Raw genomic sequence first — 288,358 nt, 5'->3', positions numbered from 1 at the left:
AACATTTCACACAGATGCCAGGGGAATACAATTAAATGACACTGAGAAGAAAGCCTGTTATAACTGGAGCCCCGAGGCTGCGCTTCAATGTTATACTAACCTACCACCTCCTTCCCATTGCTGATCAGTGTTTCTCTCATTTGGATGAAAGGCGGGTGATGGCAGGAGGGGACTGATAAAACAGGCTGCTTCTGACAGAATTGGAAAGTAGGTGATACCTCAGCAACAACACATCAGACTTTGACTGATGATTTAGCAATGACTATTACCATCATATTCAGGGCTTAAGGAGTGATGCACTTTGACCCTTCATTTTTCATTAATTGCATCAGGGGTATAATTAAAGTAGGAGGTTTTGATGTCAGATTTCCTGTGTCATGACATCTACTTGAACTGACACTGGAGTAATGACACAAAATTGATGTCTTTTTTAAAAAACAAAAAAATATTTAAGGCTTTTTTAAAGCATTCATTCATTAAATGAGTGAAAAATAGGGAAGTAGAAGAATTCCAGGTTACGAGGTGTTTATTCATTCTCTGCGCTGTGCCATTGCAGTGTGGAACAGATTTGAAAGGTGGTTTGACCTCGATATACAGGCATGACAGGAGAGCTGGAGAGGAAGTAGAGGCAGGCTTTAGGGGGGGTTACACCATCCGTCAGGACACATTCATCAAAATCACTCTGCACGCACACGCACACACACGCACACGCAGGCAGCCACATGAAGCACACGCATTCAGAACATTCAAAACCACCGCTACAAGAGATTTGCTCGAATCTGTCTTTTTTACCTTGCTAGAAAGTAGACACACTACTCTTTTTTTTTTCATTTCACTCCCTCACTGGGTTCTCAGCATGTCTTTTTCCTTATTCTTCAGAAGATTTCAGTCATCTTAGAAAAAGCAGAAGAGGCAGTTGTTTCTTTTCCTTTTTTGAATGGTGTGAGCTGCAAGCAGGGTAAAAGGGCCCTTTAATTACCCTAACTCAAACCTGGCTTGTATTATGGGATAACCCATCACTACCTACACATGGCAGTTTCAAAATCATGGACAAGTTCCAAAAAACGTCAAAAATTAAGTATTAAGCTAAGCAGCTTTGTTGACTTTTTTTTTTAAACTGCAAGACATGGCTGACTGTGTCAGTGCTTCAAACTGACTGACACTGTTTACGTCAAGAGAAAAGTGTTCCCTTTGAAAATATTAAACAGCTACAAGCATGTTTTACAAGGAAAACATCAGTAAAGAGTGCAACAACAATAAAAATAAATGGCAGAAAATTTGCAGCGGCGGTGAACAGTGTTTATCTAGCAGCTGATGTGAACATCAAACTTCTTCAAAAAAAGATTCAAAAAGAAAATGCATGATGCAATGTTGATGCTTTTTACCAGAATTTCTCCACTGACACTTCAGGGTAGCTGCGCGATCACAGGAACCCACCAAAGGAAATTGGATATGACATGTGACAGCCAGGAGGTGAGCACAGGTAACATTTGGCAGGAATTAATATCATGATTTTTTTTTTAAATTTAAAGAAGAAAGGCTATGCTGTGCAATGCTTGTTTAGGTCTGCTACCATGATTAGTTGGTAGAAGTAACTGATTGTTACCTGTGTGACTCAGTTCTGAGTTAGCCTCGGGGTAGAGTGGGCTTGAAATAAGTTAGACTGTATTTTTCTAGGAGACTATAATTTGCATTCGTCTACCCCAAGAGTGCAGTAGACTGGTTTGATAATATAGATCAGTATAACATTTCTGAGTGAAATCTCACTAATATTAATGTCTCTCCGTCTTATTCCTTCGCTTTTCGTCCTACGCCGCCACTGTCATGTTCCGCTTAGACAATGACTCTTTCAACTCCACCAAAATTTTAACAATTGCATGTTTTTACTTCTCGAGATAAAAAAAGAAACTTTCTGACTTAGGCTGTCTTTTGAACTGCATTGTTAAAGAAGCGCTCTCCTTCAAATCACCAAAACACTGTTGCATACCTGTATTAGAACAGTTCAACTTTGAAGATCAGACATTCCTCTCTGACACTTTCTTTTAACTGTTGCTGCCATACCATCCTTTTCCTCTCTCTGACGCAGTCTGAGGTTTTGAGTTACTCTGGTGAGCTTGAATGCAGAGACTGACTGGTGTCTATTTCCCCAAAAGGCTCCATGTCCTGCACAAACTCTCATGTGGGCAGAGCAAAACAGGTGATGTTGAGGCAAGACTCAGTTTGGAGTGTTTGTGGCTTCAGTACAAACAGTTTCTCTCTGAAGGAGTGGGACAGAACAGGAAATACTCAAAAAATACAAGAACAAGAATATACACTTTTAAGGGGGGAAAGTAGTTGCCAGTATTTATTTATTTATTAGAATTAGCCAAATGCTATTATTCTAAATATTATTCTGTTATACTGTTGTTGTGATTTGGTGCTATATAAATAAAACTGAATTGATAGGAACACAACAATAACTCAAATAACAACTTGTTACAACAAAAGGTATGCACAAGAGCACATCTGAATGCACAATGCATCAAACCTTAAAGCAGAGACAAACATGTATTAACATTTTAACAGTGAGGAAGTTTGATAAATTATTTTCATAAGGGCCATCTGGATGTGCAACATAGCATCTTACCAGCGCACAGACTGGCTGGAGTCGGCCTTAAAAATGAAACTTCTCCCCATTAGCTAGCCCGCTAGAACTTCATTTTTTTTTCATGACAGTAATGCTGTCTGTACCAGAAATTTAGTGACTTCTACTGAAGGGATCCTGACCAAGTGCCAGTATAGAGCAAGTTTGAAGCCAGATTGCTCTCATTTGGAAAACAAAACAAAGTTTGCAGATGGCTGATATTGACAAAGAAAGTGATTCTATATAACTATGAATAAAATATTAATAAATACTGGCTGATTCTCAGAAATGTAGAGAACCATGCTGCTTATAATAAAAAAAACCAAACAAAAAAACCCAAATTAAAATACCTTTTTATTCTAAGAAAAGATCCCTGTTCTTGCAGCGCTTAAAAAACAGAAAACACTGAACTGGCGGGGCCTCTTCTTATAATTAAAACAGCTCTATCACAATAAAGAGATAAAAAATCCCAGTGTTGTAATCATGGCATGGTGAGTCATAATTATGAAGCCCTCTGTTGAAAACATTGTGGTAATTTCTGGATATGCAAAAGTTATAATTACATGAATTTTTTTCCATTGATAACTGAGGAAGAAATATTGTTTCTTTCCATAATCTTCCTCTGAGAGGTGAAAAATATTCACGCAATCAGTTACTCAAAAATCAGCTACTGAAAACTGTATTCAGGTTTAAATAGTCATGTGTCAGTATAATTTAATTGTTTAATCAAAATGACCACTGTGTGAATCACCTGCCAGACTCCATATGGGAATGAAGGCCCTGAGGCAAGCGTTATGTAGTTTTACAAGGAGGATGAAAGCATAAAATGGAAAATGCTGCATGGAGAGCAATGATGCACTGCTCTTATGTACAAAAATCTGAGCTTTAAGTCAATACTTTAAGATCTGGTGGTTATAAATCAATAATGTGTGGATCTTTTGCTCTGTGACTCTTCATCGCCTTGCATTTTGTTATTGTCATCTAGCAGACGTCGTTCAGATAAATCTGCTCTGTGGAAAATTGGAGTTCACGCGACACAGTCAGGTGCACATTTGTAACACTTTGGAATTGAACAGCAAGAGGCCATCTATCAGCTAAGACTGACTGTTAATTATGGACGTGAATAATTTCATTTGTTTCAGTTTGAGTTATCTCCCTCACATCGTGATGTGATTTTTAAATACTTTGTAAGGAGATATTTTAATTGATCTTACAACCCTATATTAAATGCTTTGAATGTAAATAAAGACATGCAATGATTTATAAATTGTCAAAACTTTTACACTATAAGTTATTGCACTTGGACTTATTTTAATTTTGTAGATGATCACTTTAATCCATGTTACTAATTAAGTTGCCAATATTGTTTTATGACCTTGTAGATTAAAATATATGAAATGTTTGATTTCAGCTACAGCACTTTATTATTTGTTTTATGTACAACATGTATTTTGCTTATTACGGCCTCTTGTAAAAGGTGTTACTGCCTCTACTGCTTATGTTGGGACTGGTCGGACTGTAGAAGTCTCTGAGTAATATTTAGGTATAAGAGAAGAGTAAAAACAGTTAAGTTCACACTTTCCTGTTTTGTTACTGTTTAATGCAAAATATCTACATCTAATAAAAACTCACTACCTATATTGTAGCTGTCTTGTGTGGTTTTTCAGATCTTTTGGGTTTTGTTGAAAGAAAGTTTTTTTGATCTCACTTTTGGTTTTTAGGCCTAATGAAGGTCTCCCTCACTTGCACTTTCTTGGGCCTTGTATTTCAAATTACAGTGAAAAGCTTTAAGACACAAATTCAATACTTTATGCTCCATTTGTCATGAAATAACAAGGGAACAAGCCTCACCTGGCCATGAAACTGCCTGTCAGTCAAGTGTCAAATTATTTTGGAGACCCTGAAAATGAGGGACTATGTAAGGAATAAAGGAAAGAAAGGATGACTGGAATATATAAACAGTTAATTCATTTTGGGGGGTAAAAACCCCTTGCATAAAGCTGAAAGTCTGCATGTCAATCACATCCTAATTGTTTCTTTTTCAAATCTATCGTGGGACTAAAGGGACAGGGACTAAACTACAAAGACTGTGTCTTTTGTTGGGTCCAACAAAAACATGGTGTCCACAATAAAACTAAACATGTAAAGAATACCCATTATAATATTTGATTATTTATTTTAAATGTATACAATTAGGACAAATAACTAAAATCCAAAAATAGTATGTATATTTTGATCTTACTTAGGAATTTTAGAGATTTTAAAGAAAAATCATTTCAGCATAAAATCATCCCTGGAGCTTTTATGATAGCGGTGCACTTTTGCTTTATTTAAGAAACAGTTATCCCTTTAAAAGTGCAAAAAAAAAAAAATGTTATTACCCCCACACAAAAAACCCACAGACACAGATAAGAAATCAGGAGGGGGACAAAGTCACGGCGCTGCAAATAAGCGTTTATTTTCATATAAATGTCATCATCAGAGGGTGTACGTGCAGATCCACGCGGATCTGTCTACCCTCCATTTTGTTGTGGACACTGAATTGCAAAAAAGACAGTATGAAAAGTGTCATCCCCTCCCAGTTTTATACATTCCATTTTTAGAAGAGTCTAAAATATTAAATATGCTGTAATTTATGGAGGGAAACATATATTTAGTGTAGATCTGTAATTTATACAGGTATAAATATTATCCTCAGAGGACACTCCAACTAAGCAATAAAATGCTTTAATAAGAACAAGTATGTCTGTGGGGTTCGCAGGTGTCTGAAAATGAAACTTCACTTCTTTGAGGGCAAAACTGTAAAATCGATTTTTCAGCTGTTTACATTCCTGGTAGTTCTGGTGAAGCCATCTCTGGTACAAGATTTTAAAAAAGAGGTATGTGTCAAAGGAATTCCTCTATTGTAAGTTTTTCATGATACAGAAAACATTAAACAAAATTAATTTCTTAACCATGCTCACCAGACACTTTACTAGGTACACGTGGCTAGATTCAGGCTGAACTCCCCTTTGTGTTTAGAACTGCTCTAATTCTTCATGACATTGATTCAATAAGATGGTAGAAACGTGGATCAGAGATTTTGGTCCATATTGACATGACAGCATGATATACAGCCATATATCCAGCACCTGTCTGGTTATCTGATACCAACAAGCATATCACATTTACCTAAATCACCTTTGTAATTTGGAGACATTTTGGCCATATATCCATGGATAAATACATTGGTTTGCTGCCAAACCAATGTATTGGTTAATTAGATATTTCTGTTAACGGGCAAATGAACAGGCATACCTAACAAAGTGGCTGGTGAGTGTATATCCTAAAACACTTTAAAGAAATGCAAGACCTTGGATGATGCCCTCATCTTCTCAAGGGAAAGGACTCAGCACTTACCGTAACACAGGTCATCCCTTCAGGTTAACTGCACACAAAGGTGATGGTGCAATCTCGCAACGAGACAATGAAAAATGTGACAGCACTTGGAGACTTAAAGCACTGATTAGCATAAAATCTATTATTCCATAGCAGACCTGTATGAGTCATAGTCTCTTTCTGGTCTGATCTCCTCCTGTGATGATGGGCAGAAGCAGAAGAGTGAAACTTTCTTCCAGCTGCTTTGATTGGACCAAACTGAGTTAGGCTCTGCTGAGAGTGCGTTTAAGAAATTATCTCTGTGAGCAGTATGACAGTTTCTGGTGTGATTATATGATTTAGTTCAGTTATTTGTCTTTTGGCTCTAACATTTACTCTACTTAACAAAGCTTATTTAGCTTCATTCAGTCATATTACTCCTAGTTTACTTGTTAATGTACACAGTGGCTTCATAACAGCTGTTACACATTTAATTGTATATTTTCTATAACTGGTGTTGCTAACAAATATGCTGTAATTGCTGGTCCTAAAGTATGAGTCAAGCATAAATTCAGACAGGGATCCCTATTTTTGTTCTCTTTTTCTTTTCATAGATTATGTTAAAAATAACAGCAACAGCAATGTGTGTGTTCATAAATATGGCTACTAAATAAAATTATAAGGTCTTAAAGATTTATGCCTTAATGAGGTATGTGCATACTGTTATTTGAAATAACAGTCACTGTTGTTAGAGCTTTATATATGTAACATATATAAAGCTCAACACATATATGTGTTGGTATTTTTCAAGTAGTAGTTTGTTTCTGGTAAATAATCTCACAGTGTGAACTATAATCCCTTTGATTTGAGCCCCGTAGTCGCAATAACAAATCACACATTTAGAGTAATTAATTGTAGAGGATAGATTAATACCATAAACCCACTTTTTAATTTGACAGTTTTTTTAAACTTATCTGTCATTGTCTTTAAATCTGGTTGACAATTTAAAAAAAAAAGTAAAATTTGCAAACAGAAGAATATTCTTCACATTGTTATGGATGGGCATGAGTGAAGAAGACCCCACTTTAAACTGCAATGGACAAGCTCTCTAAGTGCTCTAAAAAACTGAAACCAACGTGACATTTTAGATGAACAAAGAGATACTTAAGTCTGTTTGTACTCATGAAATCCTCGTGATGCTTAACATTATACCCTTGCAGTTAGCTTTTATATAAGCAGTGCACTAACAGCTAACAGCACAGGTCAACACATACTTATAGCTATAGGCAGCAAGATATGAAGTTTGTCCTCAACTGTGTTGACATTACAACCTGTAATAACAGAGTAATTACATATAAAACCATTTCAAACCCTTCTGTAAATACGTACAATACACGTGATTTAAAATGACAGATTACTTCCTCTTATGCTCTAAACATCATCTCTTTGCTCCTCTGTACATTGCTATGCACTGTACTAGTTCAGATTAGGCAAACATCCACTCACTCCACTACTTTATCTACTTCCTAGCTGTAGGGTTTGCTTTGACAGCTCCATGACAACTTTGACCAAAGTTACATGTAATTCTTGGGGCTCAGGGAGTCCTGTGTGAAAGTGGCTAATCCCACCGGTGCCTCTAATAAGGCATGCCTCGCGTCTGCCAAAATTATTCAACAATGTCAATATTTTCCTCCCACATCACTTCACTATCCTGCTTATTATTCAGTTAAGCTCCAGCAAAGGGCACCTTTTTGTCTGAGAGGGAATTGACTAAAACTCCAAAAATTAAAAATTCATGAACAATTAACCTGATCCGTGATTGAAGTTTACTTATTCTGATTAAACGGTTGCTGCGGCACATTACTGTGATACTTTCAGAGTCAAAACTTTTTGCATGCAATGGTGTAGTGTGGCAATACTGATGGAAAGGTAAGAAAAGTATGGTCAGATATAAATCCAACATGCAATGCCAGCTGCAAAGCTGCAACATGCAAAGTGTGCTGAAGGATAAAGGTGTTCATGCAAAATACTGACTTTCGAGTTCATTAGAACTATACAAACTTTGCTTATGCTTTATAAACTGCAGTTTCATATATGTTTGCACATGTTTCAATAAATTGCTGCCAATTTTCCAATTTTCATTTTAAAGTTTAAAGAAATGAGGGCTCAGAACCTTTCCACAGTACTGTATACAAAATGTAAACACATGAGTTTAAAATGAAAGCTGGCTCCACTGTCTAGGCCTTTGTTTCAGCAGATTGTAGTGAATAGTCATGCACCTTAGTTTCATTTCAGCAGTTTCGTGCAATATTTCCATCTGCCCACATATATAGTTATTTTATTCATGAAGCAAACAATTGTTTTTTTTCTGGATTAATGCTCTCTACAGAAACAGGATACTGTGATTGCCTCTACATGCAGAAAGAGAGAGAGACAGTATGTCAACAACCTTCAATTCAATTCCCATTAGACACTAATTGCTTAGATTAGCGATCTCAGCTTCTTAGTCTGCAGCTTATGCTGACCGAATCCATGCATTTGCAATCTAAGATAGTTTCCTGCCTGTTACTAATTGCTATTCAGTCCCCACAAGATCACAACTCATGACGCCATTGATGCGTCAGGTACGTACTGTACTGTATCCTGTTTCCACTGGTCCCCACAGTGATGAGGTAATTACTATCAAAATCAGATCCACTGACAAACAACAAAACATTTACTGGTGGGATTACATTGGATTTGGTAATAACTGAATATTTCATTAGTCTTGAACAGTGAGGTGAAAATGCAATATTATCCACCAGGCGAACAAACCACCCCGGGTCAAGTAGTTTTATAATGTGAAACGTCATGAAATGCAGAATATAATCATCACACATGAGTCTCATGTGTTGATCATGCCTGCATGGTAACACAAAAAACCAAAAGTCTTTGTATTTTGTTGAACACACTCAGAACATTTTATAGTTTTGTTTGTTTTATTTTGTTTTGGTTCACTTGTTTGCTTTTTTATGGTGACTTCTGTTGATCTTGGAACCACGACATTCCTATTTTTATATTAGTACAGAATAATAGAAGTATTCTACTTACCTCGGAAGAAACATGCATCTAGATGAAGAAGGTAATAAACCACAAGCAATTACATCAACAGAATTTTTTTTACAACACTTCAAAGAGAATGCCAAAGATAGCAGGTAAAAGAATTTCTTTTATACCTAGTGCTGAGTATAAATAATTCAACTGGTTCTGTAGCTAGGGAGCAAATTAAATGTCTGATAAGGAATAATTCCTGAGAATCCGTTCGCAATCTAAGCAGAGGCCTTCTTCTCACACTGTGTCATCATTGAAGTGGCTGGGTGAAGGTGACAGAGAGCAGAGGTGGTGCTGCCTCTCTGAGTGTTGACTGAGGAATCGGTGGCAGGTTAGTGCATCCTGGCTCGGGCTTTGATGACCTCTAATACTAAGGAATTAGGCTGCAAACCCTTTCTGGTAGCAGATAATTATGCACCCGTGTGTGGGCATAAGTAAATTAATAAGTAAATAGATAAATAAATAACTTAACAAATATGTAAACAACCCAGCCTCACCCTCTACACCCTGCCTCACCCTCCCCACCTTCTGAATGAACAGCTAGCAAAACATTTCCTGTAATTTTGGCCTTGTTGGATTATTATGTATTTAATATATTGAGCTGTTTGAATGTATTTAACCTGTTTTCTTCCAGTTTTGACTGCTGTGAAACAATAATTTTCCAAGTGTTGGGATAAATACATTATATCTGACTTAATTTGATGCACAGGCTTTATATGAGGCAAAATGGGTGCAAACCATAACCTGAAATTTAACACTTGCATATGGGAGTGACGTTGGCATATCTTCCTCTCCAAGCAGGAAGAATCTGAAAAGTTCTTTTAGCACTAGATCCATGAATTCATTCTTCATCTATAATGACTTCAAAGGCAGCTACCTAATATCTACTGTTATGTATCTCTTAGTCATTGATGGATGTGTTATTTTATCCATAACAACCTTTGTTTCGGGGTGGCTGGAGAGAAGAATTATTCTTAATCAACCGAAGAGTGAAAAAAAAGCAGGAAAATCTACGACCTGACTGCAAGAAGCATTTCATGGTTTCAATAAATAATAAATAAGTTCAGTGCTTCTCATTTCTGACACTATAAAGATCGTATGATCAGCAGTGCAATATATTTCCTTGACAAATAGAGCTTGATATTACTCCACCATGGTGCAGTTACCATGGAGCTGTCAAATTATTCTGTGTAAACTACTGTTATACAATAAGTAAATAAAAATTACAAAAAGTAAATTTCTAAGAAAGAGAAACAAAAAAAGAGGATGCTATTAGTCTTTAAAGAACACAACACTCAACTATTTATCAAACTAAACCCAGTCAGGAGCTTAAGTTAATATTTTAATGCACTCGCTATTGAACAAATAAACAAATGGAAATATAATAAATGGAAGAGAGTGCAGGTTTGACATTTATATGGGCTTATGATTTCCAGAGACAGATGTCTCATAACACCTTGGAACTGGGAGGGAAGTCTTTGTCCCCCACATTTTAAATAAACATTACAAATACATTTAAATTGCTGTTTTAGAAAGAACTAAAAAGAAAGAAATTCATTCCCTTATCACTGCAACTCAGTTGCTTAAAGTTTTCAGTCATGGCATTAATACAGAGGATTTACTTCACTAGTTTGATCAAAGAGATAATTTGGAGAAATCCTTTTTACAGTGACAGCTACATGCTTGTTGTACAAGCAGCACATCTGGCTGTGGGTGCTATTAATGTTAGCAGTAATAAAGTTAACAGACATGCCCATTCTTCTTTTCTTTTCTTTTCTTTTCTTTTCCAAAACTAAACACACCATTTAAGTAGGTATTAAATACATGACAAGGACTCAACAGACTTTTTTCTTACTACAAACCTGCTGTATATGTAGCTGGAAATGCAGGCTGAAGAGTAACTAAAATAGCTGCCTATATGGTGATAATTCATTTGTCCACTGAAAAATAAGGTCTAAATTTAAGGGTCTTTTTTGTTGCCTTACTCTTTGAGTCCTTAAATGGCCTGTGGCTCAGTAAAGAGGAGTGTGAAACTAGAAACCTCAGCTGTGTAAACCTTTGTAGGGCTAGGAAAGTTAATACACTTCCCTCCCTTTAGGATTTCAAATGCTACGTGGACAAATAATCTAGAAACTGTAACACAGAGTTTCCCAGTATTTAGTTTTTCTCAGGAACTAAATACAAACATAAACTGACATTTTATTAGCAAGTCATCCTTATTGTCTTCTTATCAATTGAACCAATTACTTAAACTGGATACATCATCAACGGCCGAGTACTAGTGGGATTGAATTACTTGGTGAAACAAAGTACTATTTTCAGTGTAATCCTGGGTTTGCCAGGGATTGTTGCTGAATGACTGCTCCATCTTATGTTTTTTTGTGTACAAGGGCACATTATGTGTTGACACTGATGTCCTAAGTGGGCCCCAGGGAGAGCTTCTGTGTCTTTCTTAAATATACTAGGGCAACATGTAATATGACTATTAATGCAGTTGAACCCATGACTGCTGGCCAGAGAACAAAGATCTTCAAGAACTTCATTTAGCCAGTCAGCTCAGTCAGCTAAGAATACAATGCTAAAACTATAATAATAATAATATATAGAAACCCACTTTTAAAGTTGAGACAGTCTTTTAAATGTAAATAAAAAAACAAAATGCAATGACTTTAAAAACTCACTTAATTCCAGTAAAGTAAGGAAAACATATCAAATGTTAGAACTAAGAAAATAAGAAAACTATTTGCTCATTATGATTTTGATTGCAGAAACACAACTTTTTTTTTTAAAGGTTATTTTTAACAAAAGGCTGGATTAGTAAGAGGGACAAAAACAAACAGTGAGTTTCTCAGACGTAAAGATGAGCAGAGATTCACCAATCTTTTGCATGCAAAAGATGTATATAAAATGTGAAATAATTTCAGAATAATGTTCTTCAGTTTAAAATTGTGAAGAATATTTCATTATATACAGTATATAATGTCATCACAGGATTCAGAAAACCTGGAGAAATCTCTTTGTGCAAGGGACAAAGCTGAAAATCAAAACTGGATGATCTTTGGGCCTTTGGGCAGAACAGCATTAAAAACATTAAAAACAGATGGTATCATGGAAATCATTGCATAGGCTCAGGAACACTTCCAAAAATCACTGATCATCTGTGAACACAGTTCACTGTATCATCCACAAATGCATATTAAAACTCTATCATTCGAAGAAGATATAAATCGGTATAAATAAAGATATAAATGGATTCTATTCAATTTAAAAAGCACCAAATCACAAGAACAGTCACCTCAAGGTGTTTTTTGTAAGGTAAAGACCCTACGATAATACAAAGAAAACTCCCTCAATCAGATGGCTCCCAGATGGTGACAACGGGAAGGAAAAACTCCCTTTAACAGGAAGAAACCTCCAGCAGAACCAGGCTCAGGGAGGGATGGCCATCTGGCATGAACCTGAACCTAGACACACCACAGCTTTATCACAATAGTTGCATGATAAAAAGCAGTGCAAAGAAGTATGACAACAAAATTTTCTGTATAAAACTGTATAAAAAGAGAGAGATAATAAGAAGGAATTGAACGTGTTTTATCCGTGTTTGAGGTATTTGGCAGTTAAACTTTGATGTCCCATCACAGCAGAACAGAGTCCCACCGGTGATAGGGAGCCTAGACGATGGTGGTGTAGATGAAGATGGAGGCTTAAATGGAGACCGAGTGAGGAGGGAGAGGTGGTGATGTGAAGGAGCTCGGTAGCACGAAGGCGTCTGCAAGCGAGGATGACAGATGCACAGTGAATGCTGATTGGCCTGAAGAAAGCTGGGTGAAAAATAATTGGACTAGATCTGTGATGTCACAATCAGCTTGACAGTGTGAGAAAGTGGAAGTGTGGAAAAGCTTCGATTAGCCACCAAAGACCTGGGAAGTAGACCACAGATCTTTGTTATCTTCTCATGAGCTTCATTAGATCATGACTGACTGCTGCCTTAGTCAGCATGTACGACAGGTTCACAAAGGCAGCATGTATTTTCTTCTCTGTTAACATTTAGCTGAAGCCAGGAGGCACTTCGTGTTGCTGCATAGCACAGAGAGTGAAAGCTCAGTTGAAAAAGTTAAGTTGCTGCAGGGTGTAAGACATTGTATGTCACATTTTGTGAACAAACATCCACCATATGCAATGACTTCATGGTGTCTCGTGTCTTCGTGCTATGTAACACTAAACTATTTGGTCAATTGCTTTCATTACAAATGAACGGACAGATAAGATGATAGGGTCAGTCTTCCTATCAGCCTTCTGACAATAAAAATAATAAATACATTACATGATACAGTAATACTATATATCTGAAAAACAACTAAAATATAAAAACTAACATATTTGACATATAAATATGTTAAATCTTTAACATTTTTGGTATTAGTATAATTATTTTTAGTATTTATTTTCTTGTGGTCCATTTAATTTATTCAGCTCCAGGCATAGTGGTCACTGATGAACCAAAATATGAAACAGAATTGGTTAATTTCCATCTGATCCCTTGTTAAATGCTTCATTATAAAGTTAAATGTAAGAGTCATGTGTGGCAGGCAGGATTTGGACCCAAATGCATAACAAAAAAAACAGCTTTAATGGGAACAAAATACGGAAAAAAGGCTGGCCAGGAACAAGAAACAAAAAGCAGAAAGACACAGAACGATGAGGGATGAACTGAGTCAAACTGAGGGAATAAATACAAAAAGGCGATGAGAGCAAACAACAGACGTCTGTGAGGACAGACTGTAACTTAACTCGGGAACAGAAACATGGACTTGACAGAGAACAAAAACAAACTCAGGGACTTAACTATGACTACAAATTACAAAAGGAGACTAAAGCAGGACTGAAAATAAAAGCACAAAGAAGAAACTAAGTGGAAAGTTACAAAGGTGAAAATCTGAACCACAGGCAAACTAATAAACAAACTGAATATATTTAACCATAACACTTGAATGACCAAAAAGCACAAAACACTGGGCAAAAAACACTCATGACCATGACAGTAAGGTTAAATGCAATTGAAACCTCATAATGTCGTTCTACCTTTTAGCGAATGAGCATATTGTCGTGTAATACTCTGGCATTTCTCCCAGTTTCATAATTATACAGCTCAGGCTCAGGTCATTCACTCACTGGTAGGGATGGGTACCGGTGTCTGACATAAACGCTAGTAACCAGACCGAAAAGCAGCGCACATTTCGGTTCTTTATTTCGGTGCTTTTTTTCCTGAGCCAATTCTAGCCAATCATTTTACGTTTCCGAGGATAGTAGGCGGGTCCAGGTACGTACGTTCTTTTAAAGCAGAGCTACAGATTAAAAATGCCCAAGGCGAAGCGGTCAAAAGTCTGGCTGTACTTCGCAGCAAAAGATGCAAACTCAGCAGCCTGCAACAAGTGCTTTAAGGTGATACTGTGATACTGTCAAAGGAGGTAACACCTCGAATCCGATGAAACACCTGGCGACGCATAGCGGGTTTTTTTTTAAAGCCGAGAAATGCGCCGTGTTTGATAGCTTGCTGCGAGACCTCACACCGGGCACATCTACTGCGGGTGTGGTGCCTGTTATCGGACCCGGAGTTAGCAACATCCCCCAAGAACCCGAAGAGTAGAGTCCTGGCCCCTAGCCCTGCCAGTGTAGCAGAGATGACGACGGATGATGATGGCAGCAGCAGCCGTTCTTCTCTGCGTGAGTAGCTTAATGTTGTTCGTGTGTAATTTACATTGAGTACGCTAACCACGTTATTACATTAATGCATGTAAGGTAAACTAGCAAACACCGTCGTAGTTACATGCGGCTGTCTTCTTGTTTGACGGCAGATACTCCCTTCACCCTGGCCAAAAAGGCTAAAATGACCAAAGAAAAACTGGAAAACAGCTAAACATGAGAGGTTTTTGGACAAAGTTTGTTTTTTTTCCATTGCTTAAGCACTGCTTCCAGCCAAGAGTGATACCATATATGCCCTATAGCTGCAGAAAAGGCTAACATTATTATCTTTTTACAAAAAAAACAGCTGAACATGAGAGGTTTTAGGACAAAGTTTGTGTTCTCCATTCTTTAAGCACCGGTTTGAGCACCGTTTAAGCACCGGCACCGTTTTGAAAAGTACCGGTTTGGCACCGGTATCGGATAAAACCTAAACGATACCCATCCCTACTCACTGGAAGATAAAGACACTTGGCCTAGCATCATTGTTATGTACGTGTATGTGAGATATTGACAATGTGCAATCAATTAGAGTGGAAAAGTATTACTTAAAGCAACCCACTTACTATGTGCCTGAGTTTTGTCTTAAAGAAAAGCTGTGGCTTCAAGGTGATCCTGCTTTTATTGCTTATGATTTTGTTGACCCAGGAAACATAAGAAATTCTTGCAGACAGGCTTTACTTCGGAGAAATGTTTCTGGTGCTCAGAGCATTTCTTGCTTTTCAAGTTATATTTTGATGTCTGAGTTATCCAGGACTCGGTTTCAAAATTGATCCGCTTGTCTATTCATGCCTTTGTCATTTTCTTGCCATTGGATGACTTGATAATCTTTTCAATCCCTTTTGATTGTTTTGTCTTTGACCTTATGTTTTCAGCTTTTCTTGCTTCGCAGCGCCACTGCCAATACCAAACAATCTGTAAAGCTTCAACAGAGTTTTTGATAATCATTGATTTTCTCCCCCCGACAGTCTGAAACAAAAACACAAGCCTTCAAACAGCGGCCCTAAACCCTTTCAGTGCAACATTCGCACAACAGTCGAGATAGCAATGTCCAGAAACACAACAAATTGAACTGGACTTGTTGGTCAATTGTGTCTGTTTCTTTGCCTCCTTCATTGCCCAGCTACTATTGAATGTATAACCTGGTACACCAAATCCCCAAGAAACACTATGACTGTCCAATGACGTAACATGTCCCTCTTTTCATGCTGGTTGCACTTGGGTGAGTGTGTGAGCTGTAGTGTATGTGCAGCAGCTGAGTACATATTCTTTAGTGCATGTACTGTACGTGTAAACACTTAACAGATCCTGTTTCCAGTAACCTGTAATTAGATGAAAACTAACCCACTGCACAAAAGTGACTCATGTTCTGCAGAGCTTCAGTGATAACAGATGCTAAATCAGAATCACAGTACTCTAAGTACTCAAATATAAATATGAAAGATGAAAAATTTGAACTCTATATATCAATAAATAAAACGCATATGCTCAAAGTACACTGTTAGATTAGATATTAAAAACTGAACAACACTGCGTACAATGTAAACAAAATATTACAAGAAATTATAACAAGAAATAGCCCAGGTGTCAAGTGGTGGCCACAGGCAAGAAGGATTTCCTGAAGTTCTGTGGTGCATCGTGGTTGAATCTGTCACTGAGTGAGCTCCTGTGGCTGTCCAGCAGGAGATGGAAAGGGTGTGAAGTATTGTCCAGTGTTGGTTGCAATTATAAACTGCTGTTAGAAAGTTAAGAGAGAGAGTCAGAAAGTTAAGCTCCATGCCCACAGTGTTGCTGGTCTTGCTGATCAGTTTATTGAGCCTGTCGGTGTCCACCACCCTCAGTCTGCCGTCCGAGCACACCACAGGATAAATTATTAAAACCACCTTATTGCCCTGGTCCATACTTCAGTTATAAAAAAGGATAGTTCCTTTTTTAAAAAGAGCATTTATAGAGTATTTCATAAGAGTAGGGTATAATGATTAATAACATTTTACAAGCACTGCATGTTGTAACTTTGGCCAGAAATTGAGACTTCCAGGAATTTTACCCAGATACTTCTTACTAAAATACACAGATAGCAAAATACAATTTTACTACCTAAGTCACCACCATCAGTGCATGCTTTTAACTGTGAGTGTAGTCTTAACTCTTTATGTTGTTTTGACAGTGGGAATAAAATCTTTAAAATTAGTGTGCTATGGTTTTAAAAAGATTTCAAAAGAATAATCACTGGTGCTACTCCACGTCACCACTCAATTAATTTTTGTTTCTACACATTTTGTTTTTATGACCTCATGAGCTTTGTCGTGGCTGTCACTATCTGATAGTGTTGTTTTTTAGTGCGATATAAGTTTCCCCAGCATCCAGCTATGTTATCATGTTATTGGACTTCTTTTATTGCTGACGCAGGTTTTCCTCCATGTACCTTCTCTTGTCTATTGTTTGCTGCTGTTTTTGTCACGCGGGTATTTTGATGAATACCCATTTTTGAGCACAGGCTCAATGTGATGATTCAGCGCTAAAGACAACAAGGAGCATTGCTCTTATCAGCAGCATGGGAGTTTGCTTAAAATATGTACATATTTGATTAAACACTAATTAAAAACAGAGAAACAAGAAGCTCTCCGCATAATAATTCTTCTGGCATTCGCGTTATAGAGGATAATTGTGATGTAATGGACCAAACAAAATAAGTGTATTCACAAAAATCACATAAATTCATATTTGTATTCCCAATATTTGAACCACTCTGAACATACTGTTACCTGACTTTGATTTCCCTCTAACGTGTTGAGCGTCCTCCGACTCGTGTAAACAGTCCAACCACAGAGGGAGCATTCTTTTCTCACTGAAAGTAGGCCACAGGTTAAAGGAGAGCAGGAGGATCCTGGGTACTCTGGCTGCGGTTGTCATTTCATCTCTGCATCCTACAGTCTTACAGGATTACTGGTAACAGGCTATGGAGGTTGCTAGACTCAAATTACTCTTGCAGAAGCATAATATTTTCCCCAAGTCCACTGTAAAGATCGGATGGCGTTCAAGGCAGCCAAACAGCTCGTTTAAGTAACCCTGACTCACATAGCTGCCCAGGAGTGATAAGTGAACAATGAGGTTACATGTCAGGTTGTGCTGCACAAGACAATAAAAAGAGATAAGGATGACAGCCTTTGGCTTAATGGCTGGATCAGTTGTCAAAGTTTAAAAATAGAGGCCAAATTGACATCATGACAGAGGCCTTTCACGTATATTGATACAACGATCAATGCTCTGCTACTCTGGGCAGAAGCTGTCTGATTTCAGAAAGAAAACCTAGAAACATGAGACGTGAGAGACGTGAGATACGTGCAAGCAAGCATGCATGTGTGGAATATGGATGACACAGCTTCTACCTCTTTATGTAGCTCTTTATTCAAGGGCTTTATATTGACAAAGGTAAGAGCTTCTCAGTTTAAGTGTCTACAGGGTCAGTGAATAGCTGGGTCAGTCAGACGATGTCACACTCAAACATAGCTGTCTCCAAACATTGCCATAATATAACCCTCCAAATGTGACCCAGGACACACAACATCATTCACACATCAGCTGCTCTAAAACAAACTGAGAGGCTTGTGAGCAAACAAGCTGATGTTCAGTCTACCCTTTTATTGTCCATTTTCATTTCAGTGTTAGTATCTATCCTGTTTTATTTCTGTTATCTTTTTTCAAGTGCTTTCATTAAGTAGTTCTCCACATTTTCCAAGGTCTTGGAAATGTGTTTGGACAAAAAATGGTTGCTTATTTTTTTATAACAAATATTATTCATGTATTTACTAGGGGTGCAACAATACTCGTATCGATATTGAACCGTTAGATACAGTGCTTTCGGTTCGGTACGCATACGTATCGAACAATACAAAATTTTTAATTTATTTTATCAACCTTTCTTCTGACGATGCTGTCTGTGTTGAGAGCTCAGTGGATCTGCGTTCGACTTATCCGCCTAGGCTGCACTGTCGAGCGCAGATCCACTGAGCGCAGCGCAAGCTAGCAAGACCTTGCAACATGGCAAATTGAACCTCCCCCACCCTCATTCAGATCTGGCCTTTGGAAATATTTTAGTCTTCATGTGAAGTATGACCCTGAAGGTAAGCGCGTCATGGACAAAAGTAAAACAGTATGTCGGATGTGCCACGCAATGCTCAATTACATGGGTGGGAACTAGTGCGTTAGCGCAGTTTGCTCGTTAACGTGTTGACGCTGTCCAGCCCCACGCACGGGGCGATCCGCGGTAGCTCGTTAACGTCATTTTAACGAGATTAACGCTGACAGCACTAGTGGGAACACAACGAATATGACTGCACATTTACTCCGACATCATCCTAGTGCAAAGACAAGTGGAAGCAGACAAAAACAAGCACGCATGCTACAAACTTTACCCGAGTCATTTAGACAGCCGTTAGCACATGATTCTCCTTATGGGGACCTGATATGTTTAATATGCTGCTGAGAATATAGCCCAGAAGAAGCGTATAGTATAGCTTTTATTTTGGAAAGAGCCATTTCTCTGTAATAAACTCTCTTTTTCCAAAGATGAGTGATTTCTCGATCAGATAGATTTATTACTTTGTTGTTTCAGCAACATTAAATTTAAAAACTGTACTTTTGAGTTAAAATATATATTTATAATTTTAATAAATGACAAATTAAAAAGGCATGAACATTTTTTTGTATCGAAAAAACATCGAACCGTGACACCAAAGTATCGAACCGTGAATTTTGTGTATCGTTGCACCCCTAGTATTTACATGAAAATCCTTGAATCATGTAAATGTTTGATTTCAAATGTGAGCCTGTGCAGTGTAATTGTGTATTACATTTTTTTTGCTTTGAAGGACTGTCAATGTACAAAACCTGCTCTGTATTTTGTAGATTTTTTTCTCCTTGTTTGTTTGTGAGTGCAGGCCTATCCTGAGCTGCCCTCACCACGAGAAGGCCTTGCAATTAAACTGATAAACGGGATGTTTGCATAAGAACGACCACGTTTTCAGTGCGTGAACAACTGCAGTGTGAGTCAAAGTCAGCTTAAAATGCTGTCTGAAAATAATAAGTTTGTCTTTAAAAACAATTTATTTTTTTCTCAGCACATCCTTTAACCAGTCTGAATTGAATAAATCTAACCTAACCCTATCCTAATGTTATTTTTAAAAACTGTTCTCTCACATTTTGGTAATTACAAAACAATAAATGAATAAAATCTAAACATCGGGTTTTTGAAGTTTTAATGTTTTTTTGTATGTTGATTATCTTGTTTTTGCTTTTTCTGATTGCACCCATCACTTACAACATGAAACAAATGACATCAAATTGTCCTAGGATAAACTGCAACAGTATATATATAGGTAAAAAGCAACATCCAAGTCTTAATTCATGCTCAATAATCCAGGTAAGGAAATATCCCCCAAATTGATTCTGTTCATCTGGATCAGATAATGATCAGATCAATGGGATTTTCGGATTAACATTTTTATGTTTCTAATTTCATTACTGTAGCCAGCCTAGCCAGTTCTCTTTTTTTCATTTGATCTATAAACGCTAACTAGCTGATTGCTCTCTATACTGGCTATTCATATCTTCAGTTAGGTCAGTAGCAATGTGGTTTAGCTTAAAAATGTCAAGGTACTTGACATTTGCATTTGTATTTTCATTGTAAGGAATAGTATCATCTAACCTCTTTTATAATAATGGGTTGCATTTATATAGCGCTTTTCGAGACCCTCAAAGCGCTTTACAATTCCACTATTCATTCACACACTGGTGGAGGCAAGCTACAGATGTAGCCACAGCTGCCCTGGGGCAGACTGACAGAAGCAAGGCTGCCATATCGCGCCATCGGCCACCACCAGTAGGCGGTAGGTGAAGTGTCTTGCCCAAGGACACAACGACCGAGACTGCCCGAGGCGGGGCTCGAACCGGCAACCTTCCGATTACAAGACAAACTGCCAACTCTTGAGCCACAATCGCCACGATCATTTGTGTTTGTGTTTCATAATAAGTTCAGCTTTGATCTTATGAGAGCTGGTCTCCATACTGCTATACACGTGCACATTAGTGGTGCATAACTGTTGCTATTTTAAAAACCATAATACCAATATAGCTCCTATTAATTATACCTCCCTCTGTGCATAAACACACTGACGGCAGTGCAAGGTATGTAGAAATGCTTTCCCAGAGCTAATCAGTCATTTCATGGTGCTAAATTTCTGTTTGCCAGGTGTTAGTTTGACATTTGATTAACTGTTGCACCGTTAGACTATTGTTTTGAATGTCTCCCTGCAGTAATTGACTTTGGGCACTTCAGTGAATTTTCGTTACAGCTTTTCTGGCAGCTCAGAGATTTTTTTTGACTTTGCTTCCTGCTACATTCTCCATGCGGTGCTGAGGGTGAGCTACAAATATGCCTTTCTTTAAACTATTTCAAACCTTAGTCTATAAATCTGAATGTGAAATGGCCACCTGTTCACCTTGAAATTCTTGAAACACTTCTCAGTCTGTAATAGATTATTAACACTCCATCGTGGAGAATATTCAGATCTGTATGGCTGGAAGAACCCACTAAAATGCCTGTGCACTAAAATGTTCATTATATCTGCAAGTGGTGAAATCGGGTGGACTGGGCCTTCCAGAAATTATGTCAACAAATTAGATTTTTTTTCACTACATTTGAGTTAAACCGACATCTGGCTTTTACACTGCACAGAGTGGCAAAAGCACAGTGCTGTGAGATGCCCACCACTGGCAGAACAAATGAGTGGAGAGAGAATACAATTTTAATCAGTTTAAGCTGACGGTGGGTGTCTTTGACAGGTGTGCCAGTGGATCCTGTGGTGGAAATTTGCAATGCAAATCCCGGTGTCTAGACTTTTCCCTTAACTATAGAGGTCAGTGTTATGTTCACTGCACAGGTTTGTAAACAGTCTCAGGAACCTGAGGACCTATGAAAAAGAAAGATAAATTATTAGGCTTGGTGAAGGGAAAACCCCACACAAACACACACAATTTTTAAAATCCTTTTCAGCTATAAATTATATCGATAATTATTTTGCATCATGAAGAATTGTCCCTAAGGCTTTACTGTGTTATTGTGACTAGACTAGATTATTACATGTGAGTGCATGAATATAACATGAACATAAACATTTTGAAAGCAACAGAAGGGGCTTTAAACAATGTCTATTTCTGGCATTTGTTGTGGTGCGTTATGCCAACCTAAACACATAAATAATTTCACATAAAATTTTAGCATCTCATCATAAACAGACTGTAATAAGTTAAAGAGTAATTAACCAAAGAAATGTGCAAACGATAAGCAGCAACACCCCAATCTCAACTGCCCCACTGACAGAGAGCAGAGAGAATCTGTTCATTAGTCACAGAGAGGTCTGCCCATAAGGTTGAGAGTATATAGTTAAATATGTTACAAAATGTGAGAACTTGTAGAATAAAATGTGAAAAAGTGGAAATAAAAATTGAACTTGTCAGAGAGGGCTGGTTGAGCGATGAGGGGAAAGGGGAAAAAAGAGTGCACAGGGTGACAGAACAAAACAGAGACTAAGGAAGGTGAGAAGACATAGATTTAATGGCATGCTGCAGTGGTAATATAAACACCTGGGGAGTGAAAAGAAAAGTGAGTGGAGATAAAGTGGCCGGTCCTACAGCAGACTGACCCTCTAGCAGTATAACTGGAGAATGCTTTATAAGCTTTATCAAAAAGAAAAGTTTTAAACCTAAAACTAGAGAGACAGAGTTTGTCTCGCCTCTCCACTGCAGCATTTTGGATTGACTGAAGAATTTTCAGGGAACTTTTAGAACAATCTGATAGTAATGAACTCCAGCAGTCCAGACTAAAAGTAATGAACGCACACATTAGTTTTTCAGCATTTCTCTGAATGGAAGTTTCTAATTTTAAAAATAATGCACAGATAAAAGTAAGAAGGCCTACATATTTGTTTAATATTTGCATATCCTAATCAAAGATGACCCTAAGATTTCTCAAAGTGTTGCTCAAGGCCAAGGTAATGCCATCCAAAGTAAGTATCTGTTAAGACTTGTGGTGCTGAGTTTGTTTGTTTTTAGAGCCAAATAACCTAAATTCTGTCTGAATTTATGAGAACTATGCTACTTAGATAAACATAGCTGGATATCATCTGCATAGCAATGCAAATGTATGCAGGTGTTTATAATAGGTGTTTAACACCTATTATAATAGTATAATAGTATGTGTAATGTGTAAGACCAGCATGTATTCAACAGAAGGTCGGAAAAGCATTGCCTGGTTTTGATTGTGTAAACATCATAAAACCGTGGATGCATCCTACCTTTTATCAACAGTTGGCTGCTAATAGTGTAGCGGTGTAGGAGGCATTTTTATTGGCTTAAACACAACAATCTAAGTCAGTACTGGTGCTGACTATGTCCGTCCCTTTAAGACCACAGTCTAACCATATTTTAGCGGTTTCGCCCACTACTAGCAAGGTGTAACTGATAAAGTTTCCAGTGAGTTGAACCTGCACCACACTCATTACATACTATAAATTCCAGATATTCCACTAAACATAGTTGGGTGACGTCTCCCATAGTGATTAGGATTTTGCTAACCACTAGAATACAAGTCAATAAGTGAAAAGTATTAAAATGATCATATGTGATGTTAAGAGGAGCAAAATATCATAAGGATTGGTAAACAGAATTCAGACAGAGAGTGTATCTGGCTGTGAGTAAAGGCGCTCTCTTTGGACTTCTGCAGATGAGGAGGCTGCACATTCTGGAAAGCAGCAGAGCAGGGACAACTGGCCTGGTGAGTGCGAGGGATGAAGTTACATGCTCTACCTACAAACATACACAAAAGCACAAAAGCATTTCCTTAGCCAAATAATAATGACCTGAAATAAAAGGCTTCTTTTCACTGATAGACACAGACAGCAGTTCACCTGTCAGTAGCATAGCAGACTGTCACACACTGTGCTCGCTCTGTTTATGTAAAAATGTTAAAACAAAAAAATGTGAGACCACTTTCAATCATACAGCTGGTTTCTTGGTTCCTTAAATTTACCCTTTACATGTGCACAATAAACCATAAACTGCAGGGCCACAGTTGAAGCGTCTCCTTTTCGGGTGTAATATTTTGACGGCTGAAGAAGTTATGGGATAATGAGGCATTTTGTGACAACAACAAGCGCTGAATTTAGCTTTGCTTCTTTAAAACTGTTTTGTGCTGATCAAACAAGCAGGCTGAAATATTCTACCCTGCAGTTATCATTATGCTAAAACTAAAAGATGGAAGTTAGACTGTCACTTAAAATCCGAAGATGGAGTTTGTTGTGAATGAGTCTAAATAACATACTGCCACACAGGCTTCTCATGGGCTCATTTGGCTCTGTGGGATTTTAATGGCTGGTTTTCAAGTCACTGTAAGAGTTGAAGTGTGTCAGCATTTTTCGCTAAAAGACCTTGATGAATGTTAAACCTGCATCTCTGAATAACTTAAAGATTTACTCAGGAAAATTAAATGGACAGATGGCAACAGTCAGCAGCGGGCTCTGGCTTTTTATTGCGAGAAAAGTAGGTTATTTTGGTTTTTTAGGATGACACAGAGGGAAAGAGAGAGAGAAAGAGATTTCCTCTCCAGTCACATGAACACTTATTTTTGTACTAATATTTTAAATCGTCCAACTGTGTTTTAGACAGACAGGTGGCTTTTAGGTATAACCTAGAAATCCATGGCCTAAATCCCTTGCTTATCATCCTCCAGAGATGCACAAACTCGAGGACACACACACACAACCACAACCACAAAAACAAACAAAGCAGCACAGGAACACAGCTCACAAGATCAAACGGGCTGCATCTGATGCCTCTGGTAAAATTTTCCACATTACAAAACCTCTTGGTGATTGGTTGCACTTAAAAGTTTTTTTTTGTGTGTGTGTGTCTTCCACACTACAAACCTTTAGAGGCCGGGGAGTTAGGGAGTTATGTGCTCTGAATGTTTTTATCTGAGTGTACTGCATCAATGTGACAGCTTCTTGAGATCCTGGAGGCTACTTTGTGTCCTCTTTCAATTCACTGTAAGCCGTCACCCCACGTGATCGAATGTAACTTTGTAATTTTTGTTTCTTGTTTGTTCTCACAAGAAAAAGTCACTACTCTCTAAGGCAAAATAATAATGCCCATATTTCACTACAAAATGATCCACAGGGATCATTCTCTAAATGCTCCTGCTGTGGGCGTGAAAGATGATTCCTCTCTTAAGAATTCACATCCAACCTGCATCCAAGATTGCATTAATGGACTAAAAGATAAACCCTCTGGGTGTGCTTTTTGATATTTAATGGTTTTTCTTTTTTTAATCAGCTGGCTCTCTTTTCCTTGTATGTATTTGGAAAACAAGACATTTAGAAATCTGAAATCTGCTGTATCTTTAGGCTAACTGCATCAGACTACAAACCCAACTGGAGAGTTGTGATGGGTAATGAGGGACAAATTAAAGGAGGAAACAAAAAAACTACAAAAGTAGCTCAAATGTTGCTCAAAGCATTTTCAGTGCTACTAAACATACTACTGCTACTACTTGCTACCATCGCTACTGACTCAACTTGAGCACTAAAAGAGCTTTCTTAATTCAATGGGCATTCACCCATTCATACAAGTGCTTTTTTCTACACTTTTCTATGCTTTGCAGTTCAATACACAGGCTGGGGGAAGCAGGGAATCAAACCACCAACCTTCCAATAAGTAGACGACCCACTCTACCTTTTGATATAGACACTGTTCTCATTTGCAGTGGTGTTGCTTTTTGGATATTTTATGTAATATAGATAAGGCTGCATGTCTCTTGGATTGGGAACAAAATATTCATAGAGGTTTTAGTAGTGTTCCCTGCTGTCATTCTTCTTAACCCAGTTTACTCAGTTAACAACATTATCAACCCAGTAACAATGCTGTTACATTCTCACTGTCATGGTCCGGGTGTGCGGCTGTAAAATTCCACTGGATGTCTGAGCTTCCCTGGTATCTGCCCATTGGCAGGGCTAACAGCCTCCCTCCCTGGAGCTGATTGAGGCAATTAGGCTGAAGATTTAAGCTCCTCGCTGACACTGCTTCCTCGCCAGTTTGTCAACAATCCTCTGTTGGTAACCAGGTAACCTTCATGCTAGTAATTCTCAACTGCTTTACTTACCTTGTGATTTTGTGCTCTAGTTGCTCCCGGATACTCCATGGCACTGAACTACTCATCTTGGAAATCTGGTTCACCTGCCTGCTCTTCGTAAATATCTCCTTGCCTCACCTGCCTGCCCTCACACTACCACGGAACCTTCAACGCTCAGGACAGCCGACACACACCACCGAACTCACCCGGACTGCACCACCTCTTCTTCAATGCTTCCATCTCCCACCTGCACAGTAAGACAAAGAGATTCATAGCATCCATGGGGCGGCTGCTATGGGGCGATCGTAGCTCAAGAGTTGGCACTTCGTCTTGTAATCGGAAGGTTGCCGGTTTGAGCCCCAGCTCGGACAGTCTCGGTCGTTGTGTCCTTGGGCAAGACACTTCACCCGTTGCCTATTGGTGGTGGTCAGAGGGCCCGGTGGTGCCAGTGTCCGCCAGCCTCGCCTCTGTCAGTGCGCCCCAGGGCAGCTGTGGCTACAATGTAGCTTGCCATCACCAGTGTGTGAATGACTGAATGTAGTGTAAAGCGCTCTGGGGTCCTTAGGGACTAAGTAAAGCGCTATACAAATACAGGCCATTTACCATCCACTCTCTCCAAGACACCTCACTGGCTAATAATTACTTACAAGTAGGGTTAACAGATTTTTAATTATGTCAACCGGTAACAGTTGCCCAAATAAGAAAATAAAATCTGCAGAAAAGATGTTAATAGCCACCACCTGCCTCTGTAAAAGAATCCACTTCAGGTTTTACGTAAAGTAAAGCTGTTGTCAGAATGAGTCAGATCAGGGGGTTTTTTGTTTGTTTTTTTTACGTGCTTTGTGGTGCCAAAGACTTACTTTTTGTTGCTAAACCCCTGACACAGCTTCGCTACTGCAAACAAGAAATTCTATGCAAAACATACTGCAGTTATTCACTTGATATAATTAACGCAGGCAGCTTGAGTTAAAATCTTGATTGCAATTTCACATAAAATTACAGGATCACTCATAATTGAATTATTTTTAAAGGGGATCTTTTAGGAAAGAATATATTATTCACCTGACTGTTGTGTTAAGACAGTTACAGTTTTTATGGCTTGGCCTAGGACCTGCCATCTAATGGTTAAAAATCAAGAATGCTAGGCTAGTTAAAATGAAGCATATGATGCTGGAAATTCCAAAGTAAATAACAATTGGTTGGCATTCAATCAGCTAATGTCAATCTGGGTTCTTGGCTAGCTTAACAGCATAATGCTGTTGTTTCTGCGTTATGCTGCCAACATAATTAAACCTAACCATGAACAAAATTTTTCATTTTAAGATTATTCTCCTTTGTCATTTTGCAAAACACACATTACCAAACACCACAAGGATAGTACTGGAAGGTTTTCATATCGGCATAAGAGTTTGTTTGAATTGAACTGAAAAGTTTGTGAGATCTTCTTCACCTCAAAACTTGGTGTAATCCCATCTCATTAAAACAGAAGACATTGGGTCATCGTGCATTCATAATTTTTATTTAGACATTGATGGAATGTGAAAAATGTGTCTATTTAACTCATCTGTTCTATTTAGTGCTTGGATTTAAACACTCGGGACTGACTCTGATTATGATTCTGAGACTGAATAGAGACTTGGCTCCCACTTGGTCCAAAAGACCTCGAGGTTTGACTTAAACTTCATTCAAAGGACTTAAGAGTAGCCTTGAAACTGCCTGCGGCTGTTATGTTTCCAATGCCCCACACCAACAGATATCTTTCTTGTCTGCTGGCTAAAAGCCTTCAAGCACTGGACACCAATCTTTTCCCATCGCTTCAAATTCTACATGACTGTAACATTTTCCGCAGTCCTCAACAGAATTAATGGAGGTCAAGGTGCACAACTTTTAAATGCAAAACTTCAAACAGCTTCAATTTCAGGTCTTACTCTCTGCCTTGGGCCTCTTCGAGAGGAGCTTCCACTTTGACTTCAGCAAAAGTGTGCTTCACTCAGAATTTTGAAGAAGAACTCAGAAGAAAGTTGGTGTTGTATTCAAGACGGGTCGTGATCAACCGTTCTTAAATACCAGCTTTGCCTGCTTATTTATAGGTGCCCTATTTATTCTCTGAGTTGGAAGAAATTAAGTAACAGAAAAAATCTCGTTTTGCTGAAGGACATTAATTACTGTTCAATCCAAGATAAAGTTCAGTTATTCAGTCATTCCTTTAGTGTGAATCCATTTTAAGCATGGACTATGAAAAAGGGGCAAAGCTTTAGGCAAAATAAAAAGGATATGTGACAAAAGTGAAGTCATAACCCAGAGGCTGACGTTCGTCTAATATGGGGATTATATGATTTAAAGTGATGACTGATAGAATTAAAGAAAGACAATGAAAGAAAAAAAGTGAAAGAGAAATCTGATTTGTTGCCTGCTGTTATTCTATTCTCTCTGAACCTTATCAGCTCAGAGCTGCTCCTTTATGGGTTGTATATTGCTTCAATTCAGTATTCCCATCTAAAGAAAGAGGTTAATTGCCTTCTTCTTTCATTCACTTTTACATTGTTACCTCCAGAGCTTCAACTAGCTGTCAGTCATCCTTTGCTAAATATGAATTTTGCTGACCTGGCGCAATTTCACACTTTACATTCAGGTTCAGCAAGGCTCTGTTTTTTTTCTTTAGCAAGTCGACTGCAGGGTTTTGTCTGTCTGCTTGTTGACACATTTACACAAAAACTACCAAGTGAAACTTTGTAATTTTATTTCCAGCTTGTACAAAGGAAGAACCCATTGAATTTTAAAGTAGTTCTACATCACATCAATAAAACTGCAAAACAGCCCAACTGGCCTAAACAGAGGGTGCTCTCTCCATGAGTCCAGTTATTTAATAATGAGAGGACGTTTCTGCCTTCAAAAAGAAGATCAATAGCTGTGTTAATTTGTTACCCAGCCCATCACTGGGGAATCACTGGTTACTTATGTACTGCTGGGATGCTCCTCGAGCATTTAATGAGATAGTTACAGCGGAAAGATAAGACTGCAAACTGGTGAGGAAAGCTTAAAGCAGTGAATAACCTGATTCTTTTTCTTTTAAGGCCACGTATAAACATCTGTTCTCTTATTACAATCCCAGCATTATACATACTGAGGCTTAGTCGGAACCACATATATTTACTTATCCAGTAGTCCTTTAGCTTAATTTTTAAATAGTAATGCTCCTTTTTTCTAGCTGGTAAGATTGTCAACACTGAGTGATAATCCTGCCCGGGAGAGATTTTTGCGCACTTTAATTTTATTTTCATTTCATGTTTCTCATTCGTGCTTCAGAATTATTTTTGCAGCAATAAAGATGTTTCTTGTGACCCCGACCAAATGAAACTGATCCATAAGTTCCTGGGTGTTTGGGTGCCTAGTCTTTTGCACGCTGTCCAACTTAACTTTCTGTTGTCATCACTCTGGCATAATCATCTTCTCACTCACCTTCTGTGAACTAATCAGCATCTCTTGACGCTGAGGGGAGGGGGGGGGGTCTTATTCCTCTTCCTACTTTCATTGGGCTCCGCTCTACTTTGCTGCTTCCCTGGAGTCTTAATTTATTACTCAAGCTCAGTATTGCAATAAATAAAGTTCACTTATTTCAAATGATCACCTCCTATTGAAATGTCAGTATGTGACAAGTTGATTCTGTAAAGTTGTTTCATGTGTGTGTGTGTGTGTATTTTCAGATATATTTGCAGTGTGTCTCATTGATCGAGCTAATCTTAGCCTGGGTTTGCCTTTTCTCTGCCCTCCACTGCAAGGGTTTGTGTTCTTGCTACTATGGCTTCATCAGAAGAGAGGCAGAAGTACAGTTTTCTACCATTATTCATCACAGCTACAGAGTTTCCTTCCCGCAAACACTGTGCATCCTGACAGCTCCAGCAAAGACAAAACACGATTTTTGTTTGTTTTCCCTCCCTGTACTCTAGATAAGAAAATTGTTTCTACAGTTTGTTTTTCAAAACAAAATCTACATTATTAAAGTGATTTTCTCAAAAAAAAGGTATATGTGTATATAAGCTTTTCACAGAACATCACAAAGCTGTCTATATACTGACAGTTTAGTTGATGATACACCCTCTGGTGCCCCTGGACACATCATCGGTGATGTAACCTGGGGTCATTGGGGGTTTCGGGTCTTTCAACAATCAGACCCCCTCTCCCAGGCGACCCAGCCAGGGTTGATCAAGCCCCAGCTTGTGTACAGGTAACGCTACCCTACATGCCATGCCTTTCCTCTTTTGATCCACAGCCACCTCGACGCTGCTTCTGCCGCGTTTGTGACCAGAGAGTAGTGCGGTGTGCTGAACGGATAATTGGAGGTGAGCTTCCCTCCCTCCAAGACATCTACAGGAAGCGGTGCCTGAGGAAAGCGGGGAGGATCATCAAGGACTCCAGTCACCCCAGCCATAAACTGTTCAGACTACTACCATCAGGAAGGAGGTTCTGCAGCATCCGGTCCCGTACCAGCAGACTGAGAGACAGCTTTTTCCATCAGGCCATCAGACTGCTGAACACTTCATAGACACCTCACCCTCACTACTGGAACTTCAACATTATGCACTCCATACTGTATATAAATACCACTGTTTTGCACATACCAACCTCTGTATATTTTATATATCTTATTTTATTGTTTACTTTATTTCATTTGTAAAACATGTATATACATACTATATACACACTCAAACACGCACACGTAGAAAAACATATTTAGTATACACATTCAGTAATGTATATATCTTTACATATTGTACATATATTTATTACTTTTTAGATTAGCCATTTTTATATTTTGCTTGTTTTACATTATTGTATTTTGCACAACTCTGTTGCTTGTGAAGCTCGCACACAAGAATTTCACTCACATGTACTGTACCAGTGTACCTGCACATGTGATGTGACAATAAAAGTGATTTGATTTGATTTGACCACCTTGATAGCTCTTCGCTGGTTAGCCCCTACGATGCCTAGCATTTTGTATGCCCTGCAAAGGGATTGACCCGCGAATCCTCGACATCCCACTTCGATGGGTTGGCATCTTGCTCCCCAGCCATTACTCCGGCACTCCTCCACTTTATTGGTATTGGTAAAGTTTGGAGAAAATACCCCTTGATTTTTTCCTCAATGGGTGATTTAAAAGACCACTCATTCTAAAGATAAAATGATCCCAAGGAGGCTTGAGAGCAGCTTGTGTCAGCATTTCCCCTGGGGTTGAGAGAAGAGACATTCTCATTATAACTGTGCAGAGACCAGTGGGGCAGAATTAGTTCAAAGAAATCTTCAAATGTTCCATTTATCCCGCAGCACAATGCATACAATTATTTTCCAGGGCACTATGCTCTATCCTGATCCCTGGTATATCTTCAAAGTTAGGTATTGGATAATGTTAATGGGGAATGCATCTCCTATAGCTAGTAATTGCTCTGCCCTATATCAGTAAGCGCACTAAATGTGGTTTAAAATGAAAGAAGGGGCCTTCACTTTTCATTTACAGTGTTGATATCTACTTGATAAAAATGTATGTGAAATGAAAATGGTTTCCTTTAATGCTTCAGCAGCTGGTGAGAAAGCCCTGAAAGACCTGATCATTTTGTTAAAAAAATCATTAAATTGACCATCAAGAAGAAATTGGCTGTAAGGACAACTACAGCACACTCAATCAATACTCTAGGCGGTTTTATAAGACAGCTGCTTTGTAATTGGATATGTCCAAAGGTTAAAATGAGATAGGTCTGTCTAGGGCCGAGCTGCAACATACTGACAATTCTACATTCATCTTTAACAATACATAGTGTTTATTTTTACTGATGTTAACATTTGAAACAAGGATAGCGTACCATTATACGCAACTGGAGGTTTTTGTACTGTGCCCTCTGTCCACCATGCTAAACACCTTCCTTATTTTTTATCTGTCTTAAATATTTATTTAAAAAAGTCTTCATTTTAACAAAATGCAATTTAATATAGCAGAGGGCTACTTCAGATAAGCTAGATTTTACACAAAGCTAGCTGGCAAGCCAAATCTCATAACTATTGAGCTGGCTTTGGTGGTTTGAAAATATAAATATAAAATATAAGAGGATCTTAAACAAAAATAATAAAAACAAAAATACTACATAAATTACTTTATAGCTTTAAAATCTATTTATGTGCATGTCTTATCACACCATTTAAAACAATAGTGACTTGATGACCTTTTAATATAATTATCAAAAAGATAGGTCTATACATAACCGTCCATTCATGTGACTATATCTGTTATACAATTTGGAGCAGAGATTTTCTGATTGCTGAGGATGAAGCTCCATGTTTAGTTACTTTGGATAAATTACTGCAGGTAAGGAGAACATCTGCACTCATTACCCACAATCAGACAAGAGCAAAAAATGGCAAACTTGGTTATGCTTCTGAAATGACATTGAACATGGGGCTAGATCCTTTTTCAGTCATCCCATTAGTTATTCTTCTCAGGAAATATCATTTTAGTAATACGATATACGATGGGTGGATGTGTTTTCTATCATCCGCGTCAGTTTTGTGCAGAGAGGGTGGCAGAGTATGCAGCATCATTATGAAACTGAGTGGCAGTCATTTGAACAAAATGATTCTTATAATTAAACATTTACAATATCACAAATTAAGCATGTAAGTGTAGAGTGAGTTAAGATTGATGTTTTTCTCATTGTGATCAGCTGTACCTGGCTGATCTAATATACACTCATCAGCCACTTCATTAGGCACCCGTGTTCAATTGCTCATTGATGAAAATGTCTAATTAGCCATACCGCATGGCAGTAACTCATTGTGTTTAGGCATGCAAATATGGTGAAGACAACCTGCTGAAGTTCAAACCTAGCATTTGAATAGGAAGGAAAGGTGATTTAAGTAACTCTGAATGTAGCATGTTTGTTGGTGCCAGATGGGCTGGTCTGAGTATGTTAGAAACTGTTGGTATTTTCCCACACAACCATCATTACGGTTTACAGAGGATGGTCAGAGAAAGAGAAAATATTCAGTGAGCGGTCAGAGGAGAATGCACAGACATAATCGATCTGATAGGATGTTAAGTGTAGCCTAGAGGATAGAATAAATAAGGTTGTAAGGGATAGATTTAAAATAAAGGCTCGTTGTGGCAAGGTTTATTATATATAACATTTTTAGGCATAATACCTTAAATAAAATGCTAACTATTGAATGAAATGCTATAAAATGCTGGTAAGCTGCAATGCTCTCATAGCCATATGCTGTCTAGACTACTCAGAGAAACTGTATACTATCTGTTTTATTTTATTTGTTTTCTGCATCTGTTTTCTGAGCATTCATGTTATTATAACTGTATAGAATATGGGCTGAGGGTTGAAAAATGAATTATGCATATGCACACAAGTATTGCACTGTCAAAATGTATGCATGAATTCTGGACAAAAACTTGTTGGATGAAAAATAGACTGTTGGAGTGGAATTGCTCATAGAAAAAAACAAGCAAAAAAAGCTATAAGACTTTCTGCAAGTGTGTTTGTTGGTGGCAAATGCAGTTCTAAAAAAGCCGTTCCCCTTGATCGGGGAAAAATAGAAATGTCTGTTGTGATTTCTGCTAAATGTTCCTGCCACACTGCCATACCATGTGAGACAGAAAAGCTCTGCTGCAATTCTTTTTTGAGTAATAAAGAAAAATGCAGCAGGTTAGTTCATGTTTACTCCCCTCGTTTCCTATCATGAGTCACTTGTTGTTGATATGATATGTGTTAAACCGTCAGTCCAGAAAATTATCTCATAAACCAGACTTTATTATTATAGAAAAGGCTTTATCAAGGAAACCATGGTCACATACAAAGCATCAAAATGAAGAATGTGCTGAAATAATGTGATTATAATCTGCAAATAGGTCTGTTATTCCAGCTTTTTTTTAATATAATGTATGAAATTTGACTCTGAAATGTAGGCCAGTGAAACATACAAGCCCAGCTCATACTTTGTTTTTAAAGAATCTAAATTTTAGTTGTTGTTGTGCAGCCGAGGTCTATATTTGTTTAAAGGTAAAACAACAGAAATAATACCATCTGGTTTCCCTAAACCAGCCACTACCAGTTGTTATCAGTTCCATACATATTGCCTGTTGGGGACTTCCTCTACCTTCAAGTCAGTTCAGTGGGCTGTTATCATCCATTGTGATTTCTGACTAGCAGAGAGCAATATGGATCATGTAGACATGCTCTAGTTGTTGTGCAAAGAAGTGCTTTTAAAATTTGCAGTAAGGTAGCAAATGCAGTTATGTAAATGTGAAAGGGTGCATTTTAACCCAAGCTGTGATTTCTTTAAATAATTCTAATAATTTGCTTTTTACTAAATAATAATAATGATAAAATGAAAGATGCTAGCATTTGAAAACTAAAATAAAAAGCAAATCATAAAAAATTGACATGAAAGTTTGAAAGGGTATTTATATTTAAATTGGTATGTAACAGATGTAAGTCAATTGGGTTAAGCCTTCACCAATAAAATTTAACGTTTTTTTAAAAAAAAACAATAACATGGCATTGTTTTTATGAGAAGAAACACATTCGCCTCATTTTTCAGATTTCAAATGCAGAGTATACTGCAAGTATACTGCATAAGCTGTATTTTTATTACAGAAATACTGAACATGACTATATGAACAAGGTGAGGTTCAATTAAGAGTTCAGTGACTGTTCTGGATCTTTTAGAGGTATCAGACTAATTATCTTGGCAGACTGAATTCATTAGTTGCCACAACAAAATTGATTTTCTGAGCCAATGTTTTGCATCAGTGCCGTAGCATTTACAAAATTAACTGTTGTGAAAACCAGTAACTGACCATGCTTCTGTCGAGTGCACATTTTAACCAGATACTAAACAAAATGATTATCATTTTGGGCAGTTCACATGTTGCAGGGATTTAGTGTGTAGACAAAGGCTAATCCCATGTAATTACTGTGAAAGCTCTCAGTGGGATGATGCTCCAGTAGGCAAATAATCCTCAACTGATACAATTATAGACTTTTCAGATAAGCATGTTTTTGACAATTTATTATCACTGTTCCTTAAATGTACTTTAAAAATAATAACATCCATCTACAATCTTAAGATAAACGTCTGTTTGAACAGAAGAGCGTAAACTGTGTGGATCATGATGAGATTAGGCATTTTCAGATTCTGGAGGGGGGAATGTGACTGAGCAGCAGACGCTGTATTTATGAACCTGTGAGGAAAGATGTGGCCCAGTTCTGTATCACCCATTAAGGTTACTGCAGTCATCAGCTGTACAAATGGTGCACTGACATGCTGCCATTTGAAACCTTTTCAAGAGGTGAATAGTGTAGTTCTTTATCAACAGCCAGGAGACCGATGAACATGCATTTGTCTGAATCAGACTGGAGTTAAAACAGGTAAGTTTGTGTATGGGGATTATTTAAAAATTTTACATCTTAGCAAATAATTCTTTATACATTCTTTATTAGCACACCACCTGTCATTAAAAACAAGAAAATGCAAATATTTTAGTCAAAAATGAGTTTAAAACTAAAAATGATATTCTGCTTTATTAGGCAAATAACCATATTTACATTAACGAGGAATGCAGGAATGCATATAAGTGAATGCAGCTTGGCATCTTAATCAAATAATGATAATGTGCTTCATTTAAACAGATAACAACAATAGTTATATTTTAGCATTAAATATATCATTTTGATTAAAGATTAAAGGTGGGGGAACCATTACATAAACATAAAGAATAATATTGGTAATTATCAGTATCAGTTTAATGCAGCTGTGGCATAAACCTTACGATGGGTGGTGGTCTGATAATTTTTTTAAAACTGTAGAAACTGTTTACATGCTAACTTAAAGTTAAGGCAGATTTCATTATCCCAGCTTCTTTTTTTTTTCTTTTCCTTTTTTTTTTTGTGGCAAGATGTTTATCTCCAGGATTTTACTAAGCTGCACTGATACTGTTTGGCAGCTGAAAACTGATTTTATTTGGATAAAGCATTGCATTGAGTTATTTAAGGTTTGTAAAGGGTGATGGAAAATCTTATTTTCAATCTTTGAGTGAAAATGTAGAAAGAAAAATGAACACAATCACACTGCAACACATAATCATCTGATGAGATCTGTAGATAAATTCCCTATCTATGTGTCACAGCCTGCAAATCTGCCTCTAAAAGGCTGAGTAGAGCAGACAGTACTCTTGCTTAAATTAGTTTGTTGTTTTAGAAGATATTTGCTCTCCTACACCCTGAACCCAGTAACAGCCCATGAGACCGCTGGGTCTAATGACTTTTTTTTATTGTACTTACGCAGTAACATGGGAAAAATTACAGTGTGCCAAAATCAGCTAGACTAAAGCATCTTTGTTCATCTTGCTCCTAAATAATTTTGTAAAACTGAAGGCATATATAGACTAAACTACTGCAGACTACTTTACCTCCTCTACTGGGATAAAGAGTGGCTTCAGTGGAAATGAGGCTGATTGTGAGGTCAAGCACAAAAGCAATCTCAAGCTATTAGACTACTGAGACATCGAGAAGCTTCCCTTTATTAAAGGTGATAAACCCATTCAGTGTTTTAAAATGGGTTTGGACTTCTAGAAGAAAATGTGCAATGTCCTGGAGTGTTTCTTGATGGCTTCGGGTCAAGAGCCTTTGCAATAGTTTACAGGGCAAATGTCTCCATTTCATACTCAATGGCTATACCTGCTTTTCTCTGTGATTTTTTAAATTCCCAAATCAATTCAAAGTGGCACTAGGAAACCTTAATTGAATCCCACCCCACACTGTGACCAGATCAATTTCCATTTTAAAACACCCTGTAAAATTAGGTTAATAGTTTTTGCCACTTTCTGATCTAGTGGATCGACCCTCGGGAGTCTCAGAGCTTTTACTAGACATTAAGAAAATAATAAAGAGTGACCTGTTGAGTTAAATGGGATTATCATAACATTATTCATATACTTGAAAGGTAGTTATTTTCACACTTAAGGCATTAATGGCAATAATGGTAATTTACATTACAACAAATAGGGAGGAAGGCTTATGAGGACTGAAAACGAGTCATAAATCAAAAAATTTTACAGGAAAAAAAAAAGCTTGGGAATCAGTTATTATCTTGGCACATGTAATTCTGGACTACAAATTGTGGTGGTTTATTTCAGTGCACTGAGCTTTGTATGTATAATCCTCTCCACTTACTCTCCAGCTTCTGACCACATGAACAGGCTTTTCCTGCAGCTACAATCCAGTTGCTTCAAGCGATACTGCACTCTCACTGAAAGAACAGTGATGACACACATTTCCTGAAATCCTTTTCACAGGCTTCAGATATTGAATTTCCTATGTGCTGTCTGACCTGCTGCACTGGGCTCAGACTGCACTTAATTCAAATGAATCTCTGCAACATGTACTTTCTGGTTTTGAATATTATATTTCATTTATTTGATACTTTTTCTTTTCTTCAATGGCTCAGTTTTTGTTAAAGGTCGAGGTATAAAACACAGTCGAACTATATTTTCAGCATGAACACATAATTTACATACAGTAAACTAACAAATACAATAAATCTGTTTTAACCCTTAAAATCAGAGCCGCTGCAGTGTGCTTATCTTTATAATATTCTAGTTTCATAATGCTGTAAACCATTAAAATGTATTAAAATTTTGGTGATTTGAGCAAGTCTAGAGCAATGTTTAAACATGAACTAAAACCATCTGAACCCATTATATACAGTTAGGTCTATAAGATTTTGGAAAATGACACAGTTTCTGTTATTTTAAATCAAATAATCGTGATGTGAAGTGCAGAATTTGACCTTCAATGGGTTCACAATTTGTATTGCATTATCTCTCTTTAGAAATTACAGCCATGTTTATTCACAGTTTTCAGATGTTCAGAAGTAATTGGATATATTTAAACTTAGTAATGAACAGCCTTTATAATTGAAGGATCGTTTTAAATGTTTGATGAAAATTCACTGCAGCCAGTGCCTTCTTGGAGATGCTCTATTAGCAGTGTTGGGTAAGTTACTTTGAAAAAGTAATTCAATTATAGTTACTAGTTACTTCTTCAAAAAAAGTAACTGAGTTAGTAACTGAGTTACAATATTCTAAAAGTAATTAATTACTTGGAAAAGTAACTATTGCGTTACTTTTTTTTTTTTTTTTTAAAAAACAAAGAATGTTTAACCCTCTGGGGTCCAGGGTATAATTGGTCATTTTTTTACTGCTCTTGATTTTCCCTCCACATTTTACCTTTAAAAACTATTTACTTTGCCTTGTTTGGTATCATTCCTTTTAGCACAACCTCGCATGCCTGAATTTACAGTTATGTTCTCGTTTTGTCATACTGTATAACCAGAATTGATCTAAAATCAGACAAAAACCATAAAATCAGAGTAGAAAAAGTTATATTTTTACTGTAACAACCATAAACATGTTTAATGAATCATATTTCATAACTTCAAATGCAAATATTAATTGTCAATTTTAAAATCCTCTGCACAAGTTTTGCAAACAACAAATTTATTTGCATCCATTTACCTTGATTTTTTAAATAACCATTTCAAACTATTTACAGAACAATCAGCTGTGATGCCACACAAATTATTTGTGCCACTCCAAAAAAATATTTTGTGTCCACTACAAAGGAGAACATCACAGCCTGATACCTGCAGGTCTGACAGCAGCAGGTGTATCACTGCTGTTTCTACCTGGAGACAGCAGTCGCCTCATTGTTCTGACACACAACACAAAACTATCCACAACACTACACACTAACTACACAAGACAACACATTAACTACACACTCCAAACACGCTAAACGTCACAAATCTCACATCTCAAAAACTCGCTCTCTCTCTTTTTCTGCTCTCTCTCTCTCTCTCTCTTTTTCTGCTCTCTCTCTCTCTCTCTCTCTCTCTCGCCGTCACTCCTAAAACTTCCCCTGTTTGTTGGGGATTTTTTTGCTCATAAGCAGAGAGTGCTTGCTAGCGCTAACGTGGCGAAACTATTGAGGAAAAAACGCCGCGTATATCTTGTTTATCATGACTCTGGTTTTACGTGGCCTATCGACACAATTTAAAAACTGGTATATGTCACCTTGTTGCTTTGTCTTTAAGTGGTCGTGTGATTGACTTACCACGACTACTTTATTCTTCCTCAGTCAAACAGCAGCACTCATGTGATTGTTTTGCCCCCTGAGCTCCAGGTGTTCTGCTAGACAGTGATCGTGATTGCCCTCCGCGGGAGCGCGCAGCTGCTTAAAGCTGTAGCGCCCAGATTACTTACAGCTACTTCCTGCAGCTGATATAAGATGCGGTAAGCTGAACACAGCTTCAACCGTCTGTTTGTTGAAAAATAGTAACGGACCGCGTTTCCGTGTTAGTAACTGTAACGGCGTTGTAACGATAGGAATAGTAATTAGTTAGATTACTTGTTACTGAAAAAAGTAACGCCGTTAGTAACGCCGTTACTTGTAACGCCGTTACTTGTAACGCCGTTATTCCCATCACTGTCTATTAGGCCTTCAATGCAGCCACCGTCAGTCAGTTGCTGCTTGTTTGTGCGTCTTTCTGCCTTTCTAGGATCAGGTGACTGACTTGGTTATTGAAGAATATCTGATTTCTTTGCTTTGAGAAACTCTTATTAGGTTGTATTTTGCAGCATGCTTTTGGTCATTATCCATTTGCACTGGGAAGTACTATCTGCAGCATTTGGCTGAATCTGAGCAGAGAGTAAAGCCCTGTACACGCCAGAATTCATCCTGCTACTTCTATCAGCAGCCACATCCTTAATAAACACTACAGACCTGGCTGCCAGTGGAACCATACCATAATACTGCCTCCACCATGTCTGACAGATAATGTGGTATGCTTCAGCACATGAGCCTTTTCTCACCTCCTCCATCTCTGTAGTTTTCTCTTCAAATTCATCTTGGTTTCATGCAGGGGCGATTCTAGGATCAGAGCTTTGGGGGTGCTGAGTACCCAGAGAGCTGCCCAGCCAGGCAAGATAAACTTTACACGTCACAATGAGACTTCTTCCCTGTCTGTCAGTCCCTGCATCCTTAAATGTCTCCAGTTGTCCCGAGTTCTCTCTGACTGTCTCCTTGGTGCATTTAAACCCCTGTTCCTCCCTGTCCTCATTGTCTGTTGTCTTCATCTCCGTTATCAGTCATCATAATTTTACCATCTCTGTGCAAGTCTGCAAATTTCTTTCTTAAATAATAAGATTCTTAAATTCATCAAGTCTCTCTGTGCTTGGGTCCTCGTCTCAAAACATGACATCACTGTTTTGTACATTTTAACACAATTTAATCCCCACATTTGAGAAAGAAAGGCAAAACACTTTTTTTGAAAAGTCTGTAACAAAACCATCAAATCTGATAAAGGTTATTTAAATGCTGCAAAAGAAGAATCGATTGGAATAAAAAAAAATACATATCCTAACTTTAATTACTGGGGGAGAATAATGAATGATGCTCATAGTGAGTAAGAAGTAAACTGAGTGCATTTGGACAGAGATTCACTTTTCATGTGTATGTATAATATAATACAGATACATAAAAAACACTCCCAAAACAGAATAAATTATTACAAATAAAAATCTTTACTGCAGATACTAATTTTACTAATTTAATAATACTAATTTTGTGTTGTAAGATTTATGAGTTTCATGCTTTCATAGTGGTACTTGGGAGAGCTTGACATTTTTATCAGGTGGTACACACTGTAAAAAGTTTGAGAAACACTGATAAGTGTATGTGTGCTTTTGGAAAACATTTAAAGCTGGTGCACAGAATCTTTGAAACAAGCTTAAAACACTTTTAGAATATAAACGGAGCACTCTGCTTCTCTTTACAGCTCCTCACTCCACCAGGGCACGTTTGGCACTTTCTGATACTGTACTGCGGCAGTCATACAGACAACTGGACGGTCCAAAAGTTGGCCTACCTATTACTGGCTGAGGTTTTAGTAGAGTTGTGACTGAACCACATAAAAATATATCATTAATTTTAATCTCCCCAATCAATTATAATGTTATGTTGGAATGTTGTTAAAGAGGGTCAAAAATGTTTCAACCCAGTTTGTTTTGCAGATAGCAGCTTTAATATAGGGAGGACACAACTTCCAGACTGAATCAGGTTTTTTCTCTTTGTCAGTTTAACAGTTTCTGTTTTGCCTGTCACTGTTCCCTGTCTGTTTTCTTACCTGGTTCTTCCTGACCTTGTACTTTCTCCTCACGTTCCCCTCTTTCCTCTCTCCCTCTTTGGACTGACAATCATACACAAATAGATTGTATTCAATTAGATGAAAAATTACATTAATATGAAAAAATACTATTAAGATCACTAATAAAAAAGTCCTCTCTCAGTCTACTTTCAACCAAAAGGCAAATAACCAAACCACATGAACATCTAATAAAAGATATAAATATTGAAACACTGATCCAACATTATTTTTTATTGACGGATCATTTGATTTTACACTTTTACCTGAATGTGGCTCCTTTTTTGAAAAAACTTCCTTACATCCCTTATGAACCTGGCTGTCTCTCTGTACACAAACACACACACACACACACACACACACACACACACACACACACACACACACAACATGAGTTATAAGGTTAATGGCCATCCAGTTAGTTAGCTAGTTAGTATCCATTTCAAACAGGACAGTGGTAACAACAGTAGGCTACGGACAATTTTAAGTTTTAGATTTTAAATTGGCTATATACATTTCAATGGGAGCAACAGGACGGTCAAATGTCACTGATTTTACTACAGAGCAGGACGGATTGTAGGGTAGCAAACATCGTCGGAAAACATGTTTTCAACACACCAGGTTACCTGGCTGTAAGGTTTTTCAGCTAAAAAGAAACATGTTATGACTCCTACCAAACTATATAAAGAGTAACTGAAGGTTAAATGCAGCTAATATGTCCTGTTTTAAGCCAGGCACTTACACATCCGCTCCGCTGCGTCTCAGCCACCATCGCTCTGGCAGCAATGGACTGAACGGAGCCAGAGCAGCGGAGAGGTCCCGCTCATGTGTTTGTCTCGTCTCTGTCCTTCCCTCAGCTTCCCCCAGTTAGGTCAGTCTTGTCTTTATGTTTGTCTCGTTACCTGTTCCTCCAGTCACGTCTCTGTGTGTCTCTCTCACCTCTCACCCCCTCTCGCCCCTTGCTCTGTCTCTCACTCTCTCTCATCCCTTGATCTGTACTCTCGGCCTCTTTTTGTCCCTCGCTCTCTGTCCCTCTGTTGCCTGGGTTTTGTCTGTATGCGTCCCAGTGTGTGTGTTTCTCGTACATCCTGTTTTAGTTTGTCAGTCTCTTGTCCTGTGTGTGTTCCATGTTCATCTGTGTTCCCTCCTGTGGTTTGTTTGCCCTTGTGTGTATATGTCCGTGTCGCCGTCTGTAATGCGTCTCAGTCTCCCTCATTCCCTGGCTGTGTGTTCTCTGCCTGTCTGTGTAGTTCCTAGTTTCTTCCAGTTTGCTTTCATGTACTTTGCACTCCAGCTATAAAGCTGCGTGTTGAGTTCCTCCTGTCTCTGAGAGTCTGCATCATGGGTCCTCAATCCTGCCTGCTTCACACCACCATTTGACAATTTATGGTCATGGAAGTGTCTCTTAATAATGACTTTGATGCACCTACCTCCTCAATGGTGTTCTTGACTTGTTTATTGTTTGTTGCAAAGTTATTGTACTTGACCAAATAATGAATTCTGAGATAACCCACTTTGTCTTCTGTGGTCTTTCGAGCCTTTTTGTGCTGCCGAGCTGCTCAGTGCATTACTTCTTTTTAAGAATAAACCATATTGTTGATTCACCCCTAAAGTTTCTGCTATCTCTGTGACAGGTTTATTTTGTTTTTTCAGTCTTAGGATGATACTTGTGTCAGCATAATGAGACACTACAAAAACGCTCACTTGTCAGTTAATTGCCCAACTAATTTTGAGCATCTTAGCTGAATGTCTGTACTTCAGTCATATATATATAAGTGTGTGTGTATGTGTGTGTGTGTGAGAGCGTGTGAGCGTGTGAGATCATATTTCTGTAAGTGCAATTAAAGCTACAAGCTAATATAAATTTGGATAAGACATGAACACCAAATGTCTTAAAGCTTAAAACTTTCCCCATCCCCTCTACTCTCCTCCTTTTCACTCCCCATATACAACTATTGCATTTAATTAATTTTAATATTTCTTTCAGCCATGCTTTGTCCTCTCTCTCTCCTGTCCTCTCCTTGTCCTCTCACACTCCTTCTTTCAGCAGGTATCTGCTGGAATCTTTTTTCCTCAGTTCTCAGCAAATGCTTGTTAGATGGAACTTTGGTGTTTTCCTCTATAATAGTTAATCTGCCGGTGTTAATGTGATTTAGCGCTACATAAATAAAACCGAACTGAGCTGATCTGTAACTCTGAAGAAGACATCAGATGATCTGCCAAGGTGAGTTCTGAGTGTAGGTCATCGGTTATTAGTGTCAAAAATGACAACAAGGTTTAGAGTCCTCTTTGGTCCTCTCATTGCTCATGTCTTTTGAGAAATGCCATTAAGGTCAGGAAGAGTCACTGAGTCAATTAACATTTGAAACAACCCACAACTTATCAGCTGCTTCCTTCTTCAGCAGTTTACGGAAATTCACTTGCTCAAACAGACACACAGCTCCTCTTGACATGTTGCTCAACCATTAAAAAGTTCGGCCACAGCCATAGAGCCTGTCTTTTTTAATTAGCTCAAGCACTTTGGTCCTGTCAGTTCTGCTGCTTTGGGACAGTTGCTGACTGATTGAGACGATGGAGAAAAGGAAATCAGAATTAATTATTGGAACTGGCAGATGGCAGTAAAAAGGAAAATAATAAATGAAATCAGATCAAAGATATGAAGTTGATGGATGAGTTCCACTGGGCATTGGTAAACATGAAGTTTCCCTGTAATCAGAAGAAATGAGCCTCTCGACCCTATCATAACACCGACATCATGACATCGTGTCATAAGACGACACCAGGAGTTAGCACAACTTGATGATAAATTACTCTGTGGTGTTTGTAGAACAAGCAGTTGAAAATCATTTTTAATTACAGAAGTAGTTTGTGATTACAAATGAAGGATCAAATAAATACAAATAAAATGCACTGCTCAAAAACCTATTTTTACACTCGTAAAACTCATGTTAAACACATGATGAATGATCTTTACTTGAAGGGGGAGAGCCATAGTTTGTTATCCACTACAGTACTTACTGTCCTGCTTACTTTGGGTTCAGGTAGCAATGAACATCAAGCTTTCATTATTGTTATCTGAACTTACACTTACTTTTCTCATATTTATGGCAGCCAGTGTGAAAAATTATGTCCCAGGTTGCTCACAAGTTGATAGAAAAACCTCCACCTGGAATGAAATACAAACTTGTGTACAAGCTGACAGTGAAAAACTGACACCTCTATTTGATCAACAAATTACAGGGTCAGTTTAAATCAACAAAAGCTGGCAGCACTGAGTTACCAGCCTCTGCGTCAGGCTTGGTCCTCTAAAGTCTTTATCAATTTGACCTTGAGCTGAAAATAAATGCTAAGATCTGGATGCTAGAGAAATATTCTTTTCAGTCTGTGTTTTGGAATACAAGGCAGAACAGATGGCCTGTCCAATGTATTGCAAAAAACTGACTGTTTTATCGAATCAGCTTTCTACCTTTGTACAATCAGGTGTTTTCTGAGATGCTGGCCAACTCTGCTGAATACTTTTCCCCTGTAAATTATGCTATTGAGAGGGTTTTTTTGAGAGAAATTGTATCACAGTGACTTGAGTATGTCTTGGCATACTAAGTTGTGCCACATACTCAGTTCAGTTCAGTTCAGTTCAGTTCAAATCACAAAAGGTGCCTCAAGGTGCTTTATATTGCAAGATAAAGACCCTACAATAATGCAGAGAAAACCTCAACAATCTGATGACCTCCAATAAGCAAGCATTTGGCAACATTCGGAAGGAAAAACTCCCTTTTAACAGGAAGACTCCTCCAACAGAACCAGTGCTCAGGGAGGGGCGGCCATCTGCCACAGCTGGTTAGGGTTAAGGGGAGGAAGACAGGACAAAAGACATGAAGTGGAAGAGAGCCAGAGATTAATAATAACTTCTGATTAAATGCAGAGTGGTGTATAAACACATGAAGTGAAGGGAGATGAGTGCAGCAGAAGAAAGGCTCACAGCTTCATGGGAAGCCCCCAGAAGCCTAGACCTTTTATACAGTGGGAAGAGGAGGGCATAACACTGACACTGCTTCACATGCACTTTATGTTGGTTGATTGGCAGAAACTGTCTTGCAGACACAGTATTTAGGGAAGCTTGATGCATCCTGTTACTATCACAAGACTTCTCTTTTTCTTTAAGCCACTACCTGTTATTAGCTGTGAAACTCTGGTTCCTCTTGTGATCTTAAATATATAAACATAATTCCCAGAGGTGCTGGGCTCAATATTATGCTTCTTAAATTGTGTTTCATTACAAAGCATGGTAGTCAGAAGTTTTGTGAAGCATGAGAGTCTTTATCTATATATAATCAGTTTAGGCTATGGACCAGACAGGAGTGTCGGTCTGGAGGTTTGAAGTCGATGTAGCAGCAGCACTAAGAACATTAGCATGATGCCCCCCTCCTTAAACTACAGGGTGATAAGCGGTGCCGCATTGCTGCCTGACTGTGCTGCCATTCCTATACTGTATAAGGTCACTCCCCCATCCCACCCTCTAAGTCCCTGCCCAGAATGGTGGTCTGTTGCCATGGTAACTGATGAATATGTCATTTATGTTAGGTCGATGTGATGGCAGGGAACGCAAGCATCTGGCCCTGAGCTTTCTTTCTGCGAGTACAGGTGGAGCTTTCTCTCCATTCCAGGAGATGCTGACAGCAGGAAAACATTATCCGTGATGGTGTTCCACTTTGGGAAGTGGTTCCATTTATAAAGATCTGAGCCTGACATGCAGATTGTATTTCCATTGTTCATCAATTCAGACAATATATTTACAGTATGTTAACCCATTGCTTCTTTTGCTTTAATTATAACATCTATGTTTCTTACCATCTTCTCAATTCCAGTTGAAATGGAGTTTGGCACTTTTTTTTCAAGCAGATTTTAAGAGTAGGTGACAATATTTGGCCCATCTGTCACAACTTTGAAATGGAAACACGATGAAAGTTTGCTTTTACTACAATCACTTTTGTACTTTTATGTCAGGCTATTTACAGAAAAGGCTCCAATGTGTTAACAGTCTGGGACTCAAATGTGCTGCATTTGAGATAAAAATATGTATTTTTTTTTAACACTGAGCAAGGTTTAAGACTTTAAGTAATTGTGTAATTTATTTTCACTGGATCACTTTGACTTGCATCACACCATGCAGTGTCCTGCGATAAAAGGGCACAGAGGTTGAAAAAAGCCATCAATTCTCTGAAATAATGAAGCCATCTCAAAAGCAAATCAGCTCATTGTTGAAGCCAGTCTAACCAGATTTGGCCTTTCACTGATAGAATCCAAAGACTTGTTGCTTTTTTCTTTTTTCTCCCCATGTAATGTTAGGCTAGCCTATTGATTTGTTCGAATAATAGGCCAGGCAGCACACATCTAATTGTTTTCAAATCAATGTTTAAACGCATAACCCTAAACAAATGACTGTGAAATGAAATCAGTAGCACTGTCTGCTCTGGAATACCAAACATATTCCAACCCTGTTGCAACTTACTAATTTCAAGATCTTTGTCATGTTCATGTTTTCCATGTTGTTGTTTTAATGACACCATAATTCAAATTGTTAAGGTTTTCATCTAACACAGGTGAGAAGACCAACACTTGGGGGATGATTGGGTTGCAGTGAAAGACATGTTTGTAATGTTGCATAAAATTGGCTTTTATTAAATTAAGCCAGCAGTCTTGGTGAACTACATATGATAGCAACATTACAGATGAAGCATAGTGTGTATGTAAGCATATATACATAGCCATAGAAAGAGAGTGTGTACATACTGAGTCCAGCTCTGTTTGGTGGGTGATGGTATAAAAATATTTTATTTCATTTTATTTTATTGATAAAAATGACTTTATCTAGAGATATTTATCTCATGTGCATGCTTATGTATCTACATAAACATAAAAATTCAACTTGCAGTGACTTTTGAAAAGTTGTCTGGTAGAGACCTGAGAGGAACTACACCTGTCAGCACTTGGTTAATTGTTTTAAATTATGTAGTTTTTAAGGTTGAACTTACTTTCTTTTAAAGACCATGTGTCTGCATTTGCACACTCACCACCACACAACTGTTCTAGCATTCCACATTTTGCTAGACTTTGATTGAATTAAATAAAATTAGGTTCTTTCAAACTCCATTATATGTGTGGTCTGCCTATTTTGTAAGCTTTGAGCCAGCTCGCACACAGACACACACACACAAACTTAAAGTGACCGTCTCGGCCAGTAACAGGAGAATCACTCACCCATTGAGTGTTCTCTCATTGGTTAAGCACAAAGCATCATCCCAGGGTGTCATGCAATGTTGCTTTAACAAAGGCCACCTGTGCCTCCCTGTCATACACAAGCTGTTCTTTGGCATTGGCGTGTTTTGCACATCGTTTTGCTTTCTTTCTTCTTTTTTTTTTACATGCTGATTGTTCTGTTTTTCTCTGACTCATTCCCTTCACTGATTACATTTAGACTTTTAAAACTATTTGGTTAGGTTAAGTCACTAAAAACGATTAGGCTAGAAAACCCCCCACTGTGGTTTGTGTAAATGCGCCCGTTCACAAAACAGTAACCCTAAAGTTCAGCATGACAAACCTGTCTCCCTAACACATCAACCTGGCACGTTAGCTTCTGCCAACAAAGGACACTTACAGCTACGACAAAACAGCTTTACCCTTGAATGAGAACAGACACATGTCATTATGTGAATAAAGAATTTTTCAGCTCTACAAATTTTATTCAAATTGGGGATGTTTAGCTGATATTTAGAGGCAGCCCAAGATGCCTTAGTTACAGTGATCAGTGTGTTTTTCTTTCCTTTGTTTTTGATTAAAACAGATAAATCAATGTACAGTACAAATGAAATGTGTGCTGTAATAAACCAGAGAAAAGAATCCGCTAAACCTAAGTACCTGATGCTTACTAAAAATACACACACTCACATACACATACACTTACCGTCTCATTATTTGCTTGAGGGTGTCTGAAGTAATAAAGCTTACTTGTGGTAAACTATCACCACTGAGACTGAAGAGAAAGCAGGTGCTTCAGGGCCACAGTGGCCTTATAAAAGGGCTGCCAGTGGAAGGACCCTTTAGCCAAATTATGTTTTATTAAGTGCAAATGTCAACAAAGGTTTTAAAGCTATAGCCAACACAACACGATTGAATGGTTCACAGTATCAAGAGTGCCCCCAAACCTTCCTGTTGGGTGACATGGTTCAACCAATCAACTCTCCAGTCAGTCAACAAAAGAGGGTCGGAGGATAAGTACCACAAAAACAAGCAAAAAAATGCCCCAAGACGCAGGTGTGGGAGGCTGGGATGCAACAGGTCAATGTTACTTTGCAAAACAAGATGTGCCTGTATTATTAAACGCCAGTGAAGATTGCATCGCAGTGCCAAGGGTCTAATACTGTTGTTGTAGGTTGTGAGGACGGGGGACGCAGCATCCTTGTTATTATCAAGTGACAGGAGAATCCTGGCTATGTTTTTGTGTGTGTGAAAATCTAAATAAACTATATGGACAAAAGTACTGGGCCACGTAAATATTATAGCCCCGGGAGCTGTTAGGCCATGGAAACTGATGCCATGACGCTTCCAGCACACAGTTTTGGTGCCGATGTTAATGATTGAGGAGGTCTGGAACTCTGCTGTTACTGAGTCACAGCAGAGCTCTGGCGATTTTCACACACTGTACACCTCAGCACTGCAACTCCATGTGGCCTGCCACTTTGCGGCTGAGTTCCTCAACATTTTCACTTAGCATTAATACTATTTAAAGCTGTTTGTGGAATGTCTAGGAGGTAAGAATTTTTACAAATTTCCTTGTTGCCAAGGAGGCATCCTATTACAGTACAATGCTCAAATTCAGTGATCCTCTTAGAACAAAGCAATCCTTCACAAATGTCTGTAAAGGCAGACTGCATGGCTTCTGCAGGTGCTTGATTTTATACTCCAGCAGCAATGGCACTGAAAGCACCTAAATTCAAAGATTAAAAAGTGTGACCAAATACTTTAGTCCATACGGTGTCGCTTTGATAGTTGCATATGATTTAAAGAAGTCTAAAAAATACTAGCTGTTTTTCCAATGGAATTTGGAATATAGTGTGCAATATAAAGATGCTTAGTCATAGTGCAGCTGTGTAGACAAAAGATAAAGTCTGACAAATTCCATAATTATGATTTTTACATCAAAGAAAATTACAGGTTTGACACAGTTAATTTGGTGGATAAACTGATGATTGTTTGTCTCTTTTGTTTTCCATTAGCTGTGACCAGATGGAGAAGACAAATCCAGCAGCGAGTGTTTAATGCAGTGGGCAGGCAGACTCCAAAGTGGGTTAATCCTTCACTGCTGAGGCAACAAACTCCGAGGGTGAGCATGGCAGAAATGTAACGTGCAATAAATGTCTGCTTAGAGTGAAATGGTTATAGAGTTGAACAATGTTAGAATTATACAGAGAGATAAATGATCAGGTTATGTTAATTTATATTATATCATCATTAAGTCATTAAAATGCATTTGCTTTGAGACTATTGTGGTAGAAAACATGAAACATGAATGATTGTTGTGATGAATATACTGAAATAGAAGCAGGATTCAGCATTATGAACAAGGCAAAGACATCTGGTTGGTTGTCATAATTCAAGTGCTGAGGCAGATGATGTAGAGAGAATACAGTGCACATCTGCAGGGCAGGAAACCTTCTGTCACTGTTCATGTAGATAAACTTCAACACACTGTCAGAAACCCTGACTTGGAGAACTTTTTTGTCCTCATATTTAACCATAACAGAACTGTGGAAAAAAAGGAATATACTTATTTTAAACTACAAAGTCCAGGCAGTGTCAGAAAAAAGGGCTCCAATGTACCTGGATAAGAGGCACAGAAAAATTGAAGACTGCAGAACAGCTTTCATTGGGTAAAATAGAAAATCACAGAAATTCATATTTTCATTTCTTTTATTGAAAGTTTTCTCATTGTAGAGAACTGAGACAATCTTGACTTCAACATGAACTGAACTTTAAACTTTAAAAAGTATTTCACAACTGCAGTCAAGAGATACAGCGATACACCAGCACTCAGAGTTAGCCAGACCAAGTCTATATCTACCAAACAAAGTGCTTTAAAGATGAAACTGTCTTTTTTCACACTGCTAAAAACTAAAACTACATGTTTTAAATGATCGAACACTTTTTAATTTTAGACAAATTATTATTTAGTTTACTGCTATGGGAAAATAGCTATCCAGACCTATCTGGCTCCATGTGAAAAAGGATTTGCCCCCTAGACCTAATGACTGGTTTGGCCACCCTTGGCAGAAAGGATGAAAAAAAAAAACAGGGTTTCCAAACACCAATCAAGTGTTTGGAAAAACTGCCAGTGAGTCTTTCACATCATTGTGGAAGAATTCTGGCCCACTGTCCTTTGCAGAATTGTAATTCAGCCAAATTGAAGGCTTTTTGAGCACGAACAGCATGCCAAACCATATCAACAGCTGTTAACTTGTTAGAGTTAAGTGATTAGGCCACTCCAAAAATCTTAATTATGTTCTTTTTGAGCCGTTCAGAGGTGGACTTCCTGGTGTGTTTCAGAAAATTGTCCTGCTGCATAACTCAAAACTGAATTCACAGTTCCATCAATTACGGCAAGCCGTCCAGGTCCTGAAGCACCAAAGCACTCTACCTCCACCATTTTTGACTGTTGGTATGATAGTCTTTTTAAGAAATGCTGATATAGTTTTACACCAGATGTAACAAGACGCAAACCTTCAAAAAGTTCAACTTCTCTGTTCTCAGTCCACAGAATACTTTCCCAAACGTTTATGGCAAATGTGAGACAAGCCTTTGTGTTTCTTTTTTGTCAGTAATGGTTTTCTCCTTGGAACATCCCATGGGTTCACTTTTGTCCAGTCTCTGTCTTATTGTTGAAGTCTGACCTTAGCTGAGGCAATTGAAACCTTCAGGTTTTTAGATGTTGCTCTGGGTTCTTTTGTGGCCTTCTAGATGAGTTGCCGATGTACTCTTGGAGTAATTGTGGTAGGCTGTCCACTCCTGGGATTGTTCGCTACTGTTGTAAGTTTTTTTCTCTATGTGAATAATGGCTCTCACTGTGGTTCACTAGAGTCCCAAAGCCTTAAAAAATTCTTTTCAACCCTCTTTAGACTGACAGACGGAAATTACTTTAGATTGTGGCATGATGTGTTGCTTTTTGACATCTTTTCACCTACTTCACTTTGTTCTCCCCGTGTTTGCCTGGGTTCTCACCGGGTACTGCGGCTTCCTCCCACAATCCAGAGACATCCAGTTAGTGCGGTTAGGTGAATTGGTCATTCTAACCCTGAGCCCACCCACCCCTGAGCAACCCTGAGCCCACCCACCCCTGAGCAACCCTGACAAGGATAAGCGGAAGAGATAGGATGGATGGACGAGGGAGTGGCAGTTACGTTTTCCACCAACAGTGAATTGGAAAAGCACTTAAGAAAATGCATGGATGGTTATTTTCAAGTGGAATCACATCACCCACATTGCAAATTGCTGTCAGCTGTCATTCAGTGTATGTTTAGCTGTGCTGCTGCGGAGATCCAGGCCAGACCAGGCAGAAGCTGTTTCATCAGATGAAAAGAGGCTGGTAACATTTTTGTAAAATTAAATGAGCATTACAACCTGGATTTAAGATAAAACTTTAAATATTTACACACAAGGAGCTGTTGAATACTAGAGTGCATCAATTAAATGGAAGGAAAATCCTCGATGGGTTCTGTTTTCAAATGGTTAAAGGAATTGTTTACCGAATACGAAATTTGATTTTCAGTCATTCTCTCTTCATAGGACATGCGAGTGGGATTCACACATCGCCTCCTGTTGCACCCACTTCTTATTTTGCATAATCTGAAGTTAATTTGACACCGCTTCCTGGGAGGTTGGCTAACCAGCGATTTATCAAGCATACATTACTCTGCAGTGTTCTCTCATTAAACATATACGGCTTTGCAGCAGTGTGGTATCATAATTACTCTCTCAGCACTCACCCAGCAAATCATTCTGTAAATTGCCCCGTAAGTAATGCTTCTGACAATATAAGTCTCCAATAGTAGCAAGCTGGAACAGAGCTGTAAGGGACAACACTTACAATTATCATTCTCCTCCCTTCTCCACCTTCTTGTATGTTAGGTAAATGTAATCTGTGACACTAACTCATTGGATATTTGCAAAAATTAAAAGGACATGAAGACGCATGGAGGTTCTCCACCACCTTTCTACAATGCTATTTGAAAATGTGGACATCCCATCATAGCATGACACATACACAGAAACACACTTTATGTCTGTGTCTATATGAGGGGGTAGAGTGTCAGCCCCCCAGGCAGCGGACTTTCAAATATTGAGTACGCCCTACTGTGGAACAAACTGCGACTGCTATCCAATGCCACGCTTGTCTGCCTCTGTTCAGATCACTTCCTCCGCTGGCTCCAGCCATCTGGTGGGAGGTAGCCTTGGCTCGTTTCAGATTTGGAAAGGATCCAAATAGCTTTCCCTGTCAGCTTTACTGCGCTCTCTGCGTTATCTCTCCCATGTTGTGTATATTAAGACGTTAACCAAGACATCAGGATTATGGCTATAATCCTGAAATCTATGTCTCTCCTCAGATGCACGTCTGTCCCACCTCTCATTTATTAGGCTCTTAGGGAAGACTGAGATGAAGAGAGATGGGATGTTGCTATAACTGGTCTTACTAAAGAAGAATGATCATCTTTCTGGTTGTTCTGGCACACCTCTGTTTAGTGTCAGGACACAATCATCTGAGATGTGTTTCTTGCAGTTATAAACCCATGAAGCATGTTTTGGTTTTCTGGCCCCCAGCTGTACTGTTTTGGTCCAATGTCAACATGAAGACAGCACTGTGCACAACCAGATCAGTATCAAAAAGCCAAGAAACACCTAGCCCATTAAGTTTTTTGTGGACGTTTTGGCAAAGCAAAATACATTTTTTCAGAGACATTGGTAGAGACTTAAATAAAGTGAAAAAAAAAAAAAAAACAGTGACTAACAGACCGAAACACAACTCTGTATGCACTCTAATATTAGACAGAACTGTAAAAGCAATCAGTGGAATCAACATCTAATGTAAGCCCCAAACCACAGTCATTTTTGTGACTGCTGAAGAGCCTCAGAACAGAATAGGAATGATTTGTTTCATCTTAATGAGAGACACAGACAAATACTTGCTTCATTGCTTTTAATATATCTAAAAAAAATTGCAGTCATATAAAAAACATTGAAAAAAAGCATTGACTTTACTTAATTTATGCTCAGTAAATATGTAAAAACAAGAAATATTTTCACACATTTGACCCTGCTTCTCGATTATGACTGTGCTTCATTCCTTCATTTACAAGGAAGTTTGCATCTTGGGCTTTTCCATTTGTGTCAGAGTTAATGGACAGAACCAGCTCCATTTCCTGACCAGGCGAGGGGATGGGCATTTTATTAATCTTGGCAAAGCTCTGGCTGATGTCCATAAAGGTTTTATTTTTGGTTTCCGGGAGGACGACATAGAGGTATATGGATCCCAGAATGCAGACTGCCACAAACACAAGGAAGGAAAAGGACTGCAGCGTCTCCTGTGCAAACAGAAAACATACAGACAAGAAACATGAGACATCAGATTTGTGCATACACTGTGCTGTTTTCAACATCCTAGTTACCCTCAGTTCATCATTCTTCAATCAGATGACATCTAGTAAAAAACAAATTTTACAGCAGAATTTTAAACAATTAAATGATTACTGGCGTGTCCACCTCCACACAGCTGGATCGTGACATTTTTCAGTCCATCTCTGCAGAGACATCATCTGTGGCATCCGTTTTGTCATCTGTTTTGTCAAATGTGTGTCATTGATGAGGACAGCATAACATTCCCATGATTTTCCGCTCAAAAGAATCCCACAAGCATATAAACTGAACATTACTCTTCTTGTATATACACTTGCATGTAGTCGTGTGTTCAAGTACCAAAAGTATGAAAGGTAACCTTGTCCTGTGGGTTATGCCAATAATAGAGATTAGTGACAGATTTAAAAATACACACTGACTGATTACCCAGAGGGAGATTTAGATGTGGAGAGAGGGTTTTGTGCATGTGCGTATGTGAGTAAGAGAGAAAGACAGAGAAAGAGTCTGAGAGAGAAAGGTTGGGTGTAGGGCAGAGCAGCTTGGCTGACCCTGACCAGTATGTTACCAACTATAATCCCTCGCTTATGAGGAGGCAGACCGCAAATGCAGAACTATGTACCAGGTATTAGAAATGCAGTGTCCAAACAACCACGACCTCAGTAAAGAACTACTTACCGCTTTGATTTCAGTTGGTTATATCACCACTGCTGTTAGTCTCTGACACTGTTTTCCTCTGCTGAGAGTATTTCATAATAGCGCCATAAAAAAAAAAAAAAAAACTCAGAGCATCGTGCAAAGGGCCTGACCCAGTTTCCATGCTGCCTCTGTGACGTAACACTCATCTGCGAAGTTAGCAAGTTCTTCAGAAAGAACTGCCTTTCTCTCTCAGTTGTCAGGGTAGATGAGTCATCTTACAAACAGGACATTTATGCGTTCACTCCATTTGTCATTAATCGAATTTTTGCAAGCCCGTGGATTGACGAGGATGAGACAGTCCTGATTTTGACACTGGGATAAGCCTTTGATCTGCTGTGGTGGCTCAGCTGGGTTCAGTGTGGTGCACACGCAGACAGTAAGGCATGAACACAAAGACCCAATTGCTGTACACACACACACACAAACACACACACACACACACACACTTTTTTCATGCTTAAATGAATGTTGGCTGAATAATGTGCAAACAGAAAAGGCGAGGTGAATGCTCTAAAATGCACTGCAGACGTACTGTAAATCTAATCTGGTCAAATGAGTGTCCATGCTTGGACATATACTGTCAGTCACTGGTTTCTGGTGCAACAATGAGTCATTGCTGGGGGTAGGGGTTTGCCGGTGTGAAAGGGGGATACAGTATTTGCATGAGTGTGGGCTTTCATAGATTGTGTTGCCTGTGGGAGGCACAACGAGGAGATGGAGATGTATACAAGATTTGAAATGTCCACACTGGACTGATTTATGGATTACACCGATCAGCCACAACATTAAAACCCCTGGGAGAGAATAACATTGATCATCTTGTTACAATGCAGTGTTCTGTTGGGAAACCAGGAGTCCTGGCATTGATGTGGATCTTTTGACCTTGTCTTCAGACTCTCCAGATTCCAATATGTTCAAGCTTCTGTGACAACCCACAGGACCCAATGGATCTGCTGCCAAAGTCCTGATGCCCGACTCTACATTTGAGTGTTGTGGCTAATCCTCGGCTATATCATTGTTGTTACAATATGAGCATACAAGACAAAAAAACAACAATACCCATTGAGCATCATGTTTATGAATCACAGCTGCAATGCTACATACTCATTAATAAGGCAAACACAAAAGCATTCAAAACTCATAGCGTATGAATGGATGTGATTGAATGTGATGTGTTATGATTTAATATTGTCAGTGTTTTGTTTTATGTCATGTTTAAGGATTTTGTTCTCGGTTGTATCTCACGTTTAGTTTAGTTCAGGGTCCATGTGTCATTCTGTCTCTCAGTGTCAGGTCTGCGTCTTGGTGTAGTGTTCTCGTTTTCTCGTTTCAGATGGGTCATTAGGTTTTACAGATCTCATGCACAAATAGAGCTTGTTGTTATTGCCCCATTGTATACTTATATGTACATTTATATTGGTGTGAAGTATCGCATTGGAACTAGAGCTCCTGCTATGTTAGCATTTCTCCATATGATGACTTCACCAGCTTTGGTAAGGGTTAAAAAAAAAAAAAGGCAAGTGAAAGTTTCTTCTTTTCATAAAATTCACTGTGGCAGAAATTGATGTTATACTGTTTGTTTGTACTGTGCTTGAACAAAGAATGCACAGCACCTCGTGTCTGAAAATCATGCAAATGGTTCAGAGGTGATACACATAAATGCACCTTCAGCTTTCAGATAGACTTTAAAGACAAAAGTATTTGGCCACAACTCTCTCATAAATGCAGTCTGCCTTTACAGACATTTGTGAAAGCATCGTTTGCTCTAAAGAAATCACTGAATTCAAGTGTGGTACTATAAAAGGATGGCATTATTACAAAAAACTGTTTGTGAAATATCTTTTCTTCTAGATATTACATGATCAACTGTAAGTGGCTTAATTTTTAAGTGGAAATATTCCGGAACCACAGGAAGTCAGCCACAAAGTAGTCATAGAGCAGAGTGCATAGTTTGTGAAAAGCTTGCCTGAGTCAATAACTGCAGAGTTCCTAACCTCCACCGTTATTAACATCAGCACACAAAGTGTGCACTGGGAGCTTCATAGCATAAGTTTCCATGATAGAGAAGCTCTTGCTCTTGCAAATCTTAGGGAATGCTTTAGACTCCAATGGCAGCAGAAAGAAGGTCTTGTAACCCTGTAGTGCATCCTCCTTGGTACATGAGTTTTTTAAGCCTTTACATCATGTTTATTGTTTGTTTGTTTTTTCAGAAAAACCTGATGTACACAATTAGACACATGTGGTGCTACTGTGAGAAATAAATACACATAAATGCTGGTTGTAACAAAAAGGATACAAATTAAAACTAATATGCAAATTGATATTTAATTTCTTTCATCTTAATGTGTCAGAAGGTTCAATAAATCCTCCAGTTATTTCATGGTTCAGGCTTTATGAGGTGAAAGGACGCATTAGATCTGTTAAATTTATAAAAAAAGAAAGAAAAAAAAAAGAGCCAGTTAAACAATAAATCTGTTAAAAATTTAAATGAGGCTTTCAACAGTATCTCAAATGAACACATACAGGATGGCTGGAGCTTTTTCGTGTGGAGTTTGCGTATTATCCCTGTGCCTGTATGATTTTCCAAATTAGTCCAAAGGTGAATTGATTTGGATAACTGATGATTCAAAATGATGATAGTGTGTGGTTGTCGGTGTTAGCTCTGCGATGAACTGGCAATTTGTCTTGAATATAGAGGGATTAGGGCAGTCTTGCCTCACTTTGATTTGTTTTAATTATTTTACCTGAAAAAACAGTTGGTCCCTTTGAAACCATGACAGTGTTTAATATTAGAGAGATCCAACCTCTGGTCTTTTAAACAGAGCCAGTGGGATTCCCATGCACACCGAGTATTAAAAAAGTGAATACACTCTGGGTATAATTAAAATAAATCTCCAAAGTGGAAGATAAAATATACAATTGACATGTGGCAAAATTGGGGACAGGATTGTCCCCCATGAACCTTGTTAACACGCTCCATCTGGTGCCATCATCATGCATTTGGCTCAAATATTTGATAAAATACAAAAGCTGACCAGCCAAATCAGTAGTAACAGCAATTAATTGCTATCCTTTAATTTTCCAGGGCCAGTGTCTCAGTTGTCTATATCAGCCCTTTCATTGATCAGGAAAGAGCCTCGGTGGAGTTTTCAGGAGTGTTAATTGCCATAATTGCTACTTAATGTGTTCCTTTTCCTGCACCATAGGCCTGGGAGCGTTTTGCATATCTGTGTTCAGGTGCTGCTGTCTTTTTAGATATCCATGTAGGGAATTAAAAAGTGCTAATAATTGATATTATTTCATATTACAAGATTTGAACTGCTATATTTTATATTCCCATTTGCACACCTAGCACTGCAGAATACTAACTGACACCTCAGCAGTGGCCTGCCATGGAAAGATGGGATGTGACAGTTCAACGGTGTGTTGTCTGGAAAGGGGTCAGAGCTGGTTTCAGGTGCACATCAGAAACCAGTGAGTCACTGCTGGGATCCGGATGCCAGGCATGTGCCTGGGAGTTCGTGGGGTTAGCAAAACCCAACCAACAAAAGCAACGAGCAACTCTGCAATATTTGTGGAATTGGCTGGCTAAAAATAACCTTCTGTTGCTTTCTGTTTCTCACACGTGTCCAAATCTTCCCCGCCAGGTCAGCCTTATCTCCTGCTCTGCTCTAGGACTTTCAAAATCTATTTCTCCTGTGACACACTCTTATTGTATACCCTTATTATCTGTTTAATTACCTATTCAGCTCTATATCTACTTGACCTTCCATTTACTGACATAAATTACCAGCAATCTCGTTGTTCAGCCATCAAAATACAAAAAAAAAACCCAAAAAAACCCCACCTGTTTATCTTGACATTATACCTCTTTGTCCTGTCTTCCTCCTGGTCAGTGGTACATGACAGGTAGAAGTGCAATATATCATCCTTTATTTCTCCAATCCTTATTTTTTACAAGAATGAAGTGACAGTGCAGACACAATGGTGAGGTGTTCAGGCTCCTGTACATCTACTGACAACTCTTCATTTAAGGATTCACAGACTGGTGTAGCTCTAGCACAGGAGAGTATAGGTGTTTCATTACATGTACAGGGTACCTGACATGCTGAAACCAGCAGAGTTCAACACATTTCTGTAAATGACTTCCACAATGCAAGTTTCCTATTCTTAGCAGCGGGTGTTGCTTACCTAGTTATATTGTGATCGCAAAGGAAAAAAAATGTAGTTTTTTGTCACACTGCCAATGTGAAGATGTGGATGGCATTTTTGTTTTTTAGTCACACTTTACTCGATGCTGAAATATCTTTACAGATGAGTTCCCCCACCAAACTTTGTGTTTCAGAGAGAAGTATCTGGAGGATGGAGCTCTGACGAGTTTTCCAGAGTTACACTTTGGCGTAACACTCTGGTAACCGCTTCTCTCCTAGTGCCATAGCCAGATCTTGATCATTAGATTTAAACTCTTCTGTGGTGGTGTACAGAGGTAAAACCACAAACACTGTGTCATTTTCCTAGTGCTTATGGGCCTGACTGTATGGCTATGAAAGAGTGACTTTGCAAACATTTTAACATCTCCAAAATTAATTACACAACGCTTTGAGAACACATCTGTTATTCCTGTGGAGATTCGGGAGCTCATGCATCACACAGTCAGTGTGAGAGTGGAGTGCAGGAGCGCATCGCCCAATGGGGTTTTGAGCTGTTTGGGCTATGATTTGGTTTTTTTCTTAAAATCAGCAAGACTAAATGAAAAGGAAAAGACAGATCATGCAAGAACAACTTCCACCTCTAAGAAAACACTAAGTGTTTGTTATGCCCTTTTCAGCTATTTTCGTTCTCTGTTCACTCTTTGCCTCCAACACATGACACTCCGGTACAGCTGACTGAAAGGACAAAATTAGATTTATCTGGGGGGGCTACTGAGCGAACAGGCAGAAAACATTTGACGGAAGGTCAAAACGGCGTCACTAAAATGTCCACCATGCCTCAAGCAAACTTTCACTCTGATCTCAAACTTCAACGATGACTTTTGTCGAACTTTCTCTTTCTCACAATGAATGTGCCCTTAAAGCTACAGTTAGAGAACCTTGCTTTGTGGGAAAGTTGCAAAGGCGGAGGGAAGAACATATTGTTTCTGCTAAAAAGGTGAAATCAGGTTCTGAGTCACTGTTTTCATGGCAAACATATGCTCAACATCTGCTCTCTAGGCTAAAACCACTTCTGATTGACAAGTCGTTTTCTCAAGCCACTTATCATTTATCTTGACCATGTCAAAACTATAGAATATAATTCATGGTGCTTTAGCATTTTCTGTCGCATATGTCATATAGAGCAGCTAGAATGTAGAAACTGTAACCAAGATCTACATTTATGGATGAATAAAAATCAAAGAGACAAAAGAAAAAGAGAAATCCCCCCTGTGAAGTCACACACACCCGTGTACCATAAACCAAATTCATTTGCATTTCCAGTGTAGTTCAATCCCATATTTATTAATTTTCAAAGCCCTGCTCCTGTTTTCAGAACTTATCAAGATCTTATCCCTGAAAAATCCACTGATAATATCATCTGTGCTCATCTTCATCAGTCTGTGAATACACTGTACAACTGATTCTTGTTCACAAAACTCCTGATGAGTGCTAGAGGCTAAATATCACGCACCCAACTGGATCAACTGGAGGTCAGATTCATTCCTGAGCTGCACTCTTACGATGATCGTCGGACACCCGATATTTCAAGGAGCAAAGGAGTGCTTGAGAAAAAACACAAAAACAAAGATTGAAAGAAATCCCAGAAGGAACGTTTAAGATAAGACGGGCAAAGAAATCATGAAATGACACGTCACAGGCTTCTTTATGTAACTCTGTGTAATTAAAACATCATCACACCCAGCTATAGCTATAAATTCACACGCACTGAATAGTTAACCATATTTGTAGTCCAGGCACTCAAACACAATTATTCAAAATGTATTTAGTTTGCAGAGTCATGTACCTGTGTAGATGCACCTGCATTAACCACCCTGCCGCTCAGAGCTTTAAAATATTAAATTCGATGTTTTTCTGCATTAATTCATTTTAAAATCAGCTGCATCAGATAGAAAATAGCCCATCTATAAAGAAATGCTTCAGTTTAGTTGGAAGTACAATATGTTGTGTAATTATGAATGATTTATTAAGTGAAAACTCTGGCTTTACGATACAATGTATTCATTCAGACATGAATTTATGGAACTAATTCATTAGAAATCAGCGAAGACAAGCAAGAATACAATGAACAAGTTCGTTTAAGGGTGCAGGAACATCAGCATACATATTTAGATTTTATTTTTTTTATCTCATAAAGACTGAAATGTCAAATGCCATTAGGATCTAATGAGGGACAAGTGGGACATTATAACCAAGGGCAAAGTTCTGTCTAAAAAAAAAGGCAGAACCATGTCCTCTGCACACAGGGCAGATATAATCAGACAGTAGCACTTTATATTAGGTAATGTAAGAAAAGTAAAGTTAAAAACTCAAATATGCCATGTAAGAAATATAAAGGTCACACTTTCAGTTGAAATGTCATTTTTAAAAATATCTCTGTAACGATGTATTACATAGATAATGCCGTTTTCCTAACGAGCCAGATAATGATGGTATGGTGTCTTTAGCAACAAAGTTTTCCTACTGTGGAGTAGCTAGAAATTACTATCACTGTCCACAGTAATAGTTTAACAATTTTAACAATGCTCTAATTAGAAAGCACGCAGTTCAAGTTGCCAGAGAGCAATCTAAAAATGGCAGCCACACTGAAAGCTGTTTCGAAATGCCTGAGAAGATGATTTCGCCTTTCTCTCTCTTTTTGATTAAGATAACTTAATAACTTCAAGACAAAAGCAATGCAAAACCTCCATCTGAGTAAGAAACCAAAAGAGCAACACTTCACACTTTTAAGAAGCCCATTTAAGAGCTCTGTTGGTTTTTAACTCACTGAAAAGAGCAGATGGAGAGAATGAGGCTTGTCTGCAGCTGCAAGCCTCACAGCACTAGTGAATGTAGATTTGTCACCAGAGACAACTTGCTGAATAGATATAAAAACTCACTAAATCTATACAGCCAACAGGTTGCCAATAAAGAAGTCTGCTTAAGTGCGATAATCACTGCTGTGAGTGACAGGAATGTCAAGCACCCAATCTAATGTGGTATGTGTTAGGTTATGTGATAAAAGCAAGCTTTCACAGGACTCTATGCAGTCCTATAAAAAATTAAGTATATCGTTAATGCTTCAATAGGAATAAAGAGCATAAGTAGCAGCCAGCATCTGATTAAGTGATCATCAGCAAGTGTGAGCACCTATATAAACGCAGAGGTTTGTGTAGTTTGCTTCCCTGGAGTATACAGGTTTATTTTAAAACAGTGCAATGAGTTCCAACCGTTTTCAAGAAATGGATACTTCTAGTTTTCCTGCCGAAGATGATTTTACACGCTATTGAATCATGGAGTGCACTCCATTTGTAAAAAATGTTGTTTTTATTATAGACATATGTACCTTGAAATAGGTAAATGCTGATATAGGGGGAAAAAAATCATCTGTCATGAACAACAGACTGCTGTATGTTGTGTAAAGTTTGAAAAATAGAAGACTTGGGACTGACACAAGTTGTACAGACAGATCCAGAGAGATCAGCAAAAGATGCTTTGATTAAAATCAAATTCCGTCAGTAGGAATTACCAGATACAACTCACTTAACAGATCAGTGGGAGTGATACAGCAAAAACTACTTAAGTACTCAAAGAATAAAAAAGCTCGATATAAATTTTTCAAGGGATCGTGCACAAGGAAAACAGCAGGTTGTTGTAGATCTGTGTTAAGAATTCTAACCTCAGTAAACTGAGGGTACAGTGAACCACAGAAATGGAAACGTCAAACTGAAGAACACCTTTGCTTGCAATGCTGTAAACAAACTTGTATTCACTGGTGCAGTGCAGAGTACTGAGACAATTAATATTGAGACACTTGGACAAAATTAAAGCAATGAACTGTGGATGACTCGAAAGCTTCACTGGCTGAAATGAGAAGAATATTTTAACCACAGTTTTTACAGATAACAGAAAGATCAAAGTTAACAGTTAACTACTAAACTACTTCATTTTTTGTGCGCTAACATGAGATTGAAATGAAAAATAGCAGCAGTGACGGACAAGACACAGAAAGAGACTGATATAGTTGTAATTGTTTAAAATGTGAAAGAGGCCAAAGGAATAGCAGATGAGCTTAATTCTAATCATTTAGTTATAAATCCTTGGAAGATGAGCGCTAACAGCAGAGGGAAAAAAGGAGGAGACATATACTGTGTGAAGCATGAGGCTGGCAAACAAGTATTCAGTCTGTGGAATGAGGAACCACATTGCTTCGATAGAACTACGTCAGACTGATTTATCCTCTTTTCAGTTCAGTATCTTTTATGCTTGCCTGCATTCAGTTCATAAACAGATGTATATGATAGGTTGAGGCAGCCACAAATTCTCAGATTCAGTGCATATAGCAATGATTCACCGAGTGGTTCATTTTTAAAGGTAGATAACCCGCATTCATCGCCTTTTCATTAGGATTCCCATTTTTGCAATGTTTGATTTAAGATAAACCCTCACACTTCAGTAAAAGTCACTTTTTTCACTCTAAAACGCTAGAACCCCCACCCACCGTCTTAGAGGAATACTGCTTGTCTTTACAAAGAAGTTGGTCCACCTTAAAACAAAACAAAACAAAGAATATAAAATTGTTTTCATGCAGTATCAAGGGAAAATAAATCAATGAATGACCATTAATGTACCTTCAAAGGACACCGCAGCCAGCCAAGTTGGACAGTTATTATACAGAATGTACTCATTAAGGTTGCCTGTCAAGATATTAATGGCTGCTACAAAATATCAAAGACAGAGGGATCAGAAGGACGAAACAGCGATGGTTCATTTATAATACACACACAGGCTGTGATTTCCCCAATAAAACTCCGGGGTTTCCTCCAGTGTCTGCAAGCCAGCTGCGCCCGAGCATCAGATTTTAACGTGCTTTTTCGGACAGGAGGGGTCGACAATCCCAACAACTTTACTAGCTGAAACTATAAACTCTTTACAGTTCCAGCCTTTCCCAGCTTTCCTTCTGCACCTCTGAATTCAGTGTTATAGTGTTAAAATTACATGCGAGCTTCACTGTAAGTAACTGTGTCACCACTGCCTTTACAGAACGCGACTGAAAATCAAAGTCTGTGTCTTCAGATAATGTTCCTGTAGGGGGACTCCCACCTCTGTCTCCCAGACGAGAGTTTTGCGTTTGTCACAGCAGCTCAGCAGCAGCTCGCTACAAACACCTCGTGCAACAGTTAAAATGCAGCAGAAAAAGAGAGAATAAAAAAAGATTAAATTAGAAAATGAAAAAAATGAGCATATTTATGGTTCCACAGTGAAAGTGTTTAATCCAGATTCATATTTTAAGCTTAAAAACACAAAAACCAAAACATTTAGAGGTGTTTGATTTTTCTCTTTGTTTTGTTTCATGTTCATCGCTGCACATATGTGAGTAAAAAAATCCAGTGACTCTACTGCTTCATAGCTTATTCTATAAATTGCATTTTCCCAATAATGGGAAAAATAAGCATGCACACAGTGTGTATAAAGTGTGGAGCTGCATATGTCTTGAACTCCAGGAGCCATAAACCTCCTATCCAGCAAAAGGCCTCTAAAATCCTCAGGCTTTTTTTTTTTTTTTGGCTTGGCAGAGATACTACACGTGCAGGGCATTCTGTTATCTTACACACAAAAGCTCAGCGCCATTCTGTGTGGCAGAAAACTGGCGCTGGAACACCTGCAGTGAATTCTCTGTGTTATCAGCCTGATTTCCCCCTACTACACCCAGAGTGGCAGTACAGTTTATAATTGTGTTGGAACTGGTCCAGCTCCTGTTGGGGAAAACTGCAGCCACTCAAGCTGCACAGAAGGTTATACATGTAGTCCAGTCGCACGGAGGAATTTAACACCCTCGTTCAGAACGGTTAGCCCTCTAGGCCTCGAACAGCAGACGCATCAAAATGCTGCCAGTCTTCCCCCACCATGATGGAAACCATTCAAAGTGCCCATCCTTGATGTCTGCTGTTTGAAGTGTAACATATTTGAAATAGGTGTAATAACAGCCAAATTATTTCATATCAGTTTTTCTTTTGTTCTGGTGCGTTATTCTTCTTGGAGAACGATCAAAAACAATCCCGTTCCCATATCCCTGTGCTTTCTGCTGCACTGCTTCAGTGATTCTCTGAATCCCCAGTGCTGATCTTGTCTTTGAGAAAGCGCACACTGCAAGAATGTGCAGTTGTTGAAGACATTTTTTACTCATGGCATCAGTCCAGAACTAAAAAAGTGCTAACCATCTGAGTCCACCAGCTTGTCCCAGGGCTGTCTGGGTTGTGCTTGCAAGCTAAGGCTCTTTTAGTGTTCATAATGATGAGTTCATCTAATCTTTGGATATTAATAGATCTGATGGTGCTTTGCTGATCTCCATTTTCTTCTCATGAGGAATGTAAATTGATTTCTCTGTCCAGCGTGCTTGCTTTCCTCTTTGTGATCATGGCCCCATATTACCAAGTCTAGCCTTATTTCTTGTCAGTGACTCACTTGCTGCTTTACAGGAGATAACTGTTATGAATGTAGCTGCAAGAGAGTAACTATCCCCATGGGCCAAAGATCCTATCCAACCCAGGCCTATGCTACATCACAGGCCTTGTTAAAAGAGATGTCAATTCAGGAAATTTGACTTCTCACACTGGGAGCGGATTTCCTGAAGTATCTAATCTCTTGTTTGTCTATCAGGATAGTCAGGTTGACTTTAAAGTAATACAGGCTGGTCTTATCTTCATAAAAACTTAAAGAACTAATTTCAATGAGCTGAAATCCACTAAGTGATAAGACTACAAGGCTGCAACGGATAAACTAGAAATTGCTTCAGATAAGGCAGTTGGTTCTCAGGAAATGGGGACAGATCCAAAGGCCCAACACATTTACAATACCTAAAGGTCAATTTTAGTCCCATGGGATCTGATGTATAGTGAGCTAGCTGATAGCTAAAGACAAAGGCTACCAAATGTGTGTAAGAAACACACACATACACAAAATGGCTCAGAGTATGAGAGCTGCTAAAAGAAAAACCACCAGCATTCACAAGCACAACAGTTAAGACTCCAGAGGAAGTCATGTGTCCACACTTTGCAGCCCAGTGTCTATGTCTGTTATAGCTGTAAACACCATTAACATTAAAGGATCCAACCACATCAGCCTTGATCTTGAAAAAGCAAAAAATACAAATAAAAAGCTCACGCATCTACTTAGGTGGTAGAAATGTCATCCATCACTAAAAACATGCAGTTTAATTTATCTGGCATAAATCTGATGTGTGTATCAATGCGATGTTTCTATGCATCTGAGTGAAAAGGTGTGGCTTTTAGCTCAAATTATAAATTTTTAATGCAACCTAAAATGTGGCACAAAAAGACCAACTTTTTTTCTCCAAACAGTTGCAGTAAAACAATGAAAAATAAATAGAAAAACAAACAAACAAAAACACAGGAATGTAACAAAAAGAGTTACGATAAGAGGGGGCAGCGATGAACAGTTGCCTGGAGCAACCGGTTGGGTTTCAGGAGATGAAAGAGGACCTGGTGGCTTTCGGGAAAACATTCCAGTTTTACACACTGATAGGCTCTTCTGTCCTCAACTCCTGTATATTTTTATTATGTCACCCTGAATTTCATTTCTAACAAACAACATTCAAGGATCTTTTTTTTGCAGTTTTTTGAGAAATCATGTGCATTTAAAGCAAAACTCTCAGCCTGCTCTCTATATTAACTTCTGCACAGTACTTTTGGGTGCTCTGTCTATCCTTGTCTATTTGTAGCAGCTCTTTTTAAAAGGCTAAAGTAATGAGTATCGGCTTGTGTGCTGGTCTGGAGAAAATACACCTGAACCGCCACCTTGTTCAAATAAAAATCCTTTTCTGTTGGCACCAAACTACTCGAGCTCTTATGCACCGTTGAATGTAAATCTGTTTCTGTGTCTATGCATTCAGCATTGTTGTCACGTCTCACACTTCACCTGTTACACCTTGTTAAGAAATGCCCAAACAATGAAATCGGCACACCAGCGGTACAGCAGAATAAATATCAACGCAGGATGCGTTTAGGCGCAGTGTTGCTGGACTCTCAAAGACATTTTGACTAAGGTGATGAAAAACACCAGACATCACAAAATCTCTGAAACACGTGAGATTAAATTTTAGCATTACTGCACAGCTCGTGAAGGCTGTACAAACTTACAGGTATATCCTGTATTTTAATCTTTACTGCTGTTAAGCTCCAAATACACTGCAAACATATACCAACATGTTAACAACATATTCCAAAATACAACTGAATCTTTAATTAAAGATCCCCAACTCCAGAAATGAAAATGCCCTTTTCTTTTAAACTATAGATCAATCCAAGTATCGATAGTATTGCTACCAACAGCCGGTATTGGTATCGGATTGATACTAGCATGACAGGATCGATAACTTGTTTCTACCCTCCAAGTTCACTTTGTACCCTAATGAATCATGTTAATTTTTGATTTATTTATAGTCTGTAGCACATTTAAAACAACAGAAGCGGACCCAGTTCAAAAAGACCCAGTTTCAAAATACACAAAAGGCTATAAAATGTGTGTTTTGCTGGTAATTATTCAAGAAATTAAAAATCACAGTGATTTAGTGTTTAATAAAATGTGTTCAAAATTAACAAATTGATAATGATTCATCTCAAATCATGACACACTACTCTTCCTTACATACACTGCCTTAAAATTATCAGTATTGGTATTGGCAATATCGCCCTGTATTTACTTAGTATCAGATCTGTACAAAAAATTTTCAGTACCTCTAGTTTGCAGGATTTTCGTTTAAAAATTCAACTCTAAACTAAAACCTCTTTGATATCATTGATGGTAAGTTCTTAATTTTGGAAAATAGCTTACAAGCTAGACGGGACATTATAAAACAGTTTTCAAAGGTAGTGATTCTCGTGAAAATTATATCTAATCTGTAAAGTGGGTTAAGTGCCCCTTAACAGTAACTTTTACTGCCAATATTTTGCTGTTACGGAGTTAAAGCTCACAATATTATCACACTAACCAGAGAAATAAAACCCCGATTCATAATTCCTGTAGAGTATGCCCTGCATGGCTTAACTGCTTTTCCTCACGGCTGTGCCAGGCGAGGCTTGTAGTAAATGAAGCAGGATCACAGTTTTCGTAGCTGCACTTTACATAAAGGTCAGGATTAAGTTTAAAGTCTTCTGTGCTCAATCCAAGTGCCTTGAAGAAAACTACCTTATAAAAGTTAAGTGGTATGTGTCGGAGCGCCAGTCGAAGCGAGTTCATCTTCCTATCATCATTTTTAAATACATTCAGGCTTACAAGCATGAATTTCAAGGACATTTTCTTCATTAGGTTAAAAATCATGTGTTGATTGGTTAATAACACTACAGCTTTGGCTTCTTTTGTAATATATTTTTTATTGTAAATTCAATATATGCTCCTGATGTTGTAAACCTGATTGAGTAAGCTGCAAAATCATACCATAACTAAAATACAGTGTGAACATTATGGAGTGTCACAACATTGATATTTAATAATGATGATATCATGGGAATGATACACATATCCACATATTTAAAAGATGGACATAGCTTTTATTTAAAAAAAAATTAAGCCACTGGTAAACTATATATAAACAAATTGGTCCACATTAATGCTAAACAGAATGATAAAATGCTTTAGGGTGGGCCTTCCTTGTGACTAACAAATCATTACCCTATAAGATGGTGGTTAAAATACTCAGCCCAAAGCTTTGATACGGATCTAAACTAACCAATGACTGGTGTCATGCTGTTTACACTCATCTTTTACATCCAGTGGCCAGTACCCCAGTGTGTGGATACGATTGCTCCACAGAGGTGAATATAAATGAGGCGACCTGTCGAGGGTGTACGCAATCCAGTAACAGCTGAGAATTGGATATGCAGTTAAGAAACTTGATTGACAGATGATTGTGGATGTTAGTGAGACGTTCACACTTTACAGAAGCTTAGCTTTCCTCATTTGTCCGTTTTTTCTAACCCCATTTGGCAGAAAAGATAAGTTTTATAAGTATACTGTGTGTTATTTTTGTCATGATAACCGTGTAATTAAAAACAGATATTGTGGTAGCCTGAGAGTATACATAAATAATGCCACTCACTTGAATAAATGGAAAAAGGAGGCCCACAGCAAAGTTAGATAGCCAGTTTACTGTGCCAGCGATCATGAAGGCAGCAGGTCGATAAGACTGTTCAAACAGTTCCCCGGTCAGGATAAAGGGGATGCCACCTGACAGAGAAAAAAGACAGATGCACCATTAGTTACAATAATAAAGAGCTTTGGTCAGAAAGGAATTCTGTGTTTATTGCTTAATAATGAGACTTGTTTCTTGTTAACTCTTAAAGTTGAAATATGAGCTCCCACCTTTGAAGTAAGCCGTGTTATCTTTGCCTTTTCTGCGTGCCTTCCTACTTTTGACTTTTTTTTTTACCAGAAATGTGTCCAACTAAATGCAAGGATACTCTACCATCCTTGCATTTAGTTTCCACAGCACATATTCCCCTTTTTATCAGAAATCCATCAGTAATTCCTCGCACTGAAATGAAGTATTATTTGTATCCATTGGAGTTTGACTTGCAGAATTTAAATAAGCAGGCACTTTCCTTGCTTTAGCTGACCATCAAACTACACGTGTTCACTGTGTTGGATTAAATCAGATGAATTTATAATAACTACTTTGCTAAATTCTTTTCACCTGTATTCATTTTATGATTTATTAAAAATTTCTCTAATCTGCTCTCTTGTTGTTACAATTGACAAAAAAAATGTGCCAGGTGACTTTAAGTTAGATATTAATAATCCCTCTAACTGTACTGCAACAGAATTTCTTAATATTGCTAAATTATTCATTTAGGGCAATGTGCTACCAGCCCCACACATAATGGTAGGCACACACTGGATCTGGCTTTTACACTCGACATATCTGTTAACTATCGCCTAATGAAAGTCATTATTCTTACACAACCAACTCATAAAAAATATGTCTTGTTTTCCTAGTCTGAGTAACAATAATAAGCACAATGCAAGGTTCAACCCTATTAACTGAGTCGTTCATCATACTCAGTTTTCTATCTTTGCTATATCTTCTAAGGTTTGTGAAAAATTTCTGTTGTCCGAGTTTTATTTATGAGTTCCACGACACACTGAGGATGTGAAAGTCTCAAAAACTTACAAAAAGTCATTTAACAAATATGATACATTTGGCTTTAAAGGGTTAAAGAGGGTTTACCTGTCATATATCCCTGGCACCTCTCTATCATAAACAAATCCCTTTCATCTGGCTGTGATCCAGATTACTTTAAAACAACCAGTTTCTTCCCTCTGCTTAAAAAACCCTCCTTAGACTCCACTGTTTTAAAGAATTACAGAGCAATTTCCAAACAGCCATTTATTTCAAAGATCTTTGAGAAAGTTGTCGCTCATCTCTTCCTTCAGCTGGCTGAGGGAAACATCTTTGATTAATTCAAATCTGGTTACTAATCAAACAGCACCACTAAAACATGACCATTACCTAAAATTACTAACAATATAACACTAAAGATAAAAGTGACTATTACACTTTGGTCCTACTAGACTCATCTGCTGTCTTTGACACCACTGATCATGTCATTCTTACTAACAGATTACAGAATTAGGTTGGCATCACTGGCACAGCTCTCAAATGGTTTTCATCACAATTATCTGACAGATACTTCAGTCCTTATCCGCATCTATCTTATGTGGAGTCAGTCAAGGCTCAGTCATTGGACCATTTCTGTTCTCTTTACTAATGTTACCCTGGTTGAGCTCTAAAGCCATTTCTTACCATTTTAGTTACTTCCGGCGCCCCCCCCCCCCCCCCCCCCCCCCCCCCCCGTGTGCGGCAGCCTGTTACAGCAGCTCTGCTCATTCCGAGTTTCTTTCTTTCTTATCTTTTCTTCTCGTAATTTTTCTATAACTAACGTATTAGTAATTAGACTCTGCAACCATGTTCTACCGTTTTGTGCTAGTTCTGGTCGTTTTTCTTAGTTTTTTTCTACTTTTTTCACCCGTGTGTGGGGACCCAGAGCAGGGATCCTTTGTTTACAGTAAGGATCAGCTGTTAGCGCTGCGTCCCACAGCAGTACTGCCGGCGGACAGACCCGACATTCCCAGCGAGCTGAGGAGGAAAAGACGGGGGTGTCGTGCTGGGAAGGAGCGCCGTCGCCCGAGAAGGAGACGTTATCGACCATCTCTTCCTTCTGTAATTATTGGAAATGTACGGTCTTTGCACAATAAATTGGATGAGCTCACGTCGCTAACCTGGTCACAGAGGGAGTACCGGCAATGTAGCATCATGATGCTAACGGAGTCGTGGCTAACACCGCTAACTCCGGACACGAGTGTGACACTACCGGGATTCCAGCTGCTTCGAGCGGACAGGACAAGAGACAGCGGTAAGAGGAAAGGAGGGGGACTGGCAGTGTTTGTGAATGACAGATGGTGTAACCCTGGGCACATCACTGTAAAAGAACAACTCTGCAGCAGAGACATTGAGCTGTTAGCCGTTAGCATGCGTCCGTACTACCTGCCCCGGGAATTCTCGCATGTTATCGCGATAACAGCGTATGTCCCCCCCTCGGCCAACGCGGATGCAGCCTGTGACACTCTCCACTCAGTGGTCAGCAGACTGCAAACACAATCTCCGAGAGCCCTCCTCATAATATCAGGGGACTTCAATCATGCCTCACTGGACTCCACACTGCCCACCTTCACCCAGTATGTGACCTGCCCAACCAGAGACAATAAAACACTGGACTTACTGTATGCCAATGCTGAAGAGGCATACAGTTCATCACCTCTCCCTCCCCTGGGCAGATCTGATCACAACCTGGTGCACCTTGTCCCCGTGTATGAGCCCTTAGTGCGCAGGGAGCCACCAGCCACCCGCACAGTGCAGAGATGGTCGCAGGAGAGCGAGGAGGCTCTTAAGGATTGTTTTGAGTCGACTGTGTGGGAGGTGATCTGTGACGACCACGGAGAGGACATCGACAGCCTTACTACATGCATTACGGACTATATTAATTTCTGTGTGGATAACACCGTACCTACCAGGACTGTACGGTGTTTCTCCAACAACAAACCTTGGATTACCCCGGAAATTAAAGCTGTCCTCAAGCAGAAGAGGAGGGCCTTCAAATCCAAAGACAAAGAGGAGTTGAAAAGGGCGCAGAGAGAGTTGAGGGGACTGATAAGGAATGGGAAGGATAGCTACAGGCAGAAGATGGAGAACCAGCTTCAGCAAAATAACGTTGGTGAAGTCTGGAGAGGCCTCAGAACCATCTCGGGCCACAAACATCAGAACTCTCTGCCTGGGAGGGATGTGAGGTGGGCAAATGAACTGAATCATTTCTTCAACAGATTTGATTCAGCCATGAGGCAGTCTCCAACATCGGCTGCAGACTCACCCACCCCCACTGCTGCCGTTCCACCTCTGACACCTCAGACACTTCACACCTCCTCTATTCACCCTGCTCACTCCTCCCCACCCCCAACAACAGCATCCAATACACAATCAACACAAGGCTCCAGCCTGTCTCTCTCAACCACCCAGGTTAGGAGGGAACTGAGGAGGATTAATGGCAAGAAGGCAGCGGGTCCAGATGGCATCAGCTCGAGGGTCGTCAGGTCCTGCGCGGACCAACTGTGTGGTGTGATGGAGCACCTCTTCAACCTGAGCCTGAGGCTGGGAAGAGTCCCACAGCTCTGGAAAACCTCCTGTGTTGTTCCAGTGCCAAAGACTTCATGCCCCAAGGACCTCAACAGCTACAGGTTGGTGGCTCTGACATCCCACCTGATGAAGACCCTGGAGCGGCTGGTCCTGGCTCAGCTTCGGCGCCTTGTGAGCTCATCACTGGACCCACTTCAGTTTGCCTACCAGCCTGGCATTGGAGCGGATGATGCCGTCATTCACCTCCTACATCGCTCCCTCGCTCACCTGGAGACCGCTGGGAGCACTGTGAGAATCATGTTCTTTGATTTCTCCAGTGCCTTCAACACTATTCTTCCCTCGGTTCTGAAGGACAAGCTGGAGAACTCTGGAGTGGACCATCACCTCACTACCTGGATTTTGGACTACCTCACCGACCGACCACAGTATGTGAGGACTCAGGGCTGTGTGTCGGACAGGGTCGTCTGCAGTACGGGGGCCCCACAGGGAACGGTTCTGGCTCCGTTCCTCTTCACCATCTACACTGCAGACTTCTCCCACAACTCCACCCAGTGCTTCCTGCAGAAGTTCTCTGATGACTCTGCTATAGTCGGCCTCATCACTGATGGGGACGACAAGGAGTACAGAGGACTGACTCAGGACTTTGTGGACTGGTGCCAGCTGAACTACCTCCAGATCAATGCCAGTAAAACCAAGGAGCTGGTGGTAGACTTCCGCAGGCACAAACATCCTCCACTGCAACCACTGAACATCCAAGGTATGGACATTGAGACTGTGGACAGCTACAGGTACCTTGGTGTTCATCTGAACAACAAACTGGACTGGACTCATAACTCAGACGCCCTCTACAGGAAAGGGCAGAGCAGGCTGTACCTGCTGCGGAGACTCAGGTCGTTTGGAGTGGAGGGCCCACTCCTGAAGACCTTCTATGACTCTGTGGTGGCCTCAGCCATCTTTTATGGTGTGGTCTGCTGGGGTGGCAGCATCTCTGCTGGGGACAGGAAGAGACTGAACAGGCTGATCCGAAGGGCCAGTTCTGTTCTAGGATGCCCTCTGGACCCAGTGGAGGTGGTGAGTGACAGGAGAATGGTGGCTAAGCTGTCATCCCTGCTGGACAACATCTCCCACCCCATGCATGAGACTGTGACAGCACTGAGCAGCTCCTTCAGTGGGAGACTGCGGCACCCACGGTGTGGGACGGAGAGATTTCGCAGGTCTTTCCTCCCCACTGCTGTCAGACTGCACAACAAAGACTTTAACTGATCATACACACACATCCACAAATGTGCAATAACACAAATGTGCAATAATCTTTCTGGCACCGTTGTATTTTTCACTCTGTTGTATATAGCATTTGTATTCTATTTTTATCCTATTGTATATTTTATTCTATTTTATTCTACTGTATATAGTATTCTATTTTTATTCTATTCTGTACAGTTGTGTACTGTATTTATTCTTATTTTATTTTATTCTAATTGTCCTTCATAACTTTTGCACTGTCCACTTCCTGCTGTGACAAAACAAATTTCCCACTTGTGGGACTAATAAAGGTCATCTTATCTCATCTTATCTTATCTTATCTTATATGCTGATGATACACAGCTGTACTTTTTTTTGTCAAGCCTAACAACCTCAACAGCCTCCCCTACATCAGGGGATGCTTTATTGTCTGTAAAAAATGGATGTCCTCAAATTTCCTCCCGTCTCAATTCTGGTAAAATTGAAGTTCTTATGATCGGTCCTGAGAACTTCTCTGTGGAGCTCACATCAAGAAAGTGCATCAGCTCACTCTGGAGCAATATCATATCATCTCCTAAGAACGTTGGTAACACATCTCTTAAGTTAATCTTGTTTCCTTCATCCAAAAAACATCACAAAAAATAAATCCTGACTGTGAGTCAATATTGTGTATTGTTAATACGCAGTTTCGTTTTCTCCCACCTTGATTATTGGAATCATTAACACAAACACCACAAGTTGTGAAATTATTTCATGGGAATCCTCTACAGTTTATATTCCAACAATACATGCATATAGGCATAAATCCTGGTATTAAGGTCCAGACCCAACTCATGTTGAGGTGAAATAAAAGTTGCTCCCCTGTCGTCTTATCAATAAATGACACAACAACACAGCATGCAGTTAGAATATTTTCTTAAGCACACAAAACACAAGAAGATGGATTTGCAAAATTCTCTTCACCCCTCAATTATGGATGTAAACACAGTGCCACAGCTGAAAATGGCTAAAAGGGAAACCCTTCGGGCATTCTTATACAAACCACAGAAACAATTATGCTAGAAAAGGCTAGTACAGTAAAAGGCAACCATCTCTTGGAGTACTGAGTCTTGGGCAAATAATGGTGGCAGAGAAGCCAAGAGTACCAACAATTTGTTGCAGTGGGCGTATAGCATGTGCAGTAGATTGAACATAAAGCATGATTAAGGGCGCATTCAGTATGTTTTGCTTGAATGTGTATGACTGAAAACAAAATGCCTTTCAACATTGCTGTGCACGGACAAGTGATGGAAGAGAATCACACGCAGGGTAATTGTTTATTTTCACAACGTAGACACTATTATTATAAGTTATGCCTAATTTGGAATAAGCTACAGCCTACAGAATACTGATGTGAGGGTATAGATAGTGTTCTGTGTAAACCAAAGCATGCTGTCAATTGGTGTTCGCAGGCAGCTTCACGAACGTGGCTCCCTATAATCTCACACATCTCACAGTTTCTCCCACACTGATTCTAAACCAAGACATGCACACATGGATGAGTTTATATCTTCATTGTTACTTTTCTGGTATGATTTAAGATATCAGTGCTATTGCCTTGTGCATTGTAAATGTGGTTGAAATATCCAACAAAAACATCGGCTAAGATAAAAATCTTTCAGACCAGTGGCTTTTGCATTTAATCCTCACAGCAGGTTTTTTGTTGTCACATAATTGCTTCTGAGAAGACAGTTAATGAGCTACAAGCCACATGAGCATTTTCAGCATGTGGTGAATAAAGGGAGGAATGGCTTCCATTAGCCCTTAGCGTCCTCTTACATTTAATTGCTTGTAGTAATAAACTATCCCATTGATGGGAAAAGATGCTTTTTAACAAATGTGACCAGCTGATTAAAAGTGATTGCATGTGTTCATGCAAGAACAGAGCTGACCTACCTACCTACCTACAACAGGGATAAAGGACTGGCTCTGTGTGAGCACATTACAGCCTCAGATTCTTGAACAAACCAAAACAAACAGCAGCAGCAGGTAGTAGATAAGATAATCAGCTTCACATCTGGGGTGTTTTTTGAAAAATTCACTTACTGTGATTTCTTTTTCTTTATAATGCTAACACAGAAAACCAGTTATTTATAAAGCCTTACTCTGATTGAGAAATGATCTTTTCCTTTTCCCAAAGTCTAAACTTGACACCAAGCAGTTTTAATGCCGATTAATTAGGGGTATGACAGTCTGAGATGCATACCAGTCACAGTTCTGTCTTTCTGTCTCACCTTGTTTTCTGCAGCAATGAAAAACTCCCAGCTTTGGCTTTGTGTATCAGAGGCTAATGTTACAGTAGCAGAAAGAAGACAGTGAGCAGCTGTCTGCAGACACACAATGCAGAGAGAATGTGTATATATGTGTATAAGTTGTATAAGAGGCTAGGCTTCGGTGTGTATACAACTATTAAAAAAAATGGATGAAAAGCAAAGTGATATTTAGAGCAACTTAAGCTTAAAAATCTATATTTTCCCAATAATATTTTTCCATTATTTGTGTATATGTTGGAAATGCCTTACAATTTAACTTCAGTTAATTAAGTGGTTGATGATTTGCCAAGGACAGCCCATTAATTGGGCTATTCATGTTATACAGCCAGCAGCATAAGTTTGTTGAGGAGACAGCATGCTACCATCTATGTGCTAGTTTTACCTAAATGTCAAAGCCCTTTTCTCTGGAAACCATCGGTCTTTATGACCTGTGAGGATACATTTCTACTGTATGGCCTATTTATATTAAAGATTAATATCCAACAGCGTACATACATGATAAGATTGAAAAAAAAATGTATGGAGGGAGATTCCTGCTAGAGGGAATTGCATTTATCAAAGTCATACTGGCAAATGTTTTCTGCATTAAAACATGAAATTGTTTGCATTCACACTGTATGAGGGACTCCCAGCTGGTGGGCAATGCATGCATAAATTACAGCATTCTGACACATTCGTGTTCATGCAAAAATATGTCATGTGAATTGTTCCAGTGTTTACTGTAGCGTACATCAAAACCATACAAATGTAAGAAGAAATTTCAATGGATATACATCCAAACACAAGTCTCAGAACCAATGCAGATGCTTAGTAATGGATAGCATGATCAAGTGTATTATTAAATAATTAGCATTTATCTGCTAGTATGCCAGAATGCAGTTTAAGCTATTTAATAATTAAGAGATCATGTGTGACAGAAAACAAAAGGTTTAATTAAAAAAAAAAAAAACATGAATTAAATCAGGCCTGAGTGATATAACATCACAGAGCAGATCAGACCCAAAAAATGGGTTGGATTTGTGACAGGAACTGTTGCACTGTCCTTCTGTTTCAGCTTGACCTGCTGCAATGTCAGTGGACTGGTTACGCACTACTAGTGCCAGACCCCTGATCTGTTGTGCCTCAGGCAGACAGAGCTGCAGAATAAAACAAATACAAGAAGGCCTCACCAGAGGCAAGTGGGTGGGGTTTTTTTCTCACCCACAATTAGTTGTGACAGATCTTTTTTAAAAATTTAACTTAAATATTTATCAATCAGTGTTTTATAACAATGCTGGGGTTTTTCATTTTTCATAAATATAGTTTTGTTTCATTTACCAAAGCATAATCAGCATTATTGTTTATGAAATGGTCATAGTTGGTTTTAAATTATGCACAGCTCTCAGAGACACTGCTGTTCCTGGAATAATCTTGGTTATGTGCGTAGTCACCCCTAATGGCACATTCTGAGCTAAGAAAAATCCTGTGTGACCTTGTCATAACTCATGTGGCTTTCTCGATTGCTCTCAGTTTGTTGTATCTATGTTTCTAATATTATCTAACAACAGCTCACACACTAATTACATAATGGGATAATACTGTCACAGTAGCAGAATGGTGCCCAGCAAGGGCACAGCAAGGCACGCAGCAAGGGTGTCATACTTTGCAGTATATTCAGAAACTTCCAAGTATTTAATGGATTTAGAAGTAAAAGATAATTGTGCTCAGAAAATCATCATTAATGCCAGTAGACGCGTTTAGAGTTAGACTGTTGAAGTACCAGTTTTTAACATTTCCACTTAATATTTAAACACATCATTGGGGAGTTTGAAAAGTGCAGCACCACTACTTAAATTGATGTACTGCTGAGCAGTTCGGAGTTGTTCGGAGGACTACAGTAAAGTGAAGTGTGGTATTCATTTGCTAATTGTGACTTTATAAAATCTTGGCTAAAACATTTTAATGCTTGTGAGTTTATTAAAGGTTATAGCAGAGCATTTATGGAGACCATCTACAGGGATAACATTAAAAAAAAAAAAAAAAGCAACTCAAGGGAAAGATTATTTTTCTCGCTGATATAACAAGAAATGTAGAAGTCATCTAAAATGTTACATGACTGAGAAAAAACTCACAAAATTACTAGGATGTTTCTGCTTTTCTCTGCACTCCACAGAAACGCACATATCTATTACCGACTCAGCTTCAAATAATCAGATGAGACTTATAAAGTAAGGCTGTCATGGACCTCAACACATCACTGCAGTTTTGTCAAGCTATTTGCAGGAATGTGACCACAAACAATGCGACACTAATGTGTCCACTGTTTTGGACAATAAGCCCCCAGTCAACTGGGCTTAGAAACATCCACAATCATCTGGCAACCACTGGATGCTAGATGTAACTGGCTGCTGGAGGTTGACAGTAGTTACTGGGAACATGACTGCAAAAGCTCGAGTTACTGGTCATTACAATCACCTCATATTCTTTCACCCTCTGGTTGATGAATTGAGACAAAATTTGTTGCATTTGTTGTTGTTTCAGGGTGGGCTTTTTCCCAGCAGCCATTTTGACATGAAACAGTAGGGAAACACAGGAGGTAGTAAACATTACTTAATGCTCTGTAGCTAGATAGAAAATAATCTTTGACTTAAAAAAGACCTACACATTAAGAAGCCATCAGATTAATGGAAAGTAAGACATTCCTTTAAAGAGTTTAATATGGTAAATATATTGCGCATTATACGTGCTAATTATCAGTAGCATAGAATTATCATATTCATTATGTTGGGATGCAGGCAACAGCTTTTTACTCAAAACACTGCAGTGCTTGCTAACACACAGCACAGAGTGACTAGCATGTATTTTGTGTGTCATCCAGAAAACATCTTTTAATCGTCTCTTGCGTTCACTATCCATCTTGGCTCATTCATTAATGTTGGGCAGTTTTAAAATAATTACTAGCTGGCTGATTGTACTGCATTATGCACAATAAAAAGTCGTTATAAATATGAGATAATTACTTTGGATTACTTTCTTAAAGTAATTTCCATCCAGGCATGGGTCATGACACCATTAAGAGCCTGGTTTGAAGTCAGTAAGTGTGCTCTGGGCATCTGTGACATCTTTCTTTTATCTAACACAAAAGAGTAGCAAGTAAAATGTCACTAAAATAACTCTTCAAAAAGTGGAGGCTACTTCAGTTATTCAATGAAGATCAAAAGATCTTTTTAACTCCGTGTATTCTGGCGAAAAGAAAAAAAATAACTGGCCGAGCATCAGCATTTGACTAACTCCACAGCTGTTGTATTACCCAGTTCACTGTGTTTACTCAAAGGCTTTTCTGACACTAAAAGAGAAAGATGTCTGTGAGAGTGAACTGCGGGGAGTTAAGCTCATACTCTGCCCACAGCAGGAAAAAAAAACCAAAAAAACAGCTGAGGAATTTCCAGGTCAATTGCTCTCTCAGCTTGAATAAATTGTAGATGAGTCCAGAGGAGAGAGGCGAGGCCATTTTTGCCCAGGAGCAAGCAGAGTCATGGCACAAACCGGTGGCCCTTACTAGAAACATGCTAACTGGTGAGGTGATTAATCTTTGGGCAGAAACCAGAGGCTTAAAAACATGTCAGCAACATCCATTATACCACTGTTAACTTTGGAGTGAAGGGGAAAAGTCAAGATTGCAATTATTATAAGACCAGAGTTTCTGGGGGATGTCAGAAGGAGACTGTCTGCAGGACACACAATGCTGAGTACACACAGAGCTCGCATTGACAAAGGAATTCATGTGCCATCTCAAAGGATTTCTCCACTGATCCATTCATGTTTCCTACAATAGGAAAACCTCTTCCAGCTGGTAATGCAGAGACAGTTATGAATCCAGAAGCGGCATTTCAAGTGTTCTCTTCTACACATTCAGGACCCAAAAGACAGCCGAGGACGAGCTCCTGGCAGAAGATCAATACCACATCTATGTGAACAAAACATTGTTTCCTGCTTTTCAGAAACCGGGGACTGTATCCATGGGTGGAATATTACACACTGCAAACGATCTTCACAGGAGACATCAGCCTTGGGATGCAAAGAAATATTTCTGAAGCTAAGAAAGAAATTACAATAATCAGGGCTCTGTGCCTCCAGAGGTCCCAACTACAGAGGGCTGCAAACTACAGCAACTTATGATCATGATTTATATTTTTATGCTAAATGCAACTGTGATAATGTGCTTTCAAGTAGAGGGTTGATTTAAGTGTTCATTCATGAGGCTAAATGACAAATTAGTCAAACGACATACTGTACAGCAAGACTGGGATATTAAAAAAAAGTAGAAATTCTGCCTCTGTGAGAAGAAACAATAAATGACAAGAGATGATAAACACAAAAATGACAGATGCACTCACACGCATATAATTTCACATGCAGAGACCATTTCCCTCACAGACTCATAAATCCATAAGCCTTTACTTCTTCCTTCATTTCTTTTGCTCTTCTAATCATTTTTTTCTCCGCCTGCCACGCATCATTAAGTTTCCCCTTGGTGTGAGTTCACTCCACAGAGACGCTGCTCTTATCACTTCGGTTTCTGTGTGTTTTTGCTCGTGGCTCCTAAAGAGAAAGCACATGCCACTCTTGTCAGGAAGCATTCCCATCTTATCCCTGGTGTCTCTCATTACTTGCCACCTCTCACAACAGCAAGCCTGGTGGCCCAACATGTTTATGTCCAGATTCTCAGGTGAAAGGTGATTCATCTTGTTCAGTGGATTTCAGTCTCCTCTGTCGTGGCCTGTCTGTAGCACTTTGCAACCATCTTTTTGTCTTTCCCTCGCTTATATCGACTTTCTAGTATAAGTGAGTGAAGACGCCGCTCAGGCCAAATGGACGATTGACTGCAAAAATCCATAGCTTTCCAAAAAGAAACTCTTTTGTTTTAAATCTGATTTATGTGAATGGAACTGCTTTGACCTAAAAGTGTCGTGTATGATGGAGTTATCCCACTAATGTTTTGCAACCCCCAGAAAATTATTCAATTGTACTAAAATAATAATACAAGTCAGGCTCAGACCACAACTGCCGTTTATTTATTCAAATAGCTTTTAGCTGAATTCCAATGCAACTGAAAATCTTTACGAATGTGATTTCATTTACACTCCACCAAAGCTCCAGTGATATAAATAATAACAGTATTTCACCACCCACACACCACCACGATTGCGAAGGGAACTACACATAGAGAATCCTTAATGTTGTAGCCAAATTGAGTGTCCTTCACTCTCAAAGTAGCAGTACTACTCTATTACTAGCCGTACTCACACAAGCCCTGCTCTGAAGAAGAGTGCTGCTGGGCTGTGGCTGTGGCACCACATCTTGTGGGTCGCTGCTTCTGTCAAATTAGATACTCTTTGTTTTTGAAAAAGAAAACAAAAGAGATCACCGTGGTTCAGATTGGTGTATCGAATCTGGCAGAGCCAGCAGGGGCAGTTGTGCTGGCTTTGAAAGGTGCAGGTATGTCCTAGGTTTGGTTTTTGGCTAAGAGGAACTCTGATTCTTAGCTCCTGTTCACATTAAAGCAGCTGAAAGCAGTATATATTTCACTTCACTTCACTAATAGAATAAGGTGTCACTCTTGGTCGTACAACCCTTATATGTGTTCAGTAATTTTGCACAAATATTTCACTTAAGTTGCCTGCCAGTGAAAAATGTGCACAGAGCCATTTTTATGGAAATACACAATTTACACTTGGACAATAAGGGGTCTAGTGTAATATGACAGGGAACAACAATTATTTTCCTTTTATCGCTGAACAATGCGTATCTATAGCGACTGCTTCAATGCTTTTCCATAATCGCCTCCAGGCAGATTTGCACTGTAGTGCACAAAAGAATGTCATTTGCATTTTATCCCACAAAGAAAACTCTCCTACAACACGTGGGTTTGTTTACATGCTCCTGCAGTGATTGAATACTTCCATTCTGACCAACAGATAAAATATCAAAGGAGCAACGCGATATAATTAATCAATATTAATATGTTAATGTTGAAAGAAATCACTGTGTGCCATTAATGTGGTCAGCTGATTTGGGGAACAAAAGGATTCAAGGAGTCTCCACTGGATTATGTTTGTGCAAAGTGAGCACAATATGCTACAATCTAATTAAAACGATAAGTTTTCTTCAGCCACCTACCTATAATGAATGTTCTCAAACTCTCACGGGCCAGTGCTACCACTCAGCCTTCTAGTAGATGTACATTTGGTTTAAATTAGAAAATCCTAGATGATTTTTTAAAAAGTTGACCTCTGACTTTGAGGTCAAGGTCACTGGGATTCTCACTCTTCCGAGATTTTTAGTAGATGCATCTATAGTATTCATTTGGAAAATTGTTACTGCCTTCTTCTCGAGCTATTGTATTCACAAACTTGTCGCATGCTGGCCTGGCAGAGAGACAGCTACAGGCCATCAACCTTTTATGGATGAGAGGTAAAATGATTATATCACTATTACTTCTGATTAGCGTCATTAAAATACATTAAAATAGTAAGCGGATGGTCACTGGTCAGGAGCAGGACAAGATCACAGTTACATGTAACCAACAAGCAAAAAGTTGACTGCATGAAAGTAACACATTGCTAGAAAGAAAAACTTGTCAAAGTTGTAAAATGCTTGTTTGCAGCAGCTCACAGTCATGACTGGGAGGAGCTTTTTAAAACTTTCTCCTTACTGAACATTTTAGTTATTCCAGTGTTCAATTACAATGCTTCCCTGTGAAAAGGCTAAAAAAAAAGCAGCACCATCCCTAATCAAGAGTAAAATAAATGAGTTCTTCTTCTGAAGATAACTAAGCTCAAAGAATAGCCACGAGCTTATTTTTAATTCTGTTTAACTGACTCTGCCCACCACACAGTCCGTTCTTTTAAAGCGCTTTGTTAGCGTTTTCTTCTCTAGAGATCAATTCTGCCATTTCCTCAAAGTGACAAGTTTATAGTGGCAACACTTTCTGTCAGTTCAGCCTACATTGATCCCTTGCCCTTGTGCTCTGTTGTTGAGGATTAGAAGAACTTTTATTTGTTAGATCACAAACTTCATCTCCAGGCTGTTCACTAAAGGGAAGTCATCAGGGAACTGAGACAGGGAGAAATAAAGAGGATGAGAGATGAGTTTGTACCATACACAAAGTGCTTAGTTTGACAATATGGGTTTGGTTTTTTTACATGCTCGTCTCTCAGTGGTATGTCAATAGTGCAATATGAAAGAAAAGCTGCAAAGTTACACAACAAACCGACCAAAATAACAATGCACACATTTAGGTGCAAACGGTGACAGCTTGACTGTGAAATGCTTATTTTTATCCTCGGCGGCAGAATAATCTCTGCTTTACATGAGAAGTGACTCACCAGCATAAACTGATTTAATTGTTCAGCTGTGAAATGAGCACGTGCTGAAAATATTGATTTCAAGAACTTCTTCCAAATTAGATTTGAAACTGTTTACAGAGCAGGAGAAACCTCTGTCTGCTGGCTGGGTTTGCAGGGGGGCTCAGTTTGAATCCAACAGATTCAAATTCCACGTTCACCCTGTGCCTGTATGAATTCTCTCCAGGTACTCCACAGACATGCTTATTACATTAATAGGTGAGCCTAAATTGGTTGTACTGTAGGTGTGAATGTGAGTACATCTGTCTGTTTCAGCCTTGCGATAGACTGGGGACCTGTCCAATATTCACCCCACATCTTATCAAATGACAGCTGGAATCGCTTCCAGCCCTACCCCGCAATCTTGATTTGGATAAGCAGTTAAGAAAATGGATGAGTTTCTGTCGCATTAAAATAATTTGGTACTAAACTTTCAATAATTTCTGTCAGACGTTAGGGCTGACTCCAAACAGGTGGCAGATTTATTTCACAGTAAGCAGGAAGATCCAATCTTTGGATGTGGCCTTCAAGGTACTGCACTGACGAATCAAAATGCACAGAGGCTCCACTAGCTGATTGATTTTTGCTACAGCTGTGCAAATTATCTCCTTAAAGAAAAAAAAATGCACAAAAAATCATATGAGATACGACAACTCTACAGTTTAGATTTAAATTAAAGCCAAGTGATTCATGCTGTGGAGCAACATTTCACATGCAACTGAGTCAGTGCTATCACAAAGAGCTGCAGGTCCATGAAGCAGGCGTCGCTGCAGTGAATATTTAGCAGGATGCAAGCTGAGGATATTCCTCCCTCGACAAAACAGGAAATGGACACAGTGGACAAGCACATCTATTTCACAATTTCCTTTGCCTCTCCAAAATGTGAAATGGACACGCATGCAGAAATTGCATTGCCAACAGGGGCAGATAATATATTTAAAGCCATAAAGTTGGTAGTGAGCAAAAAACTTATGAAGTACATCCCAGGGTCTGTAAATTGTCAGAATCAATTAAGCTAGGCGGTTTATATGTATATATATATATGTAAATGTGTTACTAATGTCTGTTTAAATGCTTTCCCGTGATTATTTTCATGTTGGCTCAAAATAAAATATTACCCTCTGCTGTTCCTACAATTTCTGCATGCATGTCCATTTCACATTTTGGACAGGCAAAGCCTGAAATGGACACAGTGGACCAGCGTGTCTATTTCAGGCTTTGTTGTGACATTGGGTTGGAATGAGATATCTGTTATACTGTTTAATACTACAAATCCAGTAGAGCTCATTTAAAAGTAATTACTTATAAGTAATAATTAATTTTGGAAGGTTTTGTGAAAATAAAGTATTGGCCTAGACCAGGGATGGGCAACTCAAGGCATCAGGTTTTAGATATGACCCTGGGTCAACACACCTGAATCACATAATTAGTTCATTACCAGCCTCTGGAGGACTTCAGGACATGTTGAGGAGGTCATTTTTGCCATTTCAATCAGCTGTGTTGGTTCAAGGACACATCTAAAACCTGCAGGACACCGGCCCTCGAGGCCTGGAGTTGCCCACCCCTGGCCTAGACCCACAAAGAACTGATCATTAATAAGTTGAATCCAACCCAAGGATATTCACAGGATATTTATTTTTTAGATTTACAATTCGGCACTACCACTGAAATCATATCCCTTTAGATTCATGATGTATAACATAAGTACCCACATAAATGAAAAATAATGAAGAATATGTCACAACCGCTGAAAGAAACACCAGTGACGTGGGGGAAAAGAGAATATTCCAAACTAACAAACACTTCACTACACTTTGGGGTTGGATTTATCTCTGCTGTCCCACAGGAAACAGTGACAACAGCGTTAAGGCTATTTACTTTTTGACAAGATAAAAGGAATTGCAATCCCAGGACTCTATAAAATAAAGATATATTTTAGGAAGATACTATTTATTGACTTGCTTCTGCTTCGAAATGACAGCTCTCAACTTGTTCTCCATGCGGAGTGTAGGAATGGAAGGAGTGATGTGATGCAGCGTAAGTTTGTTATAGACTATGCAGTATTATTCGCTTACAAAAATAGGAGGCACAGTTAAATGGGTTTAGAAACAGCTCAGGAGTGGGTTCTGACACGGGCTCAACACTCAACACGGGCGACAAAAAGAGAGAATCAGCAATTTCCAGTTGAGGTGAGAGTGTCAGCCTGCTAGAAGAAATTAAAAAAAGGAGTGGTGTGGAGCTATACTGCAGTACTCGAATGCTTCTATTTCAGTACCCTAGCACTTCAGTGTATAATCGCTGTATAGTTTGTGCAGCTGTCACCATAGGGACAGTTGCACAAATCATTAGCTTCATGAACCTATACAGTGATTCAATATACAGCCTGCAGCTATGAAAAGACCCAGTAAATCTTGACTAGACATATCTGCATCAAGGATGCTCCACAACAGCTTCAGTGTACACCACAAGAATGGATTTGCTCAACAGACAGCAGTTTCACCTGTCAATCATCTGAACATCTGTCTACGTGTGAAAAATTAGCATATTTTTTTTTTCCTTCCTGAAGCTTCGACAGCTGTCTGTCACTATTAGAAGTAATATGTGCCGTACATGTCAAAAACAGCACATTCAGAAGTTTGTACCAAACAAGGTGTGAGGACATATGTTTGCTGTAATGAGCAGGTGTTGGAGGACTTTGTAAAATCTGTAACTTAGTTTCAGTTCAGACTGAATCTGCACATTTTGTTGTAGTCCTGTCCTCTTTTTGTTCCTGAAAATAAACAGAAGCCGAAGTCACAACGTTACAGTTATTCTTGATAAAAAGAAGCCAGAGTCAAATATTTAATTATCACCTGTATTGTTCAAGTATTGTTATAAAGTTTGAGGACAAAATGCCAAATTCATAGAGCAACACAATCACAATAAAAAGAAAGTAGGCCTTCTTTCAGACCCAAGGTTTTATGTATCGAGACAACATAAAAACAACAAGACTTTTGAGTCATGGAACAGGACAGAACCTGAATGAACTGAAACAACACAGTAAAGAGCAGTTGACCAATGAGAGACTGATGAGTTCATACAGAAAATGATTACTTCGGCTTATTGCTGCTAAAGGTGGTTCTACAGTGACAATCATGTGGTGTACTTGTATTTTCACACACTCTGCATTGTGGCTTAGTTTTTATTAGACACATAATGAAACAGTGTAATACGTGTCTCGTGTTGCTGTTCGTGTGAGTTTGTCACTGAATAATTTTACGTTTGGTAAGGACAAGATAATTGTGTATTATATACTGACACATAACATATCATTTTATTATCTCTGTATGTCTTAATTTTGCTGCCATATACAGTAATTACAGCTAATTAATTTTTATAAGTTACCCTAAAGAAACATTTTAAATGCTGTAAAATGAAGAACGCTGTCACACAGAGCAGTGGTAATAATTTGATGTGAGCTAATCGAAGCTTCGTCCTTTCCTTTCTTTAATTGATGACCTCCTGTTACATCGATTTTATTGGATGCCAGTAATTTACTGCAGTGGTGCCATATGGATACATGCTTGGCCAGATTTCATGTGAGTTTAGCATTAATAAACAACTGGTTATAATTAAAAATGTTACTTACATTATAACTTATAAATGTAATTAACATTTTCACTTGACTGCAGTTTTACACTTTGCCCTTTTTCCATCTTTCAGTCTATCTTTTTCTATTTGACAGCACTAATATCCAGTTGAGGGAATATGCTTTAGTTCCATAAGCAACCACACTATGAAAACATATCTTTTCAGAGCATTAACTAAACCAGCGCTGAGCTACTGTTTTAGATACATCACTATTTTAAACGATAAAACATACCGATAATCAATTAACAAAATAATATAATTATTTATGTGGTGGACTGTAAAAACCAAAGGGTGACACAGTGTTGTTTGAGTGTACTGCTACAAAATCCAGTTAAGTCTATTCTGTTGCATTCTCCCATTTAACAAAACTGCTGCAGAGGGCAACTGCTAGCAGTAAATTAACCCTCACAGATCACAGTTTTAATCTATTCTAATGTCATCTATAAAAATCTCCATGAGTGATGGGAGTGAACTTAAAAGCCATCAAATATGTCTGCCAAATTTTGTTCTTCTAAAGGTGAGCCCTGAGACACAGTGAAGAAACTGAAACCTATGCCAAATTGGCTATTAGTCCTTGTGACAGCACTTTCTAGGACAGTGCAAACAGGGAATCCAATAAAGTCACTCCCCTGATCTCACACTGAGGAACTGTGCTCTCTGAGGCTCATTCAGCTTCCTTTAAAATATCCCATCGCACCACTAAACCCTAACAAGTACTGTACAAGCGCCCCAAGTGTGTCATTCCTGCATGTTGTGAATGTTACGCTGACACTGTGAAAGCTGGATAACTGTCTGCAACAGTCATATGAAGAAGCACAGAGAGATTATTTATCTCTTTTATTGCTCTGTTTAGCAGAATGGCAAAAAGGACAGGGTGAGAGAGCGATAACGACAAAACTAAACTACAGTCCAGGTGAGCTTCATACAAGATGCTACAAAATACATACATAACAATGCAAAAAAGGACAAAATCAAATTTGTACCTGATGGTTTCTTGTAAGCAAAGACATTATTTTGGTTAAAGAAAAACATCTGTGAACTTGTTGCAACTGTGACAGCTGCACTGATTATATTTCAAATACCAGTTCATAGTGCTAAAATACAGAAAACTAAAAAATGAAGTGAAGTAAAACACAACCAAATTTGGAAAGTAAATAGTTCATCCGGGACAATCAGGATCAGAAAAAGAAAGATTTAAATAAAAGATTCATTTTTAAAAAGGTGTAGTTTTTGTTCTGTTACAAGTACTCAAAGAAATATTTCAGCATTAGAAAATGAAAATGACATTTGACTAAGCATTTTGAATGGCCTTATTTCATTTCATTTCATTTCTTTCTTTATTTCACACATGGTTCAACAGTGTTTCTTTTCCTACACACAGAACCTCCTTCCCATTAATATGACACTGCACCCATGGGTGAAAAGGAGCAGGAAGAAGAATAAATTCTTGTTAGCACCTGCCCCCTATCTGCAATCCAAATATTCTTACAAGAGGGCGCCAATAACCCCCCAAAAACCCTCTAACATGTATCTTTATGTAACAATACAAAACTAAAAAACAAATCAATATAATCAGCAATATACAACATTAAATGGCAATGAAAATTTTTTCTTCCACATTTAGCCCTAATTACTTTCATGTTCTTCATATTGATTTATCCTTTTAAATATGTAACACATTTTAAAACGGTGCATGTTTGTACAACTCTTGAGATTATCTTCAAGAGAATTCCATATTCTTATACCTTTAACTGTCGGACACATTTGCCTTTGTGTGGTTCTAGCAAACTTATGCTTAAAGTCAAACTTCCTTCTACTGTCCCCACTTCCTGAACACAATACAAACAAACTTTGTAACTTAAGAGGTAATGTATTATTTTTTGCCTTGCACATGAATAATAATGTCTGTAATTTCATTAAGTCTTCAAATTTCAACAATTTCGATTTTATAAACAAATTATTTGTATGTTCTCTATATTTAACATTATGAACCATTCGTACCACTTTCTTCTGTAACAAGTATAGAGGATGTATATAAGTCGCATATGTATTCCCCCACACCTCAGCACAATAACTGAGATAGGGGAAAATTAGTGAGAAATATAAAATACGCATTGCCTTATAATCTAGTATATCTCTAACATTACCCAGAATATAAATATTTTTAACCATCTTTTTTCTAACATGTTCAATATGAGATTTCCATTTTAATTTATCATCCAATACTACCCCCAAAAAACGGAGTTCAGTAACTCTCTCAATCGGAACTCCATCAACGGACAAAATTACTTCATCCTCTTTTACCCGATTTCCAAAAATCATAAATTTCGTTTTTGTCAAGTTCAAAGATAACTTATTTACATCAAACCATTTTTTTAGTTTTCCCATTTCAGAAACCATTAATTCAGCCAATTCTTTCAATTTATCCCCAGCACAATAAAAATTTGTATCATCTGCAAACAAAACGAAATTTAACATTTTGGACACATCACAAATATCATTTATATATAAATTAAAAAGTTTTGGTCCCAAAACAGACCCTTGAGGAGCCCCACATTCAATTTTCAGTCTTTCAGAGGAATTGCCTAAATAATGCACATACTGGGTCCTATTTTCTAGATAACTACTTAACCAGTTTAATGCAATTCCTCTCACCCCATAAGTATTAAGCTTAGAGATCAAAATAGAATGTTGCATCGTATCAAAAGCTTTTTTTAAGTCAATAAATACTCCTATTGTATATTTATTATTATCATTCATTATTCATTCTGTCAGGAAATACGCCAGTATGGAATGAAAGATTGAAAATATAACAAAGAGGAGTAATTATACAGTCCAATGTCTTTTTAACTATAACCATATCTAAACCATCGCAATCAGTAGATGTCTTATTTTTAGTCTTGTTTAAAATTGCTGCAATTTCAAACTGCAAACTGGAAAAAGAGGAAAATGAAAGAAAGAAACATTCAGATATAACAAACAATACCAAGAAAGCAGCTTTAAGAGACAGACAGACAAAAAAGAAGGTTTTCAAGATTCAAAGATTCCAAGATTAAGGAAAAATTCATATATTTGAAGAAATAAAATTATAATTCAATGAAAAGGGAAGCTTAAAAGAGAAAATAAACAATAAACAAAAATAAACGCTACAGCTCTGCCTTTTGTCATTATCAAACAGGAAAATCTCCCTCTGCTCTTATAGAGAAATATAATCTTTGTTTTTGAAATATCTGGGCCATGGTTTCCATGGTGAAGTGACTTAAGAGGAGGTGTGGCTGCTCATTTATCCACTGGAAGGCTCACATCACTACTGGGGTCATCCCTCTGGTGAATCCCCACACCCACCCTCAAGCCATTCACCAGTCATCAGTAGTGGGAAGCTTCATTTGTTTCAGTAGGCTATAAATCATCACTGTGCAGTCAAACAATCATCCTTTCCTCAGTGATTACCTCAAAAATGCACCTTGAAAAGGCATTGAGTGACTGTAATGGTGTTCTTATGTGCGTTATGTCTGTGTCTCAGCATAAGTATGTCTTATTTTCTTCCTCTTTATTAAAGAACTTTGTCTGGTATGAAAAAAATAAAACAATAAAATGTGCTTCACTCACTGTTGTGTGCGTGTCAGGTTTTTGATATTTTCTCCTACTCTGCAATTTCAGTCTCATTCTGAAGACACTGAGACACTTTACTGGGCGAATGCTCCCTGGAGATATTATTACTGTACAAGGATGAGCATGTGTGATGACAGGAATAGCTTCACCTTGAAACTTAAAGTCAAACTTGCACAAGACCTGCCGTGGACACTGCCACATTTGCAGGACGATGACATACACTGTATATTGTATGGCTCCTTTATTAGTATGCTAATATATGACAGGAGCTTACTTTGCGATGCCAATTATTCCAGGCCAGAGTTGGGGAAAGTCACATTGATTATACAACAGGTACAGTACTTCACTGAATTACAGACACAGATTATTGAGCTAATCTGCTTGCAGGATGTTTATTTTGATCAAAACAGAATATGTGAGTAGTTTTACCTGGTCCAGAGCAAAAGGAGGCTATCACAGCAAGTATGCAGACGTAACTGAGGTACGGCATCCACGATGCTCTATCCTGAAAGGAATCAGAGAGAGCAAGTGATATAATCAGTATTTTGTCATATATTACAGCTCCTGTACTGTGAGCAGTTTTGGGGAGTAACATGTATCGGCTTTGCGTATTTAAAATACAAAATATGAGTAACTGTATTCCGTTACAGTTACCGTTTAAAAAGGTGGTGTTTAGAATACAGTTACTTTGTTGAAATAAATGGATTACACGGCGGTCTTTTCTGTTTCATATGTGAGGCTATGCCCTCTCTATTTTTGGTAATTCCACGCCAGTGGAAACCCAAACAAAACACTTAAGAAGCTCTAATGCCTGTGTCTGAATCTCGCGGCCTATGTCACCTCTACTTGCGGCCCGCATAATGACGTGAAGAAATATTTTTAAAAATTATTATTCAAAAAATTTTTTAATATGAAGGCAATAGGCAGAGTGTTACAGGCATAGCCCTAAAGAATGTAGCCTCATGGGCAGTGTAGTCCGTGCTGCAGGGAGAATGGACTGCCATACTTGTTATGTGTCTGTGAGCGCGAGGAGGGAGAAAAAGGAGTCGAAAAGTACGAGTTGTCACCGACCAGAAACGGGAGCTGGAAGCATGTAAATATAATAATAACCACTGCAGCCAAAAAGAGTGCCTGACGAGCCCATTTGTAAGTAAGCTATTAAGACTCGACTGTACACTGTGTTCCTGTTTTCCTCCGAAACAATAAGTTCCGTTGGAGCAGCCTTTCAACGCCTCTCTCTGTCTCTCGCTAGCAAAGTTGACCCAGACAACAAAGTAAAGCTATTTTTCGGCTACGAGCCCGACGCGGAGCCCGACGTATTAGCCAGAGGTCCCTTTACTACGGTTCGGAGCCGCAGACCTGTTTTATATACGCGCGGAATAGTTTTCTATACAAGATGACTGCAAAAAGTGCAGCCTTACCTAATGTCCACCCTACTGTTACTCATTCTAAATTAAGATTTAAAAATCTAGTTGGTATTGGTATGGTGAGTAACCTTCAGTAATAGTAATAAATCACACAGCAATAGTACATTCATGTAGTTGTAAAAAGCATGATAATATATTAAGTAATCCAAAGTATTCAGAATACGTTACTCTCATTGAGTAACGTAACGGAATACGTTACAAAATACATTTTGGGGCATGTATTCTGTAATCTGTAGTGGAATACATTTTAAAAGTAACCTTCCCAACACTGACTGTGAGGTATTTACATTTTTTGCATTGTAAAAGTTTTGCTAATAAGTAATTACAGTCAAGAGTTTAATGATACTGAATGATGCAAAAAAAAAATCATAATTAAAGTGCATTTTTTTAATATAAATATATATACATTAATAGAATTGTCAGGTTCGAGATTTGCAACTGTGTTTAAATCCATGTTTTCTCAGAATACATTTTTATGCTGCCTCTTCAGATATTGTATTCTAGTATAAAGGACAGGAAGTGTGGCTTACCTGGAAATTAAGAAAAACTGTGAGTAGGCTGAAGAACACGGCCATGGAAAAGAAACCAAATATGAGAAGGGGCTTCCTGCCAATTCGTTCTATCACCAAGCCCTGCAGAAAAGACAGCATAATAAACAACAGGGTTTTGTATATCATTTTGGCGGCAGAGTTAATTTTATCCAGTTTATAGATCTAGGATCCACATGCCAGTGGTTGGCAGTTAGATTGACTGTCACCAATGAGCAAGCAGTTTCTAAGTCTGCCCATTTCATCACATGCACATTAATATTTTGAACCAAAATGGTGACTGTGAAAATTCAATTTATATAGCACCAAATCACAGCAACAACCCTTTAATAACACAAAGAAAACTCCAACAATTAGATAACCCTGCATGAGGAAGCACAACAGTGGAAAGGAAAAATTGAATTTTAACAGGAAGAAAGTGGAAAAGTTTAATAACTAACAGCTAGAAATTACTAACAATTCACAAGTTAATGGATTGCTTTAGCTATGTCTACCATTATAAAGTTTATGGCTATTAGAATTTGTCATTCCTTGTATGATTTGTAAAAAAAAAAATTACAACCACTGAAAGCAGCCCATTCACCCACTCATTCACTTAAATTACTGACACTGAATAGCCCAATCACATCTCTGAACATGACTGGCCCCTCCCCTGCCTTCACTGCCTAGAAAAGCTTTAGTGTGGAAGAAGTGGTGAGAAGGAGGAGCTGGAAAGCTGAGAGAAAACTATAAAAAGAAACTAAAAGCAAAATGTGTCAAATTAACCGACATGTTAGCTATCGCGGCCGCTGCACCGTGAACAGTAGTACCAGCAACAACTAATAACCAGGCCTCACGAGTGACAGGAGGCTGCAGCTGCTAGCACCAGCTGTGGAGAATAGGTGAAGTGATGAGAAGAGTGAAATTAATGTGGTAAGAAAATTAATGGAGGAACATAATTAGGAAGCGAGAGATTCAAGGATTCAGGTAAAATGACAATGAGTCACTGCTAATAGCTAAAGTGTAGCTTCTCATTGTCACATGCTGCATTGCAACAAAGAACTAACCCAACAACAACTGTGCCAAGCATGTTTTGATATCAATAATCAAACAAAATGAAATGAAATATGAACATTATACGTGTACGCTATATGTAGAGTGAGATATAGCTTTGCTGAAACCTTTTCATTGTTTAGAGACACATTCTTTATATTGGCAGAGCTCATTGCAGACAGTTTTTGTAACGTACTGTCCTCTGGATTTTGATTTTTATTTGATCAGTGCAGGAGATTAAAAACAAATAGTTAATGCTAATGGTTCTAGTGTAAAGTCTAGTAAAGCCATTAAAGGCCACTGATCATCAATTTATCGGAGTGAGGGTCCTGGCTTAAAAAGTTGGCAGACACATCTGTAAGGGAATTTGCCAGTTGGTCAGCACAACACCTGAGCCCAGGAATACGCATGTTTTAAGGTACTGCAGCTCTGCATAGATTGACTCACCTTATTAAGATCCAAATCAAATGTGCCCTGAAAGACCAGAAGTCATTACAATCACAGGTCTTCCCAGAGTCTTTAAAGTGATTCTGCATTGTCTGACCTGAAGAACATTTGACTTTCCTGATAAATGAGTTCTGATGGGCTCCTACTGGCCTCATGGGTAACCATATCACTGATTTAGATGGCATCATTTTGCAAATTTGTCCTATCCCTCAAACCCTGAGTCTTAGTCCTTGCTGATATGCTGATTTACTTCACAGTTCACCCTGTGATTTGCTTCAGTGAAGCAAAGGCTTATATCCAAGAATTACCATCACAAAGGGATGGTCTGAGGTGCTGCCTACATATACAGTAACATATACATACAGATTTCATCATCCATAACACTGCATGTGGCTCATCAGTGATTCTGTCACAGTTGGTCTTTGACCAGGTCCTCCTAGATTATGGATGCAGCATGAGCCATGAGATCGAGGTCTATTCAAGTGCAGGCCACAGCTGCAGGCCTTCTTCCATCATAGTCTGTGTGAATTAAAGTATTCATGGCACTGCTCTTACCTCTTAAAACCAGTGGGACTTCATGACGTTGTGGAAAAAGGTCACTGTTATTTGTACAATATTTATTCCCGTACCAAGGGGCTTCTGAGTTGAGACTGAGAGGTAAAGATAGCGGGTGTTTATGTATGGTGTAGGGGAGGTGCTGAGCTTTCTTAACAAGAAAACTGTTTTTTTTTTTATGTTCCGAGAATACATTGGCTTTAATTTTGTTCTTTTAAGCAGTTTCCTATTAGCATATTGCAGAATATATCAGTCTTCATTTAGAAATGACTCCAAAAGCACTGCAATTCACTTAGGATGTACGTGTACATGTGTGTAAATACAGTGTCCATACCCTACTTGTCCCTATAGGCACCAACTATTAATCTTCTAGGCACTACCCACACTGCAGAGGCACATGGATTTGCACACAGCAGCAAAACTCCAGTTCATTAAGACCTCTGAAGGTGTGAGGAGCTGAATATTTATAAGCCTTATTTATATCTATATGACACAAAGTTACAACACACATTTGTCTATTGTAGCTTTTGTGTGCTGTACAAAGATGGTAAAAAGAAAGTACACCCCCTGATCATTTTAAGAGTTTACATATCAGGACAATTTAAAATCATCTAGTCCCTTCCAGGTCATAAACTTAGGTAAATACAACCTCAGATCAACAACACAACAGATTTCACAATGTCATTATTTATTTAAGAATATTTAAGCCACAATCTAGAAACAATGTGTGAAAAATTAAGTGCACCCCATGACTCAGTAGCTTGTAGAACCTCTGGCAGCAATAATTTGAAGTAATTACTGTCTGCATGAATTTATCAGTGTCACATGGTTTTGGGTGAATTCTGGCTGACTCCTCTTTACAGTGTTGCTTAAATTCATTGAGGTTTGTGGGTATTTGTTTATGCATAGCTCTCTTAAGGTCTCTTAAGCTGTTGGACAGATGGCCTCACATACTTTTGGTAGACAGAGGAGCTCACGTTCACCTCAACAACTTAACAATCTGCCCAGGTCATATGGTTGCAAAACACCCTTCCACCATCATGCTTAACAGTTGGCGTCAAGTGTTTGTGCTGATATGCTGCATTTCTTTTTGGCTTCACATGGAGCTCTGCATTAGGGCCAAACAGATGCAATTTTGCAAACTTAAGCCATGCTGGTATGTCCTTTTTAGAGAATAAATTACATAGCAACCAGATCTCTCATTGCAAACAGTCTTTTTCTAATTGCACTGTCATGAACTTTAACATTTAACATGCTAACTGAGACCTATAAAGTTAGAGACGTAGCCTCAGTTTCTGTGGCTTCAGGGGGCGAATTTGCTGGGGAATCCAATCCTGGAAAAAATGGCAATGTTCTTGAATCTTTTCCACTTGATGAAAACAGCCTTATGACACTTCCCACACTGATGGGCTTCTTCATTCATTCTTCATTGCATATACTTGTACTGACATACACCTAAATGTTCCAGAGCAGCAAACTGTCAAAGCTTTTGCAAAAGTGCTCACACTTGCTGACTGATGATCAGTTAACCAAGTACATTTAATTAGCAGAACAGAGCTGCTACTTACCTTCTTAATTCCCATGGAAGAAGTAAAGGTGTACTTAAGCCCCTTTTCTTTTAGCACCTACTCCACCAGGGTTCCAAGCGATACGAGGTGATCCAAAAATGTGACATCAACAGACTGCATGCCAAAGATTGGCTAGTCAGTGACATCACTCAATTAGTCATGAGAGCGTCTCCTTCACAAAAATCAAAACTACCATTGCGTTTTTTATAGGGCTGCATATGTGAAAACTTTCTGTAAAGTCCTGCTGCTGAGGTTAGGTTCTACAAGCTATCAAATGAGGTGTACTTTTTGTGTAATTTTCATTAAATAAATAATGTCATACTATAATATGTTACATCTTGTGAGTCATCTTAAGATCTGATAAGGACCAGATGATTTTTGCATGTAAAACCTAAGAATTGAAAGACAGCGCACTTTTCATCATGACTGTCACAGACATGATCTGGCAGACATAATTTTTTGATTGTGTCATTCCTATGAAGCAGTTTGAACAGTTAAGTTTTATTTTGCTGCTTTAATGTGGCTTAACATCATGTCACGCTCAGTTTTAATAAGCAAATGTCACAAACTTATAAAAAGATCTTCTAGCTAATGACACTGTCTCAGTAACTCTGAGAATGACTTAATCATACAGCTCCTAGCTTTAAAAAAAGATACATTTATATATATAGATATAAATATATTTATTTATTTTCATATGACTTGCAGCGAAACCAAATATGATTATGTGTTTCTGTGTCAGGAGTATTTGTGCCTATAAATAACACACTTAACTACTGATTAAACAGGATTAAATGACAGCTCTAACAGAATAATACACACAACCTAATATACTCCTTCTTGGCAGGCTTGACAGAGGTCAGAATGGAAACTTCAGCTGTCACGGTTGGCAGGATTAAAACGTCATGCCACTCTTCATCACATCAAAAAGCAGATGAGCCATTCAAGACAACTGGCCACAGCTTAAGGACCCACCGGCCATTCTGTCTGTATAAACACTGAAAATTATTGATCATTAAAAAAAAAAAAATAAATCTCAGCTAAAAGTAAATCCACATTTTACTGTTTGGCTCTTTTATTGTAGATTCAAATGCTTCATCACTACCAAAAGACCCATTTTGCTATTTCAAGATAACTTGCTTGTTTCGCCAAAGGGTTACATGTGTGACGACATGCCCAGATGTGCATGAAATAATGCGGGTTGGCATGCAGTCCTCGGCTCTTGTATGTTAACCAGCCTTATAGTGACAAGTCTGCCACAATGAAAGGGCGATTGCCCAGTAGGTCACTAGTAAACATGGCAGGAGGTCAGTCGGTAGCATTTTGCATTTAGTAATCATATATTGTCACGCTTTTCTTTCTTCATTATAGATTTCTTAAAGGAGTTACAGTAGATTTGTTTGTGAATAACAAATTTATTTCAATAAAGCTTAACATGTTATTGTAAAAATGCTTAATGATACATTTAGATCTAGAATGAGGAGCAAAAGAGAAGAGTCCATCAGTAGCTGATGAATAGTACAGAACTGACTGTAGTGACTGGAACAGATAGACGCTGATTAATTGTTAAATTGGAAATTAGGCTTTCCAGCATAAAGGCTTCAGGATGCCAGCAGAGGTAGCATTAAGAGTAATGAAGTCCATGTAGGAAAGACATTTGGCTGGATGGATGAGTAACATGCATGGCTTTCATTCCAGAGTGTTTCATTCATTTTATTCCAGGTGTTTATGTCTCACGTAAGAACAAAAGGCAGCTAAAGGCAGCTTAAGGGAGCTAAAAATATGGTTTGGGTTCAAATAGATCCTTTCGTAATATTAGTGACATATTACGAAGCCTTTTTGCCAGATCTGCAATGAAACTTTTCTTTCTGCCCAAAAACAATTTTTTCTGATATGCACGACAAGCAAGTCCCATCTAGGTTCGTTACATTTTCTGTCATCTGAAAATAAGATCTGTTGCAATCTGTACTGCTTGAAGTTGCCCCCTCATTTATGTCATGGGGGGGTTTTTTTATGTCCAGCTCGTGAGTTTTCGGTTGGATGAGTACCTTTTCTCAATTTGTTTGTGTTTTGTCTGTTTGCGTGCTTTTTTTTCCTAAGCTCTCTAAGCTGCCTTGACCTTTCTCAGGAACTATTTGTCTCTAAACTATTTCACTGTAATCTTTCAGTAGATTCTTTCCATGTTGCCATGTTCCCTGTCAGTGGAAAAATCGAGAATAAAAAGAGCTTTTTAATGTATAGCTCAAGAAGAAAAATACTCAAATACAAGCATTCTAGTGCCTTAATGAGCTGAGGACAGAAGGATTGCATTAGCTAGTGACATTGTCAAAAGGCAACTGCTAATCAAGCAGCGTTAAACTCTGCATAGGTCATTTGATTTAAATCATAATAGTTAGTTTGTTATATGTTAGTTTCTCTTAGTTATTAATTCAGTTTAAAATGTTTTGTTTTGTTGTCACAGTGCATTATTGTCATTTTTTAACATCCCAAACTTTAGCTGGTGATTGCAAAAGATGCAATACAAGCACGGCATACAAAAAATGGAATGCCATTCATGATAAATAGCTCATTTTCATTTTAAACCTCTGTATCCTTTCCTGTGTAAAGTGAATTGTACTGCATAGGTGAAAGCAATTCAGAATGCAGTATTGTGATATTTAACAAACCATTGAACAAATCTGATTTTTTTTTCTATAAAGCAATATGAGGAACATTTCTCCTGGGTGCACTTGATGCCTGGGCTTCCCAAAACTCATTAACAGCAAACTGCAACTAATCTTTTCTTGAAGATTTTAGTGTTTACAAGCAAGGACCAGGATTTGGAGGAGATCTGTCCCAGCATGCAACGCATGCCTTTTTCATATGTAAAACTCTATGTATGAGAAATTAATTGTGTGTGGGCAGCTTTATGTAAAAGGAAAAGCTTTGTTAATGGATGAAAGTCAGAGCTACATCATGAGGTGCATTCATTTCTCATATTACGAAGCATATATTGTAAAATATAGGGATTAAATTCTAACTTTAAAATGTTTCCTACCTAAATTGAAGAAAAGGTAAGGTGTAGACTTTAATTCAAAAATTATAAATATCTGAAACTCACAAAGTTAAAATTGAAATTCATCTTTCTTAATACATGTCAACTTATTGTGAACATCCAACCAATGTTTAACACCAACAGTGATTAAAACATGTCTGTAAAGTTCTTGAGTTTGCGCCATAAGCTACTTATATTTATTACAGAGTACAAATAAAGGCTTGTATATTTACATTTGCCTGATAGTGCTTGAAGTATTGTCCATCCATCCATTTTCATAACCACTTATCCAATTCCAATGCAATTGCACACAGGTGGGCAGGAGTCTAAACCATCTGTCACAGGGCCAGAGGCAGAGAACACCCTGAACAGGTCACTAGTCTATGGCAGAGCTAACACAAATTTACAGCCAATTTAGAGACACAAAATGAATGTGTGTCCAGACAGAACCCACAGAGGCACAGGGAGAACATGCAAACTCCAGATAGAAAGGTCTCAGCCAGTCAGTGGGTTCAAACCCAGAACCCTCTAGATGCTAATAACTGTACCACAGTACCAACTGCAATACTTCTAAAGTTTTTACAGTTTATGACTATAACATAACATATCGTCTGTGGTGTAAAAAGTTGAGCTTCAGCATGAGTGAAATGTCAGCTAACGATAGTTGTGGATTCTGTCATTCCTTACCGAAAAGTCACAACTCATGACAAGTTATTTATTGGATTAATACACAGTCATAAATCTGAAGCTTATGCTGGTTTCATTTGGATCATGTCTGACTACGTTGTGCATGCCAGCAAAACAGCCAGATGATCATTATTGTCAGCCACATAAGAAGGGTGGTGTTCAATAAAGGCAGCTGGAGGTGAGTTAGCAGCGCCTGATGAAGAGATACTGCAGAGCTGGGGGTAAAACTGGTATCTGAAGAGTACATGCTGGTGTTTGAAGTCAGTCACCTGGCAGCTAAGTCACTCAGCGGGGTCTCCTCACTGCCGCAGATCAAAGATCATCTTTAATGTGCTCATGCTGACAGGAATCACAGAAATAGATAGCAGCCCACGCAGGGCATTAACAATCTCACAACATTAAATATGGAGAGATGACATACTGCATTTCCCAGTGCATTTTTGCAATTAGTATTTGGTTTAAACTAAAAATGTAATGCCCTTTTTGGGCAAAGAGCTCCTTCAACTAAAACTTGATTGATCATTTAGTTCACTTCTTTTGGCATTTCAAATGGATCTCAATAACAGGAGGATAACGGCAATTAGGCCAATCCTTGGCCACTTCCTGTAGCTATTCCTGGGGATCCCAGGGTGTTCCTGTGCCAGAAGAGATAGACAATCACTATAATGTAAACTTGATCTGCTTTGTGGTCTCCATGCAGTTCAGCATGCCAAGGATACCTCCCTTGGAAACTCAGGTAGCGTCCTAGTCCGGTGTCTATACCACATTAGCATTCCCACTCAGTGTGAAGTAGCAGCTGTTCAGTTGTGAACTCCATCTTTATGTATAAGCTCCTTACTCTGTCAGTGAGTCCACAGATCTCAAAAAGAAAACTCTTTTTGGACCAACTTTATAACCTTTGGTTACTGGCCAGAAGACTGACTGATCATAGGTGAGAACAGAACCCTGCACTGGGAAACTGAGAGCATTGCTCTGTAGATCAGCTCCTACTGTTCAGGAGACAGTAACACAGCTCTTGTATCAATCATAAAAACAAATATTTTTACTAGAGATGGACCGATCCGATATTACGTATCGGTATCGGTCCGATACTGACGTAAATTACTGGATCGGATATCGGAGAGAAATAAAAAATGTAATCCGATCCATTAAATATCAAAAAAGCATCTCACAAAACCTGCGACACGGCGTAACTCGGCTCATAACCGTAGCACGTCGGAGCAGTATGCCTCACCTGATAGAGGGCTGTGTGTATTTGTAGCCTCGCTACCAAACCAGCATTTCATCTCCGATGAAGTTATCCCAGAGAGAAGTAAAGGAAGTGTGTAAGTTCATCTCTGAATGTTTGTGAAGCATTCCCGCGTTAAGCTTAACAACCGATATATGGAGCAAGTACCTCTTCTTGCTGCTATTTCAATTGTGAAACTGATTAATGATCAGCTGATCGGCTTTTCTGTCGCGAGTCTGTCTTTCTTGTTTGTTTTTGGCCCACTTCGTGCCAGAAAGAGGAAACCAGCGGCTGAACACCAGCAGCACGTTTAACCTTGATAAGCTGTTGTTAGAATGTATTTAATATTACTTTCTAGACCAGGATCCTTTTCTACGTAGCTGACGGCTGGTAACTGTGCAGGGGCGGATCTAGCAAAGTTTAGCCAGGGGGGCCAATAGGGCATGAACAGGGAAAAGGGGGCACAAAGACATATTTTTCTTTCTTATTCTCATTTAAAGTGTCTAGCTTTTAATAAATAATTATCTGAATCTTACACCCCAAGTTTTAATCTTATGTAAAATATATAGAAGTCCATTACTGTATATAACTGTTAAGTCTAATATACACTAGTAAGCTATACTACTGTTTCCTTTGGGAAGATACCATCTGTGCAGTCTGCAATTCTGTTGAAGAAAGATGTTGAATCTATTTAATTATTCTTGAAAAATAATTGATTTCTGTGCATTTTTTTCCCCCACACTGCATCAAATTAAAGTTGATTACGTCGATTAAGCATCATGAGATGGAGGGTGGGGGGGTGTTTCCCTATTTTTTTTTGCTGGGAGTCTGCAACCCTATTAGTTAGGTTGCTTAATATTTCTGCTAAGTACTCTTTAAAATACCAGAGTAGGAAGGATGGAGTAGGTTTAAGTTTATTAGATTGATCAGTTTTGCTGAACTATGAAATATTTTGGGTGCAGTGTATTTTTTACATACAGGTATAACAGAATAGCTTTAGTGTTGTTGTTTATTGAAACTTGAATATTAACTTATACAAAATGCAGCAATATATTAAAAAAACAGTTTTATTGATTAAAAAACACACTATATCGGATTCATATCGGTATCGGCAGATATCCAAATTTATGATATCGTTATCGGTATCGGACATAAAAAAGTGGTATCGTGCCATCTCTAATTTTTACCCTGTCATTGTGCTGTGTGTGCGAATAGGGTAACACATGGTTACGCTGTCTCGATCGACAGCGTACCTTCATCATCATGAATCACTGCTACTGCAGCAAAATAGTTTTACTGATTGGTCCCTAAACTGTTGGACAATGACACATTTTGTAATTTTGCCTCTGCACACCACCACAGTGGATTTTAAATCAAACAAACAAGATCTGGTGTGCAGACCTTCAGCTTTCATTCAAGGGTTTTTAGAAAAGTTTTACATTGAATGTTATATTGGCTTTTATACAAAGTCACCATTTTCAGAAGTTTAAAATGAATAGGATGGCTGATGCACAAGCAGTTTCATGGCCAGGTGAAACCTTTTCCCTTCCTATTTCATGACAATGGAAGCAGACATATCAGAAGTCGATTCAAAGCATTAAATATGAGGTCCAAAAAGATGCAAAGTGCAAGCGAGGGATGCCATCATTTGGCTGAAAAAATAAATAAACATTCAGAGAGCAAAAACTTTAGGAGTGGCAAATTCAACAATCTGGTATGTTCTTAAAAAGAACGAGTGCATTGGCCAGCTCAGCACCATAAAAAAGGTCTGAGAGACCAAAGATGACAAATGAAGTGCATGATGACATCATTATTTCCAAAAACAGCTAAACAAATATCAAAAGCATAAACTGATCAATAATGCTTCTCAGTGCAAATGAGCCAAAGCATACTGCAAAAGCAACCCAAGACATTCTCAAAGCAAAGAAATGGGATATTGCTAATGGCCAAGTCAGTCATGTGATCTCATCCCAATAGGGCATCCTTTTCAGCTACTGAAGACAAATGTGAAAGAAGAGAGAGCCACAAATAAGCAGAAACTGAAGGGAGCTGCATCAAAGACCTGGTAGAGCCTTTTACTTCAGGCAGTCACTGACTCTAGAGGATTTTCATCCAAGTAGTTATGTTAGTTATCGTGGGAACCAAGGAGGCAAATGCAAGTCCAATACATCAAACACTGCTTTGTCTTCTCTGGAAAATATGCATCTCAAAGTTGTGAATAATATTCGTACATAAAATATAATTGTATCCTACTTGACATTTCTGAGACGTTTTACCATAATAATTTTTTGAAGTTTAGAGTTTTTGACAAGTGTCTGTGGCTTTGACTGTTGACCTCCAAAATCTAATAAGTAAATCCTCCAGTGTGGGACAGACATACAACCTGAAAATATCATGTCTGTATATTGATGCTGCTTTACGCTAACATTTGCTGCTGACTGAAACATGTCTCCAGTGAAATGTCTGTAAGATGTCTTATTAGCGGGTTTTATGGCTTTATGTGATCATAACTGTGATTATGCAAAGATACTATTGCAAGTAAATCATCACATGATGTCAAATACTAACAACTCCCCAACAAGCTGCCAGGAGAGATGCTCCAACAAACTAATTACTTCATTAAGCCGTTTCCCAAACAAAGTGCTCCCTGCTCCATCATTTAGAAAGTGATTTACTGCCAGAGGAAGTGATACTAAAAAGCATGTCAAGTGAAATGACATGGTTGAGAGCAATTCAAGTACAGCTGAGCTGCTAATATGTTAGAATATGCTAACATAGTAACAGTAAAGGATTGGGTTGATTGGGTTAAAGGATTGTCAACTACTGCATCTTTGTCTTTGCCCTTCACACTACCCAGATTTCATCCACGGAGATCATGAATCATATTTAATCAATAAATATGACAATATTTAGTAGTTGTTCAATACACATGTATAGAACTGACTTTACACAAACACACACACACACACACACACACACACACACTTTATAACATACACCTGTTTTACTGCTCAATAATACCTAATCAGCCAGTCACATGGCAGCAGCTCAATCCATTTAGCCATGTAAATGGTATCAATGGCATCAAGACATCGACTTGCTTAAATTTAAACTCAGCATCAGAATGGAGAAGAAAGGCGATTTCTTGGAATGTAGTATGGTTTGTGCCAGACAGAAGCTGCAGATCTACTGAGAATTTCCCACAAAAAGGAGAAAAATATCCAGTGAGCCTCAGTTCTCTGGTTAAAAATGTCTTATTGATGCCAGAGGTCAGAGGAGCATGGCCGGCCTGTGGTGACCTGACAGCAAAGCAACTGTAACTCAAACAACCACCTGTCACAGCCCAGGTATGCAGTACAGGATCTCTGAATGCACAATACACTGAACCCTGCACCTAAAAAAAGTGGCCAGTCAGAGTGTGTATGCATGTGCAGGAATGTAAATTACAACAAAAGCATCATCCACTGCTAACAAAATAAAAGCAAACCTCTCTCACATAGCGCGTACCCATGTAAACCTAGAATTGTCAAACATACCAAAGCATACAATCAAACAGAAAATGTGCCTTGTGACTGTTCATTAGTAGAGCGGGCTTCTGGGTCATGGCGTCTGGCTTAGATGAGGGTTTGAATTTTCATTACTCTTGGTTTTCCAGTTTGCAAGAATATCTTATCTTCTGTCTCCACTTCCTGTCTTTGTGTGCCTTTATAATTCTGCTCTTCCTAATTGTTTCCACCTGCACCTCATTAGTCCTGTGTGTGTATGCAGAGTCTCGTCATCTCCCTCAGTTTGTATGTTGACTAACCTCAGGTCCCAGGTCATTGCTGCCAGAGTTTTGGTTTCTTCTTGGATTTGCTATCATTTTTAACAGGACTTTCTCTTTGTTCCCTGCAGCACCTTTTGTTGTTCTCTTCCATGTGAGTTATTTCTTCTTCTTTTTGGTTGTTATATTGACCACTCAGCTTTTCTTTGCCTGTCTGTGCTTGTTTTTCATTTTTGAACTCCTAGTACTTGACAGTAAACCTGAAAGCTGTTGCTGACTTACAGTAATAAATCAAGTAGCCATACTTACTGAGATGATGGCAGCCAGAGTCTCTATGGCACCTGTGCTCAGTGTGATGTAGGGAAGTATGCTCTCAGTAAAGCCTGCTTCCCGTAGAATCCCATTTGTATAATACCAGATCTAAAAAATTAAAAAGTACCATTGGTCTTGGTTTCCACAACGACAACAACATACTCATTTATATATATCTTTACACAAAACTCAGCAATCCTGTTCGCTTTAGAGCTTACACACAAATTTTAACAATGTCACTAAAGTTGGCCTATATTCTCATCACATTTAGAATGATGAGATTGAAATTAAAGAAAATGAAATCCTGCAGCTGGACTAGACTATTTTTTGACATTCAAATGCAACCAGCTTAACACCTGCAGTAATATTGTTAAAAACACAAAGAAAGACATTAAAACATTTGAAAGTGTTTTACAGAAGGCTGAGTAAGTGCGAACAAATGGAAGCAAGTGAGAAAATACAATCTAGAGTTTTAAAAACTGCCAGTGTTTTTGCATTTGCATAATTTGGCTCTGAACTCTCTCCTACCACTGTAGCACTATTTGTTCCATTGTTACACAAAGAGAATACAAAATATTAAGATGACTGTCAGAAATGATGAGATTTGACAAGGTGAAAAACTGACACTGTTGTCAGCATGGCTGCAGCACTTAGGAGGTTCAGAGCAGCAAATGCGGGTTAAACGCGGATTGCATGTGAATAGCTAAATGTGATTTCTAGTGTAAAGTTGTCTTTTTACCGCTCATGAACAGCTGCTGAGATATTACCAAATTATTCTTGGACTGGAGTTTTGCTTTGGAAACTTCATATTCATAAGAGTTCATAATTTGTAAATGTTATGCTTTTTCAGTTGCCAGTCACTGGTCTTGATGTCTGAAGTCAATTTTAAAGTAAGTTTTTCTCAGTCTGCCGTAATTAGCAGCAACTTTCCTCCAGGTGAAGGACTATTCTTGGCATTTATAAAGCCAGCTCAGAGACATACCAATCATTGACACTCGAGTGCAGTGCAGCACAGCAGGTGAAGGATGGCTAAGCATCTTAGTCTGCCAACAAAGTGCACAAAATATAGTGACTCACAGCGACTTCTCCACACCCACTGGTTCTCCTGTACAGCGCTGTACATAAACCTAGAGTCACTTTAATTAGGTTAAGGGTGCACAAGCGCTCTTGTTTTTTTCTGTATTTACACTTGAGCCTTGTCTTTAAACTTTTATAACAAAATGCAGTTCAAGAACTATGTAATTAAGCAAAGGACAGATTTAAAACATGATTTAAAAAAGAAAAAAATACTTGACTTCAAAAGTGATGAAACATACAAGGATCACACTTGTGAAAGCACAGGCACAGACCTCAGTGGGTTAAGTGGTGGAGTTGTTACCAAACCAGACACACATAATGGTTAAATAACAAGGTAAGGTAAGGTAACAAAATTTTACTGGCACACTTTGGTCGCGTTGTCGCCTTGCAGGCTAGGAATGTAGGGCAAATCAGTACAAAGTTGTGATTGATTGTCTTTTATTCTACCCTGATGGGTGGGTCATCTCTTCCAAGATGACACTGACCCATTTTTGGACTGATGTGTTAAACAGAACTTTCTCCAATGTGATCAAAAGCCCAAGTGAGGCAGTATGTCACTTAAAGAAAGCAGTTCCATCCCTCAAATAGAAATCACGAAGCCTTTTTCTCATGCGGCAATTGGTGGTCGAACATTTTACTTGTGCGTTTTCTGTTCCTTTTTTTTTGTCTTTAATTCATCATCAGTGTATACTGCAATATTCTCTAGCCCAAGCCGAAATCAGAAAAATCAGAAAACAGCATTATTGACTGGGAATGTACTCCAGAGTGCCAGAATAGAGCAGAATGACAATTTCTCCTGTTGGAGTCTCTCCAGTAGAAGAGGTAACACTTATCACCTTCCTGCCTGGGGAAGGACCAAGGCTCCAAACTTATTAACAAGGTCTAGGTGTAACTCTCAGAGTGACAGAGCATCTTTAAAGATATATTGAATGTTTGCTTTCAGAATGGTGTTGGGGTGGGGTCCTTATAATGAAATATTTACACAGAGCTTGCATTATTGATTTGGTGCATCTGAATCTATTTAAATGAATAATAAATGATCTATAAATACAGTCAAATGCACTGTGAAATAGCATAAAGGGAGCTGATTCCACTCAAAACCTGAGAAAGGTAACGTAAATCAAAAACTTACTGCATTGAGGCCACAGAGCTGATAGCAGGCCATGGTGATGATGACAGTTATGAGCTGCCAGCGAACAGCTGGGCTCTTCAGCAGCTGTAACACAGAGACGGTGTGTAGTTTGTCCTGAGCTCGAGCCTCCATGTGGACCTCTTCCAGCTCCTGGGACACATCCTTCTTTCCCAAAAACCTCTGAAAGGCTTACGCACAAACATTCACACATACAAGCGCAGCAGCGTTAAAAATATCGACAGTGCCATAACCCTCAATAACAACCATCACGCTGAGATCAAAGAACCTAACGATTTGTTCCACGGGCGAATGAGAACATATTGCTGTAAATGGAGCAGTGAAACTTTGAAAATGCAAAATTTCTATTGGTTTATCAACGGTGCTTAAAAGTGAAGTAAACTGAGCCCCACACTTTTGTTATTAACAGGCTGCATTTCAACCCTGAAATTATGTCCAGCCTTTTGGCTCTTTTTACCAACATAATGTGAGCAGGTAGAAGTGTGAGCTGTCACACTGCTTAACACTGAACCAACAAACAGCACTGAGAGCGCACACCTCCACCAAGGCAGCTCCTTCTCTGGGTAGTATTTACGTTTAAAGGGAATCACATTGTATTTTGTAAACATTATGTAGGAGTAGGTAATGTGTAATAGGTATTGATTCATAGATAACAGGACATGAATAACTTTAGCCTATTATGTGATATTTATTATATTATATGATATTATACTATGGTATTTCTGTATCTAGACAGCTCATTCTCTTTCACTCGACAATACTTTCTTTAAAGATATAACATTTTGAAAGAAAAGACAGATGCGAAATGCAAACGTAAGGTCAAAGGTCAAATGTAACATTATTTGGATGCAAACTATGTGGCATTTACCCGAAAAGGTTGATTCTGTTCATCTGGACGTAGCGTTTTGAATAGGAGAAACGTTTCGTCACTCATCCAATTGACTTCTTCAGTCTCAGCTGACTGCAGGTTTCCCCAACCTTATAAACAGTACAGAGAACTGACCTCACAGCCCAGTGTTCATTCAGTGGGCTGGTTTCAGTTATTATGCAAATATACTGTTTATAAGGTGACAAAAGATGAAACGTGTCTCCCATTGAAAACGCTACATCCAAATGAACAGAATCAACCTTTTGGGATTTACTTACCTGGATGATTAAGCATGCATCAAGATATGTGGCATTTAGAATCTCCACATACTTGTAATAATACCTAATACCCAATAAATCTAAATGTCACCAATACACTAGAATTAGAATTTTTTCACCACAAAATTCTAAAAGTCAACAATAATTATTGTTGACTCATGTGACAACTTCAATTCTTCCCATAGAGAATGACAGTTGCGCACATTTCACGTGCACATTTCTATGGCTTGAATCAATTAAAAATCACAGGTTGAGTAGTCAGTCAGAAGAATAACTATGTTAAAAAATATGTGGTTCTCTTTTTGCTGAAGGTACAAGCAGGTTTACATAAACTCATTTGCCTTTCTTTGCCATTAAATTATACAGCCATGGTGACAACAAATCATTTTCAATTTCCTGCCATTCCTTTTAGCTCCTGTGACCAGCGTCTTCTCCATAACAATGGTGGACGGGTCTCATGGGTATGGCAGTAATTAGATTTGGAAGCTAAAATAATTAAAACTGGCCACAACAACACAAACCTATGGAGCTGTTACATTATAGGACAGGGTCCCGTGTGTCATTTTTCCGTTTTTTTAATGACTGGTCCCTGTTATATTTATATATTGTGAAAAAAATATAATACAAAATATAATATTTGAAAAACTGACTTGGATAACAGCATGAAGAAAATGCATTCAAGATGGAAAACATATTTCGCTCGTTTAAAATCTAAAGATTTGTTACATCTACAGGCCACATTTTCCCTGTTTAAATGCTTTTTCTGGGATACATAATTCATCAGCATAATAATACACTCTGCTGCAATGCAGATGACTCTCAGACCTCTTTGTTTGTTGGCTGTAGTGATTTAAGTATCTATCACATTATTTTGACCTCTGCTGAATGTAAAACAGGTGAGATTTTCTTTTTAATTGCCACAAATAGATTTGAGAAACACATATCATCTGTGACTATAGATGTCGATGTCCTACGTACTGCCTAACACGTTAATGCATTCATTATATAATATCTACCCAATACAAGACAGATTATTTACATTTAAGTAAGTTTAATGTCTTTTCTTTGTGTCAGAATGAAGCAGAAATCACCACACCTTTTTTTATTCAAGGCGAGACGACTGCTAACTGTTTTCTGTTATTTTTAGCTCGGCCATTTGAAGGTTGTTTGAACTCGTGCCTTCTTGGATGCAATAGATGGCAAAGAATAAGTGGATGGAAAGACTCTTTTCTCACTTTGAGCCCTTCTCCTGTGAAGGTTAATCCCTGGAGTTGTGGGCAGGTCAACTAGGCACAGGTTTAGGACACAGTCCACGGGAGCAATTCTCTACAGTCAAGGAGTAAAAGCAGGTCATTAGGATGTGGAAATGAAATGGCACGCGGTGCAGACGCTGCCCACGCAAGATGGAGTCGGCCAGTGTCACAGTAAAGGCTGGGCCATGGTTTCTGAGGCAGGAAAAGGGAAGCATTTAAAGTAAAATACGTGTGTCTGTGCTAAACCAAATAATCAAGCAAAAGAAGGCCAGTTAGGATTCTGATACTGATATAATAAAGAGAAAAGGGTGAGAGGAGAAAAAGAGAGAGGTCATTCTTTCCCCAAAAGTGCAGGTTGTGTTATATCAGTGCAGAATACAGACATATGAAACTCCAGTGAGAAATTATTATACTAAAACATAGCATAATATAGTTACTTAACTCACCTATCGACAGCCCAGTTGACAGCTAAATATAAAAAGATATTCCCAGCAGTTTACATGGAAGCCCAAAATCTAAAATCCATTAACTACAATGGTGTGATCTCTGAAACAAAGTTTAGAAAGGGAGAGAAAAGAACCAACAGGCTGAAATGATCAGTGTTATCAAACTAACTCCATGTAATTCTTGCCATATAAAAATGAGCATTAAACACCACTCGCTGCTATCCGAGTAGGTCTGACTTGATATCGATATCTGTTGGAGTAAGGTTAGTTATTCAACAGTGTCACTGTCCCCATGGAGCCATCCTGTGTTACTGAGAACTGCGGGGCTCCACTCTGTGTCACTGTTGTGACCAAAGACTCACAGTGCCACAAGGTGGAGGGATGTGGTGCAACAAAGGAGCTTTAAAGAACCATGATGGGCTTGTCGGTTCTGCAGTTTTACACTGACAATAAAATCGTCATGGAGACAAGTGTGAAACGCAAAATATTTAAAGTTAGTCTCAAGGGGAAGTAAAATGTTGTGTGTGTTAGGATACAGCTGCCAGAATTTAAAGGTTGATGCTGCTGTATTCTGTTTCTCTGCCTGTTGTCAACATCCATTCTCTTCCACTTATCCGATTCAGGGTCACAGGGGAGCTGGAGCCTCTCCCAGCTGTCTTAGGGCAAGTGGCAAGGTACACCCTGGACAGGTCACCAATCTGTCACAGGGCTAACACATAGAGACAGGGAACCATTTAGAATTATCATCTTTGGACTTTGGGAGGAACCCAGAGTACCTGGAGAGAACATGCATACTCGACAGACCCTGGCTAGATGGTGGAATTGACCTTACTGTGAGGCAACCGTACTAACCACTGTTCAACCGTGATGCCCCTGTAGCCAAGGCGACCTACAAAAATGCTTAAAACAAGCAATGCATAGCTCAACTCTACCTTTAAATCGTAAATTATCTGCGAGTAGAAGTTCTGCAAGCATTGCACTGGTTGCATTTTACTTCACTAAAAAAAACCCAAAAAAAACACTCATCTACGAGGCCCATCAGTTGCCCTAAAAAGTCAGATATTTTAGGTTTTTAGAAATATAAGCAGATCATTTGTTGGGGAGAGCATTGTGTGTTAAATTAAAGTATTATGCCCATGAAGGGCACTTGTAGAGACAATAAGAAAGCAGGAAGTCTTTACCCGACCATTCATCGCTTCATCAGTTATTTAATGTTAGTATGAAAAAGCTGCTTCCAGCTTCACCCTTGCCACAAGGGGGTCATGACAGCCGGTAGGGCTTGCCAGAGTTATGCACTAGTTGCCCTTCCTGAAAAAGCCCTAAAGAGGATTTTGTGTCTCCAGCTGGGAATAAAACCAGCAACCCTTTCCTTGCCAAGCAAATGTGTTAACCACTACACCACTGGAAGCACACTGTGAAAAAAAAAAAAAAAGTAAGACAGAATTATATAAATAAAAGATTTAGAAACTTTTAATGTATAACATCATGCTTTTCTGCAGTTGGTTTCTGGACTTGTTCACCTCTCTTTTTGTCTTTTTTGTAAGTTAAAAGCAACAAAAGCACATTTCTTTGCTTCTAACTTGTTGGAAATACTCAAGGTAGGAATTTATTACACAAAGGAAGCAGCAACAAAAGACAGATGGTAAAACCAGAGCTAAACAAACAGTGTTCCATCATGAGAGGTACTCTCCTTGAATTTTCACATAAAGTGTGCAGATAAAAGACACTGTAGAACTAGAATGTGTTTTCAAAGAAGCCCATTAGACCAACCAATTATTATTATCATTAATATTTGGTAACATGTCTATTGCTGCATAATAAATCAGTTTATTCCATTTAATTGTATTTTTGATCATTAATTTTATCATGCAACACCATCATCATAAATACTGCTTTGTCCTCTGAGACCTTCATGCACAACATGTTCAAAAGAATCAAAGATCATGTTCAATTTTACAAAGAATAAACTGTAAGCCACCAAACCTTCAGAGATTACCAATCTATAATGTATGGACGCAGGCATGAAACAGCTCAAACCACCCCAGAGACCAAATTCATTAAAGTTTTGTTTGAAATTACATTTTTCTTTATTCTTCATTAACACATGCAGTTTGAGCTACGTATGCCTTTAATCCATGCTGTGCCTTTTCATGTCACAGCATTTATATAATATTCTTTTTTTGAAGCTTGAAATATTTGTAATAGTCATGTAAACCTTTTATAATTTTGCACCTGTAACCTTTTACTATGGCCAATGTATGGGTAAGGTACAACAAAACAAATTGTTGGAAAAGGTTGTGGTTAGTGAGAATAAATTATTGTTTGAATAAGGTCTAAGGGGAAATGTAACACAACTGTGCAAAGATTGCTGCAATAAATAATGTATGCATTTCTCATGCTTCATAAAAAGCAGCTGATTGACTGCCGTGTTTTCTGATATTTACTGCCTTTTGCTGCTGTGCAATCGGAATACCAAAAAAGTAAAAATAGGTGATTTGAAAACATTTTCAAAAACAGAATACTAAAAAGACATAATTAAAAAGTAATGAATAATTTTCATTTGCATTTGTTTCAAATGAAACATTTCTGTGAAAATGTAGCTGCAAATTAAAGGTTAAGGGTCTGCGCAGTTTCAAAACAGAGTTTTAATGGATAAAACTCTTAACTGGGACATAACATTCAAGAGCAACTTTTTATTTCCCCTATTGTGTCATAAGAGCCAAAAAATATGCGAAAGACCATCTCCTCATTTCTTTCCTTTGTTTGAGGTCAGAAAGATGAAGATGTGCTGTGATTTTAAGTATCTCTCTGCCTCTCTGGCAGCTGCAGCTTACTGTGGTTTAAAGGCACTGAATCAGTGCATTTGAAACAGAATATTAAAAAAAAAAAAAAAAAAAAGATTGTACAAGACATTTTTACCTCCAACCAATGATTTGTGAGGTATCAAAGAAAAACCTTTGTAAAATAACTGTATAAATAAATAAAGTAACTGAGGAACTGAATTACTCAATTAAAAGAGGATGGACTTTCAGGAGAGGAATGCTCTCCCATTCTTGTGTAATATGGGATTCTAGATGCTCAGTAGTCTTGGGCCTTCTTTGTCAGATTTTCCATTTAATGGCAACAAATGTTTTCAGCTGGTGACATGTCTGGACTGCAGGCTAGTTCAGTGCAAAGCCATGCTGTTTGCAGTTTGCATATTTCTGCAACAAAATGTAAATATCCAGATATACATGCTATCTATGCATAGGCACTAGTGCACCCATATACCATCAGACATGCAGGTCTTTGAACTGACTGGACAGTGGACTCCTCGGTAGTCCAGAGGTGTGGTGTTCATGTTTTCCAAAACCAATTTAAAATTTTGATGTGTTTAAACACAGAACAGTTTTACACTTTGCCTCAATCCAATTTAAATGAGCTTTGGCCCAGAGAAGACAGCGTATCTGTCATGGTGTAGGGGTTTGGTTATTTTGAGTTTTCTGGTTGTTAAGATTTTTTTTAGTTTGCCTCTCATTGTTATCCTATCCTCTTGCCCTTCAGTTTTTATTACTATTGAGGGTTGAGTCTTGTTGTTTCTATTATTCTTTCATTTTGATTGCTGTGAGAGTTGTTATGCTGTTTTCGGTTCAGTGTACTGTGCCGTGATTTTAGTGTATGTATCACTCTAGGTTCCTTAGTGTTTTCTTGTTAAGTGCCTGTCTATTTGTGTTACAAGTTTTCCAGTTGAGTTACTTACTTACCTATTTTATTTTGTAATTCCCAGTTGCCTGTGGTTTGTATTTAGTTTTACTTCCTTTGAATCACTGGGCTTAATTAGTTTCAGTTCTTCCTTGTTCCTCTCCTGTTTCCTCTTCCCTTGATTACCCTCAGTGTCTTTGTGTGCATATGTAGTCCCAGTTTCAATTTCCCTTTTGTCAGACTGCCTGTATACACGCCCTGTTATACTGAACTCACTTCAATGGTTATTATTAAAGGAGCACTTTATTTGACACCTTGCCTGCCCTCTGAGTCTGTGTTTGGGTCCTTGTTCCTCATCACATGACAGGATCATGTTCATAATGTGGCTTTGTCCTTCCTGATAGAGCTTTGCCCTGCTATTGTAGATGACATGGTGAACTGTGGTTACAGACATTGGTTCCTGGAAGTATTTCTGAGCCCATCACAGAATCATGCCTGTTCTTAATACAGTGCTGCCTGAGGCTGTGAAATTCACAGCTCTTCAGTCTTGTCCTTTGTGTACGTCTCTCAAGTCCTGGAATCTTTTGATGATATGTACTGTAGATAACTAAATATTCAAAGTCTCCATGATTTTAAGGAATATTATTGTCAGGGGCTAAATCTGTAATCCAGCATTTTGAGTTTATTTTGTATTCTTGATTTTCTTATGTTAGATTGCAATGATGTTAAGTTCTTGTGTTATTGTTTAGTTAGGGTTTAGCTGAGTTTTATTCTAGCTTATGTTTCATCCATGTCTCCATGTTTATGAGTCGTTTCCTGTCTTCTGTGTAAGTCTGTCCTGTCCTCTATGTTTAACGCTTAGTTATACCCTTGCTTTCGTCTCCCTCATCTGTTCCCACGTGTCTCTCCTTATGTTCTGTGTCTCCCCCAGTCTGTCGTGTGTGCGTGTTTCCATGTTCTATTGTCAAGCTTGTGTTCTCATCTCTACGTTCAATTATGTTTCCTGTTTTACTTTGAAGAGACTGGTGTTTCCATTTTCAGTGTGTTTAGTTTTACTTCCCCTGTGGTGTCATGTTCATTCGTGTCAGCTGTGTTTTCCCAGGTGTTTCCACTTCCGTCATTACCCTTCTGTGTATTTAAGTCCTCTGTCTTCATCTGTTCAGTGTCGGTTCATCTGTTTACTTTGCGTCAAGTCACAGCAAGTTACAGAGTTTTTCTTAACACTGTTCAGGTTCATGTTTTGATTATTTCTCGTTTACGTTTTGCACGTTCCTGTTCAGTTTCATGTTCTTGTCTCATGTCATTGTTTTTATAGTTGATCCTAGGATTTTTTCCCAGTTTAAGTTAGTTTAGTTCCTCCCTTCTTTCACCTTGCCTTGTTTATGGTATTCAGCCTAATACAAGGCTTGTTTTTATTACACTTCTTTTCCTTTCTTCCGCGTCTGTTTTTGAGTCCACACTGCAAACACTTCAGCAACGGAGGCGTGACACATTATTCTGAACCTATTCCACAATTTATAGAAGCATTTTTTTTTTTGTAGACTGGTGGACCTTTTACTGCCTGTCTAAGATGCTCTTTTTATACCCAGTGATGTTACTGACCTGCTCCCAGTTAATCCAGTTAGTTGCAAAACAATCCTCCATGTGTTTCCTTTTAGTACCACTTACTTTTTCCAGCATTTGTTGCTGTAAAACAAACTCAAGTCTCAAGTTTGAGATGCGTTTCTGGCATTAAATTAAAAGTGAGCTAATATTTTTTGTGAAATACAAGATCTCACTGTTAAAACATGAAAAAAAAATGTAAAAATAAAATATTGGTTTATGAAATTTGCATTTCATTCTGTTTCTATTTCCATTTTACACAGCACCCCAACCTTTTTGGAATTGGTATAGTAATATATGACTGAATATTAAAACAGATTTTAGATTTTATGGTTCTTTGCTCTCATTGTATTTTACATAAAGGCCTGTATATGTTTGGTAGTTTCTTTCTGTCATCAGCATAGCAAACACATTTTTTACCAGTTTCAAACTAAACTCAGTCTTTACATTGATTTTCTACATTAAAAAGTAAAAGCAACCAGCTACCAGTGCTTCCAGCAACGGGAAAACTAAGAGCTGATTTTAAATACAAGCAAACTACTTGGATATGATTTAGGTTGCAAAAGAAGCAGCAAGTCAGCTAAAAAAGGTAACTAAAAGACTTTTCACACACCCAGCTTTATCACTTATTATAAGAAAAAAACAGTTATATTAATAATGGCTGCAATAAATTCCAAATGTAGCATGTCAAAATGTCTGCTGTGAAAAAAAAATAATAAAAACCAATTATGTGTAGAATTAAAACCACTGAGAGTCACAGTTTATTTAACTCACATTACCAATGCACTTCTTTTTTGAAACTGCTTTACAATCATAAATAAAGATGTGAAGCCATCTCTGAGTCTTTAATTTAGTATTTGAAAGCTGTATTTAAGAATATATTTTTACATTTAAAAGTGAAGAATTCAAGAATTGACTCTCTGATTTGGTTCGCAGTTTTGCAAGGTCCTCTTAAAACCTTGGCCAGTATTAAAAGCTGAAGTGTTTATATAAAGTAAAACTTTCACTTGTGAAAATTGTGTAGTTAGTCTTCTGTACACTGAAATTGCTGAAAAGGCATAAAACACTCTAAAAGCCACAAATCTCACCAGTGGAAAAGCAATCATGAACCTCTGTTTCACTAAAAAAAACTCTGGTCCCTGCAGATATACTCCAGTCACCTGAGTGACACTGACAGTCTTACTTCCTCAGACATTTTTTCTAACTCTAAAAGAGTGGTAATGTGTGGTAGTTGTTGTAAAGAGCAACAGCAGGGTTTTCAAACATAATAACCACAATGAGACACCAAAGCCTCTTGTGTCAGCCGGACTGCATTTTGCAGATGTTCTTAAGTGTTGTTTATGGAATACCTTTTTCCGCTCCAGCCTCATCCCTCCTCTCCATCAGCAGGTAGCGAGGACTCTCAGGGAGGAAGGGGAGCACACACAGCTGTAGCATTGCAGGCAACGCAAGGAAGGAAAACAGGTAAATCCAGGTGGACTCCTGCAGTCAAAACATCAACAAAAGAACTGCATCAAAGGTTCAGACATGGAACGGCTACACCATATTAAACAGAGATAAAAACAGATGTATATCACAGCTGTTACAACACGTTCAACTGAATGGGTGGATGCATTTAGATTTTTTTAAAAGAATTTCTGCAAGATGATGAGGCTACTATTTATATTATGTGAATATAACATCATTGGCCACTGTGCTAGCAAATACTGGGTAGGTTTAGTCAAGTATGCGAGGGTTTAGTAAAGCGATGCATTCCTTCTTGCATATATTTACTTAAAGCAGAAGGGGGAATCTTTATATGGGCTGAAGGCCGTCTGCTGCTCTCATTAAATGTGAAGAGCATTTCAAATGTCAAGCAATGGTAATGAATATTGTAAAGTTTCTAAAACCTAATTTAGGAAAAAGAAAAGTTACAACACTGGATAAAAACAGGATGCAGGCATTTAACTAAATATGTGCTCAGATTTAATTTGATGGCATGGACTGCAACAAAAAAAAGAGAAAAAAAAAAGAAAGAAGAAACTTGACAGGCACCTGTTACCATGGTGTTGCATCACCTCCTAACAACAGGCTGTAAGCATGTGTGAACTCAGGGGAGAAATTGCTGCAGTTTTGAAGGCAAATAAAAGGTTTCACACCTCCTTTATAGGAGTTTTTGTGTCATGATATACTCAATATATTCAGTAGGTCACTTGTGTGGGCACTTTGGGCAGACCAGCTTAACACCTTGCTACAGATTCATACTGCTATAATGCATGCAGAGTGTATTTTAGTATTATATTGTTGAAATAAAGACTTTTTCTTAAAAAAAAAAAAAAAACAAGAAAAAGAAAAAGAAAAACGAGACTGAGTGGTTCAAACTAAGTGGTGCACTAAACAACATCAAAACCTCATTTCTTAGACTGCAGACAAGATTTTTCCTTTTCATCACAGACCATCTCTGTACAAATAAACCCATAAACTTGGGTCCAAGTTAGGCACTATATTTATGTAGATTTTGGGTTATTTTTGGCAGAGTAGTTTGTGTGTCTAGCTATAAAGTGTGTGCCTAATGCCATAAAGAGATTTCCACTAAACAATTGTATATTTTTAAATAATTTACAGCCTCAAAGATCATTCATAACAGGTTTTTGTCCTTGTCCCATGTGGTCAGAGATCTCCTCCAGATCCAGATAATCTTTTAGTTATTTTATGTACTGCAGATGATGAGATCTCCAAATTCTTTGCAACTTTATATTGAGCATTGTTAATCTCAAATAGTTTATCCAGTTGCACATGCAATTTTTCAAAGAGAGGTGAACTCATGGCTTTACTTGTAAATGGCTTATCTTCTCCATAACACTCTTTTTACATCCAGTAATGTTACTAATTCACCTCATTAGCTGTGAGTTGTGCCAGCAAGTGTGTATCAGAATCAGAACACCTTAATAATCCCAAAGGAAATTATGTGGTTACAGTTTAAGGTCAATTATAAATATCCAGAACATTACAGAAGTGAAATATATATGATTGACATTTTACATATGTATATGTATAATGTATATGTGTGTTAAATACAGGGTTTTTATTAAAATTGAAAATTTCATCCAACCAGATAACACAACATGGCAGATAAGATAACAAGGTCTTTTCAGCTGCTTGCGCTTTAAAACATACTTTCAATAAAAGTACCCTTGAAAACAAAATCAAGTGATCCTTGAAGGCATCACAACAATCCGAAGTAACTGTGTAGCCTCACCAAAATGGACCGATTAAAAGTTATGTAAGTACCAGCATGTGAAAAAGACGAAAGAAGTCACCCGTGCGTCATCACACTTTGCTGTTGCTTATTGCAAAGATGAGAGGATGCACAGTCTCATCTCTTTGCAGGGCTGTGCTTCCTGATGTCACTTTAGCAAATGGGAGGACAGTATGTATTCGTATGCACAGACTCGGAAGGAGGTGCCATTTGGACAGAAAATGTCAGCTCTGAATTTATGTGAACTAAATCCCCAAAATACTTTCCTGTTTCCCAGGGATTAAGTTCACGTAAGAATTGGTAAAAGGTTTGTTTTATTTTTTTTCTTGATCATCTTCACCAAGTGAACAAGCTGTAAACACTGACACATTATTGGTATGTCAGACAAGATCGGCTTGTGTTTTTGTTATTCATAACTGACTTTTCTTCTTTCAGGTTTTGAGAGTGCTGGAAATAAAATTAAATTTATGGGTAAAACACTGATTATTTATGAGTTTGTCTCTTAGCGACATCTTTTATATGGTATAAGCAGTGATGAAATATGCTGGATATACAAAAATGTTTGGTTGTGCAGCTTTAAATCTAAAATGAAACCAGGCTGGGAGAGTGAATCACTTTGTTATCTTGGGGAACCTTAGTTGTGTTTCTCAGTGAAGCCCTTCACACATATTTCTTGGAACATAGAAAAAAATATATAAGATGTATAGTTTTTTGTCTCTGTCTCTCTGATGCTGAACAGTGGATCATCTTATCCCAGCAGGAGGTGACAGTGGCTGACTAGATTAAAGCTCTATAGCCTGCTCTCAGAGATAAAGAATCTGTGCTGCAGGCATTGATTTCTGTGATCTGTACTATAAACATCTCATGTTACCTCTGCGTAATCTTCTGGTAAGATGTAATAGAAGCTGCTTAGGCTGACTGCACTCACAAAGTGATTATTTCTATTCTAACAAGCTTGTCAAGTGTGATTCAAGAAAAAAAAGAAGAAAAACAAACTTAATTTAATCCTGTGATGACCCCATCTGCCTACTTGTTTAGACTGTCTTGTTATTTCTTAAAACATCCATAATCTCCCGCTCTTCTTCGCCTATCTCTCGCTAACATGATCTCTTTTCTGTTTTGTCTAAATTATGAGCCAGTTCTTGATCAGAATTTACAAGACTGGCAGCAAGCGACATGTCCCAATCAAACATCCGCAGAGAAATGCCTAACAATCAAGTGGCACAATGTTAGGTATACACACAGGAAACCATAGTTGACTTGGCAATTGCAAGACAGCTGAAGAATGATCATTTGTGGGTTCACACTGAGGCCCTGTTCCATTAGTGTGTAACTTGTCAAGCACGCATTAAATTTTCTGTTTCACTCTCACACACCCAAATGCACACAAAGGTTTATCTGTGCAGTCAACCGTATGAACTAAATGCACACCTTCCAGTGTCTAATAATTGTCATAAACAAAGGAGGCAAATATTTTACTGCCTTATTACAAAGGCCGTGTAGCTTTCCCTTTTAATTATTACATGTGAGATGTTGACGGTTGTAGATTCTGGGATTGAACAAATGCAAAGCATGAGACATGCCTTTGTTGTTGGGAGCTGACAGGAATGAAATGGAGAAGATTTACAACAGCAGCGTGGCTTCATGAAATGCACAGAGGACTACTACAACTACCACAGGGGTTTTGATATGAACATTATCTGAGACAGAGATAATGGAAAGTCAGGTGTACCACATCTTTGATATAGACAATTATAAACACTAACATTATCTCTGTGTGGTTAGCCTTAATTACTTTTGCTGACCAGTGCCTTCCCCAGCCAAGAGGTGAACTTGCTCTGTAGCGATCTTTTCTAATCATTTAATTGCAAATCTGTATTTTCCACAACAGGCAGTGAGATTAAGACAGTCATTCACTGTCAGTGTGGCACTCTATCATTCATAATTAACACATGAAGGATACAGTGTGCATTGCAAAACGAAAAGTTGTCACATTGGCATCTTTATAGAAGTGTGGTGTTTTCCAAAGGCAGTGGAGAAGTTGGATTTACATAATCACCTTTAGATGGATCATAAGTCATCATTCTGGTGACGTAGAAAAGAACTTTCTAACGTCTGTTTATATTTGTGTAAATGGTTGCACTTTGATCCAAACTATATTTTTCTAAAACTTATAAAGTTGTTCGAATTTAAAAAATAAACACTGAGTAAAAATTTTAATTAAAAAAAACCTCAAACCTCGGTTTCCTGGTGTGACATGCTTTTAAATTTCTACTTTCTAAAGTGTTTCTAGTCCAAATAGTTTCCCCGTACATGGAGCACAAACATTTATCTGGAGCCATCTTGTATCTGCATGATAAGAGGAAGATCACAACACCTCTTCCATATTTAATTCTCACAAAATGAGAGCCTACTTGGTAAAAATGTCATGGCACCAGGATCTCAGCCATTGGAATACTTTATAGATGGACATCTGCCAGGATCAGATGAAAAGCTGTTTGTGATGAAAGTCACCTTCTCTGTAAGCCTGTTTTCCCGATGGTCTGTCAGAGGAACAAATTGACCACTGGCCCTCTCTGGTGTGTGTTCTTAAAATATTAAAGAAAACTCCTTCTACTAGGGAAAATGTGAAAGTGCTGGATTCACACAGGCCTTAAACTCTTACCGCATATTATATTCTTTTCTATTATTTGACAGACAGACAGATGATTCATGCCCTGTGACAATGTGGGTTCAAAAATATTAACATGGTACACGTATAAAAGCTATCAGTTTGAGAGACCTTGGGCTTTCCACAACAAATACTTACAGAACATATTTGTTTTAATTGTTTTTTTATCCTGTTAATAAATGAATGTATTTATTCCCCATATATAACAACCAATCTACAGTCTATGTATCTATGTGATAAAGAATGTCATGTGGAAAATTAAGTATACACAGCTTACAATAGAAAGTATCCAGGTGTTAAAAATCAAATTGAATTGAATAATTGATCATTAGCAAGTGTCAACGTCTCTATAAAAGCAGATGTTTTGGTAATTTACTGGTCTGAAGCACTCAGGTGTGCATTAATACAGACATCAGCAGTGATCTTGGAGAAGCAATGATGCTCATCAATATGGGTAGATTTATAATGTCATTTCTAAACAATTTGAAGTCCATCATTCATTCTACAGTGACAAAGATTCACCAAGTTGAGCTGTTTCTAAGAGCAGACATCCCGGTAAATTGAGCTCAAGGTCAGACTGTGCAATGCTCAGAGAAATTGCAAAAAATCCAAGAGCTACATCTCACACTACATCACAGGCTTCAGTTAGAATGTTAAATGTTAAAGTTCATCACAGTACAATTAAAAAAAAAAGACTGAGCAAGTATGACTTGTTTGGAAGAGTTTACAGGGGAAAGTCTGTTCACTTTAAAAAGAACATAGCAGCACAGCTAAGCTTTGTAAAGTTACATCAAAAAACACCTCAAGACTTTGGAACAACGTCCTTTGGACTAATAAAACCAAAGTGGAGATGTTTGGCCACGATGCACCACAAACACCTCATTACCTCTCAAGCATGGTATTAGAGGAGTGATGATTTGGGTTTGCTTTCAGGAGTCAAATGTGAGTCTGCCCCAAGCACAGCAGCAAATCTACAACAGAATGCCTGGAAAAGAATCAAGGTGCTGCAATGGCCCAGACAAAGTCCAGACCTCAACCTAAGTGAAATGCTTTGGTGGGACCTTAAAAGAGCTGTGAATAAATGCATGCCTGCAAACCTCAATGCATAGAAGCAACAATGTAAAGAAGAGTGGGCCAAAATTCCCCCACAACAACATAAGAGACTGATAGTCATACAGAAAATGTTTACTTCAATGTACTACTGCTAAAGGTAGTTGTGCATGCTACTGAATAATGGGCTGTCCTTTTTTAACACACACTTCTTCTGAATTTCCAGTTATGCTAAATAAGAGAAAGAAAGAAAGTGTGACACATGTTGTTGCTCATCTGAAGATTTATTTAAATTATTTTAGAACCTGTCAAGGACCAGGTGATATTATATCATGTCCCTTTGGCTGATAGCTTCACTATCTTGCACATGCTCAGTGGATGACTGGTTAAGATCCTGTTCCTGCTATAATGCAAAACATAAACATGCTTCTCAAAAAAGGACAGTGGCTTAGCGTGAGGGTCACAGTAAGCATCATTTTTCAAGGTTCATCAAAACAAGGAACCACACAACAAGCGACATCTTAAGACAGCCACCATGAACAGGCCTATTTGAGCTTCATAACCAAAGGCCAGAATAGACTTTACCGTGGCATTATCTTTAGATTTGTCACATATGTCTGTGATTTACTTGTGAAATGAAAAGGAAAGAAGCGTGATAAGTGGGGCTATATGTCAACACAAAACTCAATTTAGAGATGTGGTCAGCAGGTTATATTGACATGCGACAAATCAGTGCTTTACAAATAAAAAAGAAATCATTTTGTTTGCCTAAAGCTATAAAATGACACTGCACTTTCCCATTAAATAGTAAAGTAGTAGTGGAAGAAAATAGGAGAGGAGGACTTCATCAAACCAAGAGTGAGTAGGTTTGCGTAAAGATATCATTGACTTTATTTTGGTTTATCTTTTTGAAACAAAGGTAAAAATGCAAAACAGTTTATAGGAGAATGAATTTGGTTTAGGAAGTTGAATACATTATTTTAATTAAAGACACAGATATAGCTTAAAGAAGCCAGTCTTTTTTTTCTTTTCTTTTTTTAACCAGAGCAGGAATGCATCACATATTTGCAAAAGGCAGAAGAAACTAACAAAAAACCAAATTCATCACTACAACACTCGTGCCTTTATTCAGGATGGGCATTGGTCCACAGAAATTATGTAAAAGGAAGCTTGAGCCAAAATCCACTGGCTTGAAAATATGTTTGTCGCTCTTATATTATCGTTGTTGGAAAGACAGCTCATGCGCTGCTGGAGATGTGCATTATGCATATAGGTTTCTGAACAAAAGGATAAGCTTCAAACAAAGCAGGACGCAGATACAGTCTGGTCTTTGAAGCCTTTGAAGTACGTTATCAAACACAAACAATTACACAGACAAATCAGTGTCACTTCATATGCATTAACAGCTGTTGCTGTGGTTAATGTGCTGGCACACATTTATGAATTACATTCGCATACAGGTGCTCAGCTTTTTACACTCAATTGCTTTTTCTTTGTTTCTTTTATGACTTGATTACACACTGAAAGGCTACTGGAGGACTATGTGTGACTTTGTGAACAGGGATCAATTTGTGAAATGTGAAATTTGGAATGGCATGTTAATGGTTCGTCAAACAATGCACCGCCTACAGAAGCTTAATGCTAAGGGCTATCGGGTGTAACTGTTTCGGACGAGCGTGACAACCAGCAGCACAACGTTACAGAAGACTTAAAAAAAGATGGGGAGTGGGCACTTTAGATTTAGATTAAAGACATAAAGTGGATGGTTTTTTTGTATCCATCCACTCATTATCTTCCACTTCCACTCCAGCATCTGGGTTTTTTACATGTCACACAAACATCATAAAGCAAAAGCTGATCATTCACCAAACTTGATTTGTAACAGCACATCCCTTTTTTCTAACAAAAACGTATATTTTTATTTTAGGTTTAGTTTCTATTTAACCTCCTTTTTAGGCAGAAAAATTCCTAACATCTCTGGGGTGCACCCTAGACAGAGAAACAGAAAACCACACATTCTCACATGATCATTCTAGAATAAATATATATCTTTTTTTTTTATTTATATATTTTAAAATCATAATCCAAAACTGTCTGAGCAGGCTGGTGCCAAAAAGTGTAATGTCATACTTTAAATTTGGAAAAGCAATTCTGGGAAAACATATTCCATTATTATTTCTGTTTTAGTATGATGCCAAAGCAAGCAGTGATCTAATGTCAATGAATTTTGCCAGGAGTAGAGCACTTAGATTATTGGCTTTCTGTTCATATTACACAACTGATTTTGGCTTTCAAAGCATCTGTGCCTTAGGCTAATGTCTGTTTCCAGCCCCAACAGATAAACTGAAAACCTAGCACATAAATAATCTGTTATAAAAACATTTCAGCAGCAGACCAAGTCAACATGGCTAAAGTTGTGTACAGTGGGCAATGAGGTGAGAAAGGATAAAATGGATAATATTTCCTCAAGGGTAAACAAGGTGTGTCTGAGAACTCCTACTGATAGCCTATTGAAATAAGGGACAGAACCAATCAGATAGCGTGAAGGGTAAAAACGTGAGTTTGTTGCTCAAGTGGCAGAGGAAGCCATTGCTCATGGGCAAAGCGCTTTCAGCCAGCCTTAGAAAGGGAGGAGTAATAGTGTGAGCAGAGTTGGAACTTCTTCCTTCAGTATGACTTCATGCTTGAATGTCAAGTCAAAATGAAATTTTCTGCTATACTGAAGCTGTTGAGCGAATAAGTCTGCCACTGAGGCTTCATCAGTACTACTGACTAATAGAACGACCTTGACATTTAAACGCTGGTGGTTAATTCTCACCTTAATGCCACATAGTCGCCAAGGTCACACACAGATGTGAGAGGCACAAAGTTAAGACATTAATTAATGTGAAGCCAAAGAAATTTCGAATAACTTCAAAGCTGTAAATACGATCCTGGTCATTTTAGGCCAGGAGTGATGCTAGAGGAGCTGTTGTGATAAGCAAATATCTGTAACCCAATTTATAAACAATGAATGCTTTCTGATTGTAAATAAAGACAGACATGAAAACTAAAGTGAGAAATGAAAGTGGTTTTAAAAGGCTTTTTTCCTGATTGGAGACATCACTTTAATTCTTTATATCTTCTGATTTATGCTCTCTGTTTTTCAAAAACAAGACAATAATTAAGATAATAAATTAATGATAATTTCTTAATGACAAAGAAACCGCAGCTATGCACTTTGGTCATAGATAATGTCAGCTGCTCTAGAACTGTAGCAGAGCCTTGCTCGTGTAGCACAATTTGCACTCCCCTATCATTATTTTTGAGTTAACCCCAAGGCAAACACTTTAAAATAATATGCAAAGTAATAAAGGCATTAACCTCCTAAGACCAGAACTCTTTCATGGCATGCATTTTTTATTTCTCTTTGCTATTTGGGCTGATTGGGACCTGATGAATGCAAAAACAAAGAATTATCTTTTTACCTGATTTTGCTCTACAAGGGCCTGATATCCACATATGAGGACGTTCGTTTTAAATTTCGATAGAACAGTGGCAGTATAATGTCCTCGTAAGTGGATATCAGGCCCTTGTAGAGCAAAATTTAGTATTATGGTCTAGACAACCCAAAATGTGATGTCCACATATGTGGACGCAAGGTCCTAGGAGGTTAAAGACCACATATATGGCTAACAGCAGAAGTCAGATTCCTAAGCATACATCAGCTCCACAATTAATCACATTTACGAAACAGAACTCCGCAAAATTATATGCACACAAACTTTAAGGAATCTATGTCTACGGTCTTAAGATGTTTCAGTCTTTCTGTCCTATACAATTAAGTTTTCTTCAAATAAATTTGAATGGACTAATTTGCACCTTATGGGAAGCATAGTGGTGCCACGACTAGCACTGTTGCTTCACAGCATAAAGATCCTGGGTTCAAATCCACTATCTGTCTGTGTGAAGTTTGCATATTTGCCCTCTGTCTGCGTGGGTTCACTCCAGGTTCTAAATTGCTCATAGGTGTGAATGTGAGTCTGAATGGTTGTCGCTCTCTGTGTTAGCCCTGCAACACACTGGCAACCTGTCCAGGGTGTAATGTGTCTCTCGTCCTTTGTTAGTTGGGATAGTCTCCTTGCTACATGCAGTTATAGAGAATTTTGTTTTTGTTTTCCACATTGAAATGCTAGAAACTCCCCAGCAGCCAGGTTGTCTGGATGCATTTGATCTTGGCATTTTCCAGTCTGGATGGAAAAGATTAGACTCTTTCACTGTCTTTACCAAAGCTTAAACTGATGTGCTGGTTCCTCTCAGTGTGTGAACTAAATATGCCGAATATGAACAATTTGTGAGCTATCGGTGATAAAATACATTTTTTTACTACTCATTAACTACTGTATTTTTTCAAAGTGTTTTTTCTAGTTAATATTGATAGGTTTATGTTGTAAGTCAGACATATAGTGGAACCTGTCAGGCAGGGGAGAGGAAACAAACAGGATCCAAGAAACAAAAGAATGAGCTGACAGCGAGCCTTTAGTACAGCTGATGCAAAAGATACAAAAAATAACAAAAATCACAACATGAGGTACATGAAAATCCAAAGAGAATAAATTGGGCTGCACACACGCACACACACACACATACACATTGACAAAAAGGACAAAAAAGCAGACAAGATTATAAATACTCAGAAGTCACTGGGGACAACGAGAAGATGAGCAAGGAGACACAAGTGAAAGCAATTAACAACAGGTGAAAACAATCAGGGAATCAGAGGAGGACAGGAAGGAAGCAAACCTGACAGCAGACATGAAAGAAAACTACGCTTCAAAGCAAAACAGGAAACAACCAAAGGAAACTAACAAACAACAACACAAAAACTTAAGATGTCAGAGACTAGGCAACACAGAGGGACAGAGGCATAAATGCAGAAATAAGGTACAATAAGACACAAACTGAAATACTGAGGACACTACTACTAATACTACTATTAAATATAACAATACACCAGAAAGAAGACAAAACAAGACAAAACAGAACACGTAACTGGTTACCACATTAAAAATAAGCAATAAAATCAAAGACTCAATAATGCGAGAACTAAGTCTCACATTAGACTAGAATAATAAATAAGTCAAAATCTAAAAATTCAGCTAAGAACAAAACACAAAATGTAAACCAACACTGGAACCAGTTCAACCAGTGACAAGTGACTCTCACAATAGGTGAATAGTACTTTATCTAATACATCACCAAAGTCATGACAGGTTCACATTTTACTTAAAGTGCCAATTTATATGACGTTTAGCATAGTTTATTGATTCAGATTCCTCACTCACTCACTCACACTGGCTTTGGGCTTGCTGAAACGCCTTTAAATGCAGTTTGTTTATGATCACAGGACAGTGACTTGAGAGCAAACTTTATTACAGTCAAGGGGAAAAATAATAAAGAAACCATTCTTACCTCAAAACCATTCTTACAGAAAACAACACGACATATACAGCACACTTTCAAAATGTAATCGTTCATAGCCTCCTACACCACTAACCTGACCCAGCAGCTCAGGCAGCCCCAGCACTTGCCCAGTGAACACTCCTAAGCAGATTAGAATGGAGTTGAACTGGCCAATCATACCTCTGAGGTGTTTTGGGGAAATTTCTCCCAGGTACATGGGAAGAGCACTGAGAGCAATACCTGTCAGAAAGAAACAAGCAAACAGTATATTAAAACCTGGAAAGGACACACAATATATTCGTGTCTATGTAGCATAAACACTCCTCTCATCAGTATGTATTGACATAGTAGAGGAATATGCATTCACGTATCTTATCTAGGATCTGTAAGCATCAGCTGTCTTTAAAAGCATTGGGGGTGTTTTTATCAGTATCGAAGTCTGTTTTGTTTTACCACATAAATGTGCAGACACACCAACAGCTCCACTGCACTAACACACATTGAACATCAAGCCACATTTCACAGTTGGCTGTCTTGAACTGTGGGGCATGGTCATGGGTACTAGTATTGATGGTCTGTGCATTAGAAACGGTCTACACTGAAGAACAAGTTAATACTTAAAAACAAATCAATTTCCACACACTACAAATTGTAAACAAGTTATCCCATGCTTCTGTAAATGTGTGTATTTTTTTAAAGGTAGCTACTATTTCTCCGTTGTGGTATAACCAAGCTACTGTTAAAACCAAAACTGAGTTGCATTTTATGAGGTAGCACTTTTTTAGCACATGTGAAATCAGTGATCATTGAATTTAAAACGCACAATGGCTTCTTCAGTTCTAACACCAGATGGGAAGTCCCGGGTATTTGACCTCTAATAGTGCTATCACCTTGGATGTGGTCTTTGAATGACCATCATTGAGTGGAGGTGGTGGCCTATGACACCATTTATCTGCAACATAGGTCTTGAGATACCTTTCCAGATGACTCTACCCACACTCACACATTGAGTCAAGTCATCCTAATGAGTCATATGATTCTGGATGGGGGAACATCTCACACCAATTCACACCTGATGCAAGTGATTCGCATGATTGACACCAAGAAGCACATCTTAGCTCATGTCACCCCCAGGGACTGAAAGGACTACAGCGTAGGTGACCTGCAGCCCAGGAACCAGAAGTAAGCCTCCAGTCTGAGAGCAAAGTGCTCTATTAGGATAATATGGTACTATCAAGTCTATAAGGTATGATGGGTCCTGTTTATTCGAGATGTTAATATGGAAGAAATACAGTATTTCGTCCTCGCCCATGTCCAGTACTCCCACTACAGCATTTTGGACTAACTGGAGGTTTTTCAGGGACCTTTTAGAACAACCTGATAATAATGAATTGCAATAGTCCTAGAAGTAAGTAAAAAATCAGCGTCACTAAAGAGGTGATGTATGTAATTGACATTTTCTGATAAGGTCAATCAGATTAAACTTAAAAATATCATCATAATTTACATGATTAACTGAATGAATATTTTCTTTGTACTCCCTTACACTACAGCATTATGCTCTATATTGAATGTTCTACACTGTCTGATGAGTGGGGAATTATAAAAGCATATTTCTTACCAGAGTCCACCCCCATAATGAGTCGTCCAATGATGAGCATCTCAAAAGATCTTGACATTTCACCCAGAGACAGAAGCACAGCAGCTATTACAGCAAAGCTGTTATTCAGCAGCAAGGTCCCCTTTCTAAAGTCAGTAAGAAAAATACATGAAAAAAATATATAAAAATTAACAAAATGTAACTCATTAAATTCAATTTCTATAGTGCTTCACCTGGGATGAAAAGAACTTCACCTAACAAAAAACTAGCAGAGCAAGAACTATCAGAGATAGACGAGTTTTAAAAAGCTAACATCATGGAATAGCTGAATAACTTTTTATAGTTTCAAAGGAACACATTTGAGGCCATCACAACAGAAAAATCAGTTCTGTAATGGAGGTTTCTTACACTATGCTCAATCTGAAACTATTTCATTATCGCTAGTTGCTAGTATTCTATAAAAATTAACCCGAGCTCCCAGAAGCACCAAGTCAGTGGGAACTGTTCCTCTTCTTGACAAGTAACAGTCAGTTCTCAATCACTTATTACATAACAGAATTTAGTGCGGCCTCCAGCTAGTTAACCACTCTGCTGCTACAGAACCATGCAGTTCAAGAGGACACGATTACACCAGGTCGCATCAGCTGTCACAACTGACCCCCGTTTCAAAGAGCATCTCTCTGTCCTGCCTGCTGAACCTCTTCTGTTGTCCAACTGTTCTGGTTTCCAGCCTTTGCCTTGACCTGATCTCTTCTTTGGTCTTCCTGCCTGCTCCGTGCTGTATCTTAACCATTAGCCCTGATGGAGCTCCACTTTCACAGCAGGTCCTGCCTTCTGGAGTAGTCTCTCTTTAATCCCCCATCTGCAGCACCTGGGCAGCACTGTTTGTCTGTCTTGCCACCAGGCCACCCAACATCTCTGGTTCCCCTGTTCTCCAGCATCGGGCCATTTGCGTGTGATCTCCAGCTCATCTGCTTACTGCTTACTCCAAAGACCAAGTTGCTTTTTTTCTTCAGCATGCCTGTCTGCCGTGTGTGTGCATTCAGGTCTTGTCTGAACTGTACTTTTTTAACGTCAGGGGTCAAAGAAAAATGTTTTCTTCCTATTGATTTTTGCCATCTTTGTAGTGAGATGCTTAACAACGCCACTGAGACTCTCAGAGCAGCACATTTTGTAAGTTATAGCATTTGCACTCGGTATTTCAACATCAGTCACACAACACCAGCAGCATGATAATCAGCCGTGTTTTGGTTTTGAGATGAAGGCTTTTCTCTCTTGCTGTGTCTAAATCTACAATTAAATCTAAAATTGAAATACACTCATTTGTGTAGTAGTGCAGTCGACCACAAATGTTTATTAATCTCTTTTAATGTCTGTGGTGAAATGTCCACACGCCTCTATTGATTTTTTTTTTTTTTTTAACTAAACTTACCTCAGCTTCCCTGGCATACTTTGAAGTGTGTTTCATTTCGATTGCTCCATGAGTCCTCATTAGTTAACATATATATTCAACTCTTGTCCCTGACATCTGAATTTCAACCTTTCCGAAACTCTGTGTAAAACTTCCAGCTGACCCACAGATGTCTAGCAGGGAGTGTGGAGGGAAAATGAATTATACGCTTCAGCCTAATTAACACAGTGAGGATCGCAACCTGAGAAATCCAAGGTGAACCTCAAGGGTATCTTAATTGTCTGAAATGACTCTGAGTAAAAGCTTCATAAGTCTCTCTGTGACACTCTTGTCATTAGTGGATAACAGATTCTTTAGAAGACGTATCATTTCATAGTCCTGAGGTGATTTTGTTAGCGCCTGAACGTGTCCCTTGAGGATAGTAGGACATGTGGCTCTGCAGTCCAACACGTAGGTGAGCAAGACTTAAACCTAAATGCATCACGCTGGCTGTGAGATTGGATCTCATCATGCAGTATATAGGCTGTCAAACCAGTGCAAGTCAGTAAAGACCAATACCTTTTATGTCCTTGGAGTCAGTGCACTGACAGCTTAGTCTTTTATGTCTTAAATCCATTACAAAACATACTGGTACTTGATCATTGTAAATGGAGGCTAAAGACAACAGTGAGATTGCTACAGAGTAGATTTAAAATTATTCATTATAGTACTTAAAGGAACTGGTTGTCTAACTGAGCCTTGTACCAAAAGGGAGACACGAGGAACAAAAATAACACTTGTACACTTTAAGGGTCTGTGTTTGTATTTAACATCACTGTTATTTAGTCACAGGTGGAGAGGTGAGGTTGACATTGGAATTTTAATGTGCCTGTGGGCGGAGTCTGTCTGCTTCATCCTTTACGCATCCGGACCTGATCATTTAAAGGCTGGATGTTCTCTCAGTTCCTTGCCATTTAATCCTCACTACAATAGTGAAGATAGGGCCAACTCTGTCACCTGTGATTAGCGCTTTTGTTCGCCAGCTAACCATGAGTCTCTCTGCTCCTTTCAGCTGCCAGCCTCGTGCACAAGTGAATCATCTGTCTCTCTGGGATTCTTAAATCTTCCAACTTGTGAAAACCTCCAACCACACTTCAGCCTGCTTCAGCTTGGAAACTCGAAAACCTGTAGAGAAAAGGACTCACCCACCCATTCTCCACCAGTCCCGTTTGCCCACCACAGAAACCTTGCCCATAGGCAGCTCCTGGGGATAAATCCACCTCTAACTCAAATAAGATGGTTCTAATCCCTACAATCAAGTGCTCAAACCGCCCCCTACATTTAAGCCATCGCTGACTCTGTCTCTCCTCACCCACAGAGCCCAGCCCAACAGCTTCCACCACTTTAGATTTGTTTATTCACCTTATTATAAATAAACTGTAAATAAACAAAATATTCATAAAGTATTCATAATAATAATATTACCAGTGTCATTTAAATTTAACCTGCAATCATAAATCATTGTGTTTTGTTTACCTTAAACTGAGCCCTTCAAATCTTTTGGAAGTAAGTCCTCTGTCATGTTGCTTTGTCAAGAGTAAGGCTCCATACACTGATTAGCCACAGTGTTAAAACCACAATGATTTTGCTGGATCATTTTGTTAAATTACATCATACTGAGAAGCCAACAGTTCCTGCACAAACAAGGACATTTACCACCTGCCTAAGCACTGTTGCAGATCAAGTGGTTAGTGGTTTCTTTCTTCCCTTGCTAACAGCAGCATGCCACACTTCAAAAATTCCCCTTTCTTGTGTTTGTGCAGCACAGTGTTATCCTGCGGTCCCTCGATTTCAATCCGACCAAGCATTTGTGGGATTCACCAGAACAAGCTCGATCCAGAGAGACCCCTCCCCACAACAAAGGAAGCAAAAGGATCTACAGTGTTCACTCATAACATAATCGTTTGCACCACACTGGCAGCTGTTCACCACTCTCTGATGAGTGAAGGATATAAAAGCAAACTTCTTACCAGCGATATTGTAAGCGCATAACAGTGTTCTCACCTGCCCAGTACTTTGATGATTAACGTGGCAGACAGGGCTCCAAAAAGGCCTCCAATAGAAAATATGGACACTGTGATGGACCAGAGGAGGGTCACCGTCTCCGCTGAAATAGGCTCCCCATATCTCTCAATCCATGTCTTATTGTAGAAAGCTTTAATGTACTGCAATACAAAAGGAACACAAAGAGATGTTTTAAATGTGTTATTCATATGGATAAATGATTAAAAAAACAAAAAAAACCATAGATATTTAAAAAGTTTAAATGTAAACCTAGAAACCCCCAACACATGTTATTGAATATCATATGTATCATGAGTGTGTTTTTACATTTCCAATCTGACTTTATGACCTAAACTTTGCCTGACGAAAAGGACTACCAGGAAATGATTGTTAAATGATATGATCTGAAAACATTTTGTTTTAATACCAGTAATAATATTGGTAAGATTTTATATCCGGTCTCCACAATATGCAAATAAATTAATTTCAGCAGGCTTAATGCAGGCACGTCATTAGCCCTGGGCGGCCCTGGATGTTTATTGAATAGCTCCAGATCTCATAAAAGAATTGTTTATTCTTTGCATCTGTATTCAAGTTTGTCACATGTGAAGCACTCTTATCTTTGTCTGACCTACCTGCCCTAATGCAATCTAAAATGTGTTAATGTGTTCATATACATAATTGATTGACTTATTGTATCCAATAAAATTAATAAATGACGTGTAAAACACCTAATCAATCATCACATCAAAAGTTTGAGATTTGGATAGTTTGATGGGGGATCACCATTGCATTCTTTTTACAAAAAGGACAGAAGAGAGAACAAGAGCAGAGGCACCAAACTTACATGTCAGCATACAAACTTGCATATAACTGCTTCATCAGCATCATAGTTTTAATGCTACTGCTTAAAGTTAAAGTGAAAAACTCGAATTGCACTGATTGCTTATTTCAGTATCATTCTGTCAAAGCAACATTGAAGCACCTGACTTCAAACTTTAAGTAGCAGACAGTTTCTGACATTTTATATAACTTTACTTTAAAAAATAGCAAATGGCTTAATAGCAACAAACTGAGTGACTTCATTAAGAAGTTGAAGCACAGGCTACAATGAGTCAGGAATGCGTCGCATTAAATTATTGGCACTTGTGTCAACCCACGAGAATTCTAAAGTGTCTTCATCGAGCGTGAAGACGTCGGTTGCATAGAAAGCAAAGAAAAGGGCCTTGTAGTTTTTTGATCTTTCATTTAACAACTGCGACTCTATTAAATTCCTGTTAAACCAAAGCTGAAGCCCTCCCTGTCTTCAGCACTGTCAGGAAGGGCAGTGGTCACACAGTCGCTGTCATTGCTTGCTTTGGCTTAGGAGCTACTCATTGTAAGCATCACGTATCACGAGCATGAATGTCGGCTTTGCTTAACTTAAGACTGAAAAATGACCTTTGATGTCAGTTCAAATTTGCTGAAAACAATTCTATCACTAGGAAAAGAGGGGGGGTTACAGGTTACACCAGTTTCTACAGGGTTTTCATCACCCTTATCGCTACTTTTACTGAAGATCAGCCAAGTCATGTGCAATAGATAAATAATTACCAAAGATATTACTTCACATCATCATCACATCACTCCCTGCAAACATCCACCGAGTTCAGTTATTCATGTGTTCAGTTATTTCTCACCAGCATCACAGCCACAAAACACAATCGATAATTTTAGGTTTTGTACCATGGCAACACCTGTTTGACACGGCTATATAATATTTTACGCTCACTGGTTTTCTATCACAGTGAAGCTGTTCATGAGTCGATCTGTTGTTATGTTGTCTCAGTTAATGTCAAGCTGTCATAAGAAATGTTTGCATAAATAATGATTAAGACTCCTTCATTTTTCTAACAGGTGTTGTGTCGTGGGGAGATTAATGCCATGTTACTATCATGCAAATTAATTCAAAGATGTTACCGGTGCACCCAGTTAACTCCAAGAAAATGTCTTTGTGAAGATTTCTTTAGCAGGGTAAATTTGATTTCTACAGAAAATGAAGGTAGTTATACGTTATTAATGAGTAAATTCCCATCATCTTGACATTGTCTGGAAGTAGAATGAAGAGTAGCAAATAGTTTTTTGCCCCTACTTTGATGCTTCCCCTCTAAAATGAGTAGAGGTTTGTGGTCTACTTGCATATCTAATGTCTGATACCTCAAGAGCTCAACCTGTTAGAGTTCAATGGAAATGAATTTTTAACACTTCATATAATATTCCTTTGCCCACATTTGAAGATAGCTCGCTGCTGGGGGTGGCCCTGCTGTGCGTGGAGAAAGCTGAATGTTCATTTATAGGTTTTTGTGCCGCGTGTAATGATTGTGGCTTTAGTGAACTATTAAAGAGATCAACTCTGGCTTTTTTGAAATGTAGTGAGAATTCTGTCTGTAATATTCCTTCTGTTGTTTTATCCTAATTCTACTCGACGTTTTTGTTGGTTTATTCTGTTCGGCTTTTGTAAAGACAGCAGGAGAAGTGGTGAGCCCTACTGAGGTGGAGGAGAGCCAGCGCTGCATAAATGATCAGCTGGTGCTTCTGGTGGGCAGATTCTATAAAGGGGAGTAAACAAAAAAGCAATGGCTCAACAAGGACATAAACTGGAGAATTAGCTGCAAAATACAGATTAAACAGTAGGTGGGACTTTTAAGTTTGCTAAGCCAAGCAGAAAACAAAATATCCAGACAACAGATTTTGGGGTTGTGCAGAGTGGAACTGTGTGCAAAGAAGATCTGGAAAGTTAATTTTTTTGTATTTTTGTTTGCTTGTTTTTTTTAATTACTTCTTAATTCTTTTTTTGTTGTTGTTGTTAAGTGCATTTTACACCCTACTAATTCCATGCAGTAATCAGTAGGTCGCTTGAAAATGAGAATGTCTCAGTGAGGTTCATTTGTATGAATAACGGTGAAATATATTTAAAATATAAAATAAAATCATCACATTTCTGAAAAAAATGTTAAAAAGGAAAGCCTTAATAGTATGTAGGCTGTGTTTTGTTGAGTTCTACCAAGTATAGAGAAGTGAACGATTTGAAACATTAGGAATGAAGCCCTTAAGGTGCAAATAAAACCAGCCTGTTATAAAGTCTCACACAGCCTAAACCCAGGGTGAACAGAATGTTTTTAATGAAAGCAAAGCAATTTCAGTTTCAGTTAGGATATGTAGAAGGTCATGCATGTACAGCATTTAAAGAATAATCCACTTGGAAAGTAGCATAGCAGGTCCTAGAGAACATAATAAAATGATAAATAAATAAATAAATAAAATTTTATTTATATAGCACCTTTCTAGACAGAAATCACAAAGTGCTGCACATAAGATAACAAATAACAAAAGGGTAAAACAGACAATATAAAACAGGCAGAAATTTAACCAAAAACAGTTTTAAAAAGGTGAGTTTTGAGTTGTTTTTTAAAAACAACTACCGAGCCCACAGTTCTTAATGTATGAGGGAGAGAGTTCCACAGTCTCGGGGCCACGGTGGCAAAAGCTCTGTCACCCTTAGTTCTCATTTTAGTCTGTTTTATAGCAAATAAGCCCTGATCAGATGACCTCAGGGACCTGCTAGGGACATAGGGCTGTAGCAGATCGGAGATGTAGGGAGGTGCCAGTCCATGCAAGGCTCTAAATGTCAAGACCAGGATCTTAAAATGTACTCTAAATTCAACAGGAAGCCAGTGTAGCAATGGTGTCACATGTGAATACTTGGAGGATCTTGTCAAAAGTCTAACTGCAGCGTTTTGCACAACCTGCAGACGATCCAGAGAACCTTTGCTTAGACACATAAACAAAGAGTTACAATAGTCCAAGCGTGAGGAAATAAATGCATGTATAGCAATCTCCAGTTCAGGGCGAGATAAAATAGGGCTTAACTTAGCCACATTTCTTAAATGATAAAAACAAGACCAAACCAGAGATTTCACATGCCCATCCATTGTGAGAGTCGAGTCAAAAGTGACACCTAAATTCCTGATAGAGGATTTAACATACACAGAAAGAGGACCAAGGGCTTTCACTATCTGGGATACAAATCTGTCCGGAGCACATATGAGGACTTCAGTTTTCCCCTCATTGAGTTGGAGGAAATTTACAGCCATCCAATGTTTGATAGAATCTAAGCAGTCATTTAAAAGCTGAAGCTTAGATAAATCCTGGGGCTTAAAAGAGATGTACAACTGAATATCATCAGCATAACAGTGATAAGAGATGTCCTCAAAAGAGCCCATTATGTGCTGGAGTGGGAGAAAATATATTTAGAACAATAAAGGCCCCAAAACCGAACCCTGAGGGACACCACAAGTAAGGGAGGTAGAAGATGACCTAAAATCGGGGACCACCACAGAAAAAGATCGGTTATGTAGATATGAGGAGAACCACTCCAAGTACCCGATACACCAACCCAATGTTTAAGCCTTTCGAGGAGGATGTGGTGGTCAACACTGTCAAAAGCCGATGTTAGGTCCAACATAAGTAGGACCGAGCATTTTCCTGCATCATTATTCATCAAAATGTCACTTGAGACCCTAAGAAGGGCTGTTTCCGTGGAGTGAGCTCTACGAAAGCCGGACTGAAACTTATCAAAAATGCTATGTTTGTCCAGAGCCGCTATAAGTTGCTTAGCCAGAACCTTTTCTAGAAGCTTAGCAATTAACGGTACTTTGGAGATTGGTCTGTAGCTGCTCCAAAGAGAAGGGTCTAGCTGAGGTTTTTTTGAAAGTGGGAAAATAGCAGCGTTTTTAAAATAAACCGGAACTATACCAGACGCCAGTGAAGAGTTGATTAGAGTGAGCACAGATGGACCAATAACCTGGAAGACATTCTTGAATAATGATGCAGGTACAATGTCAAGTGGACAAGAGGATGCTTTCACTGAATTCACTAGTTTTACCAGCTCAGGTAGTGAAACAGGAGAGAAAGTATCCAAAATGACAGGGCATGATGAGGTAGAGATAGACATAACAGATGCTGAATGAGAAAAATTCATTCTTATGTTATTAATCTTAACATAAGATTAATAATAAAATGATGTCCTTGACAAGAAAACAACATTTCAAAACTTTACATTCTGAAATAAAAAACAGTGGGAAAATTATTGTCATTGTTTAGACAAAGAATGCATTGTTCATAAACTGTGCTATGCTCCTCTTATTTTTGAGAGGTACTGTGACAAAATATGCAGGCTCTCGGTAAGCGCACAACTACCACCCTCTATATATTGTTTTCCAGCTTGTTTGGAGGACTCATAATGTGCTGAAGGCACACTGAGAAATACATCATATGAATCTGTTCTGTTAAAATCTTCCCATATAAGGTCAATCATCTATTTTCAAATTTATTTTAAAATATGGACACTGTTAAGAGCAGCATCAAAATGTGAAATTACACTGAACTGTCAGAAAGTACACTGTAAAACATAATATTATGCTTAATTTAAAATATAAAGTAGACTGAATTCAGTTTTTATCAGCTTTCTAAACTACAGCTCCTTAATCTAAGCTTGGGAATTGTACTACAATGAAAAATAAAATCATTTTAACATCTCACCTTTTTGTTTTGTGTTCAAGAAGCAACATGAGATGTGTGAGGATAGGAGGACACAGCTCACAGTGAACCAGCAGCAAACTTGATGACATCAGCTCAGCCTCACTGTGTGTTTTACTGCCTTTTTATGACTATTATTTACAATGAAAATACCACAAAATGATACATATAATTAACTATGTCTATGTCTCAACTAATGATGAGACATTCTTTAATGATGTGTTTATTTTAATTTGGCACTTTTAGTCTGTCACAGAAGACTGTACATTTTTGGTGAGTTTTCCACAGGACCTCCATAGATATGGATGTCTTTTGCAGTTGCATCAGCACATGTTTTGGCTATTTAACAAAGGATGAAAAGAAAGTCAGTGTGAAAGAAAAGGGACACTTAATAAGAATAGAATAGAATAGAATAGAATAGAATAGAATAGAATAGAATAGAATAGAATAGAATAGAATAATCCTTTAATTGTCCCACAAGGGGAAATTTGGGTGTAAAAGCAGCAAGAAAGACACATATACAAACAAACACAAGACACAAAACAGAAACATACACAATTTTTACATATTTACATCAAGGACAATGGTTACCAAAAACAGAGTACTGTACCGTTATTAAATTAAATAAAATTAAATGAAGTTAAGAGGCAAACCCTGGTTATAGTGTGAATCAGTTGATAAAATAGTGCAAGTTACAGCGCTTATGTAAACATCTATGTTTGTTGGGAGCAGTTTTGATTGTACAATCTGACAGCTGCAGGGAGGAAGGACCTACGGAAACGCTCCTTCATGCATCGAGGAGGGCATAAGGGCATCTGGGAAACGTTTTGCCACTGAGGACAGATTAGCACAGCAGTCCTAGTTGTCCTTGGTTCTCTGTGTTTCTGACCAGGGGGTAAAATGTTAATAGAGGGCATTTTTGCACTTTTTTTTTCTTTTGGCACTTGCATTTTTTGTCACTGGCTCTCTCCTTTTTTCAATACAAATATTATAAACCACAGAATAGGAGTACTGTTCCAAGAGACTACTATTGTCAATTAGACCTTGAGGTCAGCCCCGCCAGGTCCTGCCATTTCATCACTCTTCCTCACTGGACTTACTTCACTGGTCCTGCTTTGCATCATGAATGCTTGTTAAAGAATCCACTGATTTCCTACGACTTAAGAGAAGGAATGGTAAGGTTTTAGATTTTAAAAACAAAGTTACTATGTTGCATCACACTAAACTGTGTCTTAATAAATCTGTAAACTTGAAAATATTGTGATGGTAAAATGGTAATGATCACAAAAATGGTTTAAAATGGTATTTCTAAGAATAACATTTTCCGTAAGCTTCATTTTAAAAATGTTTACAGGCTTTAAAGACCAATTCCCCTTTAGACTGTACTCATTTCTTCACCAGTGCAGCCACTTGAGGGTATACTTCACCCACTCCTGCTGTAGTCTTGATAATAATTCTAAGTGAACGGTGGCACAAATTAATATTTGCTTCAGCAATTTTCATCAAAAGCTGGATACCCATTTTTGTGTTTTCTGCAGTATTAGTTGTTAGTGTAGGTGTAACTGCAGAGCTGAAGGTCGTGGCGCTTGAAGACTAATTATATAACCTTTGAGACATCTAATTACCTCTGAACAAACAAACAGCCTGATTGGAAAGCATGACCTCTGAAACACGTTTCTCATCCAAGTGGCACCACATAATTGAATTTGTTCATAAAAGCAACTCAAAAATGCAATTTCTGTTTCACCAGTCAAAGAAGATATGGACATAAGTAAGCAATTCTAAATGCATGTATCAGATGATTTCTTTTGATTCCTTTGTTGAGAGTCCTTAGTCCTAAGGTTATTGAGGTAAATTTAAACAGAGAATATAATATAAAAAGAGCTTTCTGTAATCATTTAATGTAAACTTACAAGAACATTGGCTGCACATGTTGTATATTTTGGATACACATTACTTTGCAAAAGCAACCCCTCATTTCTTTATATTTTTTGCTGGAAAATGTGAAATAGTTGTAGTACGGAATAATACATAGAAACACATTATATAATGCAAAAACAGAGTCCATATAATTCTAACAAGCTAGAAAGTCAGTATTTGGTATGACCACCTTTACTGCGTCAATGCTGTTGAGGTTCAAGCTCTAAGAAGATTCATGACTCATTGTATTGCACTGTGTATTTTTCTATCCAAGTATGCTTTTAGTGCATTGGCAGTGTGTTTGGGATCAATGTCGTACTGAAAAATGAAGCTGCTGCCAGTCACATGCTTTCCAGATGATACTGCATGGTGGATCAACTTTTTCATCAGACCTGTTGCCACTGATTTTCAGTCCTGTCCATGTGTAACTTAACATACTTCTGCATTTTTCTCCCCGTTTTTGTTCCTTAAGAACGGCTTCTTGACAGCCACTGAGACCATTTCTGATCAAGCTTTATCAGGTCTTTTAGGTCACATGTCAGGTGTTTGTTGGAGTTCTTGTCCTGTTTCTTAAGGACATGACTTTTACATCCTGTTAATCTGCTGCAGATAGTTTAGGTCTGCCACTTTATTTTCTCCTCCACTTGTCCAGTTTATTGAATTCTTTCAAAGACACACAGCACACCATGACGAGTTATGCCAAGTTTTACACTAATAGCTCTTTGGGAATCACCTTGTTGGTGTAAAAATATTATTTCGTGCATGTCAATCTTTGTAATTCTTGACATATTCTGAAGATTCAACAAAAGAAATGGGAACAAATTATGAGGTTTGCAACAGGCTGCTAGTTCCTTAAAAGATATAATTTAAAATTGGTTCTTTGCTACGTTGTTTATTATGTGCAGACACAAATATGTCAGTGTTCAGTGGCTTAACAAACAAACAAAGGAAAAAACATTACTCTGAAAATGGTCAGATATAAGGACTGGACTGAAAATTATTTAAAAAGCTGACTATCTCTAAAGAAAAACTTTTAAAGACCTCCAGAAAGCCTCCTTGGAAGCAAAATATAAAGAAACGAAGAGTGAGACATGACTTTTCCACAGTACTCTAATATGTAGTGTAAAGTATATTTAATATAAGTATATTTATTTGGTCTGGAGGTTCAGGCTCCCCTGTTCTCAGCTGCCCAAACAAACTATGAAACCATTAATCTGGCAGGACACTCCCCTGGGACTGTCCTGCAATCACATGGAAATAATACCTATATATAAAAAGTATACCTAAAGGTATTATGTATCAGTATAATACCTGTAAATGGTCACTGTACTGGGGATAAGCCTGACTACAACAGTGTCTATAAGTCTGATATACTGTGTTCATTTTGAATAATTTCTTCTTAATGGGGGGGGGATCTCTGTATCTACAGAGCTTAAATTACTGTTCTGTCAATTGTACCTTTATTAGAACCTGGTTTTAGCATTGCCATTCAATATTTATGGATGAGTACTAAAAGTTTAATTACCGCACAAAGAAAACATACAAAATCACTTGTGGTTCCCTGCAAAAAGGCTGAGAACAAGTGTTTGACTCACCAGAGCAGGAGCGTTGACCACAGAGAGGTTGTAGCCATAAAGGAAAGATGAGCCCAGGGAGCCAAAGAAGGCGGCACACAACAGGCAGGCTGTAAGTGACTGCTAATGAGAGAGCACACATGAACACATTATGCTAGTCATGCAGTCCTTTCCACATTGGTGTTGATCAATGCCAAGGGCAGATTCAGTCAAGGGAATTCAACCCTGGGTGAGTTGTGTAACTCTGGGCATCAATGCTAAGAAAACAGCTTCTTAAATCCATGCTTTGTTTTTATTTTTTCAATTGTGTCATTTTAGCGCAAAGTCAACATTGTGTGAAATATATTTCTCATGACAACTGGATATATTATTACTGAAAATGACAAAGGAGGATGGGAATAGGAAATAAACCATATCAAGGCTAAAACTGTGATGACCTGAAAGAAGGTCATTAAACACTTCAATACAAAAGAGAATGATAGAAGTTTAAAAAATGCAATAAAGGGGTTAAATCATAAAGGTTTGCCCTCAGGGTAGCACATGATGAAAGGAGATAACATCATTAAATTGAAACCATTTTCCATCAGGAAAAGAAACTTGATTAGCAGATTTTATTGCATACTTACTTTATGAGTATCCTCTTGGCAAGGTGCTACACTCTCCATCAGAAGGTTGTGCAAAATATTAAGTAAACGAGTTATAGAAGACCATGAATTTCTATTGTGTATAGGTTTACGGGAGAGAAAGGGTTAAATAATGACCAGGAATGTTAGGAATCATCCTCGGGGGACTATACTGTGGTAATCTAGGTGTTTGCTATTACATGTTGCTATAAACCACTGGAGAAGTCTAGTGGCAACAGCAGAGGCACTGAAGAGGCAACAACAACACAACCTCCAAAAAGGGAACGACTTTATACTTGGTAACAACAATCTATGGCTCTCTCTTTATCCTTATTAGGTGATTTATCTCTTTCTTCTCTTTGCTTTTTGTTAGTGTCTTGAAATGGTTCCGGCAGCCTGGGTTGCACAAGAAGTCCATCTCCTCGAGGATGACACATTAATGCATGCCACTGCAAGATGTTTGCCGTGTCTCACAGAAGAAAAAAACAAAAAGACCGCCAGTGGGCTACTTCTGCATGTTTCTGACCAAACTATGAGAATCAGAGTCCTTGAGCATGACATGAGGGCCTGACTTCCTGTAATGAGGCCTGTGTTCAAACTAGTGTCATTCAGCTTGATTGACATTTGCCAGAGAACTCCAGAACTGGCAGGTCTGCCATTAGCATCCTGTTCTATTCACAGATGACAGTGGGCTCACATTGAGCACCTGTGACAGATGTGAAAGAGTCTGGAGATGGCGTGCCAATCATTATGCTACTTGCAATATCATTTAACTTGATTGATCAAGGTAAGCATAACCTTGGAGGGTCACACAGATCTCCATGTGTTAGTACCAGTACCCTGACAGCTGTTATGCATGGGGATGAAAACCTCAGATTCACCGTCCGGCCTTACGCTGGTACAATGAGTCCTGGGTTCTCCTAATTCAAGACAATTTCCAGCCAACTGTGGCCAGAGTGTACAGGTTCCTGGTTGATTAAAGCACTGATACCACTGACTGGTTCTCACTTTCCCAAAACCTGAATCCAATTGGGAATCTCTGGAACATTATGAGTCAGTGCTTCCAAAGACACCAAATAGGTTCACAGAGTTCACTAATGGCCTTTTCCAGGTCTAACAGGAGGAGAACCCCAAGGACACCAGCTGTCATCTTATCAGGCTGTTGTTGGGAGTGTATACAGGCAACATATGCACTAGTGAGCCACACATTATGACACAAGTTGTATCAGCATGTGTTTTCAATTTTTAACTCTGATTTTTGGTGTGTTTTCAAATGCAGTCGTCAAAGGTTTGACGATTTTCATTTCCACTGACGAAACTTGTTGAGAATTTTTTCTCTAGAAGTTACACAATGTGTGTCAGTCACTGTGTTCAACTTGAATATTTCATTCACCAAGATCCAGTGTGTGATTTAAGTGCACATTTTGTAAATGTAATTAATTTGTTTTATAGCAACAAACATATTTTAAAACATCATACAGCATTAAGTGAAGGATGATAAGCTTTTCTATGAAGTACCAACCTATACCTTGGACCAATAGGCTGCAAAGACGAGCCAAAAAACTGAATGCACAGTATTGTTATCAAGTCCATGAGGATAAGATGCAGTAGAGCTATAAGGAGCCTGTGATTAAAGCTAAAGAAAATGAGTAGTAGACTGTAGATAAAGCTTTAGGAGGAGGAAAGGAAGGAAAAGTAGTGATTCCAGCTCATAATGATAAGCTAAAGGGGTGGGGTGTGGGGGAGAGGGGAGGGGAAGGATATTCTGGATAGCATTTGAAATTACATTTGATCCACAATGCTATCTGAGAAAAAGAAGTCAAAGTAAAGGAAACCGCACCACAGTTAAAGGAGATGAGCCAAAAAGCAAAAACATGAGCTGAAGCTGAAACAGAATACATAAGGCTACTGCGAGCCTTGAATAAGCATGTATAAGTCATCCTTATATATTTTTAATAAAGAGTAAAATCTCAAGCAATCGCCTAAAAACCCAGGGAGTAGTGCCATATAGGGGAAATTGATATCTCATATTTCTAAAGGTTAAAAACTCACTGATAGTAGCATCTTTCCCACAGTCCCTTAAAAAATATGTCCCAGTGACGCTGAGAGTTGTTTTCATGTATGTGTAATGGCATGTCTTTCCATGCATTTCCTTTGTTTGGTAATGGATTCTCTAGAGCCCCTTAAAGCTTAATCTTACAAACTTTGAAACAGACATATGTGCGTGAGGGAGTTGGACTAACAATGGCGCGGATGAGTTACTTACAGGTACTTATTTCAAAAATGTACAGTGAAGACCAAAAATAAAAACAGACATTTGAACCCACAGCTCTTCACTGATGATAGACTAAATGCAGGATGCATTTGCCAATATTTCTTAGTAGTGTAGTGGTATAGTAGATATCATAATCAGTGTCATTGAGAGGTTTTGGATGTCTAGCTATTTACAAAGAAAAATGTTGCTTGGGTGAACATGCTATTTGATATGAACACTTCTATTATCAAGACAGAGGGATATGAAAATATAACATGAATTTGTCCTGTGACAGCCTAAACTATGTTCTCACTCAGGGGCTCAGTGTGACAATCACTTTGTAGTATCTGTGAAGAGTTAGGCGCAAATTCCAACACGACTAATTTTTTTTTCTTTTCATAAATACAAAAATACACAAATGGCAAAGTTTCCTCAAGTGGCTTTGAGACCTATACAGCATTTGACATCCACTGTCCTCAGTAACAAGCAAACACACAAATTTGTGCGATTTGAGTACTTGTCAGAAAATAAGAAAAATGAACACACAGCAAAACATAAAAGAAAAGGACCAATTAAATTCTGTTTATCCTAAAGCACATTTCCATCCATCCAGTGTCTTCTGTTTATCCGATTAAGGCTCTCAGCTGTCATAGGGTGAAAAGCGGGGAACACCCTAGAAAGACTGCCAGTCCATTGTAGAGCTAACACAAAAAAGACAAGAACCATTCGCACTCACATCAACACCTATGGACAATTTAGAACTGCCAATGAACCTGATCCAATGGGGACTGTGGGAGGAAGCCAGAGCACCCAGGGAGAACCCACATACGCACAATGAGAATATGCAAACTCCCTCAAAGCTCACACAAATCTATGCATTTTAGACACAACACTGTTTCTGCAGAAGTGGACTGGCCAAAAAAATAAAAGTAATGAAATATGCAGATTCACTGACAGATTTTATTGCAACATAATTTTAGTTTTTATCTGAAGAAGGTTACCACTAAAGCTGATGTCATTTTAGATCAAAAAGTGGGGTTCCAAGTTTCAGCAGCAGGTTTTAGGGGAAAAGCTGGAAATGTATGTGTTTCAGTTACAAAGGTCGTGTACATATTTACTGAGGTGCAGTATCTTCACAGCTATATAATGTCCACGGATAACATAACGGGTTAATGTATGACATAGTAGCCAAATAACAGGGAAACCAGAGGTCTGTATAGTACTATTAGGACAGGGCTGTTCCTCCATAAAACAAAGACATGATTGTCTATATTATAACATTTTTCATGCCAGAACAACACAAAGAAGTACGTAAGAATCAGTGCCTTAATCCGACTAACCTTCTTTTTAGAGTTGTTAGTGCTGTCATCTTGGTCAATCTGATCATCCTTTTGTTCGTCCATGTTCACGTGTCAGCGACCTTAAATGAGAAGGCCATGTTATATCATATGAGATACGTTGTCTATATGGAAAGGAGACGGGACACATTTCACAACGAGGATGAGGAGGAACCGAAAACTAAGTGAAACGTGCTGAAAAGGAAATGACCTCTTTGTACGGACATGCAGAACATCTTTGCAAGCCAGAAAGCAAACTGGCTTCCCTCTTGCAAAAGTGTGAAATGTTACCCCCAGCTTGAAGTTTTGAGGGGATTTTACCCAGTTGCTCAACAACAGAGTAATACTGGTCTTGATTTAAAGTGCACTTTAATGTCGTTTTCTACTGCTAGACCAGCTGACTGATCAAAGACTCAGTCTGCCACCTAGTGGTTATTAGAACAGCAGCACTGGGCAGTGGAAAACTGGTAGGGTTAAATAAAAAAATACAGGAAGTTTTATCCACCACATGTTACACGGTACTGAAAGAGGGAAAAAGAGAACTGTACTTTTTATGAAGCTTTTTGGGGATTCTGAACAAACCAAAGACAAAACCAGAAAGAAGTAATTCATGCAGTACTGATAGGAGTTGATATTGTATAGCACTCCTCTCTGACTTCAAGGTTAATTACATTTTGCATTCAGACAGTTTCTGAAAAGTAAATTAGTCTCTGACTGGATGCAAATGAAAGCCAGCAGGACTCTGAGTCACAGGGAGCAGGATCAAAACCCACAGCTGTGGATTGAATTCTTAAGAAGACGTGTGACAGATCAGATTGTTCTCATTTTACCTACCTAATTTTACCCAAAGGATCACTGCAACTTTTTAATTAAATCAGCTGTTTGATCAGGAGGTCAAATTAGTGATCTGGAAGCTATAAAGTAATAAATGTGATTAATTTTATTGCCAGCCTGAGCGGATGATTTATGTTTACGGTGTATCTGAGATTTCTTCAACAATAAATGGCTGTAAAGGCTAACACTTTTAGCATTTTGAAAGTTTATCAGGCATGAGACAAAATTCATGAGGTAACTATATCTGCAATAGGAAATGTGCTCGTTCAAGCATCAAACGAGTCCGCCTTGTTTCAGAAGACGTTTTTAGTTGGTTGAAACAGTTTGTACAAGGACTTCAAACTGTTTGCTTTTTAATGATGTTCTGCACTGTTGGAAGCCACCCAGCAGATAACAAGCAAAAACATATCCACATAGTGACCCTTAGCAGTGTGACTGTTAGGGTGTTAGTCTGAGATTCTACACCATAACTCTCAATTAGTGCAGTGCTGTAGGTGAAACACCACCTCATCAAAGCAAAATCTTTCTCCAGCTTATAAAACCCAGACCCCATGTAGTCTTGAAAAGTGGCTTTCAAAGATATGCACCTTGCTCCACGATTTTTGTATGCAGTACATCCTATACCCAGATAAAAAAATTTAAAAAAAATCAACCGCTGTCAATAAATAAAGTTATGCTGTCATATATATAACAGAAAAGTAACTTAAAAGGGGACATGTGTAAGCCACTTTCTTTGCACAATAACACACTGCAATGTAGCAATCTGTAGACAAAGACAACTTTACTGGACTTGTTCAGCTCTGTTAAACAAAGTTTGGTCAAACAACACAAGTCATGGTGTTGTGAATATAGTCAAAATATCAAAGCCCACCGTGGATACATGTAAGTCAGAAATGGTACAAAATTTTTAACAAAAAGTATGACTGTGGGCATATACTTACCAGCATTCAGGCAACGTATCCAGTGCATACAAAGAGAATACTCCCCAAATATTTCCCAGACATAACTGTGATAACAGAACTGAGAAATGATTAACCTTGAGTTCTTCCCTCCCTCTCCATATCTGAGATTAGCCACACTGCAGATAAAAGGAACAAATACGCCGCATGTGTATTAGCTGGTATTACTGCATAACTGAGACACACAGACGGCAATGACTGATCTGTCTACTGTCCTGTCTTAATAAGAGCATGAACAGTTTCATGAGGATGGTGATAACAATTTATTACGCTTGATTAACTTGCAGAAAGAACTCTTCCTCGAAAAAGGGGGTGGGGGTTTAGATGAAACCCATTTTTCTTCATTAAAAGGCGTATTAACCAGCAAGCTGCTCCACAGTATGAATTGATTTTAAATAAAGAATTTATGCCGTGGGGAAGAACAAGAGCTGTGAAATACACAACAAATGCACAAACAGACCGCCTACATTATATTCTATGGTAAACTCAACAACCGCGTAAAACACTGCACAACTGTATCGTGGCACAAGCAGCTTCATTTTTCATTTTGCTGCAGTGAAGCACAGGTGTACTCCAGGAACTGGTGGCATCACTCATAGATGTGATTACAGGTGTTTAAAGTCTGACTTCCAACTGCATCCACATGTTTGACACTTTGAAGTTCAAAGTTCAAAGCAGTGAAAGTCAGGTCTTCAATCACTAAGTTCACTTCTCTGCATTTGAATCGGACACAGTCGGTAAAATGCACCCAACTCCTATACGCTGTGGGATAGCAGGTGCACTGGCTATTTTATATTTTTATTCACCATTCAAATCACTACTGAACTAATTGGGGGCTTTTCTCGTTTACTAGATAATTTGTTAGCTCCCCTGTGTTGCTTGCTTTTCTAGGTCAGTTTGGGGTACTTTAGATTTGGGTCTGTTAAGTAGTTGGGTAGTTATGTTACATTGTTATCCTATGTTGGCATTACTGCTTGAGTTTAGTTTGGTTTATTTGATCTCTTCTAAGGGCCCAGAGCTACATCGGACTTCTTGCAAACTCTTTTTTTAATATTCATTGTATTAACCCTAACCCTCTAGTATATTCATATTCAGAATCTATTTATAAAGATTATAAAGTGATAATACTGAAAAGGCATTGTAAAAGCATGACTATATTGTGTCTCTTATTTGTCACATAGTACATTCAAGTCAAATAAGGATTTCAATATTATGCAACAGAAAGTTATAATTACAAGACACAAAATTGCCGTTATGAGCTCTCCTGATGAAACAAAAAGTTCTGATACACTAGGTCATAACTATAAGAATAAGAGGTCACAATTAGGTGAAATAATTTTGTTTTTCGACATAAAGGTAAGGATTTTATAAAAACAGACAGACTTGCAGAACAGTGTCCTCTTTCTTCCATAGCCCTAGGTCTCAGGGTCCACATCCATACCCACAGCTAGTGACTCTCACATGTCTTTGGACTGTGGAGCAACTAGAGGAGACACACACCGGCAATGGGAGAAGCAAAAGTCATACAAAGTCCAAACAAATGAGAACCAGGAGACTCAAACCCGGAACACGCTGCAACTCACTGAAATCATTTAAGTACCATCTATTATGTTTGGGGAAAAGGAACATAAATCTTCTCCTTCATTTCATGCATGGAAACACTGCAGTCAGACAACATCAAGATCCTGGAACTCACCATGAAATTTGGTATATAGTACATCCCATCCAGGCGCTGGAAATGCAAGGCCTGAACTCGCAAATGTACAAATACCATGCTGATAAAGGCTTGTCTCTCGAAACATAAGAACAATGAAGTGTGGTCATCCGGCTTAACCATCACACCACATTGTTCAGCCACATTCCTAGAACTTGTGTGAGAATGAGGAGCAAACCATTCACGAACACAATAATCCAAAGTCCAGAGCAGACCTAGGATGACAGAGCGAGACCACTGGCTGTTCAGGTAATGTGAACGTTCAGATGAAAGTATTCCACAGAGACATGTCGGAGGCCAATGTGCTATCAAAAGCAGCAACAACAATATTCCAACGCCAAAAGGAAAAAACTGATTCTGCAGGCAGAAAGAACCATGACATGCTGCAGTTTTATAGAGCACAACAACTTGGTGTTTAATCCTTAAAAAAAAAAAAAAAAAACCTCCTCAGGCAGCTTTTTCAATGGTTTCTTTATTCTCCCTCAACCTCACAGTAATTACATTTTTAAACAGCTTGTGACAACTATTTATAATGCAAACACGTGAATCACATGACTTTTTTTTAAAACAAAACTGCAAAGTACAGGCTCTACAGCAGCAGCACATGGCTGAAGGATTAAGCAACAACTCTTTTTTTTCTTTTCTTTTTTTTGTTTTGAAAACTGTCCTAAAGAAACATTTGGGTCAATAGCTGCCGTGGGAAAAAAGATACTGCTGAGTAATGAAACTCGGGCTTGTAAGCTGAACACCCCCTTTGGGACAGCTTTTCTCAGCTCGGGAGTCTAGGTAACACAAGTATTAGATTGCCTGGGGTGTGTGTGGACCTTTCAGGAGGGGAAAAATCCATAGACTGCGTCAAACCTCTGAATTCATACTTGAATTTTTATTTTAACAACAAAAATATTGAACCTAGGATGTCTTGTGTATTTTATACATTGCATGTTACACACTGGGGTTAAAATGTGCTCAGTCAAAGTGTACTACTGCAATAATGTACAATATAATAAGATAGATATGGATATATTAAAATAAAAAACAGCAGATAAATGGACTGGATCTTTTATTCATTCATAGATAGATAGATAGATCGTGTAAGACTGCCAGTTCAGTAATACTGCCCCTGGTTTACATCTCTTCATGTGCTCTGGTAACTCGGTAGACAGTTAAAGCCACTCCAATGTCGATTGTGCCAACAACACAAAGTTCATGTCCTAGCCTTGTTTTATCTCTGAGATCATTCTCTCTGGTGCTTTCTACTCCACTGACTTCACATAGTTACGACAGAAAATTGTTGCTACTACTACAATGTCACTGTCAACAAAGCATTTTTCCACAAGTGGGAAAAAACAGGAAAGTTCCCAAACGTTCCCATGACGACAGCAGCATTCATTTTGTAAAAAGAAAAAATACATAAACAAGCGTAAGAGAGAGAGTAAACTCACCAGATCCTCTTAAGAATCTTTCTGTCCAGTGCCGGGGTTCCCCTGCCGATTCAGAGAGTAGTCATAGGCACATAATTAAAAAGTAATCATTATCACATGAGCGTCTGCTGGATAACTTAATTTGCTGAAGCTGGACATGAAAAGAGAAAGAACACGGCTCAGACAGGAGCTCAGTCAATCATTGGCCTGATAGCATTACATAATGTTACTGCTGGAAGAAAATAACGATTTAACAAGCGCTGACCTTTGAACATCTCTTTACATCAACAGCACTTTACATCATTTTAATCAACACATTTCCCTCACTGTCCTTGTTTTTAATCTCTCAGTATAGTATTTCACTTGCCTTTTTATTTGCCTTTCTCTAGCAGGTTACTTTAAGAAGTCCAGCTGAGCTCCTTCTCACTCCAACACAAAACCTGTTTGAGTCAAGCTGTTTCTTTCTTAAACTGCTTTTTCTAAAGGACACCTTGCTGTGTGAGTACGCTGTGAACTTGGAAAATAGACAGATCATTTTTTTCACCCCTATGTGCTAGAGACACACGGGCCTACTTTACAGATGAGGATAGAATTATTAGCCCGCCTATACATTTTTTTTCCCAAGTGCCAAACATCCTAGTTTTATTTTTGGTGGTTACATTATTTAACTTTGTGCACAGAATCAAAATTATTCCACTAAAACTACAATGGTCAAAATGATTAGCCCAAATGATGTTAGTATCCTTTTTGCTGTTGTTAGGTGTTGTTTTCATGTCTCAAACACACCTCTAGAGTAACCCCAGTTCATTCTTCGTTGTCAAATCTCTCGAGCTTCTCCAGATTTGATGATCTTCTGATGTGGACCTTGCTCTTCAGTTCACCACACAGATTTATGTCAGTTTACTTTGGTCTTTAGTTCTTTACCAGAAGCGATATATGTTTAAGGTCACTGTTTTGATGGAAGAAAGCATACACTCACTCAGTTTTGCTGCTGACTGCTTGAGGTTTTTCTTTCAAATATTTCACATATGCTTCTGCTTTCATGATTCCTTCCATCTTGACAAGATTTCCAGTTTCAGACACACTGAAGCATCCCCACAGTTCTTCTGCAAAAGTGCAATTTTTCTTAGCCTGCAACGTCACAGTCCATTCCTGTGCAGAGTTCTAGTGATGGTCTTAAGACTGCAAATCCTGACTTGTCTAAGTCAATCACTGGTGTCTTGGCAGTTATTCTGGGATCTTTAGACACATCTTTCACTAGTTTTCTTCGCAGAGTCTTTGATATCTTTCAGTTTTTTGCCAGGCTTGTTCTGTACTGTGTGGCTCTCTTTGAATTTCTTGAAGATACTTCTCACTTCAGTTGTCATAACCGTGTTTATGCTTCGCTTTCCTTTGTAAGCATCAACAATTCTTTTTCTCAAGTCTAAACTTTTTCCTTTGTTTTTGACATAATGCTTTCTCAAGTGACAGCTCAAAGCCTCCCTGAAATGCTGTGTGTAAATTGGAACATATCCATCAGTTTATCATTTCAGTTGTTTGTGCTATGGCTCAATAAACAGTTTTCAGGGAGCTAGAATTTGCCTGGTATTATTTTTTTACTTTTAATGATGTTCTGTAATTTTTAATTAAATATTCCATTGCACATTAAACAAAAATCTGTTCTAACTATTGCTATAATAATGTGTTTTTATTGGTGCCATGAGGACCTCTAGGCAAGTACCATCTGCTTCTATTATACTAAAGAGGGTAGACCTTTTATTTTTTCTTTTTTTTTTAAAATCAAACAGCTGAATAAATAATGTAAAATAATAGGGATGTGTAAATGGTACTACAGGCCAGAGAGAAAATACGTTAGGAAACATTTCAATCACCTCTGCTTTGTTATATTTATGAAAAAAAAAAGAGACTGGAAATTATTTGAATCATAAACGCCCTTTAAAAAAAAAAAAAAAAAAAAAAAAAAAAAAAGTCATCGGCTCCGGTCACTCAGGAGGCCCCTCTAAGTAAACATCTACAGTTCAATGTATTCATGTTTGCCATGAAGCTGTGCTGAAAACTCTCAGTTCGGTCTACAACTCCAGGTGTTTAAAAGGATTACTGCGTGACAAGAAAAATGCATAAAAAGTTTTATTATTATTAATAATAATAATAATAATAATAATGATGAGTCTGTTCCACTTTGTAAGTGGATGCATAAAGACATAGAAAAAAAATTATGAGAGACAAGCAATGAGAGCCCAGACAAACGCACAGCAACAACACCTTCAACTAAACAGGCAGCATCTTGATTGTACACATACTTCTCTCGGTTCCTATTATTGCTCCCCAGTCCAACAAGAAGAAATGTGAACCACAAAGTATGAAACCTAGGACAAAGCCAAAAGGCAAAGACTCACCCACCTTAAAACTTTGAAAATAAAGAGTGACAGGCAGTTGCAGTTGGAACCAGTTACAGCTAATTTCAGGAATGTAACCAACAGGTTTCATTAATTGAACAAAAGTATGTTGGAAACAAAATAAAAAAAAAATAATAAAAAATATGATTATGGTTCTTCCTTTAAGCCAGAAAGCATTGACCCCAACCACAGTTTATACCCATGGAATGATGAGCTCACTAATATTTTTTTGGGTCCATCATGCTTAAAGTGCTGTAAAAGCACACATTGTTACACATTTCCTCTCTGTAAGCTGAGGTTATTTGCATTAAACAGATCACATGTGGTACCTTTTTACCTTTTTCACCGCTCAAAATCATTTACAATTTTGGTGTTTATAGACAGCATTGAACACTTTTTAGACAGGGAAAATACAGTTAAAGGAGAAAAAAGAAAAGGGGAAAAAAAAAAAGATTCAATTCAACAGTAGTCCTTGTCCCTGGAGATGTGGATGTTTGTCTGCTTGAAGCTCAGTATGTAATAGTCCACTGCTTGACGCTGGCATCGTGGGAGGTGGTGACCAGAGTGTGAGCATCTATCCAAGCCAGGCCGCTAACGTGGTGCAATCGGTGAGCGTCTGCAAAGACATCACAGCAATTTAAAAAAAAAAAAAAAAAAAAAAGCCATCTTCAACTAAAAGAACTTTGGTTTACTAAAAGTTTAGTTTGTTTAACATCCCATACTGACTGAGATGTGAGTTACAATTCTTTAAGAAATCAAGCCTGGTTTTGCTCCTAAATTTTAAGAAGCAGATTCAACAAACTGAGTTTATAAGTAAACTTTGTAACAGTTTAGGACCATTTCATTTATTTTTACCCTCTTTTCAATAATTGTTCAGTAAACATTTAATATTAAAAAGCTTATTCCTTATTGAAAATAAGAAAGAAAAATAAAAGGTAACAGTCCCGCTGTGTAACTGCACCCAGACAGATGCAAACCCTAATTGCAGATCCAGTTCAGAGTCACTGCTATCTACGATGACCAGATGTCTCTTTGTGGGACTGCACAGCATTTTTATTCCTTCTCCTCACACATTTTCACTGGTTCTGCAGGACATGCACTTTTTTTAAAGTCTGTCTTGTACTCAACGTATATAACGGAAAGACATCAAAAAGGCGCAAGCAGTTTGCTGATAATCATGAAAGCTACCATAAAGAAAATGAAGTGTCTGTATATTCTGACAAGTAGTTTGTCTTTTTTGATGGTTATTTTTCAGTTTTAATCTCCAAATGTGACAGGCATTTTCCATCACTGTGACTGATTACAGTACAACAGATCATTGATCAGTGTGTTATGTGTCTGATTTAAACACTGATTACTACAGTAACACACAGTATATATTTCAGAGGAACTGGGTGACGGACACCTGCATCACTGTCCAGAAAGACAGAGACTAGAGTTTTATGAATAAGCCATGAATCGTAATCCTCATCTGCTTCCTGGAAGAGGGCCCTGATCTGTAATGTCTTTATTATGGGTCCATTCAGCCAAGCATCAGTTCTCATTTTTAGTAGTAGAGTCTGCAGTTTCTGTGAGATTTATACTGCACAAAGCATTTGTTAGAAGTCGCCACCCAAACAGCTTCACAGTTCAGCACTGAATCTACTGCAGTCACAGTTACTGCTGATCCAATAAGCACATTCAATACTAAGTATTCATATGGTAAAACAGAGGGTGGCTATATTTTAAAGCTGTCACAGAACATGTGACGTAAGCCACTTAAACCATTCATTTATCTGAAGAACGTATACATGTATGAATCACTTATTCAACAGCGAAATATTTTCGAGAATAAAATTTCCTCTGACAGTTCCCAGGAAAGTTGTTTTGGGGTTACTTAACAGCATTTGGTTTTCTAACAGCTTTTGCTGTGCCCGGTGTAAAAATCAGACCACAGCTGTAATAGTTTTTGACGGTTTTGAAAACGATGCAGGTTTGTTCAGCTGAACTGTAATCAGATGCAGTTTCTTCATGGTTCCATGAAATGAGCCAACAGCAAATGTATAAATTTAGCTGAGCTATAGTTACTCCAAGTCTTTTTTAAAATCACGCTTAGATGTGTTGAGTGTGGATTGCTTGCGAGACCGACCTGGGATTTTGAGCCGCTGGTCTGGATCGCTAACCGTCCAGACGTACACCAGCATGTCCATCCCACCAGTCGCAAAGTGCTCGTTATCGGGTGACCAGGCCAAAGTCACAGGTTTGGCATGGTGTCCATAAAACTCATTTTTAACCTGATGGAAAAAAAGAGGCAACCATAAAAAAACAATAATTAATATTAAAAAAAACCCGTAAGAGGCAGCAAACAGAAGACAGGGTGATTAAGAAAGGCAAATATTTACCGAGTAGCCGTCTGCCACGTTAAAGACAGTGATAACCTTCTTGTCATCAATGGCAGCCAGATAGGCGCCATCATTCGAATAGGCCATGTCTGTAATGGGCCCTTTGACCTCAAGAGCTTTCCCCTCATCTTTCAGAGTGTTGCCCTGAACTGAGTACAGATGAACTTTTCCATCCTAAGGAGAAAGAAAGAAAATGAATCCAGAGTCCAACCAAGCTTTTCTGTGATAGCTATAGTGTGTTTTTATTAAATGGAACCAACAAACAAACAAACAAACAGACAAACATTGACCGAATGTATACATGTGGCGAGATTATCTGTGTCCACTTACTGCTCCGCCCACTGCAGCAGTGGTGCCGCCAGGATGCAAAGCGCCAACCTCTGCTTCATAGCCAAGATTGTCCAATGTGAAGACTTTCTTCTTATCCTTCACAAGGACAATCTACAAAGAGCCATGAATAACAATGCTGTCATTATTCCACAAACAAAAATCACCAACCTTGCAAGTGCAAGAATGACTGGACCTGATTTATGTAAGCAGTAATGACTGAAGCAAAGACATTACCTGCCCAATGCACACAGCCAATGACAGCCCACCTGCTGCTACTGACACACTTTTAGGCTGGAAATCCATCTTCACCACATCAGAGGCACTAGAAACCAACAAAAGAGGTTATTTATGTGAGAAGAGGAAGAAAAAAAAAAAAAAAAAAAAAACCACACACACCTCTTCCTACTATGAACAATTGAACTGTAAGCATGCATTAAAGAATGTACTTTCTTAGCCTTCCACCCCATCCTTCATCTGATCAAGGACAAACTTCTGTTTACTAGACCAAATTTAAAATAATTAATAAAATGGCTCATTCATAAAGCCACATCATGGCCCCTCACCTGTACTCCTTCTTGCTGATGCTGGTGTAGCGCAGTGTATCATCCATGCTGCACGTCACCAACTCATTAGCTTCATCAGTCACGATCTTGCTAACCTGGTTGCTGTGACCTTTTCCTGAGAAGCAGTCGTTCTCTCCAGTTTCTGCATCCCAGTAATGTGAGGGATAAGTTAAGGAACGTTATCAATGTCTGCAGTTATTCTATGCAAATATGCAAGTCTGAGAAATGCCTGCAAAAAACAAAAACAAAAAAAAACTGAAAAATTGTTTTGTAACTTGCGTCACTATTCAAATAACAAAGCTCTCTAAAGAGTGGTAGATGGGCCATATTTTTATTTGTGGTTTTTTTAAGCAAACTATTAGAAAGTTCTGCTGCTTCAGGTTTTAAAAATGTAACTGTTCATTTTAAAAAGCTCAAATTATTTCAACAATTTGATTTTTTTTTTTTTTTAATTTTGATTAAAACTCAGCTCCTGCACAATATGAATCAAATCTACATTGATTTCTATCAATTCAATTTGATGAATGAAAAAAGGGCACGTTACATTATCACTACAGGTGTGTAATGACCTTGTGTTAAATAGAAAAACATCGCAAACCTCTTTTATATTGAAAACAATTGAGCAAGATTGGAGCTTACATGCAGGACAGGACACCTACGCATGTCCCACTGAGTGACCTTTACAGTCATTAGCAACAATCAGTAACTGTTGAAAGGATATTTATGTGTCCATCGTGACTCCCTGAGTAGATGTACGGCCGCCCTTCATTTTTGTGAACAGTCACACACTGGATGGACTTGGTATGACCCTGTAGAAAGAATACGCACACATTTGGATACATGGAAAGGTACACAAGACATTAACACTACAGTATTGCATCTCCACACAAATGAAAGACGGCATAGAGAACTGAAAACATTCATCTTTGTAATAGCCACAGCGCACATTTAGATGCTTCTGTGAGAAGTTTATGTAATGACTCATTTTCCTGTCTTACCTACTAAACAACACAAGTGTATGATGGATACATCAGGAAGACGTGTCACAAGACCCTTCTAGCCTCCTCACACCAACACCCTCCATGTCTAAATGTTGAGCACACTGCTCTTTCATCACTAAAAACTAATTTCTCTTCCCATTTGAAAACAAAAGAAACTTGTATGAAAACAAGCAACTCAGTAAAGCAGGGTGGGCAGTGTGCATTTGCACTCTTAGGCATGCAGTTTGAACCATCGCTATGCAAATATTGATGGCGATTTACATTTAACAGATGCCAAGTTTTGTTTTCAAACACTGTAGAAAATGTTTCTACTATGACACTTTAATTTCCATAGTATTTCAGAAGCTCAAACACAGTTAAAAACCTAACAAAACTGCCATTATTATCATTTTCAAATCACTGATTCTATCCAGAAATAGCATCCTTTAATTCTTGAGGCTGACCTTGATTGTGCGTATGGGCCGGTTAGGGTTGTTCTTGTCCAAGTAGTTGATGTATCCTGACAAGGAGATGCTGAGGAGGTGGTCTTTCTGCCACAGGCAACCCAGCTGCTGGTCTGTCACGTCAGAGCCCAGGTTGAAGGTGGTGACAGCCGTGGTTGCACCGACATCCCAGAGCTTCACGGTCTTGTCCCCTGAGGCAGAGATCAGTTGAGAGCTGTCAGGGCTCCAGCTGACCTGTGGGCGAAAAAACAGAAACGTAATATGTCAGAATGCACGTGAGCAAAGACGGAAATTCTGTAAGCACTGTTTGTGCAACCCATGAACGGCCATTAAACAATAGAAGAAAACACACCAACGGTATATGGAAAAGAAATCAAAGAAAAATGAGAAAAGATTAGTAACTCGAGGACAGAAGGGTTTATAGCGTACATAATTCCTATTGGCACATAATTCCTCTAGGCAGACTGCCAAATCTGATTATAGTTGGCTCTCCAGAACAACAAAAGCCATTCATTTAACCAACTGACTGTAAGTTAACATTGTAGCAAAGAGGTAAAACACTAGGACTGATCCGTTAAACAACACAGACTGTTAATGTACCCATCCATATTATTCACTGGAGTTTGTTTTTTAACCTAAAAACACTTACAGCATAGATTCCTCCTTTGTGAGCCTTCTCTCCACCAAGGGAGCCAACAAGTTCACCAGTTGTTCCATCATAGATGAAAATCTGTGGATATTTAATAAAAACAATTAGGTATACATTTTGCTTAAAGTCATTTTAATTTTAGGTTTCACATGATAACAGACACTTACCTGGCCATCAGCACCAGCTGTAGCAAACCGACTTCCATCTGGAGAGAAACGAATGCAGTTGACAAACTGGCTGTGGTCCTTTGGGTGGAAAAAAATTAAAAAGAAATCAACATAGAAGTTAGCTTTATGGATCAAATGAGTGTTTGATTTTGACACATAATATTTGGTCTTGTGCACAAATGGAAACCAAACATTGAAAGTATATCCAGTATTTTCAACAGTTGTAGCCTTAACATAGTCTCAAACAAGTGAGGAAGGAAGAAGCACACACACACACAAAAAAAAAAAAAAAAAAAAAAAAAAAGACTGCTTAGTCATCTTCATGACCGACAGAAACTCAGTCCTTCCTCAATTGAGACCATCATGACTGACCAGTACGCAGGCTTAAGGAAAACAAATGGTTTCCTTAATTTTCTTTTAACCATGTGTTATAGGCAAATTTAAGAATTTAAATTTACCTATGACACAAATAGCACAGGGTTCATGTGCAGAGCAAAGACATGGGATCAATAGCTGTGAATACAATTCTTGTTTGTTTGTTGTTTTAATTTAATAACACCCCACTAATAAGCCAATAATGCAATTCTTAAAAGGAATACAAGGTGTAATTTACTTTAAAATTTAACAAATATATCCACCGTTTTATGTACCTTGACCAACTAGATTTTATATTAACTTCAAATAAATTAGTCTGCAGTACACTTGGTGCCTGGTTGTAGGAAGCAGCTCACACTCTCCAAGAATTTATGGGGGATGTGGATTATGTAATATGGAAACAGGCAAACAAGGCCACATTGTCAAAAACCAACAGAGTGTGGCAGATTTGAGATGGCCAACAGACATTAAAGCCAGAGAAAGTTGGAAAGCTGAAGGACAATGCTTTGTTACCAGTGCATGTCAAAGACAACATTTAGCCATTGGCTGTTCTGAGCACTTTAATCCAGCACATGTCAGCAGATCATCTTTTCTCTAAGATTTGTCCAGCAAAACAACAGCCAAGAAAAAAAGAAACAATCCAGCTTAGCTCTAATTACTCTGGAACAAACACCCCTTTACTAAAGCTCCTCAAATTGCCAACAAATGCAACTCACCCGTAATGTGAACTTGAACTTGAAGGGAGGTCCCTCAAAGAAGGAGGAACAGGTGTCGTCACTGGCAGTGGCAAGGCGGTAAGGGCGCTTCTGCCTTATGTCTACACTGTTAATTAATTTTGAGTGGCCAGAAACCTCTCCCACTGATGAGCCAGAGTCCCACAGGAACACTGCCCCAAACCTACAATGACAAGTGAACACCGATACAGTTGATCCAGGTTTGAATTAGAGGAAGAAAGGTATGTGCTAGAAGGTTTAGATTTCCTGAGCTGCACAATAGTGATGTAAACAGTTTTTATAATAAAAACAATTAATAAATAACATTGGTCCTGCAAGTGCACAAACATATCACCTTGATATCTAAAGCAAACCGTGGGTTTGTGCCACGTGGGAATAAATCAGCGTGAACGCTGTAAGAGAAGTTTCTCATGAGACAGTTGCCATGGTTGATTTTAAACTATGAATCAATTTGTAGCCAGTGTAGTGCACAAAAAATCCTGACACTCACTTCTCTCGTCCGTCCCCAACAACAGCAATCCTCTTGCTGTCCTCTGTCCATGCAATGTCCTTCACCTTCCCTGAAATCGGGGTGTACTCATACTTGAGCATGTGTTCCTTCTGGGTGGTGTCCCAGATACGGATCTTTCCTGATGCATCTAACGGATATAAAAAGCAACATGATTACATAGCAGTCACATTATTGTGGCAACTATGAGAATACACAGTTTTACCAGGATTTTTGCAGTGACTACTGATAAAATGTGGCTTGACCTTCATTATGGTCCAAATTCTACACAAAATCTGACAAATCCATTTAAAAACATGTTTTAATTTAGCACATCTTAAGTAATAACTCACAATGCAAGCTGGAAAAAGTAAATTAAAGTCAATTAACCTAATAACATCACCAAAACCTACTTGGACTCAGATGTTTCAGTTAAAGCCTTGTCCCTAAATGTCCATAAATCACAATCTACTCTCCCTAGAAAAACTGGTTCATGTGCACTGTGTCCTAACAGCAATTTTCATAGGAACTTAGCAAGGAGCATTACAAAAGTGCATGAAACTGGAGGAGATGTGCATAATCTGCAATTTGACAGGATATCAGGATTGGTGCTACACTGTTGGGAGTGAGGATTCTAGAAAGACTACAATATTCATTCAATAAAGTGTAAAAGAACCTAAGGGCAAGGGCAGAACACCACTACAAGAAACAAACAAAAAAACAAAAAACCACCCACACACAGAGCTTAGATGCTCAGTAACACTACTGGGATAACTTTTTGATGCCAAAAAGACAAAAATTGAGCTTGTTTGCAAAAATGGTCCAAGCTCCAAGTCGGCAGAAGGAGTTCACTTTTTTCCTGCATGCACTGCGAGTGGTTACTGGGTGTCAGAAGCACAGCAGTTTGTGTGTTTTTGTTCACTCTAATAGTGTTCATCCTTAATTATGTTTTAGATAAAAATCAGTAAATTCCAGTAGGTTTACAAACTCTTTCTTGCAAATGTTCAAATGTATTTTTCTCTTTTACCTCCAGATGCAATGTAGAATCCACTGGGTGCATACTTCGCAACAGTAACTTGATGGGCATGCTCAGTGTAAATGTCTGCAATAGCTGGGTTCTTAAAAAACACAAAAATGGAATGATTAGCTCACAAATGGCAAATAGGTGGTGCACTACTAAAGCAAGCAGCATTTAAATTACACAGATTTAGATGTATAGAGATGATGAGCATTTTTCCAATTGGTCACTTAAACCCAAACATCTAATCAACAATTAGTGTTGGCGAAGCAAAAAACAACAACAACAACAACAACAAAAAAAAAAAAACCCAAAGCCAAAACAAAATCTAGGTAGAACATTGGTAAACCACAAGCTGAAATCCTTTCCTGAGCTACTTCTAGATTAGGTGCTAACTGACACCATTATGCTAACAGTAATTGTGCCAGCATGCAACTCAGATTTCAGAGAATATCAAGGGCACAATACTGAACACGCCCAAAAATACTGGGTGTAGCAGGAGGGCAACAAACAAAACTAACCACTAGTAGAGTGAAATGGTGTCTTTGATGTGGCTGCTAGCTTTTGATGTTGTACATTTTATGTGGTTATTATTCTAATTCAGTAGATTCTGTCATAGCCGGTAGATTTGTAAATACAAATGAATAAATTAATCAGCATCATGTTGATACAACTTTAAGACTTTTTTTTTTTCTTTTTCAAATTACTTCAATGTTCCTGATGATGACACATTTCCCATTGGTGTAGAGGAAGTTGTTGCCTTTGGGATCACCACCGATCACTTTTGCAACTCCCCTCTCCATCTGCGGGAGACTGGCAAACACACGTTCTGAAAAAAGTGAAAATAATAAAATCAAACATGTGGAAAACATCAATTAATGCACTACAGACAGTGTTAAACACAAATAGAAAAAGTGTTTCACTGCACATCCTTTATCTGCTGGGAATAAAATCTGCCATTTCAGATAGCAGATTTTATTACTAACAGAAGTGTTCTGTATCAACTAGTCGTTCATTAGTCATCCATAGGACTTAAAGTGGAGCTGGTTTCAGGTACCTTACTGATTATCACAGACACTTTGAGCACACGGCCAAGTCTATTCCTATTGGTCTACCAAGCAGTTTCACCCTCCTTATTAAATCCCCTGAACGCAAAGCGTTTTACACTTCAACCTTTAAGGAGTAACAAAAATAAAACATAACTAGATTATGTTCTTCTGTGCACTTCCTCAAAATTTGGGCCATCTTTTTTGACACCAACTATGCTAGAAGACTGTTAAAAGACAAGACTGGATTTGTTGCTGATCATTACATGGGTGATTTCTCTACTTTGTAAACTACTTAAAAAAAAAAAAAAAAAAAAAAAAAAAAAACACAAGTAACTGCTTGTAATTGAAGTATTTGCTTTTGTTTAGTTACACAATTTTAAGTACAGATTATCCATTCAGTATTGTTTATGTTGATGAGTCTTGTTTTATAATAAGTGTACCGATTTTTATATAATTGCACAATTTTAATTATACAGCAATTTCAAATATTAGTATTTAAAATGTTTTATTAGTTATATATTATAAATTTACCAACACTTTGCTTTCCATAATTTTTACATAACATTGTAATAAAGTAAACTAGATACACACTCAGGTCAAACGATGGTCAGGTGAAAACGCACTAGTACACTTTTGCTTGCTCATAATGGTTTTTGAATACATCACGAGTCAATCCTGCCTTATGCAGTAACTACACGGCTGTAACTTGAATGTGCCTTGAAAGACCAAAAAAAAAAAAAAAAAAAAAAAAAAAAAAAATCACTGCCATGTTTTCGCCATTTATATTTCCCACTGATTCAATGAAAAAAAAATGTAGCGTTAAATATGTTAGGACATTCGACCAGCGACAAATGTGTACTTCAGTACTTCCTCAGTGCTTCACTGGCAGACAGCCTCTGTGTGGACATGTCATAACAAAGCAATGGGAGCACAACTATTTCCTGACTGAGGCTAGCAACCTAGCTAACTAAAAAGCCACTGCCTGTGGCATGAAGCGGCTGCACTGAGTGCCAAAACATCTGCACAACACGCTGAGGCTCCCCAAACACAGGTGTGCACTACACCTGCCAGAATCGTTGCATGAGCGGAGCTTTTTTTTTTTGGTCTTTCTTGTGTGGGGTGAAGTGTCAAAATTACGCAGCTATGGGCGAGGCTAGCTAGCTGCTACCTGGATGACTAGCATATCTGCCGACTAGTGTCACGCGAAGTAAGAGCCTTGTTCCTGTTTTTTCCCGCCCTGCTGCTGACACAGAAATGAGACAGACTTACTCAGTTCATACGGCATTTTTTCTCCGCTGCCTCTGGCTTGGCCTTTCTCTTCCAGATGAATGAAACAGTGAAGACAGAAAAGCGCCCGTGGCTTTGCACTACCCTCCCTGATACACAAACACGGAAGCGGGTGCAGCTCTCGCTCTGCCTGGCTTTGCCCATATATAGTAAACTCAGATACCACGCTGAGACTGTCAGCCAGTAACCGTGCGTTCGAGCTTTGGGGATAAATTTTACCTAAATATGGTCTCTCAGGCTCCAGGGCCAAACTAAAGCCATCCCAAAGCTTCACTAATCAAAATGGCCAGGTTTGCCTCATTTTGAGGCATATCATGTGCTACAGCCAGGTCACAGAGCTTTTTTTTACTTTTTAAAAAGATAAACATACAGAAACAACATTTCTAATTCCTCAAGGAATGTTACCGTGTTAGTAAAAAATAAATAAATATATATATATATAATCCAGGCAACTTGTCATGGATTCTAGAAATAGAGTTAAAACTAAAATAAGGAGGTGAGTTTTGCGCAATCATTTGATTGCCTGAGAAGCCTGACTTAGGGTAGTAAAGCTCGCTGTCTGAGACGCACTCCTTTGGGCGCCGTGGATTTGTGATAGTATGAATAACCAAATGAATTGCCCGGAAAGGTAAATGAGGAAAATCTATCTACAGTCACTTGTAACCTGTCTCTTATCTGTAATTCCATAGTGGTGATGTTATAAGCCTGTGCTTATTATTTGCATGAGTGTAGGCACTCACTTGCTTGGAATAGGACTGGGAATCCCCTGACCTATTTATGATGGGTCCATTTGAGAGTGTGGACCTCTGCAGCAGCAGATATAATGTTACAACAATACAGAATTTCAAAACAAGGTAGTCACAGAGCAACATAAGAAAGCTTCGCACGGGGCATGGGAAAATGAACTCATCTGTGTAATTTTGGTCTGAGCATACGATGTGTCCTCTCCCAGGACATTTTAATCAACACACAAATCCTTTATTGCATTCTGGTGATGTTTCTTTTTAATAATGAGAGGGTCATGTTGAGGGTCCCAAGCTCCAACTCAACTCAATGACAGCTCTGTCAGGATCACCTTAACTGAGGGGGTCCTTCAAGTTCAAATTCTCATGTTTGAAATGTTTTTTTCTAAAGCTCGGTTGTTGTTTTTTTCTGTTTTCTGTTTATTTCATTTATTTATTTATGTATTTATTTCAGACTGGCAATGTGATAGCACTGTGACATGTAAGGTGAGAACCAGGTTTGAGTACCATCTGGTCTATGGAAATTGGTCTCCCCGTGGAGAAGGCGGTAGTTTTACGTTCTCCCCTGCAGGGGGCGCCATTGTCCCATTATTACCGCTCCACCACAGAAGAAGTAGCCCAGTTGCTTCGTGCCTGTGACGATGGCGGTCGTCTTGAGGGGAAGTTTAGTAACGTTGTTCAAGGTGAGAGCACAAATTATGTTGACGGGCTTTTTGTGTAAATAGAAAAAAATGGCTGCTTTAGTCATATTTCATATAAACGCAGCAAAGAGACGTTTACGCACTGAGTGTTGTCATGTGTTTCTTACGTGAATGCTAACCATCGTGAGTTTCATGGACGTCTGCATTACTGATAGAACGATTCTGAAGTATGTTTCCTTATCTGGAATTATTTTGCTGAAAATAGTTCTCGGTTTGTTTTATTTGTCAGTAGATACGTGCCTTAATAAGACATCCTCGTTAGTTGAGAAGGTCAGCTAAATTAGCTTAGCCTCCCAGCCTGTGTCAGTTAACCGTGTCAGTAACCTCCCTGTCCTTAGTGAACCGTTAGCTACTGCTACTCGTGGGGCTAATCACAAGCCGAGAGACTTGAAGCGAGCAACTCAGACAAGGTTTAGTTTTCAGTCAGATTTCTAGGTGTCAGTAAGAGTGCAAATATATTCAGTGTCTTACTTTAACCTGTAAGATTGCTGAGTTGGCCTTTTAACTTGTTGCCTACAGGTAAGATGCGGGTGAGGGTGATAATCATTCAGGATCACCTTGAAATATACAAACCGGTGACAAAATAAATGAAGAGGACGACAACATAAAGTCTCTTAGTAATAGATGCTGATGCAACACATACCACCAGGACAGCTTTACCATGCATTGCTACTGATTCCTAAAGTCTCAGGAACTCTTTCTGGATGGAAAACCACTTTTTTTCCCCATTGTGGTCGTGCAGAGTGCTGTTTTACCCGTCGATCCAACACCTCCCTTAGGGTTTTCAGCTGTTGACTGACCATTGTTCTCAACGACAATTTTTCATACCATTAAGTAATAAATTTCTCATAGATCCAAATGCAGATGTAACTCTTCCCATTGAAACATTAGTACTAGCCAGTACAGAGCCAGTAAAAAACAATGTCTTTAGCACAGTGCGAAGCTTGTGTCACAGGGATTATTTATACATATACTGACTTGATTATTTGGACAGATGTAATCTGTGCATCAACTATGACTCCAAGAAGAAAGCTCCTCCTCATTCTTTTTGTCTTGGTGGTCAGCAGACAGTAACATCTTCTGATGTTGTAGTGTACTAGTTAACACAATTCACCTAACAAGCCAAAGATTGCGTCAGGAAGGGCATCTGACGTAAAAATCCATTGAGCTACCCATTGTTGCACGAACGTTGCTGCTGCTGCTTCTGTCCACTATTGTAAGGCCTGATTTATACTGCTGTCGTGAATCTTTGTAGAGTCCACAACATAACTTGTGTCACTGACGACATGCTTGTGTGTGGTGTATGATATGTTAATTACCTTGGACATCTCCTGGTATTTTATATGTAGTGGCAACTGGTAGAAATAACTAAAATGTTGGTGACTTTTTTCCCTTGTCGATCCTCACTTTAATCAACTTTGCTGATTGAAGCATAAATTCCCATTAACAGTATATGGATGGCAGAAAATAAGGATGGCATAACCGGGCTTGTTTGAGACCGATGCTCCTGCCATCTTTGCTCAAACAATGATCTACAAAGTCTTCATCTTTCAAAGTCACTAAGACCTTTTTTTATTGCCATTTTCTATTAATACAGAATCACCTAGGCCTGCTTAAAATTTTCATATATGCCTCCAAACCTGATTGGAGTTGTGTTATATAGTGCACCTGTGTGGAAACATCTGCATTTGTTGTTTCTTTATTTACGCAGATTTTTTTTTCTCATTTATTTGTCTGTGTGTATTTACACAAAATCCCTTACTGACGTCTTCCCTTATAAAATGCATCTAGGCATCATCCTGAATAGCAATATGCATGAAATTACTATAATATTAGATGAAATGTAATTTATAATATTATATACTGTAGGTACCTACAGTGTTGTACCCTCATTCTCTCTTTCTGACTAAAACATGCTTCTCATAAAGTTGGGCTCACTGGTCATGACATGATGAAATGAGTGAAATAGGAAAAGACATTCCTGCTACACAAAGTTGTTCTCACTTTGTGTTTTTTCTAACAAATGTCTGAACACAGGCGCATTCCCCCAACATTGTTTTATTCCGATAATTTCTAAATGTCTTTATGTTTCAAAATCTTGAACAGATTTTTGTATATACACACTGTGGGGGGGAAAAAAGTCAGAAGCTGTAACAAGCAAACGTTGAGTGTAACAGATGTAGAAAAGTGATTCTGGTGTTGCTTGTTATCAAAAAAGTTCTGTCCAATTGGACACTAACAGACCTCTGACCAATGATCAATGACCAATAATAAATAGTCTTGTTTCAAGTAGACTAACTGCTCTTTTAACTTCTCTGAGGTCCTAAAAAGTTACCACAAAATGTATAATGTAGGTGCACTGTTTGGTATATGTGCAAATTATATATATATGTAGTATATCTATCTACAAGCCCATAATAGTTGAGACTCATTGATATACTCAGTGGACTCATATTATCTACCAGTCTGTTGGTATCATCATGTATAACAACTGATTAAAACTGTAAATAGGCTGGAGAAACACCATTCAATAATGTTATGATTGTTGACATTGTATATGTTGCCCACAAGAAGGCACTCTGCAGCTTCCCAGTTGGAACAACCAGTTGATCCAAACTAACTTGGGCAGAGTTGAGCTTAAATGAGTATATAAACAAACATAAATAGATTTAATTAACATGAATCTGTTGTATGTGTCTGAAAGGGAAAAAAATTCTGCAAATATATTGAAATATTGGATCCTGTATCAGTTGAGCTCTCGATATTAGAGTTTTCAATGTGTTGATAAGTAATACTATTAGAGAGTAGATATATGGGTTTATAGTATACTGCAGTGTTCTTTGTAATACTGTACCTAGTAAGTGTACCTTTGTTTCCCTCCTTCAGGCCCTGGTCGGTTCCAGGTGTCCACAGTTGGCCTCTCGTCCACTGAGTGTATCTGCTGGTCTCTGTAGTCCAGAAACACCACCGGCCCGTGCTGATGCTACCTTTAAAGTCACAATGGTGCCAGGGGATGGAGTAGGACCTGAACTAATGACTGCTGTAAAGGAAGTTTTTAAGGTACATTTACATAAGATTGACGATGGACTCATAACTGCTTTTTATCCTTATACCAAACATGTTGTATTCAGTATATCAGGTTTACTGATGATAGAAAATAATAGGGAACTTTTGACAAAAAATACATGTACAGATTTTTTTTTTTCCTCTGTCTGGTCCGATTTTTTACATTTTTCTTATATTAAATGTTAAGAAGCTCCTTTTTCATCTCGTTGTGTTTTGCAAATAATCTCCTTGCTTTACTTTTTCTAAGAAATCATTTTAAATATGGTGCTTAATGTTAAAGTAAAATAGTGGATTAAAACTGAGTAAGATTGTCATTCTTTATGTTGATTTGTGATCTTTCAAGAATGATTTTTTTTCCCCCATTTTTCTGTAGGCAGGTGATGTCCCAGTGGAATTTGAGGAATTCCACATGAGTGAAGTGCAGAACATGGCCAGCAAGGAAAAACTGGAACAAGTGTTGACCTCTATGAAGAGCAACAAAGTTGCCATTAAAGGTAGTCTTATTTCCTTTAATTCTTTGATTTTTCTCTCACAAAAAAATTGAATCCAGTAACAAAAAGCTGATTTAAATGGCTGCACTGAAGTAGTCTGAACTGCAGTGTATTTAGGCTTTAACGTGTTGGGGCATGTTATCTTATTTAGGAAAGATTCACACACCCATGGAATTCAAAGGCGAGCTGGCTTCATATGAGATGAGATTAAGGTAAATGACCAAATAAAAAATTGTGCGTTATTATTTGCACATGTCACGTTTAAAAATAACTCTACATCCGTCCACTCCCCAGGCGCAAGCTGGACCTGTTTGCTAATGTAGTTCATGTAAACAGCCTGCCAGGCTACAGCACTCGCCACAACAACCTGGACCTAGTCATCATCCGTGAGCAGACTGAGGGGGAGTACAGCTCCCTAGAGCATGAGGTAAACAGTACTCTTACTCACTGAAATCAGAGCATAAACAGCAGTTTTACACCCACCTGCAAATATACTGGAAGGTTTGTTTAAGGGTTTTGAAAGAAGCATTAAACTGGGCATCCGAATATAGTTAAGTCACAGAAATACAGATTAAGCTAGATTTTGATTTGTCCTTTACTTATAATGTGGTTCTTTAACTCTCCTATTTATTCATTTTAATATGAAACCTAGTTTACAGCATGATTATTTACACTTAGACCTCAAAGACTGTCTACAGTCAGGTTATGTGGGAGATTGTTGTTTATAGAACATAATGTATGTGTTCATTTTCTTGCATGACTCTTCAGCAAAATATATTTAACCATATGTTGTCATCCTCTTGTGTTTTCCAGAGTGTAACAGGTGTGATTGAATGTCTGAAGATCATCACCAGAGAGAAGTCACGCCGCATCGCCAAGTTTGCCTTTGACTATGCTACCAAGAAAGGGCGAAACAAGGTCACGGCTGTTCACAAAGCTAACATCATGTGAGTAATTTTTTTTCTTTTAAATGCGGCTTTGTCTTTGTTATTGTCTTATTTTGAAACCATGTACCTCCATTAAGGCTAAAAATGAGCATTACGGTAACTCGTGTCCTCATGTCCTCGTATCTTACTTTAGGAAACTCGGTGATGGCCTGTTTCTGCAGAGCTGTGCAGAGGTGGCACAGCTGTACCCCAAAATCAAATATGAGAACATCATCATTGATAACTGTTGTATGCAGGTATAAACAGACTTGCAGTTCCTTCCCTTTACCTTATCATTATTATTATTATTATTATTATTATTATTATCCATTACCCTTCAGATTAAATAAGTGAATGCTGTCTTTTATTCCTAATTGTATATTTATAACTTAGCGTTTGCTAGAAGTGCTCCATAAAAAAAAAATAGAATAACTGAAGACGTGCACTTTGATTTCACTGCAGTAAATGACCATAGCTGAGCACCGCTGATTCAGGCTTAAACTTGTCATTGTATTATTCTTCTGCAGCTGGTGCAAAACCCTTACCAGTTTGACGTGCTGGTGATGCCTAACCTGTACGGTAACATTATTGACAATCTAGCAGCAGGGTTGGTTGGAGGAGCAGGAGTTGTTCCTGGGGAAAGCTACAGTGCAGAATATGCTGTTTTTGAGACTGTGAGTTTCCAAAACCTCTCGCTTGTTTGTCTTTTTGTTTTGTTTTTTTCCTGGTCCTGATTTACTTAAAAGCCTATACTTTTCCTTTTTGTATTACTATGTGTAGAGTTCTTATGCAGATGAGCATAAAAGAGAAAACTGTAAACTGGGCTTCTGTAGAAAATAGTGTTATGAATTGATATTTATCACTATTAATGGACTGTTGGTTTCTCTGCCCAGATCCTTATACTGCAGTTTTTCATTTCTCGTATCATTTTTTTCTTTTTCAGGGTGCACGCCACCCATTTGCACAAGCTGTTGGAAGGAACATTGCAAACCCCACAGCCATGCTGCTCAGTGCTGCTAACATGCTCAGGCACCTCAAGTGAGTCACCTTCTACATTTTTTTCATAATGAGTATATCAAATTTTACACAATAGCCTCAAATTGTCTGTCCTAACCCAATATAATCATCAAGATCTTAAACAACCTCAGGCAGCTCTGTTAGTCTGAATGCGGACATGTGTCTGGTCACCTGTTCATTGTGATTATATTGTGTTGCAGTCTGGAATACCATTCTCAAATGGTGTCAGATGCTGTCAAGAGGGTCATAAAACAGGGCAAGGTAAGTGTTAGCTCTGCCCAGTCTGTGCTGCATGCAGGCTTTGAATGAGAAGACCACCACTATGCTATATAAATCCAGAAGCATTAACATTATTAACACCAAAAGAGCTGCTTTTTCTGTATGTTTTTACTTCCACTTTTTCAGTACCTCTAGCAGAGTAAAATAACAGCTGATAGCTCTGCAATATGTGGGCATATAAAGTCAGTCAGACTTGTATATTCTATATCTGTGATCTTGGTATTGTGGGTCAATAACTGCTGTCTTTGTGTACACAAAGTCTCAAAGAGAACCTCTAAAGAAAATGGTGATAGAAACTTAATGTAAATCATTGATTACGGTGTACTTTGCCTTAGATCAGCTTGCCTTAGAGCTCTGCCTTGCAATCTAAGGCCAACAACATCATCTCAAATCTCAGTAGTTCTTGGCCTACAAATAACTCATCCTGACTGCTAGTATAGTATACCATAGTGTGTTAAAGAGCCTTTGAATTCCTACGTTTAAGTCACTCTTAGCTGCTCTCTTTCAGTGCCTTCCTTGCTTAATTTTGTCCCTCTTTTACATGTTCAGGATTGTATGGGTTTGTTAACAAAATTATGTCGTAAATTCCTTTTTAAACTATTTTGGACTAAAAAGCTGCGTCTGCTCCGTACTGACACTAACATGCACTGACACAAACATGCACATGAAGTTGGTCAGCCTTTGTCCCCTAGATGATGATAATAAACACCAGCTTGCAGGGTAGTTTATCATTAAATTATTATTATTTTTATTATTACATTGTCTGAATGCTCTTTTTCTCCCATCTGCTTTAATTTCCTCCACCTCCTTGTACCCCATTGCCATCTGTTTGTGTGTGTATACATTTGTGTGTTTGTGCAAATTCCAGGTACGGACACGAGACCTTGGCGGATACTGTACCACTACCGATTTTGTGCATGCTGTTGTGGAAAACCTGCGTCACCGACCCATTTACTAAGATATTTCATCATAGTCCTCGCTGACTGACTCCTTTTTCCCTAAATCTGGACGTTGTTCTTAACATGGTCTGGATGCATGTTAAGACACCCTCCCCACCCACCCACCCCAAATGGCAGCTCACTGAGAGCTGTGCTACACATTTCTGACATAAGTTGCATCATAATGACATTGGTTCTGCTGGCTTGCTTGTAGATCCACTTCCGTTAAGCTTTGACATCTGTTGATTTGGGATTAAAAAGTATACCTCATGATGTTTTGCATCACACAGCTAGACCTCCTGTTTCCTGTATTCATGCAGTCTTCTCTGCCCTCACAGTCTTTTCTCCATTCCTTTGCATCTTTTTGTTTTTGGAGTTTTGAGCTGATGAGTTCATAAAGACCATTTCTTCACACATTGTGGGACACTTAACTTTTTTTCTTTCTTTTTTTTAAACTTTTATTATTTAAATGTTTCTTCCTGTCCCATCGGTCTCGCATTTCATTGGAAACTTGCTGTAAAGCCACCAGAGTCTTTTAAAAAGTTTGTATCGCCTTTATTCAGAATTGGTCTAAAAACTGTAACTATAACTCAGTAACAGTATAACGCTGCTACAAATTACTGCACATTTAAATAAAACTGTAATTTCATTATTGCACTATAAATTCAACTATTGGTGCTGGGATTTCCTGTTCACTGTAACCTGGCATAATTAAAAACATCATAATTGGCAGCTGTTGGGGAAACTGATATGGAAGATCAGTATCTTTGTGCACCAAAAAAAATTTAAATGGCAGCATTAGCTTGCATTAGCCATTCACAATCAAAGTCACCATAGTTGTAGCATGTAGTTTATTAAAAAGAGTTATTTAAGCACATAGCAGAGGAATTTGTTACATGATTATACAGAAATCAGCCATAACATTAAAAACATTAATATTATTTGGATCCTTACTGTGGTGCTGCTCCAAGCGCTGACCATCAGGCTGTGGACATGGGACTTGTCCTGTGGTGTCTGACTTGGATGCTCACAAAGGTTCCTTTGATTTGTTTTGGTGTGATGCAGTGTAGACAGGGAGAGGCTGCTGCTGTCAGGGAGTGTTGTCAACTTGGAAGGGTGTGCCTCTTCTGTAAAAATGTTGGTGGGAAGCAACAAAGAAAACCTCCCAACAAATACCCTCACAGCACATTGATCAATGTTATTTACATTTTAATTGGTTTGATGTTTTTGCTGATTGCTGTATGGTGTTTCCTGGTTTAGTCGTCTTTCTTTTTTTTTCCCCACCATAAAGTCAGCACAGTTATAACTGCTACACTAAGGTTCAATCATCCTGTCCATCTCGCTTTTGGTACCATTTTGCATCAATTTGAAGTGGAAGCTTGCTCACCAAAAATAAAAATAAAAAAATACTTCTTCTTAACAGTGTTTGTGTGTTGACCTTTGACCCAAGTTCCCCAGTAAAAGTAATATCATGTGCCTTTAGCCAGCATTTAAATTTAAATATTTCAACAAACCAAGAGCTTCACTCGTACTGAACAACAACAACGTAATCTTTCCTGCATCATTAAAATACACTGAAATACTGTATATGGTCATTTGATGTTTTTAAATCCAAACCTGGACTGGTACTTATGTGTGGCTAGAGAACGAGAGGAAAGTTCAGCTGATGCTTTTTTTTTCTTTTCATATCATCATTCACACTGTGTTCATTCTGTGAGTACTGCTTTCAAAGGCTCTCTAACATGCTGACCGTGATACAGAATGTGGACATGTGTTTCTGCAGCTGTGCATATAATAACGTGCTGTCCTTATGTTTGCAACAGGTGCGCACTGCAGATCTGGGGGGCTATGCAACAAGCGACGAGTTCACCCGTGCTGTCATTGCTAACCTGTCGGTCTGAGCTTTATATTTGCAGATCTGTCAGCTGCTGAATCGCACACATTTTTAATTAACTTCCTGTCTTACACGCTTGTACGCACAATACAGCCCTATCCCCTACATTCTACACGCAGTGCCCTTCTTATCAGAGCAAAATGCTAATGAAACACATTGTCCACAATGTTTTATTTTTGCTGTTTTAAAGTTGATATTTAAACACTTAACGTTGCATCCAATAAAAAAAAAAGTGGATTGGTAATATTTTTTCTTTTTTTTTAATGGTGCAAAACTTATAATGCTGTTACACTATTTCACACCACTTCCTGACATTCTACTGCCTTGCATGATACTCTAATTTCTACTTAATGATTTTATGTGTGGACATTAACCAGAAGTCAAAACACAATGTATGTATATTTCAATATTAATAAAGTTTTAACTTAATGCTTCTTCATTTATGATATATGAATAATAAATAATAAATGGAATATGACATCTTGCGTGCAGAATCCTTGAATGAACGTCATGGAGACTAATGCGGTGTTATTAAAAGTTTATTATGGCTGCAGCATGAGGATCCTAACTCCCTTCCTGTGTCAAAACATATTCATGGTGGTTTTTGGAGAATTTAAATGTTGGAAAAACAGAGTTTTTCTGGCTGTGTTGGGTGTATCATGGTACAGTGTATGCACCAGGTCCCCAAGATCATTGACCATTAAAAACATGTTTACAAGACAGACACTCTGTTCAAAGACTTCTTACCATTAACTAACAGTTCAATATCAAATATATTTTTTGCCTTAATCTATATAAATTATTAATAAATTGTAGAAAATTTTCCAGCTTTTTCTTTACTGATCTTCTCACACCCTCAGACAACATCTCTGTCTGGTCTTGTGGTGCTAGAAGAATACAACATTTCATAACACTGATCACGTGTATATGATATTAGAAAACGCTGCATATACAGATGATACCCGATGTTATAAGCCATGTGATACAAATCGTCTGGTTAAACTGCTGGCATGTCTTAAACATATAAGCGCCTGTAATTTTGTTTAGTTTTTTTTTTTTTTGTCCTCTAGCCCACAGTTTCCTATTGATTATTTTATTAACACATTCTCAAAGAAACACAACCAACAGCAAAAAACAATGGAAAATATTTTTTATTGAAATTTCTGAATCTGATGATCATTCTTACTGTTGTAGACAGAAAATGAACTGTTTACAATTTACATGTTACTACTAGTTATTTATTAACTTCAAAGTGGCTCAGTAAATTATATTAAAAAATTGTTACCGGTAAAATACAAATATCATTAAAAATGTATATTATTTTAGTTAGAAAATCAGTTCTCTACCTACTTATCACTACAAAACCAAGTTGTAATACCTGAAAATATCATTAGAAAGGGTAAAAATGTAATAACCTCAGCAAAATAACTTAGGATACTGCTGACTAATGAAAGGATAAAAATAATAAAAAATTTTGCTTAAAGGCAAATGACTATTACTGGATATATTACTGACTAAAATAGTCTTTAATTATTTGTTAAAAATAAATTACATGGCTTTCAACAAATGACCTTTTCCTCTATTAAACATGTGGGCCCAACCATCAAACTGATGTCACATTTCTGTAATATTGCCCCTGGAGAGTTATACTCTTTAAAGAATAATCTGATAATTCCCTCTGAAATTTATGTAGATTGGAAAAATAAAGTGGTCTATCATCAATCAGAACAGGTCTCTCAATACTGTGTTAGGTAGGGGATGGGGACCGCTGCAATGTGGAAGGTGTAAAGTGGATCTGGGCCAGCAGGTGTCGCTGCGGGCTACAGAGAAACACAGCGGAGAAGAGACGGGGCCAGGCCTGGGAATTCGTTCCCCGCTTCCCATTCTTCCTATGCAGACAGACACACAACATGGCGGACTAGAATAGTCGGCCGACGCGCCCGGATACAGCGGATAAACCCTGGGATTTAACATCCAAGAAGGCGAAGAAAATACCCTCCGAAGAGACGCTACAGAAGGGCGAAATTCAAATTTTTTGGAGGGGGCGCTTTCTTTACCCTGGCTTTAGCGGATAAACTGACTGTGAAGTGTTGGCAGTGCGTCCCAGATCGTGCTTCCCTCCTCTGCTATCACCCTGGTCCCCCCCACCTCCACCCCACTCACACTCTCGGTTCCTGGGGTGTGGAGAAAGGGGCCGGGGTTGAAAACGTGGAAGACAGGATAAATTCCCACTTGGCTTTCATTTTTTTCCCCTTCTTCTTCTCTCGCCTCCCCCCTCCGGTTTCCTTTGGGCTCTACAGGAGTTGTGGTGAGTTTTCTTGTTTTTGTTGCGCAAAGCAGAATCCCACTTGTTACAATGTCGCTCTACGGGCATGTTTCCCCGTGTTGTAACATTGTGTCACCCTCAAACGAGCACTTTCCGTCCCCGTCCCCCCCTCCTCCCGCGTTTTACGTTACATGATGCCGTTATCGTTTGGGGGGGCTCGTCCACGGAGCAGCGCGGCGTTTAATGAGTTGTGAGCCTCCCTGTAACGCCTGAACATTTCAGAAGTAGCTCGGAGGCAGGGAGGGAAATTTTGGCGAGGGGGGACTCCGAAGAAAGGAGGGGAGGGGGGAAGCTTTAAGAGAGAGTGCGACAACATTTAAGAAGTTGGTTTTGTTGTGCCAACACAGATGCTGTTGCGCTTACGCTGGAACAAAGAGGGGGTGGAGTGGCGGGGAGAGGGGGTTCCAGGGTTGCCTCACTGGAAAGTACACTTTATTGATCAACGCTTTGTTATTACACGTTCAGAGAGGGAGGGAGGGAGGGAGGGAGTGGAGCTGGGTGGAGGAGCAAGGGGGGCTTCATGCGACCCTCAACAGGAATTAGGTCGCCCTGACGTTAACGTGTATGCTCTGTCAAATCACAGCGGCTGCTTTGTGTTTCTTCTCCTCTTCAAGATGGGGGTCTCACATGTGTGCTTTCCCAAACTTTTTTCTTTTTTTAATTATTAATAATAGTCCCCTCTCTTTCTAAGCCTTGGGTGTATCCAAGCATACAATTTTAGTCTTGTGGGTGTTGATGGCTTTTTAAAATTATTATTATTTCAATCCTTTACTCGGACTTGAGCAGTGATTCATGAATTCCCATCTCATCAGAACACGGATCTTGTTGTAAGGGCTCGCTTGTCATTGCCAGTAGTGGGAATTGGCATTAAACATCGGTGGCATAACTGCTGCAGCCGAGCTGAGCATCAGCTACAAGAACACTGCATCAGCAAAGGAGTGTGAAAGCCTCAAAGTCAGAGCAGAGAGAGGGAGAGGAACATCATCAGGCTGATCGAACATGGCAGAGACTTCCTTGTCATTTCTGGGAAAAGCCTCTGCTACAGAATGTCAGCCTGAAGCTCCGCTTATAATGCTTGGTTCAGTTCACTGAACTGTGGCACATATATATACACCATGCTTCACCATGTGTGCCTCCCCACAGCAGGCATTCAGCTTCACTTGAGGCCGTCATGTCATGTTAGGACCATCCCAGTGCACAAAATCTCCCAACTCCTGTGACTCTTCTCTCGGGCTTATCCTGACCTCTGTCTGTCAGGCCTGAACATATTCACCTTTCACCCTCTACCCCATTAAAAAACAAACCAAACCAAAAAACTGTTAAACCATAGCTGCCTGTCAAACATCACCAGCACCTTGAAAGCCATATTGTGGAAAGAGGGAAAAAGTTTGCTTTGGCAATACGGCAGAAAAAGGCAGGGCTGTTAGAATCGTGCTCACTATGCCTGTATATATCTTTGCACCTATTCTAAGGAGAGAGAAAAAACTGAGTTATTTCTGTCTTGTTGGGATGCTGTCAGAGTTTTAGCAGAGGAACTGGAGTGATCATCCTCGCACCACACTTTTCACGATTGGCCTAGTTACTAAAAATAAAATAAGTATAGCTTGAAATCACTTTGTGGGAACTTTGCGTCGAGTGTCAATGAGTGGGTGTTTAAAATAATGGCCCGTGTGTTGTGAAATTTCACAATTTCAGGGCTCTGACACAATATTATGAGTTTGCTTTTTGGGTGGGGCTGGAGGTATATTTTTGTTTCCACCTGTGGGCCCTGCATGTTTTGCTGAGGAAGAGCACTGTAATTCAGCCTCTCGCGGGATAAACACTGCTCCATTTAGAGGATTATGATGCATTACAGGAGCCTGATTGGAGCTACATGCGATATGTCAATTGGATCTTAATGACATTTATTCCACAATACAGGAAATGAACCTGTGTGATTACTAATGACTGACTAAATATTGTGCCTGGCTAGAAAGGACGCCATCGAACATCCTTCAGCTTTGCCCTGCCTCTCTGCTGAATGGAAATAGTAATTATGTAATATCTTCAAGTTATTTAGTCAAATGTTTCTTTTAAATTTTCTTGATTCCGGCTGACTGCTGTTTCTGGTCGCTCACGCTCATAGCAACGATTAACAGTGGGTGTTTTTGTACATGGAAAAGTACTTTGGATGTGCAAAGAGGTTCTTTTGATTTTTGTAAGCTCATGTGGGTCCACGTCAGTCAGGATCTGGTTGCCACCTTCCTTTTCCATCATAGTGTGTTAAAGCAGTGCTATTTCTCCCTTTTGGGGGATGTTAGAAATCAACATAAAGAATTACTCTTGGCTGTACTGCAGTACTGTAACTACAGCTACAGCTTTTAGGTTTTCACTTTATTTCAAAAGAGTGCCTATGATTCAAACTGAAGCTATATGTATTAATCTTTGCCATTGGCCTGCCAACAAGACCTGTTTTGTCCTGCTCTGGAAGAAGGGGGGGAAAGTGCTCAGAGAGCCTGTAAGCAAGTGAGTAGTTTTTCAGTGCACCACCTAAAGGTGAAGCTGGACAAAATGGATTTTAAAGAGAAGCCAAGTCATGATGTTGCTTTGAAGTCAAGTCCCCGGTGATTATGTTATTATCTTAGATGGTTTTGTTATCTTTCAGAGGAAAAGGAGGGGACGGCTGCAGTAGGATGACTACTTCAGATATCAGAGCTGTCATTTCGGGTTTCCATTGATAGAAATCCAAAATAACCAAAGGATAGTTGGCAGGTGTTGTTGGGAAATTGAGCAATGCCACCCTGTGCATGTAAACCTGTATATATGTATTTTTTGTATAAGCAGTACTTAAATAAACATCTCCATGATCGGTTACTTATATATTGCAAATTAGAGGGTTTTTTTCCTTGGTTAATTAAGATTTTCTTTTCTGGATGTTCCAATAACTGCTTTATGGTTTTGTTGTCGGGTGACAAAATTAAATTGAAATCAATCTGAAATTTCTGCAGAGCTTAAAGGGAATAAATCAATAGGGCATAAAATGTATTGAAATTATCCGCAACTTGACCACAGAGTAGAACATCAGTAAAAGTAAATGAGTAATTTCTAATGCAGTAATAGCCTACTCACTGATGGAGGCCGTTTTCTGTATTTACTCCTTTGTATACGTGTGTCTACATTTTACTATCATCAACAGATGGTATCGGCTCAGCAGCAAATGTGGATGGAGGGGCCTTTAACTTGACACCTGGTTAAGGTCGATTTTATGGGGTGTTATTAAATTCTATACCCCTTATGTTGTATTATAAAGAAAACATATGTAAGAATCAAACCTTCAGCTCAAATTTGGCAACCTCAGACATCAGACCAAGCTTGTATAATGACGGAACGCAGCAGGATGTCCTCACAGCAACCCCTCCTCATACACACACACACACACACACACACACACACACACACACACACACACACACACACACACACACACACACACACACAGATGTGTGAGTTGTATATAACTAAGTGGTCACTTAGGAGAACAGGCTCTACTGTATTGTATGATGTTCATTATTTAAGAATGAAAAGTGTGGTTCTGTGGTGTAGTGGTTAACATATTACACATCAGATTCCTGCTTTGAGACTGGGAGGAGATATAAACTCAGGGGCTTATAAACTAGTGGGATGGGTGTGTTTCATCAGGAAGAACATCTACTGTAAAATCTGCCTATACAAATACAGGACTACAGCTGCCTCTCATTTCTTAATACATAGGACATAAGAAAAAAAAAGTACAGCTCTAACAAACTTGAAAAGTGAATATTTGGTATGACCACCTTTAATTCTTCAACAAAACTTTGGCACTCATGTTGTTGGTACAAAACAATTTTATGCCTGACAGACTGATTTTTTTTTTTTTTGGGGGGGGGGGAGTTGACCAGCTGTTAATAAGCGTATCAGTAAGTGTATGAGTTGTTGGTAATGTGTAGACACAACACTGGTCGTCCCTTGAGTTACGTGCCTTTTATATGCTTGAATGATTCATAGGTCGGTATGACTGTTACAGCCCCAAGTAACTGTACTTTTCTTTTTTATTACTCCTGTTAATTAGTTATAAAATCAGCTTACATCCTTCACTGCTTTATATATGATATGAGTGTTGGCACCAACAACTACAAAGATAAATGTTTTCTGCCTCCCAACAGCTGCACAGGAGCAATAAAATATAGTCTAAAGCTGTTTAAAAATAGGTTTTAAATACAGAGATTTATTATCTTTTAAAACAGTTAGGTAAGCAAGACTAACAGTGTGAAGTTCTCATTTAGTGCCAACTTTTGGGGCTTGATGGTTTTTATATACGTAGTGCAGTGCCCAAAAAAAAAAAAAAATCAGATTTCATGCCCGCCTCAGATGCATGCTGGATCTACAAATCGGTTTTGGTGTTTAAGTTTCAAAGGGCAGAAGTGAATCGAGTTTCATTGTGGCCCTTGAGCTGTCCATTTGGCCCTGCACCACTCTTCAAGGTCACAGTGGCTTTTGTGGGGAGACCATGCTTTGCGCCTCCACATCCTCTCTGTGTCCAATGTGGGAAAGCTTGAGAGGCCCCTGGCATGCTCTGTGAGAAACCCCACAACGAATTAGACACAGAGCAGAGCTTCACTGACTCACCACTTTCACTCATTGAAACAAGTTAGTTTTCTTGATCCTTCCAGCCTAATGGAACCAAATGATCATTACAGGCTTAATAACAGACACAGCGGTCTCTCTTGCCCTTATGATTAGCCAGAATAGTAACCCCATGCTTCTCTTCATCTTTTCATCAACTCACCAGCTTGTGAATGAAGCCAACAGGAACACAAACCACACCAGCAGGGAGTAGTATCCCTCAAAAAGGGAAGTCCAGAGGATTGTGGCTGTTGTATGTGGCACTGGGGACATATAATCTGTGGTCTGTTTTAGAGCATGAGTCCTAGCGGCCTTGACTTAGACCTACTTCAGTCTCCCGTGAAGAGAAGCATTCACAGTAGTTCAGTTACCCCAGACCCCCTCCCTCTGAGGACATAGAAACAGTATTAATATGCTATGAATGGAAACAGACAGACAAGCAGTGCAGAAACTTGTGAAGCTGGAAGCCTTGTGAGAAAGCCATGAATGGTGAATTCCCTTGACTCTGGTGCTGGTGTCCTGTCATTGAGGTCTAGGCTCTGTGTGGTACAGGGGTCAAGCACTTACCTTTTGAAATATATTGAATCCTAAATACAATTATTTTTAAAATAATATAAAAGATGAGTGTCTTTTAGCCCTCCAATGCCTTCCATTAATTAGATGGGATTGGAATGTGCGTAGTTATTTTGATATCACTTTCAACATAGCGCCAGTCCCCCTGCTCTCAGTGGCAAAAACAAAGGAAACTAAAAAGTTAAAAAATGTGGTCACACTAGAGCTGATGCTGCTGTACTTGATGTCACTAATGCAGTCTTTTCCACACACAGAAAAAATCTGCAACTCGCTCCCTGGCATCTGAATCACAACAGTCTTGTCCCGTTAACACATTTATAAAACAAGCAGTCTCGACTGTGATTCGGTTTCAGTCACATCTACTTTAAATAACACTTGTCTGATCACAAAGGTGTGATCAGCAACTGCTAGGGATTCTTCTTTTTCTATTCATACATTTATATTCCTGCAGCTGAAAAATATACTAATAACCTATATGACCCTAAGGTCACATGTAAATACAAAACCATCACTGAAGTCCTCAACCATGAGCAAGAACTTGCCATATTAAATGACTACCTTGTATTGATTTTGGCCTGTGGTTGTCATGGAAATGTAATATTGGACTTCCTTTATATTTTACCTATAAATGCTCCTTTCACTGTGTGAATGAAATTGCATGGCAACAGCCCAGCTCTTTCACAACTGTACGATTGCTCTCTTATTAGGTCTGCCTGTGCTTGACTGTAGGCAGAATTGTATGTGTCATTATAAGGCTTTGACTTGCTTGCACAGTTTCTCAGAGTTCAGTATATTATCATTCATATATATGTATATATACATATAGATAGATCTTCACTGGAATTGTAAATATGAGACTTAAAGAGATTCCAGTGGAAGTGAAGGAAACCTTCATCAAGCCGAGTACACATAATAAAGCTGGAGAGATAGACAGCAAAAAACTTTAGGAGTGGCCAAATAACAATGTGATGCATTCTTAACTGAATGAATGCATTTGCCAGCTCAGCAGCACCAAAAGGTCTGAAAGGCCATATAAGATGACTAAAGTGCATGATGACTGAATTATTTCCATTGTTAAAAAATGGTTGTGAAAAAATAATTTCACAACATCTGACCAAGTCTTGACCAAGCTAAGAGGTGCCTTCATGAATGTAAATACAAAATGTTTCTAACTAGGTGAAAAAGAAAAAAAAGACTCAAGAACAGGAAGGCCAGATTAGACTTTGTAGATAAACATCTTAAACAGCTGGCACAGTTCTTCCATCCATCCATCCATCCATCCATCCATCCATTTTCTTCCATTTATCCGAGGCCAGGTCGCCATGGCAGCCGGCTAAGCAGAGAAGCCCAGATCTCCCTTTCTTCAGCCACCTCCAACTTGAACCAGAATTACAGCAAAAGAAAAGTATGCAGAAGGAGAGAACTGGTTATGATTCAAAGCATACCACATTATCTGTCAAACATGGTGGAGGTAGTGTAATGGTATAAGCATGCATGGCTGACACTACCGCTACTGTGGTACTACTGTGTATTGATGATGTGACTGCTGATAGAAGAAGCAGAATAAATTCAGAAGTGTACAGGGTTATGCTCTCTGCTTAGATTAAGCCAGACTGATTGCACAGCACTAGCAAATAGATAATGACCCAAAACAAAGGAATGAGATATTAAGTGACCAAATAAGTCACCTGATTACAACCCAAAAGGACATGCTTATCAGTTTTAAGATATTTTATGTACCATCATAACACTGTCCCCTACATTTGCTGGCTGCCATTAAGACTCTATAAGGTTATCTTAAACAACTAAAAGGGTATTGGTTTTTGTTTTACATGTTTCATAAAATCCTTCTACCCCCAATTTTTCACTCACAAAATGTGACACCTGCTCTTTGACTGTAATGTCAGCTGTCTGTTCCATAATCACAGAGAAATACTCTGGAGACTTTCTTTAATTAGCATTCTCAAAACATCACGTGACATAATTTCAGTAAACACGTTTAGGATATCATGAGAGACTTACTTGCTATCCTTACAAATTAGCCATGACTGCAACCCTGGTATATCCTTAGCATACAGGTTTGGCAACTGGATCAAATTGAACTGTGCATCTGGTTTCATTCAAATCGCCAATCCCTGACACTGAAGACAGAATAATGTAGCCAACAAAGCTATTCTAGCAGACATAGAAGGAACAATGCTAGCAGCAGCAACTTGAAAAGCCATCTTACACAAAAGCTACCATCATCAATCCTTGATCATGTGTTGATAATAGAAGCAGGGTACTCATATTTATAGCTGTAGCACAGACCTCAGAGGACACTTTTTTCATGGAGTTTAAAGCTATGTAGAGAAATTTAATTTCTCAGCTAGCTTTATACAAGTCATTCTCTTCTTTTGTGTTGTCTGTCAGTGTTAACTGATGAGCACTGGTGGAACTGGAACTAGTGGATTTCAGTTTCCTAACTACAAATTTGTCCATTTCATCAACATTACATCTTTCTCTCTCCAAGGCTAATGTTCTAGCAGCTAACGTTGCGTAAGGCGCGTTGGTGCCAAACTGTTCGTTTGTTGTATGAAATAGTGCTCTGACTGAAGTTCTCAGACCTGAAAGTTTTCATATCGAGTCAATCTAAATTTAATCTGGGCGTGTGCTGGCACACATGGGTGCTCAGCATTCTGTGGAGGCCAAAGTTTTTCTGCCCCAGACTCATTTTGTCTCATATGACACATAATTTGAAATGCCTAATGTTGATAAGAAAACATCCAATATTTGACTAGTCAGAGAATAATTAAATTTAGTCCAAGTGGAAAAAGTCAGTTTGTTGATACTTATTTAAAACAAAGTCCTTTTTATCTAAGGATCATTCCAGCCAGTGCAGTTGGTTCTCATAGTTCTTTTATTTCTAAAGCTAAATCAAAAGTATATCTCTTAAAAGAGTAAAAAAAAACCATGCCATTATTTAATGGAGTTAAAAAGGAAGAGGGTGTGCTGACACATTTCTGCGTTGTATTTTTATTCCCACCAGTCAATCTATTGATTTTGTGTTGCGTGTCATAGTCTTAAGGAAGCTGTGGCAGCTTTCACTTTGCTGTAGGACAGCTCTTCCAAACAGTGGCCGCTGTAAAGGGCTAGCTCTAAGTGCTCTGCCTTGTCTGAAAAATACTCACATGGCTGCACAACACAAGCCCAAAGTAAGGCGAGCAGGAACTGCATGACTACCTTTTGCGCTATTCATTCTCTAATAGATGTGTATGTGTATGTACATGTTGCCTCTGCAGGGAATAGTATGATGAAACTGTTGGAAAGATATTTACTGCTGAGCAGCAGGCTGGCTCTAAAGAAGGCAGACTGAGAATTAAAAAATGCTTTGTCAGTCAAATGTGTTTGTGAAATATGAAATCAAATCAAATAGGAGTGGTGAGCTGCTGCGTTTTGTTTTAAGCAGGAGCTTGTCACACGTTGTCAGTAATGGTGTTACAGTAAGACGATGTTTATCAGACATTTTGAAACATTAGTGTCTTGTCAAGGCACCACGTGACTGACTAATTTAAGCTGCAGTGTCCTCTTTATTAATTCAAGTACACAGCTAATTAATCGAACACTAAAAGCACTTTGGTTCCTGCATCCTCATTTGAGTGTAAATTACAGTGTTTAAGGTAACGCGTTCCAAAATAAAGTGTTACCTTAAACTCGTTATATGTTTCAATAATGCAGTAATGTTGCGTAATACTGTACTAAATTAAGTTTATTCACATTACAGTTACATTTATGTCATTACTTGCGTTACAAAGGTTCTTCAGTTATCTGCACAGTGGGTGGATAGAAATAGCAAGCGCATCAAATTTGCCTTTTTCTTCCCACTCACTCGTTCTATAATCATGCTGATCTCATCAGGAAAATGGTGGAGCAGTCTATAACTTTTGAGGAGTGGAGTTGTGGACGTTACTCTTATTTTTAGTGTATGAAAGGAGAAGAGCAAGATGATAAAGTGCAAACTGCATCCAGGACAGAAACAACAGCATTATAGTGTTGACACAACAGCAGCTCTTTGCAAGCATCTGCACTGACGGCATGGTGACACAAATCTAGCAAACAGTCCAGAGTGATGCTAAAGCTGAGTGCATGCCAACCCCAGCCCAGCAGCCAGTCTGGCCTTCAACAGGTAACAAAGGCAGTGAAGATCACTCAGTCTTGTAGCACTGTGGCCTCTATTCCTACCTATACATATATCTACAGTAGAATTACTAGTACTCACACAGTCTCTTTGCTCTGGTTTTCAACTGCTTTGTGTTTTCAGCATTGTGGTCCAACTTAAACACTAAAATAATTATATTTATCTCCTCTTTAGCATAGGGATTTGTGTTAATAGGCAGGATTGTAGTCTAAGCCTTATATTCTTAACTAGTAATTATCTCAGGCCATGTTCCAGAATAAAGGCCCTTACAAACCGAACACATTGTGAAATATTTGCATGTGTATAAAGGCCTTAATACAAAAATAACATAATGAGTATTGTAACAAATGATTCATTAACATACTGCATTACTTTAAAAAAAGTAACAAGTAATTTGTAATGCATTACTGTTTTTGAGTAAGGACCCCAACCCTGTCCATCACCTAGAGTATCTTTTCAATAGATAGCTCTGCCTGCATAGAACCTAAAAGTGCCACAAATAGAAGCTCTTGCCCAGTGCGTGTTAAATTAATGATGTCTTCTACCAACACATGAGTCTTCTGAGAAGGAATTGCATGCATTTACACCTACACACTGGAACAACTGCTCAAGAGGCTATAATACATTAAAATGTTACCGCAGGCTATTGTAGTCCTGCAGCTACACTGTCTCTAGATAAAAACCTCTCAGGCACCTGCAGCATCTGTGAAGTGAGGTTAGCAGCAGGACTGGCATATATCACTTACACCAGCACAGTGACACGTCATGCAGCCTCGGTGAATAGCATGCAGAAAGCAATGAGTCACGAGTACATTACTAATCTTAGTGCATCTCATCAAATTGATCCTAATATAAACATGGTAGAACGCTGCTTCACACAGACTGGTATCAATCATCCTGTCTGGTATATTTGAAGGCTCTTTTTTGAGTACTGAAGGAGAACAGGGTGAGGTAGCGTTTATGGGCTTAGGTCAAAGATGTATTAACAGGGAGTTTTGTTTTTCTGACTACTTGACCAGACAGGATATGCTCTTTGAGTTATGAGTGACATAATTTAATATGTGATATTAACATAAACAGTATTTTTCTTGAATAACAGTGTGCCTGCATGATAGTAATGATATCAAGCTTTTCTTTGGATCATTTTTTTTTTCCTGAAAGCAGGCATTTGTTGGCTAAGTAGTTGGTTGAAAGGGAGAAAGGGAGAGCAACAAGTGGATTTGTAGATTAATAGCATCCACATTGACCACATCACTTGCTTATCATGTCCCATTTTTAACTGTAGCCAAAGTGGTGTGCTCAAACCAAAATGTAAGTACTGCAATGAATGAGCTTAGTTCAAAACAGCAGAATATTGGCAACTGGCTCAATTATAGCTTTTAGAGCCCAATTTATTCTCTGCCCTGTGATGCAATAATCCGTGATTTAAAGCAGTGGTTTGTGTGTGGTAACGCTGCAGTGTTTGGCTCTGTTGGCTGGTACAAGTATCTCTATAAGCACAGGCAGATGGACTGGATTATTCAAAGGTCAAGACCGTGGGATTAGATTCAGAGATTATCACAGCTCAGTCAGTCTCTGCGATAACGCAGAAGAATGACAGTCGACCCAACCAACCACTTGGCCTCTGCCTTCTTCACATCTGTCTGCTTTCTGGCTTTTTATTCACTGTTTACTCAGTATTCAGTTTGAGAACATTTGTAGCATGAATTAAAGTGTGATACCAATTCAGCCTCGATCCTGCTTAGTTTTTGAATGCTCAACTGACTGCACAGAGTCCACTCCACCCTATGATTCAATAACTTGTAGAACCAGCAGTAACAGCTTGATGTAATCATTTTCTGTGTGATGTTATCAGTTTCTCACATTGTTGCGGGGGAGTTTTGGTCCATTCGTCTTTACAGTGTTGCTTCAGTTCATTGAGGTTTGTGAGCTTTTGTTTATGCGTAACTCTTTTAACGTGTAGGCTTTGACTGAGCCATTGCAACACTGATTCTTTTCTTTTTCTGTTATTCTGTCAGAGATTTGCTGCTGTGTTTGGGATCATAGTCCTGTTGCACGGCCCAATTTTGAGTCGGGTAACTTCAAATTTCACTCTAGAATACTTTGTCAAAGTACAGAGGAGTTCTGGCTTAACCTTACAGGTTCTGTGGCTGTAAAAGAAGTCCAAATGATCACCCCTCCACCACCAGTTTGACACTTGTTATGTGATTTTTACCAAATGTGGCACAGTGCATGATAGCAAAACATCTCAGCTTTTGCTCTCATCTGTCCAAAGGACATTGCTCCAGACGTCTTGCAACTTTGCAAGCCTAAGCCATGCTACGATGTTCTTTTTAGCAAGAACCGACTTTCTTCTGGCGACCCTTCCAAACAAGATCATATGTTCGTACAAGTACACAAACTTTTATGTGCAATGTTCTCTCCGCCCTCTAGCTTCAGAGATGTAGCGCTGGGTTTTTTGCAGTTTCTCTGCCTGTAATTTTGCACTGCTCAGTCTGACCTCGGGGTGAATTTGCTGGGACGTCCACTCTTGGGAAGACTGTAGCGTTGTGTTAAAACAAATCTAAACGCGCCAGTCATTTAAGCTGCCAAAATTTCAGCCTTTTTGAAGGTGGTCATGCTTATTGATCCTCAGATAATCAAGTGCATCTGATTAGGAATTACTTACTGCTTCCATAGGAATAAAGAGAGTAAGGGTGCAGTGAAAGCTTTCTTTTAAACACAACTGTACACAGATCTTAATATGGTATCACTGAAATAAACATACTAATAATACGGTTTTACAGATATTACATCAAAACATTCCTGCAAATGAAGGTAACATTGTGGTTAAGGTAATCATGTTTGTCCTCAGTGGAGTAAACTATCCCCCTGTGTCGAGCTGCAGAAAGTTTTCTGTAAAAACGTTTTAACTGCAGCTCTCTTTGAATCATTCATTTAGACAGCTGAGATTTAGCTTCTGATAACAATGAAAATATTTCAGCACAAATCACTTCTACTGCAAATTTTTTCTTAACTTCAGCTCATGCCCCCGGGGTTTTCGAGCTTGTCCCAGGTGACATCAAGCAAGAGGTGGGGTACTCCCTGGACAGATCACCAAGGAGACAGACAACCATTCATGCTCAAATCCACACCTACAACCAATTTGGAATCACCAGTTTACCTAACAGACATGTCTTTTGGACTCTAGAGGGAAGCAGACATGCCCGGTGAAAACCCACACGGGCACACAGAGAGAACACGCCAACTTAACACAAAAAGGGTTTGCTCAGCTGACGAGCAAACCCAGAACCTTCCTGTGTGACGGGGCAGTGGTAAGCACTGCACTGCTGCTTTATCACTTCATCCCATCAGCTTTGCAGCAGCAGCAAAGAGAATGTGAAAGAGTCATTCTCCCCTGTCATTTTGTCATCATAGATAGATTTTAATGCACTGTAGTTTGGTAATAAGTTTGCAACATTACCTTCACTTTGCTGAGTTCCCCACTGCTCGGTGCTGCTTCGTATATACAGAGAAAGGGGCTTCAAGCATGAAACTGGCGTGCCGCAAAACAGTGAGCACAGGAGAAAAAACGAGCTTGTTTGTGAATTACAAAAAAATAGCAATTTAAACAAATAACTAGTTTATGTACGGTTGTTTATCAGCCTTTGCAGAGCAGAGGCAGGATGTCGTGGTGGATGGGTGGATGATAGGGGAAGCAATATTACCAAAACATGTTGCAGTTTTTTAGTTTAAAAGAAGGAAAATGATTGGGGGGAAGGATCTGCTTGTCGTTCTAAACTGTTCTCTTTTTTTTTTTTCTTCAGACCACGCTGTGCGGATGAGTGATTGATGCCAACTACGCTTCTTCAGGTAAACACACACAAGCCCACGTCATCAAAGTTTTTATTTGTTTTTGTTTTTTTCTTTGCAAACAAATAGCATGTTGGATTAGGATGGAAGATTATAAAATACATAATGGATTATAGAACAACCAAACCTTGATCTTTGAAAAAAAATTCAATCATTTTCAGTTTTGTTTTTTCCACTAATAGGATTTTGTCTCTTTCATGTGTGTGTGTATACTTACATAGGGCAGAATGGGTGTGTGCGCCCTGCTCCTGCTACTTGGTGTAGCCCTGGGGGGCTCAGCCAAGGATCTTGCCCCTGTCACAGGTATGAGCCATTTCCACATTTAATTCAAATGCCTTTATGTTCCCATTTTTACAGGTTAAAATTACGTACTGTCTTCTTTAACAGGTCCTCCAGATATTACTACCATACCCACAAAGCCATCTACAGCACCCTCCCTCAAGGATGGAGTGCCAGTATCAAACCCTACACACCCACCCACAAAGCTTGCCCAAGCTGTCATTACATCAGCAGCAATCACAACAAAAACCACGATGACGACGACAACAACAACAACAAAAGCAGCAGCTACCACAGACACAAGCCTAGATAGTAATCAGGACACAGAACTCAATAGTTCAACACCCACAGTACAGCTAGCTTCAACTCCTACCCCTCAGGCACCACCAAGCATCAACCCTCCACTTACTCCTAGCATATCGGAAGGAGATGATGAGACCTCAGCCACATCTCCAGAGACTGCAACGACTCCAACAACAACCACAACAACAGAACCATCCAGCCCTAATAGTGAGTGATGCACACATTATTGGTTTTTTTTCCTCTTCTTGCATATAAACCTTTTATATTATAGTGAAATAGTTTGAGGATGATGAAAAGAAGATTTCAGATTATTATTTTTTCAGGTAAATTTATGGTAGTTTTTGCCATCATTCCCATCTCTACTCACACGCACAATGTAGTCAAGGTTAGTGCTGACATCTGAGTACAAGGAGGCCTCCCTAAAAGGTACTAGATGGGGCAAGAAATGGGGCATTTTAGATTTCGATTTTACAAGCCTTAAACAAATAAGCTGGTCAGTCAAAATTCCAGACTAGTGGGATTTAAAATCAAGGTTTATATAGGAGCTTTTATTAATATGGATTTTAAGTTCAGAAAAAAATTTGATGGTGCCCGGTGGTTCCAGATCACACGTGATTGATATGTCATCGTAGCCAACAGGGGAAAAATGGTGAAAATGACAACAACAAAAAAAACCTCATGTTATAATAAATACATTACAGTTAGGTCCATAAGTGACATAGTTGGTTTGTTTGTTTGTTTTGTTTTGGGTTGTTGTTTTTTTCATTGCCACAGGATTTTAAATCAAAAAATCAAAATTGGATTTTATTGGCTCTCTTCCACAGTGTGCCTTTCCTGTCTCCCCCACCTCACCCCAACTGGTCACAGCAGTTGGCTGCCCCTCCCTGAGGCTGGTTCCTCCGGCTATAAGGGAGTTTTTCCTTCCCACTGTTGCCAAGATCTTGCTCATAGGGGTCTGTTAGGGTTTCTCGCTATTATTGTAGGATCTATACCTTACAGTATAAAGCACCTTGAGGTGCTTGTTGGGCACTATATAAATACAATTCAAGACCGCTGTTTAGGAATTACAGACCTTTTTATACAAGAACTGAATGTGGTCCAGAGAGATGTCAGTGAAAGTGAAGGAGACCTCTGTTGATCATTTCTACAATCAAGAGAGGACTTGAATGGAAAAACAGAGGGTTTACAACAAGGTGCAAACACCTGATTACACTCAAGAACAACAAGGCTAGATTAGACTTTGCCAGAAAACATCTAAAAGAGCCTGCACAGTGCTGGAAAAAAATCTCTGGACACATGAAACCAAGTTTAATTTGTACCATTTGTACTCATTATCCATTTGCTTCAGAGTGCAAATGGATAATGAGCCAAAGCATTCTGTGAAAGTAACCCAAGAGTTTCTCAAGGCAAAGAAAAGGGATATTCTTCAATGGCCAAATCAGTTAGCTGATCTCAAGCCAGCAGAGCAAGCTTTTCAGTTACTGAAGACAAAACTGAATGCAGAAAGACCCACAAACAAGCAGCAACTGAAGGTGGCTGCTGTAAAGGCCCAGCAGAGTATTTAAAGGGAGGGAACACAGAATGTTGTGACGTCCTGTGGGTTCCAGACAGACAGTTACTGACTTATTTCAGTAATTGTAATAAGTTATGGCAAAAGATTTTCAATTCATATTTATTTAATTTTATTTATTTATCACCAAGTCACCTCAAGGCACCTTATATTGACCCTACAATAATACAGAGAAAACACATTAAGTATTAAAATCAGTCCTTGTGAAAATGATTGTAATTCCAAAACAATGAATGCAATATTTTTGTCAAACCTCTTAAATTACAAATGAAACTGCTCTTGAGTCATTTCTCATATTATCCAAACATATTTTCAGAATTTAAGCATACAGATAATTATGTTAACTCTCCGTCACCATTCAGCTGTCACGCGGAGGATAAAGCTGTCTGAGAAGCTTTTAAACAGAGGACATGAAGCAGCAACAACATGCTGCAGGAGAACTTTCGTTTTTTTACACTTGCTCCGAAACACTGCACAGCTTTACTGAAGAACTGTTTAATGTTGCACAGCGTCAGACTCCATCTACATCTGCATCTCTTATCTCTGAAAGTATAGCTGTATAACATAGTATATAACACATATATTATATAATATATTTTAAAATCTTCGCAGCCCTGAAAGAAGAAAAATTAGAAATTGTCTGACCAGTGATGAGAGCCTCCCAACCACAGCTGTCTGTGGAGTAAAGCTGTGTTTAAGAAGTTAATAATTTCACCTTCACTGCAGATGTTCAGTCTTAAGGGAAGTGTAGGAAATGATTAAATTCTAAAAGTTCAAACCTTAGTAAATATGTCACTTCATATTAGATTTTATTCTCTCGATCAGTTTGGCTTTATCTGTTACTAAGCAGAAAGCATATCAGCTGATCATTTTGTGAGGACTGTGTAATCTGCTTTATACTTTAAAACCTTATTCAAACTGTTTGGGTAAGATCAGAGAGCTCTTCTGCTCCATGATGGTGCTATGGAGGTCCATGCGAGTGTGTTCCTTCTGAATAAATTGCCTCTTGGTGCCTTCATGCCTGTAGTTAGAGCCTTCTGCCTGCCATCAGATTGTCTATGACACATTTTTATTGTTATGTGTGAACAGATCCTGCCTGAAGCAGAGTAAAAGAAGACAAAAGAGGATAAGGGAATTTGGATATGACCAGACAGCGACACTAGATTAGAACAGCTCCATGAATAAATGAAGATCATGGATTACTTATAAACACAGTGTCAAGGTGTTTTTTTTCCTTTAGCTGTGCTCTATTTGTGCAAAAAAGCAGTAGCAGAAGCTGAAAACAGAAAGCAAGTGCGCTTTCTGGTCAAGAGTCAATCTTTAATATTTTAGATGGTTGAACATTTTTCTGCTTTTAGACTCCATTGTCGCAGTGCTGGAAATATCCTGACGTGACATACCTGCATTTGACCACTCATCCACGCATTCAGAACACTCCCAAAAACTTTTCCATAATAACAAAGTTTTCTTCTTCAGAATCTTAGAGATTTATTAGAACCTTAATTGTGTTAAATAAACAGCATGTTTGTTCAGCTTCAGACTGAAACTTGGGAGATTTCTGGTGTTAGCTTTGTGTCTGTGCGCTGAAAATCCTGCTAATACCCCTGCAAGTGAAACACGAGACCACCAACCTTTTCTTTCACATTAATTATTCATATTAAGAAATTACAGAGAAGTATAACAGTCACTGTCAAACGTCACTGATTGAGTTGGAAGATGATTATAATGGTGTAATAATAGCAGGTTGGATTTTTCTTTTTAGGGACGAGTAGTTAAAACCAGAAGAGGACTGGTTATTTTATTTGTTTGCAAATTCATACAATTCAATTTTATTTTCAGAAAGTTGCCCATCTTCTTTGAATGTTGCACCTGATATTTTGCTGGAAACAAATACACCTGGCACAATGGACCTGCCTGATTTTATTAAAAGTGAATGTATTTATTTTTTCCAGAATATGAAGTGTAGTATTAGACTATGAATTAAGTCTATTGCACTTATTTGGTATTTACCTATGAAGAGTCTAAAATTATAGATATGTAACTTGCAACATTCAGTCATCCATAAAACATGTGTGATGACATTACACACAAGTCGAATGCTGAACACTTGCAAAGATAGCATCAAAGAGAAGGAGAGTTCACCACAAGGAGAAACAGGCAATAAAAAGAATCATCTACAATAAATAAAGCAAACATCAGAAGCCCAGAGAAAAGCGCTCACTTCACTACAAAAGAAGCTTTTTGTATGTTATAACTTCGGTCTTCGGCACGGCAACAAAATTGGCCAACAATAGCATAACCAAGAGTAGCCCACAGACTCCGATGGCGCCACACAGTTACAAGATGTTTAATCTAAAACCCGGCTTGGATGCATTAAACTGTCGGTAGCAACATGATTGTTGTGTCCTGTTGGCTTCTTGTTCATTGAGTTTATTTTTCCATCTAGCTATCACTTACAGTCAGAATTAGAAGGTGCTCTGTGTATTTAAAAAAAGTCTTTTATTATCTCCTAATTTTGCAAAACTGCACTGCTAGAAGGGTAGAAAGGTGCTAGAAGGGTAATGGGAGTGCTTTCCAATTTACTTGAAAATCTCTACTTTAGCATAAAATTGTTAGATTCATAAATGAATAACAAAATGTCTGCTTCTTTTAATTTTACTCCTACCAGTCTCTGAAATAAAAATGAAATAATGAAAGCATCCACTGACCATTTTTTAATTTAATTGATTTTTTTTGGTACAAAAACACATACCCGATGTGTTTGTAGATGTTCCAATAGGGGTTCCAATACACATCAAGCTATCTGCCTTAAGTCCTGGTCAATGTAAATGCTACAAAAGTGGCTACACAGCACTATATGGTATGTCTGACATAATCACCATGGGTTCACAGGTGTTATGTAATTGCTCTGTTGTCTATCTCTGGCCGTCTGTGAGCTTTGTGTGGAAAGTTGCGAGCAGTTCTAAATGGCATTAGATCCGTCAAGGCTGTGTCAGTTCCACATGATACTCACAGCCTGTTGTGTTCTTGTTCTGTTCAATGTAGACATTGTCCGAAGGGGAACACTGAAAAGTCCTGGGAATTGTGCGAGGAATAAGCAACACAACTGGGCGTCCTTCCAAAATACTTCTCCCAGAAAGTGTGTACAGAGCTAGAAGTCAAATGATGCATTCTTTGCAGCATAGTTTGTCTGCAATGTTGAGAACTTTCTTGAATTTAGCCCGCAGAAGAGCTGACTTTGTCTTTCCATTGTGATCACCACAGTGCTGGTTTCTAGAAAATCCTCTCCTTTTGTTTGGCCCTAACGTGTCTTACTGCCGAGTCATCGACACACAAACGGCAGCCATTATTTGCACACCAAACGACCCGTGTTGTTAGGGCAAATCTCATGTCTTTTGTTCCAACTGTGGCAGTGAAAGGTCACCAGAAGACCACAGGGTCTTCAAATAGTAACTTTTGCACATGGTGGTGACGTATACAAAATGTCAAGTAACAGCCTACAGAAACATCACGAAGAACAGGTAACTTGGCAATGTGACCGCAATCCTTTCCTGCTAGTCACGAACATCACAGCAGGATAGAGGCTTGTAGAGACTTGATATGTAAAAAGTGCTTAAAATTTGCTCTTAATAATTCAGATTGAATTCACAGCGAACCTCTTTAATGTTTCAGTGTTTTATACCATCATCCTGTGTGTGCTGTCATCTTGGGTGTAACCAGTTTTTGACCTTCACAGTTAAACTGTGATTTCTGCTTACTCTTAAGGGACAGCCTGTTGCTCTCTCCATTTGTGTGTTTTTCCTTCTTAAAGCCATGCAATGAAATATTAACACAGACGGCCATTCTGGAAGGGAAAAGTACAGGATGATGTTGAAAGAGTCCGAGGTCACTGTTGGCAGACAACAGAGGAGGGCCAGCTTTAGCTGTCAGAGGGCCTCACATTTGACTCCAGAATACTTATACAGGAGTTCATGGTTCACTTAGTGACTGCAAGGTGCTCATGTCCTGTGGCTGCAAAACAAGTCCAAATCCTCACCCCTCCACTGCTGTGCTTGACAGTTATGCTGTTAGGTGTTAATGCTGATTAACCTGTTTGTCCAAACATTGCACTATGCATTATGACCAAATATCTCGGCTTTAGTGTCATCTCTCAAAGGAAATTGTTCCAGGAGTCTTGTGGTTTGTTCAGATTCAACTTTACAAAGCTAAGCTGTGCTGCCGTGTTCTTTTTAAAGAGAAGAGGCTTTCTCCTGGCAGCCTTTCCAAACAAACTATACTTGTTCACTCTTTTTCTGTTTGTGTTGTCATGAACTTTAACATTTAACATGCTAATTGAGGCTCGAGTAGAGTCTGAGATGTAGCTCTTGGGGGTTTTTTGCAAGGTCTCTGCTTATTAGACATCTATTCCTGAGAAGATTGTGGCTTCAGACCAACAAACTGTCAGATGTTCTGCTTTTATAGAGTTGGTCACACTTGCTGATGATCAGTTAATAAAGCGCTTTTAATTAGCAGCTCCTGGCTGCTCACTACTAGACAGCATAGAGTCCTGTGAAAACGTCCTTGCTCATTTTTGTAGATATAAAGATTGTCACCCTCTATAAACAAGGGGGTATTAGCTATTCTGCTCTCTTATGAGTTAGCCTAATTTACTCCTCAACCACTGAGAACTTCACTGTAGTATTACATGTAACAACGTGCTATTGTATTTATTCTTTACATACAACAAATTTTGGATTTGCTCGTGATTGTGGTTTTCTTTTTTTTTTTTAAACTCTGGCAATAAAGGCAGTTGTTTGATTCGCCAGCTGTTAAGTTGTGAATCAGCTTTGAGTTTTTGAATGTCGAAAGAGAACTTTAGTGCCTCAGCCTATTCTTTGACATCAGTTATATTTGGTCTGTTGGTAACATTACTCTTCTACACATTTTGTGTACCAAGAACACAACATGTCTGCTGTTAAATGTGGATGTTAAGCTAATCAGCATCCACATTTAGCAAGTTCAGCGCATGCTTTTATGACCCACCGTAACACGAGAATAATTTAGTAATGGTTTTGGAATTTGGCATCTAACCAAAGCACTGAATCAGATCAGGTGCTGACTCCCTCCCCCCCAAATTCTGTGCATTTATCTTTTATTCTGCCCTTTCCCTTTGTGCCTCGTGTAGCTGACGAAGATGCTGGGGACATGCCGATCATAGCCGTGATGGTGGCCCTGTCCTCCCTGCTGGTCATCATCTTCATCATCATAATCCTCTACATGCTCAGGTTGGTAAACTACGGTTGATGTTTGTCGGACACGGAGACCTGCGGTGAGGGCCTGAGGTGCTGCTGTTACCATGGCAATGAATAACTGCCATTCTGCTGTGAGACAAAAGTAGTGTGTTTCTGTGAGAGAGCGAGATCAAGAAAGAGTGTGTATCTGTGTTAAAATGCACTTTGATCTTTGTTGATCGACAGGTTTAAGAAGTACAAACAAGCAGGGAGCCATTCGAACTCCTTCAGACTGACCAATGGCAGGTCAGACGACACAGGTAAAAGCAATCGCGCATCCCTTGTCAGCTCTGGGTGACTGTGTGTTTGTGTGTGCTTTGTATTTGTTGACAGATACGGCAACAATCTCTGTGAAATGCTGAGCTTATTTGATTTGGGTCATTTGGGCAAACATGCACAGCCAGGTTGACCAGACTTGTTACTCAGTGTTTTTTCCCCGATAAGCTTCGATTGATCTTACTTCCCCAACTGATAACATTTCCCTGGCTCACTGCTGGAGGAAGCTTTTGTTCACTGTGATTACCTAATCAGCAGAGCTGCAGTTAGTCCTATATGTTGCAGCGCTGAGTCACATCGCCCTCTGCTGTGCGTTTCAAGAAAAGACAGTGAATGATGAAGTCGGTGTTGCATGATGTAAGTCATCTCCAGTCTCATGCTCTTACCCATGTGTTTATTTCTACCTGTCTCACCCCTCCCGTTCCTTCCCCTTCTCCTCGCTCCTGCCTCCTCCCTTCCTGCTCATTGCTACAGAACTCCAGAGTGTGCCGCTATTGGCCCGCTCACCCAGTACAAACAGGAAGTACCCGCCGCTTCCCGTGGACAAGCTGGAGGAAGAAATGAACCGTCGCATGGCTGATGACAACAAGCTCTTCAGAGAGGAGTTTAATGTATGGCACACTCAAGCAAGCACTCTTTGATAGCATGCAACTCTGTTGGTTTAATTAGTAAATCAGAATGAAAAACTTTAAATGAAAAAGTCTAGATATTTGTATTAAAGGACAAGTAACAATTCAAAAGTCATATTTAGACTTGGCTAATTCTGGAGACACAGTCTCCAGTAAACATGAGACTTAGTTGTTATATAATTACATTTAATGTAGGAAAAGTAATGGATTAAAGGGAAAGGAGCCGTGTTAGTCACTCCACGTGGTAGCAGTACAAATGTAAGACTAGCCTAAACACTGATGATTCCGTTTCATGAAGAAGAAATGTTGAAGAGAAAAGGTTAAGGAGCCACTGGCTTAAATAGTTAACCCTGTTTGCACAAAGTGAGAGTTTATTTCTAAAGCACATATAAACAACCTCAGCTGACCAACATGCTGTACAGGTTATATCAGGTATAGACTATACATAACAGTCACTAAATCAAAAATAAGCATCCACTATAACCAAATAAAAGAAGCAAATAAGACTCTGTTTGCATGATAAAAGCCAGGATACTTTGTTCAACTAGACCTGAAATTAAGCGACAACAAATAGGTTTTTAAAAGTGTTTTAAAATAAAGTAGGCAGCTAAACTGTGGTGAATAAATAAGGATGAATCCTGATCAAAGCACAGACCATACTGTGCAGTCACACTAAATGAGTTTGTGATGTGCATTAGGTTCAGTAGGCAAAAAGATGAAGACAGCAGGAAATTATCTTTATGGTCACACTGATGCAAATCTCTGCTGTCTATTAATATGTCTGTGTTCTTCTCCTGTTTTAGGCACTGCCAGTCTGCCCCATCCAGGCAACGTGTGACGCTGCCTCTAAGGAAGAGAATAAAGAAAAGAACAGATATGTGAATATCCTGCCATGTAAGTGAAAACTCGTCTCTCAGACTGATACTGACCGAGACAAAAAGCAGATCTTGTAGTTACAAAAAGAAAAAACTCACAATTAAACTGAGGTGGAATTAACATGCGTCATTCTTTCTCTCCCAGATGATCACTCCAGGGTGCATCTCTCATCTCTGGAGGGAGTCCCAGACTCTGACTTTATTAATGCCTCATTTATAAATGTTTGTATATACACTGAGCATCTTTTCCACAGTTCTGCTTTTTACCGATCACATCTCATTCAGTGTCATGCTAATGTGTCCTCTCGGCCTTTTACTTCTGCAGGGTTACCAAGAGAAGAACAAGTTTATTGCAGCTCAAGGTGAGGCTGGCAGTTGCAGTCAGGCAGAAACAAACTGTGCCGTTGTTCGCTAATAATAAACCTGATTGTGCTTCTTGATTGCTTCATCCGTCTCAATCTCTCAGGGCCAAAGGAGGAAACGGTAAATGACTTCTGGCGTATGATCTGGGAGCAGAACACAGCCACAATAGTCATGGTGACCAACCTGAAGGAGAGAAAAGAGGTGAGAGAGCTGGACACATGGTGGTGATGATGCTTGTGTTGAGCTAATTTGATTTATGTGATGTTATAAAAGCTTTTTAACATATGAAAGATTGCATTTGTATCCACATACATAACATAATTAAGATGGTAAATTAAGTGCTCCTTTAAAGCCCCCCTTGTATGAGTCCTTATGCAAAGACCTTCACAGCATGACTTAACCTGTCTTTGTTTTCTCTACTGTACTTGTTCTGTTAATCCTACAGCAATACTGTAATACCTGAGTGTTTCATTACATGCACTTCTTTACGCGTGTGCTTTGTCTCGAATCGCTCTGTATTTTTTAGTGTAAGTGTGCTCAGTACTGGCCGGACCAGGGCTGCTGGACATATGGGAACATTCGGGTGTCTGTAGAAGACACAATGGTTCTAGTGGATTACACCATCCGCAAGTTCTGCATCCAACAGGTACCATGCTTGTCCTTTAACTGTTGAGCTTTACTCATTGTTTTGAAGTTTATTATCAGAATGGGTTTCCATGCCTGGTTTATCAGTCTAAAGTCTGTTCTGTACATGCGGTGAAATTTGTTTATTTTTTTTAATATATTCTGGTTTACTTTATGATGTGCGTTGTTGGTGTCTCAGGTAGGAGATGTTTCTGGGAAGAAGCCTCAGCGCCTCATCACCCAGTTCCATTTCACCAGCTGGCCAGACTTCGGGGTGCCCTTCACCCCTATTGGAATGCTCAAGTTCCTAAAGAAAGTCAAGGCTTGCAACCCCCAGTATGCTGGGCCCATTGTTGTTCACTGCAGGTAAGTAGGTGTGGTTCACTCCGCCCACTGTGTTTTTGTTATGTATTTCTCTGCACACTACTTGCAATTCACAAGATCATGTTTCCTTCTGTCAGTGCGGGTGTGGGGAGGACTGGTACCTTTATTGTGATCGATGCCATGTTGGACATGATGATCGCGGAAAAGAAGGTGGACGTGTTTGGCTTTGTCACCAGGATAAGAGCCCAACGCTGTCAAATGGTTCAGACAGATGTAAGTGGAGTATCAACACAAAGCACCAAGGGTAGATTCATGATTATAATGCAGAAGCAAAAACCTAGACACTAACTACTGAATTATCAAAACTCTGTATCGGAGTCATTTATTCACGATTTCCTTTTATTCCGTCTTGCTCTACACAATCATCACTCTCTCCCACAGATGCAGTACGTTTTTATCTTCCAAGCGCTGTTAGAGCACTATCTGTACGGAGACACAGAGTTAGAGGTGACCTCTCTGGAGTCCCACTTGGCCAAACTCTATGCGCCCTCACCTGGAGCTGGCTGCAGTGGTCTGGAGGCTGAATTTAAGGTCTGCTTATGTGTTGTGTTCTTCCAAAGACAAATTATTCTCCCTCCTTTTTGCATTATTTTGTATCAGTGGAGGTTCCTACTAGTAATATTGTGAAATTGGGAGTAATTTAAACTTTTGCTTATTATCTTGCAATTTCTAGAAACTGACATCCATCAAGATTCAGAATGACAAGATGAGAACGGGCAACCTTCCTGTCAACATGAAGAAGAACAGAGTTCTGCAGATCATTCCATGTGAGTCGAGCTATTTTAGTTGTGCGGTGTGGGTTTTTAATCGGCGCCTATATGAATTAGTAATGCATACGATAAAAACATCGTATTTATTAATGCATATGCTCCTGTGCAAACGCTTAAAGCTTTTTCCATTAATCAAGAGAAATGCTTCTCCTTGATTCTAACAGACGAGTTCAACAGAGTGATCATTCCAGTCAAACGAGGAGAGGAGAACACCGACTATGTCAATGCTTCCTTCATTGATGTGAGTGTAACAGTGGAGCATTTCATTTCATTAATGCGTGCAATCGATCTGTTTTTTTACATCTACTTTTTTTCCCCCACTCTCTCGTTCTCTCTCTTTTTTGCGTCATTAAACTTTTTCTCCGTGGACATCACTCCTGTCTCTTTCCTCCTTGTGGTAACAGGGCTATCGTCAGAAGGATGCTTATATGGCGAGCCAGGGGCCCCTGCAACACACCATAGAGGACTTCTGGAGGATGATCTGGGAGTGGAGAAGCTGCTCCATAGTCATGCTCACTGAGCTGGAGGAGAGAGGCCAGGTCTCTGTGTGTGTCTGTGTGTGTGTTTGCAGTTATTGATCTGGTATTAGATACCGAATCAGCAACTGGTAAAGATAGAATATTGATATCGAGACTGATTCCAACTGGATGCTACCAGTCTTGTATAATGTATTACTTGTGGTGTCACATTTCTCTTGTGAGCCACTAGCAAATATTATGTCTCACACACACTGCTGTTGACTGTCTCTCTCACAGTATAAAGCCTTATGCACAAACAACATAAAACTACGCAGCAAGCTAAAAAAGCAGCAACTGTTAGTGCGAGAGTTTGAGTGCACGCTCTCACTGGTGTCTCTGTTTCTACTGTGAATCAACTGGATTTTGACAGTTCAATGGTGAATAGGAAGTGAGGAAATGACCCTCTTATCACTGGTCACTTTTAATTACATTACATATGACAGGCTGGCAACTTCAGTCAACTGTTTTATCTCCAGTAAACGCTCGATTTGTTGGGAAATAAAATCTTATACGTACTGTTCAATTCAGTGATACCTATAACTGTACTACTTTGATATTAGAAACATCTTAAACCGGAACATTCTGGGGTGAATTGTGAAGTGAAACGGTGTGTTTCTGCATGTGTGCATCTGGCTTGCATTGTGCAAATTGCAGTGCATGTGCAGAACTGTTATTTTGCCAGTGAACATGTTTTTATCATGAATCTTTATTACCTGCGCTATAAATTATTCCCAGCAAGTAAAAGCAACCTTTTTTTTTTTGGAAAGCTCAACAGTAACGGTAAATCACTTTTTAAAGGCCAGAATTAGAACTAAAGACTCCAGCGTTATGGATTCAGGTTCAGTTTCATTTTTTTTCCCTTAGTTTTTGTAATTAATGTGTAATAAAGGTTCTCTCTGTGTTCCAAGTAGATGGATGCAGTACTAAAGTACTACATATACAAAATAAAAATTAGTATATATTTCAGATGTGTCTGACATTTTAAATCTGCTTGGTATTTTATGACTTCTAACATGTCATCAACCTTTATTTGACTGTTTTCCATGTCCTGTGTCCTACAGGAGAAATGTGCTCAGTATTGGCCCAGTGATTCAGCAGTGACCCATGGAGACATCACAATTGAGCTTAAAAGAGAGGAAGAGAACGAGAGTTACACAGTGCGTGACCTCTTGGTCACCAACACCAGGGTAATAAAGGGCTCAAATGATGAAATACTATAAAACAACCGAGAAGTTCTAACATGGAACAAACACAGTATCTGTTAAGATAGTGCTTTCCAAGGACTGGCTCATAGTCATTTCCAAGGACTGGCTCATAGTCATTTCATGCATGAATCACTTCTTATTTTTATCATCCATCTTTCCAGGAGAACAAGACTCGAGTAGTGCGTCAATTCCATTTCCATGGCTGGCCAGAGGTGGGCATCCCCACTGATGGTAAAGGCATGATCAACTTAATTGCTGCAGTGCAGAGACAACAGCAGCAATCTGGCAACCACCCAATCACTGTGCACTGCAGGTAAGAAAATACACACACACACAAACCCCTAACCTTTGAATTTGTATGTGCCAGTCTAACAAAATTTAGGGAGATAAATGCGTAACATTAATATAATTACATTTTTTTTCTGTTGTACACTTCTAAACTGCCCTGCAATTGTTGGTGCTGGGAAACTGTTCCTCTAAACAAACCACAGGAAAAAACAGCTCAGACTAATTGTTCTCTTCTTCCTTGTGACATTTTAACTGCTCCCAGATCTGTTCCTACCCTTTTTTTGTTTCTAGCAAGTACGCTCAAAACAAATGTTATTTGCACGTGTTATTTCTGCAGGCTCGGACTCCAGCGTGCATACTGAGGTTTGCATTTTTGGCTGTGTTTGTGTTTACAGTGCTGGTGCTGGCCGGACGGGGACTTTCTGTGCATTGAGTACAGTTCTGGAGCGGGTGAAAGCAGAAGGGATCCTGGATGTCTTCCAGACAGTGAAGAGCCTCAGACTGCAGAGACCCCACATGGTGCAGACACTGGTAAGGACTTATTACACTTGAACTTTGACTTTTCATTTATTATAAAGCCCCATTATGCAGCAAGATTGTCTTTGACGAGGAGAGTTTGCTTTCATCACACTGACTTCCTTGAAAGATGCTCTTGTTGACCTTGTTTAGGTGTTTCAAATGTTCAGACTCAGCTGGCTGTAGACGCTTAATGGAAAACCCTAAAAACTGAGTCGAGTCGAGCTGAGTGGGTAATACTGCAGTTCCTAGTAGAAAAGGGGCGTATGCAGCTTCTGGGTCTGAAAACTGAAGCTAATGTGGAAGAGAATTAAACCCAGATTCTTTCTATTGACCAGTGCCTCCGTTGTCCTGTAGACGTCTATGAGAAAAGGGACCCTTGGCTCTCTTGCTCTGTGACATCTGTAAAAACTAAGTCAGTATTTTCAAGAGTCAAAAAGGGAGATAAAGCAGGTTGATTGACAAGCTGCTAGCCTAAGAGTATACAGTGCCTCTCAGATTATGGGCTCACTGATGACTTCAGTGACTGAGCTGTCACAGATTGATAGCTCCAGCTGATGTAGCTGTTTTGTTTTTTCTCTCTCCCCTTTGCAGGAGCAGTACGAGTTCTGCTACAAAGTGGTTCAAGAATACATTGATGCTTTTTCTGACTATGCCAACTTCAAGTAGGGACCTGCCATTGATGGATGGATGGATGGATGAATAGATATCCACATGCACTTCATAAAAGCATATACACGCTCCAGAGCACACACATTCAGTATGTTGCCATGCAGAGAGCTGCGTATCCCCATCTGATGGATCTTTGAAAAAACAACAACAAAAAAACTCATCACAGCTTGATCTGTGGATGGGATTGAACTGCCCGGAGGAAAAGGGAAAAGAGGTCTACTCCCGAAGGACAGAACAGGGCAGTGCAGCTGGACAGAGAAAATAACTGAGATGCCTTCTTGAATATTTTGTAATGATGTTAATACAGCCCTTCACCCCTATTTTGCTTTCCATCTTCACACCCTTCCCCAATATGTATATATACTTAACTGTGTTGCATTTTATTATTATGGTTTTAGACACAGTTTTGAGTTTGGCTGCATTTTAGGGTGGCACCTGTAATGTATTTTATTGGTATAAATATATAAATATATATGACTATAAATCTAATGCTTTGGTGGCTAATGTACAACAACAATTTCTTTGTTTTTAAACACCTTGGGGACAGAGACCTAAAACATTTTAAACTTTGCCTCAGCCACACTGTAGCAACTTTGTGTGGTAGCAGAAGTTTCTACATTCACCCACAGACCCTGAACTGTTTTTCACTCCCGGACATTCAGACATATTCACACAAGCGGTTTTTCTCTACATTGGGTCGGTTGCCTCTATTTGGCAAAAGAAAAAAAAAAAAAAAAACAGCGTTCCAAGCCAGTTACAGTTTCTCTCCATTAGGTTTCAGGGGTTCAGAGGTAGCTCATTACTGGAGATCGGAATCTCTGATGTAGCTCATAGTCTCAGGTTTTAATACGTGTAAACGTACACCCTAAATACCAGGAGCCACTAATTATTCTTTGAGCGTCTGTGTGTGTTTGAACTGGAGCACAAGCTGGCAGAGAGCGCTGTGGCGTGGTTCCACATCGCTCTCTCGTGTCTGCAAAGTGCCAAAGTCCTTCACTTAGTCGGGTATGTAGCTCTGGAGTCTGGAGACGTTCATCTTTAGACGTTCAGAACAGCAAAACTTTTGAGCTATCCAAGGATCACTAATTAAAACATTGAGATTTTATATGCCCCGTACACTCAAGACATGTAGTTTTATTAAGGCTTTTATGATGTTCTAGGGTCTGTTACAGTATCAGCAGTAATGTTGATGATGTTGGCGAGCCAAATCATAAACAGTAACTCATTATTGCATCATACAAATCAACAATACCCAGCATTTGTTTTGTTTACATAAGCACTTCAGTATTTTTTTTTAAATTTTGTAGACTGTATTTCCTTTCTGTCTGGGTTTATAGTTTTCCTTTGAGCCTGCTGGGATTTACTGTCTTTTTTTCTTCCTTTTCTTTTTTAAATACTTGGCGTCGGGTCACGAGACTGCGCTGTCACTCCTTCAGAGCGATGCCTTTTTAATTCCCATCATGAATATTGATAACTGAGGAATGTTTTCTTTTATTCGAATGCTGTTGCTAACAATTTCTCTGAAAAATGGATTTGTTGTTACTTTAAAAGAGGAAATGTGCCATGCAATGCTTTTTTAAATGAATGTCGTAGGATGGCGCTCAGACTTGAACTACAGTGTTTTTATTTCACCCAAGGTCAACATTGAGGCCATGCCCTTTTTTGATTGTAATAAAAGATAAATGATGTCTGTTAACCGCAGGGTTTTAGGTCAGTCCGCTCAGGAAATGACTGATGCCAGGATGTTTAAATTTACAAATTGAACATATTCAACTTGAGTTTATCTCTGCAGCTGTGTCACCTTCAAGTGGTACTGGCTTCCACCAAAGTCAGGGTATTCAGATATGATCCCACAGCTGGATTTTAAAAGACTATAATAAAAAAATTAAATCTTTTTTTTTCTCCTTCTTTTGGAATTTTCCAGCTAGTTCGGTGTTTCTTATTGTAGCTTTTAACTGTAAACAGACCCATACTTGTGTATAATCTACATTACATTAGCACTTCTTTATGTAATTTATTTTATTAAAACAAGGAGCACAATCAAGTGTGTCAAACTGATAGTGGCTATATCGTTTTCAAAAATAATACATTTTGAGAAGGGGTGATCGCATCAATGTTGATTGTTTGAACACTCATGCACTCTTTGCACCAAATGTAAAGCCCTTAAAAAGTACAGAACCAAATGAGAGCTAAGGTCAAAAAGATATGGCCTTGATTTTTACAATATGGTGACTATACTGTGTTTGATCTGTTGAAGGGTTTTCAGGTCTCAAAGCCCTAGGCTGATTACTTAAAAGTAGCGGACAGCTAAGCTGACCAGTCACTGAAATCACTGTTGGCTGTGAGTGGGTCATGTTCTTCATTTCAGGTCTTTTTGTTCCAAAGCATCACAAGTGCTAACACGATTGGTTAGGTTCCGTTATGTTTTTCATTTATTTACACTGACACTCACTGGGTGTTTCATCAGGTTATAGAAGAGGGGATGCTTAGCTATACTGTCTGTTCTTAAATTACGGGGGTTTGTTGTGCACGTTTCAATCATGTGATCATGTCTCACTGCAATTTGACCACAAAACGTGACACTGTGCCAAACTGTGAGACCCAATATTTTGTTAATTTTGTTATTATAAGTGAACTGATGAAGTGCCTCACGGGTAGGTTTTCAAAACAAATGAATCATCCCTGGAGTTTTCTTAACTCGCATGCATTTCCTCATGTTTCACCTGTTGACCAATGACAAATCCTTCTTGTGTGACAAATTGAGGGAGCCAGAACCAAGTGTGGGTCAGTTATGTTTTCTTTCACATTCCCTGTAGTTGTATATTTGTGGATTTCTTGCTTATGTACATCAAACTAACATTGACACCTTTATTTTATTTTTTTTTAAATGCATGCATAGTATTTTAATTTCATTCCATATCAGCTGAACGTGGGATTCATGACTAGTAATCAAGTGTTGGTACCCCGAATGTAGGACTAAAACACAGAAATAGGATTTGCATCCTTTACCACCAAGGGAAACCAGTTACCCTTGTTTTATCCCTTTATTCCAGGAGTTCTCCCCCACTGGAGCGTTTTGAATGCCCTGATGAAACTCAATCCATGGTCTCCATTTCTAGAAAGGGAGACAGCAGAAAACTGTTGCCCAACTTTTCTCTTCTCATCACCTTCTCTTTGTCTCCTATTCATCTCCGCTCACTTGTTGCTTCCTTTCTATCCTTCACTTTCCCCCTTGAACCATTCCTCCCAGTGGTCAACACCCTCTCCCCTTTTGTACATAATGTAAGGTTATTTATAATTCATTCCTGTCTGCTGCCTTGCTTACTTTATTTTCTATTCCCTCCTGTAATTTTTTTTTAAAGATGTATATTGAACTGTATCGGGACCATTTTCAAATGTATTACAGATGTGTTTCGGCCATTTTTTAATTTGGTATGATTGTCTTAAGCAAATCCTATTTTTTATTTTGCCTAAGTTTGTTTCTTGTGTTTTTTTGTTATTCAACATTTGAATATATGTATATATAATTATATATGATAAAATTATATATAATTATATAATGCCAAATGGCCTTTCTAAGCAAGATACTGTTCAAACCTAATAAAGTGCTTGAGATTTTAACTTCTTGTCAGCATACATCCCATCTCTAAGTACAATTTGTGCGTCTGCGTTTTCTCTGCTTCTTTAAAGTCACGATGATCTGACGCACATGTACAGCTCACCTCTCAATAACTAATGCTGGTGCTGTGGTTCCAAATGATTGACAATGGGTTGTGGTTACCTTAAGGATCAGGCACTCCTGCTCTTGAAAGATTTCCAGTCAATATCGAACCCTTTGCACCATTTATTGATCAGTGATATATTTACTGGTGTTGTTGAAGTATTGAAAGGCATAAAGAATGGAAAGCAACTATTTTTGGTAGTGTTAGTACTGAGTTAACCCTTAACCCTAATATTAATCGGTGTGATGGGTACAGTATTTATTTTTATTCACACTGACAAGAAATTCCTAATTTTATATCAAGAGGTGAAAAAATGCTGTGATTTAAGAGGCAGCTTTAGCCTCCTAAGACCCGAACTCTTATATGGCATGCATTTTTAAATTCTCTTTGCTATTTGGGCTTTTTGGGACCTGATGAATGTAAAAACAAAGAATTTCCAGATTTTTCTTTTTTTTACCTAATTTTTGTCTCTGACAAAAATAAGATCCACATATGAGGACATTTGTTTTAAATTTCAATAGAACAGTGTCAGTATAATGTTCTTGTAAGTGGATATCAGGCCCTTGTGGAGTAAAATTTTGTATTTTGGTCTAGACATCCCAAAATCTGATGTCCACATATGTGGACGCCAGGTCCTAGGAGGTTAAGTCAAAATGTTAACACAAAGTCTGCAACACCTACTGAAAGAACTGGATATGTAGCAAAAACCTTTCACTGTCGAGCCTAATCTGCAGAAATCCATTTTTAAACGGGGCTAGTTTCACTTACGTGCCAACATGAGATTCGATTCAATTTTATTTATATAGCGCCAAATCACATCAGCCACCTCATATCAGTTGCCTCATATTGCAAGAACCCTACAATAATACACACAAATATGTAAAGGAAATACCTTTAGTGAAAATGCTTTCATTTCTGCTTCGTAGGAAAAAAAGAATACATTAATAATGACCAAACTTAGCCCTCTAAGTAAATTATAGTATTTGATGAATAAGGCAATGGGAAAACGAATTGGCCAGTAAGGTTAAATTTTTACATCAAAATGTACTGATTTTATTAATGGTCAGCTTGGCCTGTTGTAGCATCTACCACTGACTGATTATATCTAATGAGTTATGTTACGTCTGTAGCAACATATGCAGTCACTTTTTCTCCTCTAATTGACAATAATGTCACCAGTGGGCTGGTCAGGAATCCAGTGTATTTGTTCCTCTTCCTATCAGATCCCCCTGAGGTGTCACCAGGGTCAGAGAGAAAACGTGTGGTGGTTCATTGTGGTCAATACCGATGTAAAAAGTAGGAAATTGAAGCTTCAGTCATTGTATGTCTAAGCATTCTTACTTAAAAGGCCCTGCCTGTTGAGAGCCAGTAATGAAAGCAAGTTGACCGTATATAAGGTTTATCCTCAATGAGCACTGACTGTGACAGAATGATGATGGATGTCACTAATAATGACTTGAATGTCTTATTTAAATTGACATAGTGTAGAAGAGGATATTGGTGGTATAGATGGGTGTCAGTGCTGTTTACAGGTGATAATTGGAATTGGTCGGACCGCATGTATGTCTCGTCCCCATGGATGATTCATTTGACCCCTTAGAAGAAGAGGGAGTCAAAGGGGTCAAAGATGGGTGGGGAAGAATAAGGAAGACAATGATGTGTGCTGGGGGATTGGTCTATATATTGAGGGGAAGAAAGAGGGAGCAGAGAATCTCTTCAGTAAAACACCTGGGGTGTACCGCAAGCTGATTTTAGCACTAAACCCACCAAAGGAAAAGAACGTTTTGAAGTGAAGCCCTGCAGGTGCACTGAGGGAAACTTGGACTGATAAAGCTGTGAAAGCTAAGACTAAGGTAAGGACAAATGATTACATTTCTGCCCAGTTTTAGTAGTTTATCTAAAACTATTATTCGATTCAAGATCTGATACTTTCAATATTTACTTTGAGAATGACAAAGGACAACTAGAATATTGTACTCAAAATTGAGTAAATGATAGAAGTGCCTAAAGCAGGGGTGTCAAACTCATTTTTCTTTATGAGTGGGAAAAGCTGTAAAATTTGTGAAAATGCAGGTAAAAGTTCAAAAATGTATGTCTTCCTTCACGTTTTCCAGAGCCATCCAGTGGTTGGAGTCTTTGCAGGGCCGATTCTGGCCTGCAGGTCTTACAATTGACACCCCTAGCTTAAAGTGATGTTATGTAAAAGTTTTCCAAATGCAGTGAAAAATTTGGATGTTCGCCTGAAACGATAGCCAGCATCCATAATAATATAGCAAGTTTGCAGTGAAATATTTTAGCTCAGATCTTAAAATTAACTTTATTGCAGCTAACAACACTTTTCTTTTTAGTTTTTATTGCAGGAAATTCTCAATAAAGAATGTGTTCTTCAAATATTTTTCAAACTAACTCTATATCCATTCTTCTAGGTGGGAATATCATGTGTGTGTCTCGACTGGCTTTGCTCTTGGGGCTGCTTCTCTGTGTGGGGGCTCAGCTGTCCTTTGCCCAGCACTGGTCCCATGGTTGGTATCCTGGAGGAAAAAGGGAGCTGGACTCCTTTGGCACATCAGAGGTTGGGATAAGTGTTTGTGTGAATAATTTAACCAATCACTGAGCAGTTTCTGTTGAGAATGAAGATACCCTCAATCTGTTTTGCTTCTTAGATTTCAGAGGAAATTAAGCTGTGTGAAGCAGGGGAATGCAGCTACCTGAGACCCCAGAGAAGGAGTATCCTGAGAAACATTCTTGTAAGTGAGAAAAACAGAGATGAACAGTAGCATGTTTAATGGTACTTGAATCACAATGTCTTGTTATCAGTATATTTTTTATGATCATATGATCATGAGATTTTGTCTACTCTGAAATCTGACTGACATTGACTGAAAATTCTTGGCTGACATACACGTATTAGTGAAGTCGTGCTTATCCAGCCATAGTGTGCATATCTGTGTGTAGCCTGTATTGATTTCTGTGTATTACTCTAATGCCATACTAAATTATTTCCACAGCTGGATGCCTTAGCCAGAGAGCTTCAGAAGAGAAAGTGACATCTTTCTAGAGACGGCTTTTCTATAGTAACCCACTTCCTTTGTATTTCTGCCTTGACGTGATTTTGTGATCATCTGGCCTTGCTGTTTGTAATGTTGTCAGTAAATTTGTCTTGTTTTTTTCGATGTGGAAATGATGTCCCAGAATAAAATATCTATTTTGATATTAACTTGTTTTTTTTTCTTCATTTTTGGTGCAGCTAATGATATGAATATAAGGCATAGAGAGAAAACACTGACTTCTTAGATGATAAAAAAAGTAGCAAATACATAAATGTGAATCAGTTCCATTTACATACTAAGGATCCGGGTCCTGCTGTGCATGCGCAGAGCCGTGATTTTAGATATTTCGATAGAAGAAGTAAATAATTCGAACATAACAGAGACAGATTTTCCCATTGCCGTTTCTGATTGTTCGTTAAAGGATTTTCATGAAAACAAGTCTTTAAAATACACAAGACGAAAAAAAGACGGAGGATGTAAATTATTAAAACTAGCTTTCCTGTACCAGGACTACAAAACTACTGCGCATGCACGTTGAGGTAGGGAAAAAAAGATGGACGACACAAGTGGCTGTACTTCGCTAACTGCGGAGTCAGACTCTCAAAATAACATTGCCAGTATCCCTAACGCGACTTCTGTTACAGATGCTGACAAAGTAATAAACAATAAAATAGATAGTACCCAGGTTGAAGGTGAGTTGTCTTCAGAATGTGAAAATTCAGCCGTATGGCACCCTACCTGCTGCGCCTTTGTTAGCTTTTCTGCTATGTGGCTAGCCAGCTCATTAATCTAGTGAGCTGGTTAGCTGCTTAGCTAAATTTGCTAACGTCGGCTGCCTAACGTTAATCTGCTTTAACGTGAGGGCTTTCAGAATTTTATAGCGGTCTCTACGAGCAGGATAGTAAAAACTATCGCCCCGAAAATCTCCCTCTTACCCTTGGCCCAGCTTGATGATTAAACCATGAACAGTTATGGTACTTTTCCTTATGTCGTTGGCCTCAGAGCTAGTACCAGCAAGTTCGACCCCCACACGAAACGAAACAGTCCCTTTAAATGATTCCATATACCGGTAGTTAATGCTAACCGATTCGTCGACTAACCGGGTTTAGTAGCAGAAGCCATAAACTGTTAAGTGGATGACATAATTTATTTCATCCTACATGGGAAAGCTAGTCTAATTGTAAACTTAGTCTTAAATGTCGCCATTTAAAAAACAATATTAAAGACTGCAAACCTTAGCACCTGAAGCATCATTGAGGCTAATACTTAAAGTTGGCATCCACCTTTTTTGTGCCGGTTAAACTCATTAGTAAACTAAAACAGTATTCTCAAGGTGAAAGGATAATAAATGGAAATGGAAAATCATTTGGTAAGTACAATATTTGAAATATATCAGTGCACATAAATTCTTCAGGAGCATCAGAGTGAGTACATATAGAGTACTTGTTTCAGTCTTTTATTTCTTGCATTTAAACACCTTTTAGTGTTTAATTGTCCTGAGGTCCTTTATATGTGCTTCACAGCACTTCATGTAGGATGCCAGTGTTGATACTCAGCACTGTAAAAGTAAACCCTCATCACCTTTGATTGCCGTATTTTCTTTTTCATAGTCATTTTCAGTATTTATAAGTATATCAGATTGTCCTGTAATTTCAATTAGGAAGATTTTTCATGATAAGCACCTCTGCAAGAGCATGTGTTTACATTTGAGACAAACGCAGATATTTTAAATAAGTTATTTTTTTATTAAAAAAACTACTGAAGTAAAGTAGTTAACAATTTTAGTTCTTCTAACAGAAATTCAGTCTCCACCAGTCATCATGTCCTATGATTAGTTCAGTACAGCCTACAAGATCAATAATCTTGCCTAAACATTGTTATTTACTGGTATCAGCACTGTACTCGTTGATTTCACTTTAATAAATTTCATATTTCTGTGTTGCAAAATGACCTTCAAAGTTTTGAAAATATGAGCAATACAAGTCTTTGGCTGAACAGTTAGGTTGTTGAAATAACACAGAAACATCATGCTCATTCAGTGTGGTTTAATGTTGTTTCTGGGCCACACTTTATCAAAATATCTGAGCAGATAACAAGTTATTTCTTTGCTTTTAAAACTTAATATTTAATCCACCTGCGTGAGTGTCATCACTAAACTGTACTTTTTAAAAGTACACCACTAAACAGGTATTGCAACAAAAGGTTAATTTATCATCTATTTTTTTATTTATTTAGGAATTAGTTTAACTTTATATTTTTTTTTATATGTGGGCATTTAAGTTGTCACATGTTTTTTTTCTTTTTTTTCCACGTCTACTTTTAGTTAATTGGCACTGAATGCACCATCAGTGAATCAGCTATTGCATCTTGCCCAGAATCTGCAGAATGGAAGAAATCAAGTCACTATTTGTTATGGACTAGCAATATAATATGCAGTATGTGTCAAGATGTGTGTTGCATGCTACTTTAGGAAGTGTGTGTTGAGCGGAAATAGTTTTAGAAGATTAAAAAAATAAAAGTGTATCTTACTTTTCCCTCATAAATGATAAATAAACTTTTCCATAAGGGGAACGTTTTAATAGAAATATGTATTTCAGCGGTTATATTCACAACTCCCCCAGTTGTGTGGACCTTTGTAGAATTAGCAGGTCATATTAAAAATCATTGTAAATGTTGGATGAGATTTGCCACACTAAGTCAAAGCATATTGTATAAATTAACAAATTACAAAACAAATTAGTTTGTTTTGAAAAAGGACCATTAGATAGGTTAATATATGATCTAATAAAGGTTGTGTGAAAGTTAAATATTCTTAAAGATTCAGCCTTTTTTTTTCTGGGTACTGAGAAAATGGAAGTGGTATTGGACAAACTTTTCTCTTATGTGAATGTAATAATTTAATAGCGTTTCTTTTGTGCTTCATGTTTAAATAAGTTTCCATGTATTCTGCCACACAGGAAACAAAGCTGAAGAGGCGCTACTGAAGTGTCTCCTTACAGACAGTTACTGCCATGTGTGTGAGGCTGTGCTGCTGTTTAAGTCACAGCGGCTGTCTCACTATGAGGTGTGTTTTACCCTCCAGGCACAAATCATAGCACCGTAGTACAACTTTAATTAGACCTGCCATAAGTAAAATATTTTCTAATAATGTCTCATATGTTGTCCAACTGCAGGGAAAGAAACACGCTCAGAAACTTAAGCTGTACCTGCAGACCAAAAAAGCAGAAAAGTCAACAGGCGCCCAGGTTAGTAGCCAAGTTTTCTTTTTCCGTCAGATGGAGTCTCTTGTCTGTAATCATGAGAACTGAGTGAGGACAAACTAATGTAAGCATCCAATAGTGAAGAATATCAGAGCTATAGTATTAGTGCTTTAATAATATCCCTCTCAAAAGAATATGAGGGGTAAATGAAAGCAATCTTGTATTCATAAAATAAGTAGTTAATAGTTTTTGTTTGTTTTTTGCAGCAGACCATGAGTAATGATAAAGATCGTTTCTGTGAGCTTTGCAACATGGTATTTAGCTCACCTGTGGTGGCAAGATCACACTATGAAGGCAAAGTCCATACAAAAAATCTTCGTAAACAAAGTCTTCACCTATCAGGCAAGTTTGAGCTCTGTGATGCAAAAAGCATTTTCTTGATGTAGATGTAGATATTGATATTTACACACAGTGAGTAAGATATGTTGACATTATGATTTCACTGTCAGTTCTGTTGAATTTGACCATGTGTCATTACATTTATAGAGAAGTCTACAGAAGTGCATACTTCATCAGGTCTCCAACAGGATCCTGATAAGTCTCAGCAAAAAACATCCTCAGAGGGTGTTGTGGAGCATGATTTGGATCCAGCAGTCACCAGTGCTACATGTAGCACAGAGGTTGATTTGAAGGATCCCAACAAGTACTGTGCCCTGTGTACTGCCTCCTTCACCAATCCCCATGTAGCCTTGCAGCACTACAGTGGACGCAAACACCAGAGGAATCAGGCCAGACAGGAACTGCTCAAACAGCTAGGACACAATGTAGAACAAGGTAACTTTTTGTCTTTGAGCAAACAGGATAATACAAAGAGCGTTAAATCCTTCAGGAATTTAATAAAAATCACCACAGCAGCCTGAAACCAGGACAGAAACATTAACAAGAAAGGGAAAAAGAAACAGGAAGTTCTGAAGGGAAAAGTAAAAAATCTAGATACAGTTTCCGCTGAGACCTCATTGATAGTTGAAACATCTACATCAGCAGTGAAGATTTCATCCCAGCACAGGTGGGTGAATAGGAGATAATCAAATAGAAGTTGGCTTTGTAGCATTATTACAGTAAGTATGGATGTGATTCAGATAGTCTGATTAGCTATAATTCTGTGGTTTTTTTTGTTATTTATTATTATAACAATAATCTGACTTTAATCTGATAAGTCTGATTTGAGGGGATTGAATCAGGTGAGCCAGTGTAGTTTCACAGAATGTTAGAAAGTTTAATGAAGCCGTTTCCTGTTTTTTATTTTTAGCTTAAGGCACTACAGCATCTCTTTGTGGAGATGGCATGAATGATTTAGAGAAAACCAGAATTTGTAAAACAGTAGAAAAATGACTTTACTAAATCTTTATTGGCCCATTGAAAGTTGTTGAATTTTTTTTAAATCTCTCTTCTTTCTAATCTTTTTCTCCAGGCAATTCCTTGATGTGTCAGATGTGTAGTATGCAATTTAACTCTGTGGAGATGTACCAAGACCACATGCAGGGAAACAAACACCAGATAAAGTAAGTTTAAGAAGACAATGTCAACTTTCACTGTGTAAGTGTAATCTTTACTACATTGCACTTCAGATTAGCTTTGGCAAGAAGTAATTATTTGTGATGACACTAAATAATATGAAAATAATACTGTTATAAATATACAAAGGAGTCGCAACCTGTAACAACCTGGCACAAATCAAGTGTTAGCTTAATTTTGAGACCAAGTTGGTTTACAGGGAGTTTGTAATTGTAGAGAAATAATGAATTCATTTTGGGCATGTCATTTTCAAGCAGGAACCTCAGAATGCCTCTGTGGTTTACTAAGGCTATAATTTGTAGGTTTTTCTGTGTTCTAATGATCAAAAACAATGACTGGGAGCTTTAATCTTTCATCACCATTTAGCTGATTGAATAGCAGCCTAATTCAAGTTTATATGTTCTTGCTCAGGGAGAAGAAGGTCATCGATCTATGCAAATCCCAGCAAAAACTGTACAGCACATTTGCAGATGAACTGGCTGATTACATTCAGGTTCAGAAGGCTCGTGGAATCACCCCTAAGACTAATCAGGTCCTCCCTCAGGATACCATGCAAAAGGATGATGAAGAACGGGAAGTATTAAATAGGAAGAATATGGTGGAACTAAATAAACCTGTGGCCAACCTTCTTCCTACCTCCATTTCTCCTCATCAGTCCCACTCCGGTCATTACCCTCCACTTCAAATTGGGTGTTCATCGTTTCAGGGCCCACCCTTGCTGTCACGTGCCTCAAACTACAACTATCCTCCTCCAGTTCTTCGTAACTCAGGTCCTCCACCGGTCACTAGTTGGCCCATGAGAAGAAAGCACAGAAGGTCAAGCTCTTCCTCCTGCACTACCTCATTATCTTACTCCTCCTCCTCCTCCTCGTATTCATCCTATAGCAGTAGTGAAAGTGACAGTGATCATAGTGAATATAGGCACAGAGAAAAGAGGCAGATTAAAACATCCCATAGGGAGAGAGTCAGGAGAGGAAGGGATGAGGAGAGGAGTAGGAAGCGCCGTAGGAGGGAAAGAGATAATGACTCAGAGGAGAGAAGAAGAGAGCAATCTGTTGAGTCGGAGGAGGAGAGGAGCAGAAAAAAGTCAAAAATTCATGGCAAGTGGAAACGAAAAGAAAAAAAATCCCTTAAGGAAAACGTTAAAGTGAAAAGAGGAGATCAAGTTATGGACAAATTAAAGCCAGAACACATGATGAAGAATAGCAAAGAGACTGAACTGCATATTCAGGCTGAAATTAATGTTAAGCAAAGGGAGGGTGAAGAGGATGAGTCCATTAAACCTAAATACAGAAAAGAGAAGAAGAAGGCAAAAGAGAAAGCAGACACTAGGACAGAGGAGGAAAAGCTGTGGGACGACTCTATTCTGGGGTGTTAAACTCTGCAGGAGCAGCTGAAGTGAACAGTATTCTGGACTACTTTTGGCAAACATTTATCATAAACATGACAGTGAAAATAATAATAAGCTATATTAAAATGATTTAAAAAATCCTGTCAGCAGGTAGCAAAGGCCTTTTCTATATCTGCTCTAATAACCGAAAAGTGTTTTCTTATACAAGTTTGCTAGCTGGCTAGCCATGTAGAGTCAATTTGTATGTCCATAAGAAATGAATATATTTCGTTTGTATCTGGAGGAGATTCAGCATTAATTTTATACTATGACACTTTATAATAAGTTTGGTTTGTGTGTACAGTGAGTTGATGGCTGTAATGTTTAGCACTGTTTGTTTATGAAGTACTCTTAACTCATCACTAAGGTAAATTTGATTATGGATGCGTGCATCTGGCATGGACTTGATAGATTGTCATCCCTTTAGCAATCTCTGGTTGGCACTGTTGAGCTTCATCCATTTCATCAGTACTGAAAATAAAAGCTCATAGATGTCAGAAGCTTATTCATTTCATTACTTTAGAAGCTCTGTGTGCTCTCACTCTCAGGCACAAAGGTTGAAAGACAGCCACTGACGACGTGCTGTACAGAAGTTCAGTGTAAGATGTATTATGAAATGATAAAAATACAACAAATACTGCCTGGCACATGCGTTGCACCACAGCAGATTTACACTTCATCAGTCTGCAGTGCACTGTGTGCATGTATATGTTTTATGATTGTGTTTATACAACCAGAAAACACATTTGCGGTCATACAGGTGCAGACGTTCAAATGAGGACATCTCTTTACATAACCTCAGAATTCAGGTTGAAGAGCAATGTGCAAACTGAACAAAGTTAGTAGTTAAAGGAAACTCCAAAGGGAAACAGTGTCACCTACTGACAAACTATGAGCTAAAAAGTGGGCCACTTACACTCCTAATCCCTACTGTCATTTTTATTTACATGTATCTACACAAAATGTTCTTTTAAGTAGATCTTAAGGTATCTGAAGTGAGGTATCTGTCTAAATACTTTGATTGGCTGGGCCACTATTACTCTGATGCTCTTGGTACATCACATCTACTCAAGAAAAACAACTTTGTGTTTTTATCTTTTGGATTGCTTGTGGGCTGTATTGTTAAATGTTCATTGAGAGCTATATGTATGAGCCTAGATATGAAACTAGTTGGTAGTGGTAAAACGAGGAGTGTGAATTTATCTGAAAAGTTTATAAAGACAAACTTTTAAATCAACATTGCATGAAATAACTTCCCAATGTGTTTTGAATGTCAGTCGTTTTTAAGTTGGATGTTGATTGCTGGCGCAAAGAAAAAATATGGATCATAGAAGTGACACAAAAGTTGAAATGGTTTAGTGCAGAAGTCCTGCAGATGCTGTAAATAATTTTCTGAACTATGGTCTTGACATGAATTAACTTTAAAGCTCTGGTAATGAGAATGACGCTGCTACATCTCTGTCATTTTTATGGATGGATTCTCAAAGAATACTAAAGTAAAAAAATAAATAAATAAATAGCAGAGCAGGCAAGTAAAACCAGAGCTTGGCAGCATTTGACGTAAAGCATTGAAGTGGAGAGACCAACAAAGGCTTTATAGCTCAGCGATGTGTGAAGAGCGCACATCTGAAGTCCCCTGAGATCTCCTGTTTTCAAAGAATCTTGTTCCTTGACTCGCCTGAGTGTACAACCCCCGTAGAACTGTAGGGTTCCCACATCCTCTCACTTTAAGATCCCCACCAGACCGTTCTGTACCCTTACCCTTTACGAACGCACAAAAGATCCACAAACACCACATGATTTAAAGGATCATCACTGTTATCGAGCAAGTGTGAAAAGGACGTCTGTGAAAAAGAGATTTCAAAAGTCCTCTCTTTGTCAGAATGGCAACTTTAAAAATTACACATCAAACATTGCAGATATACTGTCTTGATGTAGGGAAAAGTGCTTCAAATCAGGTATACCGTTTATCTCTGAATGTCAGTGAAACTCATAGTCTTCAACGTGAGGCATAGATTTGAGTTTAATGAGTAGATATTGGTGTATCTTGTCACAAAATGCAAAAAATAAAACAATTCATTGTGAAAAGACAGCCAAACATACAATGGCTCCACATTTGGAAATGCATAGATGTCCTGTATGTGATGTATGTGTACATATATAAAGTTTAAATACTATATCTGTAAGGATTTTCTGTAATTTTAAATATAAAATCAATCAGTGGTTGTTTTTTTTAAGCAATCATGAAAATAACTGATGGTTGCAGCTCTAACTGGCTTATTTTTCAGTTTCAAGCAATGTGCCTGTAACTGCCTGATTAAACTTAATGAGTCCCCTTAATAATGATGCTGATACATCTTGCACATACAGTGGGACATAATGAACGTAGTCTGCTGTTTTTACACAGCCAGGGGTCTGTAACTGTTAAATGCTTGTATGTAAGGGGTTGGATAGTAAAAATGTGAATATCAAAAAAGTCAGATAATATGAGATATATTTACTTAGAAACTGATTATAATATAAAACTATATGTACACTTTTCAAAGAAGAAAAAAGTATTGCAAAATTGCTTGCACAGGCACACACTTCACTGGTTTTGACTTTGTTTGTTTCATGCGAGTCTTTAAGAACTTTATGGCAGGTGGAATACTGAAGTTGCCTTACACACTCCATTGAATATTTAAATGTATTTTGTATCGTTAATCCTCATATGCAATTATTTCGTTACAGAGTTTAGGTGCCATATGTTTATATTCCCTTTTTGTTCTGTGCATGAAGCTCTGTATGTGTGGCTCCGCTGAACTCTAGGTCATGCACCTGGGCAGAGACCACAGCACTGCAAACTGCTGCTCTGGAAATATGCAACATTTTTTAATTGCTTTTGTTTATGTGGGACATAATGTGAGACATCACCACATTTTCAGCTGTGACACATCCACTTTTCGCCTCTATGTATGTTGGGGATGAACCCGTTTTCTTTTTTTTAATAACAGACTTAATATAATAGTAACAGTTGTTATCGTTGGGCTCTGTTACAGAACAGAATAAAGAATGGCATCAATAGGTTTATTTTGATGCAGCACTTGTGCTGATCCTTATCTGTATTAGGCATGTGGGGTTTTAAAGCGTATGCGTTAAAGTCCCAGTGACTGGTGTAATGCTCTTATACCGTATCTGATAGGCCCTGTGTGTCATTTTAGGGTGTTGCATTCAAGCCTGAGGGCCCTGTCAGCATAGTTCCTCCCATCATCTATGACAGATAGATATCAAGACGAGAAAGTATTAGCAACCTCCCTCAGCTAGCACACAAGTTACACACAGATACGGATACACAGCGACGGCCTGACAAAATGTTCTTTCTGTCACTGGCATGGCTATTGTTGACAGGACCACTTTGGACATTTGGTAAGACCATCAGCTTTGTCTTTAATCTCATAAACCACAAACCTTCTTGCTGTTGCAAAGTCAGGTAGCTTACCGAGGGATGTTGTTGTTGTCAAGTTCAACTGATGATCGTCTGATTTTTATCTTAAAATGTACATTTATCAAATACAGTCATTGCCATAGCATGTGATAAAGAATGAAATGTGGCTTTAAGAGTCAAAGAAGTGAGCTTTGGTTTGTTGGTTTAACACTTAGACATGATATATATGAAAGTATAGATTATTGATACGGCTATGTTATTGCGTTAATTATCAGCCTTTGAGTTTTGCTTCTATACTTTAAGGGTAACATTGCAGCATTCCCCTGTAGTTTGTCATCATCATTGTCTTTTTTATATTTGCATCACTCTACTGGGGAGATTGAAATAAATCAGATTTGTGTCGTATTGTGACACATGTTGTAAACTAAATTAGTCTTGAATGTAACACAGCACTTGTATTTCATTTATTTTTGCAAGAACAGCATGAAGCAAGAGCCAGTAAGTCTTAACCTTTCATACAAAGACAGTGTTTGACTTGCTGTGTATGTTTATATATTTCATAACACTATTTCATAACACAGGCCTGTGCATTTGACTTGAAAACATAGAAAGTAGAAAATGATTGTAAAATGCGAAAAGATGTTTTACCACAAAGGCCTCTTGTAAAACATCACCTAAATGCTAAATCCACCATACAGCAAATCCAAAATGTCACTGTTAAGAGTTTGAAATATATACAGGAGATTTCTTCATATTTTCTTATTTTATACTGCCAGTTGGATTTATACTGGCTTTCGCTATGTAGGAAGCGTGTCAACTTGCATTTATTATTACAAGTATTAGTATTCCTTTTCCTTAATTAACTGCACATCTTTACGGGAGAATTGTCCATAAACCTTTGCAACGAGCAAATGGGCGAGGCAGCTTGTTATATAGTAACACAAAAACAATTTCGGAGGAGTTTTTCAATGTGCTACAAATGTGTTGCTGAAATCTTAAACGTCGCTCTTTTTCCTAGGTCAAGATTTAAAACAGAAGCTGCTGGAAGAAGAAGTCAGCGTTCGTTACCCTAAGATCCCAAGCAGTGAGACCATTGATTGTGATTGTGGCAACATGGCTTGTGACTTAGTCTTCTGGTTCCACAGTGACATCAGTGGCAAAGTCCACTTTCTAGGCAGATGCAACAATGCTGACCGTACTCTCTATGGAGATAACGTGGATGAAAGACATTTTAAACTCAGTAAGAGGGGCAGTAAGTCTTTTGCGCTCCGTATCATCAATGTGACGAAAGAAGACAGAGGGATTTATTCTTGTGTCTTGAAGGAAAAAAATCTTATTGAAGTATGGAAGCCTGGGACTCTTCTACTGCCAGGAGGTTTGTATTCTAAGTGCTTCCTGTCACAGTTAAATATCAGGCTAAATGTGAAATTTTCAAAATATCCGTCTGATTTTGAAGAGGCAGGTCAAGCTGATGGATGATTTAAGGCTTTGGTGTGTAAATCCAACATATTAGGACTCCTACTTTAATACAAAAAATGTCTAATATTCTGCGGACTCACTGGACAGCTTTAAAAGTGTGGCGCACTTACCTTGCTGTATCAGTCGAATACAACACCATTTCTAAAACGGTGAAGGTGCACTGCAAAAATGTGAACTAAAAGAGTATGCAGTGATTTGCTACTCATTTACAAAAAAAGAATATCACTTTTTGACAGACCTTCATTTAGATTTTTTTATTTTATTTAAATATATATGATCGTTTTTCCAGGAGAAGCAGCTATAGAATGTTTAAAGATACCTGGGGGAGCATGCCACAAGTAATCATGTTTTGTTTTTGTTTTTGTTTTTTTGATAAAATTGGGTATGAAAAAGCATTCCAAAGTCCATAAGGAGTAAAAGATGGAGCTTTCACAACTCTCTGAAAGCGTGTGTGACTACATATGTAGTCGAGGTAGAATTTCTAAGAATCTGAGGAAAATTCAAATTTGTCGATTTTATCATCTAGAGAACTTAATATCAAAAGATTCAGGGAATGCACGGAAATCTTTGTACAGACGTGAAAGGGGTATGGAATGCCCGTGATCTTCATGCCCTCTGGAGGTATTGGGTTAAAAATGGATGTTTCATGGAAATCACTGCACGGACTCCAGAAACACTTCTGACAGTGAGTGAACACAGTTTATCGCTTAAAGCTGCACCAGAGAAAGAAAACCTTTTTTAAAGGTGTTTATGGCATCACAATCAAAATGAGTATACATTTTTCAAATCATAAAAATTTCTGTTTCCACATTTGGTATGACATAAGGTTTAAATCATTTGCAAATCAATGCATATTTGCATTTTGGAAACCAAACTGGTGTCTTTGACACAAGTGAACGTTAAGAAGTTCTTTTGTATCCTGGCTTTCTGCTTCTCTTTGCCTAGCTGATGCTGCCTTACTTATCTTTCTGAACGAGGCTTAAGCAGTAAAACTTTCTCACAGCATGGGCAAACAGAAGATATTGGTACACATTCAATAGGCCAAATGGGTAAATTCTAACTACAAATAAGAAAAAAAAATGCTGAAAAACTGTTCGCTGGCTCAACAGACGTACAGATGGAGGGCGATTCTGTTAATAATCATGTCAATTATTTCTTCTCTTTGCAGTTAGAAACTTGGTAGACAATTGCTGCAACAGCAACTATTTTTTTTTTTTTTTGAAAAAAGTTGTTTGTTACTTTTCTTAATGGTGCTTCTGGGTGGCTGTGGCTCAGGCGATCAGGCAAGTCATCTCCTAATCGGAAGGCTGGTGATTCGATCCCTGGCTTAACCCGTCTACATGTTAAGCAGGATACTCGAACCTTGAGTTGCTCCCGATGTGTTCGTCAGAGTGTGAATGTTGGTTAGAAAAACACTTAAAGAAAAAAGTGCCTGTATGTGACAGAGATATGTTGTATAAAAAGCTGAATGCTTAACTAGAGCAGAAAAGCGCTCTACAAGAACCAGTCCATTTACCTTTCTTTGGTCTTTATTTGACAGAGACCCCACCAACACCACCTCCTAAGCCAAAACCCAAACCACCATCCAAACCAACCTGTCGTTGCAATACAGGTGACTCCAAGGGTAAGTTATTGTAGAATAAAAGGACTTTAAGTTGTTTGCAGCAGTGCATAATTGAACATTTTCCTGCAGAATGAAAATTGATTAATGATTGATTATATCATGACTCCAGTGGGGAAAAAAACATATACTCCATTATTCCTTTGCTCCAGGAGGCTGTGGCTCTATGATTCTTTGGCCGCTGGTCGGACTTCTTGCAGGCTTGGCTCTGGCTGTTCTCTGCACGCTGCGTTACTTTAGCCGTGAGTAGCGTTTAATACATTAAATACCGTGAAGTCAACAAAACAGCCGGACAAAGGTTCCAGAAAGACATGACCAGAAATGCATTAAATTGTGCTCACAAAAGGTTGAGAAAATCAAATTTTGTAATATAGTAATGTTTTATTTTTAAAATGTTTCCTTTTCTCTTCAACAATATTCTCACTTACAGGACTACCCAGAAAGTGTCACCACCACTTTGCAAAGTAAGTACAAAGCTAGTGATGGTGAAAACAACTGTTTTTGTGTTTAATTTTATTTTTCGTCCATATCCACAAGAAAAATCAAAATTCTTTACAGTATTTTTAAACTCTGATTCTGCCACCATATGCACGGATGATGCTTTAATCTCCGTCTTCTTTCTCTATTAAGGAAAAGGCAGACGTTCTAAAAAAAACCTGCGTCTCATGTATTTTTAAGGTAACTATTACATATGTTAAATGTTGTCTATGGTTATTGAAACTAATGAAAATTAACAAATGTTGCTTCTTTGATTGCAGTGGCTGAAGTGCTTCGTTTGAGTGTTCTGTCCGGCCATGAAAGGCATGATTCACCCCTAATATCTGGTCTTCTAACAACATCTCGAGTTTATTTACGCTTTAATGAACTCTCAGCAAGAAAGACATTTGCTTTTTCAACAGCAGCAGCAGCAGCCATGTAAGATATTGTAACATACTGACAGGCTTTTGTTATGTATAAGACACAGTTCCATCAAGTTTAGTTTAAAGACCCATGTTGTGCTTTTTATCTGTAATCTTTCTGTCTGTCACTAATCAGTGGGCTGCATTTAGCGTAATTTATCAAGGTGGTTTTCAATTCATCAGGTATTGGATGTGCTGTGAACTGTTATCATTTATTTTGATGCAAACATCACAAAGTACACAAATAGACATAGAGTAATTGTGCAGTTTTCTGCATTTTTTGCTTTCTTCTGTACTTATTTGTGTTTTTCACATTATTACAGCAATTTAGACACAGAACAAAAAGCACTGTCATGTCGGTATTTCTGTGAGCATGCTTGTCTTTAATCAATAAAACTGTATCATTTCAGTCATTTATGGTGGTTATGAGTGATCTAATTATCCAAAATGCAGCATTGCCTAGAAAGTAATGATACTCAGGAGGTATTTTGCAATAGCAGAAATGCTTCCTGTAAAAGCTACAGGTCAAGCACTGTGCATGTTTTCCAGTGATAGGAACAGATAAGACGTTCTGGCTTTCAAATGTTTGTTGCGTTGTATGTCTTAGATGTCTGTGCCTGTTTGTGGAGAGGGCATAGAGGTTTGAAAGTGGGCGTTGTACTTCCATTGTCAATATTGTGCTTAGCGGAAGTTGAGTAGGTGAGTGACAGGGTTTGGTGTCTTCTTTTACTTTTGATGTGTAAACTTGCATCATATTCAGTTTCTCTTGAACTGCCATGTATGTGGCAACAAGCTTTGCTGTATAATGTTAAATTACAGGCTACAAAGTCATTTCATAGTAAGTGTAAGTCTCTTGCTTCCTTATTCACCCTTGTGTGCATGCATACAGATACACACACACATACGCAAACCAACCCAGTTACACCTGCGTGATTGAGAAGTGCAAAGACACAACTAAGTTCGTGGTTGATTGGGTCGCAGGGAATGTACGCAGCTCTTTCCTGTGTGCTGGAGCGCGAGGATATACCAAACTATGTTCACTGAGATGCTATCGCTTCGCTCAGCTTTGAGCTATTCGTCTAGTCTCTGAAACAAAAAGACCACAAAAAATACCACAGACTGAACCACAAGCACTGACGGAGAAAGAGGAGCAGTAAGCGAAAGACAAAGTAAAAAGTTTTGAAATTAATGCAGTGAAAGAAATAAAGAAATGTATGAGAACCTTAAAAGTGTTTTTGGAAGAGTGTTTAATTGGATATAATACAATATAATGCATTTCATTGACCAAATGGATTTAAATACAGTGTATGTTATTATTACCAATGTGGCTGGCCGAGGATGTTATACATTTAATAAATGGAAATAATTATACAAGAAAATTAAGGAATGCATTTGAATTCTTGTAAACCGAGGTAACACTGGTTGAGAAGACTTTTAAAAACACATCCTGTATCAGCACTATACAAAAGTATTACTGCTTCACAGTCAAAGCCAAGTAGACCAAGGTCACAGTACACTGACACTTTAACCCTGGAGAACCCATGGGGTCAGAGCCGACCCCATGGGTTTTCTAGGGAAACCATGGGGTCAAATTTGACCCCATGGGTTCTCCAGGGTTAAGAAAAGCATCGCTCGGGTGGAAAAAATGTAAGTATGAGATAATCTTAAGACACAGCAACACAAATCAGAAAGGTGCACCAACTCATTGGGTAGAAAACTTAATATTGTAAAATTTGTAGAGTTTGTTGTTTGTATTTGCTTTTAATTTAAACAGATGTATTAAAAACTTATCGAACCCTTACACATTATTACCATATGTCAGTAAATTCATTAAGTTATGTGATGTATGCTAAAAAGAATGGATTTCTTCAGCTTTCTGTTTCTAGATAGATTTATTTAAAACATGAGACACAGTTGAAACTAAATGCACACAGATATGATGAACTGTAAACATTATTTTTTGTAATCCAGTTTTCTGATGTCTCCTTCATTTGTTTCCTGTAATATTAGAGTCAAATCAGACATACAGGGTTTTTTTTTTTTTAATTTTTTAAATTTCATTTTTTGGAGCATAAATCATGGAAAACAAGTGCTTAAATTCCAAAAAATGCAATTTAATCCAGTACTTTTCTTCTGAAATATTGAAACAGCCATAAACTATAACAGCGTGCGATTTCTAATCTAATGATATGGCAGTGCTATATACTCAACTGTTTGTGGTGAAATCCATAACTATTATCTCATGTTACGTCTTGCTACAGATACAAAATACATAAAAGCTGCATATTTCTATATTATTTAATTAAATATAAGTAATATGTACATTCTGACACTCCGTTTTGAATAAATCCCATTTAGGATAAACTTATATTACCTGTTTGAAAATGCAGTTTTCTAATACAGACCTTTTTTGATAAAATATTAAGTACAGTTTCATGAATGTAATAAGAGTCAATACACAGAAAAATTGAGGTTTTTCCTTTCATGTCGTCTTTAGAGACACGTATGTACAGAAAGTGTTGTGCACTATTTTCAAAACTCTATTTAAAAGTGCAACAAACAAAATTCTTCCAAGCGCTTTAGTGGGAAGAGGTTAACTCTAAGGGGATATTAAATAACACGTATAATTTCCAATTTGTCACATTTATATAAACTATTTCAGCTTCCTTAGCAAAAATCCCAAACAGTATACGTAAATATATCACGTCGTCAGATTGACATTACATAAGAGCCAGATATTTAGAATTTTTCCTCTATAACATGGCCTGAGTGTAAATTCTGACGCTCTATTTTGAATAACATCAGCCCATTCAGGACAAATTTGTGCTGCTTGTAAAAAGCCCATTAACTGCTTGAAAGCAGTTTTACAGTGTAGACCTTTTTGAGATATCAGTATCAATGAGATGTGTTCTTACTTAGCAAAAGCCAAAAAAGTAAAGGAAAAAGAAAGTCGTAACAGGAAGTGTTATCCACAAATTATAAAAAAGATTCTGACCAAATCACTTTGAAGTCTTTTAGAGCGCTCCATTTCTACTTACTCCAATCCTCTTGATGCTCTTGGTTTCCACTTTACTCCTTTTTCTATAATGCTTGAAACCAGACCAGCCAGTTGAGCAGCAGAGCAATGATAACTGAGCCAAAGTGAACAAAAAAATACTATTCAAATGTGTTTACTGGTAATGAAGGTGGCATTTTCAGAACACAAGGATATTCAGCATTATTGTGCTACCTTTTTTTTTCACTGGCTTCCCCTGGTCACCCACCACATAATCACACACACACACGCTCAGGTTTCAGGTTGGAGATCCCCTGTGTGACTAAGATAGGGAAGCCCATGCAGGTGTGTTTGTGAGTGACTCAACCCTGAAACAGAGAGATGGAAAGGTGAAGTGGGCTAATTGTGTGCTTTTTGACTGGGTCTTCCCTTTGATAAGATGCATCAACAGAATCCCCTATTAGCTGAAAACAATGCAAGACTGAAACTTTGTTTTCATCTTGATTTAATTTGTAATAAATGTAAAAGTGACTTATTGAAAACAAAAATAGGGTCAATGACATTCTGAATTTCGAGGAATTATTGTAACAGTTGAAAGAAAGAAAGAAAGAAAGAAAGAAAGAAAGAAAGAAAGAAAGAAAGAAAGAAAGAAGCTAAATGAAATTTTTTTAAAATAACTGTGTCCTCTTGTTACTCTCACTCCCCCCTCTTTTTCATTCTTTCTGTCTCCTCCCACCCATGGAACAGATCACCCACAAAAGCGCAAAATGTCAGCACTCAGTGCCCATTACCAAATTGCTGCATTTATTTTCCAGCACTGAACCGGAAAAAGGGCTTCGAGTTGCGCCATAGCAGCTGTTGCTCTACTCAGTTTATCTGAAGGGGGTTTCACTTCCGTACAGCTCTTAGACAACATTTCACTTGAAATGATACGAGCTGTAATGCTTTATGGTTGCTACGTTCTTCTTTCCTTTTGCTAGAGTTGTTCGTTCAATAGAGCTTTATAGACTCTGAATGAAACTGATAAGATTTAAACTGAATATTCTAGCAATTTAATGAATTCAAATTTCTGTCTTTTCCCATAATAAAAATTGTAGTATCTTTTGTTAGCTCACAAGCGGTTTTCTTTAAATTTTCAGTCCCCCAAGTCCCCAAAGACCAAAAAAAAAAAAGAAAGACCTGATAGCCATTATATTTAAGAATGATTTCACACTGTGGCTCATGCATAGCATAGCAAAACAATAAAAACATAGAAAAAAATGTTAAGAATGTTACTTTTGTTAATTTTGCACAAGATTAAAATCGTGTGCTGTACCCTCCATCCAATAGAAGAAGTACTTGTATGAATATGTGTGAATGGATGAAAGAGGCAAGTTATATAAAGCGCTATGAGTGCTAAAGAAACGTAGAAAAGCACTAAGAACCAGTCTATTTACCATTCAGACCAATGTCACAGAACATATTTTCCATTACTTGTTTCAGCTGGTGTACACCTGTAATAAAATGAATTATTCAGGTTTGACTAATACTTCAAATTATTTTACATAAATTTGTGTCTTTGCTCAGAAGTATGTCTTGATGCATGCTTAATCATCCAGGTAAATGAATCCCAAAAAGTTGATTCTGTGCATCTGGACTGGGCTGTGAGTTGATCAGATCCTGACCTCACAGCCTGTTGTTCATTCAGTGGGCTAGTTTCAGTTATTGTGCAAAGGTACTGTTTATAAGGTTGGGGAAACCTGCAGTCAGTCAGGTGACGAAACGTTGCTCCCACTTAAAACGCTACGTCCAGATGAACAGAATCAGCTTTTTGGGATGCTCAGAAGTATGTTTTGTGATTTTATTCAAGGATTCAGTGCACTGATAGCAACATGGCGCTAAGTCATTTTGCTGCCATCTAATGGTGTAAATATCGGTCTTGTGTAAGCGTTGTAACACTGCACAACACCGTAAAGAAATCGCATGCCTAACATTGGATTTTAGGGGTGTTTGCCTGTGCAATACAGTACTTTTAAATAATTTGGAACAATGAAAATATTGGAAATTGTCATAAATTAGTCCAGTATAAAGGTAAAAATCTTAAATCTTAAATATAAAATATAACATTCACAGTGATTATAAATTTAAGAGGACAACAATCTCTTCAGAACTTGAGAAGATGGGAAATCACTTAAGTGATTATTAGTTTATATAATAATAGTATATCTTAATTTTTTTTAAATTATTTTAGTGATGTTATATTTGTGTTATATATCTTGTGCTTGTCATTTCTATGTTATATGTACAGTTTGAAGGCTTTTTGCCCGTATTTCAGAACGTGGTGATGTTAAAAACTGGGGTGTAAGATGTAATTAGAGTCTTAGAAAAGGAATCTGAGAGACCCTGATGCTTGCTGTTTTACTCTTAACTAAACTATTATATTTCTCTAAACTAGTTTAATCTGAGAGATTAAAATATAGCAATGTTTGCAATCTTTGAATGTTTAAATTTCAGCAATCACTCACCAAAGGGAGGTCAAATTCAAATTACATAGCAATGTCAAAGTGACTGTTAGAAATTCAAGATGAAATTTCAACAAAGAAAAGTTTGGTATAATGCACCATTTAATTTGTGCAGAATTGGTGTAGAGTTGCGTGAACTATGTTCGGTGTGCATCATTTTCACTTCCTATCTCATCCATTTTCAGCCTACATACTGCGCACTGCTGCATTTGTGTGCCAATAGTTTGTGGATGAAGTAGTGATGTTCATTGCTTCAAACCAGAGGTAGAGGAGTGAAGTGCAGATTGGGTGGGTTACAAAGATTGTGCAGACCACGATAGTGTTGCAGGAGGCCTCTGCAAGACTCTGCTGCAATGGTCCCATTTGACAGAGCAGAGAAGAAGGTTACAGCTGGGGCGGGGTTTCATATCACGCTGAATTATCTCCCAGCAGACTTCAATAAACACCAAAAAGACGTGTTTAGCTCCTATTCTCGTCTGCAAGATTAAAATGGACCAAAAATGGCTTCTGATTCTGGTGATCGTGGTGTCTTGTCAGAGTAAGTTGAACTTAATTATTAAGTGTTATCTGATTTGTTTTTTAGTTTTTTGCTCACGTTCCCAGAAACTCTTTTTTTTTCTGCTCTCATTTTATAAAATCTTTTAGAATTTACTCCAGGAGCTGCCAAAGACCAAATAGCAAAGGAAGGACAGAAGGTTGAAATATACTGTAAACCTGAACACACAACGGGGGCCAGCATGGTTGTCTGGTTTCGAGTCCTGAGCAATTTTCGCATGGAATTCATTGGGTCTTTCAGCACAAGTGGCATACCAAAGACAGTGACAGCAAACTTTAACGAGCTCTACACTTACGCAAATGATCGTCTAACACTGAGGTCCTTCAAAAAAACCGATACTGGCCAATATGGCTGTGCGACACTTTACCAAGGTACTAAAATGGATTTTGGAGACGTAACACAAATATCTGCAGGTAAGTTTTGTTTCTTTGATTTGGTTTCATTCAGGATGTTTATTTTTTTTGGTATGTTAACACTTAACTTTTACTTCTTTATTTAAGAAAAAACTGTAGTTAAAACTGAAGCACCACCAACATGTACCACCACACAGAGTGTGCCCAAAATTACAACCTGTGCTTGTGAAGGCAAGAAAGGAGGAGGCAAGTGTTCAAAATCACAATGATGTGTTATAACATTTATCATATTCATGTTTCATGAAGGATGCTTCATTTTCAGAATGGGAGTACAGTTCTGCTATTACTTGTAGTCCAATAATGCTGGGAGCTCTTGCTGGTGGCTGTGGCCTTTTTCTTCTACTCCTCATCATCACCATCTTGTACTGCAATCGTAAGTACATCTTCAATATGAAACCTAAACAGTCTTCATGTGGATATAATTTGTAACTGAATGATATATAAATTCTGTCATTTCCTGCACTTTGAAAGCTGAAAACTATTGTAAAATCTGTAATATTTTCACCTCAAGTTTAAATGCTTTCAATTACCTGTAGGGATAAGGACACGGAGATGCCCACACCATCACAAAAGAAGGTAAGCTATTCCTTTAAAAAAAAAAATTAACATTATCGTTCCATTTGGCACTTTAGTCTAGGAATACAGTCCATGAATAATTGAGGAATACTTAGGTTATTAGTCCAAGTTCCCTTAACATCAGGAACCACACCCAGACAGCAAAATGACATTTTAGACTTTTTTTTGTTAATATTGTTTAGCGATTTTCTTTTTTCTTATTTTCATTAATATTTCTTTTGAAAATTTTTTTTTTATATAATATTAAAATACCTAAATTAAATAGCCATACCCATAGTATTTTATGATTGTTGTTGGATGTTTTTTCTCCTGTATTTTCAATTACACTTATAGTCTATTTGAAGAAAACCGTCCTTTTTTACATAAAAAAAACAAAGGCTACTAATTATTTTTTTTTACATATATGGTTTAAATTGACATCTCTTTTTTTCCTTTTAAAATGTAGACCTCGAACGGCGCCTCCTGCAAAAGAAGCGATGCCCGGCAGATATGTTTAATCTAAATGGTGAAATTTCAGACACTTCTTTGCTTTCATGCTATTGCTGCATCTTCTCATCCTGTTTGCTAAAGTCAACCTAAAACATTTTCTTTGTTTGTGAAAATATAAGATGGTTTTAAAGTGGTTGTGTATTCAGCGCATAAATGGAAAGCCTTTTATTGCCAACAGTGAGTTATAATTTTCATGTGGCTTGATGGCTAACAACACTGTTTTGTCACAGGTAGATTGAACCCTTTTAATGATAACTGTGTGGTTTAAAGAGTTTATTTTGCAAATCCACATCGATTCTTATGGTTACGGGTACGACTGAAGATGATCCTGAGAAGCATATTCATTTTGTTTCTGAACTGTGAGCAATAATTGTATATAATTCTTTTGAATTTAAATATTTTGTATTTAACTTTTTGGGAAGTTTTAAAAGCAATAACAGTGTGCTTTTGTTTTGCATTCTGCACACACTTTATTTGAATTGCTGCACTTGCATTTAGTCATCAAAACAATTTAAAGCAGATTTTTGTTTTTTTGATGGCTTGTTTAAAATTACACTTACTCCAAAAGTATTTGATTTTATTCATTCACATGTTTTTAAGGCTGTAGAGTAATACTGAAAAGAACAAATATGGCACGTTCTTTTGTTTTTGCTTTTAATTGTAGTACATCCTCAAAAAAAAAAAATTCTCGTTTCTATTTGCAACATAAAACACTGTACAAAATAAAATAAAAAAAATTAAAACCACTCAGACAAGCATTCCTTCTTCAATGAACTGTATTTGACTTTATTAGATTTTATTTTTTCCACACATCAAACCCACTCATTTGGATTCCCATCAGTCATTCAGGGTCTTGGCACAAAAGTAGATTTGAGCAAAAGACATTTGTTTTTTAAGCCCCCCCCCCTTGAGTCTAAAGGAAGTGGGGTGCTACAACTGTAAGCAGAGCGCAAAACCACAAGTCAAGAGCGGATAAAAAAAATTCTTTCATAGGAGATTACACTCCCACGCACTTTAATACATACACATTTCCCCTTGCACCTTTACAAACACATTGTTTGTTCACCTTTCCTACAATATTTAGTTATTTTCTCCAGCATATGAAGTCAGTTAATGTTATCTTTTGTTTCTCTTTTAAGGTACAATAATAATAAAATGATAATGCATGATTTATTTATGTATTTTTTTCAATTTAGTTAGCATTTCCCCTTATACATCTCATATCTTGGCTTAACTCCACAAAAAAAAGGGTGGAATTATAGTGACTAACTTTACAATTGAAAGCGATAGCCCTTTGTAAATTACAGTGTTGTGTTACGTAGAGCAAAACACTTTTACAGCTCACAAACAACGGCAGTTTACAAAGCTTGTAAACATCCTGCTTCAATAAGTGCACTTTTGAACGTCTTTTTTTTCCTTTCTGCAAACCCAAATACACAGAAAAAGACCTTCTACTTGACAGATATTGCTCTGTTTAACGAGAGGCATTTGCAAAAAGCTCTCCAATACAGAATTAATTAGAACACCTCCTGGGAAATCCACATATTCAATAATGTAAACTATGTATTGTTTAAAATATAAGTGAACTAAGCTGTACACTAGTGTCTTATGTAATGGTGTCCAATCACGATAGAAAAACTTTTTGTGTGTGTGTACATCTGGATTGCACAAAACTTCCCGGTGCTATACACCTACTCCATACTGCTCTCACACAAGTTGAGTCTCCACTGCTCCAACTAATGTCACAACACCAGCAGGTTTAGGTCACCGGTGTTGTAATAGAAGTGTTTTGCTGGCGGAAAAAGAAAAAAACTAAACAAAAAAACCCCACCTGTCAACTGTGATGTACATGCGTGATTCTTGGCACCCAAAAAAGTTTTCCCACAGTTTCACTTCTTTCATTTCCATCCAGTTTTTAAAAGTCTCTTTCATATTCTCTAAAAAAACCAAAAAAAAAATCCCAAAACAAACCTTCTTATCTTTGAACTGTAAAGCAGATAGGTGTTTAAGTGTGCGTGCATGTCCATTTGTGCTTCTATGTGTGTGCATTGCGTAAATGTTATGGGTATGTGTAGGTTTTTTCTTGACTCCAATATACATTCTTAACAATTTACAAAAATAGAATCGTTATCCAGAGAGCAGCTCCCTCACCGATGCGTCCACGTGGCCTGGAGGACAGATTTAAAGCGACAACCTGTAACAAGTGATATTCAGCAGTCAGTTTAAAAACTTGACATGTATCCTCCTAATATTCAGGTTTTTTAAAATCACTTAAATATGACAAATCTTACCATGTGACCTAGCTCTTGGCTCCCTTCTTTGTAGAAGCTGGCACAACGTCTGAGCTTCTCTGAGCTGATAGCTGGTCGGGGGCAGATGGTTCCTCTGCTTGTTGTTTCTGATGTTTTTAACAAATAAGTATTAAAATTGATAAAGAAGAATTCATGCCTTTGCAGTATTACAGGCTGAAATCAACATCAGGCAAAGCAGCGTGAGGAGCGTGAGCAGCATGTCACATGCCACTATGTGTAGGCACCTGCAGAAATTAGAATTCAATAACTGCTTCTGCTGTGAGACTTTGGCTCAGTTATAAGTGCACAGATCCAGTGTGTCAGAGACGTTGCTTATTCAGCCTAAATTAGGTCTTCATGCAGCAGACGATTTGCTTACTTTAGATTTTGACTTTGACTTGCTCTTTCCCTGTAACAAAGTCGACACCTTGATTAGGCTCTACAACTCACACTGCTCCATGACGTAGTGAGCACAGACACAGTAACAGCTAGTGAGGAAACTTATAGGGGGCGCCATGTACCAATGAGAAATACATGTTCTGCAATCATTCTTCTGAAGTGCAGCTTAGTCAGAAGCGTTTTTCTTAGAAGCTTCCAAGAAAAAGATGTACATTTGGTCCTATTTCTTATAGTAAAGTGTAATACATAAACACTTCTAAATGGTCATATAGATTTTTACCTTTGGTTTGTCTGTTTTAGATTTTCCTTTTACTGGATCTGGAAGCAGGGTATCAGACAGGGACTCCAGAACAGGACCAGCCATCGGCTAGAAAAGCAAGAATAAATAAATAACAGTTAATAAACTCAAGAAGATCATAAGAAAGCATTTTCTAGAAGTGGTTTCAGGTACAAAGATGGTAGGACTAAAACAACTAAGTAAGGACCATTTTTAACACTGTAAGTAATCATCAGTGACAGCCTCAATCACGGCCTATTAGGTGGCTCTCCCTGGTATGAGCTCATTGTTCCTTTGTCAGGATGAGCAAGTAATCTATTGTGAAAGCAAAGATTAGGATTATGGTCGTCACCAACTATGAGTCAAACCTCACAACGCTCAGTTAAGGTGAGACAGACACATGTCTCACACCTTGATGGAGTTTAGCTAATATTAGCTAGAAGGAGTAGAAATGGTAGGTTTGCCTGCGTTTTATTTCTCCACTACCTTCAGAGGAGCTGAGTCCAGCACAGGAGGTTCCAACTTTGTTGTGGCAGCACACGAGGTGACCGGTGCATCAGGCTTGGGAGCATCAGAGAAGTCACTGGACAGCATTTCTAAGGCTGTTGTGTCATCCATACTCTTCTGCAGAGTGGTAAAAAGGGAATGCTTTATTGTAATCTTTCACATATATCATTAATGTTTATTTCATTTTAGAAATATTGTATTATGTGAGGAACTGACCTCCTTGGGGATGGTGGCAGCTTTTTTCTTTGCTTCTTCCATTTTCTTTAAAATGAAATTCATGAAGTTTAGACTCTCAATAAAGCAACAAATGCTATATTACACTTTATAAATGTCCCTGTCACATGTTGCAGTCTTCAGTAGTGTATGGATGGACTAGTCAGAAGATTTACTTATTTGTAAATAACAAGATTATAAAGTGTAAAAGACTTCTTTTTTCACAATATTACATACTGACTGAAAAATACAGTTAAATGAACGAATAGTGTCTCTGATCATGTTTTGTATTATTATTAGTTCACAGTATTTAATGTAATTCTCATTACCCAACCCAGCTTGCAGCAGACTATCAAGAGCAACAACAATCTATATGTTCACATCTTTAATGTAGGAAAGTTGTACTGAGTAAATGCATGGATTGGTAGAGTAATTGATGGACTGCTAAGTAAATGTACTTCACTTTTAGGATCTCATTTCAAAGGCTGTCAGGTTACCTTACGGTCTTCCTCAGTGGGTCGATACTCTGGTGGTAGTGTGTCATCTCTCTCTCCCATTTTAATAAGCTTCTCCTCAGCAATCGTTTTCTCCTGCAACAACAAGGCAAATCAAAACAGCTGAAGTGGCATGCAGATTTTTTATTATTATTTTAAATTATTTCTATTTCTATTCTTATTTTAAACCATGCTGGCTACCTTGACGGGATCTTTAACAGGACCTGGGGCAGGCTGAGGTACAGGTTTGATATCCCCCAAGGTGTCTGACAGAGCATCAAGGGCATTGTCTGCTCCAGCTTCCAGCTGCATGTGCAAAAACCCCAGAAAAAAATATGATTTTGATGTAGCTGCAGATAGTTGTATAAAGAGTATAAGTAAATGAGAAACACTTGAGCCTTTACCTGTGGCTTTGTTTGTGTAGGAATACGAGGTTCTGACTTCACTGCCGGTGCAGCGCTGGAGGCAACCAAGTCTCCGGCCAAGGACTTAAGAGCAGTGTCTGCAGAGGCCTGAGGGGGAGACAGAATACAATCCTATGCTTAAAATCGATAATACTCAACTTGAAATTAATACTATTGCTTTCAAAGATCTGTACCTGTGCAGAAGGAGCTGAGGAACAGACGACAGGAGCCTGGACAGCAGGAGCGGCTGAAGAACTGAAGTCTCCAGACAAAATATCCAGAGCATCATCAGTATTTATCTTGGGCTGCAGGAGAAGATGAAGAGAGAGAATAAGCCGTTATTTTAATTACTAAATGTACATATTCTTTATGGGTTTTTTTCCATTAATAAATAACTAACTTTTGTTGCTTAGAAATAGATTTGCCCTGGGCTCACCTCAGGTTTGGGAGCAGGCAGTTTTTTGAGATCTTCCTCTTTAAATCTGTAATCTGGAGGAAGTGTATCCTCCCTCTCTCCTACACGCACACCCTTCTCCTTTTTGACTTTGCCCTCCTGAAAAAGGGGAAATAAGGTGAATGACTGGCTGGTCCAGACACTCTGTTTCTCCTAAATACAGATTTTTTAAAAGGGTTCTAAACAGGACAAGTGTTTAACAAAACCAAATATGTGCATGGATAATTCAGTTGTATTGGTATACTATTACTGGAAAGTATAAATATGTCACTCATAATAAAACAACACTATATGTTTTTGGGCACCACATACCGAGACAATATCCTCAGGTCTGAGTTTTGGAGACTCTGGCTTTGGTGCATCTGTTGGCAGTGTTTCACTGAGAGCACTGAGAGCATCCAGAGAGATGGAGTCACCCTGAGGAGTGAGAGAAGAGGAACTTCATAGGCCAGTTTTAGACAAGGCATGTTATACAGCTCTGAATGATAAATGAAAAACTAAAGCCAAAAGAAATCAGAAGACTTTTGATTCCTCACAGTTACCTTCTCAATTTTGGGCTTTGTCTGTTGTGCGCTTACATCGACTTTGTTAGGTTGTTCCACGGGACAGACTGTTTTCTGCAGAAACGCAGAGATGGAAAAAAAAAGGACTGAAAACAAAGACATGAATGTAGAGGGCACAATGACAGCCATGGTGGCAAAAATAAAAACAAAATAATATTTATTTATTTGCTTGGCAGGGAAATCCACTATGGAAGGAAAAAAAATAGTTTATGCAAAAACCCACATTCACACCAACAGCTTTACCTCTGGTGGCTTCTTTGATGGAGGAGGGACTGGTGCATGAACTCCAGAAGCCTTAGCTGAAGCCACAAACTCTCCAGAGAGTACATCAAGAGCTGACAAATCCTCTACTTTTGCCTGAAAAGCAGAGATAAGAGTTTGAAACAAAGCAGTGAAACAATACTGCAGTTTTATATTTTGTAGGGACTCCCAAAAAAACAAGTTGCAGACTTTTCATTTTTAGAGATACATGCATTGTTTATGTGCAGGAACTAACAACTGATTCACAGTGTACCTGTGTAGGAGGAGCTGACGAGCAGACGACAGGAGCCTGGACAGCAGGAGCTGAAGAACTGAAGTCTCCAGACAAAATGTCCAGAGCATCATCAGTGTCTATCTTGGGCTGCGGGAGGAGACAAAGCAAAGGTTAAATCAAGTTACTAAATGTTCAACAGTTGTAGATCTACGCGTTTCATGAGCTTAATGTGCTGAAGTTTAACCCATAAAGTAAATTTCCTTCAGTCTCACCTCGGGTTTTGGAGGAGGCAGTTTTTTGGGGTCTTCCTCTTTAAACCTGTAACCTGGTGGAAGAGTGTCGTCTCGCTCTCCTACACGTACACCCTTCTCCGCCTTCACTTTGCCCTCCTGTACATAGAGAAAGAGAATAAAATTACCTGGTGAAAAAAAAAGTTATCAAAAATTATGCTAGGGTGTAGCTTCACTCTTACAGAGACGATATCTTTAGGTTTGAGTTTGGGGGATTCAGGTTTTGGTGCATCTGCTGGTAATGTGTCGCCCAGAGCACTGAGAGCATCCAGAGACATGGAGCCACCCTGAAGAGAGAACAGGATTTATCAAACTATTAAAAATAAAACGTCTGTCTAAAGAATATGAAGTGAAACAAGAATGGGAAGAAGGGCAAAAAAGAAGAAAAACGATTCCACACATCTTATATCAAACCTTGTCGGTCTCTGGTTTGGTGTCCTTCCCAGCAGCAGGTTTGTGTTCTTGTGCTTTCTTCTCAGCAGAAGGAGGAGCTGCAGCTGATTCCACTTTCTACACCAGACAACACAGATGGCAGTAAAGAAAAAGCCCAACTCAAAATAAATCTTGCTATTTCACTCAGTATATAACTTATGCCATGATGTACACTGTTATTTTACAGATCTCTTAAAAAATGATTGTAAGTAGTTCTGCTGTACCTTAGCAGTAGCTGCTGAGAGTCCAGCCTCCACCTTGGCTTTCTTATCAGCGGGAGGAGCGGGAGATTTCTGCAGCAATCACAAAACACCATTAAAACTGGATATTAGATTTTATACAGTGGTGTCACTGATCGAGCCAGAGCTTACCTGTACAGGAGCAGCTGAGGAGCAGACAGGAGCCTGGACAGCAGGAGCTGTTGAAGCAGTACTGAAGTCCCCAGACAAAATGTCCAGTGCATCATCAGCGTCAATCTTGGGCTGCAAGGGTCGGGTCGGGCAGATATGACGTAAAGAAAGAGAAGATATTTGACATTCTTCAAGATTCCTGATATTATCCTCAGAAAATGTGATGTTATGTGCATACAAAGAAAACAAACCTATAAAATCTATAACTTTTTAAATATCAGTATCAACACTGGCCTCAAAAATCCATCATCAATGGAGCTCATCGTTAAATGAATTCACTCTGGGCTCACCTCGGGTTTTGGAGGGGGCAGTTTTTTGAGGTCTTCCTCTTTGAACCTGTAACCTGGAGGAAGCGTGTCCTCCCTCTCTCCTACACGTACACCCTTCTCCTTCTTCACTTTTCCCTCCTGTACAAAGAAAAGGGGACAAAGTGAGACATCGTCTAGCAATGAATCTTATGTGTAACTGAACTAAAGTGACTGCAGAGTTGCTGCTTAAGACAGTGCAGCTGTTTGTGCCTCTTACCGATACAATGTCCTGAGGTCTGACTTTGGGGGGTTCAGGTTTTGGTGCATCTTTTGGTAGTGTGTCAGACAGAGCACCGAGAGCATCCAGAGACATGGAGTCACCCTGAAGAAAGAACATGGCGTTTATGACCAGCTAATGACACCCGTGTTGTTTAACCTCATCTCCTGCCTCTCACCTCACTGGTCTTGGGCTTGGTGCCTGCTTTGGTATCCAGTCCAGCCTTGACAGAGACATCGGGAGTGGTTTTATCTGTCTTGGCTTTCTTATCAGCAGGAGCAGCCGCAGGAGATACCGCTTTCTACAAGAGCAAACAGACAAATGTTTTAGTTTTTACTGATCCCTGCAGAATGACAATGTAACTTTAATCAGGTTTATTTTCAGTGTAGTAAAATTTTGGCTTTAACTTTAACAGCTATAAGAAATTTACGTATTAAAACATTTTAAGACAGAGCTAAGATCTGTAAGTAACCATTACAGTAAAAGTACCGTGCTGGAAGAAGAAAGTCCAGCCTCCAGTGAGAAGTCATCTGAGACTTTCTCCATCTTAGCTTTTTTATCAGCTGGAGGAGCTGCCATAGGAGGAACTGCTGCAGGAGTTTCAGCTTTCTGCAACAAAAGGGACAGCAGGGACGAAACAGCATCAGCCTCTGTAGTTAGACACTGCTGTAATGACACATCAGGGACTTAAAAATGTCAATTTACCTTCACAGGAGGAGGTGCAAAGTTCGCAGGGCCAGCAGAAGAAGCACTTATAGTCTCAACATGTGCCTTTTGCTATTTATTTTATTCATGGAAAAAAAAAAACACAATGAGACTTGTTAGACCTTTAAGACAAAAATGATATTATTGGAGCCAATACAGTCTACAGCACAGGTGCCATACTAGGAGTGTGCAGCACATACATTAAATGGAAGTAGCAGCTAAGTGCTTCATGCTTAAAGACTGACCTCTTGCTTCTTGGGTCCAGGCTGACCAGTTGATTTAAAATCAGCTGAAAGGGAATCAAGGGCCGCGTCTGTGCTCAGTGGTTTCTGAAATGAAAAATACTGTGCGTTACACCAACCTTATTTCTAAAATAATTAAGTCAGAAAGAATTACTCCAAAGTTCCACTAGAGGGCATGAGTGGCCAAATCAAAAGGCAAAATAATGCAAACCAGACTTGTACCAACAGTGAAGGAAAAGTACAGACACACCCTTTACATTCCACAGACGCCAAAAACTCACAAATACTTTCTCTTAAGAGACGCGGGTGACACAAATCACGTTGACTCCACAAAAATATGACCTACATAAAATTGAAACCATTAAACTCACACAGGAAGAAAGAATAGAAAGACTTGGTGAGACACTGAACCAAAAAAGCTTCTTCCATGCCAGGAGGCCAAAGTGGGAGTCAGCTATGATGCAAATGTGGGTGTGTTAGTGAGTGTGAGTAACTATGAACACTCGTGCTGATAGCAAACTGTTTAACTGGTGTATCACTGTGCACAATGTAAGTGTGCATGTGACAGGGCACATATATTTGTGAGTGTTTGGGTTTGGTCGGACAGGAGCCAACAAGCTCAAACGGAGAAGGTGGTTTGTTAGGACAACACCCAACACATTCTCCACCCAAGAGGAACGGGTAGATTATACAGTGGAAACAGCACTTCCTGCGTGTGTGAGTTATCTGGACTACAAAGAACTGATAGCAGGAGTTTCAAAAGCTTTACTTACAGGGACATCCACAGGTTTAGCATCTGCAGGAGATGGACCCTAGAAAGTATAAAGTAATTTTACACTTGGTAAGAAAAATAAAATGGTGAAATCATTTAAGATCTGAAAAGGCCTTCTAATTCTAATTCTATGTAATAAACATGCCAGTAGTTATTGTTACCTCTGGCAAGCATATTGGTTTGGTTTGTCTGCTTCTTTTTGTTTAGCAGGATCATTTTTTAATACATTGCTGATGGATTTGCATGAAAATGTTACCAAAAAAAGAAATGGAGCTTGGTTTTTCTTTAAAGCAATTACATTTTGGATGTAATCTGGATTTGAGATTTTGGCAAGATTTTATATTGCAAGGTCGAATTGGACATTTCCTGCCATAGCCTCAGGAATAGGAAAAGGCTAAGACATATCCTCTTGATTTTCACATGAAAATATCAGACTAATCTGGATCAAATATCCTTCCAGATGCAGGAGTCAGCCACTCTTGCTTCATACTAACAAGTTATCAGTCCTAAATTTTAATTTGGTGTCAAAGTCATGCCTGTAAAGCAACTTTGTCTAAAGAACATAAGCTAAAAGTGACAGTTTCCTACCAACATAAAGTAGTCCCTATGAATTTGTCAGTGAAGCACACAGAAGCAAAGTTAAAGAGTGAGGTTGGGTAGAAAGTTTAGAAAGCAGTGGAAAGTGGTGCACACTGACCGTATTTTTGAATCTGTAGTCTGGAGGCAGTGTGTCGTCCCTTTCTCCACACTTCTGACCTTTCTCAGAGGTGATGTCACGCTGTGACACATGCATTACACGGTTACACACTCAAGGCCCATGCAGCTTGCTGCTCACTTTCTAAAGCACACACACACACACACACACACACACACACACACACACACACACGCACTCCGACATGTATGCTTGCACACTGTGGCTATGCTATACCTCTTTGACCTCTGGCCCCGTGAACACAGGCTCTGGGCGAGCGACAGGATCAGTTGATGGTAATATGTTGGCCAGCTCGTCGATTGCATCCACCGGAGGTGCCTGCGCATGCAACACAGCTCAGCACACAAGAGCAAGCAACATGCTTTTCAAAGGAAACTAGCACTGCTACATTACGTCTTTACCTGTTGGGCTCCTTTAGCTGCCGTGGATGTAACCTCCGCCTGAACCTGCAACACAGATCCAGAATCAGGCCACAGACCTTAACAACACAATATATCCATTGTGCTATTAGGAGTAAGGCATCATGAAATTATCAGCCATAAAAAAAAAAGAAATTCCAACTCTTTCTTAGTTAATTGGTTTAATGAAATGACTTTTCTTCTTTAGAATTTCCAGAAATAAATGTTTGATGGGTGTGAAAAATTCCTGCTAGCCATGAAAACACCTCATCAGAACATTTCCTCATTCATTCATTAAACACAGAGACCAAGAGGATGAATTGAATTGAATGCAAAATCATCACTGTGCAGAGTATACGGAGAGCAGAGTTGACACACAGCCTCTGCCATGTTTGGTTTCAGGAACATCTACCTTTGTTTGCGCTGATTTAGCTTCTTCCTTTTTGCCTTGCACAGACACATTTCCAGCCGCAGCTGTGCCTGCTGCAGCTGGCTTTGATGTTTTAGCAGGATCAACTTTAGGAACATCAGCTTTGACTGCTGTGGCAGCAGTGGCACTCTAAAATACAACAAGATTTGATTCTATTACAGGCCAAGTTCATGTCAAGTAAAACTGCAGATCTGCTACATACATGCAAAACACCCAAAGAAACAAATGAAAGACAGGAAGTGACTTGAGGAAAAGAAAGCCTCCACCAACTTGATGATGTTCTTTCATCTAGAGGTGTTGTACAATGAAACTGGGGTCAGACATGAGTAAACTGTAAGCCTCTCCTCTTCATTTGTTTTTTCTCACTGACTCGAGTGATGATGCATGCGATGTTGCAAATGGACGGGCGTCGACTATGACGAAATGCAACAACGAGCAGAGGCATGCTGAGCAAAGAGCTGCAGTGTAAAGAATGAAAGTCCTTGTTCTTCAAAAAAAAAAAAATCCAAAAAGGAGAAAAGGAATTCCAAGGCATTCCAAGAAACCCCTAAAGCTAATAAGGTATCTGGACAGTCTCAAGTAAGCACAACCCCAAAAAACCTGATAAGACTGCAAGGAAGAAAAAAGAAGAGCGAAAGGCAAGAAGGCCTTGAAAGATACACCCCAAGAGTCATGGAGGCAGTGAAGACTCAGAGTGGCATTAGTAATCAGGCTTATACCTTAGCCGTGTCCTTAGGTGACTCTTTAGGAGCGGCCACAGAAGTGGCTGCTGCAGTGCCAGCAGTGGGAGGAATTGTAGGTGCGACTTTGGCTTGGGAGACAGGTGCAGTCTACAAACATGTCGCCAAATGATTACTCAAAAACACAAGGAAGCCAGTAGATGTACTGACACCGTGTAAATTTTTAAAGTGTTAGTGAAAACAGGGCAGAAGAAAATTTACACTGATCACTGGTCAGCTCGGTCAGAGTTACCCAAAAGATTTCAAAATAATACGAGGGCTGAGAGAGATGACCGGTGATCAGTATGGGTTTAGATGCTGGTGCTTTTTCATGCCTTTATCGCCTTGGTACCTCGTGAACGTTGGGGATTTATTTGCATTCATGAAATATTCAAATACCGCACACACAGTTCACAACATTTCTAATAAAATAATAAAAAAACATTATCATTTAAAAGATTTTTGGATTAAAGCAAAGAAAAAGCACTAGCTAGAGTTTTGGCCATGATGGCATTACCTTTAACACCTCTCTAGTAGCACCACTCGCCTCTGCAAACGACATGTCAATAACAGTAGCACCAGCCAGCGTAGTGTTAGTCTACAATCGAGAAGCATGTGTTTAAAGAAAGTGAAAAGAGACAGTTATTCATGAAGTTAGTGTCACAGTTTGTGAGGAACATTCATCCCATGCAGGTCATATCAGATCTTTTAAGGTGGCATGGTGAGAGTCCAGCTTCTGATGCAAGATGAGTGAACGGCTGTGCCAGAAAGACGTCACAGACAGACAGGTAAGATGTTGCGTAACGGTGATGACCAAAGATGAAGCGCATAAAGAGATGACTAGTGATGAGCACACATGAGGTGCTGAGGCCAAAAGAAAGAAGCAGAGATTCATGTTATGTCACGCCAAAGCGCTCAAAGCCTCCACCACTTTTATTCATACCCGCCAGAGTTTATCTACCTCTGGTTTGGCTTTAGGTGCCTCTTTCCCTGCTGTTGCAACATTAGAGCTTCCTCCTGTTGTCATGGTAACCGCCCCAGGCTTTGTAGCCATTCCAGATCCCGATGTTGGCGTCTGCAATGCACCAGGTGAGGAGAAGTTGATCAACTGCAATTCCTTTACTGCTCTCTGGATGCTAGAATTGCCAGTGTGCATGGCTTTTCACATGAAAGCTAGTTAACTTTTCGTCAAGAGAGCCACAGAGACTGTGAAACCTACTGTAATATATCTTAGCCTGATATCTTAAAATGACATCTTCTTGGTTACGCTTGGGGGTGGGGAGCAATTAGATATGTCGGTGATTGCAACAATACTCAGTTTCATAACGTAGCTCCACACATCTGTTGGTAATGTGACTGTGGTTCCATGTTTTATACCTTCTATTGCTTAAAAGAAGGGTTCACCAACTGATTTAAGCCAAAAGGACACATTCTCAGCAGAAATACTGATGCAAGTGCTAGCAAGCTAGCTCGCAGCATTATCATTTCACGTGCTGTTGTATTGTTTGGCATTTATATGTGTTAAATTGTCATACTCACTGTAGAAGAATGTATTATTATGTGCAATCAGGGACTTAATAAGTTAAAAATGTTCACAAAATGCCATGGCTAGCATGACAATCCCAGTCAAATGTGATTGTCATTTCAGGTAATTGCACAACTTGCAACACTGCTATGCCATTACGTGTACTACAGGGAATTGTGGTAACAAAAGTATCCAAATTGAGATGTAGTAAATCTTTCAGCCTTTTTTGCTTCCATTATAACCTGCTTTTTCTGCAAGTCATTAAACTTGCAGAAAAAGCAACACACAAGTAAGTCCATATTTGTAAGGTTAATAGGTGAACATTATAGTTGTGTTTTTATGTGACAAGAAACTGGCTCATAGTAATTACCATACATTCTGCAGGGACATATTTTTTATAGCACAGTACATTATCTTTCCCATTGCACATGGACACTGAAACATAAGCAGTTGTACTTTACTGTGGCAAAGCAAAAAGAAGGAAGCAGGGCAATGAGATACTTACAGTGAAGGTTAATGACTGAGTAATATAAGCTCAGTGTGTGAATAGGTCTAAAATAAAACCATGTAATTCTCTCACTTCCAAATATCCGACTAAACCTTATCTCTACAAGCCGGGCACCAAACTATACACCGTCTAAGCCCCGCTGCTGAAAGATGTGTGAAAACAATTCAGGCTGGCACTATGGCTCTGTTCAAACATTATTTGTATGTAAGTAAAAGAGATAAATGACAGGCAATGGAGTGTATTATTACTTTGAAAAAACTAGTCATTAAAAGTGTTTAATGAAGTACACTTTATATAAAATACAGTTATGGTCAGAAGTTTACGTATACTCATCATAAGCATAAATACTGTGGTAATTTCAGGTTTTTAAATGATTTTTTTTAACTTTTCTTCTTCAAGGGTGCAATGATTGCACAGCATACATCTTTAAAAACTTAAAACAAGTATTGGGTGAAAATGTTTGAATTTATTTTGGATTTTCTCTAATCCACACAGAACTGAAAGTACACATAGTGGCTTAAATATATAGATTAATTTGCCTTTTAATCAGTGCAGAATGTTCTACAAAATCTTAACTTTACAAGGTCAATGCCTTTTAACTTCTTGTTATTGATCATGATTGAGTGTAACTGGTAGTTTGACAGCACTCACTCGATGCATCAATACCCAGAAAAATGGGAAAATCCAAGGAACACAGTGAAGGTCTAAGGAGGAGGATTGTAGATTCACACAAACTGAAAAAATGCAGTTTCCAAGATCATCAGTTCAAACAACTGTACATAAGTTTGATCAGATATGTCACTACTTTGTGATGTTGTGGAAGAAGACCCAAACTGTCACCTCCAGATGAAAGGGAATGGAGCAGGATGTTAAGGAACAACCTGTGAACCAACAGGCTCAAGCCTGCCATCAACTGGAAACTGCTGTGACACCAGTGTTATTGTCCACGGTGAAGTGAAATCTTTGTAGTTGTCATGGACAAGCTAAATGCCTTCTGGAGAAAAGTTTTATGGGACAAATGAGACTCTATGAGACAAAGATGAACTATTTGGCCACAAGAGGTATGTTTGGAGGAGGAACCGCTTTCAAACCTAAAATACTATATCTGCTGTTGAGCATGGTGGAAAAAGCAACACACTCCAGAGCTGTTATGCTGCCGGTGGTACTGGTACATTGCATGAAGTAATAATGAAGAAGGAGGATGACCTTCTAATTCTTCAACTTAACCTCAAGTCAACAGCTAGAAGATTGACACAATTGTTGGATTTTGGAATGAATAAGACAAGTTAACATTATGCTTCTCAAATGGTCTCTCCAAAGCACCCACCTCATCCCAATTCTTCTTTTTTTTAAGTCATTAAATATATGTGCTGTGCAATCATTCAAACCTGGAAACCGTTTACCTACAAAATTGCTGATGTTTGCAACATTTTTTCTACCAATAGAGTTCACATACATGCTAATATAGTTACATTCCACTTAATTTATGAGTTCCTGATTGAAATACTGATGAAGTCTTTTAACATTTCCATTAGTCTTCCCTGGAGAATATTCCAGTCAGCATTCAAACAGCAAAGTTTGACAACCTTGGTTTGCGAGCAGCATTAATGGGTTAAACAGGGTGTTACCTGCCTTGAGTTTGAAGGAAGGAAAAGGAAAATGTTCTTTTTGCTATTAACCAAAGAGCTGTGCTGGAACAGGAAAGAAAGTAACAATGCTAGAAGTACTATAGAAAATGCTGGGGGGTCAGGGGTCAAATTGGCAGTCAACAAATGAGTTTCTTTTGACAGACTGAGGGAGGAGGAGAAGAAGTTAAACAGCATTACAGGAATGTCTAATACCTCGAACTGTGCAGGCTTTCCAGTAGAGACCTGAGCTGCCGGTTTGGGTGTTGTCTGGCTGGACTGCGACTGCAGAGAGAAAGAGACAGAAGTCAAATATATGCAGGGAACACAAGAAACCACCCAGCAACATGTTGATTTCACAACAGCAATATTTTTGGAAAACAAAACATTCCAGAAGACTTATTTCTGGATAAAGCTGAAATCGTAATCGTTACAGGTTCAGGTCAATACAGTCTCCTTTTCAAGTTGAAAACTAACATGGGGAGAAAGAAAGGGAAAAAATGCAGTGCTGTAAACTGCCCACAAACACACCCATCACACAGCAGTCAGAAGTGTTTGATTCAAGTCCTACATTCCTGACTGTGGGGTGGGACTGTTTGACAGCAGTGCATCAACGAGTCTGTCGTCTGTGGTCACCTTAGAAACTGACAACAAGAATGTAGGATTCACAAGTTCATCTCCAGCCAGTGGCATCCAGTGCAAGCTGAATGCTAACATAGCTCACATTTTTCTGCTTAAGGAACCAGGAGAGATCGGCCTTTGACTCCCGTGGCTGAAGACATGCAGCCAGTGTTCACACACATGCATACTGGATGGAAGTCATATTTGTTCTGCACTGCACTTCTTCACATAGAAACAATTAGTCATATTGTATCACTGATGCTTTGATCTTTGTCTTAAATTTCCCATAGCTGAGCTGTAATAAAACAATCTATAGAAGCCGCGTTACAACGTATGGGATATTATTACTTTTTATCATGTGTACTAAACAAAGCAAACTTTCCTGGACTTATAGTTTCAGGACCCATGCTTTATCTGTAGGTGCACGGCAGTAGTTTATCATTTAAAACTGTCATCTGAAATATTGATCAGTTATTAGCCTGTTTTTTACAGTACTGGAAATCCTTCTGCAAGGTGCAATGTCATAAAGATCATTGTTCTTAATACATTTGAGAGAAATATACAGGCCTTTGAAGCAAATAATGTTTCATTTTGTTTTGTTTTTTTAAACTGCAAAAATGTACAAGAAGTAAAGCCTTACACTACTACTCAGTTTCCCCCAGTAAAAACATGTGACCTTTATCTGGATAAGGATCGCACGTCAATGAAAAGGTGTTACTGCAAGCAGAATGCACTGGGATCGGAATCTGACCCGATCAGCCCAGTCACATTTGGAGATGGACTCTGTAAAGCCAACTCTCGGGGTCATCTAAATCGGACTCTTTGCGTTTACTCGCACAGGCTCCAGAAAAGCTACAGGTAATATATCAGCACAACCTCGAAACATAGAGCTGAGACAGTAGCACTGCTCCCCTGGACTGTTTTTCCTGTTTGTGCAGTCATTAAATGTGAGGCTCATCCAGACGCTTTGATTCTTCCTGTAACAAGCTTCAGAATATTGTGAAGATTGTGAATGCAAATACTCAGTAGATCCCTTAGTATTGCAGGAAAGAGAGTGCTTTTAGTCTAAAATACGCAACCGTGTACAAAAATAAACTTCCTTTTGTTAACAATTATACATGTTGCGCACGTAGTCCAGTATTTTGGAAGCATATACTGATCTCCAGGTGGAGCACAGTTTGCTGCAGAGCCCAGCCCAGCTCTTTTGAAGGTGTTGTGAATACAGAGCAGTGAACCTCCACCCTGTTTAATACTGCTGTTTGTTTCACATTCAGCTCCATATATTGTATGCAGTTGTATCATTGTAGACTCAGACCCAGCCCAGCCTGTCGGCGAGCATTACTGTTTTTTTTTCCATTTGTTCATAATAATAGTAATAATAATAATAATAATAATAATAATCGTAATAAAAGAATAAGAGAAGTGCACAGAAGTGCAAGTACCCATAACAGATTAACAGATACAATTCTGTGGGGAAAAAACCCAACTACATCCAGTTATTATGCTACTTCTAATCACACATAAGCTTCTGAGCGAGCTAACCTGTCCAGCCAGCTATGCGTCCTGTTTTACAGCTACACAGGTAGGGTGGGGGTAAAGCACATATGTATGCTTGTGAATGACAGTCAAGGTAAATAACATACAGAGACAGAGGACATGTGAATCATCTTCATTTGGTGAACTCTGAGTTAGTAATGATTGCACCTCGGCATAATCAATGATTTCCTCACGTGCTCAAATAGTCACACGGGCTCACAAAGTCATAATCCAGGTCGTGATTAGCACACACAAGTCACATGCCTTCTGCCTTTCACACTTTTCAGATATGAACCGACAGTTATAAGAGTCAACTTCATATTATTTAGATCGAGAATAAAAAGGAAGTGGCACAGAGGAGGAAGTGAGGTCACAAGCAGCCAAGGGGAAGTTGTGTTGATCCCGTTACCACTGTAAATACTGAACGTTGCCAAGTTACTTAAATAACCAAGAAACAGATGGGCTGTACTGCATGATGTGTCAGGCGCATTTTGCTGCATGTGAGACAACAACTCCACAAGTTTGGATATTTTCATGACAAAATGATAGAAGTAGCATTGGATATTTGAAGCCTTGTATTCTCATGGTAGCACAAGAGATTGCTGAAAACTTCTAGAACTAATAGAGACATATTAAAGCCATTCTAGTGGCGCTAGCTTTTATGTAGGTTTTTCCTGCCTTTAATTTGCCTGCGGTGTTTAATTCAACACAGGAATAATTTAAAGAAACAGTGAAAAGCACCTCTAATTCCATTTGATTAAAGATGTTCAGGCAATCACAGTATTGACTTCCCCCATCTTATCTACAAAAAGTATTCTGATGTGTCATCAGAGTAATCATACTGACCACATGAATGACATCATTACTTCATCAAAACTTTCTTTTGCAGAAGCGTACGTTATGGCAAACCCTATAACAGATTAGTGAGTTAAAACAAAAAGTAACACTGTACAGATCAGAACAAATTACATATTTCCATATCACTGTATAAATTAGTATCATGTCCATGCGCTTTTGCATTTACCTCATGAGGGATTCTCTGTTGAAACTATTCTTAAAAACCACACACAAACAGGTGACTCATCACCACTGCAAAACTCCGACACCACTGACAGATGCCACTTGACAAAGACAGGCCAGGAAGCACGACCCGCTTTTATAATTGTACAGTAGGCAAACAGACAGAGCTCTTAGTTCATTTCCAATCCATTAGAAGAAATAATACACTGAAAAATTAAGTAGTAAATAGTTGAGTTCATCAGTATGTTTACAGTGACTCATGCTGTCAATATCAGACGATCATGAAAACATTTATTAAAGAGATGTTCAAAGAGATATCCTCTTAAAGGAAGCCAACACTGGAAGATGCTACAAAAAAGAAAGAAAGGATTTCTAATGTACAATAAAAATGAACAAAGATGATGAGGGCAGAAAGCTGCACTACGGTTAGGAATCAGAAAGGTTAAAAAAAAATCATCAACTTTAACTCAAATTAAATAAAACATGAAGCATGAAACATTTTGTGGATTAGGCCTACTCACTGATTTAGGTAAATTAATAACAAATATTCGTGTGTAACCTCTGTGTTCACCTGAGACCAACCCAAACTCTCAGGAAGTCTGTAGTGACTCCAGACTTCTGCATTCCTACATTCCTCATGACTACGCCAGCAGCAGACGCACACTGCAAGTACACGTACACTCATTAGGTACACCTTTTCACTACTGGGTTAAACCCACTTTCGACTTTAAAACTGCCCTAATTTTTCACGCCATTGACTCAAAGAGCTGGAGTTTTTCCTTTTAAATTTTGGTGCATATTGACATGATAGAATCAATATTGTTTCAGAACCTCTTGACAAAGAGAACCCAAGTGTGTTCACTCACATTCGACAACGAGTGGGGGGAAAGGACCACTTTCTTGGTTAACACAAACCACAACGCACCACAGAAAGAAAGGAAGTAGCAACCAGTCTTCCCACAGAGCAGACACATTTGGATCAAACATAGTAGACACAGTTGTTTTCTACAGACCAGGTGTTCCATAAATGTCATGAGCCGTGCTTGACGTGGTTTATAGCAGGTGCTGAGTCTTCCAGATGTGACCCGGTATTTGGTAGTCCTGTGTCTCATTTGTAGCTGCCTTATGGTGCCATGAGGTCAGGCAGTGTCAAATGTGGCCCAAACACGATTGCAGATGTGGGCCACATTTTTTCTGGGTTATAGTTTCAGAATCATTTGTTGGGAGGAATTTAATCATTTTACCAAACAACCTGAAGAGGCTAAAAATCCACTCTTAGGAAATCTCTGCCTTCTTGATAAAGTATTTATTGTATTGATCTGAGTATATATTGGACTGTGTAAAAGTAAAGTGAAGTTGATGGAGGTGAGTCATAAGCTGTATACGTGGAGCATACTGCACAGCAAAACTTAAAAGGTCCAAACGATCAATAGTGCCTTTATCAGAAGATGCACTCAATAGTAGAACTGACAGTATACAAGATGTCACTTGCCATTCTGTCCAGACTTAAGTTTTGGCTCATTCTTTATACACACAACATGTATACAGGTTTGGTAAAACAGCCAATAGAACAGAAATAACCGTTGCACCATGCATCATATATGAAAACTGTGCAGATAATACAATCTTTATGAGAGCTTCTTTGGTTGAACCTCTGACAGTGAACTAACTTCTGCAGCTTGTGATGTTGTCTTCTTAAACAGCATTCTGTGTTTCTGTTATGCAGAACAGAAATGCATAAGACAGTAAAAGAAGAGAGGGTGGGGGGTCATAAAAATGATGCAGGGTTCCAAATTTAGTCAAAGCATGGAAAAGACTCAATAGTTAGCATGGATCTGTTTTGCAAAGAACATATTGATTTTTGTCAGACACATACAGCACATACAGTAGACTGGGATTCAGTGCAGTTGTAGTCTGAAACACAACAGTGCATATAAAGATCGTGATATGTGGGCAGTTGTTGCTTGATCATTTTTCATGTAAGACAGATGACACATGCAAACACTGACATGCCGTGCATGTCCATAGATAGAGCCACTGGGTAAGCAGCGAGGACACTGCCTGACGTAGTTGATAACGGGACACCAGTAACATCATGGTCATTCTGAGAGAGCTAGACGCAGTGCTGGGCATAGTTTAAGTGAGTGTGTCCAAAATAGATGCAGCACTTTAGATCTACACCGTTTCTGTCACATGACTTGGCACAGCAGTGACAGTGTGGCAAGGGCGGCGCACTGCCATTTGAAACCAACAGGTTTTGGTAGTCTTTCACTTTAGCACGACAGGAAACTGCCTGTCAGCTTGAGGTTTATTGCTCGGGCCTTTGTCTGCTGTCAGATATGAATGATAGAAAAACACACGCAGGCATGAAACACCAAGACTGCACTCCATATTGTGCATTTGTCACTGGTCAAGGAACAATGTAGTACATATATCCAGGCCCTACTAAACAACAGGGACTGAAGCAGTAGCTTTGCCCTCTTATGAAAACTGATGACTAATGCTGGCCCCACCCAACACACCACAGACACGCATATGTGAAAATGGCTGGAAACGACTCCTCAGCTTTCTGTTTTAAAATAGCACTGGCAACTTGTGGAAAAAGGTCAGTAGTGATAAGTGGCTCACCTCTGACCAGTGGTGGAAATGACGAAAGCTGCAGTCAGCTGTGTAACAAGGAAAGAAAGTGGAGCAACAGTGTTTCAGTTTTAGCACAGAGCTGCAGCAGGAGGAGCATTATTGCTGGAGGGCAGATTTCAAGAGAGCTGGGTGAAATCAGGAGTAATGGTGTTGACTAAACTTACTTTAAAAGGCAACCTGTTCTGATGAGGTGGTGACGCATTTAACTGTCACATCAGGCAAGGACAAGAAACAGGACAACCATGGCAAAATTACAACTGCAGCCTAACAAATCCCTAATCATACAAGACAAACAAACCAACCCCTGTGCTTCACAGTGTTTGTACTCCATTTTCCCATCAGGATTATTGTATCACACGTTTACAGTGAGAAAAACCAGTATGGAGACCACAAAAAGATGATATAAAGCCATAAAGAGCCAGGTGTCAACCTCGAATGCCACATACATAGACAGTAATGAAACATTTGATTGTTGATTGTTCACGTTTACTTGGAACAAAAATTTTGTTACACTGGCAACAACTGCTCTCAAGGTCCATTTGAGAGAGATTAACACAAAAATCTTTAGTCCTTTGCCAACTTTCCATAATTTGAGGCTTAAAGGGAAGCACGCTGATCTTACCGCAACATGGAGGATCACATGAGCGATAAACTGTCAAATGCTGATCTGAACAAACGTTCTGCCACACACCAGCCACCAAAATGATGTGACAGGTATCAAACAGGAAGCTTCTCCACGCAAGCGTTTACAAAAGAGCAAGCATAAAGGGAAATACCATCCAGATACATACCATAGGTCAGACTGTGAGTGTGTATCCTCTTTATATGTTGCTGTGAATACTACCAAGAGGCTCTCTTCAGGCTGCTTAACCTAAGACCCCTGCTTTAGGAACACTTTAGTTCGAACTTTATGTCATGCACACGCACACATGTAAACACATACACACACACCCAGCAGTGAAAAACTTGCTACTCCGCCCTCTTTGAATCAGCACAACAACACCCTGCTGCATCAGGCTCCACCCCTTCATCCAACATGGCAGAGCAGGCTCGGTCGGATTGGGCAGTTGAACACATGAAGCCCCACCCACTGCTCGATGCGTGCTAGGAAAACTGAACAAGCTTTGGGTCGGGCTGGGCTAGGTGAAGACGCATGATGCAGCTCAGCACATGATAGCCTGCAAGCCGGAAGAGGTGAAGAAGAGAAAAAGAGTTGAGGGGTGACGAAGGAAAGTAGATTTTCTGCAGCAGTGCTGTTTGGCAGGAGTCTGGGTGTGTCGGGTAGACTCACAACTTTGGAATTTAGAATGCAAAGCTACTCGAACAACAAAGGCAGAAAAGAGGAGAGGGAGGGAGGAGGATCCATCACATGCAGCTCAAACCACACCCTGAGGCAGACAGAGAAGAACATTAAAATGGGGGAAAACGACAAAGTTTCAAGGGCGAAGGCAGTAATGTTCAGACATGTTTGTTTTCTTCACGGGTCGTCAAAAAAGGCCCTGAACAAAGGAAGAGACAGGAAATACCGGCCAGAGGCTAGACAGGAATTTTGGGGGGAAAAAACAAGAGAGAGGGGCAGTTTAACGCTTCCCCTTTCTTTAAACAGGACCTTTCAGCAGTGGCAGCGTTGATTGGCTGAAAGGTCAATAACTTCTAAACTTTACCCTTATTATGTTAACTTCTTCAAGCACTCCACACCACCAAACATGTCAAACGCATTGAGGCGAGTGCTTTGGAGAGCAGCGCCCCCTCGTGTCAAAAAACACCAACAGCATATAGATGAAACTTAAAAAGGAGCATTGTGTTCATGTGTGTCATCTGAAACCGTTGTGCATGCCTGCTCTGTTAACTTGCAGACTGTTGTTTGGACACAAGGTCGGCCTGTATGTGTGTCATGTTTGTTCAGTCCCAGTTAAAATGGGGAATTAAAACAACTCTAAGTACTTTGCATTTAGACTTGGCATCAAATTTAATGTTATTATAGAGGTGCCAAAAAGAATTATAGGAAATATTCTTATTCTATGTGGAAGCTACTTTGACATAAGCATGAACATACTTGGTTAAAAATCAGCCAAAGCCAGCTGAAAATCAATCACCAGGATTATCTGATTAAATGAAGGTAAACAGCAGAGCGTAAGCATAATCATGACATCTATAATCCAGTTTTGAGTTCCCTCCCCAGACGCCTTAATGCCCACTCACATCCTGGGCCATCTGACCTCAGGAATTCACATGACAATGTGGGGCCAGGTTTCACAATGGGCACACCCGAAACCCTGGCTGATTAGGTCCCACACCCGCTTTCACACCTTGGCTCATGTGATTAGAGGATCACCAGGGGGTCCTTTGTCCCTCTTTGGGGGGATACTCCCACTGGGTTTAAATCTGGGACTCTCGGCCATTTGACCTTAGAACTGAAGAAGCTTCTCGGATGAGAGGTGAAACGTCTTCAAGCAACTTAAAGAAGTCCAGACGCTTTTCTTTCCGAGCTCCTTAGACTACGATGACCTGGATGACTGAGAACCTTCACAGACATGACATATCGCTGTATTCTTCGAGAGCTATGGGCTGGCTTTTATCGGATTGGCTTTAGCCATGTTTGTTTTAAAATAACTTAAAAAAAACAAGCAGACAGACTCTTGATTTTCTTAATGTGTTGCACATCTCCTGCCCTGGCATCTCCCTGGCAGAAATTCTTGTGTCTGTCCTGGGACCCTTCAAAATAAATCTCTAACAGCTTTCGCCTGACTGACTCCAAAAACACACCAGAGCCTGCCCCCTTTTCTGGAAGATAACATGCTTAAATGCCTTAGTTTGTAACCCCTGGCAACAACTATCTTTACTAACAACATCAGACCCACCCTTTCATGCGGAATCAACCAATAGGAACGGTAAACCTAGAGGCTGGAGGTTTCTAGTTCTAGTTTCTCTGTTTCTAGGAGTTCACAGGCAAACTTGGTGGGAGGCTGTATGGTATCACATGTCCTAAACTAAGACTTTAAGCAAAGACTAATGTGGGATATTTGTATTGGCAAAAGTTTGAGGTCAAATCAATTGGAACTCTGCAGAGAGATTAGACTAGTAGAAACGTGTTTTGCCAGAAAGTTCTAGCTGTTATGAAAGAGCGTGTGAATCAGGTCTGATTAGGAGCAGGAGCAGCCATACACAATCTGTGCACTCAGTGTGAACCAGATACGAGGAAGCACTTAAAAAGTGCAAATGGAAAACCAGTGAGTGTTGTGCTGACTGTGCACAAACAGCCAGAAAAAAATGTAGAGGAGTGGCCTGAGGAACTTGACAAATTCTAATCGTATATTTTTCTAAATAAACACAGTGAAGTCAAATCAAAAGGATGCATTTGCTTTTGTAGTGATTAACCTAACCAAACACAACAGCTCTGCATCCTCTTTTAGCTCATTGTTTTGGCAGCAGTGTTTTCAGGAGCAACAGCCTGCAAGTTTGACCGAGGTAAATCTGAGAAACACACTTTGCTTCCAGCCAGAAGCATGACAAGTGGTCAATGCTAGCAACCAGTGGTTGCTGCTTAAATAGCACGCTTCTACTCTGAGCACTCAAATCATTTTTACTACAAGCTTCATACCACAGCACCTTGTCTAACATTTACACACACACTCGTGGATGTATTGAGGATAACTTGGGATTTAGTGTCTTGTCCAAAGATACTTCAACATGCAGAATAGAGTAGCATTCACCGGCCTTTCAGTTGTAAAGCGAGCCACACTTACTGTGAAACATTTCAGTCACAGAGACATCAATAGGGACAGTTTGAAAAAAGTGAAGCAAAAAAGCTTCAGGGAAAACATTACATCTGCTCAAAGTTGCTTTATTTCTAGGAAAAGTAGAGAAATATTTGTAATAATCCTTTTTTTAAAATAATATGTCAGCTTGTTGTGACTGCCAACAAACTACAGATTATTAGGTACAGGAAGTGTGCTAAATCAAGTGTCCAGATTGAGGCTATTTTAGCGAGCTGAGCTTCAGTTTCAGACTTGTATCATCTTCAGCACGGGTTCGTTTGCTTCAGCTAAAATTACCTCTGCATTAGCTTATTAGGTTCTACCATGAATTTAAACTTGTGTGTTAGCCATGCAATGATGCTATACTATAACTAGATTTCCAGACAGATTAGCCAGATACAAATAGAAATATCATCACCACAAAAACTACTAAGCTATAAATGTCTCTTGCTTAGCTGCATTTCCACATTATGTCATCAATCTATCCAGCCATCCACTTCAGGGTCATGGAGGGCTAGAGCCTATCCAGAGGAAACAGCTCGACTCTGTCAGCCACATGACAGAATAAGAACAAGAACTACAATAACACGATTTAGTTGGGACTTGTCAGCAATTACCAATAATCATAGCATGCCTGCTAACATTTTTACCTCTTCTGCGTGTTTATGAGGAGTGATACTGAGAATCTCAATCACTGCATCACATTACAGTTTCCAGCAAGCGTGAGTCTGCTGCCTTCACATTACTTATCCATACTTGTCCGGACAAATGTCATCTGGCTCCAAGTACAGGCTGTTGCTCGAGCATTGCAGTAAACAGACAGGAGGACGGGTGTACCAAAACGGACATAACAAAATTCAGCGAGCAACATTTAGATGAGGTGTCAAGCCAAACTGAGAGCACAGTGTCAAATCTGAAGGCACGAGTATTGAGGAGTGATGGAAAGTAGCACCGTACCTACCAACGGGATAAACAACAACACCTTCAACAGGAAATGGAAGGCTAATTTAGCTGAGCAGGAAATGTGTCAACAAAGTGTCTGTGTATATATGGTCGCATACACAGTGTGTTCCTTCACTCCAGTGCAAACTGGGTTTTATTACCGTGGTCTGATTCTCTCCTGCATTCAGCATGTTTAAAATGATCTTTTTGAGGTGTGGCTTCAGTAGGCAGTCAGAGGTGGTTATGACGCATGAACTGAAGCAATCGGGCACTGTGTGTCATGATGTCATGGCTCTTAGTTACCACCTTAGTTGAACTGTTTGTGATTTGCTGAATATCAAAACATGAAAGATGGAAATTTGAGTGTCAGCATTTCCTAACAGTGGGGGCAGTTAGGTGCATGCTTGACATCAGACTGTGATTTAATCAAGTGAGTCAGTTGTGTCTCACTGTCTCAGTGATTGCTCAATACTTTCTCTTCTAGTTGCACACAGTGCTATAGTCCATCATAACTGAACCGTACAGTGTAACTCATTGTTCAAATGCCCAACCGTAAAACCGAGGGGATCATTTCACATGACTACATCGATCTTAAAGATGAAAAATACATGAAGAGGCTGAGACATCTCAACAGGATAAAAGTCAAAAACCTAGAATAACAAATACTGCTTAAGCCAAGCTAATATGAATAATACAACAGTAACACAGGTAACTTCAGGCAACAGGAAACAGCATGATATTGTATTTAAAGGTGACTTATGATGGCTCTATATAGTGACACTTTTCATTGGGTCTTAGTTTTGTTTATCAAGCACTAGTAGCCACATGCAGGATGCATTACACAACGTTCCTACCAGCAGGGTTAGATTTTCCAACTAATAATATGTCTCAGAAGAAGAGTTCCCAGATCTTTTTTTTTTTTTAAGTAGGTAATTCATCATCGACATTCCTTATTTAAAAATAAAGAATGTGTATGATAACAGTTGTTTGCAGATCAAACTTTTTCTTTGACAAAGCAGATACAAGCTTGACAAATGCCAGTCCAGAAATCTCTTTTTAGCTCTGTTTTTCATTTCCACCACTATTGTCTCTTTATCTTTGTCCATCTACTGAGAGCAGGTATGAAGCAGGTATTTATAGCATGTTTGGCTGCACGTTGCAGCCAAGGACAACAAGACAAAGCTCTGTGAGCGTGAACCAGAACAGTACAGCAGTGAGCCGAGTGACTAAACAATGGACTGAAACTGGCTTTTAAGATCTGTGAAGCCATCAGTTTCTGTTTAGTTCAATTTAAAGATATAAGTTCACGCTATAGTTCATAAGAAATCAACTGTAAAGCCCTCTGATGTATCACGCCATGTAAAAACAGGTATGTCATGACTAACTCGCACAGTATCCCCTCAGTTCTTAATGGATGTGCCTATCTGGCACTGAGGAAATTATCCTGTTTATGCCTTTTTGTCTTTGACTTTGTTGTAATGGTTATGCATGTGCAGGCAAGATATATTTTCCCAGTGGCCATTTCCTGTTAAGTTTCATGATAATGCTGCCAGACCCCAAGGGAGGGTGATCTCTGCAACCCAGTGCCGGGAAAATGCACAACAACACACAACAAAAATGGTCTGACCAGAAGTCCAAAGGCTATCTGTGTGCAGTCGGCCTCCTGGGACACATTTATTCTTTGACCTTTAACACATAAAATGACTCAGAGCAAACTAACACAGCCCTGATAACGGAGCACTGACATGAGGACAGCCAATGCTGAACTGTCACACATCAACATGCAATCACATTCTCTGCCAGACGAGTGAAATTTTAACAAAACCCTGCAGCATATGACCTACATTGCATTCAACTTTAACTTGTCCAAATAAAAAACAGAGCACTTAAGCTCATTCCAGCTAAACACACCCTTTCAGATAGCTCCATCTGCAGCTTTGGATTATCACAGGAGAATGCTATTTGGGGTGGGAGCCTTCACAAAGAAAAAACTGGTATATCCTTCAAAACAACAATTATCACTTATAGGAGTCTATCAGTTTCCCATGTAGTTTGATGGTTTAAGCACCTCATAGCAAATACTGGAGGCCTTCGTGCAGCCTGGTTTAATATCCCACTACAGCAAGAACACTGAACTCACAGAGGCTGACCGGGAGCCTCAGACATTCCAGCAGAGAGAGACTGTGGCCGGATTTGGACTGGCTCCAAGACGGTTTTCCCCCTCGTGTGAGTTTCCCTTATAAGTCCTTTGTTAAACATACAGTACACAAAAGACTAGGACAGCTAACAAAACAGTAACAGCAGATATGCTTTTATATCTAAAGGGGGGGGGGGTCACAAACAAAACAAAACACACGTGGACACTTTTGTTACTCAGCACATACCATTACACAAGCACGCAGACACACTTTTACTACACACCTGCTCCTCCACTGCCACATCCTGCAGAGCCGGGGTGTCCCGTGGGCCTCGGATCCAGCTCAGTATCTGACCCATGTTGGCTGAACGTGTCTCCGAGTGTTGGTTTGTGTGAGTGTGTGTGTGTGCGCGCGTGTGTCAGCCTCTGCCTTGTCTGTCGGCTTGCAGCATGTTTCCCGGCAGCAAACGGGGAATGGACCCAGACAGAGAAAAGGGGAGGGCAGAAGGACTAAACTGGGCGTAGTCAGGGAGAAGAGGATCTGATGTGGAAGTCACAACCGGGAGGGGCGTAACTCTCCGGGCTATACTAGGAAGTGAGCTGACCATGGGCTGACACCCACTTAAAGGGGGGCAACATGTGAGATTCTGCTTGGGGAAACGGATCCAGTTTTAACGCACACGGGGGCACACATGCACGAAGATATGCACGCACAGGCAGGTGTGTGGTGTTAAAGAATTTTCTCAGCATACCTAAAACAGAAACCGGTTTTATTTGGGACAATGTTCAAGTTATATATTAGCAAGAACACACCTAGATATATGATAGTGCACGAGCCTTGAGCACACATGGGCGCATACATCTATCCACACTGCATATATAAAACAAGAGACCAACTTTTATATTCTGCCTGTGTCAGCTATTTTCCATGAGAGAAGAGGCCGAAGCTGAAATCTTCAATTCTATTCTGTATTGCAGTAATAAAACCTGCGAAGGATAATAGCAGGAAGAGATACTGATTAGATGCTGGCTGATCTCAACATCTAGTTGAGCCAAAGAAAACCTGTCTAATGACAACAGAGGAGATTTCATCATGTCTCTCTGCACCACGGCCTGAGCAACAAACAAAGTGTGTTAAAGAGGAATGTAGGGAGTGTCTCTGTGAACACATGACTGAAGCATAAAACTCGGGTGTTGGCCTTCTAAAACTTCACCAGTGTGGTCCCTTTTTTCAACTTTATTTCTAAGAATTATCCGAGAAGAGCTGTGGAAAACATGAAAAGTAAACTGAGAAACATCGGAAGGCAATTAAATTGCAAAGGTGATGAAAACCAATGAAAGTGCAATCCCATCCATACCTATGGGGTTGTACCTCACCTGTAAAGTGTGAGTTTATCTGTCTCTCTGGGTAGTTCTTGGGTGGGGTGTGCAAACAGTGCAGCCCCTGAGTGAATCACTGTGATGGAATCAGTCTGACAGCCAAGCCTTTCACTTTTTGAGCGTTTTAAAGGCACACCTTGGAAAAATATGACAATCACGCACCCTACCGCTAATCACTTTAAATCAAACAGACAGAAACTGACACTCCTATTTGATCTGCAAAAAGCTACAAGTGGTGAATCGGCTCTTTATGCACAAAGCACACTTTGAGGATAATCTGCTTGTTTTCAACAATGCAATGCGATACTGATGATAACACTCTGGGCTGAGAAACCCCATCATCGGCTTTGTTTTTTAAAAAGGACATAACCTTGTAAATGCATACCATCTGATACTATTAAAAACAGATTAAATCAACAACCACTATGAGCTAGAGACCATCTGTACCTGTGAATATTTATATTATTGTACCTAATATATTATTGGTAAAGTACTCAGGGTGATATGAGGTGTCTCCAGGATCATATTGTGCAATGATGGTGCATGCACACAGACACACAGGCTGTTCATAACTCACTATACACTCCCTCTGAGACTGACATATCTCTTTCAAGGTGTCAACTGATCAAACCTGCAAAACTAGCTCATCAACCATGTGAAGCAAACTATCCGTTCCCATAACCTCACATAAACTGGTGTGAACCTGCAGCGGTTGTGTGGCATGTGGTAGTCTTTTAAAAAAAAAAATCTTTTTCATCTAGACTGAGATTATCAGAGAATCAGCAGATAGCAGTATGCTCAACATATTTAACTGTGTCAGAAAACAAAATAGCAGATGTTGTCACCAACGTGCTGGTGTAAGAGACATGACTGCACGGAGCATAAAGTGGGTAACTGGACTCCCTGTGACCAAAGTGGCATTCATCTTTATATTTAGATCCACGCTGCACTTCAGTCACCTATAAGCTCCTCCTGTCTAGCTGCATCAAATGTATGGACCATGATCAGATGTAGACAGAAGCCTGTATTTTGTTTTTCTTTTTCTTTTTTTTAGAAAACAAGAATAACAGAATTTATATTGTGCTGCAGCTAAAGATACTTAAAAGTTATTACAGGTAAAAGTGATCCTTGATAAATGGCTTCACGTGTGATTCCTAAAGTTGTCAGTCACACTAAATTACTCTTAACAATCACAAACATGTACTTTTTTTTTTTTTTTAAGTAGCAGGTTAAATAAGCGTGCAGGCTCATTGTGTCTCCTGATTTTTGGGTAACAAAAAAGACATGCAGTCCTTTTGTGTAAACATCTGCAGCCAAAAGCAGCACTGCACTCAGCAGAGGGAGACAAACACAAAGAGTTGAGTTTTGTTCCCATCCATCCTGCAACTCCAACTCTTGACCCACAAAGAAAAACAAAGATAAGATAGATCTGAAATATTCAAAATGTCTGGAAAGGCCACGGTCTAATTTTGAGGCTCTGATAGCAAACACAGCTGAAAATTCAAACTGCAAATATTGTCACCTACTTGTTTCCATCTACATTAACAGGCCAATGGGTTCAGCTGAAATTCTGCTGCACAGCGGTGATTCTTTTTTACAGACATACTTCTACTTTTATCCACTCTCAGTTACTGGGCAGTGTTGAGAGACAAAAATCACACAGCAGCCTCTATCTTTTAATGTATCCTGTGAGGTTTACATGGAGCAAAGTAACTTACTGCATCCCCGCCCTGTTTTAACCTTGAGCTGCAGAACATTGCTGAAGGCATGGTGTCATTCAGGAGAAAGTGAAGTCAGTACCTTGCCATAGTAGGACCCTGCAGTGGGATAGAAGGCTGAAGTCTGTCTACTCTTTTCGACTTCAGCTCCTTTTCCATGCTACAAACACACACACACACGCAACAGTTTGTTAGGGCTTTGAAGGGTGAGTAAGTTGTTGGCATTAAATTAAACAGAACTTCTGGACAGGAAGCAGTGATTTGAATCTATTGTGTTACTGCGTTGGTGGCTTATTTTTCTAGCTTTTCCTCTTTTTTCTTTTTTTTGGTAACATTTTTGTAATATTCTTAACTGTGAAAAAGGTCTGCTCAAATAGATTTTCATAGTTTGTAGCATTAAGGTATGTAAGCAAGATAACACCTGCTCATTAATTGCATTAGTTAACATGCTAAAATGTTCATTATTGATATGCAATAGTACCGAGACACAATAACTGGAGATAATCCAGATCTGAAACGTGAGGGCTGAAGGCCGTTTAAACAGCCACACGCCCTCATGTATGAATAGTGTTTGACAAAAAGTGGGCGAAGTCTTTTCAGCACTTTATTTCGGTTCTAACAATATCTTGTACAGCCCACAGAGCATCCAGAACCGCTCCTACACTTTCAGACTAGCTGTTCGGGTTTTCTGCAATAAAAGCACACCTAGCGTCTATAAGGGTGCCAAGATTTACTTTGAAAGTGCTAATGCCAGAGGCTCAAATAAAAGAAAGAGGGAGAGGAAGGTAAAGGGGGAAAAAAAGAGGGAGATGTACTCACAGTACTGCTCCAGTATGCCGCATACGCCATGAGAGAGCAGGAGGTGAAAACCACGATCCGAAATAAAACTTCCACTCTGCTACAATGCCGCTCTCTCCTGTTCTCACTGACAGATATCTTTTCTCATACCTTGCCGAACAGAGCGCCACTCCCAGCAGACACCAAATTATCGCCACACACTTCTGTCTGGGGTGCAATTTCTGACTCAGTGAGATTACAAAAGAATTTCACTCTCTATTTTTTTTTCCAGTGAAATTTTCTGGTTGTTGCGCATAACCAAAAACAATCCAGCATTAACATGTAGGCCTGGCGTTAAACCACCCCACTGATTCACATCACCACACACACACGGTTATATTTCCAAAGAAGGAACTTCGTAGATCTCTATTGTGCTTGTTTCTGGCTCAGTGGTGCGCGCTACCAGGGGGGGCTTTACGCAATAGCACGATGCGCATGTGGTTACAAAAGATGACATGAAAGCCTTCTAGGCATTTTGCACTGGCAAATCATTCGTGACGCCGAGTAAAACCAATTACTGACATTATAAATAAATCAACGAGCCCTGAGCAATTCCTCCGCAAACGATGACACAGCCACGCTCTAACATGTGCAGAACACAGTTTCTCGCTTGAGCACATATATGGCAATGGGATGCAGTTTATCAGGTTAAATCAGTATCAAAACTTCTGCAGCTTTGTATAAGAATAATCAGCTGTGACATATCGGAGATGTTTACATCTTTAAACACATTAACTGAATTCCGCATGTCTCTAAAAACGGAAAAACCCTACCTCGTCCTTTGCTTCCTTTGTAGCTTTATGATGGCCATGGCTTCTCTTCTTATGTGGCATCTTCAAAAATCTAAATGGATGAACTTCTATTCAAAGTTTCGTTAGTGCCCTCAGTTCTCTTTGGGAAATCAAACTCTACAGACTGACACACAGCCTTTGGTTTTAATTAGGCTGCCCCTCCCGCTGAAAGAGCTTTCGTCCTTGATGATTAAAGTAGTTGGCAAAACCAGAAAATTTCTCAACGTGGAGTTTATTTAATCGCGTAAGCATGTAAGGTCTAGTTCGTCTGCTGCTTTTTAGGATTTATAGTGCAGACTGGTCCAGAAACTACGCCAAAAGTTACCCAAGTACACACAAAACTCTAATTTGATCACGTGAATGGGAAGACTCAGTGTTCAGCGGAAATAACTGGGATCGATTGGCATTCACAAATGTATTCTTTTGCATTTTAAACAAGTATCCAACACATTCGCTTCAGTTTGGGTGTGTGAGAGGAAACGCCCCACAGCTCCAGGAAGAGTTGACTCACCCCTGGTTAGTTTTTCCCAGATGTTTTTCTTACGAGGCACAATGCTGCCCTCTGCTGGCTAAACCGAGGACAGTCTGGGTCAACACGAAGCAGCAGCAGCAGGTTTGAATACAGTGTTCAGTGACGAAATTAGCCTTTTCTATGGCGATGTTACTGGTTGTCCATTCTTATCTAGTTTCTATGTGACAGGAAAAATGTCCAGTGTTAAAATTTATTTTCTTATAATTGCATTTAATCATATTATAAATAATGCTCTTAAATTTTGAAAACCGCAGCAACGCTTTCAGTATAATGAATAATGTGAATGTTTGACAAGAGGTTTTGGTTTGGGCCTTCACCCGAGTGAACATAAAACATTTAACAGACAACATTTTGAGGAATAAAAAAAAGTGGTATTAAGTAGGGGGACAAAAAACAAAAGCTTATTTTGATTGCTCTGAAAGAATCTCGTTTGAATTTGAATCGGCAGACACCGCATGACCTTCACGAAGCAATCCTCCGTGAGATTTGTGTCCCTTTTACGGTTTTGTGCTAAAAAGTTCTTTTTTAGAAAAAAAACTCCATATTTCTTTCTAGATAGCATGTAGTCATCGTGTTTTATGAAGGGGTTATATATAAAATAAAGAGATGTAGATAGTATCTTTAAGACTCTTTTTTTTTTAAATCTACATTATAATAAATTCAGTGTTTTTTGGCCATTAACAATCTTTATAGAACTGTGATAATATATTTTTGGCAATTTCTGCTTCCCTGTTGGCCAAACCTTGAAAAAAATGTCAGTGGCACTTCTTACCTGTATAAATAAAGGACAAAATCATGTTGCAAAAAACTGCTGCATCTTTTAACTTATGACATGAATATTCTTTCTGGCTCAAAATGACTTAATATTATTCATAAAGGATATGTGTGACTGCTCATAGGTCAATAAGTCATTTACAACAGTTTAAATAAAGGCAAACACTTTTTGGCACAAACTGGGGTGCTTCACGTGTAGGGCAAATGTGCAAACCAACACTCAGTCATGTTCAGTAAATATCAGGTGATGGGGCTCCTTCAATGACGTGACAACATGGAAAAATATTTTGTTTACACAAGCACCCACTCACTAGGGTTTAGCTATGTCAGCTTTTTTCCACCCTTTAAGCACTAAGTTGGTTGTAGCACTAAGAAGGTTACTGATCACATTGCAAATTAAGTATCACACAAGATGAAGACCATTTAAAGATGATCTGTTGAATGCGCTTCTCTAATGTATAATATAAATATATATCCTTCTTTGAGAGTTGTTTTTCCATAATAAGCAGTAATGATAACATTAAAAATGTCAACAATACATACATAGATACATATTGGCATAAACAAAATGTTGCATGCAGTGGACATGCAGATTAGGTTAAATGAGCCTGAATTGGATATTCTGTAGTCTCTTTTATCTATTTGCTTTCTCCAGCGACTCCTAATAACACATTTTCTGACATCATAGATGTTGAATTTTTTGCAGATTAATGCGAGATTGTTCTCCATGCCTAATATGTTCATGTCTGTGACACATCGATTCAAAACATTTCGTTTTAAATGTATGGATCATTACATTTAATGGTAATGTCCACCCTTTTCCACATACACCACTGCTCAGGGTAATTTTTTTCAGGACTGCTTTTGTGTTTATGAAGTTGTTTACTTTAAATAATGAGAAACTATCAGAACAGAGGATTTGACTGACATGTACAGAAACAGTCTTCTCCTGTAAATTAAAAGAGACCACTAGATAAGACACCAAAGAAGTCTACAAAGATGATTGCACCCCACTGAGTTGCACTTCCTGTCTAATCTACTACCCATCAGCACCAAGCCTTTTCCACATTTTATCTATTTCCTGTAAATCTATGCTTCCCGCATCTCTGTTTTTCAGTGCTGACACCCCTGAAATGACGTACTGACTAACATGTCCGAACAACACTCTGATGGCCTTTAGAGACAAAGTTCGTTTGACACCCGCAAGTCCCGATAACAGTTTAAACTCCACCACACCCCAACATCAATCAACTGTTTCCTCACTCCATCACCTGCAAAGTGAGGCTAATCTGTCTGACACCAGAAAGACAATTTCACAGCACCCTCTGATAGCACATGGCATTTGTGCAGCGTTGATTGAACTTTGGGGACGTGAATGACTTAATCAAAATTTTAACCTTTGCTTTGGTTAATAGTTTAGGTTTTCTTATATTTATTTACAATAGCTGAAAGATTATGCAATGAGTTGCCAAACATTGCGTCAAAATAGTGCAACATTGCCTGCACAAAGCAAGGTTCAGATTGCAAAATGTGGCTGGGGATGTTTCTCAGTGATGACTAGTTAAATTGCACTTGTAATGTTTTCTCCTAATAGCATCACAACACCACAGTACCTCCTAGAAACTAAACTAACATAGGCAAACTTTTGATTTGGCCAAGAGCTTTATATCTGAAAATCATCATTACAGATTACATTACATTTTGGGATGTTCAGCAGTATTTACAGGGCAGTATTGCAGGTCTTATTAGCTTTTGTCTGCACAGCATGTCTGTGTAAAAATGTTGCACTATGACTTCAGCTAAGCAATAATCTGACCAACACATGACACATGCAATGTAATAAAGGAGACACTTATGAACTTATTTCAAATGAACTGTAGTCCTTCTAGACAACTTATTGAGACTTGTGGGTGAAGATGTGTCACACGCTTGTAATGTGGGTTGGCATGGCAACCATGTGTCACAGGCTGCAGATTCCATTAGTTACTAACTTGTATAACTTGTAAGGCATCGCCTCATGTCACAAGTATTTGCTTTGTGTTTGCTGCATAACAGACTTCAGCAGAATGCACTGTGAATATAATTCATCATTAAACGATTTCGTTATTGTTCATTTTTTTATGTGCTTGAAATTTGACCTGTGGCTCTTAAAAAGTAACACGCTCATAAATCACTAAACAACCTAGAATATTGTAGCTGCCACTGAACCATGAGAGGGACAGGAAGTGCAGCTCAAGTCGTCACATCTGTTTGCCACGCCTAATTGATTTGGGGCTGAACATTTGTGTGTTGAGGTGGCTCTCCAGCCACCTCTGCGTCAACCTCCAGCTAAAAGCTCCTGCTTTCCGTCACTGCCTGTCTGTAGAGCTGGAAAAATAATTAGCTGACGAAACACGGTGGGACCTTTGACCTCATTTTGATGAACTCATTGTGCATATCTATTTGGTAAACTGGTGTGAGTGTCCGCTCAGCGGAATAAAGGAAAGGAGGATGAGTAAGCTCACACCACTCACTGAAACACGCACACATCCCAGAGATAAAGGCAGGGGATGCAGAGAATCGATGACAACCAAGTCAAAGATTCAGTGATCTGTAATGAAACCATAATCCTCTGAAATAAACTGCCCAGCTTGCTCATATTCCTGCAGCTCTTCAAGTGTGTGTCCGCCTGAGTGTGCCTCTGTGGTCAGAGCAAACAGTGGTTGCTAGGTAAGGATGGATTATACTGCAAATCTGGTGCAGACCTGTTTGCACACTGCCAGATGACCAGACATATCAGTCATTATCAGCTCTGACAAGTTTAGAGCACAATGACTAACAAGCTCACTCTATAAAAAAAAAGAAGGGAAAAAACAGTGTACACTGGAATGAATAAGTCCATTACTATAGTAGTGTTTTTATTTTCATGGTTCTTTTGTGGTTCTTTATTTATACAGTTTGTGTGCCATTCACTGCAGCTAAACATGTCCATAATCATGGTACTTTTGCCTCTGGGTCATTGCACCTAAATGCAATCAGAGCACACTAAAACAGATTTTCCATTAGTAAACAAGCTCAACAGCATCCGTGGCAGGCTATATAACTGTTACAAATATCTACCTACAGTCAGTGAGGGCAGCATTGTATTTTTACATGGAAAAACTATTTTCTTTCTAGATCGCGCAAGACAGATTTACAACCCATATGCTGGTTTGGATTCGTTTTAATGTACCTCTGCATGTGTCACACCGTGACGGCAGAATCTGAGGTTCATATCATAAAGTCACAGGATTTATATTAAATATAAATCCAGCAACTCTGATGATGCTTCACATAATTATTAACGCTGTTCCACATAACAATAATTCTTCCTATAATACCAAATGTTGCATGGTTTGCCTCTTTTTAAAAAAATGTATTGTTGTATTATCTTTGACAAAATCTGTAGATATTTTTAGGGACTCAACACTGTCCAGTGTATATGGATGTATTTTTGCCATATTTTTGTTTGATTTTATATTTACCAGACTAACAAATACAATGAACTCACAACATATGTTGATCATGTGAATTTAGTGACTAAATATACACATATAAAAGAAATATTCAGAAAAAGACTATTTAAATCAAAACTAATCAAAACTGCAAATAGACACTAAAAATCAAAACCAGACTAGAATCAATGCACAATAACCTTTAAATATTCTCACTTAATGCCAGCACTGTCAAAACCTTTGTATCATCTGGTTTAGATACAGGGTGAAAAAAACACAAATATGAGAATAACAAACATTTACATCATTTCAATATCCTGTGCGTGCTTATACCAGAAAGATGCTACTAATGTCACCTGTCTCTGAGCAGCACTGCTGTTTCTGTGACTCTCAGATCTACAGTAACTATCAGATTTCCTTAGAAGCCGTTTTATATAATATTTATGTAAAACTAATTATAATTATATATAGGGAGAAAGAATGAAACCACGTTATTGTCTCTGCAGCTTTAAATCAGACTCAAATATTGTACTATTGTGAGAGCAATTTCTTATATTTAAAGTATAGCTTCCTTTTAGATTATGATTTCACGCTGCTGTCAATGGACTTACGAAATATGAAGCATTATTACTGTTGTTTGACAGCCATGTCCACCTCCACCTGCTGCACTAAAGCTGTATCAGTTATTACGCTCTTATCGTGTAAGCTGAAATAACATACTGCTGAGCTAATAAATAATAAATTGTCTGGTTCCATAAATATAATTTTGTCCTCAGTTAGTGGAAGAACCATTTCCCCCTTACGGGTAGCTCCGTGTTTGCTTTAGTTTTATCTTCTCGTTCTCTGACGTGAATCAGTGGTGTGGACGAGGAGCTGTCCGCGGTGCTGAAACCGCTTGCGTGTATGTGTGTGTTGGCAGAGTGGGATGTTTCGTGAACAGGGACACATTTCCCTCATCCACGCTACGAGGTGCATCCAAAAGCACACGAATAAAAGCACAAATAAATGCGTGAAAGAGAGACTGCGAGGACATTTGGCTCATGAGGATAAGCCACCTTAAAGGGGGTCACATAAGACTTCTGTTATTGTTGTTTTCTTCCCGGTGTCTCCTCTTTCTCCTCCTCCTTCCCTTCCTCTGGTGGGGTGGGGTTGGGGGGGGGGGGGGGTGTCACTGAGAGATATTTTTAGTCCGAGCCCCCCACCCCCACCACATTTTGAGTTACATCCTCGGAGACTTGCGCTCACATCCCACCAAAGGTAGACGCCAAATTGACGTCAGAGCACCAGTAATTTGACGTGTGATCACCTCCCCCCTCCCCATCCCGACCACACGCACACCCATGCAGCGCACAAGCCAGCCCTCCCCATCACCAGTACTTCCTCTCCTTGGCGGACCAATAACGCGCAGTTTCACTCTCCCTCCATCTCAGCCAGCGGTTTCTTCAAGAATAAACTAAAAAAGAAGAAGAAGATTTATTTATTGTCACTGCACGGCGTTCATATCTGAGAATTCTGGCTGCTTATCTTGTCTTGGAGGGAATCAAAGCATCTTTGTAAATATTTTTCCTCTCTGGTTGAATTTCCTCTGACATGGAAGTGAGATGTCGTCCGGTGGTGATGTGCTGTGTTTTTGCCGTTCTCTGCTCCGCGCTTCCCCGACAGTCTTCTTACGGGGACAGACAGTACCTGAACGAGTGGGCAGTGGAGATCCCGGGCGGGCTGTCCGCTGCGGAGGCGATCGCCAGAGAGCTGGACTACGAACTGGTCCGACAGGTAGGCACCAACGCCCAGTGGCAATATGCGTGAACGAGTCTGAAATGAACTGTGTATTGGCAGTTTCCGCATTTGGCAAGACATGAAGACATGAAGGCAAACTGGAACCTGTACAGAATTGTTGCAGGCTTGTTTTCATGTAACAAACAGCTCATTTAACAGTTAGAAATCTGAAAGCAGTGAGTGAAACGGTAATTAAACGTGGTGCCTACAGTACAGGCTGTGGGCTGTGCTCAAACAACAGACCAGCAGGATATAGCTCTGTCAGTTACTCTGGTTTTTCTTGGTAAAGCCATTAAAGTTGAAGCTTATTGGTTTAACGATAGCCCTAAAGCACACACTGCATTTTCAGCACCCTGTTTCATTAGAGGAAAATTATTTAATCAAGCTATGACTCACTGTTTACATCCTTCTGGTAACCCATACCTGGGAGTCAGGGTTTTAATATCCCTGCTGTGTGCATCACTGCTTTTCCTGGTACTGGAGACTGACTAATGCAGACCTATGCAAACATATTACACTGAGTCTCAATTAGAAACTCAATTCATTAATTCTTAGTGATCCCCTGACTTTGAACAGCAGCGGTCAATGATTAACTGATCTTCCGGGTGTAAATGGTATAAGCAGTGTTTATCTGTGCAGTTTCTCCTACGTGAATTCAGTATGTTAGTCTACACGTTTCCACAGAAGTTTGAAATAATTGCATTCATCCTCAGTGGAAATGACATGTGATTGGTTCAGCTGTGGAACAGACTACGAACAGTAATCAATAAAAGCTTTAACAACCTTAAAGATTGATGTAATGTATCCAAATGTGAGCTTTCATAGCTGTAGGCCGCTTTTCTGTAGGCACTGCATTTTATTTGCTTCCAGCTGTAAATATTAGAAACAAAAACTGTAAATAGGCTGATTTCTAGTGATGCAGTTGGTCGCATGGTGTAAAATGAAACAAATGAATAAAATATCACTCCTATCGCACATCTTGTCTTCTCCTCGGCAGATCGGGGCCCTGGAAGACCATTTTTTGTTCAAGCACCGCAGCCATCCTCGCAGAATGAAACGCAGCGCCAGCCACATCACCAGGCAGCTGTCCGAGGATGATAGGGTGAGTGGATTGTCTCTCTCCTAGTCTAACCTTTAAAGACTGAAAAAAACAAAATCCAATGCCTTCATCTATCTGTGTATGTGTAGGTGTTGTGGGCTGAACAGCAGTATGAGAAACGGCGCAGCAAACGAGCTTCCCTCAGGGAGTGCAGGGACTGCCCGGTGGACAAGCTTTTTGATGATCCCATGTGGAACCAGCAGTGGTACCTGGTGAGTTACACTGAATTAAGTCTCAAAGCATAAAATATTAGAACATTTTGTACTCACTAGAACTCTTTAAATGCCAGATCTAGGTCGGCAACCACACTTCAACTCACATTGTGTTGTGTACTTTGGGCTTGGTTTGGCCTTCTGTTTGCATGCACCCAGTCTGTCTACCCATGAGACATATATCCCAAAGCCCTGTGAGTGCTGGACAGCTCCCTACAGTTTCTGCTCTGTCCCCACAGAGTCCTTGTGCTTTGAGAGGGGGATTAATGCATAAATATATGTGGAAAATTTGCACTCTCTGGTCTACAAAACGAACAGCAAACGCTTCCATTTGTTCCCATAACCTCTGCCCAAAGAGTAGAGGAAAAACATGACAACAGTGAAACAATAGCATGCTATCAAGCAGTTCTTGCCAAAAAAGCCATTTGCTTAATTGGTTATCCAGTCCCTCGTGGAAATGAGAGGGATGGAGAGACTATAATCCAGCGGGATGGTGTAGAGTAGAACATTAGGTCTCAATTTACCCTCAATTGGATGTTTTAGCCCTGTGAGGCCAAGTAGTAGCATAAAACAGTAGCATGTCACAGCATCATATCCCTTTCCAGATCCATTACTACCATATTCATTTAAACCCGGAGCACAAACTGACCCCAACATCTTCATAGAGTTTGATCCATAAGTTCAGGACTTTTAGCATGGTTGAATGCAAAGTGCCTACTATTGCAGCTGCTTGGGTTTTTGTAAGCTTTTCAGGGCATGAAGAGTAAAACAAAAGACACACAAATTACAGTGGCTTGCAAAAGTATTCGGCCCCCTTGAACTTTTTCACATTTTGTCACATTACAGCCACAAACATGAATCAATTTTATTGGAATTCCACGTGAAAGACCAATACAAAGTGGTTTACACGTGAGAAGTGGAACGAAAATCATACATGATTCCAAACATTTTTTACAAATAAATAACTGCAAAGTGGGGTGTGCGTAATTATTCAGCCCCCTGAGTCAATACTTTGTAGAACCACCTTTTGCTGCAATTACAGCTGCCAGTCTTTTAGGGTATGTCTCTACCAGCTTTGCACATCTACAGACTGAAATCCTTGCCCATTCTTCTTGGCTAAACAGCTCCAGCTCAGTCAGATTAGATGGACAGCATTTGTGAACAGCAGTTTTCAGATCTTGCCACAGATTCTCGATTGGATTTAGATCTGGACTTTGACTGGGCCATTCTAACACATGGATATGTTTTGTTTTTAACCATTCCATTGTTGCCCTGCCTTTATGTTTAGGGTTGTTGTCCTGCTGGAAGGTGAACCTCCGCCCCAGTCTCAAGTCTTTTGCAGACTCCAAGAGGTTTTCTTCCAAGATTGCCCTGTATTTGGCTCCATCCATCTTCCCATCAACTCTGACCAGCTTTCCTGTCCCTGCTGAAGAGAAGCACCCCCAGAGCATGATGCTGCCACCACCATATTTGACAGTGGGGATGGTGTGTTCAGAGTGATGTGCAGTGTTAGTTTTCCGCCACACATAGAGTTTTGCATTTTGGCCAAAAAGTTCCATTTTGGTCTCATCTGACCAGAGCACCTTCTTCCACATGTTTGCTGTGTCCCCCACATGGCTTGTGGCAAACTGCAAACGGGACTTCTTATGGTTTTCTGTTAACAATGGCGTTCTTCTTGCCACTCTTCCATAAAGGCCAACTTTGTGCAGTGCACGACTAATAGTTGTCCTATGGACAGATTTCCCCACCTGAGCTGTAGATCTCTGCAGCTCGTCCAGAGTCACCATGGGCCTCTTGGCTGCATTTCTGATCAGCGCTCTCCTTGTTCGGCCTGTGAGTTTAGGTGGACGGCCTTGTCTTGGTAGGTTCACAGTTGTGCCATACTCCTTCCATTTCTGAATGATCACTTGAACAGTGCTCCGTGGGATGTTCAAGGCTTGGGAAATCTTTTTGTAGCCTAAGCCTGCTTTAAATTTCTCAATAACTTTATCCCTGACCTGTCTGGTGTGTTCTTTGGACTTCATGGTGTTGTTGCTCCCAATATTCTCTTAGACAACCTCTGAGGTCATCACAGGGCAGTTGTGGAGCTGTTTTACAAAGAAGAATGGGCAAGGATTTCAGTCTCTAGATGTGCAAAGCTGTTAGAGACATACCCTAAAAGACTGGCAGCTGTAATTGCAGCAAAAGGTGGTTCTACAAAGTATTGACTCAGGGGGCTGAACAATTACGCACACCCCACTTTGCAGTTATTTATTTGTAAAAAATGTTTGGAATCATGTATGATTTTCGTTCCACTTCTCACGTGTACACCACTTTGTATTGGTCTTTCACATGGAATTCCAACAAAATTGATTCATGTTTGTGGCTGTAATGTGACAAACTGTGGAAAAGTTCAAGGGGGCCGAATACTTTTGCAAGCCACTGTACATGAAAACACACAATTGGACAAATTTTGATTGGACAAAACACAGCTTTATTTTTTAAAAAGAGATGTTTGGCTTTTTTTTAATAAAAATCATTAAAATCCTGATTAATTGTATTAATTTTAGCTGATCAATTGAGTAACTGCTTTTTCTCTTACCCAAAAGGAAAAATAATAACCCTTTTTTTTTTCAGAGCGGTCCTTTTATCAGCAAAGTAGGTGAACACAAATGTCGCTGATCATAATAATTAACTGACCCCAACGCTTCATTAAAGCAATGTGCAACACCTGCCTTACCTACGTCAAAATGGTTACATAACTGTGTGCTGCATATGTGCTGGTGTGAGCGTTTAGGGTGAAAGAAATAGAGAGCAAGGGATACGCATTACGCTTAGCCCCGACTTTTTTGCACCTGCACTAACTGAACATGAGTCACACGCTGGTGCAGAATAAGAAAACAAATTGAGATGAATCATTTTTGCCGATGAGGGATGATGACACTAATGGAATTGGCCTTAAAGTGCCGCTTAGTGTATTTCCACATCAGCCTGTGTCTGTGCTGCTGCACAGCCCACAAGATATTCCTCCTCAAGCATCATGATTTATTCACTTCCTCCACTCAGCACGGACAAAAGCAGAGGTAGACAAAGCGATGGTCTCAGCCACTATAGTATAATATGGTTTTTTTTAGCTCTAGTGTATGCACACACAGACACAAACACACACACATAATAAGTAGATAATAAGCAAAGAAAAAAAAGAGTGCTGAATGGTAATAGAAGGTTGCAGTGTGCGAGTAAAGCAAAGAGGTGCGACAGGTTACAAGACTCGATGATCACTGATACTGGATTTGAGGTGGAGCTGTGTGACGGGGGCAGAGGCCAGCATAATGGCAGGGGAGGAGAGCTGGGATGAGTGTCGTTATCTATCGTGAGTGGGTGACTGCCTGAATTTAATCAGAGAGTGACTCATACTTGTAGCCTGAAATCCCCCCTGTTCACGCGTGTGTGTGTGTGTGTGTGAGTGTGTATCCATGGCTGTACATGTGTCAGTCCACTTTAATTGTGCATCGAGGGATCTTTGTTCTCTGGTTTTAAGTCGCCACTCATTTGTTATATGTGCAGTGAGCGTGGAGAGACTTGAGAAAGCTGCTGCTGTGTTTACCATTAAAATCAATGCATTGCAGACTACTGAAAGACCCCCTCAGTTGCTGTCAGCATCAACAAGTGAGTCATTTGGTCACACTGAGACAGGCGATGTGTAGCTATGTGCTGTCTTGGGTGTACAAGCCGTTCTGACAAACTGCTGGTGAACAAACGTTGTGTAAAAGTGTGACAGTTGTTGTGTATTTTCTCTGAGATTTGAGTTCTATTCATTGTCAGCTGCAACTGAGAGGATGGGGTGAAAACAGGGAACTGAGGTGGAAGTCGGGGAGGGAGGGGGGAAAAAAGGGAATATATCACAGGGATGAGTCACATCTTGGGGAAGCGTTCTGCAGTGTCTGTGCATAATGCACAAAGAGCGAAAGAGCAGAGTTCTTTTTTTAGGTTTAACTGTCTCCAGCTCTGAATCATGCTCTTCCCAAAGCAAACAGGCTTCAGCCCTGCTCCCTCTCCATCCACCCCCTGCTGATTTTCCATTTAAAACAGGCTTGATGCACTCCACACTGTGTAATGTTATACAGCCGCAGAGATGGATTTCTAAATATGCCGACAGGGGGATTGAATGTGTGTCGAGGCAGGAAAACCAGAAAAACTGTGGGCTGACATTGTGGGCCAGATATTGTTAGGCACTTTGAGGGTTAGGCTAATCAGCCGAGTTGATGTTTTTGAAAACACAAAAGCCTGAATTATATGACCTTCCCGTAGCAATCTGTTTTCAAGTGACCCAGCAGTAAAAGTGAAGTGACAAAGGAAATGCCTCCAATCCGGTAATGAATTTCGGTAAAGGTCAGTGGAAGAACCAGGAGACTGGAGAACTTTGGCTGACCGTTGCATGATAATGCTTTAACAGCCTGACTAAATGAAGTGGTCGTAGATATTTCACACGTAATCTAACTTGAAATTACTCGTGTGTCATTTTGCCTCTTCCAGCAAGACACGCGGACGTCCTCCTCGCTGCCGAAGCTCGACCTGCACGTGATCCCCGTGTGGCAGAAGGGCATCACGGGGAAAGGAGTGGTCATCACCGTTCTCGATGACGGGCTGGAGTGGAACCACACAGACATCTACTCCAACTACGTAAGACACCGTTTCCATGGAGACAGCCTCCGTAGTCTGGGTCTGTCGTTGCCATAGCAATGCTGCTGGTGACACCTTGCAAGACGAATCATAAAGGCAGTATTAAATCATCTATATGATAATGCCTACCTCAGAGGAGCTTTATGAGCTTTCATTTCTAGATCCGAAATGGACGTTTAACTGTAATGATGATTTCACTGCGAATGACTGCACTCCTAGCGAACAAGGATGCAAAATTTGAAAACATTTGTTGTTCCTCCGTGAATGTTTTGACTGTCTCGCAATTGATGAGACCGAGGGTGACTGAAAAGAAGCTCAAAGAGACGTTTCAGTTTGGCGTAGTTTCTCTTGTTGAGAAAAACTCTAAAGGCTCCATTTGTGGTTTGGTTTCAAACAGTGCCGTTGCTGTCAGAAGCGAGCAGAAAGCAAGAGAATGAAGGCGGAAGAGAAAGGGATTGAGCAAGAGAAGAAGAGAAATGATGTGTGACAGGGGTCATCCACAGGCCTGATGGAAAAGACTCCCACTGTAATCAAGTTAACACTGGTTAATCAACTAGGGCCAATCAAGTGAGACACTCATCCTCAGCGATCAGGGCATATGAGTGGCATGCATTTGCATTTACTTAATGGCAGTCCATTTAAAGATGACAGTCACGGCCATTAATTTGATGTTAAAGCTTTTGCTGAGAACCAGAAACTGAAAAGAAGCTAAAACAGCTCTGTTTGACTTCCCTTTCAGCTAGAGGATAATTTCTATGATTGACTGCGCTTGTAATGCAGGAGAATGACAGGAATGAGAAAAATGGAGAGCAGATATATCTTGCTATAAATAAAAAGGGCAGTTTGTAAATTCATGCCGCAACCTCCTGCCAAGAGCAACAATTCAGTATGTGTAGTTTCACTGTTTGACCACAACACCCCTTTTCTCTGAACGCAATCATATGTGTTACCATGACAGGAGGTAGGCCATGGCGAATCTGTGTTTGAAGCATGTGTCGTCACTGGCGTGAGCCGACATCATCTCATCTTTTCAGAAACGCCCCCTGACTGTTGTGTTCCCTTGTCACTTTTTCCAGGATCCAGCAGCCAGCTATGATTTCAATGACAATGATCCCGACCCTTTCCCCAGATATGACTCCACTAATGAAAACAAGTAAGTTAATGGCACTGGTATTCTCACTGCTTCATCTGTCTTTCCTTTCTTTTTTTAACAAAATAGGACTAAATCTTCCTCCTGTCACAACCTGGCTTGTAGAGCCGGGACAAAAAGATGGACACACCGTTTGCCAGTTTAAACACTATCAATTACAACAACTGAAATACAAGCTAATGAGGTGTGTAAATCAACAGAATCAGTGGGGTAGGGTGTGCATGTGTGAACAGATATTGCAAGTGTTGTAAATGTAGTAAATAACCAAAAATGAAAGAAAAACAGGTGCAGCGCACAAGCAGGAGATGAGAGAGTGCCAGATTTATAGTCTGGAAACACAAGGTCCAGGTGTAGCAAAGACCTGAAACACATGAGAAATGACTGAAAACAAGGGGCAGGGGTCGTCATACATAGTTTAGCAGTGTAAATCCTTTCCATAAACAGAGTGTTTCTGCAGTAGCTTCACATAACGGCAAGAAAATTGGAAAACAGCGCTCACGTTGGACTCACTTTACTCCTGTTTAGGTTAACAATCCTCCCTCTGCCAGCTGCCGCACACGCATGCACATCCACACACTTTATCCTCTGCCAGCAACCCCGAGCTCCTTTGTTATCAGAATACTCCACTCCAGTTCAAAGCCTCCTGGATGAATTGGAGCCAGTCAAACAAAAACACCTCTGTTTTAGCCTCTGCTCTAAATATGAAATTCAATGAGATAAGTTATGTAACTAAACAAGGTAGTGGGTAGTGGGTAATGAGTTTACATTCACTGAAATAACGACCGCAAATTAAACAGTTGAAAAGAGCTCTCCCTGCAATATTTTTACAAAATACTTTTTTTGGGGGGGGTTGTTAATTAATTGTGTTTTTTCTTCTCAGGCATGGCACTAGGTGTGCTGGGGAGATTGCAATGCAGGCAGACAACAATAAATGCGGGGTTGGAGTGGCCTACAACTCTAAGGTTGGAGGTAAGAGGTTTAGTTTCCCTTTTTTTTAGACCCACAGTAGACAGATATGTAGGGGAAGGAGGGAGGGGGAAAAACACAAGAATTTATAGATAGACTGCTGTAGATCTCTCCTCTAAGACAGGGGACAAGGCTCATGAGTGCCAAGAGTAAATGGTGATATTTGTTCTCTATTCAGGATTAAAACATCACTCTTCCTGTTTAAAATCCCATCTGGGTTTTTTTTTCTTTAGATTTCCTGATGTTGACACTCTGCTGAGAGATGATTGAGGATTTTTGTCCAATGACAAAATCATGTTGACCCAGGTTTAACTATTCATATATTTATTATAAGCCACCTCTTACAGCATCTTTGTCTTTGCGTGTAAAACATATACTAACCCAAATGTTAAAAATATACCACGTCAAGAATCTCAACAAAGTTGGAACACGTATACCACTGTGAAGCAATCCCGTCTTCTTTTAATGTTCTTGTTAATGTTCTTAGTCAGGATACAAAAGAGCAGAAATGGTTGGAAGCTCTTTTTTTTGGTACTCTGGCTGCGTGTCCTGGGATTTTTGTTGTTTTAGTTTTATTTTAAGCATGTGTGGAGGAAAGACTTCCTGATGGAGGCCTGATTTTGATACCAGATGGTTGCATAATGTCAATCTACAAAATTACTCAGCTCCAATCCACTGAAACAATGATCTGCATATTATGGCTCAAAAAATATGAATGGGCAGCAGCAACATCATCTTTAAAATCTAAAGAGAAGAGTTTTATTTATAGCAAATTAATTAAAGTCCTTGACTTTTCTTTCTTTGTTTTAATTAAACCATAATGAATAGTCAGTAACTGACAGTAAGCCCAAGAGTCTGGACACCGCTCTAACCTTCCCGTCTCACTCTGCTCAGGGATTCGTATGCTGGACGGGATTGTGACCGATGCCATCGAGGCGAGCTCTATTGGGTTCAATCCGGAACACGTGGACATTTACAGTGCCAGCTGGGGACCAAATGATGACGGCAAGACAGTGGAGGGCCCTGGTCGTCTGGCGCAGAAAGCTTTTGAATATGGCATTCAGAAGGTATATGATCCAACTGGGAGCTTTGAAACACATTTGGCATTCCTAATAGGAGCTGCTATGTGCAGCAGAAAGGAAGTGTGATTGGAAAAAATCAATATGGACAACATAATTAGCTCCTGAGAATAAAACTGCTAATGACAAAGTGCCATGACTTCCAGTTTATTAGCAAAGACTGGCAGCGGACAGCACTGATTTACTCTCAGACTGCTTTTGTCAAAATAAGACAAAAACTTTTCACGTGAAATTTATTACACCCTACACCTCTAAATAATTTATTAAATGCCAACATTTATATATTAGTGTGTAATCCTATATGACAGCATTACAGTGTTTGTACAGTTTACATGTGTCTTATTAGGAGTATAAGCTACAGGGCAATATCTGATAGCACAAAGCCAAGCTGTGCTTGCTTTTGTCTTTCATGCCTTCTGTAGGGCCGTGGTGGAAAAGGCTCTATCTTTGTTTGGGCATCGGGGAACGGCGGCCGCCAGGGTGATAACTGTGACTGTGACGGCTACACAGACAGCATCTACACTATCTCAATCAGCAGTGCCTCCCAGCAGGGCCTGTCCCCGTGGTACGCTGAGAAGTGCTCCTCCACTCTGGCTACGGCATACAGCAGTGGAGACTACACTGACCAGAGGATTGTATGTAACTATGTCTGTTTGTGTCACATGTAAGATTAGATTGTGGCATGATTTTCGTTTTAACGCCATTCGTTGCCTGCTTGGTTTTCAGACCAGTGCCGATCTCCATAATGAGTGCACTCAGACTCACACTGGAACTTCAGCTTCTGCCCCACTGGCTGCTGGAATATTTGCCCTGGCGCTGGAACAAAAGTATGATCTAAAATTTGAACTCATTTAAAATATTCATGCCATTGACAGTTTAAGTATTATTAAATGCTGACTGATCTCACTACTCAGTCCTGACCTTACCTGGAGAGACCTGCAGCACATCGTGGTCTGGACATCAGAGTTTGATCCTTTGGCCAATAACCCCGGCTGGAAGAGGAACGGAGCAGGGCTGATGGTCAACAGCCGCTTTGGGTTTGGCCTTCTCAATGCCAAAGCCTTGGTGGACCTAGCTGACCCGGCCACTTGGAAGCATGTGCCAGAGAAGAAGCAATGTATAGTCAGAGATGATTCTTTTCAGCCAAGGTGTGTAAAATTTTATAGCTGCTGCTCCATTTGTCTGCATGGTGTTAGTTTTATTTCATGTTGTAATTTCTTTTTTTTTTCTTCTTTTTTTTCAAATTATTAATGGCAACAAAAGGACGACATTTTTGAATCAAAAGATGCATGATGATACTAGCTGTATGACACGTGCACACTGTAACTAATATATCCCGGACATGATTATGATTAAGTCCACCACACAATCCAACAATCATTTTCAGTATCTAATTTTAGATATATAGAGAGAAAGCTTGTTTCCTTTTGTCCTGACATGTTGATTCCAGCAGAGCAAACAGACAAACCCATCTGTGTTATTAAAGACGCATCTGTTGCTTGTTGATTCGAGTCATGAGAATATTAAGTCTTAAGCCTGAGCGCAGGAGATTTCTTTTCAATGAAAACGCACGAAAGCCACAGTCATTTAAATTTTATGCCAGTCTTTACCTTTACGTTTACCTGTTTGTTGAGCATTGGGATTAAGTATTCAAATACATAAGCTACCAGCCATGGAGAAAGTAAAAAAAAAAAAAACACCTTCCTTTCCCGCCATCTCACCAGATGTCATGTTTATATTAACAAGATATCAAAGAAAATTGATCCGTCATTGAAACTTTTGAGAGCATGTTGGAAAGACCGACAGGCAGCCGAGGTCAGCTGAGCTGTGTCTTCCTGAAAGTGTCTGTTCTGCAATTTGCTTTGGATTATGGGACTCAATAGCACCCAGTTTCCCCATTACCGCCCAGCATCCATGTTTAATCCCGGGGATTTGGCTTTACATTTCCGTCAAATGCTTAGTGGGCTACAACCCCCCCTCCAGCTTTATGCCAGCTTGAACACGGAAATCCTTTCATTCATGTCTGGGAGAGATGGGGATTAGCTTTTTTATTTTTTTTATGCAAATAAATGAGCAGAGGTTTCAAACGCCTCATATGCATTTTATATGTGCATATATATATGTGTCTGAACTAACTATAAACTGATATGCAAGCTGTGCAACTAAAGTAGTGCAGGATTTTTTGTTGTTGTTGTCGTTTTGCTTGTTTTAGCTGAGTTACCTGCAAAAATGAGAAAATGTCACCTATGATCAATTAGTGTCGTCATGAGGAGCTGTTTGCTGCCTGCTGTTTCACTGCTATTTTAATGCATCCCGCAGGGAGCTAAAAGCAACGGGGGAGATCACTATAGAGATTCCAACTAAAGCCTGTGCAGGCCAAGAGAACGCGGTCCGCTCACTGGAGCATGTGCAGGTGGAGGCGAGCATTGAATATACCAGGAGGGGGGACCTACACATTACACTCACCTCTCCAGCTGGTTAGAGACATGCACACAAACACAAATAACACACGTGAGCAAAATGACAAAGCTCTCAAATAATCCCTTTTGGCTTTTCCCTCAGGGACCAGTACAGTGCTGCTGGCAGAGAGAGAGAGGGACACATCCTCTAACGGCTTCAGAAACTGGGACTTCATGTCTGTCCACACTTGGGGGGAGGACCCTGCTGGTACATGGACCCTAAAAATCACAGATACTGTGAGTTAAGAATGTATATTTATATATATACCTATATATATTGTGATGAAAATCTTCTTTCTACATGTAATCCCAATACAAATTCCACTGTCTACTACAAGTAAAATTACGTCTTTTTTATATATTATATATATTTTTCAAACCTTACCCAGTCCGGTCGTATGGAGAACAAGGGTCGGATTTTGAACTGGAAGCTGATCCTTCATGGAACATCAGAAAAACCGGAGCACATGAAGAAACCTCGAGTGTACATTCCTTACAATGCCGTGCAGAACGACCGCCGTGGTGTAGAACATATGGATGACATGATGGAGGTGAGTGTAAGTCCAACATAAATTAAAACTGCAGGTGAACGCCTACAAAGGTTTGGATGCTAGACGAATGACAGACAGTAATAAGCACACAAAGGCACAGATCAAAGCATCCATTTAAGATCAACTTGAGTCGAAAGCGTGAAGTTTAAACTATGTACCAGTTTTTAATTCTAACAGTGATTGGCAGCTTGATGCATATAAATCCTGCACCACAGAATCGGTTCAAAGCCAACACGATAACCGTGCTTATGTTGTCTATTTGGTTGACAAATCTTAGTGTAACAAACACAGAAGATTTTCAGAAATTTGATGATGTAGTAATGATCCTGTTAACTATGTAAAAGAATCCATGCAAAAGCAAGAAATGTTCTGAATCCCAGTCAGTGTTACATTTCAGATAATCTCAAAAGATGTGTGGGATTTGTGCATTAGACTAAGTTTGCGAGCAATTGTTGGTGCTGCTCTCCCAGCAGTGCGGGGCAGGATTAGATTAGGGGCTAGCACATTTGATAACTTAGACCTCAGAGGGTTAAACGATAAGGAGATGACAGGAACCTTGTTTAGATCTGATAACAGATGTTGTTTTATTTCAGCTAGCCTGTCTACATCTGCAAAGCAGTGATACAGGGATCTTGTCCATATAAACGATTTTTAAACATATTTTACGACCCACAAGAACCAAAACCAAACTTTAGACCTCCTCATTGGATTATTCTGGTATCACTGTGAGTGTGGCAAACTAATGGCTAGCCTCCTTTCTCTCTTTGTGTCTGCTGTTACAGGAGCCAACACAGGCCCAACCTCAGAAGACTGAGAATGCCCAAGCCTCTCCTAATAACTCAGAGAAGGAGATCAAAAAACCCTCAAATTCACCCTTCTCCCCCTCCCTTGCTCTGCTGCGTCTCCTGCAGACAGCCTTCAACCGGCAGACCCCAGCGCTGCAGCAGTCTGAGCCCATTGCCAAGGCCTGGAGGAAGCAGCAGCAGCTGGGCCAGAGCTTTTCTCCCCCTGCTACGAGACTCCCGCCTCAGAAGCTGTACCAGGCTCTAGACATGATCAACAAGTACCGGAGCCCCGAGGACAGTGTCTACAGTGACTACAGTGATGGCTTCTACAGCACCAAGCCGTACAGGCACAGAGATGACCGTCTGCTCCAGGCCCTGTTTGAGATGCTCGACGATGCCCGCAAGTGAAAGTCTAACAGAGCAGTGAGGAGATCTAAGTGGAAGAGACTGTTGGTTTGGGAGCTGTGGAACAAGGTGAAACGAAGAAGGCTGAGACCAGGCACTGGGAGAGGAGGAGGAAAAAAGATTCAGAAAAAGAGAGAACTCTTCCTGTTCTGTTGTTCCCCCCAAAATGCTGCATATCTGACCTATTAACCTTCACTTGCCAATCACCTTTTGTAAACAAATATTTAAATTCCTTCATTCAGTGCATAATGTCCAAATGTGATTCAAAGCATCTGCTTTATCTCCATGTAGTGAAAGTAAAAAAAAGCATTTACACCAGATGAAAAGTGAAGTTGGTGGTGGTGATGGGGTTGACGGTGGCCTTTTCTCTCATCTCTTTACTGCCTGCTGAAGCATGCCACCTTTAGAATCTAAGTTTTGTAATAGTAGCTATATATTATCTATATATTATTCAGAGACATGGATTGTAATATGGATTTGTAATTACTTGACATCAAAAATCTTGACATTCTGATTCAAAAATCCCATTTCTACGGACTTTTTTTTGGCATTGTCCAAAGTTTATGTCAATATGTTTCTCACTATAAATTTATTTACTGTAGGGGAAAAATTGATCCTAATTCAAATCAACATGAATTTAAGAGTGAAATTAAATTTGAATTCGATTAGTCGTTTGAAAAGGTTTAAAAGTGTTGACTAAAGATTTATTCTCAGGGTGTCAGCGAACCTCAACAGAGAACTTTTCAAAGTATTTAGAGAAATATATTTAGTGTGACAGATTATTTAGTGTAAAATGATACAGATGACACGATAATACAGACGAAATATTAAAACTAGAAAAGATTATGATAGCAACAAATGACTGAAAGAGCACTGGAAATCTTTTCAGTTGGAGCGAATTACAGGTTAATCTTCTTGTGCAATTTGTTTAATTTTGTATGAGTATAATGCTGCATTAAATTAAATATTTTTCTATGGATACCTTATAGGTTATGAAACAATATATAGAGTCTCAAAGTCTTGAACTATTTATTTTCTCGTGACACAGTTCAGTAAAGTCAGTGTAGTTATAATCACTGCAAATGAGCACTGCCAAAAATCCTGCTCTTACAAAGAAGCTCCTGTGCAAAAAGCTCTTTAATCAGAATTTGTAATATGCCATCTATAAACAGTTCTGTGAATCCTGGACAAATTTTTTTTTTTGCATTATTATTTGCAAATAAGCCACTTCTCTGGTGTTTGATTTTAATCAATCTATTGATTGACCAAAAGCTGTGTAGAGTAGGGGCTCTGCAGTACAACTCTTAAGCACATTCATGTTGAACGCCTTAAAATATGCTGTAACACATGTGCATACTCATCTCTATGTGATGTAGGTTGGTTTAGAGATGCTAGTGTAAGTGTTTATGACATAAATAGCTATGAAGTCCTTATGCAGAGTCCCTACCCTCCAGCTTGGAGCTGCCCGCCCCCACTGCTCTGCCAACACAGTGACAGGAAAACAACAATGTTTGGAAAAACGCTTTACATGCACCCTGTAATTTAGCCATTCTTTAGTGTAGTCCATGCTGTTTCCTTTATGTTTTAGTTTCTGGCTGAGACTTCAGGCCAGAGTTGTTTACACAAACCAATGTTATGTTGTGATATCTGTATGGGTGTACAAAAAATTATTATTATTATTATTTATCTTAATAAACTGCAAAGTGACTTCTTGTGTGTGTTTGAGTCTCTGGCAATAGGTTAGGGCCACCTTGCTAATACTGAGTTGGATCTCCCTTTTTCTTTCTGCACTGCCGTAATTCAACAAGGTGCTGCAAAGATTCCTCACAGATTTTTAGTCCATATTGACATGAGAGCATCACACAGTTGCTGCAGACTTGTTGGCTGCATATCCATCATGTGACTCTTCCATTCCACCGCATCCCAAAGGTCTTCTATTGGTGACCAATGGACTTTTGAGACAACCTGCGTACAATAAAGTCATGCTCCAAAAACTAGTTTGAATTTTTTAAAGGTTTGTGAGATGGTGCATTATCCTGCTGAATGCAGATGACTACACTGTGGTCATATAGACACGAACATGATCACTGACAATACTCAGGTAAGCTGTGGTGTTTAAACGGTGCTCAGTTAGTACTAAGGAGCCCAAAGTGTGCCAAACAAAAATATCACTCACACTATTAATTCACTAACAGCAGCTTGAACCATTGATACAAGGCAGGATGGATCCATGCTTTGATATTTGCATTACAGCTGAACATTAGATAAGTTTCCCAATAGATAATTAAGTCCAGATTATACTTTATGAAATCCAGAAATCAACATTATTGAACACATGAATCACAATTTCAAGGAGGCACTAAAAGCACTGAATTTATTGCCATGTGATTGCGTGCAGCTGAATAACTGTTGAGTGTACGACTACATTGATATTTTGTCCAGAAAGACAAGCATTGGGTGCAGATTAACCAGCGGATGTACTTTGGATTTTTCTGAAAAGCTTCTCTTTTTTGAGGCTCAAAATGAACATTCATATTTTTCTTAATGGAAGTAAATTTAAGCCATACAATGCTAACACTCACTTAGCCATGTTCTATAAAGAACAGTATTGCTATTTATAGAGCATGACTAAATCTGCTGTTTAATCCACAAACCTTCTAAAACCTTCCAATAGTTGATCTATCAATTTATTGTAATATAATTGTGGTTTCCTGAGGATGAATTCTGCAGACTACAGACTCTGGAATCCCCTGGCTTGTCTTTCAGCACTAGAACTTGCACAAGCAGCTTTTACATTAAAAACTGGTAGAGGCATTTATGATACCCAAAAAATAAATAACTAAATATAAATTAGTGTAGTGTTGGTTAGTATTCTGTGATCCTGAACTTACATAGTGATCATTTCTCAGTGTAGGGACCAAAGCCCTGCATTGACACCTCACACTGAAATTACAACTTGCTGAGAATAGAAAATCTGAAGGAAATGAGATTTTCATGCACTGTCTGTCTAAAATCTATAATTTCTTTTAAATTAAATAGAAGTACTGATTGTCCTAATAAGTTCTATTTTGTTAATTTGCACTGAAATGGGGCCACTGAGCTGCATATGTACACTGTCCAGATTTGTTTTAAACATCATAAACATGCATTAAACCCATAAACCTTCAAATATTTGCTTCAGTTACTTTATAATAACCCTCTTTTTATTCATGTGAGAGTGACAATGTTTTGTCTTATTGTATGATACTTGTTGCAACCATGCAACAAGCAGTTAGAGCAGCTTCTGTCACTGGATTTGATATTGAATACTGCCACCTTGTGGACCAGAAGGAGAAAGGATAAGGAAAAAAAATGCCTAATGCCTGCTGTATGACTTATCTGTGCAAATCTTGAGATTTAAAAATGAATTTG

At 38.9% G+C, this 288,358-nt stretch overlaps 10 protein-coding genes across 29 annotated transcripts; 7 read left to right on the top strand and 3 right to left on the bottom strand.

Moving 5' to 3' along the window:
• Positions 1 to 53,559: 53,559 nt before the first annotated feature.
• slc2a9l2 (solute carrier family 2 member 9, like 2) lies at positions 53,560 to 151,443 on the bottom strand. 2 transcript variants are annotated; one of them, XM_063473152.1, is made up of 13 exons: positions 151,357 to 151,443; positions 146,411 to 146,490; positions 142,215 to 142,316; positions 133,123 to 133,283; positions 129,690 to 129,814; positions 128,163 to 128,308; positions 117,017 to 117,149; positions 107,522 to 107,709; positions 105,310 to 105,420; positions 92,669 to 92,770; positions 91,141 to 91,216; positions 68,943 to 69,070; positions 53,560 to 53,887 (listed from the first exon to the last, which is right to left on the bottom strand). In XM_063473152.1, exons 2-13 carry the CDS (start codon positions 146,471 to 146,473, stop codon positions 53,606 to 53,608), a joined length of 1,617 nt encoding a protein of 538 aa, XP_063329222.1. In that variant the 5' UTR covers positions 146,474 to 146,490; positions 151,357 to 151,443; the 3' UTR covers positions 53,560 to 53,605. The 2 variants fall into 2 exon arrangements, with proteins under 2 accessions (XP_063329222.1, XP_063329221.1); XM_063473151.1 differs by lacking the exon at positions 151,357 to 151,443 and adding an exon at positions 149,897 to 150,215.
• Positions 151,444 to 153,447: 2,004 nt separating this feature from the next.
• Positions 153,448 to 164,228, bottom strand: wdr1 (WD repeat domain 1). The gene is made up of 15 exons (XM_063473150.1): positions 164,198 to 164,228; positions 162,587 to 162,708; positions 161,889 to 161,979; positions 160,865 to 161,012; positions 160,357 to 160,537; positions 159,266 to 159,343; positions 159,099 to 159,179; positions 158,450 to 158,683; positions 157,727 to 157,814; positions 157,006 to 157,162; positions 156,677 to 156,764; positions 156,443 to 156,553; positions 156,113 to 156,286; positions 155,860 to 156,004; positions 153,448 to 154,347 (listed from the first exon to the last, which is right to left on the bottom strand). The coding sequence occupies exons 1-15, from the start codon at positions 164,211 to 164,213 to the stop codon at positions 154,241 to 154,243; spliced, it is 1,821 nt and encodes a 606-aa protein (XP_063329220.1). The 5' UTR covers positions 164,214 to 164,228; the 3' UTR covers positions 153,448 to 154,240.
• A 1,317-nt stretch (positions 164,229 to 165,545) lies between these two features.
• On the top strand, positions 165,546 to 174,566 carry idh3b (isocitrate dehydrogenase (NAD(+)) 3 non-catalytic subunit beta). 2 transcript variants are annotated; one of them, XM_063474567.1, is made up of 11 exons: positions 165,546 to 165,641; positions 168,546 to 168,719; positions 169,099 to 169,219; positions 169,368 to 169,428; positions 169,511 to 169,643; positions 170,030 to 170,163; positions 170,297 to 170,399; positions 170,670 to 170,816; positions 171,086 to 171,180; positions 171,360 to 171,420; positions 174,200 to 174,566. In XM_063474567.1, exons 1-11 carry the CDS (start codon positions 165,600 to 165,602, stop codon positions 174,275 to 174,277), a joined length of 1,149 nt encoding a protein of 382 aa, XP_063330637.1. In that variant the 5' UTR covers positions 165,546 to 165,599; the 3' UTR covers positions 174,278 to 174,566. The 2 variants fall into 2 exon arrangements, with proteins under 2 accessions (XP_063330637.1, XP_063330636.1); XM_063474566.1 differs by lacking the exon at positions 174,200 to 174,566 and adding an exon at positions 172,307 to 172,498.
• Positions 174,567 to 175,925: 1,359 nt separating this feature from the next.
• On the top strand, positions 175,926 to 207,990 carry ptpra (protein tyrosine phosphatase receptor type A). The gene is made up of 22 exons (XM_063474565.1): positions 175,926 to 176,578; positions 189,794 to 189,839; positions 190,061 to 190,142; positions 190,227 to 190,628; positions 197,156 to 197,255; positions 197,448 to 197,521; positions 198,012 to 198,148; positions 198,970 to 199,060; positions 199,187 to 199,263; positions 199,367 to 199,403; positions 199,508 to 199,605; positions 199,931 to 200,050; positions 200,228 to 200,394; positions 200,490 to 200,625; positions 200,794 to 200,943; positions 201,086 to 201,179; positions 201,347 to 201,423; positions 201,587 to 201,721; positions 202,762 to 202,887; positions 203,067 to 203,218; positions 203,589 to 203,724; positions 204,304 to 207,990. Exons 2-22 carry the CDS (start codon positions 189,819 to 189,821, stop codon positions 204,376 to 204,378), a joined length of 2,487 nt encoding a protein of 828 aa, XP_063330635.1. The 5' UTR covers positions 175,926 to 176,578; positions 189,794 to 189,818; the 3' UTR covers positions 204,379 to 207,990.
• A 2,550-nt stretch (positions 207,991 to 210,540) lies between these two features.
• Positions 210,541 to 211,234, top strand: gnrh2 (gonadotropin-releasing hormone 2). The gene is made up of 3 exons (XM_063473149.1): positions 210,541 to 210,675; positions 210,767 to 210,850; positions 211,112 to 211,234. The coding sequence occupies exons 1-3, from the start codon at positions 210,541 to 210,543 to the stop codon at positions 211,148 to 211,150; spliced, it is 258 nt and encodes an 85-aa protein (XP_063329219.1). The 3' UTR covers positions 211,151 to 211,234.
• A 472-nt stretch (positions 211,235 to 211,706) lies between these two features.
• On the top strand, positions 211,707 to 219,374 carry zmat1 (zinc finger matrin-type 1). Its single transcript, XM_063474564.1, has 7 exons — positions 211,707 to 211,845; positions 214,111 to 214,217; positions 214,327 to 214,398; positions 214,620 to 214,755; positions 214,900 to 215,187; positions 215,825 to 215,915; positions 216,340 to 219,374. The coding sequence occupies exons 1-7, from the start codon at positions 211,707 to 211,709 to the stop codon at positions 217,304 to 217,306; spliced, it is 1,800 nt and encodes a 599-aa protein (XP_063330634.1). The 3' UTR covers positions 217,307 to 219,374.
• Positions 219,375 to 220,160: 786 nt separating this feature from the next.
• Positions 220,161 to 224,508, top strand: cd8b (cd8 beta). Of its 2 annotated transcripts, none has more exons than XM_063473147.1 (6): positions 220,161 to 220,723; positions 221,761 to 222,117; positions 223,762 to 223,845; positions 223,995 to 224,084; positions 224,273 to 224,306; positions 224,473 to 224,508. In XM_063473147.1, exons 1-6 carry the CDS (start codon positions 220,669 to 220,671, stop codon positions 224,489 to 224,491), a joined length of 639 nt encoding a protein of 212 aa, XP_063329217.1. In that variant the 5' UTR covers positions 220,161 to 220,668; the 3' UTR covers positions 224,492 to 224,508. The 2 variants fall into 2 exon arrangements, with proteins under 2 accessions (XP_063329217.1, XP_063329218.1); XM_063473148.1 differs by lacking the exon at positions 220,161 to 220,723 and adding an exon at positions 221,161 to 221,240.
• Positions 224,509 to 230,641: 6,133 nt separating this feature from the next.
• Positions 230,642 to 232,629, top strand: cd8a (CD8a molecule). Its single transcript, XM_063475003.1, has 6 exons — positions 230,642 to 230,775; positions 230,883 to 231,206; positions 231,294 to 231,392; positions 231,469 to 231,579; positions 231,743 to 231,782; positions 232,228 to 232,629. The coding sequence occupies exons 1-6, from the start codon at positions 230,727 to 230,729 to the stop codon at positions 232,277 to 232,279; spliced, it is 675 nt and encodes a 224-aa protein (XP_063331073.1). The 5' UTR covers positions 230,642 to 230,726; the 3' UTR covers positions 232,280 to 232,629.
• A 290-nt stretch (positions 232,630 to 232,919) lies between these two features.
• Positions 232,920 to 265,295, bottom strand: cast (calpastatin). Of its 17 annotated transcripts, XM_063474544.1 has the most exons (36): positions 264,216 to 264,500; positions 263,479 to 263,556; positions 247,861 to 247,929; positions 244,948 to 245,061; positions 243,987 to 244,097; positions 243,250 to 243,396; positions 242,841 to 242,885; positions 242,656 to 242,757; positions 242,422 to 242,502; positions 241,726 to 241,764; positions 240,956 to 241,039; positions 240,711 to 240,782; positions 240,495 to 240,614; positions 240,184 to 240,306; positions 240,006 to 240,110; positions 239,771 to 239,887; positions 239,442 to 239,552; positions 239,295 to 239,363; positions 239,053 to 239,148; positions 238,821 to 238,925; positions 238,621 to 238,737; positions 238,388 to 238,495; positions 238,117 to 238,230; positions 237,853 to 237,927; positions 237,623 to 237,727; positions 237,293 to 237,409; positions 237,051 to 237,161; positions 236,857 to 236,964; positions 236,654 to 236,758; positions 236,456 to 236,548; positions 235,962 to 236,006; positions 235,725 to 235,862; positions 235,242 to 235,328; positions 234,942 to 234,971; positions 234,563 to 234,669; positions 232,920 to 234,465 (listed from the first exon to the last, which is right to left on the bottom strand). In XM_063474544.1, the coding sequence occupies exons 1-35, from the start codon at positions 264,243 to 264,245 to the stop codon at positions 234,571 to 234,573; spliced, it is 3,270 nt and encodes a 1,089-aa protein (XP_063330614.1). In that variant the 5' UTR covers positions 264,246 to 264,500; the 3' UTR covers positions 232,920 to 234,465; positions 234,563 to 234,570. The 17 variants fall into 17 exon arrangements, with proteins under 17 accessions (XP_063330614.1, XP_063330617.1, XP_063330615.1 ...); XM_063474547.1 differs by lacking the exons at positions 263,479 to 263,556; positions 264,216 to 264,500 and adding an exon at positions 265,007 to 265,295 and having other exon boundaries at positions 232,921 to 234,465; XM_063474545.1 differs by lacking the exon at positions 234,942 to 234,971 and having other exon boundaries at positions 232,921 to 234,465; positions 264,216 to 264,494.
• Positions 265,296 to 271,158: 5,863 nt separating this feature from the next.
• Positions 271,159 to 286,849, top strand: pcsk1 (proprotein convertase subtilisin/kexin type 1). The gene is made up of 14 exons (XM_063474542.1): positions 271,159 to 271,576; positions 272,577 to 272,681; positions 272,768 to 272,890; positions 277,406 to 277,552; positions 278,629 to 278,705; positions 279,583 to 279,671; positions 280,563 to 280,735; positions 281,170 to 281,382; positions 281,474 to 281,574; positions 281,662 to 281,895; positions 283,067 to 283,224; positions 283,310 to 283,443; positions 283,596 to 283,757; positions 284,540 to 286,849. Exons 1-14 carry the CDS (start codon positions 271,394 to 271,396, stop codon positions 284,948 to 284,950), a joined length of 2,310 nt encoding a protein of 769 aa, XP_063330612.1. The 5' UTR covers positions 271,159 to 271,393; the 3' UTR covers positions 284,951 to 286,849.
• The last annotated feature ends 1,509 nt before the right edge of the window (positions 286,850 to 288,358 follow it).

Source organism: Pelmatolapia mariae, linkage group LG5 (genome assembly GCF_036321145.2).
Source record: "Pelmatolapia mariae isolate MD_Pm_ZW linkage group LG5, Pm_UMD_F_2, whole genome shotgun sequence".
Lineage (NCBI taxonomy): Eukaryota > Metazoa > Chordata > Actinopteri > Cichliformes > Cichlidae > Pelmatolapia > Pelmatolapia mariae.
The sequence above is the reverse complement of the archived record's forward strand: the minus strand, read 5'-3'. Positions and strand labels throughout refer to the sequence as shown.

Coding starts and splice junctions, on each gene's coding strand:
- slc2a9l2 (XM_063473152.1), bottom strand. CDS start 146,473: ATGGACGAACAAAAGGATGATCAGATTGACCAAGATGACAGCACTAAC. Junction 129,815..133,122: donor ATCATCAAAGTACTGGGCAG/GTGAGAACACTG, acceptor TACTGACTTTAG/AAAGGGGACCTTGCTGCTGA. Junction 92,771..105,309: donor CTCTGGCTGCCATCATCTCA/GTAAGTATGGCT, acceptor TCTTTTCTGCAG/GGCTTGGTGATAGAACGAAT.
- wdr1 (XM_063473150.1), bottom strand. Junction 160,538..160,864: donor GTTGGGGACGGACGAGAGAA/GTGAGTGTCAGG, acceptor TTGTCATTGTAG/GTTTGGGGCAGTGTTCCTGT. Junction 158,684..159,098: donor ACAAAGGAGGAATCTATGCT/GTAAGTGTTTTT, acceptor TTTCGCCCACAG/GTCAGCTGGAGCCCTGACAG.
- idh3b (XM_063474566.1), top strand. CDS start 165,600: ATGGCGGTCGTCTTGAGGGGAAGTTTAGTAACGTTGTTCAAG. Junction 169,644..170,029: donor ACAGCTCCCTAGAGCATGAG/GTAAACAGTACT, acceptor TGTGTTTTCCAG/AGTGTAACAGGTGTGATTGA. Junction 170,164..170,296: donor GTTCACAAAGCTAACATCAT/GTGAGTAATTTT, acceptor ATCTTACTTTAG/GAAACTCGGTGATGGCCTGT.
- ptpra (XM_063474565.1), top strand. CDS start 189,819: ATGCCAACTACGCTTCTTCAG. Junction 197,522..198,011: donor TGGCAGGTCAGACGACACAG/GTAAAAGCAATC, acceptor TCATTGCTACAG/AACTCCAGAGTGTGCCGCTA. Junction 203,725..204,303: donor CCCACATGGTGCAGACACTG/GTAAGGACTTAT, acceptor TCCCCTTTGCAG/GAGCAGTACGAGTTCTGCTA.
- gnrh2 (XM_063473149.1), top strand. CDS start 210,541: ATGTGTGTGTCTCGACTGGCTTTGCTCTTGGGGCTGCTTCTCTGTGTG. Junction 210,676..210,766: donor ACTCCTTTGGCACATCAGAG/GTTGGGATAAGT, acceptor TTTGCTTCTTAG/ATTTCAGAGGAAATTAAGCT. Junction 210,851..211,111: donor GTATCCTGAGAAACATTCTT/GTAAGTGAGAAA, acceptor TTATTTCCACAG/CTGGATGCCTTAGCCAGAGA.
- zmat1 (XM_063474564.1), top strand. CDS start 211,707: ATGGACGACACAAGTGGCTGTACTTCGCTAACTGCGGAGTCAGACTCT. Junction 214,218..214,326: donor AGCGGCTGTCTCACTATGAG/GTGTGTTTTACC, acceptor GTCCAACTGCAG/GGAAAGAAACACGCTCAGAA. Junction 215,188..215,824: donor AGGACACAATGTAGAACAAG/GTAACTTTTTGT, acceptor CTTTTTCTCCAG/GCAATTCCTTGATGTGTCAG.
- cd8b (XM_063473147.1), top strand. CDS start 220,669: ATGTTCTTTCTGTCACTGGCATGGCTATTGTTGACAGGACCACTTTGG. Junction 220,724..221,760: donor AGGACCACTTTGGACATTTG/GTAAGACCATCA, acceptor TCTTTTTCCTAG/GTCAAGATTTAAAACAGAAG. Junction 223,846..223,994: donor CAATACAGGTGACTCCAAGG/GTAAGTTATTGT, acceptor CCTTTGCTCCAG/GAGGCTGTGGCTCTATGATT.
- cd8a (XM_063475003.1), top strand. CDS start 230,727: ATGGACCAAAAATGGCTTCTGATTCTGGTGATCGTGGTGTCTTGTCAG. Junction 230,776..230,882: donor GATCGTGGTGTCTTGTCAGA/GTAAGTTGAACT, acceptor AAAATCTTTTAG/AATTTACTCCAGGAGCTGCC. Junction 231,783..232,227: donor CCACACCATCACAAAAGAAG/GTAAGCTATTCC, acceptor TTTAAAATGTAG/ACCTCGAACGGCGCCTCCTG.
- cast (XM_063474544.1), bottom strand. CDS start 264,245: ATGGCGTATGCGGCATACTGGAGCAGTACT. Junction 239,553..239,770: donor TGCCCCCTCCAAAACCCGAG/GTGAGCCCAGAG, acceptor CGACCCTTGCAG/CCCAAGATTGACGCTGATGA. Junction 237,928..238,116: donor CATCAAAGAAGCCACCAGAG/GTAAAGCTGTTG, acceptor GCGTTTCTGCAG/AAAACAGTCTGTCCCGTGGA.
- pcsk1 (XM_063474542.1), top strand. CDS start 271,394: ATGGAAGTGAGATGTCGTCCGGTGGTGATGTGCTGTGTTTTTGCCGTT. Junction 271,577..272,576: donor ACTACGAACTGGTCCGACAG/GTAGGCACCAAC, acceptor TCTCCTCGGCAG/ATCGGGGCCCTGGAAGACCA. Junction 283,444..283,595: donor CCCTAAAAATCACAGATACT/GTGAGTTAAGAA, acceptor AACCTTACCCAG/TCCGGTCGTATGGAGAACAA.